The sequence below is a fragment of the Triplophysa dalaica genome, chromosome 4, assembly GCF_015846415.1.
Source record: "Triplophysa dalaica isolate WHDGS20190420 chromosome 4, ASM1584641v1, whole genome shotgun sequence".
NCBI lineage: Eukaryota > Metazoa > Chordata > Actinopteri > Cypriniformes > Nemacheilidae > Triplophysa > Triplophysa dalaica.
The window spans coordinates 6,449,818-6,687,889 of record NC_079545.1 but is presented as its reverse complement, the minus strand read 5'-3'; the positions used below and the strand labels follow the sequence as shown (position 1 = coordinate 6,687,889).

The 238,072-nt window shown below is 38.0% G+C and overlaps 14 protein-coding genes across 29 annotated transcripts; 5 read left to right on the top strand and 9 right to left on the bottom strand.

Annotated features, from left to right (window-relative positions):
* Positions 1–1,628: 1,628 nt before the first annotated feature.
* On the top strand, positions 1,629–11,858 carry LOC130419483 (interleukin-31 receptor subunit alpha). 2 transcript variants are annotated; one of them, XM_056746263.1, is made up of 16 exons: positions 1,629–1,671; positions 1,791–1,832; positions 2,065–2,121; positions 2,560–2,671; positions 2,866–3,026; positions 3,131–3,273; positions 4,292–4,427; positions 4,581–4,678; positions 5,134–5,335; positions 5,700–5,885; positions 6,206–6,334; positions 7,351–7,497; positions 8,038–8,181; positions 8,450–8,543; positions 8,662–8,743; positions 9,504–11,858. In XM_056746263.1, exons 1-16 carry the CDS (start codon positions 1,635–1,637, stop codon positions 10,065–10,067), a joined length of 2,334 nt encoding a protein of 777 aa, XP_056602241.1. In that variant the 5' UTR covers positions 1,629–1,634; the 3' UTR covers positions 10,068–11,858. The 2 variants fall into 2 exon arrangements, with proteins under 2 accessions (XP_056602241.1, XP_056602242.1); XM_056746264.1 differs by lacking the exons at positions 1,629–1,671; positions 1,791–1,832; positions 2,560–2,671.
* Positions 11,859–24,971: 13,113 nt separating this feature from the next.
* Positions 24,972–43,754, bottom strand: srek1 (splicing regulatory glutamine/lysine-rich protein 1). 2 transcript variants are annotated; one of them, XM_056745486.1, is made up of 13 exons: positions 42,674–42,807; positions 38,910–39,285; positions 37,050–37,178; positions 36,435–36,550; positions 35,472–35,636; positions 35,081–35,259; positions 34,839–34,969; positions 34,658–34,760; positions 34,354–34,464; positions 34,142–34,273; positions 33,599–33,661; positions 33,413–33,527; positions 24,972–26,193 (listed from the first exon to the last, which is right to left on the bottom strand). In XM_056745486.1, the coding sequence occupies exons 3-13, from the start codon at positions 37,078–37,080 to the stop codon at positions 26,038–26,040; spliced, it is 1,302 nt and encodes a 433-aa protein (XP_056601464.1). In that variant the 5' UTR covers positions 37,081–37,178; positions 38,910–39,285; positions 42,674–42,807; the 3' UTR covers positions 24,972–26,037. The 2 variants fall into 2 exon arrangements, with proteins under 2 accessions (XP_056601464.1, XP_056601463.1); XM_056745485.1 differs by lacking the exons at positions 37,050–37,178; positions 38,910–39,285 and adding an exon at positions 43,500–43,754.
* Positions 43,755–44,743: 989 nt separating this feature from the next.
* Positions 44,744–57,350, top strand: tmc2a (transmembrane channel-like 2a). The gene is made up of 20 exons (XM_056746415.1): positions 44,744–45,196; positions 45,307–45,345; positions 45,731–46,079; positions 46,664–46,813; positions 47,030–47,120; positions 47,316–47,397; positions 47,529–47,635; positions 48,816–48,914; positions 49,624–49,766; positions 51,318–51,465; positions 51,657–51,845; positions 51,981–52,160; positions 52,425–52,583; positions 52,702–52,830; positions 52,925–52,992; positions 54,888–55,127; positions 55,294–55,419; positions 55,498–55,576; positions 56,331–56,454; positions 56,572–57,350. The coding sequence occupies exons 1-20, from the start codon at positions 45,160–45,162 to the stop codon at positions 56,763–56,765; spliced, it is 2,733 nt and encodes a 910-aa protein (XP_056602393.1). The 5' UTR covers positions 44,744–45,159; the 3' UTR covers positions 56,766–57,350.
* Positions 57,351–57,856: 506 nt separating this feature from the next.
* Positions 57,857–70,910, top strand: LOC130419582 (uncharacterized). Its single transcript, XM_056746421.1, has 25 exons — positions 57,857–57,991; positions 58,137–58,248; positions 58,815–58,909; positions 59,312–59,425; positions 59,518–59,608; positions 59,695–59,774; positions 59,874–59,930; positions 63,877–63,970; positions 64,058–64,153; positions 64,771–64,829; positions 64,921–65,043; positions 65,173–65,218; positions 65,606–65,613; positions 65,794–65,919; positions 66,085–66,196; positions 66,574–66,668; positions 66,884–66,997; positions 67,370–67,460; positions 67,551–67,630; positions 67,715–67,771; positions 67,966–68,059; positions 68,139–68,234; positions 68,582–68,640; positions 69,175–69,297; positions 70,679–70,910. Exons 1-25 carry the CDS (start codon positions 57,905–57,907, stop codon positions 70,733–70,735), a joined length of 2,166 nt encoding a protein of 721 aa, XP_056602399.1. The 5' UTR covers positions 57,857–57,904; the 3' UTR covers positions 70,736–70,910.
* A 559-nt stretch (positions 70,911–71,469) lies between these two features.
* Positions 71,470–88,534, top strand: pcsk5a (proprotein convertase subtilisin/kexin type 5a). Its single transcript, XM_056746197.1, is given in 38 exon segments — positions 71,470–71,631; positions 72,831–72,935; positions 73,158–73,271; positions 73,385–73,519; positions 74,189–74,265; positions 74,572–74,660; positions 74,822–74,994; positions 75,681–75,893; positions 75,987–76,087; positions 76,210–76,313; positions 76,475–76,592; positions 76,771–76,959; positions 77,373–77,509; positions 77,626–77,745; positions 77,842–77,910; positions 77,913–77,943; positions 78,027–78,217; positions 78,897–78,981; positions 79,080–79,183; positions 79,440–79,578; positions 79,660–79,775; positions 79,859–79,961; positions 80,382–80,518; positions 81,192–81,392; positions 81,490–81,558; positions 81,647–81,689; positions 82,032–82,174; positions 82,367–82,567; positions 82,961–83,044; positions 83,384–83,582; positions 84,022–84,236; positions 84,483–84,725; positions 85,035–85,268; positions 86,031–86,205; positions 86,663–86,880; positions 87,202–87,302; positions 87,462–87,657; positions 88,056–88,534. Coding segments are annotated over 38 exon segments (5,613 nt in total).
* Positions 88,535–89,503: 969 nt separating this feature from the next.
* prune2 (prune homolog 2 with BCH domain) lies at positions 89,504–97,704 on the bottom strand. Of its 4 annotated transcripts, none has more exons than XM_056747101.1 (12): positions 97,598–97,704; positions 94,864–94,989; positions 94,526–94,602; positions 94,154–94,354; positions 93,897–94,073; positions 93,400–93,502; positions 93,164–93,295; positions 92,925–93,011; positions 92,742–92,840; positions 91,469–91,507; positions 91,317–91,386; positions 89,504–90,917 (listed from the first exon to the last, which is right to left on the bottom strand). In XM_056747101.1, the coding sequence occupies exons 3-11, from the start codon at positions 94,578–94,580 to the stop codon at positions 91,338–91,340; spliced, it is 942 nt and encodes a 313-aa protein (XP_056603079.1). In that variant the 5' UTR covers positions 94,581–94,602; positions 94,864–94,989; positions 97,598–97,704; the 3' UTR covers positions 89,504–90,917; positions 91,317–91,337. The 4 variants fall into 4 exon arrangements, with proteins under 4 accessions (XP_056603079.1, XP_056603076.1, XP_056603077.1 ...); XM_056747098.1 differs by having other exon boundaries at positions 91,317–91,364; XM_056747099.1 differs by having other exon boundaries at positions 91,317–91,364; positions 94,864–95,054; positions 97,598–97,691.
* Positions 97,705–99,057: 1,353 nt separating this feature from the next.
* LOC130418892 (guanine nucleotide-binding protein subunit alpha-14-like) lies at positions 99,058–105,985 on the bottom strand. Its single transcript, XM_056745085.1, has 7 exons — positions 105,797–105,985; positions 102,909–103,093; positions 101,512–101,666; positions 101,294–101,422; positions 101,085–101,214; positions 100,851–101,004; positions 99,058–100,528 (listed from the first exon to the last, which is right to left on the bottom strand). The coding sequence occupies exons 1-7, from the start codon at positions 105,915–105,917 to the stop codon at positions 100,338–100,340; spliced, it is 1,065 nt and encodes a 354-aa protein (XP_056601063.1). The 5' UTR covers positions 105,918–105,985; the 3' UTR covers positions 99,058–100,337.
* Positions 105,986–109,405: 3,420 nt separating this feature from the next.
* LOC130418891 (guanine nucleotide-binding protein subunit alpha-14-like) lies at positions 109,406–116,822 on the bottom strand. Of its 2 annotated transcripts, none has more exons than XM_056745083.1 (7): positions 115,710–116,822; positions 113,627–113,811; positions 113,287–113,441; positions 113,082–113,162; positions 111,594–111,723; positions 111,343–111,496; positions 109,406–111,161 (listed from the first exon to the last, which is right to left on the bottom strand). In XM_056745083.1, exons 1-7 carry the CDS (start codon positions 115,960–115,962, stop codon positions 110,971–110,973), a joined length of 1,149 nt encoding a protein of 382 aa, XP_056601061.1. In that variant the 5' UTR covers positions 115,963–116,822; the 3' UTR covers positions 109,406–110,970. The 2 variants fall into 2 exon arrangements, with proteins under 2 accessions (XP_056601061.1, XP_056601060.1); XM_056745082.1 differs by having other exon boundaries at positions 113,082–113,210; positions 115,710–116,773.
* A 1,542-nt stretch (positions 116,823–118,364) lies between these two features.
* Positions 118,365–123,232, bottom strand: gnaq (guanine nucleotide binding protein (G protein), q polypeptide). The gene is made up of 7 exons (XM_056747056.1): positions 122,140–123,232; positions 121,443–121,627; positions 120,621–120,775; positions 120,413–120,541; positions 120,145–120,274; positions 119,475–119,628; positions 118,365–119,327 (listed from the first exon to the last, which is right to left on the bottom strand). Exons 1-7 carry the CDS (start codon positions 122,273–122,275, stop codon positions 119,137–119,139), a joined length of 1,080 nt encoding a protein of 359 aa, XP_056603034.1. The 5' UTR covers positions 122,276–123,232; the 3' UTR covers positions 118,365–119,136.
* A 492-nt stretch (positions 123,233–123,724) lies between these two features.
* On the bottom strand, positions 123,725–140,108 carry hnrpkl (heterogeneous nuclear ribonucleoprotein K, like). 8 transcript variants are annotated; one of them, XM_056747054.1, is made up of 17 exons: positions 139,976–140,002; positions 138,874–138,984; positions 138,343–138,428; positions 138,173–138,270; positions 138,022–138,078; positions 137,165–137,208; positions 135,562–135,634; positions 135,256–135,369; positions 135,008–135,136; positions 133,441–133,751; positions 133,183–133,236; positions 132,983–133,025; positions 130,259–130,274; positions 130,046–130,087; positions 129,874–129,941; positions 128,077–128,246; positions 123,725–124,566 (listed from the first exon to the last, which is right to left on the bottom strand). In XM_056747054.1, exons 4-17 carry the CDS (start codon positions 138,248–138,250, stop codon positions 124,536–124,538), a joined length of 1,230 nt encoding a protein of 409 aa, XP_056603032.1. In that variant the 5' UTR covers positions 138,251–138,270; positions 138,343–138,428; positions 138,874–138,984; positions 139,976–140,002; the 3' UTR covers positions 123,725–124,535. The 8 variants fall into 8 exon arrangements, with proteins under 8 accessions (XP_056603032.1, XP_056603033.1, XP_056603025.1 ...); XM_056747055.1 differs by having other exon boundaries at positions 138,343–138,397; XM_056747047.1 differs by lacking the exon at positions 138,343–138,428 and having other exon boundaries at positions 139,976–140,108.
* Positions 140,109–141,463: 1,355 nt separating this feature from the next.
* Positions 141,464–161,368, top strand: ntrk2b (neurotrophic tyrosine kinase, receptor, type 2b). The gene is made up of 18 exons (XM_056745458.1): positions 141,464–141,993; positions 143,420–143,491; positions 143,590–143,661; positions 143,783–143,851; positions 143,941–144,086; positions 144,530–144,681; positions 145,917–146,049; positions 148,569–148,883; positions 149,249–149,272; positions 149,383–149,400; positions 149,491–149,519; positions 150,066–150,165; positions 151,822–152,010; positions 152,287–152,417; positions 152,657–152,829; positions 154,604–154,844; positions 156,493–156,651; positions 157,297–161,368. The coding sequence occupies exons 1-18, from the start codon at positions 141,800–141,802 to the stop codon at positions 157,480–157,482; spliced, it is 2,403 nt and encodes an 800-aa protein (XP_056601436.1). The 5' UTR covers positions 141,464–141,799; the 3' UTR covers positions 157,483–161,368.
* Positions 161,369–168,160: 6,792 nt separating this feature from the next.
* Positions 168,161–190,784, bottom strand: kcmf1 (potassium channel modulatory factor 1). 3 transcript variants are annotated; one of them, XR_008906583.1, is made up of 8 exons: positions 190,563–190,783; positions 172,702–172,869; positions 172,477–172,616; positions 172,067–172,168; positions 169,959–170,136; positions 169,308–169,593; positions 168,621–168,939; positions 168,161–168,334 (listed from the first exon to the last, which is right to left on the bottom strand). XR_008906583.1 is itself a non-coding variant. In XM_056747233.1 (8 exons), the coding sequence occupies exons 1-8, from the start codon at positions 190,576–190,578 to the stop codon at positions 168,249–168,251; spliced, it is 1,206 nt and encodes a 401-aa protein (XP_056603211.1). In that variant the 5' UTR covers positions 190,579–190,784; the 3' UTR covers positions 168,161–168,248. The 3 variants fall into 3 exon arrangements, 1 of the variants encoding a protein (XP_056603211.1); XR_008906582.1 differs by having other exon boundaries at positions 168,161–168,331; XM_056747233.1 differs by having other exon boundaries at positions 168,161–168,331; positions 168,707–168,939; positions 190,563–190,784.
* A 521-nt stretch (positions 190,785–191,305) lies between these two features.
* Positions 191,306–216,507, bottom strand: camk4 (calcium/calmodulin-dependent protein kinase IV). The gene is made up of 12 exons (XM_056747215.1): positions 216,194–216,507; positions 215,962–216,103; positions 207,097–207,175; positions 206,316–206,378; positions 205,991–206,073; positions 205,285–205,357; positions 196,772–196,862; positions 196,350–196,424; positions 195,083–195,158; positions 194,499–194,625; positions 193,188–193,340; positions 191,306–192,687 (listed from the first exon to the last, which is right to left on the bottom strand). Exons 2-12 carry the CDS (start codon positions 216,069–216,071, stop codon positions 192,523–192,525), a joined length of 1,095 nt encoding a protein of 364 aa, XP_056603193.1. The 5' UTR covers positions 216,072–216,103; positions 216,194–216,507; the 3' UTR covers positions 191,306–192,522.
* A 1,093-nt stretch (positions 216,508–217,600) lies between these two features.
* On the bottom strand, positions 217,601–236,684 carry wdr36 (WD repeat domain 36). The gene is made up of 23 exons (XM_056746911.1): positions 236,416–236,684; positions 235,841–235,868; positions 235,629–235,729; positions 235,371–235,488; positions 235,116–235,248; positions 231,572–231,626; positions 231,274–231,406; positions 230,935–231,110; positions 230,688–230,808; positions 230,519–230,584; positions 229,656–229,739; positions 229,360–229,514; positions 229,163–229,277; positions 228,886–229,051; positions 226,071–226,179; positions 224,331–224,410; positions 223,772–223,879; positions 222,329–222,426; positions 222,090–222,235; positions 221,876–221,992; positions 221,629–221,710; positions 221,351–221,538; positions 217,601–217,854 (listed from the first exon to the last, which is right to left on the bottom strand). The coding sequence occupies exons 1-23, from the start codon at positions 236,566–236,568 to the stop codon at positions 217,705–217,707; spliced, it is 2,682 nt and encodes an 893-aa protein (XP_056602889.1). The 5' UTR covers positions 236,569–236,684; the 3' UTR covers positions 217,601–217,704.
* Positions 236,685–238,072: the final 1,388 nt, after the last annotated feature.

The following is a 238,072-nucleotide window of genomic DNA, read 5'->3' as shown; positions in this document are numbered from 1 at the left end:
TCAATTAATAAACAGTTTACTAGATCTCGGTAGAATTGCATACTCACACTTTTTCTACCACCCTGCACAGAACTAAATGTCATCGCATTACTGCTTCTTTGCCAAAGGAGATAATGTATTTACGGAACATGCTCTTTAGAGCAGTTTGTCGGTCTAGGCGAACATGGCGAATATCATGCGGGGCCGCGGTGTACGTAGATAGAAATAGCTCATTCTAAGGTATAAAAATATAACACTTCATTACTTAAGCTCTTAATACACCTCTGAAGACATAATTATGTATATTATATTGCATTTCTGTCAATAGATACTTAAAAAAAAAACCTACACACTGAACCATTAACTGAATTTAACCGAATCCCTGTGAACCGGAAGTTACGATCGTTATAACTTCCGTATTCTCCCGCTTTTCCAAGTGAAATGGAATTTCGAATGAAAAAAGTAGTTGCCGTGGATTGTTTTTCACTGCAATTTGATTGGATGTATAAAAACATCCGCTGCATTTTGAAATTAAACTGGGAGCGAACTGACAGTTGAAGGGGAGGAATTAACAGATGCTCCGCCCGACGCCCCATTCAAGGTCGCCTTCGACACACTTGTCTCTTGCTATAAGGCTCTGGTTGGCCTTGAAACATTTCTAAACAAACCCTGCAGTAACAGATGAGAGACTGATGTCGTGAGCTCCGCTGCTGTACTCGTACAGTTAGTCGCTTATTATTTGCATAAAATTGAGGAAATGTCAAATTTGTTGAGTCGCTAGACGCTGTCGCCAACAGTCACTGTATGTCGTGTCTCTAGGCTACGCTGGGCGTCTAACATACGTCATTTAAGAGGGAAAGTCACTCGAGGGTGGACGCATAGATATAGAGGGTATACATTGACGTTACTTTTCTTCGTGCACATGACGGGATATGCCCTGTGACACGCTCCACTGGGTGGCAAAACACCCAGCAAAATGACTGAGGAGAATAGGGAAAACAACGACATTAGGCCAAAAACACGCAATTATTTGCTGAAATTACAAACAGCATCGCTCGACGGGGATCCTTATGACTTCACTTTAATTTACAAAGGATTTAGTTGTTCCTGGACACTGAAAGGTTGCACGGAATTGCGTTTAATGATATTGTAAGCAGTTATTTTGAAAAGAGTGTTTTGCCATCCACTGGGGCTCGCTCTGACATTTTGATTGAAGATTATGAGGGGAACATTCATTTTAAAAAGAGTATGACCAACACTATTAACCTATCCACAATAAACGCAGCAATATTTCATGAAAAATAGGAATTGAAATTTTTATTTCACTGGGACTTTAAATCCATCCATTCTCCCAACTCGCTTGTCCTTTATCCCCAAAATCTCAGACCGTTTAACAATGGTAAAAACAGATGACTCAAGGTTTTGCTTAACTAACCATAGTTTAACAACCGTCTTTATGATGTGGTTACTCAGATGATATTTGGTCAATGGTAACATAGTTTCTGGAAACATTTCTGGGGCAATGTATGTGTACGAGAGCTAAACTGTTGTAAAACAGAACTTTCCTAAAAGGAGGGAATACCCCTCTTACTCTTCCGTCTGCTCGTAAGGTGCATGAGTTCATTTAGAGCAGCAGACGCTCAGAAGAGGCGACAATGCGCGAGCGTTACGCTGCTTTGTATTTGACTCTGGGTACCGTGTGTTTTAGATTTTTTTTACACCAGCGTATGCTACAGTAAAATGTGCTTTGTGTTTTTTGTTTTTGTGTTGGTTTATTTCTTAAACTTAAAGTTATTTATTTAATCTTTCAGGTTTTGTTTCTCTCTGCACAGCTGTTGGTGAAGCGTCCAAAGGTCAGTACTAAATAACCCAAAACTAGTACCGTGCGTGTGATGCGTTAAACTGTTTGTGTGTGTGAAAGAGCTTGTAGTTTTAGAAGAACTGTTGTCTTTGTCATAGACTTGCTCCTGCTTAAGCAATTCAAATTTCTCTTATACGTTGTTTTTGAATGTTTTTTTATATATATTAGCTCTTAGGCTCGTTAATTGTTTTCTCATTTACCATGTAAATTATTTAACATTTCAGGACCGTTTGACTGCAACACAATGTATTCATATTTCCCAAATTGTAACTTCACTGAAGGTAGGAAATGGCTGAGAAGCTCTTGTGTTTTTCTTAAGTACATGGATGTTTTAAAATGTTACTCAATTCGCCTTAGAAACATCCATATTGAGTGATTATGAAGGTCATACAGTAGTCACTAGAGTCTTTAGAAGTGGCATCTATAAACAAACAACAAAGAAAGACTCAAAACTACAAAGCAAGATGTCATACAAACTTAAAAAAAGCCTTAAAAAACAGAATGTTTTAAAAACCATAGAAAATGGTTTCCAGAACATTTCAAAATGTTTTTAATGACTTATACAGAAGGTTCCCTGACAGTTATTTTTAGATTATTTCTTTACCATAACAGAAATAGAAGAACACTTTTTTTTAACTTTACTGTTCTTTAGAAAAACTCTCTTTAAAAAGTGACTTTAGATGCCTGTTCTATTTTTTTTACATTTTTGTTTATCTCAGTCATAGGAGTCGGTGATTTTACATGTGTTATAAAAATAAATTATCCTTATTACATCTGCGAGTGGAAACCTGAAAGAGATGTCTTAACTTCCTACAAAATCTGCATTAAACAGTGAGTGTGAAACAAAATGAAAATGTTAAATGTATTTACAGTAGCTCACAGACTTATGCTCATCTATTGGTTATAGCTAAAAGAAAGACTACTGCTCTTAATGTCAAGTTTAAAAGAGTTAGACTGGAGTGAGTGAGGAGTGGTGAAAGACTGGGTAAAACTGAATTAAACAATCCACACTGTTTTCTTTGCAGGAGGTACTGCAGATGTGCAGATGTACATCCGAAAAATAGGATTTCAGACCCAAATAACTTTCGTTTAATAAACACAACTACTATGTCAGCTTTTTTATTTGGAAGTGAAGACCAGAGGAACTGTACATATAGACGCTTCAGTGGTGTCCTATCACAGATGAGTATGATAACCATTTAATTGATCAATCAAAGTACAGTACTCAGTAATGTTCTGATTTTTCTAATAATTCTCTTCATTGGGATCTTTTATTTTTGTTAAATTCAGCACTTTGTGGTCCTCCATCAAAAGTAACTTTCAAAAGAAGCTCTGGCCAAATGTCTGTGCAGGTCGACTGGGCAGATGACAGCAAGTATATAAAGCAGTTCTTAATAAAGTACAGAGAGTTCAACTCAACATTTTGGAGAGAGGTAAATATGAGCATCATCCGAACAAAAAGTATAACATCTGTAGCACTATTAGTCCTTTCTGCGTTTGCTTTATGTACAGTACACTCTAAAAAAGTAGTGCTATATAGTACTTAAAGTGGTTCTAGGTTCATAATCATAGGGGAACCACTTTAAATGCTATATAGAACCATATTTTGGTGCTTCTGATGTTCTTCAGCGTTTTTTTTGGGAAGACTGAGGTGCTATATAGAACCACCGAAGAACCATACAGACGATTAACATGTTCTTTACCGAAACCTCTGTCACCCCAAAGAACCTCTGAAGAACCACTGAAGCACCAAGATATGGTGCTATATAGCACTAAAAGTGGTTCCCTTATGATTACGAGCAAAGAGCCACTTTTAGTGCTATATAGCACTTTTTTTCTGCTTTTGTTATCGGTTTTAATACTCTAAACCCCTTTTTCGTGCTAAATAAAACAATAGTATCATTAGTTCAAGTAGTATATTGTTTTTACATGTGGTTTGTTTGTTGACAATGTTTTATTGACATTGACAAATTGAGTTTGGGTTAGTTTTTCAGACTCCAGCGAGGTCTGAGTGAACATTGTACACTGGCCGTGGTATGGCTTTGTGGTTAGAGATCTGGGGCCTTCTGTGGGTTTCCTAAAAGTAACAGAATTTGCATACAAACAAAATATTTCTATAACCCAACTGAAGTCTTTAAACCTTTAGATAAATGGAATAGGGCATAAAGATGATGACCTTAAATGGAATGCATCCTTAACCTTCCATAGTCCATTTTTTTGTGTCCTATATGCATGCAAATCATTATATACTGTACATGTATCCTCCGTAATTTACCTTGGCTATTGTTTGGCACATTCAGGATCTGGTGGAAATTTTTTCCACTATTTTAATGAAGAACAAAACTTTTTGTATAGTTCCTCAATTGTTCTACGTGTGGAATGACTCCAAGTATAGCTTTTGACATTCAATGGAATTACAGTGAACTTACTTTGCTCTCTTTTCTTCTGTAGCAATTGTCTATAAATAACAGAGAATGTAGTATATGGAATTTGACATCTTCTCTGTCCTATGAGATGCAAGTACAGTGTATTCCCAATAAAGAGTGTTCCCAGTGTCCTTTTGGTGAGCTCATCAGACTCCCATGCGGTGAGTAGAGGACAAGGTTTACCAAAGTGGCATAAACGATAAAATACAGAAAATCCCATCCCAACCTCACACTGTTGTTATACAGGTCAATACGACAAAAAATGACACACCTTCAATGTTTCATTAAACTGTGTTACAAAATGCATTTCTCAGAAATTACAGAAGCACCATCCGTCCAGCATGAGATTCAAGACCTTGTACAAAATCCTCTCATATCAGCAGGACAGAGAAAAGTAATTTTGGAGTGGAAGGTACTGGCATATATTCCAGGGCCATTTTTCATTTTATAGTCAATTACTGTTTGTTAATCGCAAAATCCCAATTGAATGGATGAGGCATTTATAGTACAATTGTATATAGTTTTTTATTATATAGTTTTATCATAATTCAAAATTTTCTAATAGGATGTTTTTTGATTATAAATTTGATTACGGATAAGGTTTACCATTTTTCACTTGAACAAATTAAAGCTCAGAGAATTAAGACTGAATGTATTGTTATTAAATTAGTTGGTTTCAGTGTAATGAACTAAAAATAGGCCTACTGTGACAGAAACAAGCTACTTCTTGTCAGTGGCTGTTGGTAGTTTGACTGATAGTGTGTGGTGTGTGAAAGTAATAAAACAATAATACAGCAACATATTAACTAATTCTTATTTGATCCTGATCATGGAAAAAATCTGGAATTCTCTCATTTTTTTCTTCAGCATGCAAACAGTGAGGCTGTAACTTACTACAACGTGACAGTGATAAAATTAACAGGAGAGTGCAGCAACTTTACAACCAATGATTCATCCCTCACCCTGTTCCTATCTTATTCTGCCTACAACGTCAGTGTCAGAGGTCTCAACAGCGCTGGATCGTCCCCTGCTGCAACTATAATTATAGAGAACATGGATGTTTCGACAGGTATGGTTACTAAGTTCCATACTATGAGTATAAAACTGCTGCAAAACAACTGCTATTTTACTCTTATTTGATAGGATTTTCACATGTTATTGAAATGCATTAAAAACAAAAATAGACTGAAAATGTACAGGTTGGGTGTAAAGTAACATAAAAAATATATAGTTTTACCGTACAGAAATGTAATTTTATGTTTCTCTGGCTTCCCAGCTGCTGGAATATTACAGTATTTTTACGGGTATTTTTTTACACGCTCAAGTTACTGCAGTTTTGCAAATGTATAGATTTGGAATCCAGTGAAGGCTGCGATAATGTTACTGTATCTGTACGGTAAAGTTACAGCATTTCCTTGTTGTTTTGTTTTCAGATTGGTTTAGGCCATTCAATGTCAGTATAACCAGTAACAACAGTTTCAGTCTGTGGTGGAGCAGCTCTATTTCAACAGTGTGTTTCTCTGTGGAGTGGTGGGAAAGAGGAAATATACCAGCTTTCAGACCTTTTTATGCAGACACACAGAAGACACACAAAGAGATTACGAAGATAACTGAGAGCAGTAATGTTCCTATTATTTTATCAAGTAGCCTAGTGCTATTTTATGTTGTCCTTTTTCATATGCCCATATATGAACTGTATATCTACTGTAGTTACCTATTGTATTTATAGAATTGAAGGAACAGTTCACCCAAAGATGTGTGTGCTTCCTCGTTTAGTTTCGACCTTTTAACATTATACACAAAAACCAAACCGCATCTTTTGGTGGAGTAAAAGGCGATAATGCATGTGCTTGTTTTGGGTGAACTGTTCCTTCAGGAATCCCACCTATGCTTTCAACTACTACACATTATAATTTTTCATTCTTTTTTTGTACTGAAGTTTTTCAGCCCTATACGAGATACAACTTCATTCTGCACACCAGACAATACAATGATACCTGTAACATGAAGAATGTCAATGACAGTGAACTGACCTATGGAACATCGCAAGCGTACCTCACTGAAGGAAGTCAGTGCAAACATTCATTTAACTCAAATTAACAATTTGTGAAATTCTTTGCTTGTCCAGTTTGGTTTGATGCTGGTCTAACTGGACATGTACGGTTTACGTTAAAGGTGCACTATGCAGGATTTTCACAAAAACTACTAGTACGGTGTTATATTTTGGTTCAGAGAAATGTACAATTGTACATTGTAATGTCTCTTCTTATTAACTGAAGAAGCACACCTTTTAATGATGTCATGTCCCCATAACCAGTAACCAGAAGTAAAAAAAATACACTATTTGTCTCTTGCAATGACACCATGTAGTGCTGCATCGCTATTTCATTAAAAAAAACATTTCATTTTATTAAAATTATAAACCAGGAAGTGTACAAAGAACAAACAGTAGTTATGACCATATATTGTCATGTACTCTGAATTTATTGGATTCATCTGTCAATAATATATTTTGTATGGTTTATGTATTATGTAGTCGTCCCTGTCCATCTTCTGTCTTTGTGTTTCTCCTGTGTGTCTGCTTGATTACTATTGATCCCTATCAATGATTCCCAGCTTTATTCTGCATATAGATCCTGATCTTCGCATTCATGTTTTGTGCAGAACATTACAAAAGCATTGCTGACTTTTCAGTTTTAGGCTACACTAACAAAATCTTTCTGTAGTTCCTCTTTGATGCTGACATCATTTCCACCTTTTCACATTTCATTTCAGTACAAGGGTGACCTCTGTATAAAAAGAAGTAGACAAATGTTAACAGTAGTCTCTTCTGTGATCTATATATTTTAAAAAGTGACTGTAATTTAATTTGAGAAGATGGTTTCCTTTACCACATTGTGTTTTACAACACTCTTATGCACACAATTATACTTACGCCATTATATCTATTCCAATATTCACCCAGCAAAAGATAAAGAAGAAATATTGAGTAGCTACAAGAATAGCTGAAAACTGCAAAAAGTAATGGAGATTTGTCTCACATAATATAAGGCTTAAAGAAGGACTGCTGTGTTTCTGCTCCAGGTCCTATCAGTGCTCCTGGAAATGTGAGCATTCTGAACATTACCCAGCATACCTCAGTGATCACGTGGAGCCCTGTGTCTGAGGAGGACTTGCGTGGATTTTTGCTAGGCTACATAATCTACTACACAGAGGACAACACTGAAGCATGTAAGTGTAAATTCTGGTATGCTACTGCCATTTAAATCCATAGTAAGAGTTTATTTGTTATTACTATTGTTGTCATTTTCAAAATAAAAATGTCAAATAACAGTAAAAGACCGCAAATTTACAAGAAACTGAATGAAAAACATTTTCGTGACTGTTATTTTATAGCGTTTTTTAACAAGATGTTATAAACAGTGATTCTATTCTATTCAAGTAAAGTTTCTAGTTGAACATGTCAGATTATTTTATAAATGAACAAAACTTCAATTCATGGAAATTCTTTTTACAAATTTTAGCAGATTAATGGTCATGAAATGTGAATAAATTTGGGCGTTTGTGACACCACTGTAGGTCTGCTTTACATATTCTGCCATTGCAGAGCAAGTGTGACTTACTTCTGCTAACACCCACCAGACATTTGTTGTAGACAGGGTGTAGTACATGATGATGTTAGTCCCAATATACTGTAAACAAATATTGACAGTTTGAATTATGGGTAGAGGCGGTGATTGTCACACAAACTCTTACTTGTATTTTATGCAGCCTACAAAGTGGATCCCAGTCTGAACAGCTATGAGCTGCAGAATCTGAAAAGCAACAGTGCATACCGTGTACAACTGTCTGCATTTACTGCGGCTGGTGAAGGCGAACGCAGCGATCCCAAACCATTTGTTACAAACCCACTGGGTAATAACCCTTGTATCTTTTGTATTTTCCATATTTTTCTTTTGCCATAAATCATTATTATAAGTCAATCCTTATTTTTATTACTGGGTTTTGTGAATATCTAACAAATTAAAAGTTTGTCAAATTGGACAACACAGTATTTCATCACATAAAAAGTAATGCGAATTTGGACACATGAGGCTTCAGAAGGACAGCAATGATATTTGTTTGAGATTGAGAAGTCTTAAATAGTTAAACATCTCTGACTGCATTTGTTATTTTTATAAAGAATTCACAGGCTTGAGCAGCATTATAGCCGCAGTCATCGTGGGAATAATCATCTTTTTACTAGCTTTTCACATCAGCTGTCGATTTATGCAAAGGTAGACACATACGCACTCCTATGATCTATAAGGACACTTACTTACCAACAAATCTGTGCATTTTTTCCCACTTAATGTGCACATTGTATTTATTGTATGTTATTATTATTATTTTCAGAGCCAAGAAGCTAATTTGGCCGAGTATACCAAACCCTGGGAACAGCAATGCAGTTCAGAAAATCGAAATTGGCCACGAATTGGTATGCATTATATAGGAACCCAATTAGATTTTTTTAAATTCAAAACCCAATTGTATTACATTTTTGTGTATCAAATTACATGTTTATTCAAAGTGATGCCATCAGTGATACAATTGTTGGTTTAAAGTCAAAGGTTCTTAAATTTCTTCTTTACTAGTTTATTATTTGATCTGAAAGGTTCTTAATGGAACCATTAAGCCAAAAATGATTCTTGAATATCATCCTTAGCTCATTGTTCTACTGTACAATCTCCAAAACACACAGTAATACTTTTATATGTTCTGACCAAATGACCAAACAACCTCATACTGAAATGTGATTTATGGGTAATTGAGATTTTTACATCATCTGAAAACTGAATAATTGAGCTTTCTATTGATGTATGAGATTAAGGATAGGACAATACATGTCGGGGATACAGACGTTTTTAACTCTGGAATCTGAGGGTGCAAAAAAATCGAAACATTGAGAAAAACGCCTTTAAAGTTGTCCATCAGAGGCGCTATAGCAGGCCATCCAAATTAACAAAATATCTTTATGGAACTCAAAAATCCATAATTTGACCCATACAATGTATTTTTGGCTTTTACTAAAAAAAATCCTGTGCTACTTAAGACAAGTTTTGTGATCCAGGGTCACAAATGGAATCGTGAAATAAAAGCTAATCAGTTGATGTTAATTGGTTGTTCGTTTTGTTAAATAAATCCACAGTAAAGGCAAGGGTAACCTTTGGCCACCTTGTGCTTTTTATCATTATCAGGATATCCTTGAGCCTCTCAACAGACAGAAGTTGGAGGAAAGTGAGGCGTGTGACTCGAGCACAGTGTGTGTTGTAGAGAGCAGGAAGGAGGCATCTCCTCTCATCACCTCTCTGACACCTGAAGCCTGTGTTAAACCCACCGTCTTCCTCAGTGAAAATGAATGCAGCACATCCACGTTGGAGGAGACAACAGACAGCTCAACATCCTTACCCAATGAGGAATCTGCTGAAACTGAAAACTCTGCTTTGAGTGCTTTAGTGGACAATGAAAACAAAGACTCTGAAGATCTTTTTAAATCTCAAACTGACTTCAGTGTAACAGCTCCTGTCAAGCCTGCTGTGGTTTTCATGAGCGATTACACCACCATGGAGTTTTTCCAGCAGGTTGCTATGACTGGGATTCATGGTCCATCCATGTTAACAGGGAAACCAGGACTTGTTTCCGTACATCCAGGACAGGATTACGTTCGTCAGACGTGTTTTGGTGGAAATGAACAGCCTAGTGTCTCCTCAGAAGCTAGTAATGGTACAGATGTCTTACACATAGAGGTCACTGTTCTGTGAATCTGAGTTAGTAAGATCTCTACTGGGGGCTATAACATTTGATTGATTCCTTTACTTTCTGGCATTTGAATGTCAGTTAGAAGAAATTTGTGTCTGTTGACGGGAGAATGGTCATTTGGACCAGAAGATCACATTCAAAAATGGTTTTATGTTTCCTGTAAACCATGATAATCTATACACGTGTAAACAAACTCCAGCACATGTTGGATTTGCCAGCCAGGAAAGACAGGATTTAGTGAATTTTTGAGTTGCAGGCAATTTTTGAAGTGTTGAAGAAGAAGTGATGAAAGACACATCTGCACTGGGCCACACATCACATTTATTCTGTTAAAAATAATGTATGCCTGTCCTCCATCTTGGGTATCTTGTGTTCCTGTAGCTCCAACGATATAGCATTGGCTGTGTCCAAAATCAAATACTGTGACAGTACTGAATCAGATTTAGTAGGCTACCTATCTATCGAACGTTAAAACAAGACATTCTATAGTATATAGGGGTGCAGATTGAATACATTTCGGACATGTCACGTGAGCCATATACTCTTGGAGTTATGACATAACTGGAAATAATGTAATTTGGTGTTTCGGTAAGCATGACGCTAACAACGCTCAGGTCGTGGGTTCGATCCCAGGGGACTGCACATACTTAAAAAACAAATGTATAGGATAATGCAATGTAAGTCGCTTTGGATAAAGCGTCTGCCAAATGCGTAAATGTAATATGTAATGTGTATTTATACAGCACAATTTAACCACAAGAAATATACTGATCTATAACACTTAAAGAGTCATCCTAACAGTTTTCCACTATTGTTAATTTACCAGGGGTTAAAGACCAGGGGTTTTCAAACTTTATGATGCCAAGGATCCCCCAAAAAGATGAACCTATTGCGAGGGACCCCCTTTCTGAATATGCTTCTTTAATTTTATGTATAAAGAAACATTTGAACTTCATCAGATAAATTGTAAATATGATATTATAAAGAAAACATGTTGTTTCTAAATTAAAACAATTTGCTACATTTGTTGGATGGATTCAAATTCAATTTAAAAGTACTGTATATGTACTTCAGCAACTTTCACTTTTAGTGCGAAAAAAGGAACTATGGGGAGAATAACTCACTAAAGATACAAATCTTAAAACTATGCATGAAGCAAGAAAGAGATCAACACTTCATTAGTAATGAAACTATAATAACGTTAAGAAGACTTATACTATTTTTGCTTTAGCCCTTTTTCATAGAAATTTTCTGGGGCCCCTTGAAACCCTCTGGAGGCCCCCCAGTTTGAAAACCCCTGGTAAAGATCATCTGTGTATTTCGTTCTGACTGTTTTTGCATATTGAGGTTTTGTACGTACTATTCATGACCCATGCTAATTTTCGCCTGCTATAGGATTAAAGCGATTTAGATGCAGCCATTGTGTTGGCAGCGCAAAGGTCATGGGTATCATTCCTAGCCTAAATGTCTGTCTGTAGGCGCCTGGGGTTAGTGCCTAGTTAGGACCACTTTGACAATAGTTTGTGGCTCTTTCACAGCCCACAACTTCCTTCCCATGTGGCACAATAACTGTTGTAATTTTAAAATGCATGTCAGTTATATCAAAACTGATATCCAGACCCTAGCGTCGCTAATAGGCTGACTGCTGTTCTGCAATCAGCCATATCTTCAATGTATTGTATTTCTTTTGCGTTTTTCTCGTAAACTATTTTATTTTGTCTTAATCACCAAACAACTTGCGATGCATGGGTTTAAGGACTTATACGTGAAATCGAGAGAGAGAAGCATTTTATATAAAGTATTTATAAGTCTCTGACACCTCCAGTTCAATATTTCTTGTAGAGTTTTGTCATTAAATCTATGAAAGTGTGCAACAATTCGCCGTGCAAACTATTGTGTCCGAAGACATTTGGTATATAACGTTAAGTTAATTATCATTATTTTTATTAATCGAAGTGTATTACTTGTATAATTCACATATTTTTACGGCATACTCAAAGAAACTGTTAAACATTCATCTCGGATTTATGTTGTGTCCCACCTCAACTCGTAAATAATTTGTGGAACGACGCTCTTTTAATGTTTAATAATTCTTGCAATGATTTATACTACCAAATGATTAATAACATTAATGTTTTAATTTTACTAAATACTTGATACTAATTGTTTCTAAATCCTGACATTACTTCCATCCATCCATCCATCCATCCATCCATCTGCTTCCGCTTATCCGGGGCCGGGTCGCGGGGGCAGCAGTCTAAGCAGGGATGCCCAGATTTCCCTCTCCCTAGACACTTCCTCCAGCTCTTCCGGGGGGCACCGAGGCGTTCCCAGGCCAGCCGGGAGACATTGTCCCTCCAGCGTGTCCTAGGTCTCACCCGGGGTCTTCTCCCGGTGGGACATGCCCGGAACACCTTCCCGGGAAGGCGTCCAGGGGAAATCCGGAAAAGACGCCCGAGCCACCTCAGCTGGCCCCTCTCGATGTGGAGGAGCAGCGGATCTACTCTGAGCTCCTCCCGAGTGACCGAGCTTCTCACCCTATCTCTAAGGGATCACCCGGCCACCCTGCGGAGAAAGCTCATTTCGGCCGCCTGTATCCGGGATCTTGTCCATAGGTGAGAGTAGGAACGTAGATTGACCGGTAAATCGAGAGCTTCGCCTTGCGGCTCAGCTCCTTCTTCCCCACGACAGACCGGTACAGCGACTGCATTACTGCAAAAGCTGCCCCGATCCGTCTGTCAATCTCCCGTTCCATCCTTCCCTCACTCGTGAACAAGACCCCCAGATACTTGAACTCCTCCACTTGAGGCAGGAACTCTCCACCTACCTGAAGTGAGCAAGCCACCCTTTTCCGACTGAGAACCATGGCCTCAGATTTGGAGGTGCTGATTCTCATCCCAGCTGCTTCACACTCGGCTGCAAACCGTCCCAGTGCATGCTGGAGGTCCTGGTCTGATGGGGCCAGCACGATGACATCATCCGCAAAGAGCAGAGATGAAATCGTGTGGTCCCCAAACCCGACGCCCTCCAGCAAATTCTGAAATTCTGTCCATAAAAATTATGAACAGAACCGGCGACAAAGGGCAGCCCTGCCGGAGTCCAACATGCACTGGGAACAAGTGTGACTTACTGCCGGCAATGCGAACCAAGCTCCTGCTCCGGTCGTACAGGGACTGGATGGCCCTTAGCAAAGGGTCCCGAATCCCATACTCCTGGAGCACCCTCCACAAGATGCCGCGAGGGACACAGTCGAATGCCTTCTCCAAATACACAAAACACATGTGGATTGGTTGGGCAAACTCCCATGAACCCTCCAGCACCCTGGAGAGGGTATATAGCTGGTCCAGTGTTCCACGACCGGGACGGAAACCACACTGTTCCTCCTGAATCCGGGGTTCTACCATCGGCCGGATTCTCCTCTCCAGTACCCTGGCATAAACTTTCCCGGGGAGGCTGGGAAGTGTGATCCCCGATAGTTGGAGCACACCCTCCGGTCCCCCTTCTTAAAAAGAGGGACCACCACCCCGGACTGCCAGTCCAAGGGCACTGTCCCCGACCACCACGAGATGCTGCAGAGGCGTGTCAGCCAAGACAGCCCCACAACATCCAGAGACTTGAGGTACTCAGGACGGATCTCATCCACCCCGGGTGCCCTGCCACCGAGGAGTTTCTTGACTACCTCGGTGACTTCATCCCGCGTGATGGGCGAGTCCGCCTCCGAGCCCTCGGCCTCTGCTTCCTCAATGGAAGACGTGACGGCAGGATTGAGGAGATCCTCGAAGTGTTCCTTCCACCGCCCGATGATATCCCCGGTCGAGGTCAACAGCTGCCCCCCTCCACTGTAAACAGCATTGGTAGGGCACTGCTTCCCCCTCCTGAGGCGCCGGACGGTTTGCCAGAATCTCTTCGAGGCCGACCGATAGTCTTTCTCCATGATAGAACTCCTCCCAGGCCCGAGTTTTTGCCTCCCCAACCACCCGGGCTGCAGTCCGCTTGGCCTGTCGGTACCTGTCAGCTGCCTCTGGAGTCCCACAAGCCAACCAGGCCCGATAGGACTCCTTCTTCAGCTTAACGGCATCCCTTACTTCCGGTGTCCACCACCGGGTTCGGGGATTGCCGCCTCGACAGGCACCGGAGACCTTATAGCTACAGCTCCGAGTGGCTGCATTGACAATGGAGGTGGAGAACATGGTCCACTCGGACTCAATATCTCCAGACTCCCTCGGGATCTGGTCGAAGCTCTGCCGGAGGTGGAAGTTGAAGATCTCTCTGACAGGCAATTCGGCCAAACGCCCCTCCAGGTGTCACTGTCGTTGCCCACGTGGGCGTTGAAGGCCCCCAGCAGAACGACGGAGTCCCCAGTCGGGGCACTTTCCAGCACCCCTCCCAGAGTCTCCAAGAAGGCCGGGTACTCTACGCTGCCATTTGGCCCGTAGGCACACACGACAGTGAGAGACCTATCCCCGACCCGAAGGCGCAGGGAAGCGACCCTCTCGTTCACCGGGGTAAACTCCAATACATGGCGGCTAAGCTGGGAGGCTATAAGCAAACCCACACCAGCCCGCCGCCTCTCACCCTGGGCAACTCCAGAGTAGTGAAGAGTCCATCCTCCCTCGAGGAGTGTGGTTCCAGAGCCCAAGCTGTGCGTAGAGGTGATCCCGACTATCTCTAGTCGGAATCTCTGAACCTCACACACAATGTCCGGCTCCTTCCCCGTCAGAGAGGTGACATTCCATGTCCCTAGAGCTAGATTTTGCGTCCAGGGATCGGGTTGTCGAGGCCCCTGCCTTCGACTACCACCCGATCCACTTTGCACCGGCCCCTTACGGTCCCTCCTGTAGGTGGTGGGTCCACGCGAGGGTGGCCCCACGTCGCTCCTTCGGGCTGAGCCCGGCCGGAGCCCATAGGGGAAGGCCCAACCACCATGGGGCTCTTTAACCGCTCTTGGTCTGACCCATCGCCTAGAACCTGTTTGCTTTGGGAGACCCTACCAGGGGCATATAGCCCCAGACAACATAGCTCCTAGGGTCTTTCGGGTACTCAAACCCCTCCACCACGGTAAGGTGGCAGTTCAAGGAGGGGAACATTGCTCCCCTGTTTGTAAATATCAAAATCCGTGGTGTGGTGTTTTAAACGCAGCATAATCCAGAACTGTGCAGTATAGATGACTAGACATCTCTGCTTGTTGAACAAAACATTTTGATTGTTGGCATCTTCTCATTGTATAGAAATATTTAATTTTAAACACAACATAATAACAACAGGACATGATTGCTCTGGTAAAGTATTTTTTAATAGCACAGGCTTTATTTACATTACTGACGTTACATGCATGAATGAGAATAGACACAGCTTTGATCACTATTGGCCAGACTCTGTAGCCACAAGCCTGCTGACAAAGTCGAAACAAATCAATGTTTAAAGCGCAAAATTCTGATGAGTAATTGTAACAAATCTCAATAAAATGGAAGGAAGGAGGCGGGAACCGGCAAACATTTAAACATTTAATAAAGTAATATAACAGCCGGCGGCCCCTCACGGACGACCGCCGGTGAACAAAACATAATATAACTACAAACATAACATAAGTTCGGGCCCGGTCCTCTCTCTTCGACGGTCCGGTCGCTCGTTCCTTTTATGCTCCCATCTCCTACGTGATTCGAGCCCGGTGTGCGCACAGCTGGCGCTAATTCACAGTTACTCACCGGACTCGAACCACGGTCTCGCCCCGCCTACTCTACTACATACCCCCATCACCCCTCACAGGCCGGGGGTACCCCCGCGACTGTGCAAGCTCCCTCCCCCTCCCTCGGGGGGGGTGGGGTGGGGGGTATGCAGAGACGAGACAACGGAGACGGGAGCCCTCGGAGCGACCGGAAAGAGAGAGGGGAGAGAGGAAAAAAAAATCTGGTTCCCCGACATGCTGCCGCTCGTTCCTCAACCAGCCGGAGTACTCTCCTTCGCGGTGCCTTGCGGTGGCCCTGGGGCTTCGGTGGACGGCTCGACCGTCCGCCCCCTGGCGGCCGGCGGTGGCTCCTCCTTTATCCGGGAGTCGGGGCGGGTTCCCCATCCCCTGTTCCTCCCCCTTGGGGGGACGGACGCAGGCTCAGGCCTCTGGCAGGCGGTGGCTCACCCGGCACTTCCGCCCCCTGCTCCTCCCCTCAGGGGACGGACACAGGCTCCGGCCTCTGGCGGACGGCGGCAACCCCCCCGCTCCCACTTGGACGAAAGCCACCCCACCTCGACCCAGGGGCGCGGCAGCAAAGGTCGCCGTTCCACCGAAGTTTTGACGGTGGCCGCACTGTGCACTTCCGTTTCCCAGAGCCACCGCTTCGGGCAGCCACTGGCGGACGCCCTTCGTCCGCGCTGCCCGAACTCTCCGGCACCGCGAGGCCACTCGGCGGCGAGGACTCTCCGACAGCATGTCTCTCCTTCCTTCCGGGTTTCGGCACCACTGTAACAAATCTCAATAAAATGGAAGGAAGGAGGCGGGAACCGGCAAACATTTAAACATTTAATAAAGTAATATAACAGCCGGCGGCCCCTCACGGACGACCGCAGGCGAACAAAACATAATATAACTACAAACATAACATAAGTTCGGGCCCGGTCCTCTCTCTTCGACGGTCCGGTCGCTCGTTCCTTTTATGCTCCCATCTCCTACGTGATTCGAGCCCGGTGTGCGCACAGCTGGCGCTAATTCACAGTTACTCACCGGACTCGAACCACGGTCTCGCCCCGCCTACTCTACTACAGTAATTAAAACAAAAACTAATATCTAATATAAACTAATATCTAATGTAAAAAAATGAAGAAATGCTGGAAAAATTTGACTTGCTTCAAAGAAGTAGTCCCTTCCACAGTATCCTTCAAAGACATTGAAGGAGTAAAACCCCGGCAGCACACCTCTTTTCCCACTCCCTGTGTAGCCTACACCACAGTCTTTGTATAGGGTGTCACAGTTAAGGCATCATGTATAAAAATTTGCTGACCATATTCACAACCAATTGACTTTAAAGTACTATACTGTACTAACAAATGTCATTTATAAATTGTGTAAGAAACAAATCTGTTAGGAGTGAGCACCCATCTATGATGATGTCACAAAAGACAGAATAGTTAATTAGACTGTAATAAAACGTACTGTCCAACCAACGTAAGGGAGCCTCTCTTCTGAAGCTTTCCAGGCATACAATGCTGTTGAAATACCTACATTAAAGGCAAGGGTGCTGAATGCAAGAACTGCAAGAGGAAGCTGTAAATAAATAAAGTATAACAATATATAAATGTGGTTATGATCCAATTGCAGCTTGAAAGTCGACCAAAATGGCAAATACATTCCTGTTTATGTTCAGGGGTGGGTAACTGGCTGCAACTATGAGGAAGAAACAATACAGAACATCACTATTAAAAAGATTATTAGTAAGAGGGAACCCGAAAACAAACTAAACAATACCATTATCCTGTTGCTTGTCAGTCCTGATTCTCCCCCTTTTACACTGCTGGCTCTTCACAAATGATCTTGATAAATTCATGATCTTGAGAAGACTTTAATAATACAGAGATTATAAAAATACAGTAAATGAGAATTGAATGCATGCAGATATGACTAATTAAATATCACACCAAGTCTAAATGCATTTGCATGTTACATTTACTCATTCTATTTTCTGCAACATCATCCCAAGTACCTGAACATTTTAATGTCAGCTCAAACATTTAGTACAGTATAAGATTAACTCCAAACCACTATAACGTACATTTTAATTAGTGCAGATTACACAATTCCACTCTTCTGCCGTGGTGTCCAAAGCTGTGTGTGGGACAGACACACAGTTGGGGTGGTACCAGTTATTGCCGTTGCTGACTGCACCATCACCTCTTGGTGGTGTGAGGTCCTGCAGATACAGTGAACGTCCAACTGAACTGTGGCCCTTTCAGGTTTTCCTTGTATTGGTTGATATGTAAATACTGGAGCCTTTTTGTTCTTCAAAGCTCTGTACAGTGTTCGTCTCATGTTTCTTTCTTGAAACTCATTTACATTTACATTTAGACATTTAGCAGACGCTTTTATCCAAAGCGACTTACAAAGAGTTTAGGAGCAATAAGCGATAGTTCATACAGGAGCCATAATACATTAGGTGCCAATACAAAGTTACTGGTTTCAACAAAAGCTAGACCACTACCTGTTGAGAGAAAGGGTTAGTGCATTTTTTTTTTCTCATTTGTTTGTCAAGTATCTACAGAAGAGATGGGTTTTAAGTAGTTTTTTAAATGTTGTGAGAGATGTGGTTGAACGGACAGAGATAGGAAGAATGTTCCACCAGGAAGGAGTTGTGAATGAGAAAGAGCGGGAGAGCGTTTTACTGCCCTTATGGGAAGGCAATACAAGCCGCCGCTGGTTTACTGAACGCAGGGATCTTGATGGGGTGTAGGAGTGCAGGAGAGAGTGGAAGTAAGCCGGTGCAGATCCAGTGATAGTCCTGTAGGCAAGCATTAGTGACTTGAATCTGATACGGGCTGCAACCGGTAGCCAGTGAAGAGAGATGAAAAGGGGAGTCACGTGAGCCCTTTTGGGCTGCTGGAAGACGAGGCATGCTGCTGCGTTCTGAACCAGCTGAAGTGGTTTGATAGCCTTTGCAGGAAGACCAGCAAGGAGAGCATTGCAGTAGTCCACCATGAGATTACCAGGGCCTGGACAAGGAGTTGTGCCGCATGCTCCGTGAGATATGGTCTGATCTTTCTAATGTTGAATAAGGCATATCAGCATGACCGTGTTGTCTTTGCAATGTGATCATTGAAGGACAGCGTTCATCAAATGTGACTCCGAGGTTCCTGGCTGTTTTGGAATGGGTGATTGTGGTATTGCCAAGATGGATGTTGAAATCGTGTTGGACCGTAGGGTGTGCCGGAAACATGAGTAGTTCGGTCTTGGCAGGGTTCAGCTGGAGGTGATGGTCTTTCATCCAAGCTGAGATGTCCTCGAGGCAGGCTGTAATACGAGCTGCTACAGTGGTATCGTCTGGGTGAAACGAGATGTAGATCTGGGTGTCGTCGGCATAACAGTGATATGAGAAGCCATGTGCCTGTATGATGGGTCCCAGTGATGTCGTGTAGATGGAAAAAAGCAGCGGTCCAAGCACAGACCCCTGATGGACCCCAGTGATCATGGGGTGAGCCAAGGACAGCGAGCCCCTCCATGACACCCTGAAGGATCTGTCGGAGAGGTAGGATTTGAACCAGCAGAGGGTGGAGCCTGTGATTCCTAGTGATGACAGGGTTGCTAGCAGTATCTGGTGATTGACAGTGTCAAACGCTGCAGATAGGTCTAGCAGAATCAGGACCGAGGATTTAGATTCCGCCTTGGCTAGCCGCAGTGCTTCTGTGACCGATAGCAATGTGACCGCTAAACTGGCACTCTTCTGGTTTGACTCCATTACATAACACAGTTGCAAATTCTAATGCAAAAAATGCAACTGCTAGATGACTGCTGAATTTGTACGGCAGGTTTATCTTAAACTCGGGGGCTTGTGGATGAATCTACCAGGATAACTTTTGATTTGTCTACTTGGTGATGTTTGTGTTCAGGCTGTCATATAGGCACACCTCGTTTGGTCCACAGTAAAGGTTGCTTTCTGTGATCCAGTGGTTGTCATTTATGTTCAATATTTGAAAAAATGGTTTCTGTGGTGTCCCAACCACGTCCCCTTGGTGAAGAAGCTGATAGAGAAGGTTGAACTGAAACCCATCTATATGAGGGAACTGCAGAGAAATGTAAAAACAATCTGCATCCATTTCATTACTGCTGAGCCAAGTTTGTGGGTACAGGATGCTTAACATTTGTCCTTCTTCGATCACTACTTCTTTCACCAATTTTCAGGCTTTGATTTCTTTCTCCGGTGAGTGATCTCTCCAAAGTGGTCCATAGGTCTTTCGTCTTTTTGCTTTTAGCGTTTCCTCCCTTTCTGTAGGATAAACACAATAAAAACATTTATCTTAATGTGCATTATTTGACTTGGATAGGCATTTTCAACTCCCCCTCCTCTTTAAAGAGACAATACTCCCTTAAAACACTGTGTTGTCAGTGTATGTTACTAGTTTAGGGCTGTCGATGTGATCAGTGAAATTATCATTGCATAAATCTGTGTTTAGCTTAGTATTAGTAAAATTACACAACAAAGGACATCACAATGTTTTTATGATTATTCATATTTTAACATTTACATTTATTATGTGTATTGTTGGGGGCACGGTGGCTTAGTGGTTAGCACGTTCGCCTCACACCTCCAAGGTTGGGGGTTCGATTCCCGCTTCCGACTTGTGTGTGTGGAGTTTGCATGTTCTCCCCGTGCCTCGGGGGTTTCCTCCGGGTACTCCGGTTTCCTCCCCTGGTCCAAAGACATGCATGGTAGGTTGATTGGCATCTCTGGAAAAATTGTCCGTAGGGTGTGAGTGCGTGAGTGAATGAGTGAGTGTGTGTGCCCTGCGATGGGTTGGCACTCCATCCAGGGTGTATCCTGCCTTGATGCCCGATGACTCCTGAGATAGGCGCAGGTTCCCCGTGACCCGAGGTAGTTCGGATAAGCTGTAGAAAATGGATGGATGGATGGATGTGTATTGTTGTCGTAACATTTAATTGTCAAACTATTGCGAATGCAAGTGCACACTACAAAAGACAGTACAGTTAAGTTGTATCACTTAAGTAGCGTATCCTAAAGGCAGGTTCAATAAAATTTTTCAATATGTCCCAGACCAAAATGTCCAGTTTTGACATTAAGGTATAAGTGTACACCTGAAAAGACAGTACAGCCAAGTTCACCTACAAAGTATCTTTGTCTTGGCTCTCTGTCTTTGGTTCCTGTGCTGACACTGATGGTGTTTGTCTGTCAGGAGAAGGTGTACCGGTTGTCCTCTGAGCTGTAGACACCTTGTTTATTTCAAAAAGACATAACTAGAAAACTAGAAGTGACTTTGAAGAAATTGGTTTTACTAAAGTATCCAAATGTGCTTCATGTTACCACTGCTTTTTTAAAATGGAATGGCCTGTTGATGGCGGTAACATCCTCTCCTACTTTGCTTTAGCTGCCTCCACTTCTCCTTCAGGATACGGGGCTCCTATAAAATGAAATATATAGTAGGAGTTCTTATATAGTAACTTGCTTGAGGTGAAAGCAGAGGAAAGGATAGGAGACCTTAACCTTGAATAATTACTTCGCATAACAAAACGAATAAATATATTTTATTAAATCCATCCATTTTCTACCGCTTATCCGAACTACCTCGGGTCACGGGGAGCCTGTGCCTATCTCAGGAGTCATCGGGCATCAAGGCAGGATACACCCTGGATGGAGTGCCAACCCATCGCAGGGCACACACACTCACTCATTCACTCATTCACTCGCGCACTCACACCCTACGGACAATTTTTCCAGAGATGCCAATCAACCTACCATGCATGTCTTTGGACCAGGGGAGGAAACCGGAGTACTCAGAGGAAACCCCTGAGGCACGGGGAGAACATGCAAACTCCACACACACAAGTCGGAAGCGGGAATCGAACCCCCAGCCCTGGAGGTGTGAGGCGAACGTGCTAACCACTAAGCCACCGTGCCCCCTATTTTATTAAATAATATATTTAATATTTGCCTTAAAGCAAGCATTTTGATATCTGACTCAACCTGCTATTATTTGTCCATACCTGGCAATGGGCTAAAAGAATGTGACCGACATAATACTTGGTCATGACAAGTAATACTTTACCTTAAATTATTGTGAATAGGTAAATATATGTTTAAAGAGTACCTAGCATATGTTTTTTAGGCCCTACTTTGGTTTATGGAGTGTCCAACAACAAGTGTATGTACATACAATGTGTTTAAACACTTTAATGTTGTAATAATAGGCAGTTATTCTTACCTTACTTCTTGACCGACTCTCAAATGATCCGTCTAGGCCCCGCCTACCCGCTAACCTTGTGTCATGTGATTGGTCAGATGGTGTAGTCTGTTGTTATTGGTCAAACGCGTACATCATTTGTCGCAAATGGAACCCCACTACCATCATTACAGGATTACGGTTTACATGTGGTTTGATGTCATTTATATTATATGTGTAGCTAGAGATGGAGGCGATTTTACCGTACCAATTTGAGCCGAGTCTGACGAGGAAGCATCAGAAGACGCTAATCCACAACAAACTCCACCACGACTGGAGCAGGATGTTTGTCAGTGGCAAGTGACAACTCTTGTTATAAAAACTCCTAGTGTGACAACATCCATGTTGTGCTTTTGCTCATCAATGAAATAAAATATATATTTTTTCTTAAAATAATGTTAATACGTTAGTAATACTATTATTTCGTCGTAACTGTGCGTTGTCATGGTACATAGAGTATTCTAGAAAGTTGACGTTGTGAAAAATTATTGAAGTATCAACCAAATACATCTAGGTGCACGTGCGGCAAATGTGTCAAAATGCAAAGTTAATAGCAAGATAGACAAACTGTGATACCCCAGAAATAACGGTACATGATGTTATAGTTATATGCATTAGCTAAACACAGACATAAGGTACGAAAATACTTCTTGAACAAAAATGAATAGTTACACTTAACAGATCCAAATAGAGTTTGTATTCCCCCTCTTTCAAAGATAGGCATTTCACATATCCTGCAGTGAACGCACCAAGATTATTAAACCAATGTTCGGTGAAATGACGCGTGAACAGTTAAACCCTGGGGTTATACTCCTTTGGTATCGTTTGAAAAATTAATTGTAACCATTTTTCCCTCAGACGTTCTTCCTTTGGTAGTTGAAATAAGACCGACTTAGTGTCACACCGTAGAACACAGGCTCTAGACATGATACACATCCATCACGAACTTTGCTGTTGTCATCAACCACTGATTCTCCAACAGTGGTCAACAAAGCCTGAATGTTGCTGAAATGCATGGGCTTGAGAAGATGACAGTGCAGCTCAGGAGCATATCATCAAACTCCGCAATGGAACTTGCTGTGGTCAGAAGTGCAAAAATATGCATGGCCAGCTTGTAGTTCTTTGGTGCACTGAAAAAGAAAACTATTAACTTTCCCTGTCAGAATTCTAAAATAACTTTGGAGCAAGGCATTGAGGTTGGTTTGGCAGAAGATGAGTGAAATGGCATGCATGAGTACCATGGATCCACCACATCACTGAACATGATAAATATTTGAAATTAATTTCCCCCACTGTGTATTACTATAAACAATTCATTAACGTAACGTAAAAGTAGTGTCTTTTAGACTCGATACATTTTTTTCATAGAAATTAGAACATGCTGAAAAAATAAGCAACCACTATCTATACTGGTTTAATGGCTTAAGTCACAAACAGACTATCAAAGAGAATATCACGTGATGGCTCATGTTAGTTAACGATAGATTGAGTGGAAGTAGATTGGAGTTTTTTTACAACTCGTTAGCATATTTACACATATTAACTACAACATTCAACAGATTAGTTTAAAACAATCAGCTTACTTTCATGTTAATTTGAGAACCCCCTCTTTCAGTTTTTTTGGAACCGCCCTCTCGAGTTTTGCAAATCAGGTGAAGAGATTGAAAACGCCTATCACGGTTTGTAAACTCCTATTAATTGGAAAACGCCCCTTTTTGTTCTGCAGAGACCTAAATTTGCTTAAGAAGAAGAATCAGTCCCGTCACGTGACCCCGTCCACTCAAATCGCGCATAGAAATCTGACGTCACACAGATTTCAAGACATCTGCCGCCAATTTAGTTTAATCATGGAGGAGGACGAACATGTGCTGCAGGCGGGGCGCGTATTAAACGGCGGTTTTGAAAGTCACTCCGAGAAAGGGACACAATACGAAGGCTCGTCCGTGATATGGAGAAACATTAATAGTTTCTGTATCACTCCGTTCGCAAAGTTTTATCAAAACGGCTATATCATGAAATACAATTGTCCATCTCTCCAATAGCATCTGTCTGCGTGCGCATGCGCGGCTGACAGTGCATCTGGTCTGCAGACAGACCCTTATCCATCTCTCTCCAAAGTCTCTACATCAAGTGATCCGCCCTTATAAGTGAGTAGGGAATTTATTGTTCTACCTAAGAAATAATGTCTTATACATCTTGGATGGTTTGAGGTTGAGTAATTGATCATCCATCTCCTCTACAGATATGATTTTAAATGCTAATCCAATGCAATTTAGGTTACAAATGTTTTGCATTTTTTCCATACAGTATTTGGGTCTCTTTTTTATTAATTTCTGCATTGTGGGGCCTAGAACACATTATTGAACAGTGTGGGAAGTGCATTATTGGTTTTAACTGGAAAACTGAGCTCATAATAGACAGACAAAATAACCATTCAATGTGTTGTTTGTCTGAGTTGTATCTAGTTATAAGCTTTATCAGTAAGGTGAAGATGTGTTTTGTTAAAAGTAGCTATTTTCTATATAAATCTCAAGTTGTATGATTAAAAATTATTCTTAATTAAATAACAATGGCTAAAACGTAACTAGTGTTCCGAGTAGTTTTTGAGTAGAGCAATACTTATTTTTTAACACCAGTCCTTTTACTTGTAGTCAGTACAATTTCAGCAATGTAACAGTACTTGTACTTAACTACAAATTTCCAGAACTCTTTCCACCTCTGCTTCTGGCTATATAGTTCTACAAGAAGACCGTCAAGTTCCTAGAAGAGATCATTTAAGATCCGTTTCAGAAAATGTGCTTATAGGAATTTTTGCCTAAATTGTTCTTCGTGGAACCAAAAATTACTGCGAAGAACCTTTATAGCACCTCAGTGGGAACTGCATACTGTAAATAACATACAAAGATTATAGTGCATTGTTACATAGTGAGAGATTGTAAAAAGTAAGAAATCACACGTTGCAGTTTAAAATCTCAGGTATCATTTCTTTAATAGCAATTTTGTGTTGGGAAATCTGTTTATACATGTACGGAATGACACCGCTTGTAAATGTCAAAGCATCGTCTTCATCTTAATCATATTCCTGCTACTAACAAATACATAGTTATATATAGTATATACCCACTCACTATTAGAATGAACAAAAAATACTTCATATAAAAATAAATAATATTCAGAAGCATAAAGATTTAAATTGTAGTTGTTCTGAATGAGACAGCTTTACTGTCCTGTATTCGCCAGACTTCTCACAACAAATATATAACACATACCACATATTACTGTAGGTCTCTATTCACTGATTTAAGCAAAATACTGTTAAAAATAAAGATAAAATTAAGCATTTCACACTATAATATTAAGGTTATAGCACAAGATATATAAATCCGTTACGACTTTGATTTACAATGTTTATAAATATCTTTTTGCCACACAATCTGTCTAGGCACTTTTACCATGATTATTCTCTACACATTTAACAATGTTTTTTTCACGTTTGAACATAAAAACTGTTAAAAACTGTACATTTTTAAATAAGCATTACTTTCTCAAGTTATTAAGCAAAAGTTGAATCGTGGACTGTTTCCTTGTTTATGCAATACAGGATTTCTGTAAGGCTTTTTTCCACCCTAAAATAAAAACTGTTACACGAGTAGTAAGAAAAAGCAAAGCGCACACAAAAATAGCATAAAACAATAACTTTCCATTTAGGCTGAAACACATTACATGCAAAAGAAAACGAATGTGAAAACTCGTTTTTAACGCAACCTCAACCCACTCCTTTCAATACGCCATTGCTCTCACCATGCTAAACATGTATCCGAAACTTTAATTTTTCTTCCATATGAATATCATATGACAGTTAGCATATTCACAGCAGCAAATAATGTTCTGTAAAAGATTTTAGAAGCATACAATCACACACACCAATGAACACGAGGAAAAAGTTTCAAAAGGAGTGACCGCTGTTACAATAAAATGCACTGATGCGCTGTCCACTACCATTAAACGCAGTTCTTGGCATTTCATGACAGTCTGTAATCACTCGGCAGCAGAGAGGTCGTCCTCTTCTGCGTAAGTGCTCCTGTAGCTGCCGTTGTGATGAGCTTGGGGAGATTTCTCATTACTGGCCACAGAGCCTGAGCCCTCAACGTCGCTGTAATACTCATGGTCCACCTCCTCATAGCTCCTCTCCACCTGTAAGGTCACACGCACGCACAGTCAGTAAATTAATGCTCCTAAAGGAAGCTTCATCTTGCATTGCCCAGTAGTAATCCTGTGAAATTAAAGCCAAGTCAGATGACTAATGGGTCAATGACAAATAAGAAAATGTCAGGTGGTGCGACCATATATTAATTTAAAATAATATACATTTAATGTATTTAGCACTGAGTATTTTTCCCCTCATATATAAGAAATTTAACATAAAATCATGCCAAAATATTTTTTTAAGAATTTTATTGAGAAAATTAACATTTATTTCTCAGTTTTGTTCTCTGTTTGTATGTTCGGACGGCCGCACCACCTGACATTTTTGGTCTTTCAAACACCAAAACTCAAAAAATCTTTTGAATTTCAATAAAATGAAAAGGGTTTCTTATAAAGGACATATTGTAGATCCATTTGATATATGACATGTATTTATTCAAATTCGGACACAAAACACAATTCTCTGTGCAGCACTTTCCAAAGGCTTAAAAGAAGAATAGATTAAGATACTTCAGATATAAATGTGATATAAAGATATAAATGCGACAAACTAAATGAATTTATTATAACTATAAATTATTACCATAATTTCCATAAACCGCACAATTGCAGTGCTAGGAATTTAAATAAATGGCAAATCAAACGTTATAGAAAACACTGAACCGCTTCACGCTTTGTCGAAAACACATCATATTTTTGGGGAAATACATAAGTCTTGAAACAGTTGAAACAGGTCAAACACTGATGTTATCAGTGTCAGGTAAGCATGAGCAAGCCTGCACTGCCAGTCTTCAAGAACATCAGATGATCATTCGTTTCTTACCTAGAAAAACTAGAGTAGCCGATGTACTTGAACAATTTATTCAAATTAACCTTACAGAGTTCACTGAACTCTTTAAAGTAAACGGGGTGCAACGACACCTCATATAGACTATAATGCAAGTGCAAGATGAGAATTCCTGTTATCACCATTTCAATGCAGATTTGTTATTGATCCACTATGATGCAAAATAGTTTGTTTGAAGAAATATGAGTAATTTTTCCTCCCGTAACTAAAACCACAAGTATCATTCTCTTACCGTTAGCCTACCCGCCCCCAGAGAATTGCTGTACCTGGTAATGACTGTTACATTGTGTTAATAAGCCTGATTTATTTTTTAAGGTGGAAGTTTTAAAATAGGAAAGAAGTTGTTTTGTGTAGACGTATATTTTGGCATTTAAGGCGGTTCAGACCTAAGTACAATCCATCATGGGTTTTCTGGCAGTTTATTCTGTTGTGCATGAGGTGTGAATCCTTATGTCTTGTTACAATATTTCGTAAAAATGAGCCCCTCATTACATTTAACATTTGTTGGCTTTTTAAATCAGTCACAGCCAGTCGTCGATTGTAATTTAATTAAATGAATTAAAATGTTCTAATCTTCTCTGTTATCATTTAATGCTTGATTTATGCTCACTGGCTGTCAGTCAGGACAAAAAATGTAAATAAATAAAATAAGCATCCCTAATATCTATCGAACCGCTCACCACAATATTGTCCATTAGGGGTGTGACGAGACACTTATCCGACTAGATGAGTCATGAGACTGGGTTCACGAGAATGAGACGAGATTTTTATACTTTTTAAAGAAATCCTCAATGATGAAATGTATATTCACCTTAAAAAACGCAAAATGCTAAAAAATTTTCATTATAATATCAACTTGTACTTCATGAAACAAATTAGACTTCTATTTTAATGAAATAAAATATATATATATATATATATATATATATATATTTAATAATAGTGCAAAAACTCCATCCAGGGTGTATCCTGCCTTGATGCCCGATGACTCCTGAGATAGGCACAGGCTCCCCGTGACCCGAGGTAGTTCGGATAAGCGGTAGAGAATGGAATGGAATAGTGCAAAAAGTTTTGTCACAAACTCAACTGACAGGCAGTAATTGCACAAAACATATGCTTTAATCAAGAGCTGTGGCTGTTTTCTCTATATGCTTTGGCGTAGTGCTCGTGTAAGCAGAGGTGGCGATCACAATGTCACAAGTCAATGTGAATGAAGATTTAATTAAACTTATTGCAACATCCAAACCGACAACATGCTTATTAGACCCCATTCCAACTACATTATTAAAAGAGTTACTACCTGTTGCAATTGAGCCCATTTATAACATTATGAAGTGTTCAATTAATCTAGGCCATGTCCCTGGACCCTTTAACTCTTTAATTGCCATTGACGAGTTATCTTGTCATTTAAAAAAAAAGGTTCCCTGCCAAAGACAAGTTATTACGGCAATCGGTGTTTGTACTGTTTTACAGCAGGTGGCGCTATTACACACCTTTGGGGAAAAAGTACAGAATGCCAGAACCTAGAACGTGTTTTCTAATCGGTTTGTAATGATTGTTCTTAGTGTAATCTTTTTTTTGACAAAAAACGTTAATTATCGTTTATAGCGGTTTAATCAAAGTGATGTATTTTTGAAGAAACCTACCCACATCTACGGAGTGATAAAAAACGAGCAAATGAAGATAGAAGAATACAGTTTCTTTTGTTTAAATGAGACTCTGTACTTGTTGTCGACATATTATTTGTCCATATATTCTTTTTAGAAACTTTACAGTGAGCCATTAAAATTTGGTGAAAATGTTAAAAAACACTGGCGTGGGTTGCCAACTTTTTTTTTTAAAAGGCTGACTGAGGCTGGATGAGTTAAGCTGATTGTAACTAAGCCTCTTATCAAAAACAAACTTAGACCCCGATAAACTTGAAAGCTATAGACCGATTTCAAATCTTCTGTTTTTGTCTAAAATACTAAAAAATGTAGTGTCCACTCAGTTGTGTTTTTCCTACAAAATAATGAAATACACAAAAAGTTTCAGTCTGGTTTAAGACCGCATCATAGCACAGAAACTGCGCTCGTTAGAATTACAAATTACCTTCTTATTGCATCAGATAAAGGTAACATCTCAATCTTAGTCCTGCTTGACCTTGTGCTGCTTTCGATACTGTAGACCAGGGTTACTCAAATCTTACCGTGGAGGTCCGGAGCACTGCAGAGTTTAGCTCCAACCCTGATCAAACTTGCATACCTGTGATTTTCTAGTGATACTGAACAACTTGATTAGCTTGCTCAGGTGTGTTTGATCAGGGCTGGAGCTTAACTCTGCAGTGCTCCGGACCTCCAGGGTAAGATTTGAGTAACCCTGCTGTAGACCATAAAATACTGTTAGATTCTTTACACAATTATACCGGTATTCAGGGACAGGCACTACAATGGTTTAGATCGTACTCATCAGACAGATATCAATATGTCCATTTAAATGGGGAATCGTCAAATCTCACGCAAGTAAATTATGGATTACCTCAGGGATCGGTTTTAGGACCCTTGCTTTTCTCCATATACATGCTTCCCCTTGGCAACATTATTAGAAAACATGGAATTAGCTTCCACTGTTATGCAGATGATACTCTGCTATATATCTCATCAAGAACAGATGATTCCTTCAAGCTATCCAAACTGGCAGAGTTCATCGAAGACATAAAACATTGGATGACTAGTAATTTCCTTCTTTTAAACTCTAGCAAAACAGAAATATTACTTATAGCACCAAAAACACGTAAACAGAATATCTCAGATTACAACCTGCAAATTGATGGCTGCACTGTTGCTCCAACAAATACAGTTAAAGACCTAGGCGTTATATTAGACGGCAACCTGTCATTTAAAAATAACATGTCAAATAAAACAAAAGCAGCCGTCTTCACCTTAGAAATGATGCCAAATTACGAAATATTTTATTTGTTGCTGACGCAGAAAAGCTTATTCATGCATTTGTGACCTCAAGACTTGACTATTGTAATGCTCTACTTAGTGGTTGTCCTGTATCATCAATAAACAAACTAGTTAGTTCAGAATGCGACTGCCAGAGTTCTTACCAGGTCAAGAAAATACGATCACATAACCCCAGTTTTATTATCGCTTCACTGGCTACCCATTAAGTATCGTATTGATTTTAATTACTTACAAAGCATTAAACGGTTTAGCCCCTACTTACTTAACTGAGCTTTTATCACATTACAACCCATCACGCTCTCTACGATCTCAGTTTTTCCTGTTTGCCCCTGTGAAGCTTTATCTGAACACTGCACATTGTGGGAAGCGCTATATAAATAAAGTTGAATTGAAGGAAACATCCTGTAAGTATCAGAACTGAAAACGCCCTTGTTACTGAAATCACAACTGTTATTGGCACCAGGCCCAGCGAATGGAATGCACCTATTCAATTTCAGTTTATTATTTATAAAGCACACTTGAACACAACAGAAGTTAACCACAGTTTTTTACATAGTTTAAAACAAAACTACAAGAAAATGAAAAACAAATAACTAGATGTTAAAGGAACGGGACAACAGAGAAACCTTCAGCTGAGATTTAAATAGTGGGACAGAGGACAGGGATCTCGAGTATGACGTAAGCAAATTCCAGAGCCTGGGACCAATCACAGCAAATGCCCGGTCGCCTCTAGATTTAAGACGAGTCCGTGGCTAAGCCACTGAGTGGCTATCAGAAGACCTCAGACACCTGCCAGGCGTCTAGACTAACTTTTTGCACTGGTGCGCCTAACTTTTTTTTTCTTAGGTGCACCAGCACAAAAGTTAGGTGCACCCAAATTTTCGACAGCATCGCATTTAACATTTAACTGGTTTTACCAGTTCACTTTTTTTTTAAATGTCCATTTTGGCAAAATTTACTTGTAAATGATAACTAACAATCTGGAACAAAAACACTCTTTATTTGAAGCACAAATCTACAAGAAAGGTAATTTACTGAAAAAGTGTTGGTGCTTAAAGTGCTTTAGTGAACTGAAAATTAAACTTCATTTCATCTTCCCTCATCATCCCCGGCTACATCCACTCTGTTTAACTGACGGCCCTAGGCTGCTCACCTCTCTCTTTCTGACTGCAGCACATGCTTTATCAAACGTACACACCCGATGTTCTGGGAAACCCATCGGATGTCGGAAACATGTCAGTTTTATACCACCCCTTCGGTTAATGCGACCTCTGGTACACAAACGTACAGGAATATCTGGTTCAATATCAATATCAAACAATCAGAGGGGGGACCGCCCTTCACTTCATTGATTGGTTTAGACCACGATATGGGCCTTATTTGTCTGTTGTTGAATCATAGGGAGACTTTTAGAGTGGCAGAGATTTTTTTTCCCTCGAACGGCTGGTCGCATCTGATTATTTTTAATCACACCATTGAAAAATAAGGTTGCATTTGCGACCAAATTGGTCGCACTCTAGAGCCCTGCCTGCCCAAGGTGTTCCAAAACACTAGTTCAGCCAGGTAGTAGGGAGCAAGACCATTTAAGGAATTAAAAACAAACATCAGTCTCTTAAAATCAACTCTCAGACGAATCGGCAAGCAATTAAAAGGCATTAAAATAGGGGTAATATTTTGAAATTTACGGCTTCCTGTTAGAAATCTGGCTGCTGCATTTTGCACCATTTGAAGCCTAGAAAAAGAGGACTGAGAGATACCGGCATAGAAAGAGTTACAGTAGTCCAGCTGAAATAAAACAAAAGCATGCGTGACTCTCTCCGGGTCTTTGGACAACAGGTCTTTGGTCTCTCGCTAGCAGTTTCAGATAAAAAAAAACTGGATTTAACTTCTGTATTGAATTGCTTATCGAACTTCAAAGACGAATCCAGAGTAACTCTTAGACTTTTCACAGTAGGTTTTATAGACGAATAAAGGTCACTAAGGATACTAAAGCTTTTTTCTTTAACCACAGTGGAGCCAAACACAATGGTTGAACACCAGCTCCACAGAAAAATATAAATGATTAATTCTCTAGCCCCGCCCACTGATAGAGATTGAGTGGGCAAGCAATAAACATACCGTTAAATGACTCTAGTCATTTAAAATAATTGCAGAAGTTGTCTGTGATCTTTATTCCTTGCAGTCGTCCATGTCTGTAATTTGTAAAGTGAAAATTTCCCCCAAAATGACCTACCATATTTTGACGAACACCAGGGTCCTGTGATTATATTAGTCCCATGCGAATCAGCATGTCTGTGATTTGGCAGGCTCAATGTGATTAGTCTCCCTTAGCGTTCATCAGTGTTGCCATGGGGACAGAGGGTAGCAACGAGGCATAGCTGCCGGTTGTCAGAAAGTAATCTCAGCTGGCATAAAAGCGGGACTGAAAGGAAGCACAGTGAGCTACAACTCCCGGTCAAGAGATCACTAATGTTTGTTTCCTCTCTTCTTGAACAGGCTCTGACTACTTGACGACCGACACTATCACGGAAGCACAGTCACAAGTTCAAAGCATGGGGACCACGGGATTTGGGCAGATCACCAACGACACTTCGGACACTACACACCCCCGCACAACCTGGATCGAAGACACAGAAACTAGGACCTCCGGGTGCACATAGACGGCCACGGGATTTACTTCTTTGATAAAGTTGTGTGTGATCTGAGATCTGTAGTACGTGTCGTTTCTCGAACCGCCACACTCGTATATCATTTTTCAAGGTGTTATCCTTTGAAAATCCACCATTTGCGAATAATGGAGGCTGTTTTTAAGTGTTTTGGTATTATTTTGCATGTTGGGTGATATCCATAAGTTATTGGGAGTCTCCTGTTTGTTTATTTATCATGGACACTCTCATAACATTTGAGACCCGCCATCGTGGTGATCTTCTGTCCGGTTCGCGATCACAGGTCTCAAATGCTGACAGGTACGGTCATATATCATTGAACACCATACAGCAATAGGCTATACAAACCATACGCAAAGCCTTGCCATCACATTCATGAAATAAGTCAATAAATTTGAGTAAAATCACAGGCTTCACTTATCCCGTGTGAAAGCACCACATGAAATACAAATACGGGGAGGTTATTTATAAATCACACAAGGTCCCCAGATAATACTAATCCAATGCGAATAGGACAAATGTGTAAACTAACCAAGTTTTCTACGTAAGCTGCTATCCAATCACAGTAGTGGGCCACTAAAACCGAGCGTTTTTAGAGCCGGCCTCAAAACCCGGGTAGAAATTTAGGGAGCATTAGCAATTAAAATGCCCACAATCTTGTGCCATGAGATCTCGTCAAACCCCTATTGTCCATCAGTTTTGAGTTAAGATCCCCAAGATAAGCTTTCAATTAATGTTTGATTTACCTGTGAGGGATTCGTCTTGTGAACGGAATCTCTGCGTTTCCTCCTCAATCCTGAGCTCTCTCTTCTTCCCTTGCTAGCGTCCCACAATGTTTCTTTCTTTCTATCCTTCTTCCCTCTGGAAATGGACAGAAGATTAGAAACTTTAAGACTTCACAGACACAAACAAGGTAATTAAAACAAGCAAACCTTCTTGGCGATGGTGATCTGGCTCTCCGCCTTGGCGATCGAGATTTGCTTCTTTTGTTACCTCTTCGGCATAAACCAAAAAGCAGAAAGAATAAAAACTAGTGCTGTCAATCGATTAAAAACAACTATACAGATAGGTTAAATAGGCTACGAGTGCGCTATCTGACAGAGATTCAAGCAGCCTTTAGCCCATGACTGGCCTACACCAGACTGGACCGCTGTCGCGTTGCACGTTGTGCTGCTTCCGACAGCTAGAAGCTGTCTATCTACACTGAATGTGTCAAATCGTGCTTAAATGTTTTAAAGGCTTTAACATGAATAAGAGTGTGGTTATATAATGTAAAACTGGACAATGAATGACCAAGTAAACGGAGGGTGCATTAATTTCGTTAAATATTAAAAAAAAAATTATTGCATGCATTAACATTGGACAGCTCTAATAAAATGTATTGAAAAAATAACAAAGTGACTTCTACAACTTTTTTAAAACTACATCTTATCATCCTACAAACAAGAAATTTAGCTAAGCAAATTTTAAATTACCTGCTTGTACTGCTGGAGCGTCTTGCTACGCAGTAACCTTTAGAAGGCGTTCTTCTTTTTTTATCCCTCGGTCTCTTGTCATCCCCATTTTGATTTTTCCGCAACTTTCCTTCTTTCGCCTTCCTCCTGTCCCTGTGTTGAAGAGAGGCACTGAGCTAATTAGCTTTCTACTTTGATCATGTGTGTTGATCAGTTTGATGGTGAAAGTTTACCTAGAGTGAGATCGACTCCGGCTGTGTTTTTTTTCTCGGGACCGTGAGCATCTTCTGTCGGACCCTCGCAAGTCGTTCACTTTCTGTCGAGACCTCTGGGATAGGTGACCCCTGGAGAACCATACAGGCATGATAAAGGTCAGGTTATTCTTTTAAAAATAATTCACAAAGTAGAAGCTGAGATCCATTTTTACTTAACTTTTCAACTGTGCTTTTTTATAGGGGCATATAAAAAAAGTTGCCTAATATTTGCTACTTTGAGTGTACAGTAGTTGGCAAAGGGTTTAAAATGTGTTTACAATACCTGTGTCTGGATCTGGATCGCTTTCTTTGTGAGTGTGACTGGGAGCGAGATCTGGATCTTCTGGTATGCCTGGATCTGCTAGACGGCCGCTTCTTGTCCTCCACTACATCAAAATCCACAATAACTCAACAAACAAAACATCACTTTGTCTGTGTTCGAGTGTGGATGACCGAGGACAGACCTGGCTCAATAGCAGCAGCGATTGTCGACTGAACCTCTCTGACCTTCTTCATCACATCCTCCAGTTCTTTGGCTGCGGCCTGTGCTGTGGGCTCTGGAGGTTTCACTATGGCATTATTGGAGTGGTTAATCCTAAAGGTGGGGACATGTTGTTTATCAATTATGAATAAAATATCAATATGATTAGATAATAACTGGTTACAGAATCATGATTTGTGAAGTTTCTAAAAGGACAAGACTTACTTAAGTGGTCTGTCTCCGAACATGACACCATTAAAGGTAAGAGCTCGTGTCACTGAATCCTGATCAGAAAATTCCACAAAGGCAAAACGTGTAGGTTGAGTTTCGTCTCCGGCCATCCTAACAAACCGTACATCTCCAACTTGCTTAAAGAACTCAAGTAGCTGTTCAGCCGTGGTGGTCTTCAGAAGAATAAATAAATATAAATAAACAAATAGAACCATTTTTAAAGGCAACATGGAGATTTCTGTGTTATCACAGAAGCCAAGTTCAATGTTTAAGACAATGCAGTGTTAAACAGGGACAGTTCTGTGTAGGTAACTTGGAACTGGTGGGGTTATTTTACAACTCACCCAGGAACTGAAATGTTGCTTCTAAATTCACTTTCACATACCTGTGAATTCAAGTTGCCGACATAGACGGTCCTTCTGATCTCATCGATTTTCGAAGGATCAACATTGCCAATGAGTGGAGGCTGTGATGTCCTTCCACTGACAGCTGCCACAGATGTCTCCAAACTAGACTTCAAGACCCCCAGATTAGCTAAAGGAAGACTTCGCTGACAGCAAATAAATGCAATACAATTATTGTCAAAAGAACTTGTTAGTAATGATGATTTGGCTATGTCCAGAGCTATTGAGAGAGAGATGGAATTTTTAAAGCGTCACGTGATCCATGGAGCCTCCAGATGTTTTTATGTATATTTCTTTAATTCTTTTATTCATTAAACGACTTGCCTCTTTAAATGTGTCAAAAGTTTACCTCAATTGGTCTGTTTATCCACAACTTCCGGGAGTTATTGAGAGGCTCAATGAACCGCCGTTGCTGTGAAAAAACTGTTCCATTGGAACACTTGCTCTCTCTCTCTCAACAGCTCTAGTTACGTCAAAGTAACATTCCTGGCACATTTAGATAAAACAGCCCATTTTTAAACAAATGTGTTTGTGTGCACACAATTTGAGACATCTGTAATTTGTTTAGGCATCACCAATAAGCTAAATCGTCCCCTATTGAAGCTGCTATCCATAATTTCCGCCTCTATATTGCCATCTTTGTTTGAAACATAAAATTGCAGGCGCAACCTATAAAGCACTATTTGTGAGTAGTATTTTATAAAATTTTAACACAGATTTTTTTATGCATTTATAATTTATTTTATTTGTTTCTTACCAGACAAACTATGGAATGCGGCTTTAAAACCTTTTGATATTGTATATTTCTATCTATTTTGGATACCTTAAAAAGACTAAAGCGGCACTAAAATGCAATAACGAAGTTGAGATTTTAGGTCATTTTTTAGAAACTGTTCTTAGTAATCAAAGTAATAGTACTGTATGTGCAAGCGTGTGTTTATTACGTTCTGTAGTGTAGTAGGACTGGGGATAGGCAGAAGTCCACCACCGCTCATCAGGCTTGCGACAGGCACGGCAGGGGCCAAAAGCGAGAGGGCCTTTGTCTCTTCAGGGATTTTTCCTGAGAAACAAGAGCACCTGCATTAGAGAAGTCAATGGAGACACCTGCTGCTTTTCCCAAGACTTCACCAAAGAATCAGAGGAGAGTCCTTCAATACACTAAAACCCACCTGAACAACTCCATATTGGACCATCAAACGTTATCAACTACTGTAGCATAGCTAACCTCCTTCTTACTGTCTTGGTTCTCCTTAAGAAACTGCTTCCCCATATTCTTACACATTTTACGGAGTTTTTCCTTCTTGCATTTGCCTTGCTCAAGTTGTAAAACTTTAATTCTCATTGATCCTATTTTTCGGTAGAACTGCTTTAGAACAATGTGTACTGTCTTTAGAAATAAAATGAGTCGAAAATCAACACAATACATACTGTAAACAAGATGACTTTTGCACACAAAAAAAACAGGAAAGAACACACTGATTTGTCCTTTCCCCTTTAAAAACCAAAAGATCAGAACAAAACATGTAGAGAATGAGTTAACACTTTGTGGTATGGGTCACCTGTACTGGAAACATATTGGTCATGAACCATACGATATCAAGCATGGACGCTTTTCTCCCTGGGGCGATCGTTTCGCAGTGTTGGAAAGGGTGTGCAACACAAGACAACCGTTCATGTTGGCTGCATCACTAATAGCACACAGAACATCAGATACAGAAAAGAAGAACATTTTAGGTGCTTTGAGAAATCCCCCCACAAATTGTCACCCCTAAAATGTTTTGCGTTCACAAGAAATTTGAGAAAGAAGTTAACAACAAATTGCAATTTCCAAATATGCATTTTTGCCAAAGTCGGGACAAATATCTATGCATGCTCTGTGTTTACAGTCTAGTGAAAATACCTTCAAATGGTGTTGTCAAAGGGATAGTTCAAAATAATATATACAAAATTCTTTCATAATTTACCCACCCTCATGCCATTCCAGATGTATACGACTTCCTTTTTAAGGAAAACAAATGATTTTATAGTAAAAGTTCCTCATGTTATCCTCTCCAAAAAGCACATGTAAACATTATTAAAGAAATCCAGGTTAATTAATGTCTTCTGAAGAAAATGTTTGGGAGACTAATATTTTGAGCTTCTTTAGCAACCAATACATTGTGTTTTCAAAAGATAAGCCAGTTTGTATGGAGACAAAACTTTAAATCTCTGACAAATCTTGTGTCGAAACACACATGACAACTAAAGTTATCGACATGCCGCCATGTATTTATGTGCTTTTTGGAGGTTTAATATTTTGGATACTATACAATATATTCGTGTTGAACTGAAGAAAGGTGATCAAATACAGCTGGAACGGCATGAGGGGGACTATATTATGAAATAATTTTCAGCATTTGGGCGATAGTGGCGAACACCCAATAAAAACCTCTTGGTTAACCCAAAAAGTTCTCCCCAAAACTGTGCAATAAAGAAACACATGTTCAATGGTGTGTACTATTATAATAAAACGTGATTTAACTACAGTCAAGAAATATGTTCACATAAGCAATTTTGTCATTTTAGTGAATTACAGATCCAACATACTTGGTGTTTGTCACGCTGATGCAACCATTTTGCCTTGTCTGTGGCTGTCAAATTATTTAAATGTGGACATTAAATGTAACTGCAAATATATTAAATTTGATAAGAATATTATGGAACATAAATCTTAAAGGGGTCATATGGCGCGAATATGTGTTTTTCTGTGTTATAAGTTGCCCGTGCATGTATTAGACACATAAAATTGCAAAAATTAAAGTGTAGGATCAAAAGATGCATTCTATCTAAAAGCGAATGCTCACCTGGATCTGTCTGAAACGCCTCGTGTAACCACACCCCCACAAATCTAAGTCAGTTTGCGCGGTTTGATTTGAATAAGACTGGCATAATGTGTATGCAAGTAATGTGGGCGTACTTGCCAGTACAATTACATTGGAACCTGATGATCCAAATATGGTAAGGGCGTTACATTTCCCTTACACGCTTGCAGTATTCGACCAATCCCTACGCACTGGTTAACTGGACAATAATAGCAAACCTCGATTTTCAGAGCGATGAGCTTTGTAAACAATTTCAGAGAGGAGTTTGTGGAAAATACAGCGTTTTTAAACCTTAAATCGTGTAAAGACATTGCATTACATCTTAAACAAAAGATAATATTCATTTTAACCGTGTCATATGACCCCTTTAACAAGTTTTGCTTTAGCTGCACTAATCACTGTGGGGTTTGTAATAAAAAATGACAATGGGTCTGATACAATGGGGTTATTTTCCTAAGGGTCCATAAAGTTACAGTAAAATCGGTGCAGAGGCACGAGAGAAAGAGAAACAGAGGATATCTTTATGGAACAGACATCTGTAATAGCTGCCCATGGTACCGTTCAAACTTTCCTCCAATACTGGGCGCCAAGTCAACCTGGACAGCTTTCAAAGACAGGCAAAGGAGCAACTGTGGGGTTGGGGAACGAGGGACAAGGGGACAGAAAAAAAAGAAAAAGAAAAACAACACAATGAATATGCAACTCTTCTAAGAGGCAAAAAGGGACAACATGTGAGAGAAATAAAAACAAAGAAACAAAATAAAATAAAACAAAAAAAGAGACAAGGTGTCCATCTTGGAAGGTTCAGCGGCTACGCTCCTGGTCACATTCCCCCCTTGAAGGCAGCGTGGGCCCCGGCGGGTATAGTGGCTTGGAAAACAATGCCTTGAGTCAGGCTAGTGTAGTAGTGTAACGCCTGGGCCAGTCTAGTGATCTGATATGCACACATAATCAACACAGAAAAAAACATACAAAAACCAAATTAATCAACGTAGTAAGCCATCCAGAACCAATTCACGAGGACAAGCATTTCAGGCAAGAGGGAAGCGCTCTTATACCATGTGTTGCATGAATACGGATGTTTACAGTGAGACAAAAAAGAAAAAAAATCATAAAAAAGGGAGAGAGAAACAAATGGTTAGCCAGTCGTTACACTGCAGACTTGTGAAGATCTCACCTCATAACCTCATAACCTCATAGCCTGTAGTTTACATCCTCAAGAATTCTTTGATAATAATCACTTTCCATTAAAAGGTACAAACTAGAAAACACAATGTAACCTTTACTTTAGAAATGTTGTTTGCCTACATAAGGAAGTGATTTTACAGTATATTTACTACAAGGTTGGCAACCAAAATATTACAGGCGTTTAAAACCCTGATTCATAAAATTCCATTGCTGTGGCAATAAATATTCAAACGATATGGTAAGAGAGTTGCTAGTGACTACTTTTCATAAAAGGTACAATGTTAAATATACTCTTTGTTTTCTAAAAAAAAAATTCCCAAAAAGACTAGGTCAGACATAACCTTATAATTACAAGGCGACAAATTGTACTATTTTAGTTTACCAAATTTTGACATATTTTTAATGAAAATATGACACATTTAAAATTCAGATTTTTGTGTTTATTGTTTCAAAACAAGCAAACTAGTTTGCAACCTGTTCATGGAAAGTGTCAATCTCTGTGAGAGAGTTAATCCTCACATAAGTGTTATTGAGGGATGTTCCTGTGAGCTCGAGCCCTCTACTGTACATAACTACTTCTACATTCTCTATAACAGCTCTCACAGTTTACATAGCAAGCTAATATTCTAAACTCAACAAGCAAGCAAGGTTGAAGCAAGCAGAATATTAGAGCAGAAATGAACTACACAGGTAAATACCATTTTGAACACACTTAGGTACTACTAAACTGAGGAATTACAATCTACTCGAAGACTATCTGAAATCTCCAGTTTTAAAATTGTTCGTTCAAAATCAACACTGACCTACAGTAACATTAAAAAGTACTATAAACTGTTTCACCGGATGCGCGCGAGGACTGCAGCTGTGTTTGGCTAGTGTCTAATAATATAACTATTTATATTTTATTTATGTTAATATTAATTTATATAATAATTTTATTGTATAATAACTGTACTAATTAAATGATTTGTTGAATTAAGTTGTATGTTCATTTCATTAAATAAACAATTTGTTAAATGGTCCAGTATTTTTTACGCATTTAAAGAAACCGTATGGAACTATGACATCTAGCGGTCAAGCTTGGTATCACAGTCTAAATTCAAAATATTGGTGAGACAACTTTGGTTTGCTCCTTCTCTCAAAAGCATCTAAAGGGGCGAGTATAGTCCGGCGTCCGCATGATGTAATTTTTTGCTATCAGGAGGGTCTGTGGTCGTTCGCACACCCCATCCATGTACAGAAAGCGCACATAGGCAGTAGTGTTTGTTTATGATGTGACTTTGAAACCGTCTACAAGTCTAAATAGTAGAATGAAAAAAAATTAACAAAATGTAGGACTAGGAGGACTTAAAAAGGCAGTTATCTATTATACATTAAATATAATTTCACTATTAAGGATCTATTTAATGTAGATGTTGGATTATAAAGACTGTCAACGTTAATGCATTAACGCATGCGATACATTTTTCTGGATTAACGAAGTAAAATATTTAAAGGCTTTTACGCAATATCCGTTTTTGTTTCATCATTGTGTTGCGTTACATTATATGTATATGCATTATATATTTATATAAAGGCCTTTAAACGATTTAAGAACGATTTGGTTTTATTGACACAACCAATATAGATTGACAGCTTCTGGCTGTGGAACACGGCTCAACGCGACAGCGGTCCTGTCTGGTGTACACATGGGCTAAAGGCTGCTTCCGAATCTGTCGGACAGCGCACCAGTATTAACTTAATTCTCTTTCCTGCTTAAATGAACAAAAACGCACACGATTATGCCGGAAAGCACTTTTAGTCGAGTATTTTCACCAGCACAGTCTTCAACGAGTTAAATAAAGTCTTAAATGAATCCAAAGAGTAGTGGAACTAGGAAGCTCATTAAAACTGCTTAGAGCAGCAGCTCTTAAAGGGGCCTCATTCTTAAATGTGCTGTTGTGACTCCCGTCACTAATGTTAATCAAAGAACAAAAGAAAAGAAGAAATCAATTGTAGAGCTTTAATGAGTATTCTTCAGTATTTCATGTATTTAGCAATAAAGACTGTAAAGTGTTTGAGAACTTTATTTGTTTTCTGTATATTTCCTACCTGTTAGACAGGTAGGAAGGGCACACTTATTATAATGGGTTTGATTAGTAGAAAAAAAATATATATTTAATACAGACATCAGGTGCAAAGCCAGCAATATTAGAATGTTGGCTTTCATTCATAAAATGACGCTGTTAAAGAAATGTGTTTTTTCTACATTAATTTGGAGGTAAAATGTAAAATTGTTTAAATGTAAAAGTATAATTAACATCATAAATGCTGTGTGTGATTAGTAACAGAATTACAGCACTCAAATAAACATTTTAAATAAAATAAATAGTATATGTTTAATTTCACTATACGTACGAAAAGGGTAAGATTAATCGCAATTAAAAATGTTAATATATTCACAGCCCGATCAATTATTAAAAATGTAATAGTAGACAGTGGACACCCATATTGTTAAATCACTTTTTGCTAAATGCTTTCAAGAGTTCAAATTAAAACATTAATTATTTTAATGTTTTACTTTCGCACATTTTTGGAAACTATATATTATAAAAAATATATCCTTTTAAGTTTAACTTTTGATTTCTGAATTCATTAATTAATAATGGATTTATTCTATATTTAAAAGGCACTCCTAGTCCCTAATACACTCAGCTCCCTTACTGTAAAACAGCAAAGACTCCGTGTCTATTCAAGTTAATCGCACTACCAAATCAACACATGAAACCACATCAGTACACTTACTGTGTAAAAATATGTTACTGTGTGCAGAATCCATATATGAACTACTGGTAAAAAACCCTTAAAGCATGTTCACACAGTCCTAACTCTGCAACAAAAGTATGATCTTATCACCTCCATTCTTTCCACATCCTACAGCTCCGATAAACAAGAGCTAACACAACTCTGCAAAACACAACTAAATCTTACAAAGCTGATCTTGACGAACATACGCATGATCATCACAAACATCTAGGACAAAAAGACAGAAAATAAAACCAATTTTGGATTGCTCTTTCTCATAAGCTTGATTAAAAGCCAGTGTCTTTGTGAGATAAAACAGAAAAAAGTAACACGCATGCAAACATACTAACCTTCTGCACATGGCACAACAATAAGAGCTCGGTCAATAAATACAGTGTTGGTTAAATGCTGTGCCACCCCAACACTGGAAGGGTCTCGATACTTTATGTAACAAACTTTGGATGAAAAGGAAAGAGGTGCGTTGCTGAAAGAGAAGAAACACAGTGTTATTAATACTGCTTTAATATGTTTGATAGTAGGTTAAATGGTGTTTATAAGGGAATTTTCTCTGCGGTTGGCAGTGCCAGTGTTCAGCAGTGCCAGTGTTCAGACAGATAGACTGTCCTCTGTGCATCAAAGCATAACACCATGTTAAATATCAAAATAGCAAGGCTGTTAAAACCAGTGTCAAAAAGAACGTTTTAATAACTTTGGTTGTTATTATTATCAGTTTCATCATTATTATTATTTTATACAATATCAAAATAAATATGGGTCAACTGGGTGTAAGTATTCTATAATATTTAAAAGGGGAAATAAACTACTATTAGCCTATTTTAAAAGGACATTTATTAATGAAGTCAATCTATTATACTACAAGTTTAAGTACCATGTCAGTGTTCCACATGGATATGTTAATTCTTTAAGTTAGTATCATTGTACATCCAAGTACTTTCTGTATTAGGAATCGTAAATAAAGGATTAAATGTGTATGTATGTACATGGCGTTTTGAGCTGACATCACTACGTCCACAGTCCTCTGATGTGGGTGGTGTTTGGTGTACATGATGCTGTTTGAATGGTGTATGTTGTCATCATCATTCTAAGGGGTCTAATATGTTTGTTTAGTGTGTAAGATGTGCTTATATGACGTGTGTCTGTGTTGTTGTGACTCACTCCGGCGGGTAGAGCCGCAGCTCCTCGATGTCTCCCAGGAAGCCGAAGAGAGTTCTCATCTGATCGCTGCTCACAGCCGACGACAGATTGGTGATCTGAATCACGTTCGTCCCAGGCATCCCACTTTTATAACGCAAGACTGAGATTCAATCCTGGAAATAAAACGACACAGCCGAGCGATCAGCGGTCAGATAGCCGCTGACCTGATGTAACGGTAGTTAGCATTGAGCGATGCAAACAGTCACGAGACAAGAGCGCCGCCCGCTGGCCTGGAGGTTTAGTACTATTATCCTGTGTTATGCAGAATTGTGATCAGTCTCCTGGATCCCTTGTTTTTCATTACATAATACTGAAACTTAATTCAATAATTGTCAGAGGCAATAATTGTTAGTTTTAACAAACAGTACGTGATACGTATATTAAAATATGTGTTTTATAACATTTTCTTTCCTCACATCTATATGATGTATTCTAAAGCAATTTTAACAAGACAGATGGACACTTGTCAATCCTCGTTTTCACCTGATAGGAATAAAGAAACTATTCTTCTAACAACATCTTTGCTTAAATACATTTTGGACATAACAATCGTTTTCAGCTTAACTTTTATATTTCTATCAGTGTATCATAAATAGGACAACACATATCAGCTGATACAGGAATAATAATCTTTCAAAACATGCAATGTTTTGTTCGCTTTCAGACAGATGGGTGGTGTCGTTCTTCATGTGTTCTTGACCAGGAATGCATGCCATGACTATGGACATGTCTTTGTCTATGCCGAGTGAGACTAATGAACATGTAATGGGTCACTTGTGAAAACTGAGATGCTGTGCCATCTACCAGGTGTTATTGTATAGACAAGAAACAAGATCACACGTCTGAGTAAAATGTATTTGGTGTCTACAACAGGCAGCATCCCACCCTGGGTGAGACTCTTTAAAACGTCTCTAAAACGTGCTTTAAAACTTGTTGCAGGCCAGTTTTAAATAATATTATTGGCAGTCTCATTTGATGTTGACGTTTTCTAAAAAGGTAAACTAGAATTGACAAAATACTATGCGGATAGTTTCATGAGAAATTATTTTTAAAGAAAGTACATGTTTCAAAGCTCAATGTTGTGTGAAATTAGTTTAAATGTCTTTGAAGGAAAACCTAAACCTTCATTAAATCTTTAAGGTGGCTCTTCTTGTGACATCAGAGCTAGGTGTCATATATCCCAATGAGCGAGAGTGCATCGAACAGTTTAAATGGATGACCATACTGTCTGGCAGGTCATCTGGAATGTTTTCAGATCTTTTCTGCATGAAACATTGAGGGAATTTATAGTATTCCCATTTACGAGCTTGATGTATTTATTTATTTTGTATAATTTAGCTTTAAGTTCATTATAAAACCATCTGCTGCGTTGTTCCATTTTTTTAAACATAGAGTTTTCTATCCGAAAGCTTTTAACTAATTTCAAATCATTAACATGCTTGTTATAGCTCTTTTAATATACCAATATCAATCGATATTGCGTATGTGAGGTCACGTGGTGTTGCTATGGCAATAGGGAGTCAGTCACTGGAGAGCTGCAGCACACCTGTGCAGTAATTTGTAAGACCACAGGTGCAAGAGAGGAAATTTTGATACCAACAGAGATCAGCAGGGGAGTAAAATGCCAAAGAAAAGTGATACAAGAATATTAGAAGACGGTAAGTTAAATACATTTACTTGTATTGCTATTTTAATAGTAATACATGGTAATGACAACTATCAGTAAAACGTAGCTTAAGTTTCGTTTTCGTCCATTTTTTCTTATTAGTGGGAATAGAAATTGATGGAGAGGTGGACGGTGCTGAAGGTAAGAACAGTACTATATCTGTTACTCATAACAACTAATCCAAGTAGTTAAGTAAGTATTAACGTAAGTGTGTAACTCTTTATTCGATACCTGACGTAGCCTATTGGTGAAATTGAGGAATCTGAGCTATTGAGAAAATATGTTCTCTTCCTCTTCTAAGCAATGTGAATTTTAATTCCTGGCTTATGGGAAAACGTACAAGGAGAGGCTAAAGCAATATCGAAAGAAATACCATTTTTATGATGTGCCGGCCGTATGTGTAAAATGCAGACCTGGGCCATTATAGGTACACTTCCAGAACATCCTAGTGACTGCAACAAAGTGTATTAGTCTACGTTCAGGAACAACACTTTTTTAATGTGTGATATGCTTTCATTTTACTCAGAGAACAACAAACCCAAAGGCAAAGGTGGTAAAAAAACAGCAGCCGGCAAACGTAGCAAGGCTGCTGGAAGTGAGGATGATGAGGATGATGATGATGCACCCCCTAAAACTCGTAGAGCGGCCAATAAAAAGAAACCGGCCCAGGCAGACGAGGAGGATAGCGACGATGATGTTCCGCAAAGGAGGTGTGCAGGGAACCGGAGAAGAGGAAAAGTGAGAGACAAAGGTGGAGAAGGGGGAGAATCCAAAAGGAAAGGGAGAGGCGGGAAAAAACAGAAGAACGCTAAAGGCAAAGCAAAGGAAAATGAAAAAGGGAGCGACGATGACAAGAAGAAGAAAAAGGATAGTAGGTATGGAAACACAAATTAACCCAGGATAGATTGATTATTAATTGACTTCATTAACTGATCTTGACACCTACACAAAGAGATCGTTGAATGTAAGACAAAACTCTCTTGACACTCCCATTACAGATACTTAACCCTTTCAGGCTATTTGATAATTACTATTTCAACTATTAAATAAACATATTTCTTTTTCATTAAAATGTAAAAGTGCACTTTAATAACCCTAACCTTTATTAAGCATTTCATTAAGCAGACTATCCAGTATAGAAAACGTTATCCCTGACATGTCATTATCCTTAAATAAAAAAAATTGCACATAGAACAAAATGTACTGTTTAAAGCTCACATGAGCTGGTTTGGTATTGACAGAAAATATAACGTCTACTAGCCTCTACTTATATTTCCACCAGACTATCATTTTAACTATTTAAAGCCATTGCATTTTTAATACGATGTCTCACACTCTTTATATATGCTGTACCTGGATGGGTTATTTTAGATGAAGAATGTATTTAATCCGTAAGTGATGCACTCCTGAATCCAGATGGCATTTCCCTTAGTTCCCCTCCCCTTATTTTCTGTTTTAGTGGAGACGATTCAAATTCTGATGAAGAAGAGGACTCCATGTCTGAAGGAGAAATGGCCAGATTGATGGAGGAGGTGGAGGAGAAGAAGAAACTGATAGCAACTATCAGAAACAAGCCCTGGAGAATGAGAAGACGACTCAAAGTTCTCAAGTACTAACACATCTAAAATGTGACTGTTTTAAAAAAACTGTAGCTCAGTTAGTAGAGCACAGTGCAAAGATTGTGCGTTCAATAGGGATAAAGAAACATTTTGCATTAAACCAGCTACTGTATTTACAGGCATATGAAAGTTAACCTGCCATTAGTTAGTTAAGTTTTTTAACCTTCAAAGTTTTTAACCATTTTATTATCTGATTGTGTCTGCAGGGAGGCTCAGCAGTTTGTGGATAAATTTGAAGGAGCACTGGGCAAAGGCAAAGGCAGGAAGCTATATGCTTACAAAGTCATGATGATGAAGGTATTAGAATATTCGTCTTTCATTGCATATTGTACTTGTAAAATCTCTTGCGCTGTTATAGTGAGGGGTTTTCCAATGCACTGAAAAACAATGCAACACGGGAAAATGTTGTTATGAGACCTTCTTCAGAAAATGTTAATAAAGTTCATTACAGATCTCTAAAATTTCCTGTAACATTTGTGCCTCATCGTATAGAAATGGATCAAATTTCAACGAGATTTCGAAAATTTTAGATCAGCCTGCATACCTTGGGAACGGAAAATAAAGGAAGTTGAGAGTAAGTACTAATTATAAACACAGGCATAAATTGTACTACTATTAAGTTTATACTAAATTGTGAAATATATGGTACTCAAATATTGTCCACTAGTGGCCAGCGCGGGAATGTTTTTTGTGCTTGTTTTGCAGGTCACTTTGGCTCCTCTGTTGCTTCATATTTTATCTTCCTGCGTTGGATGTACGGCATGAACATGGTCCTCTTCGGCTTGACTTTTGGCCTGGTTGTGATACCAGAGGTCAGGCTTTTTCCCTTATGCCGGTGCATCCCCGGCAAAAACAGATGTGTTTAACAAAACAAAGTGAAACAGTCATTGAACGTTGTCCTTAACAGCATTGAATGCAATGTTTTAAAGCAGTCATTCACCAAAGAATGAAAATTCATTAATTACTCACCCTCAAGTCATTTTGCAACCGTCATTTTAAGAAGGGATGACATTACATTTTGTAAGCTATAAAGAAAAATAACGACTTTATTCAACAATTTCCTCTCTTTTGCATCAGTCTCTATCTGTATCCACAAGAGCATGCGACGCAGCCTGTTGCAATATTCGCCTCTTGTTAAAGAATAAACTACAATTATACTGAAGTATAACTCATAAACGAATATTTAAAACCATACATGCTGAGGATTAGCAGTCAGTGTATATAGTTACAAGCTGCTTGTACACAAAAGCAGTTACAGATGCATCTCTTTTAAAATCCATTCAAACAGAACAGGCTCTTGTCTCTTTGTTTATATCTTTTGGGAAGCCCTGATGGCTTCCTCAAGGGAACTGGCTCTGATAACAGAACAATATATATCATGTTGATGCGCTTCTGAACGAAATATTCTCTCAAAGAATTAATGAGAGCGTTTACAAGCACAAAATAAACGGATATCTGTCAAAAATCATCTTAAAAAGAAACCAGTTTTGACATGCATGGTAATAACCGGCTACACGGAAAATCGCGTTTACATGGAAGTTTGAGACTTGCCGGGTTTTCTCGTGTGCCGTGACGTCATCGTCGATGGTTTGTTTATGAATTAAAATTGCAGCGGGAAAACGGACAGAAGCTGTATTTTTATCTCTAGATTTTCACCATCTCTGGACTGTATTTTTATAGCTGGACTTTTACTACTTCGCTTTTCACACAAACAAAACTGAGAGAAAACCGGTAAAGGCGTTTAAATGCCCACGAAATCGGAGTAATGGGCAAAAACTACCTCTGCTGATCGTTTTTTGCTTAACCCGTTTAAGACCTTTCCCCGATAAAAGAAAACCGTTTCACGCGTTAACATTATCTTACATAGCCTATATCAGCTTATTAAGCACAATCGTCGTAAGACTGTGCATGTAAACGCGCTCAATGACGTATTATTACATCTCTATCTCTGAATTACAGTCACTGATATTCTAAAATGGCAATATCCACTAGGTTCTCATGGGACTTCCATATGGGTCCATTCCTCGGAAAACAGTGCCGAGGGAGGATCAAGACACTGCGATGGACTACTCTGTACTTACGGACTTCAGTGTAAGCTTTTTTACCAGGGCTGTCAACTGATAAAATATTTACTTGAGATTTTTTCACTCATTCAGCTACTTTTTATGGATTTTTTTACATTTAGTATGCTCTGTAAACATCAGCAAAGTATATTAATCGTAAGTGCTTTCTGGCTGTCAATCATTTCTCAAATTAAATAAATGGAGGAATGGATTGTTTATTTAATGTCACAGTTAAAGTATTAAAGTAGTAATTAATGTTAGAAATACTTAAGAATATGTGACCCTTGATGACAAAACCAGTCTTATGGGTAAATTTTTAGAAATTGAGATTTGTACATCATCCAAAAGTTGAATAAACAAGCTTTCTATTGATGTATGGTGTATTAGGATAGGACAACATCTGGCGGAGATACAACAGTTCTACACTCTGGAATGTTAGGGTGCCAAAAAATCTAAATATTGAGAAAATTGCCTTTGAAGTTGTCTATCAGAGACACTGTGGCAGGCCATCCACTCAAACATTTTTTTTGGATATATTTAAAGTGGTAAATTTACTTAAAATCTTCACCGGCCATGATCCTTAAAACTATCCTAATGATTTTTGGCATAAAAGAAAAATTGATAAATTTGACCCGAACCTTACTAAAAATGTTCCGGTGCTACTTAAGACTGGTTTTGTGATCCAGGGTCACATATATGCTTGTAAAAACGTTTTCCTGGTGGCTTCTTTTTAACAGGGTTACTGCAAGTACTCCGTACTTTTCTATGGCTACTACAATGACCAGAGAACCATTGGCTTCCTGAAGTTTCGACTCCCTCTGTCCTACCTCTTGGTGGGCGTTGGGACCTTCGGGTATAGCCTCATGGTTGTGATCAGAACGTGAGTCCCTCTTTCATCCGTTGCTAGATGTTATAGCAATGGTATGAAATGTTCTTGAGAAGTACATGTGTATGCCATATCTCCAATATTGCATTTCAAATAAATAAATAAAAAGCGTTATTGTGTTATCCCAATAAACATCTTTATATACAAAAGGGTGATCCCTTTAATTTAAGGGTGAAGTGTGTGAATTTGGCACCAAAATGTTTCAAGGCTTCGGATAAGGTTCAGATATGTTGCTATAGCTACTGTAGTGTTTGGTGTGGTTTCTAGGGTGTTTCCAGGCTGTTACTAGCAAGCAAGCAAGATGTCATCTTACAACCACCGAAGTGGACCAAAGTGCTGTACAGAAATTAAATGAATAAAAACGTATTTAAACAAGGGATTTAGAATTAGACTTTAGGTTTTAAAAGGCAAGGGGAAAAGATGACTTTTCAAAAGTGATTTGAATGAACAAAGCGAAGAAGACTGTCCAAGAGACTGGGCCAATCGTTCCACAATTTAGGACATACCACAGCAAATGCTGGGTCTCCTCTCAGTTTACATTTTGTTTAAGGCACACTCAGTAACAGTTTATCAGATGACCTGAGAAAACAGGTGTCATATGAGGGTGTAGCAGCTCAGAAATGTAGAGTGGGGCAAGACATTTTAGCACTTTTAAAACATTTGGAAATTTTGTCATAAAGTGTGAAGGCAGCCAATAAAGCAAGGATTAAATGGAAGAGATGTGCTCATATTTTTGAGTTCCACTTAAATTCCATCTGCAGATGAGCGACCAAAGACCCATTAACCGTCTCAAATAGGGGCCTCGAAAGAAGTGGCTTTATCTTAGCCAGCTGCCTTAGTTGGAAAAAGCTTTAATCAATGACTGCCTTGATCTGGCTGTGGAACTTAAAGGCGGGATGTCCGATTTCTTATAGCCATGGTTGATGTTCAAATAATAAAAAAAGACACACCCCTACCCCCATCTTTCGCTTTCGTCAGGCGTACATACTGTGTACCTTACTGCTGATTGGCTACAAGGTTGTTTTGGTACTCGACCTGACTTTGTCTAAACATGCATAATTCAGAAATCGAACACCCTGCCTTTAAGGTTGGAGTCAATTTTCACCCCTAAGTAAGTGATGGTTGGCTTGATGTACTGAGCTAGGGAACCTAAATCAACCAAATGCGTTCCTGTGGCGCCTCCAAAAACCAAAACTTCCTTCTTTTTAATAGAGTGTTAAGAGAGGTTGATATGGCTGCTATGGTGTTTGGGTGGTTACTATGTCTGTAGATGGGTAGCTTAGAAAGGTTGCTAGATGTTGGCTTGGTGGCTACTTGATAGAGAGAGAGACAAATTGATTTAGACAAATAAAACAGACAGACAGATACACACTTCACCTTTAAAAACTCAGCCATCCCCCAACTTTCCAATGGATGACTCTTTTTACTGTATGAATACTGTCAACATGATTGTATTAACCAGCAATCGGAAAATGCGCTTCTGTTATCCTGCCGGCGAGAATGGATTCTCTACAAGTGTTAAATAAAGTCCACTCTCGCTGTTAGGATGGCTAAAAACGCAGATGTGGGGGGAGGGGACGGCGAGGACAGTGAATTCACTTTTGCCTGGAAGATGTTCACCAGCTGGGATTATCTTATTGGAAATTCTGAGACAGCCGACAATAAATTTGCTTCCATCACCACCAGCTTCAAAGTATGTGGTTGTGTTATTGTGTGTCAGTGGATGGGTAGGTGTGTTTGCGTGCTGACTTATACATTTCATTGTTGTTTCATGATCGGGTGGTCCTTTCAGAAAGCTCCCTGATAAAAAAGGGACATTTTGATATTCCTGCATCCCAAATGGCCATGCAATAATTTTTCACAAGGCTGTAATGCATTTTGCAGGAGTCCATCGTGGATGAACAGGAGAACCAAAAGGATGAGAACATTCATCTCAGAAGGTTCTTGCGTGTCTTAGCTAACTTCCTTATCACCTGTACTCTTGGAGGAAGTGGCTATCTCATCTACTTTGTGGTCAAACGCTCCCAAGAGTTTGCTAATATGAGCAACCTCTCCTGGTATGAGAAGAATGAGGTAGATATTAACATATTACCACATTCAAAATCATGTGCAATATCCATCTAGTTTTTTTTTGTCACAAGTAGGATGACTATTAATATGCTGGATGGATAATAAAAAGATGCTAATGATGTAATAACTGTGCTTCAGCTTGAGATCATCATGTCTCTTTTGGGTCTGGTGGGTCCAATGCTCTTTGAGACGATTGCTGAATTAGAAGAATACCATCCACGTATTGCTCTTAAGTGGCAGCTGGGCCGTATTTTTGCGCTCTTTCTTGGTAACCTCTACACGTTCCTGCTCGCTCTGTTTGATGAGGTCAATGCAAAAGTAAGAACTTTACATTTACATTTATGCATTTGGCAGACACTTTTATCCAAAGAGACTTAAATTGAATTATACCATACATTCTGTTATTCAAGTAAGTGCAATCTGTGGGCCATGCTCTAACCACTGAGCGACAGGAAAGTTTTTAAATCAGAACTTTTATGAGGACCGTTTTTACCTCCGGGTCTTGTAGCAAATCACTAACTTTGAACAATTGACATGACAATTGACATGAAAATAATGTACAATATATATTTTTTTATTAAGCTGGAAGAAGAGGAATCCATAAGGAATAACAGCATTTGGTTAATGAAGGAGTATTATGCCAACTACACAGCCAACAACCCAAATGACACGGGCACTCCGCCTCCTATGCCCCCTGCTGATGTCATCAGAGGACCATGTTGGGAGACAACAGTGGGAGTGGTAAAGTGTTACAAACTTTTTGTGATCTAAATGATTTAGCACTTTGTTCTGTATGCACAATGGCTGTTTTTATCGAAACAGTAAAATCATTTTGATAAAATTCTCTCCCCACTAACAGGAATTTGTGAAGCTTACAGTATCAGATATACAGGTGACTTATCTGACCATCCTGATTGGTGACTTTCTGAGAGCAGTGATTGTGCGATTCCTGAACTACTGCTGGTGCTGGGACCTGGAAGCAGGCTGGGTGAGCCTGATTTATTGTTCGGCTAATCAAAATCTTTCTTTATGGCCGCTCAGAGCTAATTCATGTTTTGACGTCAAACAACCTCTCTCCTCAGCCTTCCTATGGGGAATTTGACATAAGCGGCAATGTGCTTGGTTTGGTTTTCAACCAAGGAATGATCTGGTAGGGATGAATGCACAAACAACATAAACAAATCAAAATCAATACAAATGAACTTAATGAAAATTAAACCAAATGCTGGTAAAGAAAAGTTAAATGCTACTTATATGTGTAGATGCTGTTTCTTAAAGGGATTGTTAACTCAAAAAATAAAAATACTGTCACTTAGTTACCTTCACTGTTCAAATCCTACTAAGATGAGTATGTGATGAAATAAATGTAATTTGGGGTGAAACAGATCATCTAAAAGCTAGCAGCTTAGTTGGATAACTATAGCATTCGTCATTCCAAAGTAATGTGTTACACCCCGTTGCTGGCGCCGCGGCTCTCCACCTCAGGGCGTCATATTTGCTCTGTGTTTCTGCCTGTGCTTTGGATTAGGACTCTATTTCCCATCATGCATTGTGTGTGATTGTCACCTGTATCCCATTTCCTGTTGGTCCCTACATCTGTGTATTTATAGCCCTTGTGTTCAGTTGTCTATTGTATATCATTGTTGTAGGTTATACACTCGTATATCTCGTGTAGTTTAGGGTTCTCTTTGGACCTTTTGTTAGTGATGGCGAAGTGAAGCTTTCTGAACCACCGAAGCTTTTAACAAAGTTGTCTTGGAAAAGAAGTCATTTCTTGAAGCTTTTCGAATCAGAATCTATAACTACTCTTGGTAAGAGTGAGGGAAAGTGCTGTGTCGCAAAATGTTTTCAACGCAATGAATGAGTAAATGAATGAACGTAAATAAAAAAATCTGTAACCTACATTAAGTACATCTACTATCTATACCATTTTGTATTGTGGATGTGGACATTTTTCCTGTTTGTAAACAAGTCAATCTCAAAAATAAAGGAAGTGAAAAAATGCAGGTGCATTTACACAAAACACACTTTCATACGATTATAGTTAAGTAACAACCCATGAGGGCGTGGCCTGTATCAGGCTTTTTAAACCTTGAATCAAAGAATGAAAGGAGTCACGTGGGTGTGTGTGAAATGAAGCTTCGGACGTCATTGGTCATGTGATTTTGATAGAATTATTGCCAAAACCCTATTCGTACAGGATTAGTATTACCTGGGGACCTCAGGTCATTTGTAATAATTGCAGAGGTTGTCTGTTTTCTTAATCCCGTGCAAATCGTCAATGTCTGTAATTTGTAAAGTACAAATTAACTACCATATATTGACGAACACCGACGTCCAGTGATTATATTAGTCCCGTGCGAATCGGCATCTCTGGAATTTTTTTGAGGTTTTATCCACCGTTTGCGACTATTGTTTTGGCCGGGAGTCTCCCGTTTATTTATTTATCATGGAAACGCTTGGAACATTGTCTGCATTTGAGACCCGTGATCCACAACCAGACAGAAGATCACCAAGATCCAGGTCTCAAATGCTGACAGGTACAGTCATATATCATTAAACACCATTCAACAATAGGCTATACAAACTATACACAAAGACTTGACATCACATCTGGGAAATAAGTCAGTAAATATGAGTAAAATCACAGGCTTCACTTATCCCGTGCGAATGAGCCACATGAAATACAAATGTGGGGACGTAATTTATAAATCACACGAGGTCCCCATAATACTAATCCTGTGCGAATAGGGCTTTTGCTTCACCGTAAATCGCCTCTTTTTTTTGACACAAGCATCGGAGCTGTGGTGTCACATCTAACTTCACTACCTCTGTGGACTTTAATAAAATACCTTCTGTTCTCCTGCCTGCCAGAACGTAACAATATGCTGATAATTTATGTTTTTTTGTAAATATAGGCTATGTTTTTCCCATATTTTTTCTAAGAACGGCACTTACAATATATTAGTTTCTGTATTTAAACAGTCACCATCTCGCACTGTTCTGTTCCAGCAGATATTCTCTTATTTAACCTTTGTTTGACAGGATGGGTGCGTTCTACGCACCTGGTCTGGTTGGAATCAACGTTCTACGTCTCCTGAGCTCTATGTACTACCAGTGCTGGGCTGTAATGGCCTGCAATGTACCTCATGAGAGAGTCTTCAAAGCATCCAAATCCAATAACTTTTACATGGGCCTGTTACTGCTCATCCTCTTTCTGAGTCTGCTTCCTGTGGTTTACACCATCATGTCTTTACCTCCTTCCTTTGACTGCGGACCTTTCAGGTAACACACACTTGTATGCACTCACTTACAGTACTCATTCACCCACCACTCAAGTTATGGGTCATAATCAAAGAACCATTCACATTATTATTACTATACACAATAAAATGAAAAACAAATAATTTAAAGTTACTCGAGCTTGGTGTGATAATTCTTGTTACCACAGTGGCAGGCAAAGAATGTTTGATGTCATTATGGAGACCATTGATCTGGATCTACCAGCATTTATGGGGACACTTTTCAGCTATGCAGCAAATCCTGGTCTTATTATACCGGCAGTACTACTCATGGTGTAAGTAAATTATTAGAAACTTCACATATTATAAAGATGTGACCAGGAAATTGTTTTATTTTTTTATTGTTTTTACAGATTGGCAATTTATTATCTTAATTCAGTGTCAGAAGCCTACCAGAATTCCAACATGGAGCTAAAAAAGAAGATGCAGATGGTCAGTGATATTTGTTTAAAAAAATAACCCTGACAAAAAAATGATCCAGATGAACCCAGGATAAAACCAGAATGATCTTTATTTAATTTCTATGAGTTCTAGTTTTGGTTCTTTTGGCAGAACATACAATATAATGTACAAGTGACCAAACCAAGTTAAACTGTTCTTAAAAAAGATCTACTCAATGAACTAGTTCAACAAATGTGTACTCTCTATTAACATACACAACCTTTCTTAAACTAAACACAAGCAAATTTTGAATAAATATATTAAAGGGATACTTTATAGAAAAACTAAACTTCTGTCATCATTTACTCACCTTCGAGTTGCTCCAAATCTGTATAAACGTTTTTATTCTGATGAACACATAGAAAGATTTTTGAAAGAATGATTATAATCATAATGATTTTCATACTATGGGAGTCAAGGTCTATTTGGTTTTAAGCATTGTTCCAAATATTTCTCTCTGTGTTCATCAGAACAAATACAGTTATACAGATTTGGAACAACTCGAAGTTGAGTAAATGAAATCCAACTAAATTCTTCTAATATGCAGTCACATTGGAAACTTCAAATCTCTTTGGTTCTTGCGTGACAGAATATCACAAATGTGACAAAGAGATGAGAAAATCTTGAAAGGAAATATGGTTCACCTGGGGAAGGGGAAGCACAAAAACTGAAACATGCAAATAAGCTGTCACAAATTAAGAGTTTTTGCAGGAGCAACTTAAAAACAACAACATTTGATCTACAGGCAAGAGATGAAGAGAAGAACAGACGCAACAACAAAGACAGCACTAACCAAGTGATGAAGGATTTAGAAGATCTGCTCCCCAAACGTTCTGTGGCGCACCATGCCCATCCAGTGAATAATGCAGGTGTGAGACAATTTTGATGATTGTTTTAGACTGTGGAATAAAACTAGCACATCAGCCTGTTCAAAATAACCTACCGATTTTTGCTCATTATCTCATGATTATTTGTTTTTGTCTTAGAAAAAAGACCTGAGGGTGGAAAATCTCCAAAAGTGAAACCAGGAACTGCTGGTGGTGGGGTGCATGTTCAGAAAGACGTGTCACTCGCATCAGCCAATCCTAATGCCCGAGGACCTGTGACTCGAGCACCAGGTCCCCGGGGACCTGGTCCACTACCTGGTCGACCAGGGGCAGGACCCCCGAGACGGCAGTAATAAGTGATGAGTTTAGAATTGTGTTCACTAGTTGTCTATGTGCGTGATTCTGGTTTAGAAGTGGTATTGATTGTTTTTCTAAAGAAAAAAATATTATTTATGCAGTATATATATGTTATATGTACACCCTAAAAATAAAGGTACTTAAAAGGTTCTTCACAGCAATGCCATAGAAGAACCATTTTTGGTTCCACAAAGAACCATCCAATCATCAAGAAACAACTCTTTCTTACTTTTCTTTATTCTGAAGAACCTTTTTCAATTTTGTGTGAAACAGAAAGGATCTTCAGATTTTAAAGTTCTTTTATCAAGTCAAAAGGTTATTCTCTGACATCGACGAACCTTTTGACGCACCTTTTTTTTAAGAGTGTGTATAGCAGAAACATTTGTGGGAATTTGTTATACATTATATATGGTGTATGTTTAATATACATTTATAGTTTCTTCAAGTTTGGAAAAGATTTGAGGTGTCATCTGGCTGAATGCTCATTATGTGTTTAAGGTGTGTTGATGATATCACTGCATATCTGTTATATTTATATATATTCTGTTTTGTCTTGAATAATAAATCCATAATGTAATTGATTTTCATTTCTTTATTATATCAGTTATGTACTAAAACATATTGTGACTGCATATTTTGCAAGTGAATTGTCTTGCACCTTGACTGCCTGGTCATCCTTTTACTGCATGAAAAAGAGCAGTTTGGAAAAAATAACTCATTTTGTGATACATAAGGCATACGTATTTAAATCATACATTGATAATCATTTTTATCACATGCAACTGTCTTGCATAACTTTGACTTTAAGATTAAGTTTTTAGTTACTTGTTTTACTTGAGCAAGCTCAAGACCACTCATCCTGAGGGCGTAGGCAGAGAAAACACAGTTCATGATGGATACGCAGTGCTACAGACAGGTACAACCAGAACTACCTGATTTAACCCTTCCTCCAAGCCCAAAGTTGTCCTTATGGGTGTGCATTAAAGGCACGATTACTGAAAGCACGTTTAAAGCTTTTCAACACTGGTAACAGGTAAGACATTTTCAGTCAATGTCGATGATTAGCTACGAAACATTATTACAATGTAAGTGAGTCACATTCACAAAGTTGGGTATGAAGTGATTGATTGCATTGATGGATACACCTTTTTTTAGCTTCTTCTGCAAGATGGCTTTCTTTAAAAAATTTCTTGACAAAATTTGTGATGGTGACAGCTCCAAGGTAAGTAAACGCTTATAAACATCATGCAATTAAATATGTATTTGAAAAAAAATACTCTGCATGTTACTGAGCACAAATATTGCGCTTACCTTTGCATGTGAAGTCTCTTAAATGAAGTTTCCATTTAGTGTTCATTTTGTTGTAGGGGTCTAAAGGTGGTCCTGTCGAGACTGCTTACTTTGGAACAGTCAAACCTGATCCTAACTTTAATGCCCAGAACGATGCTGAACAATTAAAGAAAGCCATGGAGACCAAAGGTAAAGCAGTGCCATCACGGTATGAACAAGATCACTGCACACAATATTGTTGATGTGTTCTGTCACATGTAGCAGACACCCCTGCAGCACCTAGCAGAATGTGAGATTTTTATACAATGGATTATAAGAACTTGTGTATGTCAGAGTAGAAGGGCAACCATATTCCAGCTATTCTTTAATAATTGGGCGAAACAGATTTAAGGACAACAACCTGAAACCTAAGATTATATATATTTTGCATTAATATTAATAATAACAAATATACATATATATATTTCTTGAGCATTCATGTATCACTTTAAACACATTAATGTTGCACTTGGCAATTTATATGAGAATTACACCCACTTTATGTTTATTGACACGATTTTGAAGAATTCTGCCTCAATGTTGACTGAAGTTTCATGTAAAAAACACATATGGGTTTGGAACAACAATTAAATTTTCCTTTTGAGTGAACAACCTTCCTCTTGCGTAACCATGTACACACCAACATACTATACTGTACATCTGAATTATTTTGACACATGACGGGGTGAACTGCAATATTTTTTTTTCTCACAAAGATGTGAATGAAGCCACTATTGTGGAGGTGATAGCAAAGAGGACCAATGCACAGAGACAGCAGATCAAAGCTGCATTCCAGCAGAGCACAGGAAAAGTGAGCTCACAAACTGCATTTATAATCTTCCAACAAATTTCCACTGTACAATAAATCTATGTTATATCAACGTTTGTCAGACGTTTTTATCAAAACCATAAATGCAGTACATACATACTTGCAAACTGTCACACAGACATTTACATTCATGCATTTGGCAGACCCTTTTATCCAAAGCGACTAACATCGCTTTGTATTATCTGTTTCTTACAATGAGCAATCTGGGATCAAATCCATGACATTGGCGTTGCTAGCGCCATGCTCTGACCCCTGAGCCACATATCTCATATACATTTTTTCTTGAACTTTTCTTGCAACATTCTTGATTTTTCAGGAGTGTTACATAAATACATTTCTGTAAAATGTTGTTTTGCAAGTTACATTTTTCTCATTGTTCTTTAGCCTCTCGTAGATGCATTGAAAAAGGCTCTGAAGTCAGATTTTGAAGAGGTGGTTCTGGCTTTACTCATGACACCATCTGAATATGATGCTTTTGAACTGAAAAGAGCCATGAAAGTACGAAGTGTTTCATTATTTATTACACTTTTTAAGGTGTTTTTAATGATTATTTCAAAATAATTATATATATTTTACATGTTCACAATTAGGGTCTTGGGACAAATGAGGTGGTCTTAAGTGAAATTCTGGGGACCAGATCGAACAAGGAAATTGAAGCATTAAAAAATGCTTTCAAAGAAGGTAACTAGGAAGATCGTAGTAATTGTATGTCCATCTTCATCCTGTAATACAATTAAATATGTAAACTGTTCAAATCTCTTTTGTAGTTTATGGACAGCTGCTGGAAGAACAAATTAAAAGTGAAACTAGTGGAAATCTTGAGACAACCCTGCTTGCCCTTTGCAAGGTCAGAAATAGATATCCACTGTGCGTTGATGTCATAGCACAACAAAATCAAAATATGTGTTTGTGTGTAATGCATAGTAAAATGTTATAATATTTTCAGGCTACCAGGAACGAAAACTATGACATTGATAATGGACTTGCAAAGAGTGATGCAAAGGTAATTCAATGTGTTACTGTTAATCAAAAAGACATTAATCTAGTTCAGACCATTATGTTTTTCTGGGTGTAAACTATTTAGAAATAACCTGCTCAAAGAGAGAGAGAGAGAGAGAGAGAAAGAGAGAGAGAGAGAGAGAGAGAGGGATACATCAGCTATAAGCCATTCTGAATTAACCATCAGTTTATCACCTTAAATAAGGGGCACGACTTAAAGGGATAGTTCACCCACATGACATTCTACACATTTTAAGACCTCCCTTCTGTCATGGGATGTCCAGGAAACACTGACAAAAGTATGCATTTAACAAAAAACACTTAAATAGAGGAAACAAGACCGGGAGAATATACCTTTACACATAGGTTAACATTAAACATAGACGAGACAAGGGACACGAGAACACAGTGAGAATATAAAGAAGGTCTGGGTGATGAGGTAATCGATAACAGCAATGGTGATAACTGACGAGGCGCAGGAGTATGGAGCAGCGTAGGTGATGAAGTCCAAGGGGGAACACGGGGAAAGACCGAGGGAAACCGTGACACCTGCATCTTCGGAACACAAACTAAGATTTTTGTTGACCTCCGAGAGCTTTTTAGGCCTCCTCATAGACATCAGGGTAATTATCTCTGTCTAGGTCCAGAAAAGTACTAATGATATTTTTAAAATGGACCATCTTATCATAGTAGTTCAATTGAATTATTATGAACCGACGAGAGTACTTTATGTGTGCAAAAGACATGAGAGCATGCAACCCGGATGTGCATGAATCGTGGTACTCTCGTGCAGTGTTCGAATAGTATCAAAGCTCTTCGGGGTCTCCTAACCAGTCCGGAAAATGACGGAGCTGCCAGTACAAACATAATTCACATGATAGTTTGGATCACAGTAAATTGATCAAATTTCACGCATAAATGTCCTTATAATGTTGACATTCCATTAAAAGTATGCATGGATTTTTCAGATAAAAATGTCATTTTAACTTGTGTTTTAGGACATTTGAAAGAATAACGGACAAAAGTGTTTTGTTTTAGTGTGATAATTTGAAAAATAATGTGGGACAAAAAATACAAAAATACAATAAAAACAAAAGATAATTTTAGGTTTTTAGCAGTCTATTTTAAAGAAAAACCAGGGGACCCTCAAGTTCATTATTTAAGACCTTATGTGGGATCCAGGACCACCCCAGACCTCTCTCAATTCGAACCCTGCTCTAGTGGTCCATGCATGAGGGCAGACTCATATGTGCCTGTCACGGGACTTGGTGTGTATATAAACCGCACAACAAAAACGTAGAATTCCAAGAGAGAGAAATACCAGGAACATCCACAACCAAACGTTACACTCTAATAAAACCGGAAAGTAAACACAGTCAAACACTGGGTTTAAATACAATGGATAACATAATAGAATGTAACTGTGACAGTACGCCCCCCCCGGAACTGCACGTCCTCGCGCTGACAGGTTTAACTGAGGAGGGAGGGTAGGAGTTCAGGAGGCAGGCGTGGAGCAGGCAAGGGGCTAATACAAAAAAAGATGGTTAACACAGGCGATGGAGGAGGAGCCCACGGTGGAGACGAGTAGAAGGAGAGCCAGGGTGACAACGGGGATTCGGAGGGCCAAGGCAGAACTGGCAGCTCAGGTGACTGAGGTGGAAGCCGGGATCCGGAAGACTGTGGCGCAGCCAGAGCAAACAAGGATGAAGGCGGAGCCGGAAGGAAAGGAGGAGATGACTGACGAAAGCAGAGCCAGAGGGACGAGGTAGCATGGTGGAGCTGGTGGGATGATGGGCCATGTTGGAGATGAGGGAGGCAGGACCCAAAGTGTAGCCACTGGGTTTGAGGGCCAAGTTGGAGTGTGAGTCTCGAAGGCTGGAGGCAGAGACATGGGATATTCAACCCCCGAGGTAACTGGTGGCTGGAGATCCCTTAAGCTCATGTGACCCAACGTCACTGTTGTGAATGGGGTAAGCTGAGGGTCTCCAGATGCCAGAAGACGCTGTGCTGAAGGACTAACTGGCAATGACAGACCAGGCGGGAGAGGGAGGCTGGTAGGGACTTTCTTGAAGACTGGTGAAGGGGTGCTGGCTTCTGAAGGAGAGCTGGAAGTGAACAGTTGAGAAGAGGAAGAGCTGGACAGGACCAGTGGAGACGAGGAGGAGCTGGTGTGCTGATGTGACGAGGACTCAGCTGTTGCTTTTTCTTGTAGAGGCCCAAACGTTTTGTAAAGTCAAGGTACTGCTTGAATCTCAGGGAGAATAAGAACTTATTGATATGTTTTTATATAATTGGTTTTAATTCGATGCTGCTGCCACAAAGAACTGTGTCCGGGGTGAAGAGGCAGGATTTTGTCTGCAAGTCACAAGCACTGTGCACTCACCGCACGCCAGTGATAACGTGGTGTGTGAGTTTGTGGTCAAAAACATTCACGGCTACATTAAAACCCACCATTGATTGATTTCAAGGGGGCTTTAAAATGTGTAGAACATCATGTGAGTGAGTGAGTGAAAAATGACATCATTTTGATTTTTGTATTAACTATCCCTTCAACACAGCTATAATGAAATAAAGTCAGAATGCTTGCATTGGCTTAGTAGTGCTGAGCAAAAGTGGTGTGGAAAGAAAGTTCTGATGGTTTCTGAAGCAAGTTCATCCAAATTTTGTGAAGATCAACAAACTTTTTCCAAAGAAGAGTCCCATTCTACCTGTTGGTGTGTGGACTGAACCCTGAATGTATGGGTGATGGTGTTTTACGCACATACATGCCCCATCGTTTAGGTCAGGGGTCGGCAACCCGTGGCTCTTCTGCCCCCCTGCTGTGGCTCCCTACAGTCTTTATAATGCCCGTTTATGCCTGCTGTTAAGATGTGTTTTGGTCGATCCGATCACAAGTGGACGAAATAGGCACACCCAATTGCAACTGCTGCTGTAATCCGTCTATTTGGTTAACTTCTGACCATTCTGTCCCGATTTCTTGAAGAATTATATGAAAAAAAGCATACACATTTACCCAGAAACACCTCTACTCTTCTATTGCCAGGCAACACTCCCACTTGTATAAATGTATACATTTCGAACATCTAAATACAATAAAAATTGCACTATATTGCCACCTAGTTGTGCAACTGGGTAACTACTACCTTCCATGCATAACAACCTGTGTTATAGTAACTTAAAGTTTACATATATTTTGCGGCTGCAGACAAATTTTATTTGGTGGTAGAGGGCCCAAAAGGTTTCTTGTGGTCGCAAAGGTTGCAGACCCCTGCTTTAGGTGGTCCACAGATCAATAAAGTGGGGATGATAAGTGTCTTGGCCCCTTATTTGCATAGCTCTGGCAGTGTGGCTAATATCCACCCAATAATAATTATTTATAGAAATTTGCTGATAATAGTATTATAACATTCATCATCAGGTGGGAAATTATAAGAGGATCAGTTTGTTTGCAAACATGACAGGGATAGAAATTTGGAGTTGTGATTCATTCAGATTTATCAATACAAGCAAAATAAGATTCAAAGGATGATTATGGATTCAATCATTGCCTAAGAAATAATGAATTAATAAATACTTAAATGGAAAGAAAAGGTGTGTTTTGATGTATGCTGTCTAGGCAACAAAGAGCTATGCCGTCAAATGTATATACTTGCCCATAAATAAAACAGTACATACTTTAAAGGCATAGTCGTGTCCTCTTACTTCCCGGGTTACTTCCTGTTTGCACATCCTGTTTTTATTTGTTCTCATAGTTACCAATGTTTTGTCACCTGCGTATAAGATCTGTCTTTTTCGTCTTTGGCTTGTTTTAACAAGTATCTTTTTTTCTGAGCTGGTGCATGTGTTTTTCATTTTTTGTAGTTTTGCGCCTGGATTCCTCTTATTGATTTTTTATCATAATAAATACAATATAGACACAATACTAAGTAAAATCATTGCTATGGTGTTAGGCTCTGTTTGATGCAGGAGAGAATCGGATTGGCACTGTGTGTTCTGTCCTGATTAATGTTCTGACTACCAGAAGTGAAGCCCAGTTGTGCAAAAGTAAGTGAGACAAGTTAGATGATGTAATACAGTCATACATTCTCCAGTTTTTGAAATAGTGACAGTGTTTCTTTTATGTATCTTCAGTTTTCAAGTATTATGGCCAATACAGCAAAGACAGTTTTGCAAAAGACCTGGAGAGTGAGCTGCATGGAAGCCTTGAGGATTGTCTTATGACCCTCGGTGAGGAGCCTTTTATTTAAGTATGTGTGTATAAAATTGTAGTCTGCATGTACATGCCTGTACTGTATGTGGGTGTGACAAAGAGACTCAAAGATGTAATGCTGTCATGGTGGCTCACTGGCTCTACAGGAACATGCTCGAAACACTGCACAAATGAATGCATCATTTAGAAAGGCCTGTTTTTCTTGCTTTGCGTGTTGAGGGCGAACCTAGTCGAACGCAAAATCTGATCACAAGATTGGGTACAGAGATAAGAGAGTAACTAAATGAAGACATTCAAAATCATTACATATTTGTGCACATTAAAAAACTCAGTCTATTGTCTCTTAAGTGGACATTGTTCACTCAAAAAGAAAAATTCTGTCATCATTTGTTTACCTTTATTAAACACAAAAGAAAACGTTTTGAAAAATGTTGTGACGGTTCTTTATCCATACAGTGTAAGTCATATTCAAAATATCTTCTTTTACGTTCTGCAGAAGAAAGAAATTTACACAGGTTTGGAATGACATGAGAATAAGTAAATGATGACAGAATTTTCTCTTTTGTACGTTTCTTTGTAAAAAAGCATCTGCTAAACAATTAAAATTCTATGTAGATGTTTCTTGTTGTTTTAGTAAAGGCTGCCTGGAACAAACCGGCCCTGTTTGCAGAAAAGCTTCACCTGGCTATGAAGGTAAAATTGCAGAAAATAATTCATGAAATGTATTTTACCATGTTTTTGGTATTTTTAGTATTTCACTCTAATGTGGATTTGGTTTCTACAGGGCATGGGAACCAACACTGACACACTGACTAGAATCATTGTGGGTCGCTCAGAAATTGACCTGCTAAAAATCATTCAAGAGTACAAGAGGATGTACGGCATAACGCTTCAGGAACAGATTCTGGTGAGTCAGAATGTCTTCATAATTGTTTCGAATTGTGTATTGTGAAAGTAAAATGGGTGGATGTTAAATGTACATGTCTCGTTTTATGAAATATTATAAAATATCTTGTCACATGTGCTTTTCTTCCAGAAGGAAACTGCTGGAGATTATGAGAAGATTCTTCTGGCAATATGTGGCACTCAATAAATATTTACTTTGAATAACATTAAAACCATCTGTGTGCTTAAATTAAGGGTGTATTCATTACCTGTGTAAACAGTGCGTAATTCCATCATGCATAGAAGTGCTTCATTAAAATCATGCACACTGTGAAACATTGTAGTGTCAATTAATTGTACATTATTCTTCTGTCTGATAGTTTCTATAGATAATATAACAAATTACAAATAAATAAGTTTTGAGGCTTTTGCATGCGTTTTTATTTGTCATGTTTGGAAAATTAAGCATTCCACAAACCCACAGAAATAATGAATTCATCTGAATACTTTTGTGTCTGTACTAATGTTAGCATCTTGTTAATGATAGAATTTCACACATTTTTTGTGTATATGTATAATTCTAGTTTTAAAGGTTTAGTTCAGCATTAGCCTTCATTGTGGGAAAGACCACTCATTCTTCTTTTGACTTTTGAGGGTGTGTGTTGCAAACCTTAAATGATAGATTCCTGAATACAGGTACAACCAGAACTACCTGGTTTAAACCCTCCACCCAACCCAAGGTTTTCCAGTGGGCGGGTGTAAGGGATAAAAGGACGTTACTGTTCCCAAAATTATTTCAGACCCATTCTTACTACCTGAAGAGTGGAACAGCTTCAAATCTCACAACATGGACTTCCTAAAGAAATTCACCCAGCAAGTTCAGGATGACAGCACCATGGTAAACACTTTGAATATTTATATGACTAAATGTGTATGCTATACATGGATATTTTTGCATATAAGATTCACAAATCTCAAAAGAATCTAATAAGATCATTACTTTATTCACATTGCATAAATGGCTTTTGAAAGCTCTTAAAAAAAGCTCTTTCTCTTATTGTAGGGGTTTAAAGGCCCTCCTACTGAGACAGGATACCTTGGAACAGTCAAAGCTGATCCTAACTTCAATGCCCAAAGTGATGCTGCAAGATTGAAGAAAGCCATAGAGACCAAAGGTACATTATAGACCTATATTTGTAAATAGGACATGTGTGACTAAAATTCTGGCCTAGAAAACAAACATATGAATGAAACGGTTTGTGGTTCTGTTGCATCCTTATGTAACTGATGTTATGTGTAACAAAAAGGTGTGGAGGACACGCCACATTTTTAATGATGGCATAGCGAAAATGCAGGAAGTCTTTCACTGTGTTTGGACTTGTATTTAGTTTTAACCGGATTGCCTGTGACCATTTGTGATTCTGCACCATGAATCAAATGGTGCACATGTTCAGAAACACGTTACACACCAAATTGCATATGAATTATTTTGTATGATAATAAAGAGTGCTGCTCACGTGTTGACTTTAATACAAGTTTTTTTCTCGAGAAGGTGTGGATGAAGCCACTATTGTGGAGGTGATAGCAAAGAAAACCAATGCGCAGAGACAGAAGATCAAAGAAGCTTATCAGCAGAGCACAGGAAAAGTGAGCTCACAAATATATACCTTTATATACCTTATATATGCCTATACCATATAGACCTTTTCTGTTATTCTTATGTGCACAGAAAGTCTTTGAGGTGAATTTTATTGCTAGTAGATTTGTTTATGCAAGAATTTCCTTAATCTCAACAAAATGTGGCTATTGACCAATGAGCTTCATGGCAGGAACTCTGTGTAAATTAACTATTATTTTTTCAGCCTCTGGTAGAAGCACTGAAAAAAGCTCTAAAGGCAGATTTCGAAGAGGTGGTTCTGGCCCTGCTTATGACACCCCCGGAATATGATGCTTTTGAAATGAAAAGAGCCATGAAGGTACACCATTGTGGTAATGAAATGTAAATAATATATTAGTTGGTATACACTGCCATGCAGTTTTTTTGTTCACCCAAAAAGTGATCCTTTTGACATTTTAAACCTGTATGACCTACTTTCTTCGTTGAGCATAAAAGATGATATTTTGATGAATGTTGGGAACCGAACGACGGCAGTAACCTACTCGCTTCTATTGCATCTACTCAAAATCAATGCAAGTCAATTGGCACCGTTGTCGGTTGTCGATTTTCTTCAAAATATCTTCTTTTGTGCTCTGCAGGAGAAAGTTTGAAATGACAAAAGGTTCATTTCTTGAGTTCATTTCTTGGTGGACTACAGTGTCACTTTAATGTAATTTTATTTGATCAATAGAGTTTTGGGACAAGTGAAGATATCCTAAGTGAAATTCTGGGCACTAGAACAAAAAGTGAGATAGAAGCATTGAAGAGATCTTTCAAAGAAGGTAACAAAAAAATCCAACATAAATTTATCTTTTGGTGAAATGCAAATGTGTTTGTATTTGTTTGTTGCTCTAATTCTTTTTCATTTACAGTAAATGGAGAGCTGCTGGAGGAGGAAATTAAATCTGAAGTTAAAGGAGACCTGGAGACTACTCTGGTTGCCCTTTGCAAGGTACCAATATGACATTTTGCCGTGTCTAAGCACTTTCAAGTGTTTAGAATAGATATTGTAGTAAAATATATCTCATGATTTCAGGGTACCAGAAGTGAAGACCGTAATATTGATGATGGTCTCGCTAAAAGTGATGCAAAGGTAAATAGATTTTATTTTTACTGCAACCTATTTAAGTGGTTAAAGTGGTAGTCTACCAAAAAATAAAAAAAATATTTCCTCACAACCTTGTCATTTTAAACCTGTATTTTTTACTTTTTTTGGAACTATCCATAAAAATATATAAAATGAAGAAACCTATACTAGACACTGACTTTGTTGAGCTCCTTTTGCAGGCTCTGTTTGAGGCAGGTGAGAATCGAATCGGCACCGTGTGCTCCGTTATGATTGACATTCTCACAACCCGTAGTGAAGCTCAGTTGTGCAAAAGTAAGTATATTCGATTCTTTTCAAGTTCTAGTTATAATATACAACTTCAAATAACAATGTTTGTTCAACGCATCTGCAGTTTTCAAGTACTACAGCGAACTGAGTAAAGACGGTGTTGCAAAAGACCTAGAGGGTGAGCTGACGGGACACATTGAGGATTGTCTCATGACCCTCGGTGAGGATACAAGTCTTTATTTTTGTCTGACTGTTTCTGGGTGTGTGTGAAGGGATGCCCACGATAGACAGGATACAAGTTTCACTGGATCTGAATGAAAGCACAAAAGCATGTTTAAAAGAAAGCTTTTAGAAAGCCTGTTTTTCCAGTTTGCATGTCACACTTTGTAACACACAACAAAAGATGAGGTTCAAAAACACAAGAGTAACTGAGTGATGCTATTAAGATAAAATTCATCTTTGTATACTTTTGTACACAAAAAGGACACACAAACATTCATAACGTTTTTGGATAAAAGCATTTGCTAAATGACGAAATGTAAACGTTCTGTCTTTGTTACGTTTCAGTGAAATCTGCCTGGAACAAACCCGCCTACTTTGCAGAAAAGCTCCACTTGGCAATGAAGGTAAGTTAAAGAAATTCATGAAATGTAGTCTAGTTGATCGTTTTGTATCTTTATAAAATCACTTTAATAGCTGCATATTTTATGATTTTAATGTTTTCACACAAATTGCACTGTAAAATCCTAACTGGCTTTAAAGAGTACTAAAAATATTAATTTAAATAACATATTAAAACTAGTGTAGGAACTGAAAAATGTAATTGATATGTTTTTTAATATGTGCATTGTCATTTTACATACTGCATTTTGCGTATTGCATTTCAAATGAAAAATAGCAACCAATATGCTTCATATGTCCCTTCAATGTAGTAAAGCAAAAATTTCTCAACGTAATAACACTCTGATAAAGATACTTAGAAAAAAAACCTCAGGTACTAACACCTCTGCTCATAAAATGTGCCGGATGACACAACCCACAAAATCCTGCACGACTTTCACCTATTAAATATAATTTAATTGCTTTTGTTGTCTGTGTCAAGTTTGTTTAATTACTTAACTTCATTTCTGTTTGGTTAAATGTGTCATTTTGCATTCTAGGGTTTGGGAACCAACACTGACACATTGACTAGGATCATTGTTGCTCGTTCAGAAATTGACCTGCTGAAAATCATGCAAGAGTACAAGAGGATGTACGGCATAACACTTCAGGAACAGATTCTGGTGAGTCTTCATAATTTGAAAAGCAACCTATAGTACTGTCCTATAACTATGTCCTATGTACTGATTCTATAAGCACAATATGGATAATCTTTTTGGGGGACAACATATTCTGGTGTATTCTGTAAATATATAATCCAGTCCTTGATTCTGATTGGTCAGTAGCTGTGCTTAATAAAATCAATGAGGTACTTGAGGCTGGTGCTTTATCGTGAATGAATCACTGCTGAATGCAGCAAAGCCTTTTGTCCCTTTTTGCTCATATAATAAGCAACGAGTGATCTGAAACTCATTGAACTGAATTAATGTTTTTCGATCCAATTGTTTGAAATTGACTGTTGAACTTTCCAGTTCCTACTATCTATTCCGTCCTTAATACTATAACAAAGAGATTTCAGAACGCAAGAGGGTGTGGATCTAAATCCAGTTTATTAAAACAAACTAAGAGAAACAAAGATGAAACATAAAAAACAAAGACTCACTACATTACCATCTTAAAACAAAACAAGACCTGACACTAAACAAAATAGATATTAGATACACAAAGATGCAGGATGACAAGGGATATTCAGAGAGGAAACAGGAAAACGTTACATTCCATGACAAAAAAAAAACACAATTGGACTGGTTTTACATTTCAATGAGTTTTCACAGCCCCCTGCATCTAAATGCTCAACTTTAAGGAGCTTTGACCTGCAAATACAAGTTTGAAGCATCATGGCGTGTCCTCTTTCGAAGGAAAACAAAGACTTACATATCTCACATTCAATCAGTGCCACTCATCTCAAACAAGTTTCATAGATTTAACTGGTTGAACAAATTTGTCATATTTTCATACAACATTCCTTCTGTAAAGTTTTCTTTTTTCATAGTACATGCCCACTGTATAGTATTTTCCTAATATTGTATTCTGTATTTATTAACACTGTATATATTGCACTTGCTAATTGCACTTCTGGTTAGACCTAAACTACATTTCGTTACACTGTACTTGTATATGTGTAATGACAATAAAGTTGAATCTAATCTAATCTAATCTAAATTTAACACTCTAGGACCTCACGTCCAATGGTGTTTTAAAGTATTTTTGCATGCTTAACCTTAAGTGTGACCACCCCTTTATATTAAATGATGAACATAGGGTAAATTATGAAGAAACACAAATTAGCATCCATGTAAATATACGTTATCCCCTTCCGCCTGTAACATCCTTGTCCTGAGTGGATTGAGCTGATGGTTGCAGTTTGTCACCTTACAGCTAGATGCCGCTAAATCTCCACATTGCCTCTTTTAACTTTGCATGAGAAAATGTAAAAATCTGCTCTAAAAACAACAGTATTGTTCAATTTGCTCACTTAAGTGGATTTTGTGTTTGGTTTTACAGAAAGAAACTGGTGGAGATTATGAGAAGATTTTGATGGCAATCTGTGGCGCTCCATAACCATCTAAAACTGTCACATTAAAACATTTATCTGTCCATCACAAAAGCCTACGGTATAACCTCTGTAAACACCATTTAACCTTCCCATGGTGTTATTTATAAAGAGTGTTTTATTAAAATAAAAATGCTTGTCATTGTGGAATGTTATTTTGCTCAATAAATTCAGTTGACCACCCCACTGTCTTGTTGTTTAAGTGTTTTGGTGAAGCTGTTGTACAAGTGCCTCTGAGTTGTTGGACAAAAAAATGTGTAATTAACTCAGCTACCTTTGTTTTAAAGGAAAAAATATAATATGTGTAAAGTATATGTGTGTGTATATATATTAAAAACTAATATGCATGAAACAAATCAAATTAATTAATTTAAACTGAAAAAGTGATTGATATCTAACTACTTTAAAGTCCATTAATTATGATCTGTTTAGCATTATGCTAGTATACACTAATGTTATTATTACAAGTGACACATTCCCGATGTTTCCAATTTCCGGAAAGAACCCACAGTGCACCTGAAGAAACTGATAGGTCTGTAATTGGAGATGAAGTGTCACAAGCAGTTGATGTAGTGGAGCCAGCACCGTGGAGCAGATCTCATCCGTTAAATCTAGGTCCCTATTTAAAATAATTTAAGCATAGTGTATGTACATAATGTAAGATCACTTCTTAAGAACTTTTCGCTAAGGATTTTACCAGACGAACAGTTCTGCATGAAGCTGCGAACATAATCACCTGAAGATGACACCTACAACTCTTTTTCCATATGCACTTTTTCTTGGGATTGGACTCCAATGTGTCCAGATGAGATTATACACAAACCATTGGGCTGTTAAAATAACAGGAGGTCCGGATGTTGCTGATGTTATCTCTAAAAAATATGGATTTCTGAATGTGGGCCAGGTACGTACACTGTTAAGTAGTTTCACCAGTTGCATTGTGAGCATATAAATAGCTGCTAAATCAAAGATTGTTTTTACCTGAAACAACTTGACTACACCATTCAAGGTCAAAAATATTTTGAAGGATTAAAATTGCAAATTTTAGTACAGATTTAGTTGTAAATGTGTTGAGATGTTTATGTTACTTCAATTATATATTTCCAGTTTATTGTGCATGTTTAAAATAATGCAAGTGCATTATTATTAACAATTTGCTGTATGATCTGGAATCATATGTTTTCTATCATCTCTCTTATCATGTATGTAATGCCATTTGAATTACATACTCAAAAAACTTACTGTCTGGTATTTCAAATGTGTATTTAAATAGTTATTCAAAGTATGTCCAAGAATCACAATGTGCATGCCCAATTACAATGTCCAAAATGTTGTGATATTACTATGGTACCTTTTGGTTAACCCAAGGAAGCGGCATATAAAACACAGTCTGTGCATTTGACAAACATGGCTGCTGCCTGTAGGTCATGATTCAGTTTAGTATTTTGTGTTTGTTCATGTCTCCGGGTCACATTTTATGTGTTCACTCATGCAAAATAAGCCTTTATGAAATTTTCCACCATTTCAGAACCAACTGTTACCATTTTCGTAAGAAAATAGTATGAACTTACTATAAAAAAAATATTGGTTATTACATGACCTATTTATAGAGTAAATTAGAAAACTTAAATTGAAGGTTAACGGAGATTTTTCAGCAAATTATAATTAAACTTGTTTTAACCCCGCAACATATTCCTTTGGTACAAGTTTTAGACCATCCTGAGTGGTTATTGTGCAATGCCTCTATTTGGGCTTCTTCACAAACCTGATTTGCTTAGCTTAGTCTACACCTTTTTGTGGTAAAATTAGAATGCTTGTTTTACAAGTATAATTCAGTTCAAGCCCTGTTTAGTTGCTTTGTCCAGCATGATAATGTACAGGACGATAAAGGAGAAAAAAGTAAAGTTTAAAGTTTTAAGCTTAGCTCAATTGTACATTGGTGGCTCATGTTGCCTCCTGTAAGTCTATCAGCTGTGTAAGATAACCCTTTTGTTGTTTCAAAGGCCTACGTCAGTGATGAATACATAATTGATATCTTTGTAAGTCGAGGTTGAACAGTGGTATGTCTTTAAAACACAAGCTGATCTTCCTCCCCATGTGCAGATTGGTGGACTGGTGGACCACTACCAGTTCTTGCACACTGAAACAATGAAACGATCCACTATTGAAAGCAGAAGAAACCACAGTCTTATTTCCATGGAGACCAAGGTACAAGGATCGTATATCTCCAGTCACTGAGACACCATTGAATAGTTTATTGGATAGATTACACCACCTAAAAAACAAAACACCAACACTAAAATAACGTGGATGCATCCTCAAACTTGATAATAAGACAATAATTATACTCTTCACTATTTTTCCAATTCACTGCAGGTTTGTAAAGTATGTATGCAGTAGAACATCATAAATATGTTTCTGATCCTAAAGGTGGAGTGGATCCAACAACAGATGGTTCAGAAGAGAATAAAAAGGACAGACAAAATGGAACAAACACACACCATCAGATTCAACGACCCCAAATGGGACAGCATGTGGTATATTGTTAGTATAGAATTCATTCAAGTATACATTCAATAAAGATACATAAAGTTATTAAATGAAATGATGCTGGGAAGATGAACATATCCAAAAACAAGCATGTTATATTGTAACAGCACTGTGATCACAACTGCCTGACTGACATGAACATCAAGGCAGCATGGCGCAGAGGTTATACTGGGAAAGGGGTTGTGGTCTCCATTCTGGATGATGGAATAGAAAGACAGCATCCAGACCTGAAACAGAACTATGTAAGTTTTTTTATTTTATAAATCAGAAAATGGGATAAATGACAATTTAGAAATGTGTTTTTCAATGGCTAAAGCCAATATAAGTAGCATGGGCAATAACTTTTATAATATTGATACAGTGCGTAGTACTATGCAAAAGTCTTGAACCACCACCATCTTTGTTGTTTAAGCCCATTTCAATGACCAAGCATTTTTATTTTTAGTCTCTTTACAAACGGAAAAACATGTGCACATAATTTTTTGAAGCACTTTTTTTGGGCAGACTGTCCTGAAGTCATTAAAACAAATCAGAGTCTCCTTTCTTTTAGGTTTGAGAAAGCCAAGTTCCTGCTATTGAAAAAATCTGCAATCAAATTTTTATGTATTGTCTGGTTGTATTTTAATGAAGAATGGCTGATAAATGATTATATTCAATCCTTCCGTCCTTTAAGAACAAATCTATTCGTGGCATTGTGTCATACAAGTTTTACACTAAACTGTATGTGCATATTAAATACACATTATGAAGTCAATTAACTGATTGTGAATAAAACACATTTTTTTTGCTGAATTTCAATGTAATTAATGAAAACAGTAATTTAATTTATGATTTACTCAAAACTGATCAGAAAAGCATTTCAAAACAGTAAATGGGAGTCTAATTTTTATGTGTTATTCTATTTTAACAAGGATGCACGAGCCAGCTATGATGTTAATGGCAATGATCCTGATCCAACACCCAGATATGATGCCACCAATGAAAATAAGTCAGTCAATTCCCTCTGTGACCCAATATTTTCTCGTACTGTCCTTTAGACCAGTGTATCCCAACCCTGGTCCTCGGGGCACACGTTCCAGAATTTTTAAGTTCTCTCCCTATGTGAAACCCCATGATTGATGAGTTGAATCAGGTGTTTTATGTAGTGAGAGATCTAAAACATTCTGGAAGGTGTGCTCCAAGGACCAGGGATGGGAGACACTGCTATAGACAGTTCATTTTTATACAGATTGCTGGAAATGAAAATAAGAAAATAAGAAAAAAGTGAGTATCTTCTTTTTCGTCGTTATTACAGGCATGGGACGAGATGTGCTGGTGTGGTGGCTGCTTCTGCAAACAATTCCCTTTGTACAGTCGGAATTGCCTACAATGCAAAAATTGGTGGTGAGCTTTCGTTCTCAATGTAAATGATTCATTCAGAGTTCAGTCTTTACTAATATTCTATGAAATAGGTTTGCATACTCCTCACTGTACAGTATATTTTATGTTCTACATGATGTATAAGTAGTGGTAGTATGCAATTTTAAACACGTTACTGTATTTAGGTGTACGCATGTTGGATGGTGATATGACTGACATAGTGGAAGCTCAAGCGCTGAGTCTGAGGCAGCAGTATATTGACATCTACAGCTCCAGCTGGGGCCCAGATGATGATGGCAGGACAGTGGATGGCCCCGGTCCCCTTGCCCGAATGGCTCTGGAGAGTGGGATCCGCAAAGTTAGTGTGTGATTGTGTGCGCCAAGAAAATGACCAAAAGATTAGTTCTCGTGAACCGGGCGTCCTACAGAACATAGAATAAGAAAAATAGAGGGCTTGATATAGAAAATTAAAGGTGTTTCATTTTGAAATGGAATTTGCAGCTGACTGACAGTTGAAGAGGAGGAGTTAACGGATGTTCTGCCCAAGCCGTCAAACTGATGTCATCAGATAAATCGCTGTTGGAGGGTGGATTTTTTTATTTTGATCAAAGATTATGAAGACACATGAATTATAAAACCAGCATGGCACAGATAAATTTATAAAACTGCAATATTCCATAAAAATTTCATTTTTTATTTCATTGTGACTTGCGATGTTACAATATGTGTAGCACTGTTTCCTGTAATACAACATTTTCTGGTAAACGGAGAATATTGTTCACTGAAACAAAATGCTAAAATGTAAATTTTCCAACATCTGGGGCACCAGTTTTTATGATTATCGCCTAAAATGACATGTCTTACATGTTATTTATTTTACACATAACTTATAAATATGCACTTTATTTTAGTAATTTCTGCACTTCAAGGATTTTGTTTTACCCTGTAAAAACCCCTCATAACTGACAAAATCATCCTAATATACCATCTGTTGAAAATTCAGAACTCGAAACAATCTTCCTTTGTGTCTTCTCGGTTTCTCAGGGCAGAAAGGGGCGTGGCTCCATCTTTGTTTGGGCTTCAGGTAATGGAGGCCAGAGTCAAGACCACTGCTCCTGTGACGGTTACACCACCAGCATTTACACCATTTCTGTGGGCAGCACCACCCAGAGCGGACGAAAGCCGTGGTACCTGGAGGAGTGCGCCTCCACTCTTGCCACAACCTACAGCAGCGGGGACAGCCATAGCCTGGGCATTGTGGGTCATTTCTTGTTCTGTAATAATTATGATTAATGAATTGCCAGAAATGGATGGTTTCATGTCACTGGCCTTATGCTTATATGTTTTCAGATAACGACCGATTTGAGGCAGCGCTGTACAGAAGAGCACTCTGGCACTTCAGCATCGGCCCCCATGGCCGCAGGAATCATTGCTCTAACACTTGAAGCAAAGTATGCAGTTTTGTTTATCACACAAGAGATGCTGTCCTGCTTGATCTGATATACAGTATCTTTGGATAAAACATGTAACCACCATTCCTGATAAGCATGATTTCTCTGTGCATTATTATCAGCCCATCTTTGACCTGGAGGGATGTTCAGCACATCATAGTTAAAACATCTCGCCGTGGTCACCTGAGCGCATCAGACTGGCAGAGCAACGGAGCTGGATATGATGGTAAATCAACATCAGCTTATATATTACACATTACTGATTTAACATCATTCAATATATTATCTGGGTTGAACAACCATACTGAATTTTGCCAATAAAGCTCACTTTTAGTGTTTGGTAAAACAGTGGCTTTTAAAAGTGTATCATAATTGGCTTCCGTGCAGTTAGTCACCTTTACGGGTTTGGGTTGATGGATGCTGAAGCCATGGTGAAAGAGGCAGAGACCTGGAAGCAGGTGCCTCCTCAACACAAGTGTGAGGAGAACACGGTCCATAACGCAAGGTAATGGTGCCACTGTTTATTTGTTTGATCATCTCTGTGTTTTGAATAATTTATGATCATGGGTGAGCGTTTAATTTTTTTTTTAAGTACACTTGTACATTGGTCCAAATAACATGATAATTCCATGACTTTTTGCTACTTTGTTACTGTTGCACTTACTCAGATTTTCTTTCTTCAGAGCAACGAGTCCAGAGAGGGTGTTGAGATCCGTGTATAAGTCCACAGGCTGCTCCACTCATCGTCAGCAGCGTGTGGTCTATCTGGAGCATGTTATTGTAAGGATCACAGTCATACATCCTCACCGTGGAGACCTGTCAATCACACTTACATCACCAGCTGGGACCCGCTCTCAGCTTCTTGCAAACAGGTACAAATACCTCAGCTAGGCATATAACTAATAACGAAAATAAATAATATTATCAATAATAACATGATTTTAAAACACAGAAATGATAAGTAATAAATATGATAATAATTAATAAGGATAATCACTCAACTGGCCTATTAAATGAGGTAATGCTTTTTCTATAAACATTTTGATTTCTTTCAAATATGGAAAAAATTTAAAATTGCGGAAATACACAGCAAACTGTCTACAATATGGATGTAAAATAACATGAACAAGATGTAATTGTAATGTTACTTTACTGTTTTTACTGGTGCCCATGCAGCTGCTGGAATTTTTTTGCAGTGTCATTCTCATAATATTAGACTAGATGCTCTGAATTGAGCTCATACAGGACTAATGTTTTTGTGATTCTGTGGTCATGTTGTGTCCAGACCACACGATCACTCCACTGAAGGGTTTATTAAGTGGGAATTCATGACAACTCACTGCTGGGGGGAAAGACCAACAGGAGACTGGACTTTGGACATCAGAGACACCCCGTCTCCAAGGAGAAACAGCCGATTCGAAGGTACAAGTTCTGTGGCAGGATACATCTGTAGCTGTTTGTTGTAACGATTATGGTAGATTAAGATTATGTATGTTTATACTTCATGCAAACATGCTTTTCTCCATCATCCACATAAGGGAAACTGATAGAGTGGTCTCTGGTGCTTTATGGAACGTCCACACATCCATACATTCGACATGAACAGCCTCGGTCTGCCCCGCTGCTGTCAGAAGATAACACTACAGAGGAATATAATGGTGATTGTTAAAAAGTGCAAAACTAGCAGACAAGAAAATACATGTATATTTGCATTTTGGGAGATTTATGCCACTCTTTTGTCTCTTGCAAATAAGGTTTGTGTGATCCAGAATGTAGTGAGGATGGCTGTGAAGGACCTGGACCACACCAATGTGTTTCCTGTTTGCACTTTTTCTAAAGTTCAAAAACAATACACGGTCAGGCAGTTTCATTTCTAATTTCTTTCAAAGAAAACCAAGCAGTGTGAGTTAAAGGTCTTCTCTTGTCTGTGTTTGTCCAGCACCTGTTTGCTTGACTGTCCGGCGGGGTACTGGGGTGACAGGAAGAGGTGTAAGAAGTGCTATTCCTCCTGTATGACATGTCTGGGTAGCCGCAGTGATCAGTGCACAATGTGTAAGCCTGGGTATCATCTGGATGAAGAAAAGAAAACCTGTGTGACCAGCTGTGTGGACGGCTACTACCTAAACTATGGTAAATGTATTATTATTCAAATGGACACATCCTGTCACACTCTTTCAAATGTTCTATTTTAGACCACTGTCACACTGTCACACTATTGTCAACTACCAATTAAAATGCAGGTGGTGGCATACATGTGTTCTGTCTCTTGATAGAGTCAGAACATTCACATGTCACTGGTCTGAAATAAAATTATTATTTTAAAGGGGTCATATACACAGCTAAAACGAATATTATCATTTGTTTTAGATTTAATGCTATGTGTATACACGATTTAAGGTCAAAAAACGCTGTAGTTTCCACATATGGTGCATGTTTGTATCTCCTTTTTGCCCTGCCTCTCTGAAACGTGCAGATTTTTTACAAAGCTCATCGCTCAGAAAAGCGAGGTGTGCAATGATTGGCCAGTAAACCAATGCGTATAGTGATTGGTCGAATACTGCAAGCGTGTGACAGAAATGTAACGCCTCTTACCATATTTGGAACGTTAGGTCTGGCAGTGAGCAGTCTGGGTGAGCATTCGCTTTTAGATAGAATGCATCTTTTGTTCCGACACTTTCATTTTGGCAATTTTAGGTGTCTAATACAGTCATGGGCAACTAATAACGCACCAAAGACATAGAAAAACAGGTATTTGCACCATATGACCCCTTTAAGCATAATGTATGTCTCTGTTTTTTTTGTAATGTAGAGGACAACGTGTGCAGGAAGTGCAGTGAGAAATGCATGAAATGCACCTCAGCCTCCATTTGCACAGAGTGCTTTGAGGGCTCCAGGTAAAAGACTGTAATGTAATTTAATTGGTGTGAATTAGATAATGTGTCGGTGCCTGGTCAGGCCAGTCGTGTATTGATTTTGTCTTTGTCTCGCTCAGTTTGATGGGTAACCAATGTCAGAAGAGTTGTGAGGTGGGTCAATACCACAGTGAGCTGAAGAACTCATGTGAGCCGTGCAATCCAGCCTGTGCTACCTGTGCAGGTACAATACACATAAACAACGCATCCTCTCCCATATTCTGCTCTATATTGTGTTTTACATTCCTTGTAAAAGAATTCTACTAAACGTGTTTCCGAGTTTCCGATCGGAATTAATATTTTACTTCGTCTAAAAAGGCTCCATAGTAGTTTTCTTTAAGGACCCAAATACAAGTGTGCTTATGTGTTTTACTGATCGTTGAGGGTGTTTGTATCAGTCTTTATAGGATGTGATATTTTATGAACTTAACTTTGTATAGCTGCAGGTCAAGAGTCATGTAATCGATGCGCTGAAGGCTACCTGATGGAGAACTGGAGATGTGTGGCCACCTGCAGTGAAGGTTTCTATCCTGTACAGCTGAACGCAGACAGCACAGAGACTCAGAGCACATGCAAAAGGTGTGTGAGCTGTAACCTCTGACCTTTCCATATGTTGTCATCATTTCTAACCGATATTTTATTTACGGTGTGTGTGTGCAGGTGTGACGCAAGCTGTCTAGCATGTGTTGGGCCAGGTAAAGGGAACTGTAGCCAATGTGCAGTTGGACACACACTACAGGATGGACAGTGTGTTTTCAGCCACAATTGCGATGATGGTAAGTCGTGTTATGCTCACTTGACTTATAATATTTTAGATATGATTGTAACAACCGGCACACATTTGGATTTATGGTTTTAGGCGAATATCAGGCTGAGAGTGGAGAGTGTCATGCATGTGATGTGGCCTGTTCTACTTGTAAAGGTCCAAAAACTAATGAATGTCTGAGCTGCACCAACATACGGTAAGAAACTATTACTCATTTACTCTTCACACTACTGTACAATTTATTTAACATGTATTAATGTCTGCTACACTGCTGCTTCTGCAGAGCAAGTACTGAGACGCACTACCAATACATTAACAGACAGTACACACACAGTAACATTAATAACCCCCATAGCAGATCTGTACATGTGGAGTTGGGGAAGGTGGAGGGCTTCTGAAAGCATGCTGCAGACTGCTACAGCAAATACTGCCACGTTCTTGAATGTTGAGATGATGCGACAGCAACTGCTGCAATAAAAAATAACAACACAATTGGCCTTCGCCATCTAGAGTTTCATGAAAAACTTTGTATTTGACCTTCTTGGACCATCGTGAAACTATACAACCAGCAACCACTTGATTATAATGTACATTTTCTTGTCTTCTGCTGATTTAGTTTGTTTGATGAGGGCCGTTGTGTGGTCAGTTGCTCAGATGGGAAGTATCCTTCCAGTGGCCAGTGTCATCTCTGTGATCACACATGTGCCCAGTGTGTAGATTCTGGACCTGCTAACTGTACCAGCTGTGATACAGGTTAGGGCTCCAGTATCTTCTTGGTTTATTTTCAACTTCATTTCATTCTTGCAAATTGTGTTGTTAATATGCATCGCTTTAAAGTGTAACACCATTCAGCCATGCTGGAAATGCCAGTAACTGGCTGTGGCAAGTAAATACAACATAATTATAAATCATTAGAACGATCTTACAGCCACTATTTTTATTCGTTAATCTTAGTAAATAAAATATCTTAAAACAAAATTAGTAACTGTGAGTGTTACTATAAGGGACACACCGATACCATTTTTTAAAAACCGAGTACGAGTACCGATATTTTTTCTGTTACTCGGCCGATACCGATTACCGATTCCTGTATAATGTACAATTATGTTAATAAACCAGGATCTTACTGTTTCTTTTGTTTTTAGGTCTTCTTAAATCAAGCAATTTTTTATGATAAGTAGCACAATTTTACTAGCACATTTACTTGAGTTTGCTAAAGTAATCAATATACTCTGTGGTCGAATTATAAAAAATTCATACTGGTATCGGTATCGGTGCATCCCTAATTACTATATGTATAATTTATAACATACAACATTTGTTAAAAAAACTGTAAATGATGGTTGGCACATTTTCAAGTACAAGCTACCCTTCTCTGTTATTGTTAATGTATCACAGGTATGTGTTTTATACATGTGTGTTGTAGATAAGTTTGGGATGGACCGTTACCTGTATGGTGGTGAATGTGTGGATGCGTGTCCTCAGGCTAATTTCCACACAGCACTGAAGGCATGTGAGCCATGTCCTTCACACTGCAAAGTCTGTTCATCAGCCACACACTGCATCACGTGTGAGGACTCCTTCTACCTCAATGATGGCGTGTGCAATGCGCTCGAGTGTGGAGAAGGTACAGCTTCTGTTATTGTGAAGCTGATAGAAATGTTCCTGTCAATCAATAATCAATCAATAATAATACCTATAATTGATTCTGTGTGTGTCTATAGGGGAAGTAGAAGATCCAGAATATGATATCTGCATGTCATGTGAAGAGGGGTGTAAGAAATGCGTTCTTTGTAAGTTCTGTTCAACTTTTTATTTTACTAGGAATTGGAATACCATGACCAAATGTACTGTAATTGACATTTCGTCTATATTTTACAGACAATCCCAAGCACTGTTTGTCCTGCATTGATGGATATTACAAGTAAGAATGTTTTGAATGAGTCATCAGAAGTGTCTACTGCCTTGTATGTGCATGTAACTATAAGGGGCAGTTTCCCGGACAGGGTTTAAACCTATTCCCTGTCTAATTTAAATGAGGTGACTGAATCAAAAACAACTTACACTGATATATCTTAAAATACCTCTGTGGGATTCTTTTGTCTGAAGGGATATTTTTTTGTAAAGTATGTTTTTAAAAATGACTTAAATATCCTAATTTAACCCAGGCCTAGTCTTATTTTAAACTTATCCCGGTCCGGGAAACCGCCCCTTAAAGTTTAGATACTATAATGTGACTAAAAATGTATGTTTTTGTGTTGCACAGGTTTGAGGAGAGCTGCTATAAACACTGTCCTGCTAAGACATACACAGTGGAGGAGACCATGAGCTGTGTGGCGTGTGATCATGACTGTGTCAGCTGTGATGAAGATGAGTGCTACTGGTGTGAAGCTGACTTGTTCCTGTCGGGTTAGTTAAAGTACTCTTTTTTTAACCAATGTAGATTCAAATGTTGTTTTGTAACACAATAAAATATTAAACGAACAGAATTCCATAATAGTCTTACATCTAGAGAGTGCATGCAAAACATGATTTTGAAATGTTTGAGAACTTACGTTGGAAGAAATTTGTGCCCCACTAATTGAGAAATCTACTTAGCAGATGGGAAGTGTTTTCTAGAATGTCCCGATGGTTTGTATGGTGATGAGGATTCTCAGGACTGTGAAGATTGTCACACAGACTGCAGGACATGCATTGGACCAGAGGAAAGCGACTGTGACTCCTGCAGTGATGGACTGACACTTGAAAGTGGAGCTTGTGTGCCTGAACAGGATACCTGTCCTCCCCAGAAATACCTCACTGGTGAGAGGCACATATTTAATCCTCTGAAAGGCTTGTTTTTTGGTACTGTGCAAAATGAGATTTTGATGTCATCACATGTAAAACGAGGAACAATTTACAAGCTAAAGATTTGATGATGAATCTACAATATATAGTTGCCATTGTCCTGTCCTTTAATACTAGCCTCTTTATAAAACATGTATAAAACAATATAATGTGCTTGGAAATTTTCACAGAACCTTTATCCATATCTATGTAATTTGTCAATTTAAATTACAGGGAAACAGGGGAAACAGAAATTTGTTAAAATATTTAGCTAATGTAGTGGCCCTCATTTTTTAGAACCTCCATTACATGTATAGTGTAAGCTTTAACTTTAGGTTGTAACCTTTGTTTTCTATAATTGTGCTTTAGATGATGGGGAATGCGATGCCTGTCACTTTTCATGTGAGTCCTGCTGGGGAAGCACAAGGAATCAATGCGACACGTGTCTCAAAGGTCTGACTTTGTCTGTTGTGATCCATTTTTTTTGTTTCTTCTAGCTATAGCTTTCCATTATTCTGCCACTCTCTGTTAAGTGCCCTGTGTAGTCTGTCAAACTGCAACTAAAATCAATGAAAAGTGTAGAAGATACATAGATATTATAAATATAACAATGACGGGTAGCCAGAAGTGAACCATAAAATATATATTTTTAAATTACATGTTTTCCAAAATGTTCCTTTAAATTTACGCTTTTCGGCCATATCTAAAATTACATAAAATATACATAAATTACAGTTTTTTTTCACATCATAATTGAAAAAAAAATGTGTGCTTAACCCTTGTGTGTTGCAGGTCGGTTTCTGAATTCAGATAAGATATGTGTGCCGCGATGTCCCGCGGGCAGCTTTGGCAGTAAGGAGACTGGTCATTGTGAGACATGTCCACAGGGTTGTGTCCAGTGCCAGGATGAGCAGCACTGCACACGTTGCCAGTCGGCACGTAAAAGCCCTCTTTATTTGCAGGCCGGCCAATGTGTTGGCAAGTGTACTAGGTCAGAGCCATTTCCCTGAACAAATATGATGTATAAACGTGGGAATGAAAACTTGTTTGTTATTTCACTACAGTTTATTCTTACAGATTCTTTCCTTTTCAATGTAACAAATATTAAAAACAAAGCAATTAAATTGATAAGATTTGGATTATAAGGGGGTCATTATTATTAATTATTATTAATAATGGTTACTCTCAGGAGCACATGCAGTACAATGTTAATCAAGGTAACATTATGATTATTTAGTTTAACATGAGCATTTTTTACTCTCTCTTTATTAAACGTTTTTTTAATATGAGCCCTTTAAAAGGTACTCAAGCCAAAAAAATAAAACATTTTTTTTGCATTTTCAGAAACAGAAGCACAGCCTTATTATATTGTGACACATGTAGCCGTGTCTAATTATGTGTATATATTTACCGTATGTGTCTGTGTGTAGAGGATTTCCTGTGGGGCAGGTGTGTAAGAACTGTGCTCCCGGTTGTTCAGCGTGTGAGAAGAATGCAACATACTGCCTGAGCTGTGAGGACACATTTCTGCTCCACAAACATGAGTGTTTGGTGAACTGTCCGTCTGGACATGCTGCAAGAGATGGGGAGTGTGTGATGTGTCCTGAAAACTGTGTGCTCTGCTCTAAAGAAAATCTATGCACAGGTGAAAATGAATATGACAATTATGGTTTTGGGTTTTATATAATACACAGTCTTTAGGATTCAAACCCAACTGAAATAATCTAAATCAACGTTAAAACATTTTACTAAATTTATAAGTGTTACCTCTGTTTTATCTTGAACGTTAATACAATTATTTGTATTGTCTATAGTAACATATTTTCACACACTGTATTTAGTAATGTCCCATTTTCATCCCTCTATTACCTTTTTCATCCTGTAATCCCAGATTGTCAGGACGAGTTCTTCCTGCATGCGGGTCTGTGTGTAATGGTGTGTCCTGATGGGTTTTTTGAGGACACAGTTCGCAGTATTTGTGAGCATTGTCACTCAGACTGTGAATTATGTGATGGACCGGAAGCATACAACTGTGATTCTTGCTCTAATCCTGACAGCATGCTGCACAATGGAGCATGTTTAGCCCCCTGTCCCACTCATACTTACAGGGAGAGCAGATCTGGAGAGTGTATGTGTACGTATGGTTTTGTTTAATAAAATACAAGAATTTAAAAATGGGAAATCCATGTTTTGCAAAAATGAATAAAAATGCCTTGTTAATGTTAAAGCCTTTTAACTTATTTTTTATTTCTGGTGGGTAAAGAGTTGATAACATTTTTCAAAGAATTATAACATTTTAATAATAATTATAATCATAACATAATAAAGTATAAAAATTCATCATATTTGCATAATACATCTACCCCTATTTTAATGTTCAATAATTGTAACTGCTCTCATGATGTCAATGGCTTTGTCGCTCTGTTCTGTTGGTGTTCTGAAGCATGTGACAGCTCCTGCCTGACCTGTTCTGGCCCTCATGATACATCATGCATGAGCTGCTCTGAGGGGCTGGCGATGGATGCTCACAGTCGCTGTGTTACACCCACCACCTGCCCGTCACACCATTACAGCAACAAGGACGGAGAATGTCACCTGTGTCACAAATATTGCCACGAGTGCTCCGGGCCGTACCCGAACCAATGTCTCAGCTGCAACCAGAAACACTTTCTCCTCAGTGAGTTCACCCATGTTCTGACTGCACGGTGAAAACGACATTATGTTGCTTTATAAGTTAACAAAGAATCTTGAAGGAATGAAGTTGTAACAGGGGGCAATTTGGTTGCAGTGACGTATGGTTGAGTTATTATTGTAGTTCTGTTTTTAGTTTATTATAGTTTTAATAATATATATATATATATATATATATATATATTATAAGCCTTTTTTTTTTTTTTACAATTTTGTAAAATGCTTTTTCTATTTTTTTTGGGTGTGTGAGATTAATTTTATTTTATTTAAGTTTTAGTTTAGTTATAGTTAATTATAATTTTAGTGCCGTAAACCCATTTTATTTAAGTTATCCAATAATTATTAGGGCAATAGTTCATTTGATTTAAATAACCATAAATGTTTTTAAAGTTTTAATTTTAATAAACTTTATTTTCCGCTGACAGAATGGGGATTAGCAGATACGTTATGTACATTTTTACATGCTTTCTTACAAGTTAAAAAGCCCAAGATGCCAAAAATAAATCGTTTTTGATTGTTAATTTACAATGGTTAGCATAGTAACAGTCTCCAGATACTATAAAAAACTCATTAAGCTTTGACATTTATAGAGGGGTAACGGTATACTGTAATCTTGCTAAATAGCCCGCCATTTTTGAACTCAATCTGTGTTTTGTGAAAAGTATTATCATCCGCAATGCATTGTGTGTTCATTTTAATAGCAAGATATGTTTGAAAACCTTACAAAAAGGTTCCACTTCATCCACAGACAGCAGCTGTGTGGAGACGTGTCCAGAAGATTTCTTCAGAGGAGAAACCCAGCGTTGTGAACACTGTCACCCCAACTGTTTGAACTGCATGGGCCGACACAGCCATGAATGTCTGAGCTGCAGAGAACACCTCTACAGAGATGTCAAAGAATGTGTGGACACATGTCGCTCTGGGTAAACACAAAATTATACTAAATATCTGTAATACTGGACAACTGTTATGTATTATTTAACCATTTCTAGCTTATAAGTTTCAATAAGCATGCTTACAATTAATAGAATGGAATTCCAAAAATAAAACACTTGTCCTGTCAACTGTTAAAAAACTACTTGTTTTGAAGCATTTTTATGTATAATAATAAGCGTTACAAAAATGTTCTAAAAATGTATGTTTACAATTTGAATAGCATCCCTTTAGATTCATTATATTTGTTTATAGTTATTCCGCATTTGATCAGACCTTCTGCACTTCCGAAATTTACTGTATATTGGCCCCTGAAAAAAAATGTATCCTTCAATCATTCATTTGTGTTTAATTCATGAAATAGTTTTCCACAACATATTACCTCTACATCACCAAAACACACCCTTTGACAGTATTTGGTGAACTATTATCTCTGATATCTCTCAGCTACTATTCTGCGGCTGGCTCCAGGACATGCGAGAGATGTGATGAAAGCTGTGGAGAGTGTACGCAGGCTGGAACCGAGGGCTGCGTGAGCTGCAGAGAGGGAATGATATTTGTCAGGATACAGGGTCGGTGTGTGTTTTCCTGTCCTGAAGCGTACTACCACGACAAACACCACAAAACCTGTGAACCCTGCCACACCAGCTGTAAAACATGTACAGGTATGAAAAACTCAAATTGTATCTTTCTACACAACTCGTCGCACCAAATTGAAATTACAATGGCATTGTTTTTAAAGAGGTTTTTCATCATGCTGTAGTTTCGAAAGACACATAGTATTTAGAGATACGGAGTCCATATATGGACAGAGGTTTAGTTCCGAGCTTAAACAATGAAAACAAATTCTCTAAAGTCTGTGCAGATTATCATGCTGGATCATGTCCTCTTAAAGACACAGTATTTATACTTTTTATACAATCAACATGCTTTAAACATTATTCCGAAGGTATCTGAATAATGAAAATATATATTCTGAATGATAGGGAGAGGGCCTGAGGAATGTGATTCATGTCGCCCAGGATATACACTGTCACAGGGTCTGTGTGAGTCGCCTTGCATCATAGGAGAGTATGCCGTGTCTAAGGTAAATGTCTTGTCCATATGATTGAAGCGTGGTTTTATTTAGACATAAATCGATAGCTTCAGCATAGCTTCAGCATAGCTTTCCATTATGTCATTTACACATCATTTAAATATTCTTATTGAATTTGGTCATCAGATAGCTTTTATCATCTCTCTGAAGGAGCAGGGCTATAACTGTGAGCCATGTGATGTGTCCTGTTTGGAATGTAAAGGCCCTGGACCGCATAACTGCACCATGTGCCTAGAACAGTTCATCCTGACAGTAGGGGGGCGCTGTTTGCCCTGTTGCAAAATAACAGAACAGGAGGATGCTGCTGATGTTCAGCAGGAGTGCTGTAATTGTACCGAGACCAGAGGTAAGTGGGATATTTCGTCTTGGTTGTATTTTGGGGCTAAAAGGTTATTTAGGGGTATTAAAATAATATCTTAAATAAAAAACACCTCACACAAAAAAACTGTCACTCACCCCGATGCTGTTTCAAACACATTTTCTTGTTTTTGCATATAGCATAATGCCAAGGTTGCTCTGTTTTATGCAGTAAAAGCAAGTGGCTCAGTAAAATTATAGAAAAAATACTAGCATAAAAGAAGTCTTGGTTATTAGAGGCCATCTGAAATCATACAATAGTTTTATTTGGTACAACACTTAAATATGGACTATATTTTAAATCAACTGGGTTTGCGGTGATGACAGAATTTTTTATTTGAGGTTTGGGTTTATTTTAGGTTTTTAAAGGATTTATCTCTGTTGAAGGTGAGTGTGTCCTCAGCACAAACTTTGCCTTCCGTAACCATGAGGAAGAGGAATTCACAGGAAACCTACCTCTCTTCATCACCTCCTCAATCCTGCTTGTCCTCGCCTTAATTGCTACAGTCGTCCTCATTAAGCGCTCCCTTTCCAAACGCTCCTTGCCGGACACCCCTGTCCCCCGTGGTTATGAGAAACTGGGCCATGGGGGCGGCAAAGAGAGCTTCCACCAAGGTACAACATCATCCACTTCCACCCACGGTGGTCACTCCAGCTCCAGTTCAGGACGCTTCCAAGAGGCGCAGCTGGTGGACTTTGGTGATCTTAAGGGAAATCACCATGACGATGACGAGGATGACGAAGATGAAGATATTGTGTACATGGGGCAAGACGGCACTGTGTATCGTAAATTCAGATATGGGCAACTGGGTGACGAGCCAGAAGATGAGTTAGAATATGACGACGAGAGCTATAACTTTCGATAACACAGTTAAATGAAAAATAATCCAGTAGAAGGGTAAGTGTTCAAGACTGCATTGTTATATAATAAGCAAAGTTCTGAACTAACTTACAATGTGAATAATAATGAATTTGATTATACTATATGCAATTGACACAGAACGTGTGCATAGGATGTTAATTGTGGTTTGTATGGCTGTTGTTAAAGCCGTGTCTCCACTGTTATGTGATCAGTGACGTCTGAATTTATCTGACCAATCATTTTGCAGGGTGCTGTCATAAAGTCAGGCCACCAATTTCAGTTATACCTGTCAGGTATTATAAATGTTTTATGTGTGCTTATTTAAAAGACATCACTTGCAGCACTTTTACATTTTTATGCAAGGATTTGTAAAAGAGTGATGCTTTTTTATGATGGTTAACATGGTTGTATTTTCCATGGTTGTTCATTTTTAACAGCTTTTATTTGGCAAGAGTTTTGTTCTGTATTAACTGTGTGAGTGAACTTCATGGAACATTTGCTGTTTTTTAACAGACCCTGTGCAGTCATTACTTCCATTCTATGGACTTTTTTTTCTGGTGATATTTTGTTGTGAAAGTGTGTGAACCATTAATTTTAAATTAAAGTATAACATAATAAGACACACATTATTAACCAACCTTTCATATCTGTTAAAACAAAAAGGACATTGTGCACACCGTGCACAGGATGTAAAGGAGCAAAGTTGAAATTCTAGCAGCATCTAGTGGTGAGGTGCGAATTGCAACCAACGGCTCACTTCACCCATCACTTGATTGGATTTTCGTAAAAGGAGCAGAGTTCATTTTGTTCATGTGATGGCAGAATATTTTAACAACAAATTAGCTTTTTAGAGAACCCAACCATTTTGTAACGTATGAAGAGTTTTTGGCATTCTTCAAATGTAATTTTAGCAAAAATAATCTTACAGGTGTCAAAGGATATACTGTACTGATACTAGAGAACCACACATAACTGTTAGATTTAAATTTATTGATTTACTTTGCATCCTGATATAACACATCTCGATATTCTCTGCTACAGAAGGCCTCGTTTTCAGTAATGTTTCATTATTTTTCTTTGATAAAATTTCAGTCTAGAACGATCATATATTGACAACCACGGACACATGCAGTGATACAATCACTCACAAAATGTCTCTCACACAAACTAATATTTTCACACAAACACACTTGCACACATATTGTACAGAATTCTTTTTAAATCCTTTTATGAAAGCTCGGTTGCTTAGAGATCTAACAGCAAAAAAACACACATAAAACAACAATCACACATACACACCCTCACATACATCATTGACACGAACGGGGTTTAGAAATGGACGGAGCAGTCACAATGAACTTTATAAACTTCAGAAACAGCATGCTTGGTGAAATTGACAGAACATTTGGTGGTTTCAATTATTTTTATCTTTACACATGGCGAACACCTAAAGTCAGACATCACAGTTCTTAAAGACCTATAGATTTGTGGTGCTTAGTGCACAAGATAAACTAATGGCTCACTATGGCTTGTGAAGGCTAAAGGTAAAGAGTACAATTCACTACCGGCACCACACAGAACTGCAGAAGTAACTAGAAGAAAATATGAATGTTGTTTGTCTGTACACAACAGTCACACTTGGGTGGTTGGTTGAGTCTTGTTGTCCAGTTGCTTAAGGGTTTTGAGTGGTTGCTAGGTGAGTATTCCAATTGTTTAATTAATTGTTTTTTGAGAAAATGAAATTCTGGTTCCTAAACATGGCTTGGGCCCTTTTGTTAATGTCATTAACATTTTTAAGACTTTAAATGAGGCAATGTTTAGGTTTATCATGAGAATGTAGTCTACTGAATTAGGATCAGCGCTAACGGGTTACTAAGCATCGATTCTGTGTCAACCATAACCATGCATGCATTAATATTAATACAGCTCATGTGATGTGCAGCCTGTCAGACAGGAATCTTATGTCCAAACACTGCCTACTTTATAACATGCGCCAAATACTAAAATATTGACAGTGAATATTATTAAACTAAAGGGAAATATTCCAATATGATTGTATTGCTAAGATGCCTCTCATGCATAATTCAAGTAACTTCAAGTAAGATAAACTTCTGCAAGACCATAAAAGACGATAAGGATGTTTCAAGCATTGGTTTGCTACTGCAGTACTGTTTCCTGTGGTGCAAATTCAGAAATGGACAATTTATCTGAGGTGATTTGTGTTAAAGAACAAAGACGCTCAACACTGGGAGATACCAAAACAAAAATATTATTTTTTCCCTTATTTTACAAGATTATTGCATCCACATCCATGTGCAATCGATACAATTTTGAATACTCGAAAGATGTACTTTCATCCTTACGAACTGTTCGCATTGGGCTGAGCTCTGCAAAACATGTGAAAATAACATTAATAATATACTGACCTGAGTTTTAAGAAAAATATTTTCAAGAAAAAATGACAACTTACTCATTCCATAGTGTTCATGTAAAACTATTCTTAAAGGGGTCTTGTCACAAAATTTGATTGAACAAAAAATAATGTTAATCTACAATACAAAACTGGCTTATTATCACATGTATGTGATTTTGTGACCTCAATGACCCTAACTGATCTTTCAGTAAAGTGGCCTGTCTACCAAAAAACTTGGCAAGCAGTTGTGTAAAATAAATTTCAAGGTTTTGGTGTTACAAACCTCAACGCAAAAAAAAGCAATGGACAAAAGACTCCTTAAACATACTCCCCTGTTCACATGGGTCTACTAAAATAATTTAAATCATCTTACATGGATGCATTTGTTAGAATCTCAGTCCCTTGGAGAAAGTTGTTGATTCTTTGGGAAGACATGAAGAAGACTATAGATCATCAATTTATATGCTATATCATAAATACATGGCAAAGACAATGCTTCTTTTGTATCTGCGCTGCAATACTCACCTAGAGTTCTCTGCTGCTTCACGTAATTCTTCATCCACTCTGCAAATACATAAATTCATTTGAAATCATTAATTTAGATGCAAAAGATGTTAAATATGTTCCATCGCTAATTGAGAATTAACTGCTTAGATGACATAAGTATTGCACATATTGACTACTTGATTATAACTTTATGACAGTGTTTGGTCCTAAAAGAACCCACACTGATTTAACAAACACACTTTCCCCTTATTTATGCGTTGAGATAATTGTAAGTTGTAAAATACATTACATTAATGAACAATTTAAACCATTTCTAATGTAAAGATGTTTCAAATTAATATTTTAGACTGCATTGATCCGCAAGACAGTTATAGCTCCTGGCACAGGAAAGCATACAGTATAAAGCAGTAAACAGCTGTTCGATCCGAAACTTCTATACTATAAAGTAGGCAAAAATGAGTATGAGTCATGTCCGAAACCTCACTATGCAAACTCTACCAACAGTAGGTGAGAAATACCCGGATGCTCTACTACTTCCTCCGAGATTTGTCAGTGTGGATCGGATGGACATTTTTATGAAATGTAAATCAAATAAATATAGAAAACTTTAAGATTGTTTTAATGTGAATGTTATATAAAGGTTATAAATTGATTTGCATGTCAGTCAGTGAAATAAGTATTTGATCCCCGAGCAAAATATAACTTTGTACTTGGTGGAGAAACCCTTGTTGGCAAGCACAGCGGTAAGACATTTCATATAGTTGGTAACCAGGTTTGCAGATTTTCTATAGGACTAGGGTCTAGACTGGCTTGGACAATTAGGTTTGGTTTTCTGGACAGGGTTTAAACCTAGTCCCAGACAAATTTAAATGTTTGTGGTGTCTTTATCGAAAACAACTTGCACTGACAAATCTTAAAATATATCAGTGTGATATTTTTGTCTTTTCTGTCTGTAGCCTATTCAAGGTGTGTGCAGGTCTACAATCTTGTCCCTGACATCCTTTGAAACCTATTTGGTCTTGACAATGGTGGTGGAGAGGTTGAATTGGAAGATAAAGATTCTGCTGGCAGGCATCTTTCATATACAAAACAAGCTGATTAAGGAGTACTTTCTTAAATTAACAGGACTAATCTGTATTACTTATAGGCCCATAACCAATCTGTGGAGCCAGAATTCTTGCTGGTTGGTAGGGGATCCAATTTTGATGATGGACCCTTTTAACTCTGGTACAAAAAAACACAATTTATTCACATCATAGATGAGTCACATCACTGAAATATATTTGCTTACCTGATGATGCACTCAGGTATGTGGACGTACTCCATGGGGATGAGCTTCTCTAGTTCTGTTAAACTGTTCACATACTCAATCTTACTGCTGAATTTTGAGCTGGACAAGCAAAACAATTATGATTAAACCAATTTTATGATAATTTTATGACCTTTATGATCATAATTTTGACTGTAAATGTACCTGATAAAAGGTCTAGTGATGGCAAGAATTGTCCTTATGAACCATGATGGGTGAACAATGATAAACGATTTTAAGTTCTTTTTGAGCCTAAAATATGAAAACATGTATTATTATTAAAATGATTTATTTACTACATATAACATAGAATGAAATAATATTAACTAGACTTCTGATTTCTGATTAAAAAGTCACGCTTGGCTGTGCAAACTCGAATATACTGTATATCACTAATATATCACCTCCTGTCAATCATCTGATAGCATCTTTTGAGCCAATTGAGGCCCGGCATTCTCCGGTGTGGAGTGGCTCCGTTCAGGTATACGATCATGTAGTCCTCTGCAACCATGAGCTCAAGGGTACTGATAACATACCTGAAGACCCAAGACCATTTTTTTACTGTCAATAAATATCATTTTTCTTTATCGAGGAAAGGGTTATAGGCGATTGGCCCAAAAATTTGTTTTACTAAACTTACAGGAAAAGATTTTCCATAATCTCGTGATAATCTTCTCTGTCACTGTCCGGTAGGAAACATGCAGCAAATACAATGATAGCATTGGCACCATCGCCATAGTAGCCTGTGGATGAAAGGAACATTGATGTTGGTAAATACGGGTTGTAAAACACAACTGGTTGACAAAATCTGTCTCACCACATAATAACTGTAATTTGCTAATATGTCTGTAAAGCGCTTGCAATGGTTGCATGGGGCAAGAATATTACAAAAATGTAATGGTTACACAATTATGAAAGTACAACCATGAAATCTTTCTGAACCGCTAATGAAAACTATTTGCCCTAAAAATACAAGCTTCCCATTCCTATTTTTAATCCCCAGGACATTTTTCCCATAGGCTTCTATTATACGAGCTTTATTTTTTTCAAATTTTTCCTTATCCTGGTTTATACAAACAGAAAAAATGATATCATCATTTTTATCTCAATCATGAGGATCGTGGGTGATTCATTCACCTCCATGAGAGATGACTTTTTGGTAAGGTTCGATGCTTTTCATGTTGATGCGGTGCTCTTGCTCTCCAATGATGACGGTTCTCCACAGTTTGGAATCTTGACGTTCCTCTTGAGCACTGTATGTGGGAATGGGCTCAACTGTTTCTTTTACAGAATCTCGCTGAGCTTCTTTAGGCTCTGAAAGAGATCATGTGTTCAAATTTCACCTTTCATTACATCTTACACTGATTGGCAGACAAATATTATTTAAGTCCTACCTTCCCAGTCTATTTCATGGTCAGTATAATCTGCCTCATCAGGTGTGTCCAGATCATCCACATTGATGTCGAGGTCATCCGGTGTGTCGAACAGGTCATCTTCGCTTTGGTCCAATGATAGGCTAATATGAGGCGCTGATAGCTTCTTCCTCTGAGAGGCCCCGCCCTCTTGAGCCTGCAGTGGCAAGGATGTGGGTGGTACTAAATCGACAAAAAGAGGATTTATAAATGACTGATATAGTTATGCAATGTTTGATTTTGCAAGGTACTTCTTTCACTGGTCTGTGAACTTAAAATTATCTTTGTAAATGTAAATCATCTTGTGATAACGTTAGGCAGATTATGTAGTCTCAAAATATTTAAAAGGTTCACCTGGTCGACCCTCTGCCCCCTCAAAACTCATTGTGCGTTCATGAGGCTGCTCCATCCCCACATTGCCAGAAGGATAACTATCAACACACAAAACAGAATAAATATCAGATATAACCACTATGACTACAAATTTAGTTCAAACTCATTTGCATGGGTTTGTTTTTTGGTTACTGGTCAGCAATAAAAACGATCAAATCAATCCAGAATTTTGCACATAATATTAATATAATAGTAATATACCATAATAACCTTTATTAGCACAAAATAGAAATATTAACAATAGCCACAATTTGTAATACACACTTTTGTTTAAATTTAAGCTGCGAACAGAGACTTACAGATAAAGAGCTGTTTATATGTGTCTCAAGCAGAGTAGATGCAGATAATTGTGAAGACTCCGGAAATTTTGCAGCTTTTCAATATGTTGTCACAGAGGACACAGCACTCTTACATTTCCTGAATGACTGTCGACATAAAACAGGAAGTATTGTGCGTCGTCTTCTGCACCCAAAATGTTGTTCTATCATTCCTACATCATCCAAGCATAGAATTTAAAATAACTATGACTATACATGTAAATGAAGCCATGCACACACACAAGGTTGTCTATCTGTACTTGTTGGGACTTTCCACTGACAACTGTTGCCTTATATTCTGAGCCAGTACGCTGTAAAAATGTCACATATTTCAATTCAAATACTTTTGTTCAAAAGCTATCTTAAATTTTGAAGATAAAAAAAATTGGCTATTTTAAGTAATTTGAACTTAAATTATATTAAATTGATTTACAAATCTAGGTATGTTTCAGATAACAATTTATAAGTCATGTGAAATATAACAAGTCAGTTTAATGTAATTTAAGTTTAAATGACTTTTATGCTTTTATTTTGATTGAACTTAAAAATGTAAAGGTAGACTGTATAAAATTTAGCGACAGGTTTCAAATTTCAGCCAATGGCTCACTCCCCCTCTCTATGGAAGCACTACGGCGGCAGATGCAGGGCATGTCGTCAAGTTTTCACTTCTTTGGCGTAGGAGATAATGTATTTACAAAACTTGCTCTGTTGAGCGCTTTGTCCATTAAGGGCCACTATAGAAACAAAATGGCAAATTACATGCAAGGGGACCCATGTTGGTTGTAAAAAGAAATAGCTAATTCTAAGATAATAAAAACATAACACTTCATTATGTAGGGTCTTTAAAATTTCCATCAACTGCAAGATTCTATCCTATCAATATGGGCCAACATTTCTAAAGAATGCTATCAATGCCACGTAGAATTAAGGCAGTTCTGAAGGCGAAAGGGGGTCAAACACAGTATTAGTATGGTGTTCCTAATAATCCTTTAGGTGAGTGTATATTTATACAGCACTGAAGCCATAGTTATGTATATTATATTGCATTTCTGTCAATAGACCCTTCAAAAATTAGACATTGGACCATTGAGGCAAATTTTGAACTATAATTTTAGTTTACATTTTTACAGTGATATTTTCTATGCCCTCACACAAACCTTTCTGACATTTTCATTTAAGTCACCATGCAATCAAAACAATTTTATATGGAATATTGCAGTGTTTATTATAAACTATTGTGGATGTTATTTTTTTAATTCATGTGCCCTCAAATTCGTATCTACAAAAACGTGTTTATTAGGTGTCCAATGGTCTGGATTCCAATTTTCAACTATCCTGCCAATTACAGTCCTATAAAGCCCTTGGACAAGTTGTTTCAAAGCGAATGTCACAATATGGCAAAAAACACAATCACGACATCAAGCAAAGCAAGATGAGTAGGAATGCTTGCTTTATAAGAGCATCTATAAGCTGCCAGATGGTTGTCAGCTGAACAGAGACTTTGGAATAGCATTCAAAAATTTCTGCAAAATATCTGTAAGCAATGGGCATTTTGCCCATTTGTCCCTCCCACCAAGGGAACCCCTCTCCCCTTATGGACTATGGACTCTCTCACTCTTCACACACTTCCTGATTGAGCTGTATTTAAGCCATGCCTTTACCATGTATACTTTGCCAAATATTGTCCGTTTTACTGCATACCGAGCGTTTCATTGTTTCTTGCCATAGTTCATGTCTGTGTTTCTTGTTAAGACCATTGTGCCTGTCTATTGGATTACTGCTTTTGGATTACCCTCTTGTTTTGTCGTTTGGTTGGACAGTCTCATGGACAGTCTCATGACTGCGATTTGCTGTCTTTGGATTGTTTGCCAATCGACTTTTAATAAACAAACTGCATTTGGAATCTCTACTCTCTGCAGTGTCTCGCTTGTTACAATCTCATATGCATACTCTGAATAGTATGCATGTCTCTGAATGTTTAGAATGCCCAGATAATAATTAAATTTTTTCCATGATTATAAATAATAAACTTATTATTAACCATGCAACCTTACAAGCTTGAATGCGTTTTGAAATTTCTATTTTCAATGCATTCTGTTTTACATATTATAAAAAATGTATACACTACTGATTCAGTAATAAAATAGTATTCTAAAGAGATGGATAAGGTCGAAGTGGAAAGGTCCACAGATCTTTGCTTTTCAGGATATTGGATTAATCCTTCCCTCCATCCTCCACAGCAGGAAACAGGAGAAGTAGGCTGGTGCTATGTCATTATTTTTAACCCCCTCTTACTTGCTCTCTCTCCTCCTCTTTGAAAATCTCTCTTCCGCTTCAACGTCCACATGCATTCGCTTGTACAAACATGCACACATATGCAAATAAATCAGCCTTTCATGAATTTGAATAATGGCCAAAACAGGTCAGCTGTGTTTTCATGCTCTCGTCTCATTATGTTAGAAAAGAGTTGCATTCAACCATAACAACATGTTCATTTCTAATGCACTTGCACATAAAAACAGCCTGTCTTGCATAATAAATGATCCTCAAGTTAAACCTCTTCCGTTACCAAACACAGATGCATAACACACAGATGCATAACAAATAGATGCCCAACCCTCTCTCCTGCCCCCATCCAATTGCACAGGGCTTCAAATAATCACATCTCAATTTAACCATCACATCCCTCTGATATATTCATCCCCAATGCACTCACCACAGCCGAGGCACAATTCTTTCTCTTCTGCTCTGCCTTTTAGATCACAGATCTGTGACTGTCTTCCTCAGCTTCAGGGATGCTCGGCTCTGCTACTGCCTATAGGTTCCACCATTTTGTGGTCATGTGACCCTCTTTTGTACCAAATAAGGGCATGAGGATGATTTCTCTACCCGAGACACAAATGAGTGAGAGAGACTCACAATGCTGCGTAGCTAAGTGAAGCTGTTGGGGTCTATCACAGATACAGCTCTGAGTGGTTGTACGCATGAGGGAGGGAGAGATTGAGCTGAATGGACATGAATGAATCTGTCTGTGAGTTACAACGCGCTTTATAACAGCTGCAAATCTGATGAGTCGATTCAGGTTCAAACTAAAGCTGAAATGGTGCAGTTTGGTGTCGACATTATTCAAGCCGAGCGCTGTCGAAAGCGAAAGATGGGGGTAGAGGTGTGTCTGTTTTGGTGATTCGTACATCAACAACGGCTATGAGAAATTGGACACCTAGAACACTTTTTTATTGTTACTGCTTTTGACATTGATCATGTCAAAATTGTTACTGCTTTTTAATTCTAGGTTATAAAGGAAAATTTTTAATTTAACTTATTTGGTTAAAGAGGATTTCAACAGAGTATATAACACAATACTGACGTTATTACATGCCATGCAAAAATACACTTCCATTCATAGCATTATGCTCTCAAGGGATCACTGTTTAATTATATACTGTCTTAAATAAGTCACTTCAGAAAAAAAGACAACAACAAACAAAAAGTCAAGCCGCTAATGCTTTTTTTCATGGTATTTGATCATGCTATTTTGATCATACCCATGATTTTGAGAGAAGCGTGTTGTGTGTATAGCTACTCACCAGCTCTCTGTTCCATGTGTCTCGCTATAAGGAAGCAATGGGAGGTGCTCTATGACCTCTTACTCATCAAGAGTTTGGTCCAATGTTCATTGCTATGGCAACTGTGCCACACCTGACAGTAACTGTAAAGCATAAATCACTGAACCAAAAGCCAGAAGACTGTAGATGCATCTCAGATAGACTGTAACAAAACATATTTTTTACCTTTTATTTTTACATTTTTTTCATGTATAATCTAAAAAAACATATATTTTACAGAATTTTGTTGTTTCCTATTACAGATTGTTCATGACCTTTTTTTAAATAAGTTAAAAAACGTAAAATTACAGAAAAAGACCACAAACAGTGAAACCATGAAATTTTACAGGAATACACTGATATTTAACGGTTTATTGCTGGCGTCCTGGCTGCCCGAAAAAATCATTTTTACCGGATTTTTTTACAGTAGCAATATGATGTAATATAGTACTATATTGTTTTTCTTGCTTTGTTTTTTGTGAGAGCAATCATGTGATACATCAGTCTATTGAAAAGAGGAAAATGTCCTTTTGAAAACCTGGGAATCGTATTCAGGAAAGAAAGACTGAACAGCAATTCTTTTTTACTTTATTTTCAGCAGACACTTTAATCCAATGAAATTTTAAGTACATTCATGCTTTACATTTGTATTAGGCATGCCCCTGGATTCCTAACTTTATCATTTGGAGTATAGCGCTCCAACACATTTGCTCTCTGCGAATAGATCAGGCATCTTACAGTTCTAGATAGTTTCAAATTGTTCAAGTACTCAATCCTTATGTCCCTGTTAACACACAATCAGACGGAAGAACAGGCTGACATCCTGCATTATTTGTGCTATTGTCATTTAAGCCTTACCACACAAACTACAAAAAGAAGATCAAATGAAAAACAATACAAAAGTTTCCCAAAACTGTAGAACCTGTGTAAGAGAAATAGCATATTGAATACGTCAATTTTATAGCACATTTTGGGATTAGCAGCAGGTTTTCTCTTGCATGAAAGAGGTTCAGGACCTCCAAATATGCTGAGATCAGAGGTATCAGCATTACAGTCTACATACAAATATTTTGTCCGTCAGTATTAAAGTAGGAATGAGCGAAATAAAGTATTTTTGGCTGCATTTGGGTAGCAAAGATAGTGGCTAGATGTTATTTGCATAGTTTCAAAGTTTTGTATGTTTGGCACATCACGTCGGAATTTTTATGCGTCATATTTCATTTGACTGCGATGGGTTGGCACTCCATCCAGGTTGTATCCTGCCTTGATGGCCGATGACTCCTGAGATAGGCGCAGGCTCCCCGTGACCCGAGGTAGTTCGGATAAGCGGTAGAAAATGGAATGGAATGGAATTTCATTTGAGTAGGCAATTGTGTAACAACGTGTGAAACAACATTTAAAATAACAAACTTATGCGCAAAAGACACGAAATGTGAATCGGGGTTAATGAGTTCTAATGCGTTTCTAAGTCTTTTGTCGTGTCACGTTGCACCAGTCGTACCGTACGGTGACCACACGGTGTAATGATGGAATAATATAGCTACAGTACATGTGGACCACATAATAATAATGAGGCAGGGGAATAACCTGACGTAAGGCTCCCTGAATACCACAGGGTCTTCATTTATTATTTATCTGGGTAGGTTAGTTTAAAATAGTTAGTTAAGCAATTATGCCCCACAAAATTCAGTTTTATAAGACAGAAAAAAGGTTAATTGTAGGCTACATGCTAAATTCACAGAATAAACATAATCATACATGGATGTTTCTGAAGTGGCTCCTAGAGCATATGTTTACTAAATCAGAAATGAACATTTTGAGGCAGTGTATCTGTGAGAGCACATTTGTCACCTAACCCAAGTTAAACATCGATAGGTTGAGTTTTAGAATAGTATCCTTCACAGCACTGAAAACAAAGCGGATGTTCTCTGTGTCGGTTGCGCAAGTAAAATGGGCATAGATGGGTTTCTGTGTGTCCGAGTTCTGTTGCTCATACATAGACAGGATGAAGTTCATTGCAGCTTCTGCGTCGCTTTTAGGGCCTGCAGAGAGAGCAGAAAACACAGAATTTAAAATGTAAGCTAAATTCTGATAAGAATAAAAAATGTCTGAAAAAATCATTTGGGACCAATATGGGAGGTACTTATACTGCATGTACTCTTTAGATTCAAAACTTTTTGAAGGGTACTGCCCCAGTGACAGCTTCTGCACCTTTTTTCTGAGAGTGAACACGCGATAAGGAGTAACTAGTAGTAATTTTAAAGGGTTTGAAGCTTCACAAGCTACAGTATAGTTTTAAAAATTGCTTTTCAAACACTGCACTGTCGTATGTCCATAACTGTTGGCTCTTTTTATCTCTCCAACCTGTATATTCCGGAAAGTAGTCTTCAAGGTGTGAAGTTGAGATCTTCTCCTTCAGGATGTCAGTCTTATTGAGAAAAAGAATGATCGAGGACTCCTGGAACCATTGGTAGGAGATGATGGTCTTAAATAGTGCTTTACTTTCTACCATACGGTTCTGAGAGAGTAAAACATGATATTATCATGAATGAAGTAATTATCAATCACAATAACCTACTATGATGCGATGATGCTAACCTCATGGTCACACTCATATAAGACCTGATCGTACTCGCTCAAGGCCACCAGATAGATAATTGAAGTAACATTTTCAAAACAATGGATCCACTTGCGTCTCTCTGACTTTTGGCCTCCAACATCAACCATTCTGCAGCAACAGGAGTGGTTTAACAACACAGAATTGATCAATAACTTACTTACATCCTCATATACCCAATAAAAGTCACCTGAATATGACCGTCTGTAGGTCAAAGATGTACTCGATGATGCCTGTGGTCGGAATTCGGACTCGTAGAATATCTTGCAGACTAGGCAAGTAAAACCCTGCAGAGATTCTGTCAATGTCATCAAGGTAACTAGAAAACAAAAATACACATAAGTTTAAAAATAAATATGTTTCCCGTTTAGTGGCACATTTATTCAAGTAGAAGTGTCTTTCACTCACTATCTGGCAGAGTCTGAAAGTTGGAACTCTCTCCGGCGTTCGTAGCATTTCTGCAGGCCATCGTCTCTCCAAACACTCTTAATGGCTTCGGCATATTCAGAACTAATTGAGTGTACTGTACCTGCTGTCACTGCTGTAAGCATTGCAGCGTAAGCCTACATCACACACACACAATTTTTTTTTGTAATTTTTTTTCTAAGACCAGCTTGCCAGCATTGCTGGTGAGTAGCTTAGATTGTTGTGAAATGCTATACAATAAAAGTAAAATGTTAGCTAGCATTGTAATATTATAAGTATTACAATGCTTATTTCTGTATAACGACATCATAATATTTGTGACCCTATCCGATGTTTGTACTTGAACCAGAACAAATGTACAAAAAGCACTCGTTTATTTTTCATAATTATGGCTAAATATTGATGTAGTAAGGCAGTAAGACTTACTCATTATTATAAACATTTGAAATTCCTCATTATTAAACTAAACTTTGACAAGAAACAGTCAAAGTTGTGATTTCTGCACTGAACGTGACACATTTGAAACCAAAGACAAGCCTCTAACCTCTACTACATTACTCTTACTAAAACAGGTTTGCTGTTAGATGAAATTAAGACTTTTCTGAGATTTCGGATTCCAAGTTTTCTCTTAAGATCATTTGTAAAATAACAGTCTTAGGCCCGATTCAAGACACTGAGTCTTTTACGCGAGCAAATTCTTTATTTTATTTGTAGTCATCGAGATGGAAATAGTACAACTTTTCGGAGTGCATTTTCGGCACAATTTTAGACGGGAAATGTGAATCGGGCTTTAAGAGGGTTTTTCCTTAAGTAAGATAAAAACATTGCTGAGACAAATGCGGAATCAATCTTGTGTAGAGTCAATTAAAAAGTTAGAAAGAAATGTTCTTCTTAAGAACGTTTTGTACATTTTCTTCAGTTTCTTAAAGTAATAGTTCACCCAAAAATAAGAATTCTGTCATCACTTACCCTACCTCTTTTCATTTCAAACCTGTATGACTTTCTTTCTTCCGCAGAACACAAAAGAACATATTTTGAGGAATGTTGTTAACTGGCCCCCATTCACTTTCAATGGTTTTGTGTCCATTCATAAAAGTGAATATGGGCCAGTGCTGTTCGGTTACCAACATTCTTCAAAATATCTTCTTTTGTGTTCTGCGGTAAAAAAAGAAAGTCGTACAGGTTGAAATGATGACAGAATTATAATTTGTAGTTGAGGTGTCACTTTAACCCACTTCATTGACAAATCAACAAGCTCTATCAAAGACCACTAACCAGCAAATCCAGCTTAGACTTTAAATTTATACAAGTCTAAGCTGTTTTTTTCAACTCGAATGTGATTGAAAAGCATGTTTTGTTTCAGAATTCCAGCTGCTTACTGAATTTTCGGCATCAGCAAAAGGGATGTTCAGGTTCTCCATGGATTGGATCAGATTCTGGATGGCCATAAAAACATTCTGGAACACCAGATTGGTATAGGCCTTTCTGTCCTCCTCTGTGTAGCCTTTGCCATGTATGATTCTCATCTGTTTGATGAAGGTGCTCTTGCCACTTTCACCTGTGCCTGTGGAAAGTTTGAGCTGTGAATGCTTATGATTATCAAAGGGTAGTTTCCGTGAGCAATAGTTAGGAATAGTCCTTGGGCAATCCCGTGAAAATGTCAACCTTACCAACCTTAAACGGTTTTTACTATGGTAACAGCACAGATATTAACATTTGGTGGTTCAAATACCCATGTGAGATCTCTCTTCAAATTTGTAAATTGTTTTATTTTTAGTGCATGATTTTTCATACTAATGTTAAGTGATCTTTTCAGGATTGTCACATCCATAAAACTACATATTCCTCATGGACACATGGAAATAAAGAAACTATTTTATGTTCTATAACATCCCTTCTCCATTCATTGAGTATTATTGCTTCAGGATTGTGCATTTTATTTCACAGAAATCCTAAAAAAAATGTGGTCTCCCAAAAAATGGTGCTTTTTGTCACTTCCATAACGCATGTTTATTTGCCTTTTTAAAGTAGAAAATTTGTTCATATACTGAATTATTTCTATGTCTAGACTATCAACAAGGTTTAGTAAAATATAAACAGAATGGGTCAATATATTCATAACAAATTCATTTTCTCTGAGCATTTTCATGTCACATCCATAACAGAAAATGTCACGTCAATAATGTTGAAATTGCACCCTTCCACAACTGAAAATTCCTAATTTCCCTTACCTCACTTAACCATTTGCTGTCAAACTAAAGAAAAAGCAGGTAGCATATCAAAATGTAATGACATTTTTATCCACTATAGATGTATGGGATGTATTGTGTTTGTAGAGGGTGAGTAGAGGATGAAAGAATTTGCAATTTCTATTTATAAGCGATACCATAGAATCATTTATTTATAACAGTATACTCCAGAATTGCTTAACTTTGCACTCATTATGTTTATCCTTCGTATGTATGTGTTATCCTAAATCTTCTTGGTTTTGTACGGAAATATTGACCTTTTATCATTGTGTTTCTGTCTTATCTTCCTGCTTCTTATACTGTTAAAACAGTGACACACTTGCTTCTTATACTGTTAAAAATACTGCAAACAATCTTCCTTTCATTTTATTGTCAAGAAAATGTAAAGGTATCACATTTAACATCCCATGTTTATTATTAGACTTATTGTGGAATTATTAGTTTGAATGTTTGTTTTCAAGAGCAAAAGTCATGAATAATTTGTTTATCATTTGTTTTGAAATGAAACCACAGGTGAACAAAGCTCTATTTAGAATATACAATAGACACGCGAATGTAATAAATTAAAAGAGTTCTCTATGTGGATTTTCTGAGTTTAAATTATTTAGGACGTATAACTTATCCACTTTCCCTCTATTTTATCTAATACATTCATCCTTTTTGATTATGACTTTGTAACTTCAGTATACGGTAGAATGCTTCTTGTACAGTAAATCAAACTCTTTACTTTGATGCTCGCTGACGTCTTTCCACAACATAAATGTTTCTGCGTTCAAGGGATAGTTCAGGCAAAAATGACTCACATGGTATTTATTTCCCCTACTATTGCAGTAAATGAGGGATGAGATCTGTTTGGTTACTGGCATTCTTCCAAATATCTTCTTTGCGTAAAAGCGAACAAAATAATTTATACAGGTTTGGAACGACTTGAGGGTAAGTAGTTCATGAGAGAATTACTTTTTGGGTGAACTTTCCTTTTGAAGTGTTGGATGGGAATGGGGTATATGCACACTGGACGATGACGTATACTTCTGCTAAAATCTCACCGAGATTTTAGGTAACAGTGGCGTTTTGATTCAGGATGCTAGTATCGAGTCAAATTATTCAAACACCTCGCCATACGTCGAAAACCAAAAAGAAGAAGCACTTCAGGCTATCCGTGTCAAGGTATATCAACAAATATGAAAAAAGCAAAGTGAACTTTTGCACTATTAAAAGGAATAATCTCAGAGGCACTTAACTATGCTCACCCGTAGTGATGTCGCTTTGCCGAAATTCATACTAAATACATCGTTTTCACTTCTTAAAAAATCCCCTGGCTTAGTGCTATGAGAGCAGAAATTGCCTAGCTGGGCTCAGATTGTATCAAAAGCGCGTCACGTGTGCATGCATACCCCATTGACACAGACTCCTGCATTACATGTGAAACAGGTCTGACAAATAACACTTTTACAGAAAGATACCAGATTGTTATCACCAGTGAAACAAGGAAACACTAAGTTGTCATTCGTTCTTCTATTAAGATGTTTAGTAACTTCAAGTAGATTTATTCAGAATTATGCCATTTATTATTATTCATGCCAAAAAAGGTCAAAAGTAACTAACAGAGTAACTCGTTTACGTTTTGCATATATAATTACGTATACTGTATGCAGCAAGTTGAATCTATCAGTTCATTTTGTCTTGCGAATTCAAACTTTTCTGTTTTCCTGTTTGGTTGCTTTTAAAAAAAACTGTGTCGTGTTTCAGTGTCACAAAAGCAAAGTAATGCTGTACTTTATGATATCTAATTATTATACATGGACATCTTTTGCATGTATTTGCATGTGACCAGTAAGAGTAAAAGAGAATCTAAACAAAAGAAACGAAGATGCCTCATAAAACATGAAATATAAATACACATCATCTGACAATTTAATGAAATATTAGTTTTTACGATGCTGAATGCCCAAAATACTTGAATGTGACACATTTTCACCAAAGGTTTCAATTTCTATAAAAATGACATTTGAACTTACCCAACAGTAGGAGTTTTAGTTGTCTAGTGTTATCTTTTTTGTCCATTTTAAGCTGCCTTTCGATTTCTTGATGAATTCGGAAGCTTTCTTTGTCATCTCCGGACATGCAGCAGTCCCCCATCCTTGAGAGCCCGTAACTCCTTCAGTATTCCTCACTTAAAACATGCAGCAAATAACTTTACACTAGGTCAAAACAACAGTGAACAAGAATGTCAATGGGAAGACGCCTACCTCTAATGCAGGCTTGATTTCATGTAAATTCCTTTACAGGTATGCTATTCTTCCTTATGCAGTGGATGGGCAGGGTAGTAGGTTTGCTTTACTGTCAACCACCTACTCATTTAACACCCATTTTAACAAACAGTAAAAACTGATTAATACATTTTTTAAACATCAATTTTAGTGTATTAAATATTAAACAGAAGTAATATATTTTATTGAGCTGTCCTTACGAAACGAAAATCAGCATCCAAGTCCAGAAATACCCACCTAACCAACAAATTATTTAAAAGTTGTAGTATTAATACACCTTGTTGATCTTCTGCAAGCAAGACTCCAACTTCAAACACTGGTGATTGAGTTACACATGTAAGGAAATTGTTGTAGCATCATACATCATGTTCAGAATGTGAAATGAGAGCTTGTCCAAATTGCTGGTTGTTCAATGCAGAATGAGTGCAGGGTAGTCCAGCTGGTCTGAAAGCTAGTTGTTGTTGTTTTTTTGCAAAGAAAAATTAGACAGAGCAAAACTAAACGTTTTCTGCGAAGTTCCTGTCATATGATAAAAGGTTGCAAAGAATGTTTAAACAATACTAACGACCTACCCCTAACCCCGCCCCTAAACCTAACATTACTTGCACGGAAGCAAATCGTACAAAAATGTATGGATGGTATCTTACGAATTAGCCAAAATTACCCACCTTGTAAAATAAAAGGTTTTATCATGCGATTGTGTTACAAGTTTATGCTTATAATCGAAAGCTTTTTCGCATTTTGTTGATTTGTGTCGTGCACAAGATTGTTTGTGCTATCCTTGTTATGTTCAATGTTGAGTCTTTAGTAACACTCTAATGTGTATTGGTCAAGAAACGGAACGAAACAAAAAGATTTTATCGTTAAGTACCCATTTTTTTTGGAGGCACAGTGTCCACAACACACAGAAACATGTCCTGTACGTACAAATACATACATTTAAAGCAATATTATAAAGAATATCTCTTAAGGGTATTCAAAATATTGCACAAATCATTGCAAGAAACAATGCACTGTCCTACTGGAGCTGGACCTCAGAACCATGTCCGGCTGCAGGTTGGTCGCTGCGATTTCCGAGGGGAAAGTAAGTCTGCGGTTTAAATCAACACGCATTTCCCTTGGCATGCGGTTTCTGCCCCTCCCGAATAAAGGGTTGCCTTCTAAGCAAGTTAGCCTTGGCATTTTGGGGCCTGGCATTTGCTGCCATTCTCTTGGTCTCTACTGCTGCAGCCAAGCACTTTAGTACTTGTATGTGGCGCCATGTGTATCTTCCTTGTGTCAAGCTCTACTTACAACCCACAAGAATATGTTTGAGGTTTGCTGGAGCTGCACATAGGTGGCAGGCTGGATCCTGCCCATACCAAACATGCAGATTTGTTGGTGAGGGCAGCACATCATACGTAGCTCTTATGAGAAAACTTAGCCTGTTTGTTTCCATACTCCATAGCTAACTCCAAGTGATTTTACGCCATTCTATGCCTTGCCACCTAATCCAACAGCCTTGCTGGGCTTGAGAGACTGCTCTGGTGCATCTACTTGCTTCCTCTTGAAGTCGAATCTCCTCCACTACCAGGTGACGCTTTTCCTTTGGTGTCCCTTTTCGTCACGTGGGTATGGTTGATGCCAAACCAAGTGCAATATCGCACTTGTCCCTCAATGTCCTTATGTCGTAGGGCTGCCATTAAATCTCCTACCGCTGTTGTTGGGTTCCATTTCCTTCCAGTCTCTATTGTTGGAGCAGCATCTCTTACACAGGGATTGCAGGTTTCTTTGAGCGTCATCTCTAACCTTGTTTTGGTGCATTTATATTCCTCCACAAGACTTGAAATGGGAAGAGATAGAGCTCCATTCCTTTACAGCCCTATGTTGCTTAGATATCTTGGTAATCCAAGCCATTTCCTCACTTGTATATTCACCAATCTCTCCAGGTTATTTGCGGGAGACACTGTTAGCTCATACAATGAAATTGGCCACATCAGGCGTGGCAACAAGTCAAATTGGAAGAGTTTCAGCTTCCAAGGAAGACCTGTATTATTGATTTGCTTACACTGGCCGTCTCTTTCCTCAGTTGTTCCACCTGTTCGGCATCTTTAAGGTCTGCTGTGTACCACTGTCCAAGGCTTTTGATGGGCTTTTCCGTGACCGTGGTACGGGCTCTCCCTTTATGACAGAACCTGTCATTGGTAAGCCTGCCCTTGACAATAGAAATGCTGCGGGATTTGCTTGGTTTGACCTCCCTTTGTGGCCGACTAATGTTCTCCTGAAGCTTATCCAGCAGCCGCTTGTACATGCTTTGGTTGTTGTGATGGTTATCATGTCATCCATGTTTGCCCTGATTGGAGGTAGGCGCAACCCATTTTTTAAATGCTCTCCTCCAACAACCCAATGTGATTTTTTTTCCAATATCATTTCGAAAGCAGTGGTGAAATTGTGCAACCTGCCATCATGCCAACCTCCAGCTGTTGCCACCCGGTGGTACTATCCTATGTGTTCATACAAAATTGGATATCCTGAAAATATGCCTTAATCAGCTTTGTTACCTGATCTGGAACGTGGAAGAAGTCAAAGGCTGTCCATACAAGCTCATGTGGCTCTGATCCAAAGACAATGGCAAGATCTAGAAAAAAAACATACAGGTCTGTCTTCTTCTTTTTTCCTATTTGCAACTGGTACCAGATGATGTTAGCATGTTCCAAACATCCAGAGAAACCCCCTATCTGTCACGGTCCTGTCCTTCCAGCCTGAGTATTCCGGCCTTGGGGACAGAGCCGTGACAATATCATGTCTTGTGTGTGAGTTTCGTCTTGTGTGGAGACACGTGGCGGTTTGTTTTGACATTTCGCCGCGTGTCTTCCATGTAGCTCCGCCCCCTCGTCTCTCTGTCTAGCGTCCCATTAGTGTTTCATCTCCCTCACCTAAGTCCCCTCCTCATGTCCCACCCCACTTGAGTGCTCCCAGTTTTGTCCAACCCATCCCCTCCTCCCTTCCCGTTAATGTTTTTCTTATTGTCCACCCCCAATCCCTTCATTGTATTGTCAGCCCTGCCCCTTGTATTTTCTGTTTTGTCTGTGTGGTGTCTGTCTTCATTTTTGTCCATCTTGTCCGCAACATTTTGACTGCCCTATAAACCAAATTACACAAACACATTTCACTGCCCTCTGCCCAGTTAAGCCTAGAAACTTTCCAGATTTAGAAAAATAATATTTCCCCTTCTGTCTATTATGACCAAATAATTGATTTACACACATTTGATAGCATTTTTGTTTATTACACAGTTATGTTATACAATCATTATATACCACCAGAAAATACACATTATATTCATATAAATAGATTAGTCTATGTGGAAATTGATTTTTGTCTTCACCGTTATTATAAAATAAAGTGTATCAGGTAACACATCAGGCACATATGTAATATAACTGCTTGTTCTACACTCTTTGGCCACCACGTGGGATTGTGAGCAAATGAAGCCTCGAGAAATGAACCCTTTTGTGAACCACTTGGAACAAAAGCTTCAATGCTTCATGCGGCTACATCTCGCCACTACTACAAAACTGAATGTTCAAAAATCTGTTTGAACAGGCATGACGCCTCTGGATCTAGATGTGAGTAAATTTTATAAATCCAAAGATAGAATATATAATTGTAAGCAATTAATAAGAATCTAACCATGAGAATAATTTAAAACAGCATGTAGCTCATTCAGTAACAGACAATCAACAATGGAAAACACTGGGGTGTTTATACACACAGTAATCAGACACACCTGGAGACAATAAGGGAGGGGCCAGAGTGAAAGACCTACAACAGGAAGTGAAACGAGATACCAAAATGAAAGACAAAAACCCTTATAACCTCACATACAGCAAAGAACTCTTTCAATACATGACATTCTTAAATTAGTTTTATGTTCTTAAGGAAATTTATATTTTGTGATTTTGTATAATAGCAAAAACATACATGTTCAGATCATTATCGTTTACATAATGTGTGGGGTTCTTTAAAGGACTACTGTTTCCTAATTTACAAAAATACAATATTCTTAGTAAAACTTGTTAAAAAATGTATTTTATAGCAACAATCTGCAAAATCAGTTTGTTCCTAAATAAAAGCCTTTATTCTTGAGAGAACCGTATTTGGGTATCATGTGTTTCCTTGTGTTACATTAGATAAATAAAATAAATAAGTAATAATAAAAAAAAAATGTGTAGTCTTATATGCTAAATTCACAGAATGCACTTTAGCCATGATAATCAATCAAAAACATTGATGGTTCGGGAGTGGCTCAGCAAATGTAACAGTTTTTTCAAATCAGAAATGAAAAATAAGAAGGCCGGGCAATTCCGTGAAAATGTAAACCTTACCAAGAAAATCTTTAGTTTTTACCAAGGCTTTTTACTATTGTAACAGCACAGATTTTAAGATTTTGTGGGTCAAATACCCATGTGAGATCTCTCTTCAAGTTTGCAAAGCATTTGTTTTATTTTTGGTGCATGATTTTTCACAGTCAGGTCAGTGCAATTTTCAGGATTGTCACATCCACAACGCTACATATTCCTCATAAATAGACACATGAAAATTGAAATACAGTAACTTTTTTATGTTCTATAAAGTGGCAGCCCTTCACCATTCATTGGGTGTTATTGCTTCAGGATTGTGCATTTTATTTAACAGAAATCCTACATAGTTTATCTTCTCCCAAAAACCACATCCTTTTTTTGTCCGATCCATAAATCATGTTTATTTCCCTTTTTTTAATATATTATTCATAGACTGACATTTTTTGATGTTAAGACTCTATCAACAACGGTTCAGTAAAATATAAACAGATGGTTCAATGTATTCGTAATAAATTCATTCTCTTATCATTTTTATGTAACGTCCATAACGCTGGAATTGCCCAAAAGCGTCTTTGTTTCCTAATTTATGTAGAACTCCTTAAGATTGAGTTGTAGAATGGAGTGCTTCACTGACTTGAAAACACGCTGGATGTTCTCTGTGTCAGTTGCACAAGTAAAATGTGCATAGATGGGTTTTTCTATATCCGAGTTCTGTTGCTCATACAGGGACAAAATGAACTTCATTGCAGCATCTGCGTCATTTTTAGGGCCTGCAGAGAGAACAGACAACTTGTCCATCATATGTAGCATTATAAAGTCATTCTGTGAAATGAAACATTTCATTCACTGATTTGATATTCAAGTTCATGTACTGTACATCAGACTGCTATGCTTCTCAATAGAAACTGTTGCTTTATTAAGTCAGGTGTGAATGTGTCTTTATTTTCCAACCTGTATATTCTGGAAAATAGTCTTCAAGGTGTGAAGTTGAGATCTTCTCCTTCAGGATGTCTGTCTTATTGAGAAAAAGAATGATCGAGGACTTCTGGAACCATTGGTAGGAGATGATGGTCTTAAATAGTGCTTTACTTTCTTCCATACGGTTCTGAGGTGGTAAAATAGAATTCATTAGTGGTATTGCTGAATTTTTCAATTGCAATCATATGAATCCTGTTCATGAATCCTGTGGTAAGTATGCTAACCTCATTTTCGCACTCATATAAGACCTGATCGTACTCGCTTAGAGCCACCAGAAAGATCATGGAAGTAACATTTTCAAAACAATGGATCCACTTGCGTCTCTCTGACTTTTGACCTCCGACATCAACCATTCTGCAGCAACAAGAGTGGTTTAAAAACACGGAATAGATCAATAACTTACATACAGTATCTCACAGAAGTGAGTACACCCTTCACACTTTAGTAGTTATATTATTTAATATCTTTTCATGCGACAACACTGAAGACATGACACTTTGCTACAATATAAGGTAGTGCGTGCACAGCTTGCATAACAGTGTACATTTCCTGTCCCTTCAAAATAACTCAACTCACAGCCATTAATGTCTAAACCACTTGCAACAAAAGTAAGTACACCCCTAAGAGAAAATGTCCATATTGGGCACATAGTGTCAATATTTTGTGTGTCCACCATTATTTTCCAGTTCTGCCTTAACCCTCTTGGGTATGGAGTTCACCAGAGCTTCATAGGTTGCCACTGGAGACCTCTTCCCCTCCTTCATGACGACATCACAGAGCTGGTGGTTGTTAGAGACATTGCGCTCCTCCATCTTCCGTTTGAGGATGCCCCACAGATGCTCAATAGGGTTTAGGTCTTCACCTTTACCCTCAGCTTCTTTAGCAAGGCAGTCTTCGTCTTGAGGTGTGTTTGGGGTCGTTATCATGTTGGCCTGCTGCCTAGTCTCCGAAGGGAGGGGATCATGCTCTGCTTCAGTATGTCACAATACATGTTGGCATTCATGGTCCCTCAATGAACTGTAGCTCCCCAGTGCCGGCAGCACTCATGCAGCCCCAGTGCAGTCTGCGGCGTATGGTCTGAGCACTGACAGGCTGACCGACCAAACCCTCAACCGACAGCAATGCTGGTAGCACTCATACGTCTATTTCCCAAAGACAACCTATGGATATGATGCTTAGCATTTGCACTCAACTTCTTTGGTCGACCATGGCGAGGCCTGTCCTGAGTGGAACCTGTCCTGTTAAACCGCTGTAAGGTCTTGGCCACAGTACTGCAGCTTAGTTTCAGGGTCTTGACAATCTTCTTGTAGCCTAGGCCATCTTTATGTACTGTAGAGCAACAATTCTTTTTTTCAGATCCTAAGAGAGTTCTTTTCCATGAGGTGCCATTTTGAACTACCAATGACCAGTATGAGAGAGTGATAACATCAAATTTAACACACCTGTTCCCCATTCACACCGGAGACCTCGCAGCACCAAAGAATCACATGACACCGGAAAGGGAAAATGGCTAATTGGGCCCAATTTGGACATTTTCACTAAGGGGTACTTTTAGTACTTTTTATGCTAGCAGTTTAGACATAAATGGCTGTGAGTTGAGTTATTTCAAGGGGACAGCAAATGTACATGTTGTCACATGAACAGATAAAATGTGAGGGGTGTACTCACTTCTGTGAGCTACTGTACATCCTCAAGTGTTCAATAAAAGTCACCTGAAAATGACCGTCTGGAGGTCAAAGATGTACTCAATGATGCCTGTAGTCGGAACTCGGACTCGCAGAATATCCTGCAGACTGGGTAAGTACAACGTTGCAGAGATTCTATCAATGTCATCAAGGTAACTAGAAAACAATAATAGACATAAGTCTAAAAATAAGTATATATGTATATGTATAAGTATATATTCATTGTACTCACTATTTGGCAGAGTCTGAAAGTTGGAACTCTCTCCGGCGTTCATAGCATTTCTGCAGGCCACCGTCTCTCCAAACATTCTTGATGGCTTCAGCATATTCAGAACTAATTGAGTGTACTGTACCTGCTGTCACTGCTGTAAGCATTGCAGCATACATCTACACACATGCACACACACACAATTTCAGTTTTATCATTTTAGAGTAATTAATTTAAGTGAGTAATATTAATTAAAAAGACCAGCACTACAAAAAGCACTTACAAGCATAAACCAGGAAAAACCAGCTTAGACTTGAAATACAAGTCTACCGGGAAGTGATTGAAAATCATATTTTCTGCTTACCGAATTGTTGGTGTTCTCAAAAGGGATGTTCAGGTTCTCCATGGATTGGATCAGGGTCTGAATGGCAACAAAGACATTCTGGAACACCAGATTGGTATATGCCATTTTGTCCTCCTCTGTGTAGCCTTTGCCATGTATGATTCTCATCTGTTTGATGAAGGTGCTCTTGCCACTTTCACCTGTGCCTGTGGAAAGTTTGAGCTGTGAATGCTTATGATTATCAAAGGGTTGGTTCCGCTGAGAAATAGTTAGGAATCGTCCTCCCACAATAATCCAAAACAAAAGTAAAAATTCAGTCATATATGCACGTCTTTCAAAAGCTGTTGTATATCATTTCTGTGCACCACAAAAGAAGATATTTTGAGAAATGTCTCTCTGGGTGTGTATCCATACAAATTTAGTCATTTAGTTGTGTTTAGTTGCTTTAGTTGTTTAGTTGCCAAAGTTCTTTAGAATTTCATGTTTTGTGTTCTGCAGAAATTAGAAAATCATACAGGGGTGGAATGACAAGATGGTGAGCAAATGTTTTTTTTAGGGGGGCTATTCCATTAAAGCATTTTCCCCAGTGGAATAAAATAGGAGTATCTTTCCCTAAAGAAAGTGAGGAAACATGAGGACAATGAAAGGAATGACAGAATTTTCATTTGTGAAAGAAGTAGCAGCTTTAGAGACCTCTAGTGGTGAAAATCTGCTTATGATCCACCAGTACATGTGAAGCTATTTCTACAGCTGGTGTTTATTGTCAAACTTAATATGGAATTGCTATAAAATAATATTTTATAGAAAAATGTTTTAAATAACAGGGCCTGGCAATAGGGTGGCATTTCCCCTCCAGATTTTTCTAGGCTGACAAATAAAATAATAAAAAAATGAAATACAGAGGGACTGGGTTTCTGGATTTCTGGGTTCTAGTCATTTGTGGAACAACTCGCATCCGGTCTAATCAGGGTGGTCTCTGTTTTTTTTAAGTTGGTATAATTTAACATATAAATAAGCAATTCAAATAAATGTAGAAAAAATACTTTTTATAGGTTTACACTTTTGACTCGCATGTTAACGATGTGGTTTGGACCCATCTACTGGTTGCAACAAATGATCATTTATGTTTCATAAAAAAATAAATTATATTGACTTATCTAAATGGAATCCGAACAAACTGGTTAAAAGAACAATAAAGATGCAATGTTTGCAGATCTTGATACTGAATAAACAAGTCAATATTCAATGTTAAAACAACATGATACTAAGGTTTTACATGCATTTTAAGATCCGTTCAAAAATGGTCGAATTTATATGATTCCAAAAGTTCGTCATATTGAAATTCAACAGACGTTGAAATTGCAACAGTATACATACAATATGCAGAAATCCAAAAAAGCAAAAACTGAATGTGTACCCCCATGCCAATCTTTGCGCACAATTTTTTACGTTCTTGTACATACAGTCATTGCTAAAGATAATGGTACATTGTACATAGGCTAGGACCTCTATGTATATAAAAATCTATAAATATTTGTTGATACCACCCTAGAACGCACAGCCTTAAATTCCTAAAGTGTCCTGGTTGTCAAGGGCCCCTAGATAGTGTCCTGGCCCATTATACATAATGAGTAAGTGGACATACAAACAACAACGCTAAATGTAGTGTGACTCTACCTTGTTTGCATTCTTCTAATATATAACCTACACTGTTATGTTCACTTTGCATTCTAGTTTCACTAAGAATTCGGTAATGCTATACTTTTATGATACTGAATTTCTGTCCATGGAGATATTTTGCATGTATTTGCATGTGACCAGCAACTGTCACACTGGATATGCATCATTCAAAAATGTTTGTTATAAAACATTTATATGCATTATAGAATAATTCTGATAAGATATGAAAATGTAATCTGACAATTGAATTGCATTATTTAAAATAGGATGAATTTTTAAATTTAATGCAGTCAATTATTCGCTTTATGTCATAAACTATGACACTATGAAAACCTCTAATTGATGCAGAAAAAATGTTCATATGAGCTTCCATAGTAATGAAATAAAATAAATTAAACAAATAAAATATGAAAAATTAACTTACCTAAAAGTAAGAGTTTTATCTGCCTGGAGGCATTTGTCTTGTCCAGTTTAAGCTGCCTTTCAATTTCTTGATGAATTCTGAAACTTTCTCCGTCATCTCCTGACATGCAGTCCCCACACAACCTGGAGAGCCCTAAACTTCTCCAGAATTCACTGCCTAATAAATTCATCAAATAACTTGACAGAACTATAAAACAATGGTGAACCAGAATGTCTATTGGAACATGTCTGTCTCTAAAGCAGTTAAATATCATAGGCTTTGCGGGTATTCTTCCTTTTTCAGCGGATGGGAGGGGAGTTTTACAGTCTCATTTGGGTAGGATTTGCTTACCTCATAAATTGCTTGCCTTTATCCACAAACTGCTCATGTCCCCTGGTTTCCCTGGTTTTTTCTCATTTCTTCCTTTATGTGTGTTTGTGTTCCTGTTCTTACCATCTTAACAGGACAGACATTTATACAGATTTGGAACAATTTAGGGGGTGAGTAAATCCAGACAGGATTTTTAAGTTTGGGTAAACTGTCCCTTTAAGAACACTGTTTATCATAACTGCTGTTTAAGACTGTTATCATCTGTTCTCTGCCATTCATTGCATTACCATCCAGTCACTTCTGCCAATGCTGCTGTACCTCAATAAACATTGCAAACAAATGATTTACACATCGATCATCTTTTGCAAACAAGACCGGTGATTAGGGCCGGAAAATATTTTCCCTACTATAATTTGCCAAAAATAAATATTTTAGCCCGACTGTGTGATTAGTTTTAAACATCAGGAATTCACAGTTTCAAGATATGCAGTCTCGCATATCTATCAAACTAGCAAACAAAGTTTGAATTAAAGAGCTTATACCCCCTGACACATAAGAACATCAGTATAGACAGTTTTATTGGTCGCACACACTGGTCTGAAGTTAATGTCCTGTGATTTAGTTATAATATAAAAATGTATCTCATATTCATGTTAATTCACATTATTACAAGGCTTGTTGGAATGTTTGATTCTGATTGGCCAGTCATTTGCATGTTCGTTATTTTCTGATAACAACCGCTCAAAACTAATTATACACGGTAACCCGGATGAAGGAAATAGTTTTTTGGACAAATTGAATATATGTCTTTTAATAACATATATGACATCATATTTACAAAGAATTAAACCAAAATCTCTGTGACATTTGAACGTCGTTCCTTACCTTAACACCGAAAGTAAACGGCTTTTATGGCTTAGAAAATCTTCGCTTTATAATTTTGCTTCATAATTCAAACATACTGTTGTCACAGTTGTTTCATGTTTAAGTTATGGTGTGTTGTGTTCCCGGTTCCCGGTTTGCCTTTAGTGTTCTCATTAAAATACCTGATTTTGATTTATTCTTTGGAGTTCGCTCTCTTTTGCCAGCACGCACGTGACAGAATACTGGACCAAAGTAAGTTATGGATTACCTGCAGCTCAACATTTGTGGAGAAATATGTGGAGTACTTCATTTTACTGAGCCGTGAGGTGAGTCTAGATGACCAATCTCTCAACGCGTGTTTTGTAATGGGGTTGGATGAGGTCTCCCTCAGGGTATGGCGCCCGAGTTTAGGGACAGACCCGTAAGGGAGTTCATCGATCTTATCCGTTTGATAATGTCTCGTCTATGTGTGAGCGAGGCTTTTCCTGATACGATCGAGCCTCATCTAGCTCCATTGGATCACGCGCTGAGAGACCCTTCTCACCTCGCTATCAGCCTGGAGTTCTCCACATATGTTGATGCTCATGGTAATCCAGAGCTCGTAGTTCCAGAGCCCCACCAGCTGGTCCCGTCCGGCCTTCCAGAGGCCCTCCAGCCGGTCCCGTCCGGCCTTCCAGACGCCCTCTTCCAGAGACCCTGTCCGGCCTTCCAGAGCCCGCTGCCCAGCCGGTCCCATCCGACCTCCACATCCCATATGAGCACCTGGTCTCAGCCCAAATAATTTTGGGGGGGAGCCATACGGGTGGGATGGCCCGATTGGCCAGACCGGTCGTATGGCTCATGGTGCAGCCAGCGCCCTCCAGGCCTCCCGAGCGGCCGGCGCCCTCCACGCCCCTGAGCTGGACGTATCGTCCTGGAGGCCTCCCATCCCGCCGTGTCCTGTGTTCCCTGCACCGGCCTCTAGGACGCCCCCTACTCCACTTGGTGCTGTTTGGGCGTGAGGACGCGCCTTTTTGGAGGGGGGGGGTAATGTCACAGTTGTTTAAGTTTAAGTTATGGTGTGTTTCCGGTTCCGTTTGCCTTTAGTGTTCTTATTAAAATATCTTGTTTTGATTTATCCTTTGGAGTTCGCTCTCTTTTGCCAGCACGCACGTGACAACTGTTGTCTAATTGAAAAAAGTCAAAAAATACAAAACTGAAACTGTGGCCCAATAATATTAAAAAATGTATGTTTTAAAATATATGCCAATGCCAGGACCTGGCCAAGTGAAGAATATCTTATTGGCCGTTTTCTATCATGATTGAATTATTAAAAAATACAGATTTAATAAAGATCCTTGGCATTTGGAGGCTAAAGCATTCTTTACATTTGTACTGCATCTTGCTTGTAGTGCTGCAAACTGAATGTTTGAAAATAACTGCACATATTGACAAAAGTGTTGTTGCACCGCACTTACCACACTTTCACAATACCAGCAAGAGTATCATTACGTAATTTATTAAAAAAAAGTAAACTCAGAGCAACTTTCTCTTATGGCACATCATCGCATTTAAATGAACATAAAAAAATCTGAAAATAACAAAATAGTCTGACAAAGAGAAAATGTCATTTCCCAAACAAACCAGGGCACATTTTGCCTGTGGCATTACTATTACTTTGTTAATACATAAAATAATCTTACCAGAAGGAAACTTTGGCACTAAGATTTAAATTTTCTATATTTTCTTAATAAAAGCAAGTGTTTTGAGGGCAGAAAAGAACCTTATCAACGGTTTACTCTGACTAAAGAATACCACAAAAAAATACCACACAAGTACTTAAAAGTTTTCTTTACTGTCTAATGGGCTGACGGTAATTGTTTAATGTGCCCAAGAAAAAGGAACCTACATAATATTCATAGAGTAGCAATAGAAATGTAAACATGAAAATAAACTAATACAGAACTTGAGATCTATAAGGGAAAATTACTTAATCCAAAATGTTTATAAATGAAAAATAAAAGTTTAATAACACAATATTTTCTATTAAAATGGATTAACATTCAAAGACCTTGTGAACAAGCATTGATGTGCAAATAAATAGTTTTGTAGTAAGCAGCTTATGTTTCCTCATACAGTTCATTTGTAAATAACATAAGCATCCTAAAGAATCAATGGCCTCCTTATACAATGATGTCAGACGATCGGTCAGACTCAATCTGTCTGAACTGTCTATTAAATGCAAGACAACACCAAAACTGTTTACATCCGTTTTTCAGACTAGATTGTATTCCTTCAGTGTGTGTTGCAAGATGGTGTCTTTGACGGCTGCAAACACGAACCGAATGTTTTCTGTGTCAGTAGCACACGTAAAGTGAGAATAAATGATTTTGTCCTTGTCTGGATTCAGTTCGACAAACATCTTCAGGATAAATTCCCTGGCGGCTTGAGTGTCTCTTTGGGGTCCTTGGAAAGGATAAAAGAGATTAGACTTGGCAAAGTGTTCTGACAATCTGACCAACAATAATTTAAGGTTTGTAAATATTGTGAAACAAAATTGTTGCTTACTGACCCAAAACAAAAGCCTCTGTTATAGTACAACAGCACACTTACCGTCAAATTCAGGAAAGTAATCTACGAGATGTGAAAATATTATTTTCTCCTCTAAAAGATCTTTCTTGTTCAAAAAAAGAATAACTGATGCATGCTGGAACCAGGGGTATGTTATTATCGTCCTAAACAATGCTTTGCTTTCTTCCATTCGATTCTGTGGGGAAAACATTCAGTGGTTATTTTAGGCCCGCAATCAATAATAACCGAATTTTAAGGACATTCTGACAATTTCAGAAAAAACATTTAAAGTTCTTCCAATCAAAAAATGTAAAGTGTTCAAAATTAAAACAAATGGGCCCTCTTACTGGTTATTAAACTCCACAGTATTCACACAGCATGGTGCGTGTTAATGGATTTCCATTATCGCATTTCCAAAATTGGGAGCATAGAATACCCATGTAAACGATTACTTTTTTAGTTTTCCCATCTGTCTTTCAAAGTAAAATTTGTGTTTTTATTTTTTCTAAATATCAACTTCCCGTGATATGCAAACTTGAACCTTCGCATTCCATTAACAAGAATGAAAATATGTCATTGTCATGAGGGTCCATAGTGGTCCAGTCATTTAATGTTTCATGGTTTTAATGACACATGATGACAAACCATCAAACAAACCATCAGCCCCTGTCATAAAAGGCCTTTTGGCTCCCTCTGCTGTTACTTAATTTACCTCATTTTCAGACTCTACCAGAACCTGGTCATATTCACTGAGTGCCACCAGGAACATGATGGAGGTGACGTTTTCAAAGCAGTGAATCCACTTACGCCTTTCCGACCGTTGGCCACCTACATCCACCATCCTAATAGAGATGGAAACGTCATGTGGTTAAATCATACACTTAGAATCTGGGAACATAAAAGCACATGAGCACTAAAATGGATTACATAAAGTTCTTCCATAAGTGCCGTGAGACATGAACGCCAACAAACAAAGTTACCTGAATATGACACTCTGTAGGTCAAAGGGGTATTCAATGATGCCCGTTGTGGGCACTCTGACCCTGAGGACGTCTTGCTGAGTGGGAACATAGGAGGGATCAGCAATGCGATCCAGTGAATTTAGATAGCTGTGGACGAACAAGAGGAACAAAGTCAAAGATCTTGGCTTAGATAATAACACTACAGAGATCTTATTTGTAGACTTACTATTTTGTGGAATCTGAGAGCTGGTACTCTCTCCTCCGGTCATAGCACTCATGGATTCCTGGGTCATTCCATAAACTATGGATAGCTTCTATGTAAGGGCTGACAAACATGTAAACTTTCTCGACATCCACTTCTCTTACAATGTTTGCATTGACCTGTGAGAAGAAAACGTATTTAAATAACAAGACCTACCCTAAAGTCAAATCCTATTTATGCCTCTACGTAACCTGGTTACAACTTAATTGCCCCATTTAACTTAACTTTTTAGTGTTTTATCATCTCACTACACCTGACCCAATAAATTGATGATGAATCTGGGCTGTAATGTCTTATATTATTTTGACTATGGGCTGGAAAAATGGGTTTGCCTTCGGGGCTGTCTAAAATTATAAAAAAGCAAAACAGCACATTTCGGCACAGCACTGAAATTGTATAATTAATTTCATAGCTTGGAGGGGTAATTTTATTAAGCCTGCGCAACATTATTAGCTAAAGTGAGTGTATCTCTCACGGCATCTGTCTCAGCGGTTGACCTACATCATGGCAAATTTGCAGAATAGCCCTCTACAAATGCAAGATGTCATCGGGAAGTTTTAGATGTACTGTATAAATGTTGCAGATACCAATTTATCACAAATATTTCCTGTCACTTTGAACTATACAAAAGCGCTATCATGTGCCACTTTTCATTTGTAGTTGACAATAAAACACTTTAATGATGCTTCAATTAAATACTTGAATGATCAAGCATGCAAGAACGTAACCAATCTTCCTACGAAGAATGCGACTAAACATGGTTGATGATGTGGTGAATGGCTATACCTTATTGTGTTCATATTTATAGGGGATCTGAAGATTATCCATAGCTCTTATCATGCCCTGCATAGATGTGAAGATGTTTTGATAGACCAGCCTGGTGAAGCCTCTCCTGTCCTCCTCCGAATACCCTGAGCCGTGGATGATTCTCATCTGTTTAATGAAGGTGCTTTTCCCACTCTCTCCAGTCCCTGAAAGCAGAGAAGCGAGTTAGATTCATTTCTACAACTCGGATCAAAGGAGCAGGTCTTTTTGAATGAAGCATAATCATAAGTATTCTTAAATTCATTTTGTGTAGTTATCAATTTACATCCTACTTGATTCAGACGCAAACTATGTCTTACTTTACAAATAAACAAATTGTGAGTGATTCAACCTAATAGTTTGAGAGAATGTGAACTCATTTGTACACAAGCACTATGAGATCAAACATCATTCACACCGCACCTGCATGCAACTGTTGTCATCTGTCAAACATATGAATGAAATAAACTGTACTGATAGCTACTACATTAAGATTATTGCGAGCGTTATTTGGCAATTCAATCGTGCGTTTATATTTGACTGTGCACTCAACATACTGCAATGAATAAATACATAAATTAATCTAATCAGGAATAGGAATTAAAGTCAAACTGTTTGACGCAGTGACGCGTAGCCGAAAGTTAGGTGACATAATCGTGAGCAACGGCAGATCTTGTACCCAGCAGCAGCAGTTTGATCTCGCGCCACGCGTCTTTCTTGTCTCGTCGGAGCTGCCGCTCGATCTCGTCGTTGATCCGCCGCGCTTCTTTCGCCTCCTCGCTGAGGCAGCACGCCATCATGGAATCCAGCGTCATGATTCTCCGGATAAAAAAATCTCTTGAATTAGGAACTTCGATTGAGGTAAAACCAGTACCAGATCCTATCTAAATCGGACGAAAAACACCAGCGAAGTTTGCTTGCTTCTTGTTAATCCAGAATGAATTCATAAAGCGCTTGTCATCATTCAACACATGTGTCTATGGCTGTGTGGCATTCTCTTGAATTGTTTTACGTGAGTGCAAATGTGACAGCGGCTGAAATAATACTAATGTAACGTTAGTTTATCTGTGTTTTGATTACCAGAAAAGAAACAGATCCGTTAGGTTTAACTTCACAGAAGACCGTTTATGAAATTTGGTGTTCCTCCTCGATGTGGAAGTATATCCTTCTGGAAGAAAGTCTCCTAACCAGGAACTTGTAAGTGGGATATTTGTATGAACGGGTTTGCCCCCGTGTTAAAATCTTCACTCCGGGCGTGGTATCACTGAATATGGCCGACAATTCCCTGGAATGCCGTTTCCATGCGGAGTAAACCCTAAAGCAGCATCATTTTTTTTGACAGCCGTTCAGCACGCGCAAAGCGATTGTGTTAAGTTTGTCCATGGAGGTCTTTGTCCCTGTTGATGTACATTCCAGATTGAATAGACTTGTTTTGGACTCTCGGTTCTTCTACATGTCTCAGTGATATCCGATTCGCGAGAGAATTGATGTTTTGAACTGGTCGTTTTAAAAGATTCGGTCGAACCGAGTCGTAAAGCACTCGTGAATTGCTCGGTTTGAGAAAGAACATGTTTTAGAGGGGTTTCATGTTGAAACACAAAAGTACTTTAATAGTTAACAATTTATTAACAACAGTTAACTATTTATTGTTTATTTTGACGCAATTGAGCAATGAGTCAAGAGTGAATCTTTTAAAATTGGATATGGAAATGAATCGTTTGAACGACTCGCGCAAATGACTCGGACATCCAGACGCTACTGCATCTTCATGTTGTGACGCGCCTAGGAGGAGCCGCCGCCGCAGCAGTTCGTTTGGTCGAAATAACATTCTACACAAAAGAACCCAATGATTAGCATTTAGAGGCTTCGTAGTATTTTATTACAAGCACTCTTCTAAATAAAATAAAACAACAGGCTTTGTAGGAGTTACATTATTTTAATGCATCTGCTTCAATCATACATTTTATTTGTTACCCTGGCAATACTGCATAACTACTATGAACTAGCAGTCTTAACCAACTAAAGCCAGTGTTTCAAGATGTGTCTACTACACCCTCGAGGGGTATGCATGGACCAGCTCTGCAACTGCCATTTTCGGGTCATACGATGGGAGCGAGGAAACGTATTGAGAAGCACCCATACTCCACTTCTCAGCAAAGCAACTCCCACTTAATTGTTTCACTGTTTCATAGAATGGAAATTCATTCCAAATGCATTACCACTAAAATAAAAACATGCCACACCCAAGAAATCACAGACAACAGTTTACTAAAAGGTGGCACAGACTTTATTTTTAGATTTGCAGCACATTCTACTAAGACACCAGAGGGACAGAGAAAACGTTGCTAGAACATGGAAGAGACCTGCCACAATTTTTACAGTGAAGCTTTTATTTTTTCTCCAACTTTGGAGTGAAAGGTGTCTAGAAAGATCCATCTAAAATGGTAAAAATGCTTACAAACAGACATACAAAACAAGCGCCAGCAAGATTAAACGGATCCCACTTTGGATGGAGTACACTCTGAAAATCCATCTCCTGAAGTTATGTCAATCTGAAAATCGGGTTGAGAAAACTAGCACTTAAAAAAACTTTGTAATCAATCACTTTCTCACCCTTAATACCCTCATTTTCCCCTCAAAATAGGTTTCTTCTTTAAATTAAATTGTTCTGATATTAAAACTTTTAGAGATGAACTGAATATTTACATTAAACAAAACAGCCTTATCAATAAGCGGAAAAAAAATGAACGGGACGAGAAATTCATACCGAAAAAAGATAACACGGATTACATTCTGAATGTTGCACAGACTAAACATGCAGCGCTCTGGTAAGGCCAACAGTGGACATCACAGATGGGCTCCCTCGACTTACAAAAACGATACAATCAATCATGGAAAAGTGTGCTGAAAGAAAACATTAATAAGAGGATCCACTTGCTTTGGAGAAACATTTTCCTCAAATGTTTTGTTTAAAAAAATTGTTAGGAGAAATGTCAGGGAGCACATCTACCCAAGAAGCAGAGGAATGTAGGCTCTGAAGTAAATGGGTATGGCAGTTTGGCTTCAATCTCCTCTCTAGAAGAACCGACCAGAGTACTGCTTCACACTGTAAGAGGAAATGAAACAATTGACACCAGAGACAAACTTTAAAACCAGACGTCATTGTTCTGTGACATTTTAACAGGTGTTTTTACAGTCTGGTTATGTTGTTACCATTAAAACCGAAAACAAAGTATTCAAATACATCATCTTGTTTACAAAATGTTGATTGCAATTTGCTCATTTACAGTTTATTATGAGAAAGTATTTCCAGATTGTTTTTATGACTTCATAAACATATTTTAGATATACTAATACAGGCATGCAACAGGTTTTCAAGTCAACATGAAGCAGCATCCCAATTCTGCAAGACAGGACACATTTTGGTTTGTAGTGCATGTTAAGAATACATTTTTTTTAATCATATTTTTAGTTTAATCTTTATTACATTAAATGGCACTACATTGCTGCATCATTAACTATGGGCTACCTGGTTTTTTTTTAGAAAGTTATGCCTGAGAAAGTGCAATTGATTGCATATAAGGAATGCCAGATTTTTTATTGTTGGTTTGTTTAACCCCTACGCTTTCAACATGGCATGTAGGGTTGATAATGATTTCATGTTGACTTAAAATGTAACAAGCTATTGCAGACAAAGAATGTTTTAACATCCATGCAATATGAGTGAACTTGCATTTGCATGGGCAAATCCGAATAGCATGTTACATAAAGGGACTGGAAACTGAAATTTACATGAACTGTATTTTACAGTTAGAACTCAGACAGGCAAGCACGTTACACTTGTTGAGAAGGCTGGTTTATGCTCCATTTGCGGCAGTCTGTTGCTTTTGTTGAGAGGAGCTTCAAATACAAGCTGACAGTTATGAGAGGTCAAATAGTATAAACCAGCAGTAACATGCGGCAAGATGAAAGTTCAAGATGTTAGTCAAAGTAGGTTAAACAGGCAGGCCTCTCCAGTCAGGGTGGGTGAAATGTGTTTGAGGGTGGGGGCAGATGATGCTGGGCCTGTGCTGTAGGGCAGACTGTGATTTGTTGTCACTTCATCTAACTAACAACAACAAAATCACAAGTCTTCCACACAGAAGCAAGCCAGCTTGCACTCCGTTCTCCTCTAATTTGCCCCTCAGTAAATTACATGTTGGGTCCCGATCGGAACTAATATAACGACCCCGTTCCTACACATTTCACAAAAAGAAAGGAAATCAAGCTTCCCCCTGAAGTTGGAAGATGTTAGGTCAGGCAAGAAAAAGTGTATGAGACTGCAGTCAAATGTATATGAAGCAAGAAGCAAACGTGGAGAACTGCTGAAGTGCTTCAGACACATTTTAAGAAAAAATGGAAATGAGATTGCATTAAAGCACCAGGGCCCATATGTATAAAGCCACTCAAGAGTAAAATTTTACTCTCAAGTGTGTCAAAATGATAAGAATGGTGCAATTTTGATCGCTTTCTTACAGTTAATAATAAGAGTGATTCATAGAGGTTCATAAGTGTTTAGACTAGGTCAAAGCTTCTAAATTATTTAACAGAGCTGAAAAAGTCACCTAGCCTAGTTAAGAGTAACAACATGGCAGTACAGAGGCACATACCATGGACTTTATGTCATTCCAACACATTGTTTCTTTGTTGTAATGACAGAGGAAATAATAATACAAAATTTGAAATCTATTTTTTTAGGTTGTGATTCAGTAGCTGCTTCATGATTTAAATTAACTGTTAAAACTCAAATAGAAGCATGTTAAACCGAAGCAAAAAAGTATACATTTTTGTAATATCACAAAGCAAATTTAAACAATTTGGAACAGATTTTTTTTACTGTTGCATCTCTGTCGCCATCTCTGCTTGAAAAATAAAATTGCAGGTTACTTTTCATATTTGTCTTCATATGGGCTGAAGTCAACCAATGTGAAATCTCCCACAAAATTGTGCAACTCAATTTATCAATCCCTATTATAAAATTACCGTTTTAAATCAGGGGAAGGAAGGCAGACAGTTTTTAACACTTTAACATGTACTTGACTTATAACTAAATTTTGGTTTATTTTACCCAAATAAGTTATGGATTGCTGTAGATATAAAATAATGATATAAACAAAACAAAATTAATGTCTTAATTCCGTCAGGAATAAATGGTGTAATGCTGATGTGACTTCACCCTTGCAGGCTCCCTATTGGCTGATTCAGAGGTCAAGGGCAGCTGTTTGTGTTTAAATCATTGTAGTCCTTAATTTACAACACTTAAGTCAGAAATTCAGAATCACGCTTCAACTTAACAGAAAGTTGCTTTCAACTTCTTAATTAAAGTCTCCTACTCTTAGAAAAGTCCTACTTCCCTTTTTGACACTTTAGTCAAAGTCTTATCAAGACTATTCTTAAGAGCATTTCTGTGAAATGTTCTACATACGGGCACTGTTTAAATCCAGGTGAAGGATTTTTGGGTTTACTTATTGTTCTAACCAGGCATAATAAAGATAACAGAAAAAAAAATAGAGATTCTAGAAATATTCAAGAAAAAAACGATTTAGCGTTATTAAAAACCAAAATAGCTCTAAGAAAAGATATTAAGAAGAACTGGAATAGTAAGCAAAACAGTTCCAGCCAAATAACACTCCATAAAGCTGCATACTAAACGTCAGATATGTTTTTTAAGGGACAGAAAAATTACCCTGACAACTTGTTGCGTCACACCTGGTTAGGACACAGTGTCAGGATGCTGATGTTATAGGATTGTGGTAAATGGCTAGAATTAGGGATGCAACAATTCTCAATAGTATATTGAACCGTTCTGTACGACCAACACTGTTCAATATGTGTATGTGAATTGCGGTTGTTTCGGTTTTGTGTTCAAATAATTTCAGTGCATTTCATTACTCTCTGAACTGGCTCTGTACATGTTTGTCTGTATGTCTGCACGCTGACATGGATAAACGCCTCTCCACAAGTAAATATCTAATAACAATGTGCTAGTTAGGAATCATTGCGATGCTACTGACAGATTTCACTAGCGGTGAAGACAGTCTGCCTGCAAGAAAAATTGCAATAAAGTAGTTTTTCCACTTAGAAGTATACAATAATGAAAGGCATGTGCCAAGCCATCAGAACCGAACCAAACCAAAAACAGAGTAAAAACAGAGTTACGTATTGACCTGTGGATAAAGGGTGCATTCATATTTCTAGTTTGTTTCAGACCAAAAATAAATAAAGTCCTGGCTTGCTTAGCGTTCAGACTGACATTTTAACAGCAAACCTAAAGAAATCAAACCTAACAGCTTACGTGTAAAGTGGTAACGTGATTAGACAGCTTTTATTATTTATCTAGTTTAAAACATCTAAAACAATACTGTGTGCACAGTGCTGCATAGGTTATACATTACCTGTTTTTGGTTCATTTCGATGTCTTTGGTTCGTGTTGTGTTCATATTTCTATCGAAACCCGCCAGAGTTCGTTTGCAAGTAGACCAAGACCCATCTTTTTAGCGGTCTAGGTCTGCTTGGCATATATGAACACACCCTAACTGCATGTTGCATCCCTAAATGGAATAGGTGATCAACTTGCCTGTTCTGTAATAGATACTGGGCGTTCTGAATCTGGTCCTGTGTGCCTGTGATGGTAATGATTCTGTCCTCGGAGCCCTCTAGAGGCTCATCGATTTTGATAGATGCTCCCGACTCATGACGGATCTGCTTAATCCTCTGCCCGCCTTTCCCAATGATGGAGCCGGCCAACTAAAAATGAGCATGGTTTAATGAACAGGGTTGAGGGTTATTATCAAAGACAAAACAAATTTATTACACACCCTAAACAGAAAAAGTATTAGATGCGAAGGCTAGGTTGCCTTGAATCAAATGCCCAAGTTATTAGATGTTCAATATTTTAATGCAGTTCTTTACAATTCAACAAATTATTTTGTTAATTTGTGCAACCAAAGAAAATTTGCTTCATGCTAAAAAAAAATTCAAGAGATCTGGGCAATAACATTTTGCCTCATGTAATCAAAATAGTTATAACTCAATTAAGCTCAAAATCATAGCAAGCATGATCGTGGTAAAATAATGGTGAATGCCACGTATTTCTACGTATTCAGCTTTGACCAAAGTGCTTATAATTTAGTCATTTGGCAGACGCTTTTATCCAAAGCGACTTAGTGCACTTATTACAGGGACAATCCCCCTGGAGCACCATGGAGTAAAGTGTCTTGCTCAAGGACACACTGGTGGTGGCTGCTGGGATCGAACCACTAACCTTTGATTTACCAGTTCAGTGGTTTAACCCACTAGACCACCATCTCACACGCTTGTGACGTAAACAGATGACGTGTCACATACCTGCACTGATGCAGATTTATAATAAAAAGACTCTGAAATATCCTTGAGCTGTCGACATTGTGACAACAAAGCCAGTTGTAGAAGCACTGACATAATTAGGGATGCACCGATACTACTTTTTCCTTGCCGATCCGATTCCGATACCTGGATTCTGCGTATCGGCCGATACCGATTCTGATCCGATACTAGCACTGTTTTTCTTGATCAAAGTAGAGTTGGATATTTTAACTTTTATTGCCAGAGGTGGATAGTTCTTAAGCATTTTTACTTTCAAGTACATTTTAAATATCTGTACCTTATCAGAGTACCTTGGACAAAAAAATACTTCCCAACAGTACGAAGCACATTCTCCACTACAGTCCATAATTTAATGGTTTTTTTTACTTTAAATCCATGAGTACATTAAAATCTACCACTTCCCTTATACTTTACTACTTTTAAAAGTAAAATACCTGATTTTTTTTTTATGTAATAAAGTTTTGTATTAAACTTACAAAACAAAAGTGTGGTCTCATAAAGCACAGATACTTACAAAATGTTTAACAAATAAATCCGTGTTTATTGCACAAAACTATCACAGTATAAAATTTTCCAAATTCGCTCATGCACATCCTGGACACAAAATGATGCGCTTAATACATTCGCTTCTACGTTATTTAAAGTTATGCGCATTGGAAGCAGAATGATGCGCTTAATGCACCCGCTTCACTCACGAGCATCCCGGATAGTGATGATCCTGATGTCACAGGGATCTTTGAAGAGAACCCGTCAGTCCGATACCCGATCCAGCAAAAAAGACCCGTATCGGCACTAAATCCGATCGAGAGTATCAGATCGGTGCATCCCTAGACATAATGTTGCTATGTTCTATGTGTTCGTGCCGAATAACCACAAAATACAATCATAAAAAGGTGATTTGTGTGTGATCTAAATATTAAAACAGTGGATGTAACAACTACTTTTTCTAAACAATGCCACTAAAATATACATCTGTCCTTTTCTTCAAACAGATATTCTGTGCACTTACATCTTTGGGGATGGTCACTTGTGTTGTGATGACAGGACCACCGATGTCGCTGTAAGAACCTCGACCACCTGATGTAACAAACAATTTGCTGTGAATTCCCAATGTATTTATGTACGTCTCTTCTTGATACTTTCTAACAATTTGACAAAATTCACATTCTAGAATCACAGACCTGACATACCAGATTGGAATGGCTCCCAGGAAGAATTATTGTCTTTAGATAAAACAAGAAAAGAAAATGGAAAAGTGATCAAGACATTAGAGCTATGACAGAACAGGACATAGATGGAGAAAAGCAGGAAAAACTAAGCCATTGAGAGAAGCATGGTGGTCAGTTTGACTAGAGATAAACTTGAATGTATGTGCGTTACTATAGAACACTCACCATATCCACCTCCACTCTGTGTACAATGATGAGGGGAAAGAGAGAAAGACAAGATGTCAATTCAGAGACCATAAAGGGTATAGACAAAACATTCTACAGATTGTGCTACTGCTAAAAGCTTTTATAGAAATATGTCCTCCTGTTCTAATACAAAAATATCTAGCTTCGTGTACATTATTTGGTCGAAACAGCATTCCATGAGTTCTAAAATACACAATTTATGTATATATGCACAAAAACCATGGCCCGTATTTATCAAGCTTCTCAAAATTACATTTTATTCTTAAGTTTGGAAGTAGGAGTAATGAATTCTCAGCACTAAAATATAAAAGAAAGTTACCAAATTTCTTAAAGCTAAGAATCACTCTTACTATCCCAATTATTTAAAGGGGTCATAAGCGAACTCATGTCTTTCTGTGTCTTTGGTGTTTATAAATTGCCCATGCATCAATTAGATGAAAAAAATAAGTGTTGGAACAAAAGATGGATTCTATCTAAAAAGCAAATGCTCTCCCAGAACTGCCCGATATGCCTCATGTCAGAGTCCTGCATGCGGGCTCGGGTGAACTGCTTCTATTTGATGTACCCGGTGGAATAATTATTCACGTGTCATTTGTGGTGCGGGTCAGTAATAAACAGGAGGAATGTTGGTCCAGTAGCCAAGAAGACGATTTCACCTCAGCTGCTTTTATTCGGTCCTGTGCATATTTGTGTTCAAGCTCTGTCTGAAGAGCTGGTTTCTTATTGCCGCACTAGTTGCAGTGTTGAGCAATGTAGGCAATTGCGCTGCAACTGATAGACAGGGAGCACTCAACTCTATGCTCATCTCACAACTTAAAGCTTAAACCTCATCATGGTGCTACTGGTCTCTTACCTGCATTACACTTCATACAGCTTTGCAACACGCTAAAAGCAAAGCTGCAATCACGAGTTTCGGGGGCCAATATTGTTAGCTAGTAGGCTAACCTATCCATTTAATGTAGGATTAAACATTACTTGGATCATTTTTTCTTTGAAGAATACAGCGTTTTTTACTTTAAATCATGTATACACATGCATTACATCTAAAACAAACAATGATATTAGTTTTATCTGAGTCAAAGGACCCCTTTAAGACAGCCCGTGAGGTCCTTTAAGTGCTTAGGAGTTGCCACTAGGGGTTTGTTATGGTGCTTAGGAGACAGAGACGTGGTGGACAGAGGAGTTGGCCAATGGAACAGTATCATTCCACACATCCCCTGCATAAGCATTATTGTGGATGGCACTTTTTTAATTTGCATAAGCCATTTATTAATTAAATACATTGTATAAATTGGATTATGAAAAATGTTCAATAAACTTATTTGTCTGCCAGATAAAAGGCACCAGTCCATACATGTCATCAATGCAGGGCGCAATTGAGTTATTACTATATTACTAATATAGTACTTTTGCGTGTTCTTGTTCTGCTGTATTTCAATGGATCATCTCGTTATGCTATATTGCAATGAATTTGCATTATTTTTGCGCAATCTTGTTGCGTTTCATTTTTTGTGATTTCACATGATAGAAAAGATTTATACCAAGAAACCATAAAGCGAAACTACTTGAATAAAGCAAATAAAACAAATTTCGACATGGGTAATTAAGAAATTGTGTTTATTTTTCATTTCCAATGTCTGTATCATAATGTATTCCTGCTTGATTGCCAACTTCAAAGTGCAGCTTTGATATTTTTACTCTTAAGCCCATTGCACATCGAGATCGAAATTTCCGCACGTTAAAAAATAAATACGACCTTGCGTTGTGTCAATCACATTTAAACACTGCCTCCGATATTTTCGTCCGTCATTAAAAAATGTAGACTGGGTTAGATTTTCTGTTTATTCGCATCCGTGGAAAAAATTATGAGAGAACTTTAACAATTCAGGGACACCATACAAACAAATGCCAAATACGAAAAACACATACGAAAATTTCGTACTGTTAGCAATAGGTTTAGTCCTAACCAGCCACGACAGTGCTGTGTGACGAGCAACCGCCGTTTCTATTTTAGAAACAAATTGCTTCAAGCAGGATTCTCATCGCATTTGGTTAGGATGCATTATGAAGTCAATTTTTAGTAGTGTTCTTCTGAGTAATTCTTTGAAGCTTGATAAATACGGGTCCTGTTCAGCAAGCTACTGTGCATGTAAGTGACTATTGGACCATTAAATTAATTTGAATAATATTTTATTGTAACATTATATTTTTACCCAACATATTTTGTGAAACACAGACATGGCATGTTAATATGGGCAAGGTTGTAAACGGCACTGGATTAGTGTCATCCAATCAGATTCCACAAAAAAAAAAACATTTCAAGATACATGTGCTGCTTGTTACATGCATCAGAAAGCTCACTCTGAGCAATGGTGCCCAAAGTTCATTGGCAAGTGTGACAGCTTTCACCTACGTATTTAACTGGTCCTTGGTAACCAAGGCAACAAGTGATTCAAAAATCTGTTGCTAAGCAACAGCGGGCCAAACCAGTGTGCCATGCACAAGAGCTTCACATATGCATCCATTACACTGTCACTTCAGAGAGAAAGAACAAGCTGTTCCGCTAAGATTATTATAAAAGTACCCATTAATAATAAAAATCATCATTTCTTGCAACGAGGGATCACCATCTGAGAAAATTGCATGATGTCTGGCAAAAATACAAATTGACGTGTGTGCGCGCTAATGTTCATATGTACTCACCATGCTCTCATAGCGGTCTCCTGGTCGCCCCCTTCGGTCACTGCTTACAATAAGAGAAGGATGGTACATTTTTGATTGTCACAGTTCTAAAACTCCTGAAATACATTAAAACCTCCCTCCACATGAAAATTTGTCCGACAACCAAAATCAATCCCATTGACCTAAGGGCATTTTTATCTAGCACTTCTCAATGGACTTACTTTGGTCTGTCGTCCATATTGCTGTGATAGCTCTGGTGGGAAAATCGATCACCTCTGCAAACAAAAGGGGTGCTTTAATATCAGTAGTCTTACAACAGTCAGACATACAATATTCAGAAATATTTAAAAAATAATCAAATAGAACAACAGCTGTGCACAAAGTTATCATGGCAGGTAACTTTAACATTTGAGAACTTTTATAAATCATGGCGTTTTTGGGGGGTAAAAATCCTTTTGGAATTTTTCAAATGTACTTACCCTCCTCTGGGGGGTGGTGGTGGGGGCAGAGGCAGATTTCGGGCCCTGCTACCACCACGTCCTCCTCTTCCTGGTGGGGGTGGAGGTGGTCCACGGCGCGGGCTCACGTCATCATAATCTCGTCTGGAGGGAGGCATGGGACGACCGCCACGGTTGGGTGGCATGCGATCGAACCCTCCCCTGCCCCGCATTGGGAACCCCCCCATAGGCCGTCGACCCCTCTCCTCGTACATCATAGTAAAGCCGCCATAGTCATAGGTCTCATCATAAAAGTTTGGGTCATAGGGCTGGGCTCGACCCTTAATGGGAGCCTACAGATAAAATACAAAACAAACAAATCTTTATTTTCAGAATCAAATCCAACAATACTAAAATGCATTGATGGCTAAATCTAACCTGTAACAGATCAAGTCATTTTAAACAACAACAAATCTAGTATTTTTTATACTTCACAATCTAGTACATTTTGCTCAAAATCCAACACAGAATTTTCATTTTTGGATGGAGTAGTCCAAAAACATTTTGTCATGAATTACTCATCCTCAAGGTTTTCCAAACCGGCATAAATTTCTTTGTTATTAAAGTGGCCGTTACTCAGACAGTTTATGCATAACTCATGTTAATCATAAGTTAATCATACATGCAGGACAGTATCGTACCCTTCAAATATCTGTGGAGTCTTTAGTTTGATCACAATTATAAAATATATTTCAAGTTCAATTAAGCCTACGTTACCATTATTTCCAAAAACATGGGGGGGGGATGGGGGTGCGTGTCAGAACCAAAGCACGTGTACAACCATTGCCAACAAAACATATTACTCAGTTTCCCTAACCGTAAGCAATTTCTTGTCTGGCATCTTTTAGGGCTTGGAGAACTCCATCTATCGGTTTCAAACAATCTCCAAATCTAGTATTATATCCATTGTTTATATAACATCAATCACTGAGAGGCTGTGAACAAACAAACACACCTGAAGCGTGCTTTTCTGGGATTATTGCTAATGTGGGACTAAGAAAAGTTGTTACGTAACAGTTGTCAGGTTTGAAGAAAACTTTCTGAAACCTATATGAACCTTGGGGTAGAGCACATAAATAATGCTTAATACATCCGACTAGTTTTTTGACAAATTGACCATGTCAAGCTTAAGACAGCACGTTTAACATTGTAAAGAAGTCAGAATGCATGTAACACCGTTGCACATCACCAATAAATCTTTTTCTTTGTGTTGAACAGAACAAAGAAATTTATACAGGTTTGGAACAACTTTGTGATAAAAATTCATGACAGAATTTTCATTTTTGGGTAGAGTAGTCCTTTAAGTATTACATGCATTTAGCATGTAGTAATGGCCATTGAATTTGAAAATCCACAAGTTAAACATGTTACAATACCTAACATGCCTACAAAAAATATAAATAAATAATAAATTTCGAACAGTTGACATTTCTGTTATTGCACAATATACTTGATACTGCCCCACTCCCTTTCCATATGCCTTATAAAAAACGTATGAACTGACTACAAAAAGCAGTTTGAGTTAAGCACCCAGTGATGTTCTTCTCACCTCAGAAATCAGCTCCAGTATAACCTTGATGCATTCGACCACACGCTGAGGTTTACCCCCCACTAACACCACGCGGTCAGTAGAATGGGGGCAGCACTCCTGGAACAGCTTGATGGTAGTCTGAGTGTTCTAAAAATGAGGCGACCAATTTCCAAATGTCAAGAAAGCCGATTAAAGACGTAAAGATATACAGATTACTAACTTCATTTTTGCTTTTTGGAATGTGCTATTTTTAACAATGTGCTCACCTCCCTCAGTTCCTTAATCTTGGCACCTTTGACTCCAATAATGCCTCCAGCCAAACTCTGATGAATCAGCAGACGCAGCTCACAGTCAAAGTCAGTGCCGCTATAGTGCTGATACTGTCAAAACAGGTTCAAAACATTGAAGGACAACGCCAAACCTACACATATTAGCCTACAGCGTCATTAAATTAAATTCTCTTTGAATAAAGGTATTAAGTATTTAATATATTTTATCATTCCATGTTTTCCTTTTCAGCACATTCTGCTTGAAAACCATGTAGTTTTAGTACATTGAGTTGGTATGCTCACCTCCTCCAGGGTTGGGATGATCTTGAGCAGAATCTCACCAATAGTCTCTATATCTGCACTCACGCTCAGGATACTGAAGCAGCACATCAATCAAAATGAAAGACAAAAGCAAAACAAACGAATACAGAACTTTAGATTCTGAGCCCTGCTGTATGCCACAAAGCAATAAAGGGGAAAAACATTATCAACCAAAACAAAGGGTACAGCTGAAAACGTTTAACATCTTCCCTAACACAGCACTGATATACAGGAAACAGACATGCACTGGTTTCTCACACATTCAATTAAAAAGGCCTTGAAGAGATGGGCAACAGTGCAAAGGCAGAGACTGAGCAAGCACTCCAGTGGCTGCTTACCACTCTCTCCCACCACCAGAATGATTGAAGTACGAAAGAGAAAGTAAAATCCCTTGCAAATCAGTCTAAGGTGCCATCAGCACACCACATTCTCTCAACAAGGAGCCAAAGAGAGAAATCAAACCAAAAACAGACAAAAGCAGCAGAGGAACAAGACGAGGGAGAGAATGAGCGAATTTGTCAGTAAAAGAGTCAGAACGTATGTGGGCATAGAGGAAAAACACAAAAGGGGGAAAGAAATGCAGCACTAGAGGACAAAATCAAAGACGAGAGAGATGAGTGACAGAGAGGTCTGCGCGAGAACAGAATCATGGATAGTGATGCTTGGGACAGTGAAGGGGTGGGGGCTGAGGAAGGGGGCGAGGTGGGCCAACAAGAACAGAGCGAAAAAAGAGATGGGATCTTTCACAAAATTTCACAATCAGTAGCAACACAATGAATAAGAATCATCCAAACATTTCATTCAACATGAACTATTGAGATTGAGGGCTCTCTCCTACTGAACCAGGAGAAGTGGTTGATTATACAATTCTGTGCGACAAAGAAAGTTTGCAAATTATATTCAAAGACTTAATGGGAGGGGTGTTGAGTAGGGGTAAAACAGTTCCTGTAAAAAAAAAAAAATGGCGTTTGTGTCAGGGATAATCTAACGACGCCCCTTAAAATAGAAACACTTAATGTGGATGAGTCGTGTCCAAGAGTAATTACAGTAATTCAAACATGCAGGCTCTCAAAGTCAAGGCATGTGTCTTAAAATGTATTTATTGAAATTGAATTGATTATAAGCTTTTTATTTAAAAACACTAAACGTATACAAGTCGAAGAAAAAAAAAATATTGTCACAATTTATATGAAATAGCGGATTTCACAGTGAAACTTTGAGTGACAAAGAACGTGTATAATGCGGTGCATTTCGCGTGAGCATACAGGTAATCTCACATAAAAATGCTAAAATCTTTGAAAATTAAATAGTAAATTAGTTTTTAACATACTGATCAAAATGTTTACCAGACCACACATGCGAGCAATAACTAAATAAAAATATGAACCGTTACACCCCTAGAGTTGGAAGAGAAGACATATACATAAAAAAATCATTAAAAAATTAAAAGGAACATTAGACGTTTCTTAAAAAGGGGGAGGGGGACTATATGTGTGAAAATGTTAACATGAAACAGAAGGCAGGTTATCAAAGACATGTGTTCTCTTTCTAATCAGGCAGTGAGGCAATAACTGGTGGGACATACCGCTCTGGGCCACTGCTGTCTGGGACTGATACACTGGCATTGTACTGCATTGGTCGTGGAGGTTGGCATTGGGCAAGGGCATTCAATCACATGATGTCAAGTAAGGTGCCCATTTAAGGAGGGGCACATTTATGGGCGGGGCCAACCGGGGTGTCAGGTGGGCGGGCGTTCAGGGGCGGAGGTTGGGCCAACATCAAGGTGGGCAACGCAGGAGGGGCAAGTCGATCCAGTACATGGGCAACGGAGGAAGGTGGCCAAAAAACAAAAAGTAAAGGAGAGGGAAGAGGGGGAGAAGGAATACATTTTAATTGAATACATGGCTTTACTCATTACTCTACTGTCCACAAATTTCTTTGAAGAGACTTGGCATAGAGTGCACAAGAAACAGGATGGGACAGATCTGTGTAGCCACTGGACAACAGCGGTCTACACACTATGGGTCAGCTCAAGAGTCAAGACATCTACAATTGGGTTTTCGAAGTGGGTGAGAATGGCTTTAAGAACATGGGGTCAAGAAGTACTTTCCTATTAATATAAAAACGTTCAAGATCCACAATAAACCTCTATTCAAAGAGCTTGTCTGTGCAAATGAGCCAACCTATAGATACTAAATAAAAGATCTGCCCTCAAGTTGAAATGTTTTGATATGATTTTATTGGACGGATTGGTGTCATGGGCTTTCATTTAAGGGATTTCAAATCCAATTCATTAGTGCTTTTGGCTGACAAAAGCTGAAATGTTTGTGAAAATAACTGTTGGTCAAAGGATCTGATGTCAGAAGTCTTCATTAAACTTTAACATTAAAGCGTAGTGTTTGTAAGATCATGACATGCATGCATTAACATCTTGATACTCACATCTGTGCGTAAGGCTTTAATGTTCTTTCCTCCTTTTCCGATCACAGCCCCCGCATTCTAAAAACATAAAGGTGTGTTTTCACATCATATCTTCATTTGAAGAACACAAGAGGTCTTATCCATGTGGAAGTGGCGGCCGTCACTGACTCACTTTGCTTTGAAGAAGCACCCTGAGCTCCACCATTTCATCAGTGTTGCGAGAGCGCTTAAAGGCCTGTTCCTCATCCATGTCCTCAGCGGGGCGTTTGCCTGAGGGAACACAAATATGGTTCAGCAATTAAGACTTTACCGTGCATCACATTTTTTGTTCCACGTACGTACCGTGACAGTATTCAAAACAAAGCAAATGATTCAAATTCCCATGGAATTTGAGGTCCTAGAGGAAGATTTAATTATTAAATCAGAATCTGTGTAGACAAACAATGTTTGTTAAAAAATAAACATTTTACACGGTTATTTGTATATCTTGTGTATAATAAATAGGTTTGTAAGCTTTTAAATACTTTCAGTTCTTTATATATTTGACACATAACATCTCTCAACTCCAAGGCGTCTATGTTTTGTCTCGCAGTTCTTAGAATTAGTCAATTTTCTTGCAAACATGCTAGATAGTAGATAGTAGTAGATAGCGGATCTTCCAACACATGATGTAACTAGCATGTAATCTCTTAATATTGTTTTACCAATTCATTCAGTTACTCGCTCACAGTTTCAGAAAAACTTTGAATGGCATATCAAGCCCCCCACATACGTTCAGACCATTTTCACGCTGCAAATTTCTGCCTTTATAATTCCACACCATATATTCATATAATACTTAAAAGCATCAGATAATTTGAACGCCTACGTTACCGTTAGTGTCAGTGTTGCTAAATGTGGTCTCGTCTTCCTCCTGCTTAATGTCTGTCTCCATTGTCTTCAGCCAGCAGTGAAACTGGAAAAGGCTGTCCTCGACGGCTAACTCTGAGGAAAAACAGAGGAGCAATGGACTTTGAAATGCATTCAAATAAACTGGGTTCGTTGGGGCGTTTAAAGTGGTGTGGTCCGATATGCCAATGAAGTACTTAAGGATATTAGCATGCTAACGTTACCCTTGTAAAAGTAATGTGAATACACTTAAACGAATCCCATGTATTACGCATCTAAAACATGCTTTTTCATAACATGCTAAGCTCGAGGGCTGTTCTTTTCGACAAAAACGTGAAACCAAACGTTTACTGATAAGCATGTCATACAAACTATTCAGTGTTTTGAAAATATTTAAAAATAAGTCCAGCGAAAACAAAATGCAATTTTGTAGAAAAAAATACAAAACATTAAAATTGAACAAAACATTCCTGCTGTCAGGTTTTACATTTTAATGACTAAAAGGGGCTGTGCCGAGGCCCACTTCTTCAAAATGGTGCGCATGTTAACGTTAGCATTTAGCCTCTTAGCCATACCTTGACAGTATAATACACCACCATCAATAAACGCAACATTTACATACCTTAAAAACAAAAATAATTTCAAATTTAGCTGACTACCACGAGTCTAACTCTGAAGCAAAAAATAGTTTGTTGTCTTTTAACAGATTCATTTGCTACAAAATAGCTTGTTTTCTAGCCGCCGGTTACCACACTGTGAACAAAATGACGACACGGGGTTTACGTTATTTAGCACATGCACTAAATGTATTAATTAACATCTTCTTATGCAAGACTCGTTTATGTTTTGAAAGAAGCGAACATTTAGTAATGTTGGTTGACTAGTGTCTGTTGCTCCCCTCATCAGCAGGAAACTCGCTCCATTTTGAAAAAGGATTATCTTAGAGAACTAGCTGGCTAATTTACAGCACAGCGACGCATCGAATGATATCACTCGACACCTTAATTATTTATTTGTCCCGTTATAAACTGTTGGATATAACGCTGAGACGTAACTAACCAATTCCTGTTTAAATAATATAACAAACCTGCAGGCTGCCCTCCCGTCACACCAGTTCCGCCCGAAATTTTCTGCACCTTCTACCTTGATTTCGTTGTAGGTTTACGTGCATTGTTTTAGTTTTGTGATTGGCTATAACGCATTCCAAACTCGCAATACTATTGGTTTGAAAGACTGTCGATAAAAATTAAGACTGTGATTGGCTAATGTGGTCGTCAGTGCCCAATGTTGCCCCGCCCATTGGCTGTCGTTGACATTTTGGGCTGTCGTCATAGCAACTGAGAAGCGCTGTCACGGCTTTACTCTGTTTAGTCTGTGTTGGCATCAGACGTAAAATAAAAAGATATTTACTTATTTCATATTGTGAACGACAGATTATATTGGTACATACAGGCGATATATTCTATGTGGATGATTTGCCATGCAGCTGAATATAATACAAGTACATCAATTTATAGAAACGACATTGTTTGTTAAAATAAATACCTAATCTTAGTCGTTTCTTGTCTGGTGATTTAACTAATTTCTTTAGATTTAACAAATGGTATAGTTGTTGTAATGTAATCGTCTAAAGGCATAAATAAATCGTTATCGCTGTATAATCGGATTTGCAGTTCACAAATAAAATGTGTTGGGCAATGTTTTGCCTTTGTAGCCCTCTCCTGGTGCAGCATAAGTATAACACTAGACTAATTCACTCGTGCGCTATATGAACAGTAGCCTACTACTAGCCCTCAATGTCCTCATTCTGACATTAAATTCCTCAAAATAAGAAAAACGACGTATTAACCAAGTGTTTTATTAAACACCTGCTCTAGCTTTCCTCGTGGGATGAGCACAGGGGATAAATGTAAACACTGCTGACAAGTGTAAGATTAAAAGGCACAGTTTTCGAATCCATAATAGCTTCACGCCGTTCTCTTCAAACAGGCTGTTGTTCTCTTCAAGCAAATCTCTTACATATGATTTAGTCTCCACACATAGGCTACACCTCTATCGTCACGATTGGAATGCAAGATTGACATAAACCAGTAAAAAACAGTCAAGCATTTTTGTTTAGTAATTATTTTTCGAGATGCAGCCCATCTTGTGCGTCAAACCGCACGTCACACTCCGGTAATGGCTATTCATGAAGTTGTGGTATTGTTGAAAAGAGCACGATGGAAACGCGGCAAAACCCCGCATTCGACGCCAGCTTAAATTGTTAAACACTGAATAAAAAAATCACATTAAGTAATCACCTCTAAATAACTCGATGTATACATAAAAACAAATGTAACAGCCGTGTCAGTCCCCGTTATCGACGTAAATATCCCGAAAGATCGCGACATTGACACCACAGATGATCAATAAGGATATTGCCGATATCACATCGTTAAAAGCATTTTAAACATCTCCCTCCACATGTAATTACAGCGACGGCTGAGGAAGATGCGGTCGGAAATCAATAGGCGCTTGCAGGTACGCGCGGCTGCCTCTTCACACGCGCGCGCGCACACATTAGCAAGCGCTCACACACCGTCTCGCTTGTTTTCTTCCCCAGCGCTGGATGAGAGGCGTCAGCGTCAGCACCGCAGCCCGGACACAATTCCTGCAGCCGCACGTTTTACAAGCGTCACGAAGCAAAACCTACAACGCGCATCATTTGGAAACCGAAAATTGCAGTGACAAAATTTCCCTTTGCGTAATCAACTGTCTCCGCGGGAAGAAGGCAACTCCATGACAGTCTCGCATCGCGCACAACGTCTTTGCGCTTTCCACGGCAGCGGCGTCTCATTTCGCGCCGCTCAAATACTACTATAAGACGTTCCACAATATTTGGTTTTATTGAATAAGTCGCGCTGCACCTGCTATGACCGCAGAGCTTCATGGAATGGCTCGCTGGGGATTGTGTGGGGTTTTATTCGGGCTGCTGAGACTCGGCTCGGCTTGTCCTGTATCGTGCTCTTGCAGTGCCTCGAGGGTCTCATGTATCGATCAAGACCCGGGGATCGAGGATTTCCCCGTGTTGGTGCCGGAGTCTGACATGGAAAACATCACGGACATGTAAGCGAAGCGTTACAGGAATTAACCGTCATGCGTGTAAAACGGCTTGAGTGATGACAGAAAAACGTGTGTGCGTACGTTTTTGCGTGTTTGTGAGCGATTCATCATTTTAATTTTTGAGCATCATTTCGTTGTAAATAAGTCTAGTGCATTGTTTAGTCTCTGTCGTGTAAATCGTGTGCCGCGATTGGGTGACATCCATAACCTTCGCATTTCATACACTGCACAAGCATGTGTGGAGTTTAATAAAGGCGTGTAAACATAAAGACTTGACATCGAATAACACTGTTTAAATAATGGACATGTCGCAGACCGAATGTGTCGTACGTGTTTATGTGTTTTGTGTCGCGCGTGTGTAGCCTATGTTGGTGAGCGGTTGTATGGGGTGGGGGCCATATGGTAAATAGGCATTAAATTGGCATGATAGCACATTTTAAAGGACCATCATACCTTTCTTTACCTTTCTGAGATGTGTTTCGTAGCATAGTTTAGTAGGCTTGCTGACTCACTCCGGCTAACTTTCTCTACCAGAAAAGGAATAAGACGTTATTGGGTTTCACGAGTACATTGTATAAATTGCCCACATAACGCAATTAAATACAGATGGGTGGAGATATAGTGTCCGGTTCACAACGGATTAGCACTGATGATCTAATGTACTCGAGTGCTTGCATTAGACATCACTGAAAGACTAGTCGACTTGAAAGACCGTCGAATGCTTCAATTGGATCGAGGCTGGTGAAGAAATGCGGCTTTAGGCCTGACAGAGAATACATCAAGGAAACACGTTTTATTGTAAAATGTTGACTCAGCGCAGTTTTAAGCATTAGTTAACATGCATTAGTTGTTATTGGTGAGTTGGGGAGTAGTCTCGTGTCCGCAGAGCAATAGCATCGGCGCCTACGCAAATATGTCACTCCGTTTCCACGACAACGGCGCACCGGACTCACTCTAGGCATGTGCTCGGTGTAGTGAAATCATGACTTGTTCGTGCACTCCTCTGTTAACTTATTTGATGTAGAGAGGGTTTGATGCGTGGAGGTTAAATGCCTATTGTTGCTGTCAGTGGAAATGAATTATTGGATCATTTATTGGTCGCATCTGAGATAAGCGAGTTGTGTTGTGGGTTACTTAGAAATTAAGAACGCATGTACTGTAAATAAAATGGCATTTTGTACTAATTGTGAATATGGTACAATATTAAGGTAATATTTTGGTAATATTATTATTAGGTAATATTACTCAGACATAATACCAATAAAAAAATAAAATGTGTTGTAATATATCTTCTTACCTAAATGAAATAATATGTGTGCAATATATGGTATTTAGCACCATTTATGTATCATTTACATGTGGTAGTAATGTACCATTGTAGTGCCCCAGAACATGTGTTTGTAGTGATAATAATGTTTTCTTTTAACAGATATATCACAAATCAAAGGCTATTTACAATCACTGAGGACCATTTGAAGTTCTACTCAAATCTCAGGAATTTGTAAGTATATGGCTTTTTGGGATCATATACAATTTTAATGACATCTTATTACAGCAAGGCCTATGTGAGTATATACTGTTAACTTTTTCCTCACACAGAACAGTGACCAACAGTCAGCTGACTTCTGTATCTACGATGGCTTTTTTTAACAACTCCAAACTTCAATATCTGTAAGTCCCTTTTTCGCACAACAATGGAATTTAATGTTTCGAAAAAAAAGTCTGTTGGATGATGTCAGACATTGTATTTCTTTCATTTAAACGGTTATTGTCTCTTCTGTTCTTTCCCTAGGAATCTGAGAGACAATAATTTATCAACGCTCTCATGGATGGCAACTCGTAATGCCAACATGTCGACTTTGTAAGATCTAAAACGAGAAGAACTTTATTTACATACAATACACTGTGCATGCGGCATACAAGCATCTTTTATTGTTTGGGTTTGTTTAGGTTGCTGTCTGGGAACCCGTTGCAATGTGCATGTGAGAACATCTGGATTAAGGTGTGGTTGGAGGACAGTGAGAGAGAGGGGTTGGAGTGTCTACAGGAGGGAGGAAAAGCTGAAGCCCTCTCTGGACTCACTCTGCCTTCATGTGGTAAGTCAAACTATGTATTCAATGCATATCAAGCTTGCACAAAATTTGTTGTAAATTAGAAAATCCTTAAAAACAAATAATTCCACACAACATACAGTACATGGGTGACTATTTTAATTGGTTGTAGCAGATAGTAATAGAAATGAGCTGAAAATGTCATCCATCTAGGCATGTTTATCCTAGCCTTCTCCTCACCTCAATAATGTTGAAAACAGGGTGGTGAATTTGACTCTAAAACAATGTACAGAAAAAAGTTCTGTGCTATTTACTATTAAAAAATAAAGACATTCTTGAACATTTAATTGCTAAATGGCCTGAAGGATACTCAATCCATTTTTTTGTTTTTCTTTCTGAATACTGAAAGATTTTTTTATTAAATATAGAAATCTTGCCATTCTACTGTAGTAAACTTGAACATCTGTTTCACTACTTCCCTCTTTCAGAGCACCCACTTGTGGAGGTGAACCCTCTGGTTGTCACTCAGATGGCAGGAAGCGAGGCTACAGTAATATGTAATGTGTCCGGAGCCCCGCCCCCTGAGCTTTCCTGGAGCCTAAATTCAAGTGAACATCCTCCTCTAATAACCGACTATGAGGTAACACTTTCCTTGCCCATAAAGTAGTTAATAGCATACCAGTATAAAGTATGCATATAGTGTACAGCATGCTTTTAGATGTGACGAATGATTCTGATTAAATTACATCCACTATTTTTTTTATCTATTTCTTGACAATGCAATATAATCAGAAATAATTTCTAAGACGATACAACACAAACTCACGGGAATTCATAACTGTTTTACAAGGAGGCTAAGTTGTCTTATTTGTACAATTTAGTTTGATTTGCTTTCGCGACAGCGACGTTACATTTCAGTGAATCATTGTAATGCCATGTCAGCATGATTACAAATGTTATATTGCTTTTATACAATAGTTCAACGGACAAGGAAATAGAAAGTTAAGATATGTCCCTAACCGTCTTGTGTGTGTCTAAAGAATCACATTAGAACTAGCAACAACCACTATTTTAGAGAAGTTTATCAGAGTAATAAGTACATAAAACGTGCATGAGAAAATCAATAACTTTGTTGTACCATCTGGTGTTGTAGCAGCACTTTTTGAACATCTCATCCAATCAGATTTGAGGAGCAGATTTAACAGTTGAATAATCTTTGCTGACCCTGTTTACCGCATAAACTCTAGGCCTACAGAAGTCTGTATCACATCAGTTTTAACATCTCTACTCCTTACTCTATTTCACACATTAAGGACACTTAAACAATTAATCTCTATTGCATCCTGTAATGGGCTTTCAAATATCTCAATTGGACACAGCACTGAAACCACAGACACTTGACACTAAATTCTGAAAGCTTTGTTTCCATTAATATTTAAGAAGATCACTAAAATACTTACATTATCTGAGCCTTCATTCACAGTAAAAGCAGGAGTCTGAATGACAGGTTAAATGCACATAGGTTTTGAATAAGAATATTGATTATTTAGCACCAGTTAATAATATTTTGTTTGGCATTGCAGTGTGAATGAAGACGTCTCATTTTTGTAAACGTACTTTGAAGATCTATTAGTTTCCCAGTCACCTTAATCTATGAAATAATAGCATAACACAAAATGTAATCTCCAAAATTAGAATTACTGCAAGAATTACTTTCCATGCAGTTGTGATTGACTTTAATAAATAAAGCGCTTAACATCTTAAACTTGTTGAGCCAATGTGGCCATGTGTAGGCTACCTAAGGTCACAAACCCTAGATAAAAGACACTCTTCTCTTTAGTAAATAATCAACCATTCAGATCATGTTCTTCACAGGTCAGCCAAATGGACCTCCAGTCAGTGTTGACTCTAAGCGGACTTTCACCGGACGACAACGGCAGAGAGCTCACCTGTAGCGCAGAGAACATTGTGGGCCATAAAGATGCGTCAGCCATTCTCAATATTCTTTGTAAGAATTTATGGTTTATTATGTGGAATTGCTTTATTAAATATCTATGAGCAGTATTGTTTTTCAAAATGATTTTATTTTTAAAACAACAGCCAGAATTTTGTTTTTACATGACCATTTGACATATGCTTGTGTCATAAATCTTTAAACTTTTTTTTTCAGGTTTGTTCAAGTGTTAAATTCAAGTTAATTTATACAGAAATGCTTTTCATAATTTACTTCACGTCAGAAAAACACATTGTAGACAAGACATGACGAATCAAGATCAATGTATTTGCTTTTAGATATTAGTAGCAATATTAACAAGCAGCAGTCTCACAGTGAGCAAGCCAAAGATGACAGTGGCACGAAACCAAAACTAATAATGAATGAGTTGAGGATAATGTGAGAAGCCAGACTCAACCGGCAGACCCAGTGTTAAGAGAAACACTTAAATCAGATATTCTTTTTAATAGTGGGAAAAGAGGTCATTTTTCACATTTTACTGTTTCTAAAGTTGAATGTGAGGTAAACAGAGGTGTGATTGATAGGATAATCGCGCAAGGATGTTTACTTCATCTGAGCACATTTCCACATTTTTCATCAGAAGGAAAGCTCTCCAATTGATTTCCATCAAAAAGCTCTGCCATACATATAATTTATTAAACCCAACTGCATGCTTGTCCCGTTTAAAAAATCTAAATCGACACTGGGCCAAAAGGAGACGGGTTTACCTTTGTGATGTTACAAGGAGTATATTTCAAAAGGGGATCGTTTAATGGGTCCAAAGGCAGAACAACACAGGAACACATAACCACAAATGATAACTGACAATGAACCGATAAAAACACAGATCTTAAATACTGGGGCAAACATAATGAGAATAAACAGAAACAGGTGAAGGACAAATTAGAAGGTGAACACATGTAATGGAACACATATACAAAGCCAAACAGACTAAAACTGTGACTGGTGAAGTTTATTAGCTACAGATGAGCTAATAAAATATTTTATTCAAATGTAGCCGTGTAATAAGGTGGTAATGTACAGCAAGCTGGTTGTTATTGCAAAATTAACATTTTCAATGTGATCACCTTGTCAGGGGTTATTTTGCGATAACAACCTGCTGGCTGTACATTATCCATTAAAATATTAGACAGAGTGATCAGGACTTGGCCTACAGGTCTTTTGTGACCCTGAAGGATTTATTTTGTGTAAACAGCCAACTATGTGTGCAATGGCTACTTACCACATGGGAATTGGACATAAAATACAAATATGAAATATTTTAGTGTAAACGAATGCAAAGAATAAACTACTAGAAACCTTAAACCGAGACATGAAGTTAGACAAACTTGCAATTTGGTATAATCATTTTTAAGAGACATTATCTCTTATTTGATTAATTTGGCATACATCATCAATATGATGTAAATGTGGCTGTAGTTTTATCACAAAGACCTTTATTTATACTGTAACAGACATTTGACCCGTCTTAAAATGTTAAATAAGAACTTTATTATCAATAACTATTGTTATTGTTTTTCCTTGATTGTCTATAATAACATTTAAAACATATAAGACATTTCACTCTCAATGGATAATTTGACCTGACAAAACTCACTTAGTTTCATAACACTGTTTTAAAATATTTGGAACGATAGAATGTAGAATTCTCCTGCCTGGCTTCTTAAATAGTAAAAATCTATGGTTTGGAGCAGGATCATAATATACAAAACATATAGAAAAGTAGAGGGACAGGTACAGGCCACAGTGCAGCAAAAAAATTAAGTAAATACCAGACTCATCTCATTGGGAATTCGTAACTGTTGTACTAGGTGGCTAATTCCTACGTATTTGTATAATATTAATCCTACAAAAATGTACAATTGTTAGAAAAAAGCAAAAATGAATCCACAACCCTAACCTCTAAATAAACCCTAAATCTAACCATCACTGCCGCAAAAGATTTTACTAAATCTTATGTACAAATGTATGAGATACAAATCTCATAAATTGTACAAATTAGAGTGTTTTGAAATTTTATTTGGCTCCACCAGTAGAAATAAAATGAAATGCAACTTTTTTTTGGCATATTTTGCCAGACCACACTATTGAAAATGTCACAATGTTATAACATGTTTGTTTGCATACATGCAACTAACATCCATTATCTCAATATTTATTCAATTAAAAGCAGTTAAAAGAAAACATTCTACATTGGTACTTTTTCAATTATACTTGTTTGATTTTTGTTGTTATGCTTTGTTGAAGCCTCTTAAACCATTTTGCTTTTGGTCATACATTGTACAGTATGTTTCTTCCCGTTGTTTCATAATATTACAGTAAGCTTCTTCATTTTTTATCATCCTCTTGTATTACTCCCCCTAGTGCCCTCTATACTCCCCTTCCACTCCTAGTGCTGTCACATGCTTTCCTTTCGTCAGACTACAACAAATTTCCACGTTCCTCTTGTTTACTCCTGTGGTCACACTTCCTCTCCTCCTCCTTTCTTTTCCTTTTTCTTCCTCCTGAGCTAGTTCCTCCTTCTATAGTGCAGCTTAAACAGCCTGAGAAAGACCAGAAATGGTGCATCCCCTTCACCGTGACGGGCAACCCAAAGCCTGAGTTGTGCTGGTACCACGACGGAGTGCCGCTGGAGGAGCACCAGTACATCAGGACGGAGATCCATGATATCACAGACACGGAGTATCACGGCTGTCTGCAGCTGGACATTCCTACTCACATCCATAATGGTGTTTACACACTAGTGGCCAATAATGAGTTCGGAGAGGACAGCGGGAACGTTTCGGCACACTTTATGTTCATGCCCGATCTGGATCACTCTGGGACAGGTGGGCTTGGATTTTTCTGGTATCACTGTACCATGGAAGTCTCATCCTGCTCCTGGGGGGTCACCGTCATGTAGTATTTACTTCCAGCCCTGATTTAACAAAACTGCCTGTAAATGCCAAACTCTGCTGGATGGTGGCCCTTCAGGTGTTTGATTTGACACTCCTGCACTTTATGCTGTAATGTGATGATTCAGATATCATTTATTTATTAATTTTATAAATCTTTATCAATTAAAAAAAAATGTTGATTGTTGATTTATTTTATTAATATGATTAATTTTATAAATATTGCAGCCTAAGATCAGAATTTTCCATCTGTATATATAATAACGAAAACACTTTTTATTGTTTTTGTCTAACAATAGGGAATGAGGGAATATTCTACTATGGTATGTAACACTGACCTATTATTTTTGTAATATAATATCAATTATTTACTGGATAATAATTCCAAAATCTCTGTTTTTTTAAATGACTGCTACAATATGATTTTACACAGAAACAACGTTTAGTCCAGGTACGTGTGTTTTGTTTTTCATTCATTCTTACCTTGTCTGTGTTTATTTGTCACTTTGAATTACAATTGTGTCTTTCCTATCTTTTTAAGAAATCCCGCAAATAGAAGACAAAGTTGCGGTATGTTGTCTCTGGGTTTACTACAACTAAAGCCTTTGATTTGTGCAGAAAATAATTTTGACTCGTACTTAAATTTTTAAAAAACTAAATAAAACTTTGTTTGCAGAAAAGCAGGTCCATGGGGCCACCATTACAGAGAATGTTAAAGCAGAAATTTAAAGCTTGTAGTTTTGTTAAAAAAAGCACTTCTTATTATTATAAATTATAAATTCAATATTGTTTTATTATTTAAAATTGAGCTACAAAGTTCTAATTTATAGCGTATCGAAATGATCTGTTAATAAATGGAGTGGGGGGAAATATCTGAGTGGAGGAAGATTTTCCAATAGACGTCCATTGCAATAATTGTTTACATGTTTTCATTTGCTTTTACAGATCGAGAAATAGCTTATTTTTACTGTCTGTACAACATGCAGCTGATCGATTTAGCTGGCAATGTTATTATTCAAGCACAGTTGTGGCTTAAGTAAAAAGTAATCATTTCATAAATGCAAGACACATTCAAAACCCTTTGTAAATATTGTTTGTATTTTCTCTCTTTTCTAGGTGTATGTAGTGGTAGGAATAGCTGGTGTTGCTTTAACTGGATGCATCCTAATGTTAGTTTTTCTAAAGTATGGCAGGACCTCCAAATTCGGCATGAAAGGTAAGTGCATCATGTAGATTATTTTCACTGCTGCTGAATGCTTGTTTTTTAATGTCAAAATCTACATATCTACCTTTATGGATATTTACTGTGGATGATTAAGTGCATGCATAGTCCATATGCGCAAAGTGTTTAGTGTATGCCTATATGTACATTTGCTTTTACATTTACATCATTTAATAGTCTTGACAGTCTTTGTAATCTGTCACCAAAACGTTGTGCATTAAAATGGTCTTTCCTTTTCTGCCGATGTCACCAAGGCTTTAAAGATTGTTTGAAAATGTTAAGCCAGATACACTTCATTTATAAAAATACTTATTGACTTAAAAAGTCATGTTTGAAGTTGATGTAAAATGACAAAACATGCTCCTTTGTGACTATACATTTACTGGCTTTTTCTCTCAATGAAGCAAACGCATGTGCGCTTTCTGTCTTCCTCTCGCTCTCTGATAACTGCATATGCAGGCTCAAGGAACAGCTTCAGACGAGACTCGAAATGGGCCCGCTGTAGGCGCAGCGTTCTGTCCAAAGTTTAGCATTTTTTCAACTCTGGGCACCCGGTCAAACGCCGGCGCTGATTGTGGGGAAAATGCATAGCACCAGTGCTAAGCACGGAAAAAATGTCAACTGATGGCTTTTCTAAAGCGCGGCGTTTCCGTTGAAAACAGTTGAAAAAAAACACGTTGGCCCCAAGCGTAAACGCCTCGGTGGACACAGCCCCTAAGATATTAGTCCTACCAACAAGTGCAATCCGGGACAAATACCTTACAAATGTCTGGAGATGAAACATCAGAACAACGTCTTAGGGTATGGTAACCGTGGTACAAGCGGAATAATTGACTCCGGGCTGTTGAATTCTTTGAAAATAACACCTCGTGGTGTGTATTATTTTCTAAGAATTCAACGAACCGGAGTCAATTATTCCGCTTGTACCACGGTTACCACACCACATTGAGAGAGAAAAGCCAAGTATCTTTATTTGATTTGTTTTCGTCGCATTTACCACCCCTGTCAAAAATAAAGTATATGGAGAAAAAACGTGACACTGAGATCTCTTGCTGCTGTGTGTTTAAAGTCCCGTTTACCCATTCCACATACGAATTCATTCTTTGATATACGAATGCTTTCGTTTTTCGTCTGAACTCAACGAAGCGCTGTCACCATTGTTGTTGAATTGTTCCATGCTGTCCATAAATATAAAGTTATTTCTTCTCAGACGTCATTTTGTCTGTTGTCCATATTCAGTGTTGGACAGCAGACTACTGTACAGTATTACCCTATTCAGTTAAACTTGCCGCAGTGAGACGGAACTGTAATTCTGTCGACAGATCTGGAACAACTTCATAGCTGTTCGTTTAACTGAAAAGTAATGTACTCCCCTGGAACGTTCGTCAGCCAATCAGAATGAATCATTCAACAGCCCGTGGTATAATGTGTGATATTGTTTATTTTCATTTGCTGTTACTGCCGTTTTATTAAAGCACTACGCCTCTTTTACGCCATTATCAAATGTTTAACTGCTAAACAAATGTCCTTTGGCTATTTAAAGGTATGTCCTTGTTGAACACTGGATCATGTATAATTTAGTAGCCCAGTAATAAAATACAATATATATTGATTCTTGCATCCTTCGGGACATTTTATTCTCTCCATCAGGATCTTCATCCGTCATCAGTAATGATGACGACTCAGCCAGCCCACTCCACCACGTTTCCAACGGCAACAACACCCCATCATCCTCAGAGATGGGCCCGGATGCCGTTATTATCGGAATGACAAAGATCCCAGTCATTGAGAACCCGCAGTACTTCCGCAACCCCGGCAGCTTGCTGAAATCGGATACTTGTGAGTTGACATGGAGCACTGGGCGACCAGCGACCCCACTCCATCATCTGAAATAGATTCCAGTCCTAGGTTGCCCCTGGTCAGTTGTCATAGTAACCTCCCCTTCTGTCACCATGGCGATAATATCAGGGGCGGCTGACGCTGTGCAACTTAATCATTGTTGAACTCTAGCCATTCTGCAGCAATGGCTCCATTTAACTCGCAAATTTAAGCATCATGGCAAGAACTAAATTTTTCAGGAAACATTTGTGACTATTTGTATTCCCCGTTCTGCAGTTGTTCAGCACATAAAGCGCCACAACATTTTGCTGAAGAGGGAGCTTGGAGAGGGTGCCTTTGGGAAAGTGTTTTTGGCTGAATGCTACAACTTATCACCAGACCAAGAGAAGATTTTGGTGGCTGTTAAGGTATGTCACATAATGTGTTAAAACCAGAGCACAGTGGGTAGTACATGTGCTTCTGACACACCTAAAATCCTAGACAAAGCAGAACAGAACTGACAACACAGCCTGTTTGTAGTGGCGTCTCCCATACATCAGAGTAAATGGGTCCATTGTTTTAAAACTGACATTGATTTACTGCACCGCACCTTATACATAATAAAGAATGAAATACAATCCTAAAAAAAGTGTTTCTTGTCTTGTAGACGCTTAAAGAAGCTAGTGAAAGTGGGCGAGCCGATTTTCACAGAGAAGCAGAGCTTCTTACCAACCTGCAGCATGATCACATTGTCAAGTTTTATGGAGTGTGTGTGGAAAGCGACCCCCTCATCATGGTGTTTGAGTACATGAAACATGGAGACCTCAACAAGTTCCTCAGGTTTGAATTTATTATACGAAATTGCTTGTGTCTTGGGTAAACATTTCTATTGCCAATTTAAATCCTGTGGGACTATGAGATTGCTTGGTTTACCAAGTTTGCAGTGTACAGGCTATACGTTTGGAAACGCTGTGATATTTCTGTCCACATATTCTTAAACTAAATACTTTTGTGGTTTTGGACAAATTGAGAAAAGTAGAAATGTAGCTGAAATCAACAGCATGTATTTAAGTAAAAAAACACAATAAAGTGACCATGACAGTCCCACGTGTTTTGTGTGGAAGCACATGGCCATTGTTTGTTATGATGTGCCATGTGCTGTCTTGACCCCCCTCTTGTTTCCTCGTCTAGCTTCCCGCCTGTAATGATCCCTTCCACCTGCCTAGTGTAATTATCCCTGGTTAGTTCCCCTATTTAATGCCCCTGTGTTTGCTGTCCTGTGCGGTTTCGTTAAGCTTTGTTAGTATACCTACCTCGTGTCCAGGTTCCTGTATCCCTGATCTTGTCTAGTTCCCGTAAAGTGCTTAGTTTAGTTGATCCTGTCTCTATTGTCTCGTGGGAAGTCTTTGTTTTGCATTTGTTAATTTTCTGTTGTCATTTTGCCCCATCGTGGGTCTTTATTTTGTTATTAAAGTTTTGAGTTTTGTACCTGCCGCCTGCTTTTGGGTTCTATTTCCTGACGTTCCTTGACAAATAAATTCTACCTCTTCCATGTTAAAGGAACAGTTCACCCAAAAATGAAAATTCATTTTCCAAATCTGTGTAAATTTCTTTGTTCTGATGAACACAGAGACAGATATTTGGAAGAATGCTTGTAACTATAAAAACGACAGAGATTACTATAATTAATAATATGAATAATCAGTTTTGGGGATTATTCATTATACTTATTATTATACTCAATAAGATGATAAGAAGCCTTTACCGGTTTTCTCTCAGTTTTGTTTATGAGCACATGTCTGACAGCGCAATAGTAAAAGTCCTGAACGGAAGTAATAGTGAAATAACGTATGAAAGTCAGCTCTCAAATCATGCATTTGATTTGGAATCGGCAAAATGAAAAACTATTGTTGCAATTGCAACAAATGCAACAATGAGAAGAGATATAAAAATACAGTTTCTGACCGACTGGCATTTTTAATTACTAAAAAGACGATCGACGATGACGTCACTGCAAGCGAGAAACCCGGCAAGTCTCAAACTTCCATGTAAACATGTTTTTTTGTGAGCCGGTTTATTACTATGCATATAAACAAGTGAAAACAGATTCTTTTTAAGCAGATTTTTGATAGTGATCTTTTAAGGACAGTTGTGACCTAATGGTTATTGAGTCGGGCTTTGTGACCAGAAGGTTCCCGGTTCGATTCTCAGGGCTGGCCGTTATCGACTGAGGTGCCCTTGAGAAAGGCACCTTGCACCCTGGCACTGCAGTGATAGCTGCCCACTGCTCCAGGTGTACGTGTTCACACTTGCTGTGTGTGTGTTTGCTATGGATGGGTTTTGTCTTTGGATGGGTTAAATGCAGAGGTCACATTTTGGATAGGGGTCTTCATTCCTGACAAATAGGTCACCTTCACTTCAATTCACTTCATATAGGGTATAGAAATTAATTGGTAATAAGTGATTAAATACTTATACTTTATTTTGTGCATGTTAACGCACTCATTGTGTTGCATCAAACAGGATTTTGTGATGGTGTTGTACCTGAAGAACTCTTTGGCTAAACTTATATATATGGCTATAAAATATATATTATCCCTTCTCTCTCTTGCAGGGCTCATGGTCCAGATGCAGTTCTCATGGCAGACGGGCAGCAGGCTTTGATGGTGGAGTTGACCCAGCCTCAGATGCTGCACATAGCTCAACAGATAGCAGCAGGCATGGTGTATCTGGCTTCACAGCATTTTGTACACAGAGACCTGGCCACACGCAACTGTCTGGTTGGAGAAAACCTGTTAGTGAAGATAGGGGACTTTGGCATGTCCAGAGACGTCTACAGCACCGACTACTACAGGGTAAGTGTGTGGAATCATAGTGTGTCTAATGTGCATCACATTCATATATAGGTCATATCGTACCTTTTTGATGACACTTTAATTTTGTCTTGTATATCACTATGGTCGCTTTATATTGTTTATAATTGTAATGTTTTTTATGTACATTTGTCTTGAGTATTCAACCAGTCAAAATGGGTTACAGGAACAGAATCAAAAGTGATTTACGCTGTTGTTTACCAAAGTGCCTTGTGCCCATTCACAGGGTTGCCAGATCGATGTGAACAAAACTTGCCCAATGAGCCCATGCCAATAGCAGAACTCAAAAAATGCGACTTCTATACCTAAAATATTATGCATTACACACACTATATTCTTTAAAATATATCAAAACTTACCAATAAAATATTCCAATATTTACTTATTTGGTAGACATAAAAAACACCATTATGTGATACAAGACCCCTTGTTGTGGTCATGATCACTCACTCTGTCTCAGATAATGATTCACTGACTGCACATTATCCCAAGCATATTCATCTGAACATCTGATTAAAAATGAGAATGCCACACAAAACAAAAGTTCCCCACAGTGAGATCCTCCAGAAAAAGCCCAGACCATCTGACACCAAAGGGCTCTCCCAAACACAAACCCTGCCAACAGCCGGAAACACTCCGCTGTGTCTGCAGCCCTGTGTGTGTGTGTGAGAGAGAGAGAGAGTGATGAAGGAATATAATCTCCCCCTACTGTAAAGCAGAAAAACACAACGAATGCAATAATAGCTTCAAACAGGAGTCTTCAGGAGACTGTTATGCAGCTATCACTATATACACTGTATGGTTGCAAATGTGCATGTTTTTTATTAGGGTCACAATATATTGGTATTGACAATAACCGGTATATAATACACGGTGTGACAATTTCAGATCACGGTTATAGTGGCCAACATTATCAATAATATCACGGCTTTATTACCATGTTCTGGAAAAATGAATAAAAATGATGGGTCTGTATAAAGAAATATGAAATAAACGTGTGTCAGTATATCAAAATTTTCACAAATGTGACTCTGGACAACAAAAACAAGTCTTATGGGTATATTTTTTGAATTTGAGATTTTTACATAAACTGAAAGATGAATAAATAAGATTTATATTGATGTACGAGCTTTTAGAATAGGACAATATAATAATATCTTATATTCCCATGCTACTTAAGACTGGTTTTGTGATCAAGGGTCACAAATGTGCACATTTGGGGATTAAAGTCCTAATAATTTACGTTTCATTTTGCATCTACGTTATACTTTTGATATCTTTGTTTGATGTTGGACAGGGTTTTTCAAGCCGTAACATTGGTACGGTTTAACTGTAATTAAAATATGATCTGTATGAACCGTTGGACGTTAAAATCACGGTAAACCATTACACCGTTAATCGTTACATCGCTATAAATATCCCAAATTTCAATTTTCTCGTGGTTCAGTATTCATTGAACGTTACAAAGAAATCTCAACGCCTTACAGCAGACGTTCAGGGATCAGATAGGGATCCTATAAAATGTTAGCTTGTCATGGGAACAATGTCCTATAATGACTAAAAGTGTGTCAGAGATAGTTAGTATTTAGAAATGTGATTTACACATAATCATTTTTTTCTATAATAACAGGTGGGTGGTCACACCATGCTGCCCATTCGCTGGATGCCTCCAGAGAGCATCATGTACAGGAGGTTCACAACAGAGAGTGATGTATGGAGTTTGGGTGTTGTCCTCTGGGAAATCTTTACCTATGGCAAGCAACCCTGGTACCAGCTCTCAAACAATGAGGTAATAGTCATCACAGATATAAACCAATCAAACATAACAATCCATCTGCTTAAAGTGAATCTGTTCCAAAGATTCAACTGATTCAATTCCTTGTGCAGCATTTGCACCTTTTTCATGCTATGGTGAAATATATAAAGTCCCCGTGAACCTGACGTGGCGATCATCATTACTTAAGTATTTCGATTCATTTCCAAGTGAAACAGAATATGGATTGAGAAAAATAGTTTCCACTGCAAATTGATAGCATGTATAAAAATAGGCTGGAGTGGAGGAGTTACCAGATATTCCGCACAAGCTCTCTGACATCATCGGAGGATTTATCCACTAGCAGTCGGAAGTGCATTTTCAGAGGACACATGAATTGAAAACAAACAATGACCCGCACTGATAAGTCATAAAAAAAAGAATAGTGAATTTTGATTTTAATAAATGTGTCGGTTCATTTCTGCATGTTAGTCATCTGTTGAATGCTTTCAACCTAACTGAGATCAATGTTTCAGAAAACCATGTGGATGGCGATGTTCTTCATCTCACATATTTAAACACCAGTAATTTTTTGGAAATTCCCCTAGTAAATTATGGCAATTCTTAATTTCTTGTGTCACAGAGCCAGTGTTTTAACTCTTTTTTAACTGCCTCCCACAGGTGATCGAGTGCATCACGCAGGGTCGGGTGTTGCAGAGACCACGCACCTGCCCCAAAGAGGTGTATGACCTAATGCTGGGGTGCTGGCAGAGAGAGCCCTACATGAGACTCAACATCAAAGAAATCCACAACCTGCTCCAGAGCCTGGCCAAGGCCTCACCCGTTTACCTGGACATCCTGGGCTGACACTGTGTGGAGGATCTGTTTGTTAGTTTGGGTGTGTAATTGTTTGTGAGAAAGTGTGCGTCATAAAAGGAGAAATGGATGCTTTAGATTATAGATTTGTGTGTGTGCGCATAAAAAATGGCTTGTGCTTCAGCCTTCTCACCACAGACTAAAAGCCTTAAAGTTAACTGTGTGTATTGCTTTGAGTTTTTCCACGACCCACTATGTCCATATCGGACTTTCATCAATGTTTTTTTAAATCCTAAGTGGTCTACAAATGAACAAATGGAAGCGTTTGATTGTTGTAAATAGGCGTTAAAGACAATGTAGACCTCTTGTTTTACAACCTTTTTGAGAAAGGTAACTTGAGTTCAGAAAGTTTACAATTCCTTTGTTTTTCAAATGGACAACATATGGTATCCAGTCATTAGCACAAAGCTGTCCAAGTACTGGCGGACTGTACGCAGATCGCAATACTATTCACACAGCAAACTATGGAGTCATTTAACTGCCAGCTTTAATTTGTCGTTTTTATGATTCGAAACGCATTTAATATCATTTTGGACTATACTACTAAACCATCTTCTCTTTGCCAACTTTTGATGTCTAACACTGAGGTTTATAAAAGGCATTTTGGGATGTATCAATGCGGCCCATCTAACTCTTGTCTGAACTTTGTGAGAAAAGCACAGCGACAAAGACGCCTCCAAATTTTCTTCACTTTTTTATTTTGAAGAGGCTTGAAGTTGGACACGGTGTGTTTGCAGTGTGAGTTACGGTCACCAGCAGTGGCATTGAAATATTTCCACAGACTTTGTTCGGTCCCCTGACCCCATGTGTTGAAGTACCGATTGGGGAACCTGCCTCTCCAAACGTTGGATGATGTTCCTGTGTCAGTCGATGGTAAACGTGTTGTTTTTTTCACTTTTGGGTGCTTACACACTAGGGAATGCTCTGATGGAGCAGCTGATGGATAGAAATGCACAAGATGCCATTCAGAGGGTGTGGAAAGAGCCGATTTAGTTGAAATTTAAGTGGGAAATACAGCAGGAAGCACAACTGGACCCGCCTTTCTGAAATGATCACTACTCGACGGATTTCTACGTTCCAGTTTGTTGCATCAAAAGTTCCTAACCTTTGGTCAGAAGAAATTTTTCATCGATGTCCTTGCAAGGCATCAACCCTGTCGCAATCACTTGTGTGTGTAGGCGCCCTTAATCGTCGTTGTGTTGCAACTTGATGGATTTTGCCTTTGAGAAGACAAAAGAATCCTTTCTTACCTGTTTGTGGGTACTCCGAACCACTGATGTTCTCCATTATTTAACAGAGCCAGTCGAACAGGTGGATTTAACTTTTTCTCGGATTACTCATTATTTGTTTACGTGCCGACAAAGAAATAACTGCTAAATAATATGTGTATGTGATGATCTATCAGATGATCGGTTTGTTCTATGTATTGTGGGCCGTTTCAAAGCGATGGGCTTGGTGGGCACTGTGAAGTGAATGTTGTGAGGATGATGGGACTCAGATTGGCCCTGAGGTCACAACTCGAAGACCCTATGAAGGGACTCTGGACCCAACCTTTGTGCGCCAACCCCACCAAACAAGTTAACAGAGGAGGACAATTAATAACAAACAGGTTTAAACAGACTACAAAGGACTGCATTTTCAACTACAACTGCAATTTTAATTTGTCGTTATCAGTATTTTGAAAGCACTTACTATCACGAGTTCTCATACTAACCCCAAGTATTCAACTATAGCTCATAACTTAATCAGATTTTATGACTGATACCTAAAATTTGCAGCTTGCTAATGATAGATGTGCCATTACAAACAGAACAGATTTAAGATTTACAGACTGTATAAGGAAGGGAGCCATATAGGGACAAGAAGATTATAAGATGCTTTTTCACTGTCAGTGCGAGCAAAGGCTGACAAATCGTCAGATTTGAGCCAACTGCCCCGGACAAACATTTTGTTAGCCATGCCCACACTAGGCTCAGTTCCTTTGGCTTACATTCATATGTTTGCAAATGTGGCAGAACCCAAATGCAAGCTCATGCGAAAGAAATTTGGATTTCAGTCTATCTGCAAATTTGTATGACATGTTTACCCGCGTCCAAGTCGATACTTGACAGCGTAACGATGAATAAATATTACAGTTGTCAAGTTTCCAGTTTGTTAAAGCGTATCCTTTGACCGCAAAACCAACCACAGACTTTAGTCCAGTTCCTCAACCTGGCTTCAATCACTGTTGACTTACTCCAGGGCTACAATACTTGTACCACTTGTCCTCCTCTGCGGGGGTGAACTTTGTCTCAATTCAGTTTGACGGAGATCTCCGTGGTCCCCAGCAACACATTTTGCACTGAACGACTGATTCTTTGGGTAAGAAGTCCTGGAGGTGTGTTGCTCTGAGAGTGTCTGTACTGTATATATGCAATTAGACTGTAAATATACATGAGCAGGATCAATCATTCTTTGTACACTGATGTCAAATTCTTTCCAAACAGTCCATTGGCAGGACCTACTTTTAACAGCTGTCTTTAACCAACATCACCAAACGTGCGAGTCGTCGAACAGTGCGTCCAATCAAATCAAATGTTGGTCAGATGAGTCCCGCGAGTGACTTGTGATCCCTTAGAGCTTTGCACTTTCTTTATAGATGTACTGCTCATATTTTTGAATTTTTCACCCTACAATTGTAAGCACTGCAAAAAAGAAAAAGGGAAAATGCACTGAAAGAGGCTTTCAAATCGAAGGGGGGTAAGAGCTGATGTTGCGCAAAATTACGGGCCAGTTACGCTAAATGATTTTTATCATATTGTGGCAGACTTTGCGTAGAGACTTTAAAGAACAAACATGGCATTTTCTCGTTTTTTGCTATACAGATTTGTCTGTTCTAAATAGCCAGCCTGTACTTTATAATCCATTCTGTACAGTTCCAATAGATGTCTATATAAATAGTACGGTCTCTCTATATATTCTGTTTAAAACAGGCACCATGTCAAAATGTGTGACATTATAAAGAGAAGAAAAACATGTCTGATGGGCCGTCGGCAATATGTGAGTGTAAATATAGTTTCTTTTACGTGACAGTTTCTTTTTTCCTGTGGTTGTTTACAATGATTTTGTTTTTTAATAATCTGTAACTGATCAAGTAACCTTTTCCCTGTGTACTACGATTAAATGTTACCTTATCGCACCCTTTTTAAATTGTTTAGGGTGGATTTACGTAAAGAAATGATTCAATTAAATACTTTCACCATATAGCCTACCTGGGGAAAGAGCCAAGAGCATATTCATCCTCATTTTATAATTTTTTGAAAGCTCTTGTTTATAACATTCTATATGAATGAAGAACTGTGATTGAGAATCGAAATACTGTTGCATTTATTTCATAAGTAACCCAAAGTTTACTAACTTTGTTTTATTTTGCTGTTTGGGCAAATTATAAAATGTTTCGCTTTTTTTTGCATAGAACCATAAGAAATTTGTGCATTGTAAACCTGATAGCTATGCACATTGTCCCTCCCAAATTTTAAAGTCCATTACAAAATAGAAATTGCAGTTTTGGGAAGTAAACATTCTCAATGATAACGAAAACAATGCTTCTGGGCACAAAATGGCCTTAACAACAGTTATTTTCTTAACGCTGAAGTATATGAATCTTTTGAATTTTGATTCATCCCATTATGGCAACTGGGATGTTCCCCTTTTTTAAGTTGTTTAGCTGGATCACTTGTTGAATGATCTGGTGTGTGTGTGCTCCAGGCAGACTTTATCTCACACGGCTTTAGGTGTCAGTACTCTATGCTTGTGCATCCTGTGAGAAGCTTCTCTGCAATCAATGGAAATGTTCCTTGTACAACTGTGCATTTAATAAAAGTGGTATGTCTTACAACATTGTGTGGAATTGTGTCAACATTTATATAAGGAAATTTCAAAGTGGGCCAAATTGTTTTAACACCTGAAAACAGGTTTATATGAAGTACACTTGCATCAGGTTAAGATTCCAACATAAGAATGGTTCCTCTTCATGGTGACCGCCCCGATCACCTGACCAACGGTATTTCTAGAATGACACTGGTTACTGAAAACGTTTATCCACAACAATAAAATGTTCTACTTTCTTTCAAAATTTGCCCTTATACGGTCTTTTTATATCTAACACTCAATAGTAAAAAAATCCCAAAACGAGACTCGGAAGAGCACATCCATCCATCTCTTAAGTAATCTTACAACTCCAGCGGGTTAAAACATGTCTTCTGTGAAACCATAGGTATGTAAGTGAGAAAAATATTTTTTGATATTTTAGCCAAACTGAAACCAAAACAATTCAGATATTAATTCAGAATGTACAATCTTTCTGGTTTTGTTCTTGCCACTTTTCATCATAAGACAATGGGAAGTTATCAACATGTCTCTATATTTTCATTTAGTGCTCAGATGTGCTTGCTATGGTTTAAGTTTTGCAAAAAAAGCTTAAAATATCGAGCCCATTTAGTTTTTCCATTGTGTAGATGTTGATATATTCATTCATTCATATTTCCCAGTTCGTTAACTTTGTATTAATCTGATGCTTGATTTGTGCATTAAAGGGATAGTTTACCGAAAAATGAAAATTCTGTCATCATTTACTCACCTTCGAGTTGTTCCAAATCTGTATAAATTTCTTTGTTCTGATGAACACAGAGAAAGATATTTGAAAGAATGCCTTTAACCAACTGATTGACTCTAGGGGTGTAACGATACTTCGTAGTACGATATTATGCGATGCAAAAATGTTACGAGAGAGATCGTAGAGAGATGGGGATATTTACAATATGATGTTCTTTTAGTTCTATTCGTTGAGCGGTCAAGACGCTTCAAACTCTAAGCCAGCGCGTCACGTCTGCTTATCTCACATATACGTTAGAGAGAAGTCTCTGGAAAAAGGTAGCACAAGACATGCTAAAGATCGAACAAAGTATGTTATTTGCATGACTGAAGAAATGTAATACAGTTTATTTAATATGTCTTTTTGAAAGATTTATCATTCATTACGGTCTCAAGCAAAGAAACAGCTTAAAAAATACATGAGCCAATAGCGTTTGAGTGTGAGCTCTGTCAGAGCGTTTCATTGGTTGAATAAATACGCACTTCACTCAACGAACAAGTCAATTGAGTCAAAATGAGACAGAATGAACTGGAACATGTCTCTTATGGTCTAATATCCTCTGTGTTGCAACAATGCATATTCAGTAGGTACTATACTTTTCTGAAAAATAAAGGTAATTACCTGGTTTAATTTAATTCTTAGGTAAAGTAAATCTTTGTATGGAACATTTAATTATATCACTTACATTAGTTAGATTTAAGTAGACTAAATATAATGTAGATTTCATCGACTACAACTAAAATGATGGGACCTGCACTACAGAAGGTTCAGTTAAGTCTTAAAAAGTTGTATATGAATCAAGTTAACAAGTTAATTTTTTTTAAATAAATGTTATTTGAATTTCAGTTAATTTTTTTAATTTAGTTGAAAATAGAGTTAAATCGTTGGCCCGGGGTCGAGATATGTACTGAATCGTGAGCTGAGTGTACAGATTTTGCCCCCATTGACCCCCATAGTAGGAAAAATTACATCATTTATTTGTTTGTTCTGTTGAAGACAACATTAGACATTTTGAAGAATGTAGGACACCAAACAGTTCTGGGGAACATTTGATCTCCATTGTAATTTTCCAATTATTGTAGTCAATGGGGGGGCAAAATCTGTCTGGTCATAAGCATTCTTCCAAATATCTTTCTCTGTGTTCATCAAACCAAGAAATGTATACAGATTTAGAACAAATCGAAGGTGTGTAAATGATGACAGAGTTTTTGGGTGAAGTATTCCCTTAAAATGGTTGTGTTCTCTCTATTAAAGAAGATTACAATTCTGTCATGTTTTACACACCCTCAAGTTGTTCCAAACCTGTTAACATTTCTCTGTTCTGTTGAATACAAAGAAAGTTATTTAGAGGAATGTTAGCAACTGACAATTCTGCGGTAGTTAAAAAAATTATACTCAAATGTGTCTGTTTTCATAAATTCTTCAAAATATCTTCTTTTGTTTAACAGAACAAAAATACAAACAATATTTTTTTCTACTATGGAAGTCATGGTGCCCAAGAAGTCTCAGTTGCTGACATTCATCAAAATATCTTAATTTATGTTCAACAGAACAAAGACATTTATTAAGGTTCGGAAAAAATTGAGGACAAGTTATTCATGACAGAATTTCACTTTTGGGCGGACTATGCTTTTAAGTGGCAGATATTTTTATAAAACAAAAACTGGTTATAAACATCTTGAATGCCACGAGGGTGAGCAAATTCTGATTTTAGGTGAACTATTTCTTTAATAACAATGCATCAAAACGTACCATTACACCTCTGTCCAACTTATTCCTCTATTTTTTGGAGAGAAAAGATATGAGATTTTATCCAAGCTGTAGCTTACAAAGGGTTATTTTGGTAGACAGGGCTGCAGTATGGCATGAAAGGTATCCCAAGGGTAATATTTAAGTCTAACAATAGCCAGTGATGTGACAAGGACAGCTGCTCCAAAACAAGACATGATTCATCGGGACAAACTGATACTTGATGCTTGGAGGCTAAACTATCGTTGCATTTATGATGATATTACCTATGATAGAGGTGTAACTGACAAGCCAAGTATTCTTTTAAAAAAACAATTCCATTTGGTGCCACTAGAGGCGCTGAAATGATGTCGCCTATAAACTAACTTTTTTGGACTTTGTGTGTGGTACTTTGAGCGACAGATAAGGTAAGACTTATTGTACATGGATTAACATGTTTGTGAACCGCCACAGAGAGTAAGAGGATGGGATTTGGTTTTCATCAAAAGCTGTGCGCCGTTTTTATTGTAGTATTCTAAATTTACATTAAAAAAAGAAAGTCTGCCCATGTCCTAGATCCATTATGAAAGTTAACGCACAAATTTCATATACATCTCATTGTATTTTACACAGAGGATAAAAGTATAGGCATGGAGGTGGCATGATCAATCACAAGGCTTTAAAGAATCCAAAGAGATCGAAAACAAACCCTGAATAAATAGAAGGTGCTGTCTAGTAGCAGAGATGATGTTAGCATGTCTCTTTTGAGAGGTTGAACAAAAACCCTTCAACGTGGCAAATCTGGTACCCTCCATCACGAATGAAGAGAGAAGGGGTCCAAACGTACTAATAAGAGTAATGTGAGGAGCAGAGCGAGATGAACATGGAGAGCTTGTGTGTCTGTACAGGTGCATAAGTTAGAGAGTACATCTGGTGGTTACACAGACACTAAGACATCAACGTCTAGTTAAAACGGTATAAACCAGGTTATCTTTTTTGCAGACACTTACATGTCCTTTGTTTCTCTTTTAGGCAGCAAAGCATTCTTTAAAGTGTTATTCTGCCTTGGAAAATGAGGACCAACTGATTGTTCAACATCCAATAGAGCACAACAACAGGGTTCCCAGAAGTAAAAATCCATTCATTTGGGGATTTGGAATAAATATTCATTTATTCACCGTCATGTCGTTCAAAACATATGCAACACAAACTTAGATATTTTGAAAAAAGTTGCATGTTGTCCAGTTGTCAACGTTTTTCATAATATCTTCCTTTGTATTCTGCAGAAGTCATACAGGTTGCATAGTGAATAAATGATGACAGAATTTTCATTTTGGGTGAAAAATCTGACAAAAGTGAACCAGTAAATTTTGATCTGCCAGCAAAGTTTCAAACACCTAAAATGTGAAGTTTGATTCACCTTGTTTTTGAATGTGGAAGTAAACGATGTGACGTACTTCCCTTTCGTATTGAGACTGCAGTTTTATTAGCGGCCAGTGGAAACAATTGAAGTGGTGTTGCGTGAGGATGCTCAAAACACCATTTAAACAGCTCTGTGGATTTTTTTCACACCCGTGATGTATTACACAGTGGGAGGATGAAGTGGTCTGATATATTGTATCAACATATATTAAATTATTTCGTATTGTCTCTCAGAGTTGACGGGTCTACGATGCGTAGCTTTAAAACCACGGAGACGTAACTGTTCAGTACATGCACAGTGGGAAAGTCGGTCAAAATTTGTACATGACAGACCACGAGTTTGTTTTTTAAAAGCAGATGTGACTCCCAGTCAAAGTGCAGCAAACATTCCTGGATCCTTATAACCAGTGGTGGAAGAGTACAAGTACTGTTACATTGCTAAAATTGTACTCAATTAAGTCAAAATTACTCTTCTCAAAAACGACTCCGAGTACTAGCTACTCGTTACTTTTAAGCCGGTGTTATTTGATGAATTAAGAAATCATTATGAATTACCAAATTCGGAGATTTATATAGAAAATAGCTAATTTTAACAAAACACATCTTCACCTTACTGATAAAGCTTTTAACTGGATACATCTCACACAAAATAACCATTCAATGTGTTGTTTGTCTGTCTATTATGAGCTCAGTTTTCCAGTTAAAACCATTTATGCACTTCCAACACTGTTCAATGTGTTCTAGGCCCCACAATGCATACATTAATAAATAAGAGACCCAAATACTGCATGGAAAATTACAAAATATTTGTTACCTAAATTGCATTGGATTAGCATTGACAGTAATATCTGTAGAGGAGATGGATGATCAATTACTCAACCTCAAGCAATCCAAGATGTATAAGACATTATTTCTTTGGTAGAACTATAAAGATTTTTACCTGGAGTTGTGGTCCATCGTTTTTCATGGTTCATGTCTTTGAAAGTTCAAAATATAGATAGATGCAACATAACAGTAATCCCTGCGGCTTCTTTCGATGTAATGACGTCTTATTTAAGCGAATCGATCAAACTGTGCAAGAAACTGCACGTTATTTACAACATTATAACTGGTAATGCACAGTCTGCGAAACTGCTTTTCATGCGTTCTAATCACATAAATTCCCTACTCACTTATAAAGGCGGAGCACTTGATGTAGAGACTTTGGAGAGATAGACACTTTTCTCATGAAATAGCATTTTTGGCCGAAACTTGCCGAAAGTAGTGATACACAAACTCAATATTTCTCAATATCTCGGACGAGCCTTCGTATTGTGCGAATTTCCCGAATTGACTTTCAAGTGGGGAAAACCACAGTTTGATGCCTGCCGCACACGTTAGTCCTCCTCCATGATTAAACTACATTGGCGGCAGATGTCTTGAAACCTGTGTGACGCAAGTTTTCTATGCGCGATTTGAGTGGACAGGGTCACGTGACGGGACTGATTATTCTCCTTAGCCAATCACATGACCATTATGTGAGGAAAAATTAACAACTTAAAAAGTACAATTCCTGAAAAAAAGACTCAATTACAGTAATTTGAGTATTTGTAATTCGTAACTTTCCACCACTGCTTATAACTAATATCGGAAGAATGGATGAGGCCGTTTGCTCTGGTATGGCAGGTCTCCACTGAGCTGCAGCATCATCCATCAACAATACTGTCTGTTTTTATGTCTATTAAATAAAAATAATTTCAAGCTGTTAATTTTCTCCCTTGCTTACTTCAGCTTTAATCCTCCTAGTAACATGGTCTGGTAAACTAGGCTATCAGTACCGTTTAGCGTTGATACAATGTTAAAGGTGCTTTTGATAAAAATTCTGCTAACTGAATGAAAATGGAACGTAATGACAGGGCCTGTAACTGTTAGTCATGCAGCTGCGATCCTGTAAAGTATTAAATGGCTAAATACATATAAAAAAAGCTGACAGCTAAGTTTTATTATACCACTATTTGCATACTGTTTATTAAGTTGTGCTAAATACATTTTGTTTATATGTTATCTATGATATATAATAATGATATTTTTCTACATTTAGTGTCGCTCTCCCCATAAATGCCTGCCTTTAAACGATGTTTATCAGTTATTTTAGTCAAGCTTTGAATTGTCCAGGAAATTGGGCATCCAGTAGGCTAAAATAATGAATAATGGATGCAGATCATACGGTGCTCGACATCCAGATTTTGCTCTGGTGCGAGGATTACTGCCAAAACAAATGTTTTCTAGAATTTTTTTACATTTGTACCGGCTATTATGGCGACCTCTGACTGCACACATTAAGCATGTACCTTTGGGTTCCATAATAAATATTAACTAGCCAGTCAAAACAGGACATTCGTCTCACTCGCAATACGACTGCCAGTCTAAATACAAAACAGCACAAGGATGGCGGCGACCACATTTATGTCAAAAATAAGGTGAATATCATTCATTGTTTCAAATTGCACATTTTGCAATGCATCATGGGATTAGTAGTTTCCTCATTAAACAAAAAGCATTACATCTATTTGTCAGATAATATTTGACTTGATCTATAAGATTTAAGGCGTAAACTGTAGAGTTTGTCTCTATTGATTTGATTTTTTTAAGAACACAAATGGGACAAATACTTCTGGGACGGGTGGTCACTGTTGTGTAGTGTCACAGATGAGGGGCAGCTTGTTGCATGTTGCAGTTTTTCTTTCAATTCTGCTTACCATTATCATATTGAAAAAAAGGTAAAACCCATTTTTGGTCAAGTAACCCTTGGGGGGAAATAAGTTAATGAAGGCCTTGGGATATTTTGCCTTTTTAATGACAAGGTCATTAAAAATCATGCACGCTGCAAATAACCTCATGCAGTAGTTATGGTAAACCATCCAAGCACTTTTTATTCATTAATATTCATAAATACACACAGCAGCTTCATTAGAGAAGGTCTCTTGTTTCCTCTTCAGTTTTTGAATGTGGAGTATTTATAAGGAGAGCCTTTTGCAAGACAGGAAGCTGAGGTCTGCCACAGATACCTACGCTCACCTGCTAAAGGAAAAAAATTAGTTATGTGGAATTGATTATCAACTTATATATATTTATTTATATATTTATATTTCTTGTTTTGTCTCTCGTTCTGTTTATCTCTCTCTTGTTTTCGCGCACTCTCTCACACGCCTGTTCTGATGTGTTTAGATTTTTTCCCCACTCGCTCTTCTTTCATGGATTTATACAATGTAACAAAGGTGACAGACCTGAAATTACAATCACCAACAAAAAGAAAAAAAAAAACGGAAAAAAATACGAGAGAGAGCTGTGTTGTTTTTTTGCCCACCGTCATTGGCAGTTACAGCACAGAGGACAATGTCTGCGTGATGGTGGTGGGATATCATCAAAGAGGAGGTGGGGGAGGCTCCTTGCCTGTGGAGCTCTCCTTCAAGTTGAGGCTCTCCAGAGCCACGTCTAAAGGCATGATGTCCACGCAGCCCATGGCGCCGAAGTCAGCAAAGTCTCGCCTTTCGTCCTCGTCGGATGAGGAGCTCTCCTCTCGCATTAGCGTGGACAGCAGAAGCTCCTGCACGAACAGGTTGCGGTCTGCGCGCTCGCTCTCCAGCGCCTGACGTTCTGCCTCTGACATTTTTGGCTCGTTCAACCTGGTGGAGTCGGAGGGGGAATAGGTTACTATCAAACTACAGTAAAAAGGCAAAGGTCGAACACTTTCAAGAGTCAATTCAATCAAATTTTAAGGCTTTCGTCAATTTTTGTGTCCAGTTTTTATTTGTATTTTTTGTTCCAAACATGTTTTTATTTTACTTAAAAATGTGCACCGGTTTTTCTTCTCTTTAACCATAAAAAATAGCCTCAGACTACATTTATAAACTTTTCTATCATGCGTCAGCACAATTCAACATTTTGTCATTAATCTGTTCCTTTTGTGTCCCCCACAAATCTACAATAAATCTAAATTCATAAATAACGAACGACAACTTTAACTGTAAATGAACCCTCTTCGTCATGATACCGTGTGAGAAGAAACTGGGAGCTGTGGGAGGCCAGCGTGTTGTTTTCAGTCATGGCTGTGTTTGTGGCGGTGCTGGGCGGCGGGATGCTGGCGCTGATGTTGCCGGGGTTGCTGCGCTGACGCGTGGCGTTTCGAGCCGTCTCCAGCTGCTGACGCGCCGCCTGTGCCTGCTGACGCTCCAGCTGGAGCTGCATTTGCAGCTGCTGCAGCTGTGAGGTTGAGGGGCCAGAAGAGTTCAGCTGCCCCCCTGCGGATCGACGCACACCTGACAGCTGAGACAGCAGCTCTGGTGATGTGGACACAGCAAAGAAGAGAGCGTGAGACGAAACACAAGTTTACAACTGCTTAAAGGAATAGCTCGCCCAAAAATGGTCCCCATTGACTTGACCATAGTCATTTTTATTCCTACTATGGAAAGTCAAAGGGGACCATTTTTGGCATTTCTTGCAAAACCATTATATCATCTCTAATAAGGCAATGAAAGTTTGAGTAGTCCCCATGTTATATTTAATATGTTTTGATTTTATGTTTTGGCACAAACAACTTTCACCTTTCAATATAATTTACGGTTGCAGTATAAACTATTTTAATACACTTTTCTAGTTCTCGCTGTGTTGTTTGACATCAAACACAAGTTCATGCCCCACGAACCTGCTATGGGGTCCATGGCTTCCCTATTGCTTGGAGAGTAGGAGGAGCTTTGTGAAGAGGAGAGCCCGCCGGTAGAGCTGCTGGTAAAGTGCATGTTAGTCCTGCGTGCCCGCGGACCACCCAGTCCCCGCCCGGGGTGGAACATCCGACGCACATGCCGCACGCCGCTGCTCTCATCGTGAACACGCTGGTTAAGGAGCAACTGCATGAGAAAGTGTCATCACACATCCAACGCACATGACATGCATATCTCACATCAACAAACAAATATAAAAATCATTCATTTCAACAGTGAAATCATTCATTTCAACAGCGAGTATGACTGTTGGGATGCAACAGTCCTTTTATAACATCAAAGTGTTAATAACAGCGATATCAATACATTTTTGAGCTAATCCAGTATATTTTATATTTCAACTTATTTTATATTTTCGAAGGTCTTAATATTAATATGCATGTTTTATGTACATCAATTAAGTTCATAATTTGCATGTAATGTTTGATGGTAAACAGTACGGTTTTTAGAAAGAAACGAGCTGAAATTTTCCCCAAATTTCTCCTTGCATACCGAAGAAGAAAGTCATACGGGCTTGGAACTAGGGCTGGGTAATGTGACGATGTTATCGTATATTGCCGATATCTCGCAAACATCCTGATGGTGATTACAACCGACAGATAACAGACGATAATTGATAATAATAGAAAAAATATGCGTTATAACATTATAATGCAATTTAGGCTTTAGCGTGAACGTTCATGTTCATATTACCAGGCAGTCAGTAACAGTGACAGAATTTGGGAAACGCTGTTTTGTTCGGTCAGTTGAATGTGCTGCTGTTTTCTGCCGAGAAAGACATGTTGCGTCGACAAAGCAAAACTGCCCGCTCGCGGGGCTGTACCGGTGTTCGAATTGTCCTGCCCTGTCAGATTTCCCTACCGCAGGGCAAAACTTCATATAATCTAAACCCCATCTACAAAATAAACTGGTTGGATGAATTTACAATTGGTTATAACAATACATCGTATAACGATATTTCACGATGCAAAAATGTGACAATGCCCATCGTAGAGAGATGGAAATATTTTACGATACATTTTATTTGAACTGTTCAGCGGTCAATACTCTACCTACTCTGCGCCATCGCGTCCCGTTTGCTTATCTCACATATGCGGTAGAGAGAGAAGTCCACAAGACATCAACCCGTGTCTCCAAGTGGTTAACAAAGTTTCATATTTTCCTAGACAATCACCGTTAAAACACAGCAACAATGAAGCGTGACTTCAGACGAGTCAACCCAAAACTCATTACAAAGGCAGCACAAACGTTTTTAAATGACAATGCTATTTTATCCGCTAAAGTGAGCTGCTGCATAACCTGATATGCAACAAAGTAAGCCAAAAGAAACCAGCGCTGTTCCGATCAGAGAAGTGATGAAGTGAGTCATACTGTATATTAAAAGATTGAATGACATGCTAAAAAACAAGTATGTGATTTGCATGATTGAAGAAATGTAATACAGTTTATGTAATGTGACTTTTTGAAAGATTTTTCTCATTCATTACTGTCTCAAGCAAAGACAGCGCAGCTTCAAAGAGATGGGAGCCAATAGCGCTTGAGTGTGAGCTCTGTCTAACGTTTCATTGGTTGAATGTACTGAATGAATACGCCTTCCACTGAAAGAACGAGAAAATTGGGTCAAAATGAGACTGAATAAACTGGAACATGTCATTCATGGTCTAATATTCTATGTGTTACAACAATACATATCCAGCAGTTACTGAACTTTTCTGAAAAATAAAGGTTTATCAGTTATCGCGATGATTTTAAAGTCGATTATCGATAATTTTTGAAAACACATCGCCCACACCGTCTTGGAACAGGCACAAAACCTGAAGAAATTAACTTTTACTGTGCATATACAACTCAACTTGAAACACGGCTTACCTTTAAAGTTACCTTTAAAATGACACAAGCAAATTTAAGTAAACTATTTTCAAGCAATGTATCAAACAAAAATTTTAGCAGGAATAAAATCTCTAAAATCTCTCCCTGCTTGCGTTGAAGGACTGAAGACATACACAACTTTATCAGTCAGATAAAAGGATATTAAATCTCTAGGTGCTCTGTGTTCAAGTGTGAGATGAGCCGCAAAGTCATCGGTCACATGATTGGGGTCGCCACCGGGCAAAGCTGCACAGATCGGGCAAATCTGCAATAGAAAAACAGAGAGAATCAGCAGGTTACAAATAACAAACTGTTATTCGTCACATTATACATTATTTATTGAGTTGCATGCTATGTATCAAAGTTTTCATCTTAAAGGTTTTATTTCTGTAACACAATCTGGGTTTAAAAATGGCACAAAAATTAATCTGTTGAAACCTCATTCATTTTTATCTCTTATTATATTTTATAATTATAGTTTGGCCCTATAATGAATAACATAAAGAGTTAACTGACATTTAGGCAACATAAAACATTTAAGTGTCTTTCATTGCAGACGCAATGCATACTCACCACCTCTGTAGAGGTCTCTGCGTGCTCTGAGGTGACGTGCTCCTGTAGAGATGTTTCCGTGTAGCCCATTTTTCCACAGTAAGGACAAGTAAACGACTGAGGCTGCTCTACTGAGAACGCCTCTCCCCCATAATACAAATCTGCAAGAAAAAAACATTCACCAAAACATTACCACCATTACCAGGTGAGTATAAACTGATGTCTGCTTGATGTCAATCTACTTACCAAAATCTACCCTGGTTAGTATGCACTGCATCGGGTGCTCCGTGGTGTGTCTAGTTGTTGTGGCTCCGCTTTCGTAGCAAGACGCGCAAAGGTCGTAGTCGTAGCAAATTAAACACTTGTATCGGCGCCCTCTGAAGTTCCCTTTTAAACACGCATCACAGCTCACACCTGCAACACAACACAGAGGCAAATTAACTCACAGGTGCAGGCGCTCTAAAGACCCGTGTCACATCTATCATGGGCCGGATTCGCCTGGTTGAGTCCTTAGCATTAAAATAAAGGGAAAATCAACACTTCACGTGACTGGCAGCAAATTCAGTGGGAAGGCAAGTATTTAAAGCAGCTCCGCCTTGTTATGCTTGACAAAGGTATGTTGCCTTGTGCAAAGCAAAGGAGTTCATGTAAACAGAGCATTGAGGGTTCAAACGCTCAAGAATTCTTTTGACATTTGAACAATGGATATCTTTTACACTGTCAATACAAATCGTTATGGTCAAGACATGTTTTAAGCCTCTACTGGCGCTTTTCCACTGAATGGTACCGGTCCAAAAAAGTACTGCAAACTTTTGGTAGGTTTTCCACTGGGTACAATACCGCGTGTGCACGGAAGCGTTATTGCGGACACGTCAAATCACTGTGAAGAAAAATGTGCCTTATGTTTTCCTTTGAATAACACTGCGTTTATGCTACACAAGCATCATACACGCGTAGGGATGGGTACCGAACCGGTACTTTTTTTGGACCGGTACATATTTGGGTCGATACCACAGTATCCATATGGTTCATGACAGCCTGTCATTATCCATCCCTGAATGATGTTCTAATGGCCGAAGTTTGCTCACCGTATGCGTGACAACGAGGAATGTGTTTCACAACGAGGAAGCTTCCATCAAGATTAAAGTCCTTTTTATGTTTTTAATAATTTGTATATTTAGTATATTTACTTACTTTAGTAAACTGAAGTAAATGTGCTAGTAAAATTATGAAAAATAGTACATAATTAAAAAAATATTACTTGCTTAGAAAATCGTACTTAAATTTATGTTGACATAAAACCAGAAAGGAAAAAAGGAAAAACAGTCTACCAGCCAAAAAAACATTGTGACGTAAAGTAAATATCTTGAATTACATTATGATGTGGCTCCTACACGCATGCTAAGTGCCGTAAGTGGTGTGCTAAGGAACACACACACGTTTGTTATGTGGCATTTTCTGTTTTCTAAGAAGTATTTATAAAACTGCAGTTCTAAAGCTCAGCTGTAATAAAGAATATTAAAATGTTTAACATCTTTCACATCATGTGTTTTTGCATCAAATTTTGGAGAAGTGTTGCACGATACACCGGTACTAGAAAAGCAGCGCGATACCCTTCTGTTTAAACAATACTCATTTCTCATTTATTTGGTACCGGTCCTTTAATGCCACGCGCGCTTCAGAAAAACGCATCCTGAAATGCGTCCATTTGCAGCAGCCGTGTGTGCTCGCATGTGCTCTCAGCACTAACAATTATCATTTTAATGTGCTTCTGAATACCACATAGGAACAAATATCTCGAACTAAAGCTCCAAAATTGCATGGATTATACTTCCATTTGCATTCCTGACAGTTGAAGAGTTAGCTTGGTCCGCTAGCTACGCTAAAGTTTGCATCTCATAATTGAACAAATTATATATAGTTATCCGTGTGGAATAATAATTCTTTTGATGTGAAGTTGAAGATGAAACGCAACACAATTGCATCTTCCTACAGAGTGCTGCTTTTAAATGTCTATTAAGCTATTTAAGCTATCCTACAGCTTGCTGTTTGCCAAAAAAACATGAATTTGCACTCTTGCTGTACGTAAAAATTACCATTTAAATATCATGCCAAAGATATTATGTTACATACAACATATGTACTGTATTTGACTATGTACGTTAACTACTCTATTTTACAGCAAGTAAAGTTGGCATCTTTAACGAATGGATCACCTTTACATGTGATCTTTTACGCCATACTAGATTTGAGTTGTTTAATCATATTTAATTAAACACCAGACAAATTCACAAAAATCTTTACTTGTTTTTAATTTTATAACACTGATATTCGCTTATGTTTTTGCCCTGATTTTGTAATCCATCTCATCACTGTGATACAACTGTCTACCGTAATAAAAGCAATCAATTACCGCCACATTAAAATGGACTACTGGCACAAGCCTAGTGCCTAATACTTGATACTTTTTTTAGTACCACCTCGGTTGAGGTTCCAAGCATACTGTACCGATCCCAAAATGTGAAATGTTTACACGCAGATCACTGATTGGGCAGAGAATCATTACCAACATCATTGGATTTGCAACACAAGAATACGCATTTTAATACGCAATATTGGCATTTCGTTATATGCTTAGTGACTGTAATATAGAGATTGAGACCCTTAACACAACGCTAAATCCAAGATTAGTTAACCCTTGTGCGCCATCGAGCAAACCAAATGTTCGTTGTCTACTCCTTGCTGTAAGATTTCCCAAACTCTCTAGTATTTTTAGCAGTATTTTGTTTTGCTCCCATCCGCCATCGATATGCTCCCTTACTCCAGTGTTGTGGGTTTGTTTGTGTCACGTTTACCATGATGCTACATCAGTAAAGGCGGCGCAACTATGATGATAAATTTATAGTCCCTCCCACTTTGAAACGGTACTAAACTTCAGTGGAAAAAAGCAAACTGAGCAGAAGTGATATGGGCCTCCAAGGACAGAGAACGAGTAAGCTAAAAAAAAAGGGTGAAAGGGACTTTTTGACTGTTTAAATGGTAAGATGCCTCCTTTACATGCGGTAAATGAAGTAACTTTATTGGTAGTTCATTGGTATTGACATGCTGTATTCCGGTTTGTAAAAATAATTCATTATTATAGAGTAGTTAGAAAATAGTATAGAGTGGGGGTCAACCAATATGGGATTTTCAGAGTCGATGTCGATACTAATTATCCTGACATCAATTCAGCTTAATATTTGACTTGATATATGACTGAATGATCCACAAACAAAGACGGCGTAAGAAAAAAAGAGCACATGGGCTGTTGTGGATATATTTGTGTGTAAAGCCATTTAATGATGGAAATGCAAAAGACACGAATACAAATTTGTTAATAAATAAATAAATGCATCCTTAATTCACACATTATTTACACAATTTTTACATTGGTCATAGCTCTTAGCCAATGCCAGTAATGGCTAGGGATGGGCATTTAAAGCAAAAATAATATTCGAAGATCGTTGAGAACTATTCGAAAATTATTCGAAATTCGCACCCCCCCCCCCCACATGGACGCAATTACAGTATTACACACACACACAAACGGAGAGAGAGAGAGAGAACATTTACGCTTTAAATCCGTATGACGGCACACTGCTTTATGTATTATGGAATAGGAAATCTTACCTCAAGCAATACATTAAGATAACGTGCTGAAACATTAATATATTAACAACCGAATGACGGCACTTATTAACAGTACGTCGATCAGAATCAACCGCTCATAATGCTAGAACATTTCCTTGTAAAATATGAGCATGCGCATTTATACCAACTAAAAAACAGTGCGATTGATCAAAGAAAATATATTAAAGCCATAAAGATTTTAGACCAGACTTAACACGCGTTAAAACATATTAACCGAATGACGTCATTTATTAACAGTTCGGAGCGATTTCATGAATTAACAGCTCAAAAGGCTTCAGTTTCTATTGTCATGAAAAAGTTTCTCCAGTCTGGCAGTGATGGTTTTTCTAGACGAACAGTAAACTTGGGCTGTACAAACTCCATAAGATTTTTAAAACCCCCGTCCTTTGACAAAGCCGATCGGAAGCATATCCTTAGCGATCATCTTGCTAGTTAGAGCCGTTATTTGCTTCGCCCGTCTGGCATCCAAATTGGTTGGTCCGACCATAAAACTAGCAACTGATTGCTGACCTGTTGATGGACCTGCTGGGTGCTTCGCCCTCAAATGACTGTGCATCGTAGTTGTTGATCCATGATAAGCCAACTTTGCATTCCAGAGTTTGCACCGCACTTTATTCTCATTCATTTTATTAAAGGACCCCACACAGAACTCATTTTTGACACCGTCTCAATTTACCGTTTCCGTTATGTCACGCGGGTCTACAGTGTGCGTAACTTCGTTACCAATTCTTGTGGGAAAATGTTTTGCTCTATTGTCTCTTGACTGACAGCCTTTAGGTTTTAGGTGCGTCGTTATTGGCAGCGCCACCCTTTGGTTACATGAACGCGTTACACGTAAAAACATGGCAAGTTTTTTAAGATCGCACACACTATTCGAAATTCTAGAGTTAAATTTACTATTCGATTATTCGAAATTCGTGACTCATCCCTAGTAATGGCCACGTATTATTTGATTAATGAGTTTGGTGTATATTATAATCTACAGGCTCTGTAGCATCCAAAGAAAGAATGAGACAAGACAAACCAGACAACAGCCTTGGAATAATGAAATGTTTGATTGTTGAATGAAATCTAATTATTTCACTTAGAAACTGTATGGTTTCTATGGTGAAATTTCTCATATTTTTAGTGCTGACCAGTTTTAATATTTATTTACATATCTTCGGGTTAAAATTGAGCTTTGGTGGGTTAGAACTAGCCATTTTCTTTTCAGTTACAAGCACCTGCCATTTGTTAGTTAATAGACATATGAACATAAACAATTGTCTGTAATTATTATTTTATGTTTGACAACAGAAACCTAAAATATCTCAATAAAAAAAGTTTTTGGGGATATTCAATTGTATTAAATTACAGCAAGCTCCGAGAGTAAATGCAAGTACAGCGTGATGACGTCACGAAACGCTTATTAATAATAGATTATGACAGATATTTTACGAGCATGTCCATCAAAATGACTGACAATAAAAAAATCTACCGCAACTGATTCCACAATTAAATCATTGACCTACATTTTGGATTATGACTATAGCCTTTCATTAATTGACAAAACAGATCAATTTAATGTAGTGTCATGTTTAATTTAATCATGTGTGTATACCAGTCAGTACAGAGTAGGGATGTGCGATATTGGAAAAAAAATAATATCTGGATATTTTCTGGGATTTCTCAATAATGATAGGCAAAAGACATTTTGCATCCTATAGTCTTATATTGTACTAGCTCCATCTTACATGTTACCAGGATATTCATTGTTGATATTTCTCATAGAGTATCCATTCTCATGTCAACCTTTGTGACTGTAACTTGTGCAGAATTTAAAAGATATTTTGAAGAACGATGTTAACCAAACAACACTGAACCCCACTGACATCCATTGTATGGACTCAATCATTGAAACTTTTCTCAAAATATCTTCTTTTGTGTTTCACACAAAAGTCATATACAGGTTTTCAACAACACAATAGTTAATAAACAATGTTAGAATAAATTATATTTGAATAAACATAAATTATGATATTTTGAGTAAACTATGCCTTTAAGGTGAACTGTGCAGCATTCAAACAAGAAACACACCGGAATAGAAAAGAAGAAATCAATTTTAACCTGAGCTTTTGTTATATAAAAGCTCATTGCATTTAAATGAATATTCTGTAACTGTATTCAGAACTGAAGTCGCCCTTGTTACTGAAATTACAACTTTTATTGACACCAGGCCCAGCGAAGGGCAGGTCCTGGAATGACGTCATTGATAGGTTGAACACCGCCTCCACAGAATAATATCAACGACTTCTCTAGCCCCTCCCCCTGGTTCGCAAATGACTTAAGCCAAGTATGTACACATAGTACACACATTTGTGATGATTGACAAACTGGTAACCATAGCAACATATTCTTCGTCTAAAGATTTGTTTTGACCGTCAGTTTAAACAAAACCGCTGATACACGCTGTGTTGTGTTTATGCTCGGAAGGCTGCATCATTTTTGCAGTGTTGCCATGTTTGTTATTAGATCAAAAAGCCTTGGCACTTAGGTCATAATAAATGGTTAGCTGCAGATTTCGAGATTTTTTTGGTCTTAGAAAATCTATAAACAATTAGCATTTTAAGGTTTATTTTCGTCTTTTCTTTATTTGCTTATTTTTTCTGTGAAGATCTGGCAACCCTGTCACTTAAGTGAAGGGCTATTGAGAATGGCTAGCCCCGTGTCATATGTGCAAAAGTAAGGGCTTCTTTTACTATTATTCTTATTTATAGCAACCAAGCAACAAATACGCAACATATTGTCCAGCACCTGGTTGTGGAAGAACACATACAAGTTTATGTTTAAAGACGTTCTAGGTCACATGGGGTAAAACATTCCACGTAGCTTGTCAAACAGACAAAAAGAAATGTACATCACATTTAATGTATAGCTTGATGTAAGATTGCCTATTCCATAATGAATAAAGCAGTGTGTCGTCACGGATTTAAAGCGTAAATGGTCTCTCTCTCTCCATTTATGTGTGTGTAATACTGAAAATGCGTCCATGTGGGGGAGGGGTGCGAATTTTGAATAATTTTTTAATAGTTCTCATCTATCTTCGAATATTTTTTTTGCTTTAAATGCCCATCACTAATAAAAACCGAGCGTTTTTTGAGCTGGCTTCAAAATCAAGTTTGAAAATAACCTATTACTTGTTGATTTTGATGTTTTTGAATGTAAAAAACACTTAAACGTCATAAGTAGACATCACACAACAGTATAAAATAATAAAAGGGGCCAGTACATGACACATTTAAGCCCTTTTGTACCCACATCATAGCTGTGCATTGCGGCTTTGAAATCTGGGCCCGTATTCCAAAAAAAAATCTTAACACTAAGAGCTCTCCTAAACAGCAGTAAAAGTGTTTGGTTAAAGAGTTTCTTTTAAAGCCGTTCACAATGCTCCTGAAAGCAACTTTTACTAAGAAACAAAAATAAATCGTAAGCTATGAAAAAGGGCGGAGTTGACCTGGTTGCTATGGATGATTTCACCAAGCTTACTGACAATGACCACAGTGATAGGCTGATAGAGGTTGGGTCTCTGTCAGTCATTTAATCATATAAATATTATAGAACGAGGCCTCATGCTGACATATTTCAATTAAGATCCATCCATCCATTTTCTACAGCTTATCCGAACTACCTCGGGTCACGGGGAGCCTGCGCCTATCTCAGGAGTCATAGGGCATCAAGGCAGGATACACCCTGGATGGAGTGCCAACCCATCGCAGGGCACACACACTCACTCATTCACTCACGCACTCACACCCCACGGACAATTTTTCCAGAGATGCCAATCAACCTACCATGCATGTCTTTGGACCAGGGGAGGAAACCGGAGTACCCGGAGGAAACCCCCGAGGCACGGGGAGAACATGCAAACTCCACACACACAAGTAGGAAGCGGGAATCGAACCCCCAACCCTGGAGGTGTGAGGCGAACGTGCTAACCACTAAGCCACCGTGCCCCCCCTCAATTAAGATCTTAAAATTTAAATGTAGTTATATTCAAATAAAATATTTTAATATATAATTATTTCCATATTCAAATTAAGATGATCAAATATACACTAAATTCATTTACAAAAACAGATCACTATTTTTTATTCAAAACAAATTAATATTGTGCATTCCAATTAATATCAATCAATTAAAATCAATCGTTAGTTTTTTTATTAATTAACAATAATTTACAGCTAACAAATACAATAAAGCACATGATAACACAATAAACAATACGATTCATGAGCCATCTTTTGCAAATGAACTATATGTTCATATTAATTACATGTTCGGATGATTTTTAAGCATTTTGCCTGTCTATTAAACAGTTAGCAGATATTAGTAGTCTTTATGGTTAAACTCATTGACATGAAATCTTTCTAAAATACGTTTCAAGGTAGACTGCTGGTGTTACAGTCATTTGAGGATTGTTGGAAGTTGATCTATTCCACTGCATGGTACCGTCAGGTTAACTACGACTCTGCTTGGTACAGCTCATATCACTTTGGCTCACTTTGCTTTCCACAGCAGATTAGTACCGCTTCAAAGTGGGTGGGGATTATAAATTTATCGTCATGGTTGCTCCGCCTCATTTGCCGTAGCATCTTTGTGAATGCGACAAACACAAGCACAACACAGGTGTAAGGGAGCAAAACAAAACAAAATACTGCTAAAAATACTAGAGAGTTTGGGAAATCTTACCGCAAGAAGCAGACAACTATCATTTGGTTTGCTCGACGGTGCACAAGGGTAAGCTAAACTTGCATTTAGCATTGCGTTAAGGGTCTCAATCTCTATATTACAGTCACCAAGCAAATAACGAAATGCCAATATTACGTATTAAAATGCGTATTCTTGTTCTTTTGGTATTGGTAGAGTACACTTGGCACCTCAACCGAGGTGGTACTGAAAACAGTATCAGGTACTAGGTACTGTACCCAGTGGAAAAAAAAACAAGAGTGATCTGTACCGTGCTTATCGTGCAGTACTACACTGTGGAAAAGCACCATTAGTGACTTAGGAGCCCTCTTCACTCCCCCTAACTGGTCACAGGTTTAGGAGCTAGTTTTGGTGCTAAAATGCTTTGTGAAATAGTCTTTGCACAAAAATGTAGTAGACCTAAAATAAGGACAGACACGCCATTATTGTTAATGGATTAGCAGGCTAGGAGCTACGTTTGACACCAACAGACAAAGTTGCATGATTATTTAGGTAAAGGTATCAGACAAAACATTGAGTTTGTCACGGTTTGATGTAAAATTATTATACTTTAATAACTGGCACAGAAGCAAAATTTTGATAATTTCAAGATAAATTCATTTATTCTAATGTTTGAAATTGAACAAAGTTCACTCTGAACAGTACCAACAATAAATGTTTCTGTTGGCGAATAACATAGTATAACATTTTTTTATGATAAGTAGCACAATTTTACTAGCACATTCACTTCAGTTTGCTAAAGTAAACAATATACTCTGTGGTCGAATTATAAAAAATTCAAGGGGGGGTGTGGTAAAATGTCAGTGTATTATAACTTGTTCAGCAAATAGCGTTTGTTTTAGTTAGGCATTGGGGGTGTGTAAACTATGCCTTCATTCAATTATGTTGACAATAAAAACAGAATGCCCATACAAACTTGTGTGCAGCCAACAGGTCTGTCTGATATTTATATAAAAAACAATATATATCTAATAGGGCTGTTACGAGACACTGGGTTCAGGAGAACATGACAAGATTTTTAGACTTAAAAAAAATAAACTTTTAGTCTATTATTCACCTTAAAACACAAAATGCAAAAAATGTAGTCATTATAAAATTACTTTGTACTTTAATTACTTTGAATAAATTAAACTTCAATTTTAATGAATTATATAATTCAGTAATAAAACATTTTGCAGTACTTACATATTGTTTGTCAAAAACTGAACTGACGGGCAATAATTGCACAAAACAATATGCTTCATTTTCTTAACAGGCGCAGCTTTTAGTAAAGAGTAGGGATGGCGATTTTTCGATTATTTCATATTTGAATATTTGAGCTCATAAAAACCACTAACCGAATATTTGTTTATTTAAATTAAGGTAATAATGACATAATTTGTAACTTTTATATATAGTCACAATTTCACATCAAGCTTATAATTATTAAATATTCATAACGCATTCATATTTTATACTGTATATAGGTTCGTACAACGAGATCTCATCACACCCCTAAATTCAAATAAGAACTAGACCAGCATGATCCCAAGGTTGTGAATCATCACTGGTGTCACAATCCAATTAAATGATGACGTCTATGATTCGATTCGATATCACAATGCATTGCATCCTCAATTTCTAATATAACTGCACAAGTCTGTCTGTCTTCCTCACACTTTCACTGTTGTGGCTCTTTCCCATCCTTATTGTTGAAGCACCGCATTAAAACTATGCTACAGATGCACATGCTTCTTTGATAAAAGGGCTCTAGACTAACATTTGAGAGAGGTGGGACTGGTGGCACCAGCCCAACTTCATCCAAATGTGTTTAATACATTAATAAATCAATTAGAAAGAAATACAAGTCACTGTATATGCAGGGCTCCAGACAAAAAAGTCAGTTAAGGAGCCATTGGCTCCTAAAGGAGAAAAAGGCAGGCGCCAAATTATTTTTCAAGAGCCACATAACATGAACTTAAATCTTAAAATCCCACACTATTAGTTATCCTGTTTCCCTCTCATAGGTTTTGCTCGAAAATAAAGTTTTTTTCAAGTTGCTAACCCTCATAAGCAACAGAACAGCATACTTATTTGTTAATTCCACCCTAAAATTTGCACACAAAGATAAATGTGTGTAAATGTGTTCAAATAGTCTTAAGATGCTGCCTGTCTAAGCATTTAAATGCAGATGACACCAGATTTTTTTCTGCTTATTTAAAAATAGACCATATTACTCATATATAATTCATTTGAACATACAGAAAAGGTGCATGTCAAGACCATATTTATATATTATACTGTAAAGTATATATTTGATTGTATATTCGATTGAATAAAAAATGTACTTAGACCTGCAGCCAATTGTGGCTGTCAGGGCATTGCTATACGGTTGCTATGGTTCTCTAAGGCCCAATCTCAATTCTATTTTTTACACCTTCACCTACCCCTCACCCCTTGAAACAGAGTGTCAAGGGGAAGGGCAAAAAACACTCCCCATAAGAAAAAAAATTTAGCGACTTTTTGTAAACAATTGGCTTATAACCATGTTTGGTTGCTTGGGAAAAGAAAATGCATACCTCTGCTCAACAAGCGCAAACAGAGAGGAAAAAACTACATGTTGAAGATTAACACATACGATTGTAAAAACATCAAATCCAAGAAGTTCTCTATGCTGTAGCAGACACGTTTCCCTGGAGAATCAAAATAGCACCATGGCTGCAGGTGAGCTACAAGCCTATAGTAGTTCACTTACTATTACAAAGATTGAGAGTTAAAATCAACCTCAGAGCAAAATGTGTACCCGTAACAATACTGCATTGAGTCTGAGATAAACATGGGAATGGACTAACAGATCCTAGTCACCTATGTACTGAACACACCACACAGTGAACATGGATCTTAACTGAGCTACTATTGCTCCCTCCCATTACCACAAATCCAAACATTGCTTTATGCAAAACTGAGGTGACTCACGTCATATGACATCATCTCTTTAGACAACCATTAATAAAAAAACAGCAGAAAAAGATATTATTATGATAAACAAATTAGAATCCACTGTAAAATGGCTAATAAATAATGACCGGACATGATTTCAATACATTTTAAATGAAAGATAGAGTTCACCTGTATTAAAAAGTCATCATCATTTTATTCATCCTCATGTCGTTCAAAACTTATATGACTTTCTTTGGAACACAAAATACGATACTTTAAAAAATGTCTCAATGGTTTTGTGTCCATAAAGTAAAAAAAGAATTAAAGAATAAGTCTGAGCTAAAAATAAATTTTATAGAAAAGCACGCATGCGACACAGTTTTAAACGTGCAGTAGACAGAGCCGCTTGTTTGTGTGAAGTGCGTTTGTTGTTGTGCTTGTTCGTGTGTAAGGTTAACTTATAGCCACCACCGACCAAAATGTCAGATAAGCCTTATAATTCTAAGGCGACGATATGTCCTCTACTTGTTCTGCGTGTGTACAAGTGAATGAGATCGACTGTTTTAACATGCTACACGTGCACACTTGTGGGTTTGTCTGTATCTCACTCAGGCCCAGATTAAGAATTCAGAGGCCCCTGGGCACAATTGCCTTGTAGAAAGCAAAATTTTTGTAAAGTAAGGTAGTTAGACCTGATCATCATTAAATCAATATAAAATTCATAATTGGCAAGGAAACACCACCTAATACATGTAAAAAAAACTCTTACCTTTTGAGATTTAAGACAACCTTGAGGGTATTCTAACTAAAAGATTATATTTACAACAATAAAGTTGTTCTCACTGACAATTTCCGTTTCTATAATCAGTTCTGACATAATCTCGACAACATCTAACAAATCACCAGAAAAAGATTTGTATAACGAAACATTGAAAATACAGAACTCGGACCAATTACAAACGAAAAAAACGACTTTGGGAAAAACTAAAATGTCATACAGGTTTGGCATGACACGAGGCGAATAAATTAATTAATTTTATTATTAGGTGAACTGTCCTTTTAATACAGCAAACAAGGGTTTGAGAAAAATCTGTAACTGTTAATCATTTGCATTTAACGAACATGTATAATCATTTATATATCCATTTTGCTGTTGACAAAACACTTGCAAAAGTTCACACACGTTCTCACACAATTTCTGTTCCAAGTTCTGAAAGGTGATCACAAAAGGTTGACGTATTTCTTTGTAAAATGAGAGAGAGAATATAAAGGAGGAGAACTGGAAATGTCTTAGCAACTTAACTGACATGCCTTAATAACCCAAGGGGACACCAGCCAGGGCAAACTAGTTTGAGTATCAACTTGTCTACTCTTATCTGAAGACTATATTATATCATATGAGCAGGGATGTACATAAACTTTTTTGCAGATAGCACATGTGCTACAGAGGTTTAAAGTTTTGTTGCTCAAGACAAATAGAGGTAGCACAAGTATAAAAAGTGCGGTTCATCACATAAACAGGCATGTAAATGACAAAGGACATTAATGTTTCATATAGTTTACTATACAACAGTAAATAAATTTGTACATTAATAAAAATTGTATACTACTACAGTAAATATTTAAGTACACTACAGTGTTTATTATTCTTAATAAATTTACTACAAGTAATTTTTTTTTTCATCTGGTTCAAATTAAGCAGACTTTTATTTTGGCACATCATTGCGAAGATGTTTCGGGAAGGAAACAACACACAAAACATCGCTTCAAATAAAGAGGAAATCACGTTGTTTTTATTCCTCCTTTGTCCAAGTGTATTTTAAATGGGCACCTTAAGAGATACAATTGCGGTTTACACAAGAAGAGCATTTTACTCTTCCAAGAGAGTATGTTAACCACCACAGAAATGCGTAGTTTATTCTGAATAAAACACTTTTTTATCATCCCAAAACCAAGAAGGTTTACTCTTATAACAAACTGTAGAGAATAGTGTGGCGCTGTGTGGTTCAAAGTAAAATAATTCAGTTTTTGTTTTTATGTATATATGTCTCATTTATTCCATGTCCTCAATACTGCTGTGCAATTCAAACAAAAATGTTAGGCAATGTGTGGGGGGCCTCAGGTCTTGACTTTGCTTAGGGCCACAAATTGGTCAAATCGCGCCCCTGGGAGTAGGTCATAGGGATGATCAGACAAATGCACAAGTGTCAGGCTTGTAACATGTTTAACTATGCAACTCATTCATTTATAGACACGCAGAACAGCCAAAGTACATATTTAAAAAGTAGAATTCGGCTTAAACTGGAGCCACACCAAAATATTTTAAAATGAATTTTAAACTGAGAGAGACCACAAACATGTGGAGAAAAAAATACTAGATTTAATCGTTTTGTTCCTATAATGTGCGACAGCACACCACACATGATCAATTTTTTTAAACAAAGTCCTGACTGTGAACACAGGAAATCTTGCAAAGTTTATTATTATTTCACTGTCGGCTATGTTTATTATATACGTGTTCAATATAAACAAATGTGTACATATAACTTTTTATGCGATTTATGCCCTGTGCACAAGCGTAACGCCGAACTTCCGCTGTTGCAAAAAGTCGGGATGTCAGTTTCCGGTTTATCTCGCACAGCGCAAAATGTCAGTGTTTACAAGTCGTCTTCAAGATCTGCCAAAAATAAGCATTAACGATGTACACCGCATCGTTGATGCCTGGTCCACTGCTCCAACAAGCAAGCTGGACATAGGATTCAAGCTTGATATATCAAGGTATATCAACAACAACAAGGCTGAGAAGTTTAATCTAATGTGGTGTGCCGACAGCTAACGTTAGTGGCTAAGCTAGTTAGTGACGTGTTTATTTTTAGTGTAACGTTAGTATAGAATTATCAATTGTATAAACTTTCTGCCCCTCTTTCTTTCTAATAAAGATCAGGGCTCAGGTGAAGTCATTCTCAGATCATTGCGCTACATATCCAAGAACGCTGAGAAACCTCACAGTTTGAGGTGAAGCTAGGACTTATAAACCAACTATAAACAAACATCGGCTTTCCTTTAGCTCAGTGGTAAGAGCATTGCGTTAACATCGCAAGGTTGTTGGTTCGATCCCAGGGGATTGCAAATACCTATGTAAAATGTATAGGATAAAGCAATGTCAGACGCTTTGGATAAAAGCGTCTGCCAAATGCCTAAATGTAAATGTAATCTTGTTACTTTGATAACCCAGCGTTTCTAATGTTCCTGGGGATTAGCTAAGGTAATTCATGTTTAATATAACCATTAAATTTGTATGTAATTAGCCACTAACGTTAGCTGTCGGCACACCATATTAGATTAAACTGTTTACCCTCGTAGTTGTGGATATAACTCGATATATCGAGCTTGAATCCTTTGTCCTGCTTGCTTGTTGGAGCAGGGGACCAGGCATCAATTATGTGGTGTACATCGTTAATGCTTATTTTTGCCAGATCTTGAAAACATCTTGTAATCACTGACATTATGCGCGGTGCGAGAGCAAACCAGAAACTGACACCTTGACTTCTGGCGACAGCGGAAGTTCGTCGCTACACTTGTGCACAGGGTCTATTGCTCAAGCAGCATAGTCTTAAGCATTTAAGGTGGCACAGCACTAGATATAATTTTATTGCAACTCAAATTAGGGGTGGGCGATCTAGAAAAAAATTCAAATCACGATTTTTTCAAGATAGATCACGATTCACGATTTTATCGCGGTTCTTCAAGTTGGTTTTAAGACTATTTTGCAAATTAAAGGGGCTTCAATACAGCCAAACTAAGTCCCCATATAAAAATATACTCTTTACCATTTATATTTTGAAGAATATTTTAATCAAGCTAATATTTAATGCAAGTGCAAGACCATAAATCAGCTGTTAGAAAAAACTTTACATTTTGAATTTTGTTTTTCATCTTGTTGCGGCACTCGGAGTGGATCTACGACTTTGAGCAGTTTTTTAAAGCCCTCATTTTCCACAGTCTTTATGGGAATCATGTCTTTGGCCAGGTAAAATGCGACCGCGTCAGTGACATCTTTCCAGCGCTTGTTCATTCTGTCATACGGATACGGAGTTCCTTTCTCAAATGGTTCTTTCGCTAAAGTCGTTGTTTAAGCCTTTTAGTTTCCGTATGCTTGGTTGTACCTGATTTACTCGTGTGGGATCCCTTTATAATTTGACTGTCGGAATACTCTTTCAGTCCCTTTTATTTTGAGGTGGTTAAAAAGGTTTGTTGTGTTGCCTTACGACGCTCGAATCTTATGATTGCCACATTTGCCAATAACTGTTGTTTGGGCCGTGTCAGTTGGGGAAAACCCAAACCATTTCAATATTACTGATGTAGAATTTTTTTTAGGGACCAAGTCCTCCGTGTTTCCCTCCATCTCCACTGACCGCGTCACTTAATCTTACTGAATTCACAAGCAACGTATACGAGCTTGTTAACATGGCGCAATCTATCGCAAGTATGTGGACGAATTCTATAGAACACTACTATATAGGACGATTTAACGATTTTCCCGAAAAAGTGGATCGTGCAGTCATTTTAATCGTTCGCGATCTAATATCGTCATATGGCACACCCCTAACTCAAATATTGTTGTATTTATGTCTAAATAGTCAAGAATATTAATACTGTTTTGCTAGAAAATAGCTGATATTATCAACTGAAAGTCTAATTGCGCCACCAGCTCCACTGGAACTAATTTTTCTGTTCTACCTTAAATCATCCGCAAACTTAGACTCCTACGCTATCGTCAACTGCACATTGCCTGTTAAATTTTTTGTGAAAAAGTAATTGCAATGATACTGTTTGTATTGCTTTTGAAAGAAAATTGACGGTTGAAAGAAAAGGGTTTGGTTGAAATCGTGACTACCGTTGTTATGCTTCCATCAGCTGGCATTCTGAACGGGTAGTGTTTTGTTCCAGGTGCAGAACAGAGTTCTTGTGCATTTGTCCTCGGGGTCTCCCCAACACATCAGGATTTCTGAATGAACCTAATCGGAAGAACCTCGGAGCAGCCGATCACTATAACATGTTGAATATTTACGATTATGTTGAATATTTACGATTAGCGATAGGGGAGCATGTATGTCACTCTGTACAGTCCTGCGTATAAGTTACCTCATATCAGTTCTGCGATCAAATGCTATGCATTAATCATTCTTTTACGAATTCAAAACCATCTATTTGCACGTCAGAAGGAATCTGCTTTTGAGCTCGAATCACAGTATAAACCTGGAGCTGAATTACTCGCAAACTACATTTTCATAAACCCAAATACCACATTAATTGTCACTTGGGACCATGTGCTGTGTCCTGAGGAACCAGGGACGAGACACATGTGCAGGCAGACTTAATTCACGAGCAGGTGACATTTCGCTGTCAGAAGCTGTTCTGAAACCAAGCGAACTGCCAAGCTAAGCAGGGTTGTTGGGGATCAAAGGCACATACGATGTACAACTCACAAGGTTTCGAGAAAATCAAGTCAGACTATAAAAACCAAAGCAACCTGCATCAAAAACATGCATGCAAAGACACACGGTTTTTAGACATTAACAATGCAAACAAAGGGTTTTAAGTCATGGCACTGTACTGTCATCATGGTATTTTTAAGACAGTATCACAAAAATATTAAAATGCCATAGCATTACCATGTGACTCCATGGTTCACTATCACTTGGGGTAAAAGTAAAAAGTGAAAGAGAAACCAAAAGGAATATCAAACCTTTGTCTTGATATATGTCTACCTGATCTACGCCTTTCAAAATGACGGACTGTATAAGCTAGTAATAACATAAGACAAGTAGTATAATATAATCAACTCAGTACCGTGGTATTATTGTGTACACGTACTTCATACAAAAAGACACGGTATAGCAGCTGTACCCTAAAACACAACAGTATCGTGCTTAGACCATAAATGATGTCCAGACCTAATTTCTTAATTTAACCCATCGTTACTTATCGGAGTACTTTTTAGTGCACTTAATCGCCTAAAGTGACTTTTAACAGGCCAGATATGTGTCAAGCCACATGATCAAGCCAGCAGAAGCATTACGTGAATTTGCTGAACCTCTTCCTTGTGTGTTATCCAAACATACAGATTTGCACAAAAAGACAAAATATCCATACAAAGTTAGATAAAATACCGACGTGTTATCAAAAATATATATTCTGAATATTCGTTAGCAATCACGGCTAGGGCTTCACTGACACCCGCTAATGCTAAATCCAGACGTGCAAGTCATTCACTTGTGTTGGCCCTGAAACATGACATGACTCAAGACTCGCGCGCACACACAAACATAAGCGGTCGGACCGATCTCTGTAACCGTGTTCTGACCTCTGACCGTCATTCTGATACGTTAGGGTTACTTTAGCAAGAAACCCTGATTAAATACTTGTCTTTAGGCAGGCCCAATCGAAGCCCTGACCTCTCCACGGGCTGCCTGCGGGAACACACTCGCACTCAGTGCCGCGGCCGAGTGATCCGCAGAAGGCCCGGCCTAGCGCACAGGCCCAGCTCTATATCGCACCGAGCGGCACCACGAAAACGCCCTGCGTGCCACGGAGGGCGCTTAAATTCGCTAAAAACTGTCATATTCACGGCGGCCGCCATGACGAGTCTCTCCCAGCGCATTTGAATTGAAAACATGGCAACCGGAGGGTCAGCGCTGGCCTACAATTCAAGCCAACGACGTAGCGATCGGCGGTTTTTTCGCACTTACCTTCATGTCGGGACATCCTACAGACAATGACACAGCCCCCTCCTCGGGCTCCCTAACGCCTGTAAGTCGGAAAGATGCCGCTAAAAACGAAATAAAAGTGGGACGCGGTCTCTCTTTCCTATTTTCTCTCTTGAAGATGGATCCGGGGCTTACACTTCTCTCCGCTTCCCCCTCCCCGTCTGTCATCGAGCGCCTGTGTGTGTGTTGAGCGAGCGTGGTCGCGATCTGCCGCTAGGGGGCGCGCGGACTCACGTGGTTCTTCTTCTGTGGTGTTTTAAGGGCGGTAAATCCGCTCCGCTGTTCAGGAACTTCCTAATAGTGTTTACATCGCCACCTACTGTACTTGAGAATGTTTTTATACAAACTAGTATGGAAATATTGACGCTGAATACTGTTTTATTAGAGCACAGTTTTGTATTTTACAGTCTACTGTATTTAGCATGCATTTCATCGGCATGCTATTCCTTGGATTCGAACTCGAAACCTCAAACGCAGTGCTCTAACGTTACTTGCTGATCGACAGGAACACTGTTTGTCAAATAAAAAAAAAGGCATTTTCTTTTTTTCAAACAGTATTTGAACATGTATGTAATATCTTTAGGTTATTGCTAGGAAGTCACTTAGATAACAATCCCTTTAACAGGAAAGTTTGACAAACACTAAACAAACAAACAAAGAGATTATCCAAAACAAATGTACTGTGGTGCTATATTTATTTATGGTCAAAAAACAAATAGGCAAGATTATTTTGCATTCTTTATTTCTAGTAAGTAATATACAGTGCTTATTATTATCATTTAGAATGAGTCCTTTGACATAGAAACAGGCAGATAAACAAAGTTGACACACTTGTGTCATGTACAAAGTGAATGTCATACTGTTAAATATACAGCATATATTATCAGTAAAATACAGTGCATTTTTAAAAGACAATTGCAGCAGTTAAGATAAACATTCCTACATGCAAAACATTAACCCCTATACATCCATATTACATTCCTTACATGTTATTGTCAGATTATTAAAGAGCATTTCTTCATTCCATACATTAAAAACATGCTATAAAGAATATTGAATTGGATCAAAACACATTCATATTCTTGTGTGCATGTTTTAAAGACAGACTTGTTGGTAACACAATGAATTCTGAGATGGGTTCTATTGCTAAAGTCACTTAGATAACAATCCTGAAGTGTTTTTATTTTAAAGGGAAACTTTAAATGAAACTGAAAACAATATAATCAGATATTATGATTAGGTACATTTTGGCACAAGGGAGTGTTTATCATTGCATTATTTCTATGTTAGATATGCTTCTTTATCCTATTCTGAACACTGTTTCGACAAAAGTTAATATTAAACCTTTTTAACAATCCTGACATCAAATCAAAGTTTAAGCAAAATGACTAATAGTATTAGCAAAAATATGATTTATTTGACTGATTACTATAAAAACATGGTATACAATAAGGCAATCTCAGTTGAAGCTCATGAAAAGGTTAAGTTCAATATCCACAATGAAATCCTTACATCCATTTTACAATGAATATTACCATAAAAAAAGAATGAAACCAATATAATATGTTGAATAAAAAGCAGTACAAATTTTTACAACTAAAGAGCTTATGTCTGCAGAGTACCTCATATATATGATACATTTTGTTAAGAGCATGATTAAATAAACCTGAACAAACATAGAAGTAATGATCACATAATCGCTCGGTTCTTCTCAGTGCCACCCACATTGACGAACTCCCTCATTCACTGTACAAAAAGTTAAGTATTCACGTTGGCATGGTTTTAACAATTGGCTGAGTCACAATGTGGGACTTTTCTATAGATAAACAGTCTGCATGCAGAGGAACCAAGTCCATCAGTTCAGTCATTTATGGAGACCATTGCAAAAATGTTCCTTTAATGAAGGGAAGAAGTTCCAGTTCCACTAAAGCTCTGTGCAAATTTAAGATCCTTCATTCTGAATTTGAAGCTGTTCGGTGTCTGGCTGATCTTCTGCTGTCTTCTGCTTGATCGAGGAGTGACTGCAATCCGTTTTGTTGCTTTCTGTATTGCCGTGGCTTCCTGCACTGCCCAGTCGAGATGAGGCGACCACCGCTTTGACTGCTGCCTGTGTAACCAACAACATGCTGATAGTTGGAAAGTGACTTGTATTTATACACAATATTATTTACTGATGTTTAGTTTGTATGGTTGTTATTCCTATAGGTATTTACGTTTACTGAAGGAAATTTCAGTGGTGCTTGCCAATGCAAAGCTCGCTGCAGCAATGTTAGTAGGTTTGTGGGTGGTTGTGTGATGTTTAGCTTGCTTGGCCGAAGATGAAAGAGTCCAACCTCAAGTCTCTATTATATTCCCTTGCACTTAAATATGTCCCTCTTTCAGTTTAATTCCATGGGATTCTTTTAGACAGTTTTATAATATTTTATATAGGAATTGTAGTTGCTTAAAAATGTAATAGCACAGGTGTCACATGATTTGTAGTATTACTCATATTCCTAAATGGTGCAGAATGAGCTTGAATGTTTCAAATGTGCCACAAAGTGTATTGAAATAAATATACATTTCACCTTTAAAGCATTATCAAAATGTAGCAGAGATGTCTCAAACCTTGAGTTTTCTCCGTGCGTTGAACTCCTGGAGTTTCTTCTGAGCAGTGTCCATATGGGTGAAGTTAACAGCCTTTCCAGTCACCCAGGGGTGCTGCAGAGCCTGCTGTGTCGTCAGCCGTTTCTTTGGATCCTGGACAATCAGTTTCTTCACCTGTGGGGACCAATAAAGATGGATTAACATTAAAAAATATAATATATAACTGATTTTTGAGACAAGCCATGGTGCACTGCTTTGCCTGCCATTAGTTTTTAAACGACAGTGTTTCCACTGTGAAATTAAGTAGAGATGATCAATAGAATGATCGTAAAACAAATGTTACAGGTCACTGAATTTTCAGATTTTAAAGGGGTCAATGCGACATGGCTAAAACGAATCTCCTCTTTGCCCTGCCTCTCTGAAAAACTCCGATTTGTACAAAGCTCATCATTCGGAAAAGCGAGGTGTGCTATGATTGGCCCGTTAACCAGTGGGTGGTGATTGGTCGAATATTGCAAACGTGTGACGTAAATGTGACGCTTCCTACCATATTTGGAACATCAGGTAGCATATACATTTGGGCGGTCTTAGTCAAATCATACCACGACCTGAGGTAGATTTGTGGGGGTGTGGTTACACGTGGCGTTTCAGGCAGGTATCGGTGAGCATTCGCTTTTAGATAAATTACATCTTTTGTTCCGACACTTTAATATTAGCAATTTTAAGTGTCTAATACATCCGTGGGCAACTAACACGTATTCACGCCATATGACCCCTTTAAATAAAAATGAATTATCCCATAATTAGTTGTATCCCATGTACATATCCCATCATTAGCCCTTAAACTACCCAGAAACTCAATACTTTGGGTTAGTGTGTGTGAGTGATTGAGTGCATGCGCATGTTTCCTCAGTAAAACATTATTACTAAGATCTGAAATAAAGGAAGTATACTTATCCTTGCTGTGTGCTTTTTATTTTTTACCTTTTAATCTGGCACAAAAACATTTTATTTTATTGTATTATTAAATATATCAAAATATTATTATTTTATATTTTTCAATGATTTAATATTTCATTAAAATAAACATAGAACTTCTTCATAAAGAAAATAATTAATTTCCAGACTAATTGCATTGTATACTTCCTAAAAGAAAAGACAGAAGTTGATTACGGTTGTGTGGACACAGGTGTGTGTGGAAATCTCATAATTTACTTCTGCTTTGTAGGTGTGTCATCCGGTTACCTACTTTTTATTAAAACATAATATAATTTGAAAATTACATCAAATGTATTACATACACAACAACGTTTTTCAATTAGCATTACTTACAAGATCCTTGGCGTTAAGAGACACATTGTCCCACCAGGGGGAGACAAATTCATATTCACAGTTGAGAATGCGTTTAAACATGTACTGATCTCCTCTTTCATCAAAAAAGGGCTCAAAACCACATAACCTGATAACAGAGAAGACAAACAAAACAGTTGATTCAAATAAAGTTACACATCCATGCAGTACAATAATAGCTCTGTTAGTCTTTATAGTCCTAGAAGGTTTTTTTCACATGTAGCATATTTTATTGTATTTATTCAAAAATTTTAAGACCTTAATTTAAAATTTGAAGTTCCAATCATAGAACTAGAACATAGAACATTTTTGCCTTTTTGAAGCTTGACAGCTAGAAGGTCAAACAGGTTTAGACTGACATGTTATTGAGTTAATAAACAATCCTAAAAATACTGGTTCTATAAAGAAAAGAACAAGTGCACGTATCACACCAAAAAGTTCCAAATGTGCCTCATACAGCGGGGCTGCTCGAAGACAAAACCACCTCTTTGACAGTGAATGACTAAGCACAAGATTCTGGTGAAAGAATAACTTAATGACTGAATGTAATCTGTTGTGTCACTCACAAAATGTACGTGATAACTCCCACAGACCACATGTCCACCTCAGGGCCATAGGCACAACCCCGCAGGATCTCAGGAGCTGAGGGAAAAAATGAAAGAACATAAGAAGAATAGAAAAAAGTGGAAGTGATGCTCTGCTCTACATAATTTCGGTAACTGGGACAGTGACGTGAAACTAATCTTTTTTTTACTCCATTTAATCTATTAAAAATGCAAATGAGCATGTGCAGTGATGAACATGTTTTCAATTTCTACATTTAAATACGTTTTTATATATTTTTTGTCCTTATGTTAATACTTTGAAAAAATGAAATATCTAAACGACTATGTGACATGGTCAGTTAATATTTTTTACAATCTTATTTTAAAGGAGTAGTTCAATCAAAAATAATATTTATTATATCATTTATTTACACTTATGTCATGTCAAACCTGTATTACTTTCTTGCTTCCGCAGAACACAAAAGAAGATATTCTGAAGAGTGTTTGAAACCAAACAACATTCGCAGCCATTGACTTATTTAGACACAGAACCACCAAGTTTTTAAAAATATCTTCTATTCAGCTCCACTTAAGAAAGATAGAGGTTTCAAAAAACATGAGGGTGAATAAATGATGATAGATTTGTTTTTGTTTTTTGTAATTTTTTCTAAAATCATCTGGATTTTTTTTTTTAAAGGGTTGCTATGTGTTACAATGTGACATAAACACACAGAAATAATACAAAAAAGAAATTAAGTTAGAAAACTAGTTAAAGCTCACCCAAAGGAAAAGTTCACCCAAAAATGACAGTTTCTGTCATGAATTACTCATTGTTCAAAACCTGTATACATTTCTTTGTTTGGTTGAACACTGAGAAGATACGTCGACGAATGCTTGTTAAACAACAGTTCTTGGATCCCATTGACTACCATAGTAGGAAAAATGACAATGGTAGTCAAAAGTGCCCCAGAACTGTTTGCTGTCCTACATTCTTCAAAATAACTTCATCTGTGTTCAAAAGAACAAAAAATATATAACGTAATTTCCTACCATGGCGGTCAATGGGGTCCAAGAACTGTTTGTTTATAAGTATTCTTCCAAATATCTGTCTCTGCGTTCATCAGTACAAAGAAATGTATACAGATTTGGAACAACTCAAAGGTGAGTAAATGAGAGAATTTTTATTTTTGGGTAAACCGTCCCTTTGAAAAATTATGTTTTCATCAAGTCAGATGAAAACAACCTATCTGCAAAATAAAAATAGTGAAGTCCTCTTGAATAAACTCACCACAGTAGCCTGGAGTTCCGCAAACTGTCCTCATTGTAACCTGATCGTCCACAATTTTTGACAAACCAAAATCCGCTGAAAAGATAAACAACACCAAGTAAAACCTGGATATTTTTTCCGTTAGTGCCCATGTAAAACTAGATGTTCCATTCTTCTAAGATGGGTGGTTGCTAGGGCGTTGTTATGTGTCTGATGAACATTAAAGATATTCAAACTTCTAACCTTTAATAAGAGCAAACACCACCATGAAATCTAAATCCTTAACAACCAATGTTAGAATCATAGGACTATCTCAGAGATTATCCAGTCTTTGAAATAGACAGTGAATGTTCCTCTTTAGTACAACCGGATCAAATTGCTTGGAAACAAATTCACCAACAAGGGATGTCTAAGTCAAGATGCACACAAATGGAGGGCCTTACCTATTTTGAGCGGAGCATCTGGCGCTGAGGTGGCATACAGGAGATTCTCAGGTTTCAGATCTCTGTGCACTACTCCGTTTTCGTGTAGATACTGCAAGCACAATGCAGACACAAGGGGAATTTCCCCATTGTTAATGTGCAACGCTTCATGGCGCACAATCAGACATTAATAAAAGGACATATTAACAAGCGTTGTCATTATTAGTGTGTGATATTATGTTTATATTCTTCAGTATTCATATGGGATCCCCTGACTGCTAAACAGATCAAAACAACATAAGAGTCAATGTGCCTGGTGAATGTGTTTCTGAAAAATTGACTCACTTTACGGATGTGTAACACACAAATATATCATTTTGAAAAATAAATAACAGATATATAGCAGAAACATTAAGATTCAAGAATTAACTTTGAGCGATATTTTTTTCAGCTAATGAATGATTGAACAGTGATGGCCAGATTAAATCTATTTGAATTTAAAGGCCCTTAAATGTGAAACTGCTGCTCAGAATTTAGGATAAGCAAAACCTTATTGTTTGTTGGTGATTCTCTTTAAAGTTTCGCTGTATCATTTTTTGGATGACACACAGAGCACGTTTCCTAAATTGAAATACGTTATTTCTTCGTCAAAGAAGCGCAAACAATAATATTTTAGTTCTGTGTCAGCCTCCTTAGTGCTTTGAAAGGGAGGGGTGGAGTGAGCCATTGGTTGCAATTCGCAACCCCCCCGCTAGATGCCGCTACATTTCATACACCAGACTTTTAACTGAGAGCGATGATGTCACTGTAATATTTACATACTTCATGCTGAATTGTAATACCTGGCACACAAGCTATGTTACACAAAGATTCTTTGGCACAGCTGACACAAAATGGGACTGCCAAATTAGCTCTAATGCCTTTAGTTTCTCATGCATTTCATCAATGAATTTATTATGAAGCCTAAAACTGAAGTTGACATAAAATTTGAATTAGAATTCTTTTGCTGCCCTGTAAGCACTGGTATTTCTTTCAGGAGAAGAAAATAGGTTAAGGATCCAGCTCTGATTTAAAAGTCTAATCAGAATCGCTTACTGCAATTGCTACAATCTCGACAATATGTTGCAATTTTTAAAGCGTGACTTCTGGCCAAAACCCAGATAGACACAATTGATATTCTGTGATACTTTTGTCTCAATAAGTGTCTCTTATTCAGTTTGAAACTATGGGAGTTTTTATCATCATCATCTCCTTCATTTTATATTATAAAAAAAAGGTGAGTACTTAAGGTTTATTCAATCCCTAAACATGACCCCTAAGCAGTGATCCATGCCCTAGCAAACACCCCTGTCTATACAGAAAAACAGCAGATCTGTTTTTATAATCAGCCCCATGCACTTGCCTGTGCCTTAGTGAGTGTTACCACGGTAACTCATTAAACAGAGTAGCACGGGCCACAGAAGTCTGCCTGGTTACAGAGAAACAGCACGTGCTTACGTTTAACATGCTACCCAAGAAGCTGATGTATGCGAGTTAGAACCTCAACCTGAAGGAGATTTTCATTCATTGTCATTACTGTATATAGCAACACAGTATAAACCACTCATAGCAACCGCATAGAGAGTGTTGAGGTTTGTAGGGCAATCCACCATTTATTTTCTTTACTATACGGAATTATCTAGTTTAATATGTTAAGTATTTACTGAAGTTTTCAAAGGGCCCACACAAATATGTCATGTTTAGATTCTGTCAAGTGATCACCGGCAAATAATATTCACATGGGACGACTGAGTCCAGAAAATACCCTGTTTAATTGTCAAACCATTACGCAAGACTACTGATATTAAGGCAGGGAGGGAGACCACAGTCCCCAGTGCAAATGTATTCCTGTGGGTTTGTTTGCACTACAGCCGCAGAGTGATTCCTCAGAGAAAGAGCAGTACAGTGTGCCAGCTTCCCAACACCAATTATTATGGTGACATGAAGGAGTGTAATCTTTTAGTCGCGTCCGAGGGGAATACTTCCATCCTGCTCAAAACTCAGTGGCACTGACACACATAAGGCATCCTCTCTCTCTCTCTCTCTCTCTGTTTCTCTCCGTCCTCCTTTCATCTGACAAGTGCTGGAGATCTGTATTTAACCACTGCTGCTTCGCCAGCCATGCAATTTTTTTAAGCCACTAGTCTTTAGTTATGTAGGCTGATAAACTAACAAATAAATCAAAGTCAACTTAGTCATTTTTAGAAGCGCCTATATTAGCTTTTTTATAGTGTTCATTTCTGCATCTAGTGGCACCAATATGAATTTAATATTGCCCCATCTGATAAGGTTTAGATGAACAACTCAACTGCCCCAAACCTATAACATCAGGTAGGCCAAGATTTTCACAGAACGATGTTGAAGGGACCACAGAGGAGACGGGTCAGATTTAACAACAGTTTGTTCCAGTGCAATTACCTCTTTTGGCATTACTGCCAGGATTTGTTAAAGACAAACTGTTCAAATTTGCAGTGAAAAGGGGTGGACACAGTTCCACATAATTTAAGTTTACTTTACTAATAAAGCGAATTTCATTTAACTTAAAATTTAAATAGAGCTGATTTACATAAATTTTAAAAGTGTTGTTGGTGATATTATTGCATATGCATTAATAGGATTTTGCAGATTAATCACGCAACACGATTTAACAATTTACTGCACTCTAAAAACATTTTGTGTTAACTTTGAGGAATAGTTTACCTTCAACTGAAATTTCTGTCATTATTTACATTGCATGGCCTCTTATCATTTCAAACCTATGACTTTCTATCTTCTGCAGAACACAAAAGAAGATATTTTGAAGAATGTTGGACCAACGGTTCTTGGTTTCCAACATCTTTTCAAAATATCTTTCTTTGTTTTGCAGAAGAAAGAAAATCACACAGGTTTAAAATGATGGCAGACTTTTCATTTAGAAGGTAAACTATTCCTTTCTTTTGCCGTCCCTATCATTTATTTAATACAAAATATACACAAAATGTAATATGGTAAAAGGATAACACTAACAATGTTTTTAACATCCTTTTAGACTGGCATTTGCGGCATTATTTAATGCCTAAAAAATGCATATCTTAACCTACGCTTATTTATTCTGCTTTGGTAAGAGATATTGCGCCTGTATATTTTAATGTGTGCCTTCAGTAAATCACAGCAGAAAGATCCACCCTTTGCGCTTTTTTATCACGCTGATTTGCATTGTTTATTAAATCTGGCCCTAAATGTTTTCATTCACAGTAATTCTCAAATCTCATTCACACATTTCAGATTTCACAGTTTCATCAGACTTGGAGTGCAGCATTCAGTTATGAGATGGAATAGCTATATGTGTCATTGATGTAAAACCTGAAGCAAAACAAATGCGATTCGACCGCCACAATGAAGATCATGATTTTATATTATGGTTTCTGTCTGTTCCTTGTACTAAACAGTCACATGGCTTGAATTTTATTTCATTTAGTAAATAAAATGTTGATATGTGCTTTTACACATTTTGCCCCATGGGCAGCGATATAATTAAGAGAGATATTCGTTTTTTTATATATAAAAAGTGTTAAAAATAAATATATGATATGAGTAAAAAAGGTATATCTTGAATAAATGTTTGAGGTTTAAAAACATTTTTACATCAATTTTCTTTTAATGGGCCCCACAGACCCAAACACCACGCAAGGGTCAATATCAAATGCTTCTCAAGTGAATTTGGTTGATCCACAGATATAACATCACTGAAGATGATGTGTTTTTCTAACTTAGAAGAGCTCTCAATCAACTTCACATCTTTTCATTCGCCACACAAGTTTTCCTCGTTTATTCTCGTGAATCTTTACGTGTATGAGCGCGGTGCTGCAACTGCTGGTGGATTACATCACTGACATGGAGCATTAAGACCCGGACTCGCTTATTATCATTTTTGGAGACTTCAACAGAGCAAACCTCACCCATGAACTGCCAAAATACATTACATGGCCCAACGGAGAAAGCAAGATAACGTATCACTGATACACCCCAATACGGGATGCATATCACTCCAGATCAGCGTTGGGTCTCTCTGATCATTGCCTGGTTCATCTTCTCCCGACCTACAGCCTAAATTTGCCAAGCTTGTAGCAAGGACTATAAAGAGATGGAGCAGGGAAACAGAGAAGGCCTTATTAGCCTGTTTCAACTCCACATATCCACATGGAGTGTTTTCAGTGATGTGATGTGAGGCCAAGTATGGTGTTCCATACTCAGAATTTGTGCTCTGCATTTAACCAATCTAAGTGCACACACACAGCAGTGAGTAGCACACACACCATGAACACACTCCCAGCGCAGTGAGCAGCCATTGGTGCGTTGCATTTGTGTGGTGCCTTGCTCAAGGGTTTCACCTCAGCTGTGGTATTGAAGGTGGAGGAGAGCGCAGATCATTCACTCCCACCACCTACAATCCCTTCTGGTACTGAGGCTCAAACATGCAACGTTTGGGTTACAAGTCTGAGTCTCTAACCATTAGGCCACGACTGCCCCCACAAGCTGTAGCCGCCGATCTGGATGAGTTGCCTGACACAGTGAAATCCTACATCAGTTTCTGTGAGGACATATGTATTCCCACCAGGACTCACTTAACATACAACAATGGCAAACCATGGTTTACAATGAAACTGAGACAGCTTCGTCAGCCCAAAGAAGAGGCTTATAGAAGTGGGGACAAAGTCTTCTATAAACAGGCCAAAAACACACTGACCAGGGAGATAAGAGCAGCTAAGAGAAGCTACTGAAAAGCTGAAGAACAAGTTTTCAGCCAACGACCCTCCGTTAGTGTGGAAAGGACTAAAAGACATAACCAACTGCAAGTCATCATCCCCTCAGTCTGTTGGTCATCAACGACTGGCTGACAATCTGAATGACTTCTATTTTCGTTTTGAAAAGCAGAGTCTTACCAATCACACCCACTCAGACCCTATCTCAACTATAATGTTAACACTTCCTCTTGATACTCAACCTGCACTTGGGATCTGCGAAGAGGATGTGTGTCAACTTTCGGTAAACAAAAGATCAGAAAAGCACCAGGCCCAGACAATGTCTAAATGTCTAAACCCCAACCCCAATTTAATGACTACAGGCCTGTTGCTTTAACATCTGCGGTCATGAAGTCATTTGAGAGACTGGTATTGGCCAACCTGAAGGACATCACCGGACCCTTCCTTGGTGCCCATCAGTTTGCTTACCGAGCAAACAGATTTGTGGATGATGCAGTCAACATGGGATCCTGTTTGTAGACTTCAGCAGGGCCTTCAACACAATCATCCCGGACCTCCTTCTGCCCAAATTTACTCAGCTCTCTGTGCCAACGTCCACCTGTCCGTGGATTATTAACTTCCTGTCAGACAGGCAACAGCTAGTGAGGTTGGGAAAATTTAGCACATGTACAATCAGCATCGGACCTCCTGTGTGTTCTCTCCCCACTGCTCTTCTCACTCACATTCACAAATGAATTCACCTCTACAGACCCTTCTGTCAAACTCCTGAAGTTTGCAGATGACACCACTATCATTGGACTTATCCAAGGCGGTGATGAATCTGCTCCTCATGTAGCTGCCTGGTGGAGCCAAAACAACCTATAGCTGAATCCATTTAAGACAGTGAAGATGATCGTAGACTTCAGAGGGAACCCTTCTTCACTCCCTCCCCTCACCATCCTGTGTCCACTGTGGAGTCATTCAGGTTCCTGTGTTCCACTATCTCTCAAGACCTGAAGTCGGAGTTCCATATAGACTCCATTGTAAAAAAAAAGGCCCAGCAGAGGTTGTACTTCCTTTGTCTATTGAGGAAGTTCAATCTACCACAGGAGCTACTGACCCAGTTTTACTCAGCAGTTATCGAAACTGTCCTGTGCGCTTCAATAACTGTTTGGTTTGGCTCGGCCACCAAATCAGACCTACGAATACTACGACAGACAAGTTTGCAATGCTGAGAAGATTCTTGGGACCCACAGGACCGATATGATTCCAGAATGAAGAACAGGGCAAGAAAATCCACTCACCCTGGACACAAACTTTTTGAACTGTTTCCCTCTGGCCGGCACTTCAGAGCACTAAACACCATGGACTTCCAGACACAGAAGCAGCATATTCGCTCACGCCATCTCCCTCCTAAACAGTTAACTGCTCCTCAAGAGCAATATTCCACTTTTTTACTACTCCTATTATTATAATGCCTTATAGCTAGTAAAAAAAATCTACATGTACATAACACTGCATCTGCACACAACATTATCCATTTGCACAGGTGTACATACCATCTGTAAATAATGTTAATTCAACAATACACTACCCTGTACAATGTCTCTTATATGTTATTACCGTTCTATTTGATATATTTGCCTATACATTGAGGCACTATGCTGGTCCAAATCATCTCACAAAGAAACATTCTGAGTTGTACAAATGCAAAATCCTGCATCTCTGAGAGTGCCCGACTTTAAAAGGAGAACTGCAAAGATATTGCAAAGTCCCACGCCACCAAGGCGTCCTAGCAAATCAAATTGGCAGAAATCTACAAAACAGAGATCCAGAGGGATACGACACAGCCAGATGGCTTTGATGTGACAGACCCACAGAATCTGCTGTTGTGAGGGAACCTGTGAATCTCTTCACACAACAACATGTTAAAAACGCTCTCTTAAAAGGCTGGTCACTTCAAAAGGGATGTCTGGCTGTCCTTTCCCCGGTCTGTTTTATGACCGGGTGGTAGCTGCAGTGTTGCCGTTCTCTTATTGCTACCCACCGACTCTGAGATGAATCCAGCCCATGAGGAAGCCCACCATCTCATCTCCTTGGCAACAGCCATTTTTGATTAAAGGAAGAAAATACATTACAAATATATTGAGATACATAAAGAACAGGTTTTAATTCTGACTCCAATGCCCCTAAAGCGAACAGGGATCCATCACTGATAAAATTAGAAACTTCACATCCATGACGTAGGCGATAAGAACAGTCCTCATTATAAATGTGCAAAAAACAAAACACAAGCACAGGAGGGAGAGAGAGAGAAAATGAGAAATCTATAAAGACTGAAGAACTGACAATAAATAGTCTATTGTGGCCCTTCGAAAGCAATCTAGACACACTTATGACATCTCTACGCTAGAAATAGGGTTTCTATTCCACTAATAAGTTTCACTGGTGATTTAATCTGCCTAGGGATAAATCATTTAAGATAATAAATTCTGATGAACTGTCCTCTTATTTCAAAACCTGACTTATATGCATGAGCTTTCCTGTAGCTCAGTGGTTAAAGCATGGCGCAAAAAACGCCAAGATCATGGGATCGATCCCAGGGGATTGCAAATAATCAGAAACAAAATGTATAATACAATGAAAATGAGTTTCCCTGTGTTTGCATCAAAATCCTCATTGCCTTCCATTTGCCGTCTGATGAAAATTAATATACATTTTAATATTCCTTTAGAAAGCTTTGTGTGGGGACACAAGCCAAAATTTTCACTATCTTGCATTCACATCCCGCAAATAGGCTGTCTTTTGACACAACATTGTCATTGACAATTACAAAACATAACTGAATCATGTTACTATAAAAAGTTTGAATATGAATATGACGAATATCTTGAAAATGGAAATTCGTGCAAGTTTGGTACAACATGAAGGTACACAACTTTGAGAAACTAAAAAAAATGATCTAACTTATCTGCTTATTCAAAAGGATGTTCAAAAAATGAACAATGAACTTATATTAACAAAACCCAAGTGTTAAAAGGACAGTTCCCTCTATTCCAAGCCACAAAAGAAGATTTTGAAGAATTGACATTGACATCATTGACATCCAACGTACAAACACAAAACCACTGCAACATTTCTCAAAACATCTGGCAGGAATGTTGCAAGTAAGAACCCACATGCAGTCAGCAATTAAGATTTATTTATAAAAAACAAAAACCCACAAGGGGGTTAATAACTAAGAACAAGGGATAACAATAATGCACAAGATAAACTGACTAAAACACACTTGACAAGAACTAACACTACAATATACCAAGACTTGACTGGATAATCCACAGAGCAGGAAACGAAACAAGGTCATACACGGAGTACATTCAAAACGCACAAGCACAGGGCAGCAAACACAAGGGCATTAAATAGGGATCAAATCAAGAGGGAACAGCTGAGGGGCATGAAATAATTAACCAGCAATAATGAGGAGACGAGAGGGCGGGAACAGAGACGAGACCGGAGAGAGTGTATGGAAGGCCATAAGGGTCATAATTGCCTCTCTCCACATAAAACATGGTGTTCTGTCATGGTTAACATGACAACATCTCCTGTTCCACAGAAGAAAGTCATGTTTTGAATACCGTGAGGGTAAATAAATGACGACAGAATATGTTTTTTTGGATGAACTTCCCTTTAAGCTTTCAAGACATTACAGCTGCAGTAAAAGCAAAAGACCAGACAAAGGTAACCATTTCAGCCAGAAATTGCAAAAAGACTTACTGAGACTGCCTCAAGCACTTGTTTAACCGCATCAGCCGCGTCTCTCTCGCTGTAGTAGCCTTTCTCAACCACCCTGAAAGAGAGAAGGGACCATTTGGTCTTCAGTGAAACTGCATATTGAAATGTAAAAGAAGCTCCCTTTTCCAATTTTCCCTTTTTGTTTTTCACCGTTAGTGTGAGTCAACTACACCTCAGTGCACTGTTTGAGATGAACAGAGACATTTCCAAGGATTGTATAAAAGAGCCTTTATGAAAATGACTCATGCCGAGATAACTCTGAAATCAGGGAATGAGACAATCCTGAGTGAGTATAAAATACAGTATATCAATGTAAAATCAGTGGGTTTTTACAGTTAAAAGTCTGCTTTTAATAAAATCAGGCAATGTGTTGTTTTGCTCGGTGAATAGTTCATGCAGAGAGATACACTATTTTTTTATTAAAACCAGACAGATTTGTTCTTTTTAAGAAAATGCCGATTGCTTACCAGGTGGTATAGTTGGTTTTAATGTGTTTCTGTGTGGTTGCTAAGCTGGCCCAATGCAAAGAGGCCCACCGTTTGACATTTTTTCATGACGCAAAGATGTTGTTGGTTGCCAGGGTTTTGCGATAGTATTAAAAATCCTCAAATATGAACGCAAAAATAACTATGTTTGTTAACTCAATCAGCCATTTGTTACATGGAGCACTTCAGCCCCATAAACTGACCTGTCAAATAATTCTCCTCCGGTGACCAGTTCCAACACGAGGCTGATCTCCACAGGCGTCTCAAAGATCTCTTTCAGTTTGATCTAAAAGAGAACAGCATGCAAAAGGAGAACATCTCACTAGATGGATTTCTAAACGGTGAATGATCAATTATTGATAATCCACTGTGGGATTCACTTTAATGTCTGACAAACATTTGCATAACTAGACGATGCTATATCAAACGAAGACAGCATCCAAACACCATATCCTACAGTAAAACATGGAATAGCATATGTGCTATGGGACACAACGGAGACAACAATTTTTTTCTCTATAGACTTACTATATTTGGATGAGAAAGGCGAAGTAATACACCTATCTCCGTTCGTACAATCTTCTTGTCAACCTGTGAGAACAAACCGAGTTTGTACAAAGTGAAAAAGGTGTACAATTATGAAGCATTTAACAATCAGTCCCAAAGTTAAATAGAATTATGGGGAAATACTTAAATCGAAACTTGAAAACATCAAAGTATTACTGGAAACAAGTAAATCAAGCACCTCTTTACACATTTTTAGACATAAATAGATGTCATTTACACATTCTTACTCTAATGCAATGTTGTTCTAAACCATTATAATTGTCTTTCTTTCAAAAGAATAAATGTTTTTGAATGACATGATTGTTTTGGTGAAATAATAATTTCAAATATATAATAATTATTTGAATTCATATTTTTTTAAAATGTTTTATAATTTTGCAGACTCAGTAGTTACTACAATAGCTTTATGGTAACTTTACCACTCAAGCGATTATATACTGTATCTTAACAACACAACATAATTCAATCCCATATACATTAGAGAGTATACACTATAAAGGACCAAGACGGCACAAACGATGGAACGTGGTACACAGCAAGGTGTGACTAGTACTGATCTGACAACAGTAATTACCCATCATGCATCAGAGTGATGCAGAGTAATCGAAGACAAGAGCAGTGAGATCTTTATGATCTTAGCACATGAAAAGAAACTGCTGGCCAGAAACTCCTCTGGAAAACGGTGGAGAACAAAGACGAGAAGATAGGCTGGAAAAATGTGGAGAGAGATCAGCGCACTTACAGTTTTTTTCAGCATTTTCACAGCGTAGTGCTTCTGGGTGCCTTTTTGATGGCATCGAAACACCACTGATGTGGCTCCCCTGAAAGAGACAAAACAGCAAGTGAATCACTTAAGCAGTTAGTTTAAGCCCATGAATTGCAATGGCCCAATTTTAGAAAAATAGGAAAAATAAACTCAAAAGTTAACAAATTTTTAGATCTAAAATACCTTCTTACTCAAGCATTGATACTCTGCTCACAGGAATTACTTTGTAAACCAGATAAGAACAGTTACAATTTGGGCACAATTTATATTTTTTTCTCCAGTTTATTGGAAAAATTTATATTACAGTAATTTTATAAGCTACTGTAACTGGACACGTCAACTTCCACTGAGAGTTCATTATTGTACACATGTTTTATTTACTTAAACAAAGTGGGTCAAGTTAACAACATTCTCTGAGGTAATATTGTTCCAATTGCATTGACTCAGTTATTTAAATGTTCTACCTCTAAAAAGAAAAAAACAATCTTACTCCTTGTGGTGGAATTAATTCTTCACTTTTTATAACTCCACAAGGACGAAAACCAATCTGTGAACTCTAAAAAAGATCAAACTGTTTTTAATTATTGCTCTGGGTGGCGAGGCCGTCCTATTTAAACTTACGCTGGTGTAATGTCACTAATGGCTTATACACCTGGGCCACGGAACCTCATTAATTACCTTCAGTTTACCTTCTTTATTACAGACCACAGGCAATACAGCACTCATTCTATTCTCTACCTCATTTACAACGTATACACAGCATAACAGCCAACTGGATTCTACCTTTCAAGCTATTACTTTCAAGCTATTACTGGTAATAGTCTTGAAACTTAATATATACACATAATTAATGGCGATGTCACTAATATGATTGCGTATATAAAACTCTTGCACCTTGTTTGTGGTACTTCTCAGTAAGCACCTAACAATTCCCCTGCAACCACACATTCTTGCTCTGACAACCACCACGAACACCGTAGAACACCCTAGAACACCCTAGAAAGGGGCAATGGGTTGTGCATGAACAGGCACCATTTTCTCTACAATATCCAACTCTACTCAACTATATTTGATATATTCTCAAATATCTCAACCTCAGATAGGGCTGTGCAATTCATCGAAAATGAATCATAATCGTAAATTTTGGCATTCAACGATTACAAAAAAAACATAATGGAGGCAAAACGATTATTGTGCCACATTCCATTTCGCAAGGATCCTCTCGAAAAAAACAAGACGCACCCCATTCCTTTACAGTGCTTCAGCTGTGCTATTTCTTTACATTTATTTTTCAGTTGAATTCACAGTTTAAAAGCAAAGATATTGATTTTCTATGTTGTTTAAAAAGCAAATGAGTAGTCGCGTAAAATAATCGTGATCTCAATATTGGCCAAAATAATCGTGATTAAAATGCCATAATCGAGCACACCTAACCTCAGATTTCTCTGGCCCAAGACCAGTATGGTATGTTTGAGCACCAGCAGTTAAAAACAAGCATATCAATTGGAAAGTGTCCAGTGTGCAAATTAATGAAATTTGGGTGGACAGCTTGGCCAATGTAACTAAAGAGGAAAGGCCACCCCAGTGGTATCTGGGCACTCATTAGGTGACCAGTGCCAAATCCAAACAGCTACACAACCCTGCTTCTTTCTCAATGCTAACCGTACCCTCCCACTGACAGAACATGTGAATAGACATCAGGCAAGAGTAGAAACCAGTTTATGACTCCAATCTGCTCCACAAAATCCCCATGCCCAAAACCATTCATTTTATTATCTTATATAAGCAAACAGCACATTTGATGGAATCCATACACCTGCCAACAACGTAACATTGTGCGCAGAGCATCCTGCATAGATCACCAATTTCTCTGTTTCTGTAGGCTACGTACAAGGCAGAAATATACGTAGAAAGTAATTGTACTTATTAACTTAAGTATTGTAAAACTAAAAATGGATAGACGGAAAGCATTAAGAAAGTATTCTATGGCCACATTGTTTACTTTCCTTAGTGAATCAGACAATTAGGCAATGCAGTGATTCAGTGCAAATCTTATAAATTACCTACAATTTCTATATGTCATTTACATCTCTCATTCTTAGCCAGCAGTTGGGATCCATAACACTCCATTTCAATTAATCATAACAAGTTAATAGAAGTCCAGCATGGAAGATTTGGAATGAGCTTTCTTGGCTTGCTAGGTGATGCATGACAGGAAATGGAATAGCTACCTTTACTTCCAAACCATCTGTCATAGACTGAAGTCTCAAAACACACTAACACAACCATTTATTTAAAGGGAGGACACCAGATTTGTGTATCTAGCATATCACTGTGGATTAATAATAACATGTCCAAACGAAATGGCCTTCACAACCCAATGTGATTCAAAGTGTGAAAAGTAAGAGTTGTGTGCAGAGTGTGCAATAGAATATACTCGTTTCATTTTAATACTAATTCTCTATGTCGTCACAACGCTTATTTCTTGGTGGTAAAAACTAATCTGTTTCATGTTTGCCTCTCCACATTCATTACCCATGCTAACAGAGAGCAGCAGCAGCAAGCATGTGAAGTTGTTGTCATAGCAACCAGGTAGATTGCAAGCTGATCTGTCAGCAAAATAACTTGCAAAGTTTTCTTCTTAGCAAACCAGAGACAACACCTAAAAGGATAATGCAGATATTTCATGAATATATGCAAATGTGGGTTAGTTAGAAACGTAAAATTGCAAAAATGTAAGTGTCGGAACAAAAGATACATTCTATTTAAAAGCGAATGGTCACCCAGACCTGCCTGAACCCCCCCTTGTACCCACACCCTCACAAGTCTACGTCAGTTTGTGGTATGATTTGACTAAAACGACCCAAATGTATACGCAAGCAGTGTTGGGGAGTAGCTAACTACAAGTAGCGATCCTACTAACTAATCTACATTTTTCAGTAGCTTGGCGGTATGTCAACTACTTTTAACACAGTGTCGCTTTTCCAATAGTTAATTACTTTAAGTAGCGGTTTATCGGGACCAAAAGCAACATTCAGTTCTGCCTTCAGTGCAGCACTGTTTAACATCTTCTTTTCTTACTGTATCACAAACTGAAGTTTTTCTTTATCGCCATCTACTGCAGTAACTCTGTATTGTGGCTTGATGTTCCAAATATGGTAAGAGGCATTACATTTCCGTCACACGCTTGCATTATTCGACCAATCACTACGCACTGGTTAACTGGCCAATCATAGCACACCTTGCTTTTCAGAGCGTCAAACTTTGTTCAAAATCTGCAAGTTTCACCATTAAATGAATGTGCTCCACACATACTATATGCTACTTAAATAATTTTGCATCTAAACTTGCTAAATACCACACTCATTCTGAAATATCTGTTTTTGTAAATGTAGGAGATGTAAAATGCTCATTTAAACTGAAAGCCGTCCGACGGATTTAGAGGGTTTTGCATCTGAACTATCTCACAATGAGACACCCTGTGAAACTGGGACTGTGCCCCAAGTAAACAGGATTGGAGAATTTATAAACTAGGATTATTTTATCCCCAGTGTAAAAAACTCAACATGTCATTTACGCTCTTTTACAAATCCTATTTTGAATTCTAAGGGTGGAGAAATGTCTCTTTCAAGAGTCAGAGTTTCATATAATAAACGATTAGCTAAAATCATTATGAATCCTCTACTGATAATAAGTCACTTAAATAACTCACTTTCTTTTAATAAAGTCTACCTGCTTTGTTATGGCACTCAATCCTTGGAATGGGATGCAGAAGGGAATCTCAATTCTTCCCAACTGGACTATTCAGCATTGTTTGATTAAAACTTGATTAAAGTGAATAGATAAAATGGGTGTCCAGGAAAAAATTTCAGGGCAGATTTATTTAAGCTTTAACAGCAGCTCAACTGAAAATATAAGTTAATTGTGGTGCTCACTAATGGCACAAAATCTAGAGAAAAACAAAAGTGTTTCAATGGAGACGTTGAGTATCAGCATGATATTTGGTCTACAGCGGATTCATGGCAAGAACTGTCCAGGGAGGCTCTATGAGTGACGTGTACACTAACCAGACCTGACATGAAGCAAGATCAGATACAACCCAGAGACTAACACAAATACACTCAAAGGCCACTTCAATTTATTACAGGTTTTTGGAACTAAAACAGTACTTTTAACTCTAATGATATGTTTAATGATGTATGAGGAAACATGCATTTGACAACTAGTCATGAAACACACGATTTAAAGTTCACTTGGATCTCCATGAATATAGCCTACTACTACCCTTAACGTTAACCATTTTACTGAAAAAGATTACATGACCTGTTGTTATACAGTAGAGAACGCTAGGTCCTAAAAGCTAACACGCTAACAGATTGGAGCCTTATGAACACCAAACCACAAGTCTATGTTATAAAACTCCATTTAATTAATGTTCAAAGTCAACCAATATTCATGATGATATTAATTTCTCATTATCAGTGAACACGCAGTGGCAAAAATAAATGAACTCACCAGTTACAGCTAATCATAATGAAACAACCACACCATATCGTTTGAATATAAAGAATAAACGCCCTCAGTGGGTCTCGGAAACAAATACATCCACATCCTATAGCCTACCATATCACCGCATTTAAAGTGTCAAATATGAGTGCCTTATTTGGCTCATTTACAAACCGTAATAACAGGTAGTAGTACAATTCGCACTTGGAACCGTGACATGCCCATGCAACCAGCTCCAACTGAGAAAAACTTGCTCTATGTGATCATACAGAACAGAGTGGGGCATGTTTTTACACTATAAGTGTGCATTGCATTGTATGGTTGTAACGTTAAGTAACCAGCTAGGAAGCATATCCACACCAGCGGACGGTTTCATTAGACAAAAAGTACCAAATAACAAAGGAACAAATTAACAGAGGTAAAAGGAACTAAAAGAATCCAAAGAACCATTGGGAACACAATCTAACATTGAACGACTGACAACAGACAAAGGAAACACTGGGGTTTAAACACATATAATCTAACAAGATAACAAGACACCTGGAGGAACTAATAAACACTAAAATCTACAAAGGACTACAAACATGGCACAGAACAGGAAGTAACAGAAAAGTTCACAAACACAGGGGGTCATAAATGTCCCTTAAGGATCAAACTGAGCGACTTGTGTCTTGAATGGATCATTTAGATTGGCTTTGTAAAAAACAATCATTGACTTTTCTGGGTAGAGACTGAGTATCTGGTACGAGATTTAAGAAGTCCAGGGTATGATCCTCAAGGGGGCATGAGAAATGGACTGGGATCGTGACAGTGGTATAGTTTTTATTATTAAAAGCATAGACTAGTTCTCATCTTGGATTCTGTTTGGTCAGTAGAACAGAACATTCAAGCAACGTTAAAATAAACAATACAATAACAGACTGCAGTCACTTGTCATTTAGTGATTGGAACTAAAAAGCATGGCCAATACCGTCCTGTACATGTTTTCTTACCATACGTACATTATATTTACAGTAAAGCAGAGCCCCCGCACCTTACTTATAGTTTACTTAAATATTTTTTTTAATAATTAACATGTGATTATAAACCTGTTTGACACCTGTATGCACAACACAAAAGAAGATATTTAGAAGAGCGTTGGTAACCAGACAACACTGGACCCTGTTGAATACCATTGTATGGATGTGAAACTACTAAGAAATCTCTCTAAATATCTTCTTTTGTGTTCCGCAGAAGAAAGAGTCATACAGATTTTAAATGTGGGTGGATAATAATTATATACAAGGTAATTGTTCTTTTTGGGTGAACTATCCCTTAAAATCACACACAAATTAAATAACTGAAACTAAAACTCCATGTAAGTCCAGCATGAGTATTTTTTGGTGATTATACAGAAAATGAGAGGCAAATTATTGTATTCCAATGTTCTCTTGTTGTTACATGGAAATTTTGCAATTACTCTGAAAAAGGGATGCACCGATACCAATACCAGTATCGGTAACGGCCCGATACTACGCTTAGGTACTCGTACTCGTAAAAATGCACCGATACCAAAAACCGATACCAAAGACCTATACCGACCTCTATGCGACATAACTGACAACATTTTTTTGTGAAATTTGCTCTGAAAGTTTTTGAATATCAAAGGTATAGACATCGTTATCAATGAGTACCAGAACAAAAATATCGGTACTCGTACTCCGTCTTAAAGAAATGGTATTGCTGCATCTCTACACTGAATTTGTCTTCCCTATTGAGGAAAATTCTAGTTCCTGCACGACAAACCACTAAAATGGATCATTTCTGAACACTTTAATGCACAGCTGATTGAGCGAGTGTAGAAGTGTATGTTACACAAGCTGCTCCTGTTCTGTTTTCTACTTTCTGAGCATTATATAATCACAGCGGAGCATGAGAGAAAGAGAGTATGTGAGGGAGGAAGAGGAGCTCTCTGGGGAGTATGGTAGGCTTCATTACTCAGCTTGCTCTGCCTTCTTCAGGACCTGAGCGGTTTACATCTGGCCCCATTTACAAGAGTCTACTATCTATTTCCATGCGGTCTAAACAATTCACCAGCTATGCTGATAACATTAACAAATAAAGCTCTTAAGCCTTTCAAATTTTATTAATGCTGTACTTTTCAAGTCCCTGGAGTATCTTGATCTAAGGTAAACATACAATTATTAGCCAAGCTAGCTAAGGCAAACATTGATATTAATTATGCTCACATCAAGGGATTTGTTCAGATCTTTAACCGTATAAATTAAAACATGTCTGCATGAATGATACATCAAATTAAACAGCTTTTTGGGGGAGGGGATGATGTGTTAGGCTACATCTTACAACAAAACGGGTAAAGGAATCCCACAAACTTATATCAAAGAAGGAACCAAGCCAATTCTAAACACCAGAATATAACAAAGCCAGTTTTACTTGGGCCAGTAAGCAACTATACCAATAACTCCCTAGCAACCACCACAGAACACCCTAGCAACCACACAGCAATGCACTGGCAACCATGCATAACACCTTGGCATCAATGCAGCAAGTATTCCACTCAGAAAAGTAAAAATCTGGTTTTATTTACAATGTTTTTTCAAGCGCTGACCGCAAGTAATCACATCAACAAATATAATACACTCCTGTCAGCAAAGACGTATGTGAGTCATTTATTGCGAGATTCATTCGATTAACTGAATTTATGTTTCAGTGCCAAGAAATACAAATCACTCTCGGCTGAACGAATGGCAAGGTTTATTTGTATTGTTTACTGCAGGCTGTACAAGCTCAATATGCAAGTGTTTCACAGCACGCGCTGGGTTTCCTTCCTCAAATTAGACACTGTGATTAAAATTGTTCAACATCAGCACCAAAAAAACCCTCTGGAGCTTATTTCCATAACATCTCATGATTCTATAATGTCTCATAATTAGGCTGTTTTCATTTTCACCAAATGTTAAAGGAAAAACATGAACACATTTAAAAAAATCTGTATAAAATGTTTAATATTGTTTTAATAAAGAATTCACATCTAGTAACCATTTGATTGCTTCTAAAAGGGAACCAACTGTCCATTCAATGTTGGACTATGGCCCAAGTCTTTGTGAGTGTCTAGAAAGTACAGCCTGTAACTAGGTTTGGCTGATATAGCAGTGTGAGGAAGCCATTGTACAGAGAGGCGAACAAATTTATGGACACTCAGCAAGAATTCATGGCCCACCCATCACAGATCAATGAATGTTGCTCCTCCTACATACTGCCCTGTGCTCTGTTCAGAGACGCTAAAACAACACAATCAAATTATAAAGACACCTTGAGCAATGACGCAATCTTAAACTTACTCTTATTTTAAATTATTATTCAGGTGGTTTCATTATGTGTATCATTTAAAGGCACTGGAAGATTATTTTGAATACATTAACATTTCACATTGCTGTGTAAAGACTATGTTAGCCAACTCTAGTCAATGTCTCAATTTACCTGAATTCACCCATATTTTCATATGTTGCAAAACTATTCGCCCTTTTAAATATTAACAAACAAACAAACAAACAAAAACAAGAAGAGACTACAACAAGGCACACATATGCTAAAATACTGCAGTGGTACTTTAATGGTATCAGACATTAAAACTGGTAATAGTCTGGTGACAAAGAAAACACCTTGGAGTCTGTCCTTTCCTGTTACACTTATTGCTTAGTGACAAATGACTAGGAGGTAACATAAACACTGCCTTAGTTTATCACTTGGGTACTGACAGTGAGTCATATTATGTATGTTTTTAATTTTCCTTGTGACTGCCGTAAAGAAATATTTTAAGAGAGAAAAATTAACACATTTAGGAAAGAAGGGATAATAAGGATAATGTGAAATATGAGGTTGGGAAATATGACGCTTTGTGATGGAACTAAAAAAACCAAATGAAAGTAACTCATTACAATAAAAATTAGTGTTATGGAGTGGGAACTAAACAACATACTAAAAATGTCAGATACTGGTATCAGTTTTCACAGTTATGCAGTGCCTTTGTCAGGCTCAACAATTCAACCTCAAGTCAAGCGACTGAAAAGGAACAACCCAAATGTTATTTGAAGTGAAATATGTTTGACTGCATTCATTAAACTCAATTATAGCTCAAAATTCATCAATAATTACAAATCGATATTGATTTCAAACTAGTTATTGCAAATGTGCAACTCTGTTACTTGCTATGGTTATTCCTATTAGGGTTCCAAGCGCGGCATCCTGTTTTAAATAAACATGTGATTTCCCGAATCCCAAGCGCGGCTGTACCTGTATATCCAGCCCTCAAAAGTCATCTGCACCTCCACTTACCGTCCCAATTCAGACTCCAGCTCATAGAAGTCCGCCAGGGTCTCTTTCTTGGATCCGTCGATCCAGTATTCCGGAGCGGTTCTGGAGGCGGGCATAGTCACTTTCAGCATCTCCAGCGCTTCCGTGCAGTAGGCTATAAGATCTGTGCGGATATCACCACCACACAATGAAACGCAGAAAGCACACACACACAGTAGGAATGAATCGGATTTTCGACAGAGTATAAGAGTACCTTTAATGGATGTTGCCGAGATGCAATGAGTGGATGTGTAGAGTCACTAGATAGCAGTTGTCATGTCGCTGAGTCTGAGCGAGTCTTCTACTGGGTCTTACTGTCGCCTATGTAGGGCGCTGCGTGTGTATGTGTGTGTGTGATTTACCTGGATTCAATGGACGTCACGGTCCGGAATTACATAACATGGGCACTCCAGATGCAATATACACTGCTACACGTTTATATGACAAATGACAGCTACATATAAAGATATTTCATATTTGTCTTCATAAACAAAAATCTTCAACATGAATACACATTTGCTGGGTGATCATATCTGGGTTATATACTTCACCCCATTTGTATTTTATTACAATAAAAGTATATATTTTCGAGCTATTTTCTTTTTATTATAATTGAGCCCGTTTCCTTCCTCCTAACTATAAATAATTAATACAAAATTAAAAAGTCATCCTTTTCGTGAAACCCATTCATTTTGGGTTGATTTACTGTTTTCTACATAAAATCAACCTACTTAACACAATGTTAAGAACATTATGTGAACATAAATAATTAATATCGTGAAAAAAGTCAATATTTATTTTTCATGACATTCTAATTTTTTCATATGTACCTGTCAAATATTAAAATCTTGATTAAAGTACTAAATCAGATTATTAGTACATATTAAGGCTCTCCTACTTTCTAAAACTTCTAAAAGCATATACTTTTACTTGTGAATTCGTTCATTTGGTTTACGGCAAATTCTCATTTTTATGGCTTGATGTGCATTATTGAGGATTTCCTGCATTTTTTAAATATGCCACTTCCACTCAATTTCAATGTGCTAAGGGATCTGAGTCACAAACATTGAGTGTAAAATCCATCCTGGCCAGCACGACTAGTCATACTTAAAGCTCAGGCAGAGCCGGAGTGCACTGGGCTCCCACACAGAGAGACCCATCTGTTCAGTATCTGCTCTGCTACAATACAACCACAATCCCTGCAAACCACCACCATTACTCTCCACTCGCCCATTCACTTCCTATCAACTTACTCATATACAGTGAGAAGAACCGCAAGATGACGCAAAATCATTTTTGCCATGGGACTGCAGTAGAAATATCTGGAGGTGTTTGGGTGGCTAAAAACACTTGGCAGCCAAAACAATATTTAATTAGAAAACAACAGATGTACTTTTCAAAATCAAGACAAAAGTATTTGGACACTTGTTGGCAAATAAGTGGAACATGTCCATGGTTAATTTATCATGTGGTGGGACTTCGGTGGGATGCGTCAAATTCATACACTTAAATCTAACGTACACACCCACTTTAAGGGACCGCTTTATGCAAAATCCACAGCATTGCATATTTTGTCTTGCATATTAACATTAGTGATGCAATCAGCAATAAGAAGCACAAATTACATAAACATATTGTATACTTTTAATTTCTAAGGTAAGAAAATCGAGTCTGATACAAACATTCTTAGAAATGGCAAAAAATTCTAGGATGCTCAAAGGAGCTTTACAGCAGTGCACTCTTAATATACGTCAATACACAAATGTTTTGGTTTAGTAGCGTCTCAACGGTGAGCCATGCTTCTTTTAGTTGTTGAGACACATTCTCTGCTTCCTCCAACAGCTCGGGATGCTCTGCAATTAGTCGAAGATGAAGCTGAAAGACAAAGGTTTGAGTTAACACGCTAAAAGACATGCATTACTTATTATTATTTATCCTTTATTTTCTCAGACTCATTGAGATCAAAAGAAATCTCTTCTTCCAGGGAGTCCTGGCCAAGATGACCAGCAAAAACACAACAATAATACATTACATACACAGAACAAAATTAAATGTATATCCGAATTAAAAACAACAGCAAGGTCTACTCATAGTATGCTGCAGCATATTTTTTAAAGTATTCAAAGGAATAGTATCTAATTGAACATTTGTTTGAGATTCGTTCCACAACCGCAGAGCATAATATGATAAAGCTTATCCCATGCTCTGAATGTATTGGTGGTATTTCTAATTGTATTGCAACAGAATATCTGGTTGAGTAGTTACTTCTACACAAATCATATAATTTGGGAGTATGCCATTTCCGGTTAACGTTTTGTAGTATACAACAAAATGTGATTTTTCCTTCTTCAATATAAAGATGACCATCTGCTGTTGTACAGCAAACAATGGTGAGTACGTTAGCAGGTATTTGAAATAAATCTCAACTTCTCCAATAAATATAAGGATGCATGCACATAGATAATATCACTATACTCCAGAATAGGTAATAACCTACTCTGAATTATTTGCTTCCAGATTCCAAAGGAGAGACTTTTTTTGTCGGAAGAGAACACCTATGGTTTGACATAAAGGACCAATGTGGAGATTTTAGCGGCATCTAGCGGTGAGGTTGCGAATTGCAACCAACACCTGACTCCACTCCACCCCTCTCCCCCTTTCAAAGCACTACAGTGGCTGCAAAGATGTCATCATGTTTCTCTTCTCTGCTGAATATATAACATATTTAAGAAACGCGCTCTGTAGAGCAGTTTGTCCGTTTAGGGTCTCAATGTTAAAACAACATTGAAAATTCCATGCTAGGGGACCAGAGGTGTATGTAGAATAGCTCATTCTAAGATAATAAAAACATAACACTTCATTATATAAGGACTTTATACACCTCTGAAGACTTAGGTTATATTGCATTTCTGTCAATGGATCGTCCAAAAAATTACACACTGGACCTTTAAAGTCAAACATTGGTGTCGGTATTACATTTCGTTTAGAAGTCTGAATAATGACTAGGACATACAGTGGCTGTTCAGATATGCAGGGGTGAGCTTTATGACAGTTGTAATGACTACAAACAATGACATCATCTTATATTCATTTGCTGCCATCTGGTGTTTGCAATTGATGATGATGTGGGAGTTCCTATAAAATACCCATTTCTTATATAAAAATCATCCACATTATCAATCCAACATACAACTGGTAGGGAATTGGGTTAGCAATGGGTTCCCAGAGAACACACATTCTGGCAAAAACTGAATACTTTAAAAAGACTTGGATAAAATCATCTACCAAATCCATACAGTAAACAGTTTTACCATAAACTGATCAGTGTATTTAAATAGTTTTTTATACATATACAGTTAGGTCCACAAATATTTGGACAGAAGCACAATTGTATTATTTGAGCTGTGTTTCAAAGTGTATTCGAGTTACAGTTTTTTATTTATATTAAAGTGCACATTCTCACTTGTCTGGACATGGTGAAGGTGTTTTTCCTTATCATGGAGAGGATGATGTCATCATCCACCACTTTTATCTCGTATGGATGCCCAGGATTTTTTTGTTGCTTAGCTTAGCTCAGCGTTGTGTTTTTTTTCTTCTCAAAATGTATGAAATTAATGATTTGGTCGCTCTTAATGTTCCTGGCATCTTTCTGATGGATTTGTTGTGCTTTTGAAATATAACTATTGTCTGTTTCACTTGCATGAAGATCTCTGTGAATCCCATGATGTTGTTTTACAGCAACAGCTTCCAAATTCAAGCTAAATGTAGAATCAACTCCGGACCTTAAATAATTTCTTCATAAATGAAGCATTTTAAAGGAAAACCCCATACATGTGAATAGGGATGCAACGTTTATAGATTTTGTTGGTACGATTATAGTCTGAGGAATAATTACGGTTGCATGATTATGACTATTATGCATACATTAATTTCTACATTTTACTGGCCCTGACAAAACATTGCGCTGGGCATAATCATGCCCAGCGCAAAAAGTGATAGATAAATAATAATGTCTAGTTATTACTTTGTTTTCTACCTGCAATCTTAATAAATACGCTCATAATACCGTAAAACTAATAGCCTAGTCAGTTAGTAATAAAATTAGAACAAATGATCAAATTATGAGCAATAGCACAAAAAAAATAAACAGTGCTTTTTAGGTGTTTCAGGTAGGACTAACAGTTGTTGTTGAGTCAAATGCAAAATAACACTTAATAGTCTTCACAGTATACTGAAAAATAGATCGAACCATATTAAAGTTATTAAAGTTGATCGGGCAGGAGCAGTGAGTATGTTTTGTCTTTGTTTTTGTTGTTTGATGGATAGATATATTTGTTATGCTGCTGTCCCTTTAAGAGCTAGCGCACACGGATCACATGCTTTTTCCCCCGCTGTTTTTGTTTATAGCAAACTATAATGGATTTATCAACGTGATATAGAGCCTATTCACTAAATAATACCATGAAATAAGTTAAATTGGTTCAACTTGCGTCAGGAGTAGACTTTGAATTTGAGCTTGCGCATACAGAATGTCTGCATCCTGTGAGCTTTCCTCGACGCAACGCTTCTTGTCCGGTGTGCTACTCCGTTAACTTAACTTACGTGCCACTTTCTTTGTTTACATTGTACTGAAAGCCAAACTGTCACCGCTACGATTGTGAATGTACACGTAAGATTGGCTGTTTGGTCGCTCTGCCATAGTTGATCTAGTGTCTATCGGGGCCTCCGTGTCTCTGATAAACATGTCTCTTTGAGCTGGTGCACCGCTGGTGTAACTTTGTTTTAATTTTGCGCAAGTTGGAACGTTTCCGTTCCATGCAACATAAACCCGCGATGTAACAGAGCCTTTACGATACATTAACCGTGACGTCTTATGCGCGGTTAATAGTGAACCTCAGTAATCGCTGCATCCCTACATGTGAATAAAACAGCTTTTCATTCAACGTTCCAATTACCTTTTGGTCCCTTGAAAAAATGGGAGAACTTCATATAAAAGAGCTGTAATTCCAAAAGACTTCAGCTAATCTGTATATGAATACACTCTCAATAAAGCTGAGAGAGTGCACTTTAAGACAATATCCACTATAAAACTGTAACTCGAATACACTTTGATACACAGCTAAAATAACAGAAAATCTGCTTCTGTCCAAATGTTTAAGGACCTAACTGTAAGAAGGGTTGGCTATTGAAAATCAATTCTAATTCTGCAATCAGACGGTTGGGAATCGGATAATCAATATAAAATTATATTGTATATATCGATATGAAACAATACTGAGCTACCCCCTGCAGTACTGCCAGAGACCCATGTTTACATGAAAAAAGTGTAATTTTATAGAACATAAACATCAGTTAAAGCCTCATACCGTACCTTAAGAAACAATGCTAGCCAAGCTTGAGCCAGATCAAAATCCCTATTAGACTTAAGAATGCTTCTGATCATCTTGAGGAAACTCTGCATAACTTTGACATCTCCACCCATCTCTGGAGACATGACCCTCAGCTCCGTCTCAACGGCAGAGGGGCCGAACTCTTTAAACAGCTTCACTGGCTCCTCATCTGTCATGGTAGCAAGAAAAACCTACTTAACAACTGATAACAAAACAGAAACATCATGGCTTTGCTGAACTGAAACAACACTGAACTTACAAGAGTTGTTTTCTAAAGCATCCTCAAGCTGAATGTAGAAGGTGGACTTCTGTGACAACACTCCCAAGTTGACAACTTTGGACTAAAAAAGGACACAAGTTTTCACAATGTATATTAAAAAGAAATAAGAGTTAAGTTACATCATACCTTTATAAACATTACTTTTAGGAGGAAAATGTGCATTTCTATGTTAGCGTTAAGAGGATGGTTTACAACTGTACTAAACCACAGAGAAGAGAGAGCTTACCTGTCCCTCATTGGTTGTGTCAGGGACAGCAAACTGGGGCACAAGCCCTGGAATTGTGGGAATGAAGAAAGGTGCAGCTTTGGGCAGTTTTGGAGGTTCTTTGGGTTTGTTTCGTTTCTGAGGGTAAATAAAAAAAAAAAGAATTACGCTCAGCTTAAAAGCACATCTCCATTAAATACTGCACAGTACAGGTTTTTGTTCTGCACACACACACCTTGATGACATCTAAATGCAGAAGGTTCTTCCAGCGTGAATCCGGGATGAGAGAGAGTGTGATAAGCTGTTCAGCCAGCTGTTCTGGTGAAATGTATTCAGCCATCTCAGAGCTGTCAAGCTCCACAACATCATCTTCCTCTGTATCTACTCACAAACACAATCAATATCCCAATAATATTAGTCTCCAGGAAAATTATTTTATAGAACTGAATTAACTATAATATAATCCGCTCGTACCTTGAACTGGGCAGGTCCCTGGCAGCATGATCACAGTTGGTTCATAGTCTGCAGGTAGAGGGCGCAATGACACCATACCGCAAAGTGTTTTGTTGGACCTAGAAAACATTAATTTCTTAATATTTTACAACAAAATATATTAATGGAAATAATAATGAAAATAATTAAATTCATGTTTTTTTTCATGTTTGGAATGACATCAGAGTGAGTAAATGAAGAGTTTGGTTCCAAAATGCTCTAAATCCATTTTGATTCATTGATTTGTTTTCTCAATTAATCAATCATTGGAGTTTGGGTTCCTTGCCACAGCAAGGCAGTTTTGGCATGCTCACCAGGAGACTGCATTTATTTATTTAATTATTTATTTATTAGATATTAATCATTAGAATGATCCTGCTTGCTCTATAAACACCATGCACTGGGCTGTGTTTGACCTTCTGTGATTTTTTTATTTGCTCCTGTAAAGCTGCTTTGGAACAATGCACATTGTCAAAAAAAGCGCTATATAAATAAACTTGAATTGAATTAATTTGAGTAAAAATGTCCTATCTTTACAAAGAAAGTGGCAAGATGAAAACCACTATTTTCTGTTTCAAAATTTCACATTTCATCTTTAGGTTCTAGATATAAAAAAATATTATCAAAACTGATCATTTCCCCCCCAAAATGCAATAAATCCATAATTTTTTTTTGAAAAATGCAATAAATCAATTGAATCAATATAATGTTTTTTTTCATATTGAAACTGTTGAAAATACACAACAAAGTGAGTTGATCCACATATGCCAGCCTCAATACAATACTAATCTTACATACAGGCATTGGACTAAAAATACATTCAATCAGTCATCGCTACTGAAATGAATTCAACAGGTCATCTTTTTAATGCGATAAATCAGTGCCTCAACTTCTTTATCTCCTCACGTAAATGATTCGATTTCGATGGCTTATGTTTCTTCCCCACCGCAGAAAGCAGCATAGGTTCATCAATACCATCAAAATGATTCATTTTTTGTTAGTTTTTTTAACACAAAGTACAAAGTACATCAGAGAAACTATGAGCCGACCATATTCAGAGCGCCGGCATTAATGTTTACAATGCGTGGTATGGTGTGCTGTGATTGGTTGAGCGGATATATCGCATTCTTCAGAGAAGTGAGACTAGCGTATATTGCATTTTGGAACCTCTTCAAATATTGACAGAATGTTTATTCTAAAATGCACAAAGCAATGGATTCTGTAAAATTTTGACTCTTAAATACAACCCAACACAACAATGTGTCCTACAAATAATACTTTAATTTTCACAAAGACAAATGTTTGTAGTTGTACTAGTTTTACGTAAATCCTACTGCCATAATCTAACTCTAAAGTGTAAAATAACTAACTGAACAGCTAATAACAAGAGCTGACTGATGCAGTATCTGCAAGGCGATCTCTTACCATAAGTATACACCCAGCCCGTCGACATGCGACGAGGCCAGGAAGTTCCCGGTAGGGGACATACTGAGACTGACAGCTGCCGCATCTACCAGGAAACAGTCGACCAAACTGTGAAAGTCAGCAAGAGAAAGGCCAGGGTTAAGAAAGAGGTAAAGAAACCCGTTACAGGACTAGTTAAAAAAAAACTACACTAAGGCCAGAGGGGACTTCAGAGGCAGTCCCCAGGAAACCAGTCAAAAAATAGCCAACGTACGAAAATCAGTATGGCTATAGCTGTTAAAGATAATAATTATCTGTAAAATTGGTTTCACTTGTTACTTTGAAAAAGTAACCAGCGAGTGACTAAACAAAAGGTTATCACGACTATCAAACCAATAAATAATACAGAAAGTGGAAAAGATGTCACTAGAAAGGCTTGGTCTTTCCCTGCTTCAAAGGGCTACTTTGATGGTTTGTGGCAGAATGACAAATTCGTTCTGACCTTGCTTACCTCTTACAAGAGACGGTGACATAAAATTAAAGAATAAAATAATTTACTTCTGTTCTCCAAAGTCCATACCTGCCTGAGGGAAGATCCCATGTTCTGATGGTGCAGTCCATAGATGCTGTTATCAGCCAGCGTCCATCTGGGCTAAATGTCTGGATAAAGAGCACAATAAGCTTTAATACACCTATTCACCCAAAAATATACTTTTTCTTGCATGCAAAACAACAGATGTTTTGAAGAATGTTTGTGCTGCTCTTTTTCCATAGAATGCAGTGAATAGGGACAGGGGCTATCAAGCCCCAAAATATCGAAACCTTCAACGTATTTGGGGGCTTGATAGCCCCTGTCCCTATTCACTGCATTCTACTGTAGTAGTAGTTAAAACATCTCATTTAGAGTCGTTTAAATCTGTAAATCTATGCGAGAAGCCAAAACAATTAAAGGTTGATAAAAATTCAGCTCCCTTTAATACAAACAATATAACAAACTTCAATTTCATATTTTTTCAATGTCAGGTTTTGTAACGATACGCTCAGCTCACCATTCAATGCGTTACGGTTTTTGATTAAGATTGCACCACGACATTTGTAAAATAAAAAAATATAATATGAGACTGACACTCAAATGACAGGTAAACCACAAAAACATTTAGTATTTTGTCAAATTTGTTAACGAATTGACAACATTTGAGGTTTAATTTAACCACTTTTGTAAAAATAAATAGATCTGTCACTGAAAAATATCCAATAGCCCTGTGGTTAGTGCGCCGACATATAGTGCCAGTGCACTTGCTGGCCGACCAGAGTTCGATTCCTGTCTTGAGCATCCTTTGCCTGTCCCACTCCCCTGTCTCTATCCATTGTTTTCCCGTCCGTTCTCCACTCTCCTTTCAAATAAAAGGTAAAAAGCCCCTAAAATATATCTTTAAAAAAGATATGCGATACTTCAATACATAGATACACCCTGTGGTGTGGTCTACGTGATACGCAAGTAAGTTATACGCCGTATACCCATTAGAAAAGATCAAGCATTTCTGTAAACACACTTAAAAAAGCACAAGGATACGTAACAACATCGTTTTGTTTCAGAAAAATGTGACGCACTGACTATTGGACCATTAGTGCAACCGGGAAATATGAAACTAAAGGAGACCATGAAAGGCAAGCATTTAAAACTACACTATTTCAGTGCTTCCGTAAAGCCTGCCCCTGAATCTACTGCCGCTTCGGGTGACGGCGCAGCCGGTGTTACCGAAAACGAGCCCGACTTGGCATATGCTATGCATCCCGGGGTCGCAATCGAGTAGTCTGTTCGCCGGTGTATTATACTTTCTGCCGATAACTCACCCCCACTTTTAAAACCACTGCGTATTCTTTAATAAAATGAGCATAGTTGTTATCATTGACAAAACTGTAAGGGGATTGTTGGCATATTAAATTGTATCCAACTAGCCAACTAAACAGACGTAAGTGTCTAGTGAATCAATAAATGATAAAAATCTAGTTATAAGTGACGAGCATCAGAGTTGATTTTTGAGTGATTTTATCCATTTATTTCAATATTATTATCAATAGGAGGGGTTAATAGGCTGGGGAGAATCCTCACTACAAAAAGACCACAGCACTGCTTACACCCCTACACATAGAAGAGATTTTTTAACTCAACCTTATGTAATTTGTAAACATAACATGACTTTTTTATATGCAGACCACAAAAGAGGAACATTGGTAACCAAACAAAACCGTCAACCAAAGACCTCCAATGAGAAGACATTTCCCACAGATTTAATGAAGAAAACCTCTTCCATCTTACCATATCATTGATCTGCCCACGATGTCCAGAAAACTTGCGGACAATCCTCCTTGTCTCCATATCCAGTATGTTCACAACAAAATCGTCCAGAGCAATGGCGAGCATTCCACTGTGTAGAGACATAATTTAGAAACATAAACCAAACAATCGTCATACTACATTCCTGGGTTGTGTGCAACACATTCCATTTTCTACCGCTTATCCGAACTACCTCGGGTCACGGGGAGCCTGCGCCTATCTCAGGAGTCATCGGGCATCAAGGCAGGATACACCCTGGATGGAGTGGTGTGTGCAACACATGGTTGGGTAAAATATGGACAGAACTAATTGGTGGGGTTTGGAATAGCCTATGTGGAGTTGTTTTTACATAAAAATGGGTTGAACCTACAGACTGTATAAAATATGGATGAAGTGTCCTTGACGTCATCCGTAGGTTTGTGAAGAGTAAAAATGAAGCCAAAACTTGGCAGAGGCGCTCGTCACCATCTTGGCATTGCGCATCACTCCTGGATAATCGAAATTGGGCAAAAAGGCGGGACCTGGTTAGAGCTGAGGCGGCTGGTTTGCTAAAACCACTTGTCACTCTAGTGGCCACGCACGTAATTTGCTAAATTTTAAAGCTTAATATAAGTTAAACGGGCTGAGTTTATACCAAATATAAAGTTGTTTTGTCATTTTCTTCAGGCTTTTGGGCTGCACAGGTTTTTCAAGTGCAAAACATGACACCAATGGAGGAGCAGCTAATCACATGACAACAATTTTGAGCTACAGGGAAAATATTGATTTTGTTTTGAATATGCAATTTCATAAAAATAATATTTTGCGCTCATCTCACAATCCCAATGCTCCAAAGTCACAATTAAACATCTAAAATGATCTTCATTGGTTTAAGTTTTTTGAGAGGTGCACCTTACCTTATACAAACTGGACGCGTGTCCATCGGAACCAAACGTTTGCGCATCTGGGGTTTTGTTTCGGTTTTAATGCAGGATTGAGAAAATAAAGTGCAGGACTGATGTTGAGAGAGTTATAAAGAGAGATAAAGTGCAGGACCCGATTGATGCGAGTTATAAGAGCTTTCATATTAAAGAAAAGCAGATACAAGCAATACAAAAGTAATCCCCGCGGCACCTGACCACATATTAACGTATTAGGAAGCGAATTGATAGGTCTCTAAAATAATTATTAAATTTCATTTGTAAACTTTCATTTTGAAACTTCAAACGAATATCAATCGCACACAAGTGCCTTACTCCCTTAGAAGGGTAGAGCTCTAGAAGTGGAAATTCGATAGGGAGAATACCAACTGTCTCTCATAACATAGCCGCTTCCATCACACGGGTGACCTGAATAATAAATATCACACCATTTTCTCTTTGACAGAAACTTTGCAGTCGTCCTTTTCAGCACGGGTGCAAACATGATGTTTAGAACGCGATTTTGGTTGGCCCAAGGACCAAATAAGAGTACACGGTTAGCTGGTATCTTGATTCTGGTTGGCCAAAGGAAACCAGGTGCTGGACCAGAGACATTTCAGACACTAGATGCCTTCGGCATGCGAGTATGCTAGTCTCGTTTCTTGATATGGTGTTTGAAGTAGGCATGGGCCGAATACCAATTTCAAGGTATACCACGGTTTGGACACATCATGTAAAAGTTTTTGTTATAGCATTTCAAAGGTTTTTGCTGTTTTTAACAAAGACGGAAAGCGCAGGAATCCATCAGGTTCTGTGCTAATTTTTGTTTATGCTGAATTAGTTGTTTGCTTATGTATGCACTTAATTTATTTATATATGTATAGATGAATGCATGTAAGTTTAATTACTGGAAATGCATGTAAAAGCAGACTAGAAAGGGGTGCAATGCCTTCAAAATCTTGGGGAAGCACTGATTTAACCTGACATACTGTACATGTTTACTACTGTTTCAAATATTTTGTGTTGCTTAAAAATAAAATATACACATTTTAAAGCTGCAACCAAGCCGATAGTTAATGTACGTTCAGACAGCCACCGTCGAGAGCGTCAAAGTGGCAGGAAGTCATTCATTTTCAATGTGAGCCGGCGACGAGCAGCGGGCGCGTCTTGGCCATTGAGAGCGTCAAAGAGAGTTGAAATCAAGTTTACTTTATGGTAATGAGTTATAGTGCAGTTCGGAGGCAACCAATCAGTTAGTAGAAGTCCACCGCTTGAGAGGATTCCAGAGAACGTAGCCCTGTAAACTTTGATTCCGACAACAAAGTTCCCAAGCAAAATGGAGGAGAAGTTAATTATTACATTTTCTGTAAATAAGCGGGAATTTCATGTTAACTTTAGCACCAGAGCACACACAACAGTGTTACTGCTGCAGAATCTTATTTAGTTAGCAAACTTGTTACTACAATAAAGTTCTTTCCACCGATCAATTTCTTGTGGTCAGTCTGCACAAGATCAACAAGCTTGTTTGCTTTGCAGCCCCTTTAAATGCAATATAAGATTTTGATCTACGTCAGAGCGTCAGCGCGCCCGAGACTCTTTCTACAGCGCTGTTGGGAGGGCGGCCAGAGCGATTCTTTACGCCCTCGAGGCCGGCGGTCTGAACATACACTTAAGCTTAAGTTGAAAATCTCATACCGGCCCATGCCTCGTTTGAAGCATGAAATTGTATAATTCCATTCCTTAAATTAAACTGAAATTTATGTGGGACGATTCCCTGACGATGCGTCTTATATCACTACGTTAATTTTCAATAAAAATAGATTTTCACTTATAATTTGACCTCAGTCCTCCTTGACCTTACGATGTATTCTGGTCAAATAAGTGAAGGTGTGTAATACCTGTCTCTGTGCAGCAGTGAGCATGCTGGAGCAGTTGGCAGGCTGTGCGTATGTATGAGCTCCTTGGATTTAAACTTCCAGATTTTCAGGAGGTGATCCGCGCCTATGCTAACAGTCAGCTGGTTGAGACCATCCACAGCAACCCCTCGCACTGGCCCCGCATGGGCTGCAAGGCACAATAAAACATGTGATTGACCCTACTAGAACCCCTCAAAAACCATTAAATGTAAGACAAGAAACCCCCTTGGTGCCCAACACATTTTAAACAGACAATTACCCTTATCTTCTCCATAATGTCCTCTATGTAGACCTGACTGCATGTTATACACATCAATGTGTCCTGAAGACAGGGCGATCACTGCGAAGTTGCCACAGGAGGTGATATGCACAGCCTGGTGAACATATGGGATAAATTAAGTTTCAATCACGTGTTATACATTAAAATACCGTTAACTAACGTATCAACACGCTTACTGTGGCATGTACACTGAGTGCCCTGTTCCTATTGAAACGTTCTGGCTCCAATTTGTGTGCACCAATTGAACCCTTCTGATAATTCCATGTTGTTGCCACAAGAAAACCGCGATGACACGCAATAATGCCGTCCCAGTCACTCTGGCGTGCCGTTTCTATTCATAAAGATATCAGGATTAAATACTTAAGGTTACCGTTACATAAAGCATCATAGTACACATGATATTTGAGGTAAAGTTCAAAGTTAAGACCCATCATTCATATAAATATGTTTTGGAAATGAAATAAAATCCCACCTGAGGCAAAAGTAACGATGGCCGGAAGCTTGGCAGTGTCATGGGCCACACCTTTCTTTTTAGCCCTTGCTTTGTTGAGACTGCCTGTAGGTAATAAAGAAGTTTGTCATAGAAACATAACTGCAAAATGCAAATAATATCAGGACTGTCACATTATACAATTTTTGTCATCGTGCCCAAATGAACTCACAACAACGATATTATCATGACATCCATTTAAACTAAACAAATAAATAATGTTTATATCATTATCAAATTCATCTTTCATTTTGTGTTTTATCTAGTGCTATTAAATCAATTAATCGTGATCGTGAATCGCTTGTGTTTATATAATGTGCGTTGCGCGTAGATTTATTAATTTATATACTTGCACAAATATACATGTGTATATATAACAAATATATATATATACACACACATGAATATTGAAACATTTACATTATGTATAAATATATTACTTGTATGTTTTATATATGTACATGAAGGTTTGCTTATTTAAACATACACATGCCACACACATATATATATATATATAAACACAAACATTGATTTTGGAACAGATTAATCTATTTGACAGCACTAGTTTTAACCTTTTCAAAATACATATAGGGAGACAAAGAGACAGTCTGGTAACCATTTTAGTTCTTAAGGCAAAATGTCAAATGGGTTTAAAAATAGTCAACACTGGTGCTGAATTATTTACAATATTGTATTACTAACACAATATGAATTATTATTGTTGTAAATACCACTACAGGTATATTGTGACACCCCTAAATCATTTCTAATGTAATCAAATAATCTTAAATACATAGTCGTTTCAAAGAGAAGATCAAAATCGGAAAAACAAAACAAGCTATTACCATGTCCCAAACTCTTGTTGAATCTTTCATGTACAGTTGAAAACGATTGCAATGTACCGTCTTGACCTAACGTGACAAAAGAAAGACAATTATGCTCAATTGCATTTCATCTACCTTTCTATGATTTTAGCTTCATAATTTAAAAAATATAATAATGACTACGACATACCGGCACTGAGTATGTGCATGCTGCTCTGGTCGTGGAACCGAATCTTTGTTGGTGGGGCGCTGTGACCCATCCGATGTCTCAGCAAACGGCCGTCTCCTCCAGCCGCATCAAAAATCCAGACCTAGTCCACAAAGATTTACAAACATATTCTGTTGTCTGTTCTTATCGTCACATGAATAATGTATATAATCAATAACAAACACCTGTGGGCCTATATGATAACATACAATTGAAATGTGGCACAAACCCTTATGGCATTGTCTGCTCCATTGGTGATCAGAAGGGGCTCGCTGTGAAGGAACGTGAGGCCAGTGATGGCAGTCGTGTGAGCGTCTCTCAACTGACTCACTAGTTTCTTCTCTTCTAAATCCCAAAGTCCGATGTGTCCGATCGGACTACCGGATGCCATTATTGGATGCCCGTCTGCACAGCATGAAATAAGTGCAATTTAAAGTGTCTGTTTATCATTACTGTAAGATAAAAATGAGATGCATGCCTCATCCTTCTAGTTTACATAAGTATGCATGTGATAGACAATTTTATCCAAAATTATTTTGTTCAGTACTTTCTTGCCTACATACATTACCTGTTCTGAAGGATAATGCTGTAATTGGACCCCAGTCTTGTTGGAACTTCATAAGTGTTTCATCAATCTTGATATTGTGAATGATGATCTGGCCCGTTGCTAAACCCACACCCACAACATCAACAGCTGGAGTCTGAACATAATCAATTCAATGCAAAACCATTAGAAACTGGATTATCAAATAATTTTTTTAAAAAGTTGCAAAATGAAGATGGTGATGCCCTGCTAAGTACTTGTGTGTGATTACTCGTTGAATAAAATCGAATATAAATAAACTGCTAAAAAGTACAGTACAAACCTGTTGAAGAACAGTAACAGCCGATGCCCATCCCGGGAATGTATACAGGAGTTTACTAGATTAAAAGAGAAGCAAAATTTTGGTTTTATGTTGCTTAAATAAAACACAACATCTAGGGCTGACTTTATAAATTTGATGACCCTTTACTTGAAGGGGTGTTCATAAGACTGACATGACACCTTCATAATCATGACGAATTATGAAGAAGATTTTATTCATGTTTATGACAACTGTCATTAAGGGTGTACCGATATTTTGAACCGATATATATATGGTGTAAAAACGTAAATTTATATAGAAATTAAGAATACATGCTCTGAAACATTTGAAACATGTTTAATTCTGACTGAGAAATCTTAATCATAACACTTATATTAATACTAACAAAAGAAAGAAGGGAGCACCCAGCAGAATTCTGTGAACATTTTGTAAACCACAAGCAACACAGTAAAAAACAACAAGCAACAAATGAAAAAATGATTGAATGTAACAAATTATATTTATTTATGGAAAAAAATATGTTCTGATGACTTTAACATTGCATACAATACTATTCAATAATTCATTTAGCTAATCATTGGATTAACTAGCACAATTTGAATTTATATAATAAGTGTAAATAATTGAATTGCCTTCATAGCTTTACTGTGTATGTTGTTGAAAAGACCGCAATATTTTCATGAAGCTATATAACATTAAAAGCATATTTTAGGCACACTTTAGTACATAAGCCTATTCCTTGATTGAATTGTCGGCAAGACGGGAATTTAATCACAGCCATGTGTGTCTCTGAACATTTATGTGTATAAATAAGTTGCGAAATATAACTCGATCTAACATTTGTCGCGAGCAGCTTGAGATTGTGGAGTCTATGTGTGTGTGTGTGTGTGCTCGCGTGCATGAGAGCGCTCTGACTGAAGATCGACGATCGACGATTCAAATTCTTTATGCTATAAAATGTCTTGTATTTTTGAAATGGCGTCATTTTAAGTGACGTGCAAAACGCCAGCTCGATCAATTACAAGAAACGCGTGTGCAGTGTGCTGCTCGCTTGCAGAGCAAATCATTGTTATACTGAGGATGTGAATTATATCTACATGATAATAATGTGTAAATCCCGCGGAACCTGCAGGAAACCCGCAAAGCTGCTCCGAAATTCAGGCACTTATTATATTGAAGTGTTTTGCATCTTCAGTGTAGTGGATTGAGATTTATTTCAACGTCTGATGCTGCTTTACCTCATAGAGCATGAACCCGAAGCAGCGCTTTCGGTGTGAGAGTGAAAAACACTTTATGTTCCGCAGCTTCCCGCGTTGATTGGCCGGACTTGTGACTTAGTCCCAACAAATCAGAGGGGCATTGGGCGGGCATTACTCTAGGCCAGTGGTTCCCAAAGTGGGGGTCGCGTAGTGAGGGCGGGGGGTCGCGAGATGATTTACAGAAACTTAATAAAAAAAAAAAAATTGTATATGTTAAAAAAGGTAGTAATGATGCGTGTATAAATTTAGGATAATTAAAATAAACTGGAAATAAAACTTCCCGACCAATATGACTGGATAAGGTCACCATTTAATGTAACCACGGAAAATAATCTGGCGTCAGATATGGAAGATGCGCTGATAGAACTGTTCGAGTTCTGGGTTTCTGTTGCGCTGGAATATCCACAGTCGTCGAAAGCCGTGTTGGATGTACTCATGCAATTTGGCTCAACGTATTTATGCGAAAAGACATTCTCCGCGCTGACATTAAGAATAAACACAGTTCACGGTTTAACGTGGAATATGATCTGCGGGTGGAATATGATCTGCGGGTGGAATATGATCTGAGGGTGGAATATGATCTGCGGGTGGAATATGATCTGCGGGTGGCGATCTGCTTTGCTCCGCGCACAGCGCCCATCCATCACATTAGGCGTTTTTTTCTGAATACAAAGTTATTGTTGTATGCGTGTTACAGGCAGCTTGTTCGTATTCTGTCTTTATTTCACAGTTATGGGATGTATTTGTTTTTGTCCGTAATTTGTTAATAAAATAGCCTGGCTTAGAGATTGTGTTCCTTTTTGTTTTAGCTCTGTCAGTATGTAACCAAATCGCAAATCCTTACAAGCTGTCGGAGGAAAACACAAAGATGAGATAGGAGGGGGAGGAGGGGGGGGGGGTCGCAGGTCGTCAGCAGTCTAATATTGGGGGTCGTGGTCTGAAAAATTTGGGAACCCCTGCTCTAGGCAAACCCCTAGAGCGACGTGTTCCGACTGCTCTCACTAAATCCTTGGCTGCGTCAGAGCCAAAAAGCGCATTTCAAAATTGACTTTATCGGCAAATCGGCTTTGAAAATGATCGATATCGATTATCGGCTAAATCCTTAATATCGACGCCGATAATCGGCCAATTCGATAATCGGTCGACCACTACATAAGAGGACGAGTGACAGGACTGCTGACGAGGGCTCGGACATATGTTTTAAGTTTGCATTTATGTTCTTGTGGTCGGCAGTCGACCATGAGGTGGCTGCCAGTCTTATACTTCCGTGTTATTGTTTGTTTATTTTAATTAAAGTGGTTTAACGTTCGCCGGTTCCCGCTTCCCACTTCCTTCCTTCCATACTTTGAACTGTGTAACAGACATCATTTAGCAGATCGGTTTGTGCAGCGCACGCATGAAAATAAACACCTCTAATAAGCCCCAAATTGAACATTGCGATGGATTACTTTGTTTACATTTACTTCGAAGCAGTCGCGTCGTAATGATAAAAGCGTGCCCGAGTGTGGATGGTAAAGAGCAATGTGAGCACAGGCAAGCGGGGGAGTGGGGACATTCGCGCTCGGGCACAGTTGAGAGTAACCGGGCAGAGATTGCGCTAACATTAGTAGCCTATTAACGTTAGCCTAAGAAGTTATAACATGGTGACAAAAATACAAGCAGAAATGTTTACATTTGATTATTGTTACTATGGATAGGCATTTGTGAGTATTGTGTCTGTGTGCACACGAGATCTGCCTCCGAAATACAAAATTGATGTCAGAGACAGCATGAACGGCGAATGTTAATGACATTAGTTTGAATGTAAACAAACACGCATGTGAACACAACAGTATATATTGTAAATATTACAATGGGTCCGTCATTCAGCTAGTTCGGTACCAAGAATGTTTGAAATTATAAAAATTTTAGAAATTACCTACACTGGAGTTAAATATTTATGTGTTTTATTTTAAATGTACAAAATAATTTAGTGGTTCAAGCAACGTGTTCATTGATGTAATACACTTCATTGCTAATTTACTTTGTGTTTTTCTTTGTTTTGTAAATACACCATAAAAAACTATTGGTAATTAATTGTTATCGGTAGGTACTGACATCCTTAGTAATCGTTATCGGCAAAATCCAACATCAAAACGATACCACAGCGAAAACGATGCCACAGCGAAAACATGTCATAATCAAAGCTTAAGGTGGTCCAACGAAATATTAGTGTGTGTGACTTCTTTTGGACGGGCAGTGTATAAAGCATGTGATGAAATATAACAGATCTTAGATATGCATACTTTGATTTGACGTTCCACAACTGCAGACTCCCCTGATTGCTTCCAAACAAAACTTTGTTTATGTAGGTGCTCGGATGCATCACAGCAGAGACCTCAAAAGACACTTTATCAAATGATATCTGCAGGTATGTATCTGTAATAACATGAACAAGATAAGTCAAATAAAAACAGCAGGACATATGACATGTACTGAGAAGAATTTTGATAAATGCAATAAAACTGGACCGGAAAGAATAATAACTAAAACAAACCAACCTTCAGATTCAACGTCCCAAATGATGACAACATTCTCCCTATCGACCGAAATGAGATGATCCCCAAAAGGTAACAAAAGGTGCACATCATTCTCATGGCCCGTGTACGTGTGAACAACCTGGATGGCAATATTTTTCAATTTAATAAAAGTTTTTTATGCTCCAAATCTTGTGTGCGTAAATAAAAAAAAGTGAACTGTAAAGCACGAAAATACACATTTCCTTTGCTGCAGTTTCAACAAGCATCGCAACGTTTTACCTCCTTGTTTTTTGCAAAAGCAGAAATACGTTTTCCATGTGCAGCATAGACAAGCATCCGATCGGCAGCAATGCATGAAATATCTTCTGGGAGGGAATTACCTGTAGCAAATCATAACATATTCAATAACATAATCACATATCAACGGGAACATCGAACAAACTTAAGTTTGTTTCTATAAAAGAAAGGGGGTATACTTGAAATCTACTCACTGACTGCAACGATTCCAAGTTTCTTGACCTGCCAAAAGAGGAAAGCCAGTGTTGAACTGAGAATGATTTGATAATGAAAAAAATCACTGCTATTGTTGCTACTACTGTTAGTATTAGTAGTTTAAGTTATTTGTTCATAGCATGGTATAAGTTCAGATGACAAATCTAGAGACAACTTTGTATGTCCCAGAGTGAAAGATGATGTCATCAGTGTTTCTGAAAATGTGAAGGACTGTTAATTACGACTTTAACTTTCGTCCCCTCAACTTTTTAAATGATTATTATATTAATTCTATGAAATGTTTCATGGAGTTTCTCAATAACAGTTGCATGTAAGCATCATGTTACACAAAAATTACAAGCTAAATATTAACGTTTTATAAAATTTAAGCAGGAGCCCTGTGTGACGACTGATTTGTGTTATTACAATGCACATAAAATACAGGCTACAATTGATGTGTTGTAAACGTGGTCCTCCAAGTTTATTTCATTGTATTATAACGGTAGCCTATATTATCCTTATACAAGTTAAAACTATATTATAAAGTCCTACTGTCTGCCTGTCAATTACTTACATTGTATGTGTGGAAACATTGTCCGACTGCAGTGACCACATAGAACTCGCCGTGTTTCTTATGGAAGCGAACCACGTGCGCCAAATGATTTGAGTAAAGTCCCAGTGCTCTGAATCCCGAGAAAATCGCACTTCCTTTCTTAACCGTAGACATTGCGGAATGTTACTTTTAATCACAAAATATTAACAATCACTAATTATGTCTGAACACTTGACATATATTTAACAGCGTTTCCTTCGCATTTCTGCATACGCGTGATGTTGTCAGTGTTTCACTAAACGTTGTCCGTCTGGAAACTCGCTATTATTCGTTCCTACGTACCAAAGTGATTGCCAGATGAGAATTTTTTTATCCAGTAATAAATCCAAATTAAAGGCATACTCAACTTACATATACATTTTTTATTTATGTTCAGAAATACATGTAGTAGGGATTACTTTTCATAAATATAGGCATTATCACAGTATATATAATGTTTAAAACACCAACACATTATTTGTTAAAACAATAGGCTTATATGTACATATTTAACATTTAGCAAATCTATTTAAATGTGAAGATTCATGTTTTATACACTGTGCACAACCAATAAAATCAGCTTGGTAAAAGTTAGCTTAGATCTTCCTTATTATAAAACAGCAGAAACATGACATAAAGGCAGGCGTAGTACAGGTCTTGACTTGATGTTGGCCCGTTATGTTTGCACATTCTCTCTGTTGAACAAGAAGATTGCATATTTACAAACTTGTTGAACGATAATAACACATTTGTAACACATTTATTCTCTCTTACAGTGCTGTCACTTATCATCTGTTGTAAGGGCTTATTGAATACACACGAGTTCCCATCTAAAGTCCAGTTTAAGATGCAGGTAGGATCAACTTCCCTCTGCAGTGTGGAAAATAGAATGGCTTAAAATCTTATAAAAACAAAATCTCATCACATAAATTTAATGTTTAAATATACATAAACATTTCTATTCTTTTAAATGTATTTAAATTCACATTGAAAAACTGAACAGACCTTGACGTTTGCACATGAGAACTTTAAGTCCTGGTTAGAAGAAAAGAAACAACAACAAAAATAATCAATAGTGGAAAAGTATTACATTTTTTACACATTTAATAGTTGCATTTAGACATTTCTATAAACGTACAGTGCATTTAAGACATGCTATTGTTATGTGCATTCTTTTGGTATAAAATCTCTGGTTTTGGTGTTGCTAGTGCCATACAATAAGTTGAGCTTCAAGAATATCAAGTCAATATACAAACACGATATTTAGCAGTAAATTACTTACACAAGTACTTACTTTCATGTAAGGGATTATTATAGCAAATGCATTATTCTTTAGATTGTGGAGACATTTTTTCTTTTGCAATTGTAGATTTGATTTGACAGAGCAAAGTGTCAGAACTACCAAAAATAATTCTGTGAAGAAAAAGGTTGAGACATGAGAAAGAAATCTGAACAGATGCTCACTAGACTATAAGAGAAAATGTACTTACCACAAAGCTTTCTGCTGTCCATGTTTGGCCGAATCTCTAAAAGCACCACTTTTATAGCTTACCGATTAAGGTGATAATGCTTACACATAAAAGATGAGTCAAATCGAATTGGTTTTCACCACCCTACACATTTTCATAAGAATTCCAAG

What these genes read in the sequence shown, in the direction of transcription:
- ntrk2b (XM_056745458.1), top strand. Translation starts at nt 141,800, where the DNA reads ATGACCGCAGAGCTTCATGGAATGGCTCGCTGGGGATTGTGTGGGGTT. An exon ending in ACTCACTCTGCCTTCATGTG is followed by an intron (nt 144,087 to 144,529) that starts GTAAGTCAAACT and finishes TCCCTCTTTCAG; the next exon opens with AGCACCCACTTGTGGAGGTG. An exon ending in CTCCAAATTCGGCATGAAAG is followed by an intron (nt 150,166 to 151,821) that starts GTAAGTGCATCA and finishes TCTCTCCATCAG; the next exon opens with GATCTTCATCCGTCATCAGT.
- prune2 (XM_056747098.1), bottom strand. Translation starts at nt 94,580, where the DNA reads ATGGAGCAGCCTCATGAACGCACAATGAGTTTTGAGGGGGCAGAGGGT. An exon ending in CCATGAAATAGACTGGGAAG is followed by an intron (nt 94,074 to 94,153) that starts GTAGGACTTAAA and finishes GATCTCTTTCAG; the next exon opens with AGCCTAAAGAAGCTCAGCGA. An exon ending in AAAAGTCATCTCTCATGGAG is followed by an intron (nt 93,503 to 93,896) that starts GTGAATGAATCA and finishes TTTCATCCACAG; the next exon opens with GCTACTATGGCGATGGTGCC.
- LOC130419483 (XM_056746263.1), top strand. Translation starts at nt 1,635, where the DNA reads ATGCGCGAGCGTTACGCTGCTTTGTATTTGACTCTGG. An exon ending in TGTTGGTGAAGCGTCCAAAG is followed by an intron (nt 1,833 to 2,064) that starts GTCAGTACTAAA and finishes TTAACATTTCAG; the next exon opens with GACCGTTTGACTGCAACACA. An exon ending in TGGTGTCCTATCACAGATGA is followed by an intron (nt 3,027 to 3,130) that starts GTATGATAACCA and finishes TGTTAAATTCAG; the next exon opens with CACTTTGTGGTCCTCCATCA.
- LOC130418891 (XM_056745082.1), bottom strand. Translation starts at nt 115,962, where the DNA reads ATGATATTTAACTGCTTTAGAGACAGACATGTTCCAATAGACATTCTG. An exon ending in GATAAAACTCTTACTTTTAG is followed by an intron (nt 113,812 to 115,709) that starts GTAAGTTAATTT and finishes AACTTTCCACAG; the next exon opens with GCACAGGTGAAAGTGGCAAG. An exon ending in CTCCAGACGGTCATTTTCAG is followed by an intron (nt 111,724 to 113,081) that starts GTGACTTTTATT and finishes TTGTTGCTGCAG; the next exon opens with AATGGTTGATGTCGGAGGTC.
- LOC130418892 (XM_056745085.1), bottom strand. Translation starts at nt 105,917, where the DNA reads ATGGGGGACTGCTGCATGTCCGGAGATGACAAAGAAAGCTTCCGAATT. An exon ending in ACTAAAACTCCTACTGTTGG is followed by an intron (nt 103,094 to 105,796) that starts GTAAGTTCAAAT and finishes AACTTTCCACAG; the next exon opens with GCACAGGTGAAAGTGGCAAG. An exon ending in TATATGAGTGTGACCATGAG is followed by an intron (nt 101,005 to 101,084) that starts GTTAGCATCATC and finishes TTACTCTCTCAG; the next exon opens with AACCGTATGGTAGAAAGTAA.
- LOC130419582 (XM_056746421.1), top strand. Translation starts at nt 57,905, where the DNA reads ATGGATACACCTTTTTTTAGCTTCTTCTGCAAGATGGCTTTCTTTAAA. An exon ending in AGCTTCACCTGGCTATGAAG is followed by an intron (nt 64,830 to 64,920) that starts GTAAAATTGCAG and finishes TGGTTTCTACAG; the next exon opens with GGCATGGGAACCAACACTGA. An exon ending in AAATGAAAAGAGCCATGAAG is followed by an intron (nt 66,998 to 67,369) that starts GTACACCATTGT and finishes TTTGATCAATAG; the next exon opens with AGTTTTGGGACAAGTGAAGA.
- kcmf1 (XM_056747233.1), bottom strand. An exon ending in ACTAACCAGGGTAGATTTTG is followed by an intron (nt 172,617 to 172,701) that starts GTAAGTAGATTG and finishes TTTTTCTTGCAG; the next exon opens with ATTTGTATTATGGGGGAGAG. An exon ending in CAGAGACCTCTACAGAGGTG is followed by an intron (nt 172,169 to 172,476) that starts GTGAGTATGCAT and finishes TTTCTATTGCAG; the next exon opens with ATTTGCCCGATCTGTGCAGC.
- gnaq (XM_056747056.1), bottom strand. Translation starts at nt 122,275, where the DNA reads ATGACGCTGGATTCCATGATGGCGTGCTGCCTCAGCGAGGAGGCGAAA. An exon ending in ATAAATATGAACACAATAAG is followed by an intron (nt 120,776 to 121,442) that starts GTATAGCCATTC and finishes TTCTTCTCACAG; the next exon opens with GTCAATGCAAACATTGTAAG. An exon ending in TGGTAGAGTCTGAAAATGAG is followed by an intron (nt 119,629 to 120,144) that starts GTAAATTAAGTA and finishes TTTTCCCCACAG; the next exon opens with AATCGAATGGAAGAAAGCAA.
- hnrpkl (XM_056747047.1), bottom strand. Translation starts at nt 138,934, where the DNA reads ATGGAGACAGACATTAAGCAGGAGGAAGACGAGACCACATTTAGCAAC. An exon ending in AGATTAAGGAACTGAGGGAG is followed by an intron (nt 135,137 to 135,255) that starts GTGAGCACATTG and finishes CCTCATTTTTAG; the next exon opens with AACACTCAGACTACCATCAA. An exon ending in AAGTGACCATCCCCAAAGAT is followed by an intron (nt 128,247 to 129,873) that starts GTAAGTGCACAG and finishes GCTCATTTTTAG; the next exon opens with TTGGCCGGCTCCATCATTGG.
- srek1 (XM_056745485.1), bottom strand. Translation starts at nt 43,618, where the DNA reads ATGCCTGGGACGAACGTGATTCAGATCACCAATCTGTCGTCGGCTGTG. An exon ending in TGTTGTGCCATGTGCAGAAG is followed by an intron (nt 36,551 to 42,673) that starts GTTAGTATGTTT and finishes CTTGTTTCTCAG; the next exon opens with GAAAAATCCCTGAAGAGACA. An exon ending in GTCCTACTACACTACAGAAC is followed by an intron (nt 35,637 to 36,434) that starts GTAATAAACACA and finishes ATTTGCTGTCAG; the next exon opens with CGAAGTCTTCCTTTAGCTAA.
- wdr36 (XM_056746911.1), bottom strand. Translation starts at nt 236,568, where the DNA reads ATGTCTACGGTTAAGAAAGGAAGTGCGATTTTCTCGGGATTCAGAGCA. An exon ending in CAACAAGAGTTTGGGACATG is followed by an intron (nt 229,740 to 230,518) that starts GTAATAGCTTGT and finishes TATTACCTACAG; the next exon opens with GCAGTCTCAACAAAGCAAGG. An exon ending in CATCGTTACTTTTGCCTCAG is followed by an intron (nt 229,515 to 229,655) that starts GTGGGATTTTAT and finishes CTTTATGAATAG; the next exon opens with AAACGGCACGCCAGAGTGAC.
- tmc2a (XM_056746415.1), top strand. Translation starts at nt 45,160, where the DNA reads ATGCCAAAGAAAAGTGATACAAGAATATTAGAAGACG. An exon ending in AAGAAGAAAAAGGATAGTAG is followed by an intron (nt 46,080 to 46,663) that starts GTATGGAAACAC and finishes TTTCTGTTTTAG; the next exon opens with TGGAGACGATTCAAATTCTG. An exon ending in TTCAACCAAGGAATGATCTG is followed by an intron (nt 52,993 to 54,887) that starts GTAGGGATGAAT and finishes TTTGTTTGACAG; the next exon opens with GATGGGTGCGTTCTACGCAC.
- camk4 (XM_056747215.1), bottom strand. Translation starts at nt 216,071, where the DNA reads ATGCTGAAAGTGACTATGCCCGCCTCCAGAACCGCTCCGGAATACTGG. An exon ending in CTCTTAACGCCAAGGATCTT is followed by an intron (nt 193,341 to 194,498) that starts GTAAGTAATGCT and finishes TGGTCCCCACAG; the next exon opens with GTGAAGAAACTGATTGTCCA. An exon ending in ACGCACGGAGAAAACTCAAG is followed by an intron (nt 192,688 to 193,187) that starts GTTTGAGACATC and finishes TTGGTTACACAG; the next exon opens with GCAGCAGTCAAAGCGGTGGT.